Source organism: Falco biarmicus, chromosome 18 (assembly GCF_023638135.1).
Source record: "Falco biarmicus isolate bFalBia1 chromosome 18, bFalBia1.pri, whole genome shotgun sequence".
Classification (NCBI taxonomy): domain Eukaryota; kingdom Metazoa; phylum Chordata; class Aves; order Falconiformes; family Falconidae; genus Falco; species Falco biarmicus.
Genome location: NC_079305.1, coordinates 5,469,107 through 5,700,461, shown reverse-complemented (window position 1 = coordinate 5,700,461; position 231,355 = coordinate 5,469,107). Strand labels below are relative to the sequence as shown.

At 53.5% G+C, this 231,355-nt stretch overlaps 12 protein-coding genes and 2 long non-coding RNA genes across 29 annotated transcripts; 8 read left to right on the top strand and 6 right to left on the bottom strand.

Annotated features, from left to right (window-relative positions):
* Positions 1–14,787: 14,787 nt before the first annotated feature.
* LOC130160524 (uncharacterized) lies at positions 14,788–19,583 on the bottom strand. Its single transcript, XR_008826015.1, has 3 exons — positions 19,381–19,583; positions 16,892–16,949; positions 14,788–16,377 (listed from the first exon to the last, which is right to left on the bottom strand). It is a non-coding gene; the product is annotated as an uncharacterized LOC130160524 (long non-coding RNA).
* A 33,326-nt stretch (positions 19,584–52,909) lies between these two features.
* On the top strand, positions 52,910–82,772 carry FGFR1 (fibroblast growth factor receptor 1). Of its 3 annotated transcripts, none has more exons than XM_056363027.1 (18): positions 52,910–53,154; positions 60,013–60,221; positions 69,605–69,868; positions 70,619–70,702; positions 71,046–71,221; positions 73,042–73,165; positions 73,934–74,124; positions 75,618–75,762; positions 77,253–77,449; positions 77,996–78,141; positions 78,306–78,427; positions 78,557–78,667; positions 78,812–79,002; positions 79,149–79,271; positions 79,423–79,493; positions 80,011–80,148; positions 80,693–80,798; positions 80,914–82,772. In XM_056363027.1, exons 2-18 carry the CDS (start codon positions 60,131–60,133, stop codon positions 81,088–81,090), a joined length of 2,457 nt encoding a protein of 818 aa, XP_056219002.1. In that variant the 5' UTR covers positions 52,910–53,154; positions 60,013–60,130; the 3' UTR covers positions 81,091–82,772. The 3 variants fall into 3 exon arrangements, with proteins under 3 accessions (XP_056219002.1, XP_056219001.1, XP_056219003.1); XM_056363026.1 differs by lacking the exon at positions 75,618–75,762 and adding an exon at positions 74,774–74,924; XM_056363028.1 differs by lacking the exon at positions 69,605–69,868 and having other exon boundaries at positions 52,911–53,154.
* A 10,491-nt stretch (positions 82,773–93,263) lies between these two features.
* Positions 93,264–101,642, bottom strand: LETM2 (leucine zipper and EF-hand containing transmembrane protein 2). Of its 5 annotated transcripts, none has more exons than XM_056363126.1 (10): positions 101,260–101,642; positions 100,058–100,514; positions 99,756–99,899; positions 99,272–99,406; positions 98,615–98,818; positions 97,099–97,218; positions 96,372–96,482; positions 96,141–96,227; positions 95,275–95,349; positions 93,264–94,887 (listed from the first exon to the last, which is right to left on the bottom strand). In XM_056363126.1, the coding sequence occupies exons 1-10, from the start codon at positions 101,304–101,306 to the stop codon at positions 94,855–94,857; spliced, it is 1,413 nt and encodes a 470-aa protein (XP_056219101.1). In that variant the 5' UTR covers positions 101,307–101,642; the 3' UTR covers positions 93,264–94,854. The 5 variants fall into 5 exon arrangements, with proteins under 5 accessions (XP_056219101.1, XP_056219100.1, XP_056219098.1 ...); XM_056363125.1 differs by having other exon boundaries at positions 93,264–94,650; positions 101,260–101,640; XM_056363123.1 differs by having other exon boundaries at positions 93,264–95,349.
* A 584-nt stretch (positions 101,643–102,226) lies between these two features.
* On the top strand, positions 102,227–154,348 carry NSD3 (nuclear receptor binding SET domain protein 3). 7 transcript variants are annotated; one of them, XM_056362794.1, is made up of 24 exons: positions 102,227–102,366; positions 114,869–115,596; positions 119,212–119,280; positions 119,709–119,868; positions 120,299–120,453; positions 121,269–121,772; positions 122,612–122,738; positions 126,714–126,814; positions 129,244–129,289; positions 129,871–130,001; positions 130,567–130,695; positions 131,377–131,503; positions 131,913–132,110; positions 132,702–132,872; positions 137,112–137,261; positions 139,640–139,796; positions 140,380–140,582; positions 141,033–141,145; positions 141,926–142,195; positions 145,541–145,657; positions 146,107–146,248; positions 146,820–146,926; positions 147,287–147,491; positions 148,699–154,348. In XM_056362794.1, the coding sequence occupies exons 2-24, from the start codon at positions 114,913–114,915 to the stop codon at positions 148,938–148,940; spliced, it is 4,308 nt and encodes a 1,435-aa protein (XP_056218769.1). In that variant the 5' UTR covers positions 102,227–102,366; positions 114,869–114,912; the 3' UTR covers positions 148,941–154,348. The 7 variants fall into 7 exon arrangements, 6 of the variants coding, with proteins under 6 accessions (XP_056218769.1, XP_056218766.1, XP_056218771.1 ...); XM_056362791.1 differs by lacking the exon at positions 102,227–102,366 and adding an exon at positions 106,001–106,333; XM_056362795.1 differs by lacking the exon at positions 102,227–102,366 and adding an exon at positions 108,244–108,476.
* Positions 154,349–154,508: 160 nt separating this feature from the next.
* Positions 154,509–159,087, top strand: PLPP5 (phospholipid phosphatase 5). The gene is made up of 7 exons (XM_056362900.1): positions 154,509–154,665; positions 154,877–154,985; positions 156,112–156,202; positions 156,441–156,504; positions 157,257–157,381; positions 157,777–157,947; positions 158,283–159,087. Exons 1-7 carry the CDS (start codon positions 154,592–154,594, stop codon positions 158,450–158,452), a joined length of 804 nt encoding a protein of 267 aa, XP_056218875.1. The 5' UTR covers positions 154,509–154,591; the 3' UTR covers positions 158,453–159,087.
* Positions 159,088–159,659: 572 nt separating this feature from the next.
* Positions 159,660–171,629, bottom strand: DDHD2 (DDHD domain containing 2). Its single transcript, XM_056362896.1, has 17 exons — positions 171,210–171,629; positions 169,709–169,899; positions 168,758–168,847; positions 168,291–168,411; positions 167,148–167,237; positions 165,807–165,942; positions 164,955–165,163; positions 164,741–164,811; positions 164,530–164,649; positions 164,242–164,337; positions 163,609–163,740; positions 163,350–163,505; positions 163,168–163,270; positions 162,921–163,085; positions 162,267–162,429; positions 161,874–161,991; positions 159,660–161,327 (listed from the first exon to the last, which is right to left on the bottom strand). Exons 1-16 carry the CDS (start codon positions 171,400–171,402, stop codon positions 161,901–161,903), a joined length of 2,127 nt encoding a protein of 708 aa, XP_056218871.1. The 5' UTR covers positions 171,403–171,629; the 3' UTR covers positions 159,660–161,327; positions 161,874–161,900.
* LOC130160448 (uncharacterized) lies at positions 159,811–178,519 on the top strand. The gene is made up of 9 exons (XR_008825994.1): positions 159,811–159,873; positions 161,221–161,304; positions 165,703–165,849; positions 167,453–167,691; positions 168,336–168,491; positions 169,779–170,139; positions 172,764–172,874; positions 176,891–177,016; positions 178,161–178,519. It is a non-coding gene; the product is annotated as an uncharacterized LOC130160448 (long non-coding RNA).
* BAG4 (BAG cochaperone 4) lies at positions 175,853–181,332 on the bottom strand. 2 transcript variants are annotated; one of them, XM_056362897.1, is made up of 4 exons: positions 181,189–181,332; positions 179,118–179,378; positions 178,514–178,756; positions 175,853–177,373 (listed from the first exon to the last, which is right to left on the bottom strand). In XM_056362897.1, exons 1-4 carry the CDS (start codon positions 181,261–181,263, stop codon positions 176,870–176,872), a joined length of 1,083 nt encoding a protein of 360 aa, XP_056218872.1. In that variant the 5' UTR covers positions 181,264–181,332; the 3' UTR covers positions 175,853–176,869. The 2 variants fall into 2 exon arrangements, with proteins under 2 accessions (XP_056218872.1, XP_056218874.1); XM_056362899.1 differs by lacking the exon at positions 181,189–181,332 and adding an exon at positions 180,668–181,163.
* A 50-nt stretch (positions 181,333–181,382) lies between these two features.
* Positions 181,383–184,555, top strand: LSM1 (LSM1 homolog, mRNA degradation associated). The gene is made up of 4 exons (XM_056362901.1): positions 181,383–181,537; positions 181,858–181,926; positions 182,766–182,881; positions 184,035–184,555. The coding sequence occupies exons 1-4, from the start codon at positions 181,492–181,494 to the stop codon at positions 184,203–184,205; spliced, it is 402 nt and encodes a 133-aa protein (XP_056218876.1). The 5' UTR covers positions 181,383–181,491; the 3' UTR covers positions 184,206–184,555.
* Positions 184,556–185,527: 972 nt separating this feature from the next.
* Positions 185,528–194,931, top strand: LOC130160474 (G protein-coupled receptor kinase 5-like). 2 transcript variants are annotated; one of them, XM_056362983.1, is made up of 16 exons: positions 185,528–185,702; positions 190,049–190,144; positions 190,284–190,396; positions 191,224–191,301; positions 191,508–191,608; positions 191,681–191,773; positions 191,857–191,920; positions 192,001–192,141; positions 192,218–192,408; positions 192,481–192,518; positions 192,701–192,790; positions 192,884–193,092; positions 193,183–193,320; positions 193,400–193,537; positions 193,632–193,763; positions 193,859–194,931. In XM_056362983.1, the coding sequence occupies exons 1-16, from the start codon at positions 185,651–185,653 to the stop codon at positions 193,964–193,966; spliced, it is 1,782 nt and encodes a 593-aa protein (XP_056218958.1). In that variant the 5' UTR covers positions 185,528–185,650; the 3' UTR covers positions 193,967–194,931. The 2 variants fall into 2 exon arrangements, with proteins under 2 accessions (XP_056218958.1, XP_056218959.1); XM_056362984.1 differs by lacking the exons at positions 185,528–185,702; positions 190,049–190,144; positions 190,284–190,396; ... (1 more) ...; positions 191,508–191,608; positions 191,857–191,920 and having other exon boundaries at positions 191,675–191,773.
* A 141-nt stretch (positions 194,932–195,072) lies between these two features.
* STAR (steroidogenic acute regulatory protein) lies at positions 195,073–201,022 on the top strand. The gene is made up of 9 exons (XM_056362985.1): positions 195,073–195,562; positions 196,153–196,441; positions 197,247–197,763; positions 198,323–198,436; positions 198,719–198,846; positions 198,928–199,086; positions 199,686–199,870; positions 200,041–200,134; positions 200,226–201,022. The coding sequence occupies exons 3-9, from the start codon at positions 197,700–197,702 to the stop codon at positions 200,331–200,333; spliced, it is 852 nt and encodes a 283-aa protein (XP_056218960.1). The 5' UTR covers positions 195,073–195,562; positions 196,153–196,441; positions 197,247–197,699; the 3' UTR covers positions 200,334–201,022.
* On the bottom strand, positions 201,021–210,472 carry ASH2L (ASH2 like, histone lysine methyltransferase complex subunit). 2 transcript variants are annotated; one of them, XM_056362980.1, is made up of 17 exons: positions 210,310–210,472; positions 210,052–210,121; positions 209,245–209,390; positions 208,407–208,495; positions 207,961–208,055; positions 207,725–207,820; positions 207,404–207,499; positions 207,064–207,139; positions 206,355–206,372; positions 204,908–205,001; positions 204,317–204,534; positions 203,927–204,094; positions 203,379–203,572; positions 202,862–202,954; positions 202,535–202,633; positions 202,143–202,202; positions 201,021–201,695 (listed from the first exon to the last, which is right to left on the bottom strand). In XM_056362980.1, exons 1-17 carry the CDS (start codon positions 210,441–210,443, stop codon positions 201,588–201,590), a joined length of 1,854 nt encoding a protein of 617 aa, XP_056218955.1. In that variant the 5' UTR covers positions 210,444–210,472; the 3' UTR covers positions 201,021–201,587. The 2 variants fall into 2 exon arrangements, with proteins under 2 accessions (XP_056218955.1, XP_056218956.1); XM_056362981.1 differs by lacking the exon at positions 206,355–206,372 and having other exon boundaries at positions 210,310–210,471.
* A 1,260-nt stretch (positions 210,473–211,732) lies between these two features.
* On the top strand, positions 211,733–213,373 carry NODAL (nodal growth differentiation factor). The gene is made up of 3 exons (XM_056321706.1): positions 211,733–211,937; positions 212,333–213,123; positions 213,221–213,373. Exons 1-3 carry the CDS (start codon positions 211,733–211,735, stop codon positions 213,371–213,373), a joined length of 1,149 nt encoding a protein of 382 aa, XP_056177681.1.
* Positions 213,374–220,133: 6,760 nt separating this feature from the next.
* Positions 220,134–227,680, bottom strand: EIF4EBP1 (eukaryotic translation initiation factor 4E binding protein 1). The gene is made up of 3 exons (XM_056363133.1): positions 227,468–227,680; positions 221,934–222,104; positions 220,134–220,545 (listed from the first exon to the last, which is right to left on the bottom strand). The coding sequence occupies exons 1-3, from the start codon at positions 227,613–227,615 to the stop codon at positions 220,514–220,516; spliced, it is 351 nt and encodes a 116-aa protein (XP_056219108.1). The 5' UTR covers positions 227,616–227,680; the 3' UTR covers positions 220,134–220,513.
* Between the last annotated feature and the right edge of the window lie 3,675 nt (positions 227,681–231,355).

Genomic DNA, 231,355 nt, shown 5'->3' with positions numbered 1-231,355 from the left:
GTGTGGGGGCGGCATACCCAAGGACCGGACTTCAGCATGGCAGCCTTCCCGAGGGCTTGGTCCTTTCCTTTCTGTGCTTTTGGTTTCAAAATAATTTCCTGCAGCCATTTTCAAGTAGTGCATTTAGAAATGCTGCCCTTCCTAGCCTTGGCAAAAATCCCAGCGTGCCTGCAGATGCTGAAACGCTGCGGTTTATAGACACATTTCAACTCAGGCCTCCCAAAACAGATGAGGGGCCTGCCTGGCACCTGCACATACGGCAAAGCTGGGATGCTGTACCCAGGCTTCAGCAGTTTAATCTCAGAAACAGGCTTTTGTGAGGCCTCGCTGAGCTGATGACCTCTGCCAAGCGGCAGGAATTTGGTATTTCCTAAGAAGTCCAGCCTATCGGATCCTCACCAGGCTGCCCCAGCACAAGGCAAGGGAGCCATGGCTCCAGCAACATACACACATGTTGGTAGACAAGTGCTAAAAACACCAGGCAGGGCTGATGGATGCTGCATTGGATGCTGAGCAAGCTGGGGGACGCGCAGCAGGTAACATGCCAGCGCTGCTGCTGCTCCATGCTCAGCTCTCACTGCAGCTCGGCTATTTCAGCTGCATTTGCAGCCCCAGCACTCCTTGGCAAGGGGCCCCCTCCCTGCAAGCAATAAATACATGTAGACCTCTGGGAAACTGCAGGCTTTCTGGTCAGAGGCGGCAAGAGAAAATCAGGAGGGGGAAGGCTCCGAAATTAAACGACAATTACGTAGCGCCCTAGGAGAGAGAAAACTGGTTTCCAAACACCAAGAATCTCAGGGACACAGAGTGCCATCCCACACCTAGAGCTCCCTCAGCCTGACAGACTCTGGCAAAACGCTAATTAAGCTTTCACAACTGCTCAGGACAACTTCGAGGGTCAGTGTCACCATCTGCAAGCCACAACCTCAGCCCCAGAGTAGTGACAGGGCTTATTCGAGACCCCCAGGAGCCCCAGTCCTGCCCCCAGCCACAGCACACCCCACTCTGAGGGTCTGGAGGTGAGCAGTGCACACGAGGCAGCTTTGCTTCCCAGCTGTGCAAAGTGTCACAAGATTTTAAATAGTCACACACAGCAATGCCACGGAACTCTGCCGGGAAAGCCATTCCCCTGAGGGCAGGGACTGGCAGTGCCCAGGGAGGCTGTGGGACAGAGGCACAGCAGGCACACTGCAGAGAGAGGCAGGCAGGCATCAGGCAGGGCTGCAGAACAGCCAGATGTGCCCCAGATGTGGGTTCCTACTCCAAGGGCAGCAGCCAGGACTCCAAGGTTGTCCTGCTGCTTCTCTGGCAGAGCTCGGCTCAGGTGGGGCTCCCACACCCCCTGCCCATACGGCACCCCGAGGAGCACTGGAGCTGACTGGCGGGGTGACTGCTGTCTGCAAGGAGGCAGATGGTAATAATTACCCTTACGCTAATTCCATGGAAATTTCCATGTGTCTGGGAAAGAGGCACGCCAAGCTCTTGCTGCTGCCCGGGGCAGAGGTTCACTGTTGTTTCCGGGGACTGTGACTAAGAGCTGGGTCTGTCACATGGATGGTGTTTAAATGCCTCCTTGGAGCCTCCCATCTAAATTCCACCAGCTCCAAACCTGCCCGGAGCCAGCACCGCTGGGCTGCAAGGTGGCTGGAGGGGAGTGCCCAGAGCACCTTGCCTCTGTGGTGGGCTCCCCAGCACCCCAACCCGCACCCACCCACACCGGCAGAACGGCAGCAAACCACCTTGGATGGAGGATGCTGTGCTTGAGCCCTTCGCCACCTGTGGCTTGCTCAGAGCACCGATGGCATCTCCCCTTCCAGCTTCCCAAGAGGGTCCTGAAGGAGGGCAGCCCCTGGCCCAGCTGGGCAGGCAGAGCGGAGCTGCATGCCAGCACACAGCATCACATCACGCCCTGGCAGCTCCTCCTTGGCAACACAAACAGAGCCACGACATGGACCTGGGTGGCAGATAGCATCGCAGCCCGGCGTGAAGGCTCTGGCAGGGAGCCCAGTGTGCCCACGCAGCCCTGGCCGGCTGGCAGGTGCCGGTGCCCTGCTCTGCCTTGGGAAAGCACCGCTAGACTGAGCTCTCTGACAGGGCAAAGTGGGGAGAAGGTTGTGCTATTCAAAGGTGTCTTCCAAGGTCTGCCGTCGCAGGAGGGCTGATGGGAGCTGGATGCCAGCTCCGCACCCCAGGGTGGCTGAGGAGCTCTCAATCCCTGCTCTCCTCCTCCCTCCAGCCTGATGCATGCAAGTGCCCCAGCCCTCGGCTCCCTTCTCCTTCCTACCTTTGCAGCCGCAGACCTGTTCCGGGCTCAGTCACTCTGCTACCTGTCCCAGGGCTCCTTCAAAAGCTGCCTGCGCGAGCAGCTGCCTGGAAAAGCAGCAGGGAGGAAGGAAGGGGATGGACAGCGTGGGGAGGGCCAGGCAGCAGCGGGGTGTCTCAGAGCACCCTGCAGCCCGGGGGAAAGGAAGGAGGATGTTTTGTAATATTTGGCGAGCGCTTCCACGGGCAGAGAGAGGAAACTGGTGGGGCAGACGGTGCTGGGTGAGCCATCCACGCATGCCACTGCTGCGCCAGTACCAGAGCCTCTCGGGTGAACGCCTGGATCTCGTGCTGTCTCCTGTCGGGGCCCCACTGGTGTCATGCTGTAAAAATGTGCTCTTGGCTGGAATTTGGCAGCCTGGCCTCTGATGGGGAGGGAACATCTCTGCTTACAGAGGGAGCGCGCGGGGAGCTGCGGCCTCGGGGCTGCAGAGAGAGGAGATGGGGAGCTGCTCCTGAGCTCCAGCAAGGCTGGGGAAGGAGGGCTGGGAGTGGTGGACGTGCCTGTGGATTGATACCCAGGGAGGTTGCTTTCCCCTGGCTGCCCCGCGAGGGCAAGACGTGTGGACAGGGACAAATGGAGCCACTGCGCTTCCCAGAGAGGCTGAACAGGAGGCAGCATCGCCCAGCACACAAGGTACGCGTCTGGGGCGGTGCTGGGACAGCCAGGAGCTTTAGCTGGATAGCAAGGGACAAGTTTTGAGCAGAGGAGAACTTTTCCTTTGCAGTTTCAAAAGCTTTGTTTTGGGTTCCGCCCCAGCAATGCGTTTTCACAGCTGAAGGCACAGAGGTCACTGCTCTGGTAAGCATCCCTGCATCCCACGGCCCCTCCTCTCCAGCCAGCTCCTGTTGTCCCCTCTGAAGCAGCCCCCCGCCCCACCCCATTTCCTGGAGCCCTGAGGGCATCACCCCCCTCCCAGTTTGCCCAAACTGCAGTCTGGTCCCCAAACGTCACACCGGACAGGACCAAGCCCACCACAGACACAGAAATTAGCTCAAGCATTTCAACAAAACAAAGCCCTGGCCTCACCCCAAAGGGTTTGTGTGAGAAGTGCCAACCTGGCTTTGCTGTGGACCCATGGGCTGGATGCGGCCCCAGCCCCCGGCCCACGGTCAGTTCCTGCAGAGGGAGCGCAAGGAGCAGGAATGAGCGACGGGCCGTGCCGCAGCCATTTCGTCCTCGGGAAAGCGTCAGGCAGGGGTGTTGCTGCCCAAAGGGAGGAGAAAACTGCTCAGACAGGGAACTTCCCCTTGCAAACAAATTCTGCAGTCTGCATTCCCACCTCCTGCAAAAACCAAAAAGCAACAGGAGGACGGTGACTGGGAAGGATGCTGCTGTGCCTTGCACGGAGGTTCACGCCTGGGCGAGCAGGGTGGGGGGTGATGGCCCAGGAGCCCCCATCACCATCGCCTTCTCTAGGAGCTTCCTGTCTGTGCACCCTCAGACGCCTGAGCACCCTTCCCTGTCACCCATCACTCCCTCCAGCCAGACGAGCAGAGTGCAGATACCTCGGGAAGGACTAGAGGTTCCGCTCCACCTTGCTTGGATGGTCCTATCTGCTCCGGAGCCCATGCTGAGCCAGACTGGGCTCTGTGAGCGGGCAGCCCCCACACACAGCCCCTGCCAGCCCCCAGGCTGTGGCAGCCGCATGGACCCTGCCGTCTGCCCGGGCTTTGGGGCAGGAGGGGGCTCCGAGCTCCCCGGAGCTTGCTTCGGCACAGGCCAGTGGCGCTCGCCCAGTTGTCTCATCGCTGGCCCGAGTCCAGCCTCAAACTCCCATCTCCCAACTTGCTCTTTCTCTTCAGCTGAAACTTCCTGTTAGTTATCATTTCAATTCTTTACCTCTTCAGTAGTGCAGAAAATTGGCACTTAATTTGCCCTCTGAGGCTGCATGGTGGCAGCTTAATTGACCCTCATTGCATCACCCTGGCCACGACTCGGTCAGTGAGCTCAGCCTTGTGCCACGTTAATTTCCCATCCACGCTTTGTTTATCCGCCCTTTTCAAGGACACTGCCCGCATTCAGCTCCAGGCAAAAGTCCTGAAGAAAAACCCGCTGCCATGGGGCAAGGGTGGCCCATGCCGCCCAGCAAGCCGCAGGGATCCCTCCTGGGTCTGCAGTCAGAGAAATCTGGTTCTTTGCACCTCTCCACCTTCCTTCCCGTCCCCAGGCCCACGCCTTCCTCAGCTGTTCAGCTGGTTGCTCCAAACCCAGCACATTTCAGAATCCCACCTTTTATATCGCATGTCGCTGAACGATGTGGCAAATCTGGGAGCTTCCCCAAGCATTGAAAATCAGTCAGAAACCTGAGCCTCCGGTTGCAGCCCTGACTTTGCCAGTTGTTTTCCAAGGGCTGGTCCCAAGCATCTGGCTTTGCATGAGCTGGAAGGATCATAGAGTGCATCAGTCAAAGCCAGAGCAGCGAGGACTGAGTGGCACACTGACCAGAAAGCTTATAATAAAAAGAGATTTATAGCCATCACCCAAACATAGTCTCAGCTTAGCTCCAGTTCCCTTATTGCATCATTTAGGGCAGAGATTGCTGCATGAGTACCTGAAATAATTGGTATTCAGAGCATAATAAAACTCCACGTGTGGTTCGCAATCCAGGCAGGACTGCATTATGGCAGATGTCTAGCAGGGGAATAAAATTTTCCAGGTGAATGAAGGAAGTGCACATAACTCTTGTTTCGGGGTATTTCTGAGCACTGCTGAAGAGGAGTGGGCTGCTCATCCACTCCTCCGTGGTGCAGCAGCAGCGAGAGCAGGAGACCGCTGCTGCCAAGGCTGCGCCCAGCTGTCTGCTCTGGCGTGGAGCCAGCCGAGCGCCCACGGGGCTCAGCAGGATCCTACTCACCCCACCACCGGGCTCATCAGGATCACACCAGCAGGTCCCAGTGGATCTCCCTGGTGTGCAGAGGAATGCGTTTGGATGTGGGTTCCCAGGGCAGGGCTAGAAGCAGCACCTTCAGCACTGTGCATCCTGGATGCTCTATCAAGGAGGAGGGCTTTCTTCCTATTTAATATATTACCACTCAATTTGTGTTGGACCATGGAGTCCTTCCAACACTCAGAATACAATGAGTTAGTATCTGCTGTGCTGGAGTTTGTATCCAGGCTGAAAACCCAGCCAGCTGGGAGCACCTTGGGACCAGGCTCAAGTACAAAGAACAATGGGAAGGCATGGTGAGGAGCGGGTGGAAAGGGAGCATCCAGCCCTCGGTGGCAGTGCTGCATCTGGGGCTGCTCAAAGCTCTCTGATTCTCCACCTAGAGAGGATCACAGCTTCCAGACCCTCCTTTTAACTCTGCATCTTGTCCCCTCACGCCCCTTCATTGCGTTTTCAGGCAGTGGGTTCTGCGTGCCAAATGGGATGCTGGAGAAGGCGCTGCTGCCTGGATGGGCTCCAGATGCAATGCAGCTAATCCATTTTTATAGCCGGGAGCAGGTGCCTCATGCATCACAAGCAGCTAGTCTAAAGGCCGCTCTTCATTTGGCCACAAACGCTGGAGAAGTCCAAGGGCACTGGCCATGACTCGATGTCCACCAGCTCCAGAAACACCCTTCAGGTTCCCTGTGGGGCCATGGTCCAACACGTGCCCCTGCACAGCTGCATCGCCCGATTCTCACCCATGCAGCAGGGAGCAGAGCAGGGGGGGCTCTGGGTGCCACTGCAGCATCAGCCATCGCACCCCGGCCGGGGACACAGGGCTGTAGGTGTGCTTGCACCTTGCTTGTGTCCTTCCAAGCTGCTACCTTTGGTACTGCAGCAACCGATCCTGGGGTGTGCAGCCTCCCACAGGCTTTAAAGCCTGACCTGCACGTGCATAAAACAAAGCATATAGGCATGGGGCTGCGCAGAAGCCCCTTTGTGCCCATACTTTCCCCCAAGTCCCATTCCCATGCTCACCTTCACAGCACAAACAGGGATGTGCAGGAGCAGAGAGCACCCATGTGTCCAGGGGCCACGAGCTCTGCAACATGCTGTGGAGAGTTGGCACCTGTGGGGAGGAAAAGACAAATATCTGCTGTTGGAGCCGGAGATAGGAAAGGCCAAAGGGTTTGTTTTCCATCCCCAGACTGCAGCAATGCGGTGAGTGGAACCCAGTCAGGAAACCCTGTCCAAACCCACAGCTCCTGAGGCTGCTCTGGGCAAACAACAAATGCCTCAGAAGGGACCTCTGTCCCTGCCTGCCTCATTTCCCACTCTGGGAGGGAGAAGGGACCCATTGCCAGGGCTTCAGCACTGCCTCCCCCTGCCCAGGGAGCTGTGGCTGTGCCAGGACTGACATGCAGCCCCAGCACTTGCCACGTTGACAACCCCATCCCCAAAGTGGCAAGAAGCGCCTGGCTCCCCGAAGAAGCTGCAGCTACAAGTCCTCTATTCTCTGCTGAAGGCAGCAGGTCCACGGGGGCTTGGGGAGACCCCAGGAAAGGGGTGTGTAGGGCCCTGGCAGCAGGGAGCTTCACCACAGCCAGCTACCGGCACGCCTGGATGCGATAGCCCTGCTGAGACAAAGAGCCATTGCTGGATTCAGCTGCCCTGGGTATTTTTTTCCCTCTTCGATGAATCACCTGCTAAAAATATTATAAATTGAGTCGCTGGCCAGACCTTTCACTTCTCTGGAAGCAAAAATATTTATTTTACTCAAGCAGTGCCTGTGTTTTAACAGAACTTTATGATCAATTTCTGAGGAATGTGCCATGCTGTATATTCAAATTACAACTTTTTTTGGCTCGCAGTGTAAATTTAAAATGTCTTGTTTAAGATGTAACTGTTGTGCTGCCAGAAAAATGCGGTTTCAGCTGTTTTCTGTGGGTTTTTTTTTCCCAAAGCACCAGTTTTGCCTGGCTGATGGTTATTGTCACTCCAGGTGTGTGCCTGTACCAGGGGTTGGTGGCACCAGCAGCTATCAAGGGGTGCAGGCTTGGCTTGCTTAGACTAGGAACTTTCACTTCCATGGGAAAAGCACCACTTAATTAACAGTGTTGCCACAAAGATGGGGTGCGGGGAGCTCCAGAGCTGCCAGCTGGTGGGGACAACTGCTATCCCCATCGCACAGGGCTGTATTTTTGGAAGCTGGAGCAGGACATCTCCCTGCCCAGGCTCCAGGCTGGTGCAAGCATCATGCAAGTTGTTAGACAGGTGCCAGTGTAACAAGATCCTCGAGCTGTCTGCACAGGTAGGGTATAATCACAGAAATGCCTGGGGCCAAAGGAGCCTCAGGAGGAGGTTGCAGACAAGTCACACCGCGGTGTTGGGGCGCTGGAGCCAGTGTCCGTGCTGCCAGCCCACCCCCGGCAAGCTCCTGCATCACTGGCTCCCATGCTGGCTGCTGTTGCCCTTGCTCCTGTGCCAGGTGCACCTTCCCTATAAATCTCTCCCTCTCTCATTTGAATTTAGGAAGGAAACAAGAAATTTCTTTTTCTTGCTTCAGGGCAGAGAGAATAATGGGATCTTTATTCCCCAATAATTAAATTCATTTTTGCATAGGCCTAATTTACGCTCCCTTCCAGCCCGCCCTGCAAAGCGACGCCTCTTGCAGGAGTGTGGCTTTTGGACGTGTGGGCAGGGAAGCAGAGCACAGCTGGGCACCGGGCACCTGCCAGGGGGATGCAGGACCCTGGCAGGGCTGTCCCACACGCATCAGCTGTGATGCTGTGCAAGGGCTGTGCACCAGCTTCAGCAGGCAAAGCCCAGCCACTGCTTCTGCAGCGGCAGAAAGGAATGTCAGGTTCACTGCAATTGGGAAAATAAAAGGCAGGAGCTCACAGCCGGCCCTAGCAAGCACCAGGGCTGCAAGGCAAGGTCAGTCCCAGCTGCAGCTTCTCCGTGCCAGCCCGGAGCAGCTCTCCTGGCAGGTCGCAGGTTGCAGGGCTGGCATCTGCCCAGTGCCGAATGCACTGCCTGGCCTTGCTCCATCCTTCCCGAGAGGCGCCAGGGAGACAAACATGCTGCTGCAGTTGCACATGTTATTGGTGGTTTCTGCAGGGAGGCCAGATATTTCCCTAAAGCCTGTGTTTAGGAAGGGGCAAAGACATGGTGCAGCTGCAGGACCGTAGTTACCCACAGGAGCCCTCTGCGGAGGGCTGGACATGAAGCTGGAGATTGCCTTGGCCTGCACCAATCCTCTTCCCAAGGGAAAGGCGGCGGGCATGCATGGGGGAAGCTCCAAGGAGCCGCCTGGTGAGGAAGGTGGGTTTGGCCCTGGGGGTCAGGACAGCATTGTCACGATGGCAGAGCCAGGCTGTTGTTTTTCCCATCACAGCCAAACAACTGGAGATGCTTCACTACAGAGTAAACTATGGGGACCACATACCGGGGAAGAGGGGCTGCCGAGCTCGCTGTCCTCTCTACCCGGGAGCCAGGCTGGGGGCCCTTCGTCAGCAGCTGGGATCCTCCTCATGCCAGTATCCCGATCCTGCAGATGGGAGCTCTCCTCATGGCTGCTCCAAGGTCTGCCACCCCGTGCCAGGCACCTGCCCCATGCTGCTGCCTTCAGTGCTGCTGCTGTGGTCTCAGCCCTGCCGCCAGGGCTGGGGAACACATCCCAGCTCTTCCCGACAACCGGCTGGGTGCTTTCCCTGGCAGAAGGTCTTCCAAAGCCACACAGCCCCCAGCACAAGAGCTCTGGGATGAGATTCGGCTCGTCCCCTTGGCTGCCACGTGAAGAGCAGCCCACAGCCAGCTCCCCCAGGAGCAGGACAGGGAGATGAAGTGAAGCCCCAGGAAGAGCATCTGGCCTCGTGGTCCTTTTGCCTGCTCTGGACATCACAGCCACGTTGCAGAGCAAACACGGCACATGTGGGATGGGGCTCCAGCCTACCTGGCAAGTCCTCACTGAGTTACCTGGGCTGAATTGAAGCGGCACCGGTGACACCAGGGCTCAAGGGATCGGCCACGCATGCAACATGGCAACTCCTACCTCCAAGGCAGGGAAGAGGATGGGGGTACAGGAGCATCCCACAGCCCTGACACCAGCAGAGCCAGGACATCCGCGCTGTCAGCCTGCCTGCCAAAGCAAAGAGCACGTACAGATCTACACACCCACACAAAATTCCCAGCAAGCAGGGAAAGAGGGAAAACAGTGTTTTGCTCATAGATTTTAACAACAGAAATACATGCAGCTAGAAGCTGACGCTGCTGGGAAGGATGGCCCTTAGCTCATATGGGAGACCGAGGGGTCCCGTTGCTGAGAGCACAATCTCCCCAGCCCCTCTCTCGCTGCAGGGCAGATGGCAGAGGAAAGCGATGCACACACAAATGAGAAACTGCTGTGTTTGCACAGCACTCTGGTGGGCCACAGAGGGGGAGCGACACCCGCTGCACCCAGAAACACAGCCCTGTCATCAGGGATGCAAAACCCGCGACAGCAGCCACTGAGTTCCCCAGGCAGGGCCGCTCCACGTCCCTGCACTCAAGTGTTCATCGGATGCGGCATGAAGAGCCCTGTCCCTGCAGAACAGGCTCAGGAAGTTTCTGTCCTCGGCTGAAACCTCTTTGGTGTGGGAGAGCCTGGAACTTATTACAAATCGCTTAAGTAACTTTGGCTCACTTGAGCTAATTAAATTGGTTACCCTGGCTATTCTGGAGGCTTGAAACCACCAGCCAGCTCCCAGGCTCGCTGTGCGAAATTAATTAGAGCAAATGATAACTTGGCAAGGACAAAAAAAGAAAGTCTCCATAGTAGGGAACAAACCCAGCGTGAGGGGTGTCTGCTGAAGCACGTGTCTGTGTGCGCTGTAAGGTGTTTCAGATACACCATCGCACCGGGATGGACTTCAGCTCATGTGTAACACTATGTTCAGGCTTAAATGCTTTGCCAAATCTGGGCATAAAAATAAACTTGGAAGTTCAGTACAGAAAGACAGAGTAAAGGCAGGGACCTCTCATTTCCATAGGAAGCAGAATTAATAGCTTGGCAGAAGGGGCGCGTTTCCATTTTTATACAAGAATTTCCTCCTTCTCCTGCAGAAAAAAGGGCTTTTAAGAAATACGAATTGGGACAGTTCTCCAGAACCTGGCAGCAGACTCCGAAGCATCCCACGAGGCGTGCACAGGCCAGCGGGACTTCCAGGTTTCCGACAAAAAAATAAAATATTAATTAAAAAAAAAGTTGAGTGGACCGGCACACTGCACCTCCGTTCCTCGAAAGCACTGGTGAGGGAAGCCGGCAACAGCCCTTCCGTACCGCATCCCGGGCGGATGCGCAGGCTCTTTCCTCCTGGACCAGAGCTGCGAGCTGCAGAAGGGGAGGCTGACTTCAGGACGCCTTCACCCCCGCCAGGCCCTGCTCCGCAGGGCTGTGTGGCCGGGGGAGCTCCCCTAAGCCCCCCTGCAAGGGGGCAGGAGGGCTCAGTGGTGCATGTGCCTCGCGTTAAGCAGCGGCCCCGGCAGCGGAGTGGTGCCCATAGGACAGAGACCGAGGCCGGCCTTCTCCCCCCGCTTCCCCGGCGCGATCCAAAACCATAACCTTGACTGGCTGCAGTTTTCATCCATCTGCAAAAGCACATTAAGGAGGGAGAGAAACGTTGGCAGCTGACCACAAACTTACTCCCCGGAGAGGTCCTTACCTGACTCTAACCAGATGCTGTTTATCAGCCTGAGCACATACTACATGCCCGATGTGACGGAGACAGAAAAAATACAAGAAATGCTTGTTATGCTCGGGGCTTCGGGGGGTTTTCATCCTCAGGCCGGATATACAAGTTCCAGGAGAGGAATATGCGTCCCTGGAGTCCCAGGCTGAATCTGGAATTCATATACCCTGTAAATGTACTTTATTTAATACAGGAATCAAGAAAGGTTTTGGAATTATTGCACTGGAGAGTTTGATCGCATAGTTACAGCTTGGAATTAAGGAATAACTGCAGATCTGTAACACAATGCGTCAGCCCCACTGAAAGGGCAGGACGTTGCATTTTGGCTGCACAGTTTTGTCTTTGCTCTCCAATCGCTGCCCTGAAGTGCACTGAAGCCTGAGGGTAGGTTCCAGCAGACCCTGACCCAGCCCTGCCTGCATCCCACAGCAGATATCCCTTCGGATGAAGCCAACAAAACCCAGCAAACTGGGAAATAGGCAGCACAGGGGCCCAGAGCTCAGGCCCAGCCATTGATGTGGCAGAACCAAGGAGATGCCGCCTGCAACCCAAGGTGGCACAGCCAACACAGTGGGGAGGAGGAGGAACCCCTGATGCCCCCATTAAGCTCGCCGCTGGAGCCACGAATTTAGGAGCCAAGTTTTGGCCCATGACACTATGTGAAGATGGAGGAGGAGCTGCCTGGGCAGGGATGCAGCGTGCCCCCAGCACGTCGTGGCACTTGGAAGCCATGCTCGGGGCGCAGAGGTGGATTGCCAGGTCCGAGTGCTCACAGAGCCCAAGGAAGCTGCTCAGAGCAGCACGAGAGCCAGGGCCAGGCTGGGAGGTGGGAGAGGACGTGCTGCAAAAATCAGAGCAGGAGTAATGTGGAACATGGTAGTGATCCAGCACAAGCAAAGACAGATGTCTTTGCTGCAAAAAACGACGATAGGACTCCGTAACAGATACATATATATATACATGCAAGCACATATCTGTATGTTTATATAGATGTACATGTATCTTATGTATTCTTACTTGTTTTTTAAAGATCTAGCCAACATGTTTTTGCTATGCCAACATGCTTTAGTCAAAACCTGCAAGGTCTTGGAGAAGCATCTTTCCCCCACGTAGCCCAGGTCTCCCCTGAAAGTGGCCTCGTCCCCTTCTGTGTTGCATCGCTGGTTCCGTAGAGAGCAGTGCTGGCAGCTGCCTGTCGGTGGGCAGCCATGGCTGCAACACCTCCGCCGAAGCTGCCAGCTCGGGAAGAGCTGCAGCACCAGACCCGGGGTGCCAGGCACCTTTTGGCTTTCCAAGCCAATGTTCCCTGCTGTTGCACTGTGCAACCCAGGCTTGCTCTTCACCTGGTGGCTGGCCCCTGACCACCCCGCCAGGGCCCGGGCATGCCCAAGCAGAGGGTCACCCTGCAGCAGTCCCCACTCCCAGGAACCTGCCCACTCCAGGGACAAAAGCACAGCCTGTGTGGAGTGGTGCCCTGCCCTGGGAAAGGCTTTTCCACCCCAGCTCCCCCAGCTCTTTCTGGGCTCATTGTCCACTCCCACTTGCTCCCTCTGTCACCCACATCTGGCCAGAGACACCACAGCAAGGAAAGCAAAGGCAATACCAAAGGGAGCAGCTGGACCACACTGCTGGTAGCCACAGGGGCTCACTGGTGCTCTCAAGATGCCCCACAGCTCATGTCTGCTCCTCTTACCTGGGCAGAGCCAACGTCAGAGGCAGCACGTAGGATACTCAGGGCTGCTCCTTTTGGGGTACATTTGGGGCTGTGAGGTATTTCATTCATGTCTCCTCCAGCCACATCCTCAGGCTGGTCCTGCTGCACTCCCCTGGAACTGGGCAGGGCTGGAGAGCATGCAACAGGCATCACAGGGCCTCTGGGCATGGTGTGGTGCTCCGCCTGCAGAAAGCTTGGCTGCTTTGGAAAGCATCCCAGTTCCTTTGGCTGAAAGTATTTAGGCAGAGGCCACTGGAAAAAGTGATGAGCTCTCCATGCATACGTGCCACCAGCAGTCGTGGTCCAGCAGTGTTAATCACCACATCAGGGCACCAACAATTACACAAAACCAAGGCAACATCTTGCTGTAGCTCCCCAACTTGTAAGGGGAGTGCCCTGCCCTGTCAGCCCAGCTCCCAGGGGTTCCTGATATCCAGCACCACATACAGCATGAGCACATTCACTTTTCTTTGCTGCTTACTAGGAGATCATCTTAAACAACCTGCAGATTGTCCTTTGCCGGCACAAGACACAGAGAAAGCCACGTGCTGCTGCTGTCAGTACCTGGGAAGGTACACATGCATACACACAGGTTTGCATGTAAGAAATGGCCATACATAACACACTTCCACAGGCACATGTGCCTCAGAAGCAGGCATTTCAGAGCACCAGCAGCACTAACTCACAGCCCCCCAGTTCCCCCATTTCACTGCAGTCACATCTCACTCCAGGACATGCAGCTTCTGCTCCTGAGCATCTTACGTGAAAGGCTGAGCTGGGAGCCGACAACCTTTCCTCCACAGCTACTAGAGCCATCACAGATCACTCATATCTCTGTTTCTCCTCCTGGGGCTGCTTCCTTCTAACTCCACCACTGGGAGCTGGCTGTGCTCTCCAGGAAACAATATTCTATCTTGCCTGTAGCCAGCATCCCTAAATACACTATAGCAACATTTCTCTCTGCCACTCACTTGTCTGATTGCAGCTGGGATCACATTAAGTCCTTGTAGTCCCTCCACACCTTCCCACTTCCCAACTGAGCAGAGAAAAAGACAAAAAGGAGGAGAAGAAGAAAGAAAAAATGCACAGAGCACCACTCTCAAAGCCTTCTAGCTGGGTTTCTATGTTCACTGAGGGCTTTTATAGCCTAGAGGTAACTGATTGCTAGTTAACTCTGAGTAATTAGCACCACTGCAAAAGGTAATCTGGTCACTCCCTAAACATGTGTTCCTAACTGTGAGGTTGATTTTTTTCCTGTGCTGAGGTCTAGAGAAGAACTGCCCATGTTTGCGTGCTTGGACTGACATCTGGAGCACCTCTGGAGCAGCCCCAGCCACCCAGAGCCAGGACATTTGTCCGGGGCACTCTTCTCCCCATCTTGCCTCACAAAACCTGGGTTAGAATTCTGCTGGGTGCTTGTGCAGAGCTGTAGTACTGAGGGAAGGGAGGGCATCCTGGGTGCCCCTTGTCCTGCCACCTCTGCTCCCCCCTCCATCACTTCTTCCAGCAGATCCACAGGGAAGGACCACCTGCCCACTCAGCTTCAGACCCTGCTAAAGGCGCTTGAGCATCTTGGGGATGATGAATAAAAGGCATTTCTTGGAAGGGCTGTGAAATCACCTGTGCCATGGAATTTGGTACGTGGATAGTGTCATGTTCCAGAAAATGCCCTGGCCAGCTGATCCCAGTCGACAGGCAGGGCTAACTCATGGGGAAGGTGCTGAGGAAGTGGGTGCAAAATGCTTCGCTGCATGTCGGTGCATCCCCGCTCTGCCAGCCGCTGGGTAAATTACATCGGCTTTAGAGCCTGCTGGCAAAACGTAAAGCAGTCTCCATGCTCCAGCCACTACAAGGGTATTAATCAGGATGAAAATATAAAAACAACATGAAAACCACCATCTATGGGGTGCGCAGCATCGGACACTTGGTCTGGGAGCTGGGCCAAGTGCTCGTATCTTGACTCTCTTATAAATACACTGCTAGGAAAATGCATTATCTCTGGAGTGCTGTAAGACCATTTAGATTTCAGAGCAAAACAGTCCAAGACACCTGCTGCATTTTAATGATTTTTCTCCATCACCTACACAGAACTGAGACTGAAATAACTGCCCTGCAACCACCCTGACCCTCCCACCACAGCTCTGGGAAAGCCGGTATCAGCAGTGCCAGCACCATACGGGCGCACCTGGTGTGTTTGCACAAATCCTTCTGTTTTGGAGCATCAGAAGATGAGCAGGGTGGCAAGGGGTCATGTACCTCGCTCTGCATGGTGTCCTGCATCCCTGCATTCAGGAAAACACTGCCTCCCCCGGCACAGCCACAGCTGCCCAGGCAGGAGCTGTCGGATGTGGCAGCCGTGTCCCCCAAGTATTTCCCCTTCTGTGGGCTGGGCTGTTTGCACAGAGCTTCCCAAGCACCTGGGGACAGCAGGTCTTTTAATTGGGGACCATCATTACTGAGAAAGCACCCGGGGTTGTGCGGAGGGTGAATTCCCTGCTGCCCAGGCACTTCTGCTCCATCCTGCCCAAGCAGCACCAGTCACTGGGCCCCTGCCGAGGAGGACAGGGGAGCATGGGCTGACCCGGGGTGAACGGATGCACCCTGGTAAAAGGTACAAAGACTTAGTCATGCTGGAGCCCGAAGAGCAGACTTGATGAAGAAAACATGCCCTTCGCTTTGCTATTCCCTCCCCATAAAGCTATAAACTCCTTTCAAATACTTCATCTCCCTAACTTTTGGATGTCATTAAACTCTTTATTAATTTACTCCAAATGTCTTCGCTCGTATTCCAACACAGCTAACCCCATCAAAAGGATAAAAGCACAGTGCTTAGACAGCACTTCTTCTCTTCAAAGCCTGTTACTGAGATTAATTGTTTCTCTCAAGTCCTCTGTGAAGGAGGTACATGGGGATAATTGTTATTAGTGCTGGGTGCGAGGTAAGCATTAGGGTCCAAGGTAAAAGCTGGGACCCAAGCTGTCACAGCACCGGCAGGAGTGGGTGGGCTTGTGGGGGCTGCAGGCACAGGAAGGCGAGGGAGCTGCAAGGGAATTCCTGGGACCACGTCTGGGTTCATCGCTGATGGATACTCCCGCAGCTCCTCAGGCAGTATGGTGCCAGGGCAGAGCCGCAGCCCCGGGGTGCCTGGCACCCCCCACCTCTGAGCATCTTCTCTCAGACGAGCGCTGAGCGTGTCCTCGGGCTCCCCGCTGCTCTTCCCTAACCGCTGCTGCCTGCCAAGAGCCTTGTGTGCAGGCAGAGTCCCTCCTCCTTCCCGATTTATCCCATGATGTCAGCAATCCCAGTCCTTCCTGACATCAGCGGTGATGTCAAGAGTTCTTCCCCACATCCCTGATGCGGCAGCGGGGCTGGGCAGGGGAGGACACGGCGGTACTGGCCAGCCATGCTCTGCCCCACCAAGCAGCTCCAGGTCCTGCTGGGAGGGCATTAAGGAGTGGTCAGCAGAGCCAGGGTGCTGGCCCGCAGGCTGCACAGCCCCCTGAAATGCTGCCCATCAGCCCTGCCGGTACCCACGGGATGGAGGGTCCCGCGGGAAGAGCCGCGATGCCGGCTGTGCTGTGCTGCAGGAATACCAGCCGCTAGCTCCGGCGGTGCCCGCGCGTTGGGGCCAGATGTGTGCGTTGCTGAGGCTGACACGGTACATCTGGTCCGGGTTTTGGTTTCCATCGCAGGGTTTACCACATCCCCCCCAGCCGGCTGGAGGCGAGGAGGCGCACATCTGGAAGCAATTGCAGCTGTCACGCTTCAAGGAGATACTGCACCGCAGAGAGGAGAACCCGATACCTCGCCCCAGCAGCCTCCTCCCGCCCTCCAGCTCCAGCAGATGAGAGCAGCACAAGCATCCCCCGCCGCGAGCCGGATCCTGCCAGGTGCTGAGCCCTTCCCAGCAAGGGCAGCGTGCAGTGCCGGCACCTCATCGGGAAGAGGGATGGGGCTGAGCCCTGCAGTGGGGAGTTAGCTCAGGCCAGAGGCACCCCCGGCTCTGTGCCTGAGCAGGAGGGATGCTGGAAGGGGCAGCCCTGCGGGGACCTGGCCCTCTCCCCACTGTGGCTGGGCACCTCCGGGAGCCCGGCACAGCCACACACCCTCACGGTGTTTGTTTTTAAACACTCTGGCAACCCAGCAAAGCCCTGAGCTGTGCTGTGGTAGGCTTGTCTACACCATTCCCCCCAATGCCCGGGAACGGGATTCCTTTCCATTTAATTAACTGTCCCACGCTTTCTATAGCTCACCAGGTCTCGGGAGCACAGTCACCATGGAGCGTTTCTGGCAGGGAAGGAGCACTTGTTTCTATACGATACAGAATAGTTTCAGCATTAGTTACTTCTAAATCATTCTGGTTTATGAGCAACCTGACAATTTGGCAAAGGCAGCAGGCCTGGGTCTGTACCAGGCACTAATAAAATCTTGAGAAGAGCTGTAAACCCGTGCTGGCAGCAGGGTGCTGGGGGAAGGGGGATTACTAGTGGGTACCTCTGCTCCTGCCTCCTCCGGAGCAGCGGGCAGCATCAGCAGGCACCATCAGTGGGCAGCCACGTGCCTCTGCGGGAGGGGATAAGCATCCCAGCCCATGCTCTTGGCAGCAGCGAGCTCCTTCTCATCCATCTCCCAAAGCATCTCTGGGTACCACCCTGGTCAGCCCCAGGTCAGGGGGAGGCTGGCTTATCACCTGAGCCAGCTTGGAGACTGCAGAGAAGGTGAGACAAGAGCTGCTTGTTCTCTGCCCAGCATTTTCAGCTATTAAAGGTTATTGGGGGGGGGGAGGTGGGGGGGGGCGGGGAATACAATACTGAAATGGGGAAGAAAACCCCACCAGATCTGATCGGAAATAAAAACTGCCATTGCTGGGTAGCTGGCAAGGTGGTCTCAGCAGCAGGGCAAGCCAGCCACCATGGTCCCAGGCTGTGCCAGTTTGTGCTTGAGGGCAGAGGGGCTTTGTGCATCTCTGCACGTGCATGTGCTTGCACGCACCTTTGCTTTAAGGGATGGGGACCAGTATTTGGGGAAGGTGGCCTGACATCAGGCTGTGTTTGTCCAGGAGTCAGCTGCTCTTCACCAGATGATTTGTCTTGCACCATTACTTTGACCTGAGAGCTGCAACCCCCCTGCTCAGCCAAGAGAACGTGCACTCTGGAGCCTACAGATGATGCTCCAGACTCAGCTGCTTGTGTAGGAGGAGGAAAAGGAGGCAGGAGCCTCCCCAAATGCAGCACAGTAGCCTCTAAAGAGCACCCAGCCATGCTGCATGGGCAGGCTCTGGGCTGCTGTGGGTCCAGTCTGTAGTCCCAGCCCAGCCCTCAGGAGCTCTTGCAGCAGCATCAGACCTTCCTGCCACTGCGGGCTGTTCGTTCAGCAGTGGGAGGGTTTGGAAGGGGAAGATAAATGGACCTGGTACCATAGAAATAACAAGTGCTTTGTGGAAACCATGAAGAAATAATGAACAGAGGATTTATTTTAGGAACGCCTGGCACAGGATCTGACCCAGAAAGCCACCTGTAAACCTGGCCAGTGCCGCTCTTCCCTGTGCTTAGACGCGGCCAGCTCTGCTCCAAGGATTGAGGGATCCCTGCCCCACTGCAAGCAAGGTGCTTGGCGGGGCTGGGAAACACCACTCAGCACTGCCCCTGTCCCAGGCAGCAGCCATGGGGGCTTCCTTGCTGCAAGCCCCCCCCCAGGGGGCTCCTGGGGAGAGTGGGGGCAGCTTGGAAAGCCTTGAGGGATATGAGGGCTGCAGGAACAGACCCTCCACTATTTGCATGCTGCATCCAGTTACAGGCCAGGTCAATAAAAGAACTGATTTAAAACTGTTATGGCTGAAATAATTGCCACTTGCACGCCAAGGGCTTGTTAGCAGGGGGCAGCAGGTGATGCCGCAGGTTGCACAGCCCCCCTCAGGCTGGGCATCACTTACTGCTGGTTCACTCCTCCCAGTATTCCTGCTGCCACAGAGAGAGGGTGACCGGGAGTCAATGGCACAAGCACCCGGTGACCCGTGATCACCAGTCCCTTGCCTGTGCACCAACCAGCCTTCCTCCTGCTTCTTCTCCCAGCTTTGCTCCTGAAACCTCTTCTTTGTCATGGAAAGTTCTGCAGCTGGAAGACTCCAGGGCTGGGGCCAGGCACAGGGGCAGCTGGGTCCCCTTGGCATGGGCCCTTTGTGCCACGTTCGCTTTGTTCCGCGGTGCTGGCAGCTCAGTGTGGCAGGGAGCAGAGCGTGCCCTGCTCTTGCAGGCAGCTGCCTGCTTTTGCTTAGCAGTTAGCAATACCATGGCTGCCTGTGCCAGACCCACCTCCTACCCCAGTCACTGTGCATGTTTTCAGCCAGTCACATATGGAACGGGTTATGTTTTTATAATCATCTTTATACAGTCTTTTTTTGTTCAGTCCCAATATCATTCCATATAATTCCTCCCCTCTCCCCTGCAAAGGTCTTTCAAGCCTGTGTCTACAGGAGTTTGGGCAAAACCTTTCAAATGCTGCTCTTCCCCATCCCTTTCTAGGGGAGAGGCCCCTATCAGATCCTTCCACCTCTTGCAAGGTCCCTCCTTTCTTTTGCTGACTGCTGCAAATCGCTTCCACAAAGTCTATTTCCAGCAGGAAATCAGAAGCAGAAGGAAGGGGCAGGCGGGTGGGAGCAGCCCTGCTTCTCCTACAGACAGCTCCCCAATTCCTGGCGCTCCTCCTCCTCCTCTCTGCTGTGCCTCCTGGCACAGGGACTCACCCTGAGGTCTTCTGACAGGGACCTGGAGCATGTCCAAAGCCTCCTGCTCCTTGCCATCAACCCAGACATGCTATACTTGTGCTGGGCATCACTGTTTCCCTTCCCACGCTCGCTCTTCACCTCCTTACGCAGGGATTCCTTGGGCAGGGAGAGCCGCCCTTAGCACCTCGTGCATAGGCAGCATGGCTGCAGGGAGCTGCAACTCGACTGCCGCAAATACAGCAGTGAACGAGGAGGAGTGGTTCTGGGCTCAGCCAGCTGGACTTGTGTTCCTCTTTCCTAAGGAGAAAGGGGGGGGGGAAGACAAACCCTTTCCCATGCAATCTCTGCTCTGATATCTGAACATCTGAACCCACTCATGGCCCCACTATTAAATTTGTGATGAAAGAACAACTTACTACAGGATTTTACTATTTTTTTATTCTACAGAGAAACTACCTACAGAGCCAGCTGTGGGTCCTGGACCTTTTTGGATGTGTCTTCAGGATGTTTTGCTGGCAAATGCAGCCCTCTGCCTCCTTCCCTGTGAGGGTCCAGCTCAGTGCTACACTACTTTTTGCCCGGCAGAGCAAGCATGTACCTGCCCTCAACACCACATTGATATCTGCAGCAGCAGGGACACGCACAGGACCCCAGGCTGGTGGGAGCTGCATCAGCATGTACGGCTCTCCAGGCAGGCATCAGTGGGGTCCAGGGAGCGTGCTGATCCTGGAGATGAGAAGGGCAGGGGCAAGCAAACTTTATTAGGCTCTGGGCAAATATTTCCTTCTTCAGAGAGTGCCTAATGCTTGGAAGTGAGCTAGGAAGGGGTCACGGAGACATCTGTCCTTGCAAAGGGTGGTAAGAGAGCAGTCCATGTACCAGCAGCCTTTAATCCTGCCTGTGGCTTCTCTAGCTACGACAACCCAGCCTTTTGCTGCCCAGGGCAGTGAACTCATGGAAAGAAAGGGGAGCCCCAAGCTGCTGCCCCTATACAACAAACTGGGTAGGAGAGCAACTGGTTGCAGCAACGCCTGGGTCAAGCTGAAGCACCAGCCACCCCACCCCCCCCAAGCCGTGGCAGCCCCACATCTCCCCTCCTACCGGGAGCTGGAGCCGTGCCGGGCACTCACATCGCACTGGCCATAAAAGCAGACGGGGCTTGTGATGCAGGCAGGGCAAAGGCAGAGTGCGTGTTCTCACTGTAAATAAAGTGAGATGATTAATTAAACTGCAAGCCTGCTGCCAAGAGGAAGAATGGGGCTCAGGTGGCTAATTAAACTCAGGCTGCAAACCCAGCCAGAGAGTTTCTGCCTTATGGTCTTGCACAGAACATCTGCTTCTTTAAGATTTCAAGAGATAAAGGCAGAAGAGGTACAAGAATGTAGGAATTCCACGAAAGCCCACAGCAGACCCTCTGCCACCCAGCACCTGTCAGCCAGAGGGTGTAGAAGGCACAGCCTGAACTCCACAGGGACATGGACATCCCTGGAAACCCCTCCTCAAACCCGGCGACGCACCCTGCTAACTGCCACCTCGCCCAGAAGCGCCTGCAGTGCTTCTGGGGGAGGGGGGGCTCTGCTTTAATATGGTTTAATATCATATCATAGTAAGCCAAGTGCTGGGCTGATGGGACAGTGCATGTGGCCAGCAGCACACCTGCACCTCTCCTGCCTGGGTCTCGGTGGGGCCGGTGCTGGCCCGCAGCCCTTGGCGAAGCCAACACTGCTGGGACTGCGAGCGGCAGAGTGGCACCAGCAAGGTCACCTCAGGGCTGGATCCCCCCTTCTCCTCTCCCTCCCCAAACATCTGTGCAGATGTTAACAGGCATGGCAGGGCTCGGTTTTCGATACGAAAGGCAAAGGGTTAGAGTTGAGCTTTTGGGTAAGCGACACCAAGAAATTCAAAGTTTAATGGGCATTCCTGCCCGGGATGAAAGCCCGTGGCTGCCAGTGCCGGCAAAGGCTAAGAGGGGCCATTGGTCACGGGCCATAAAGGCCACACACAGGCGGTACTGGGGCAGGTCTGTGCTGGAGGGGGCTTCATCATCGGGGCTTGGCTGCAGTGCTCCCTCCTCACATCCCTCGTGTGGAGGCAGCGGTGCCAGGAGCATCCCTGCCTGTGCGTGTCCCCCGGCAGCCTTTGGTCCCCACCTGCCAAAGGGTTTGGAGGAGGTTGTTGTCCAAAAGCCTCTTTGAGCAGCGCAGGACTCATCACACCTGTCTCGCCTCAGGGGCTTTCTGATATAAATCTTCCCCACCAAACAGCATTCAAAACCTGTCAAGTTTGCAATAAAGACCCCTCGCAAGACAGGTCAGCTAAGGACCTAGCAGCAAACACTGCGCAGGACAGGAAACCCGGTGCTGCCAAAGCCCAGGAGACAGCAATGGAGTGGCTCAGACCCCTGGGCAGCACTGCCCCGATCCCCGTCCTCGCCTCCCCTGTGGGGCTGGATCCTGTGTCTGCTGGACACCCTGCAGCCCCTTGCTGGGGCTCTCCCAGGTTGCAGAGAAGCCGGGGGCTGCATCGCCTCTGAATGTCCATGAGCAAAACAAACAGCCGCAGGCACCTGCGCTGCCGGAGGGCTCTGCCATGCGGAGGAGGTCATGCACGTGAATTACAGCGAGGGGCATATTTACAGACTTCCCAAACTGCCTGAAAACAGTTATTACATTAAATGCAAAGTCTGGCAGATGCAAGTCAGTAATTTCACTTCTGATGTAACTTGTTCACAGTACCGATGTCACGGGGAGGGAACTCAGTTGATGTTTCCCATTAGCATGGGAGCCCCTGGCTTCGCTGTAAGCCCTTCCCACTTTAAATGCTTCACTGGGAAAATGGAGCCACTAAATTCAGCTACGGCCTCAATCCCTTTTAACTCCTGCATTGTAGGGGAGCTTCAGGCCCCAGGGGAACTGCTGTGACTTGTTTTGGGCTCCCCAGAGAAATCAAAGCAAACAGCAAAGCATCTTATTAAATCAATAGAGACTTGCAGCCTGCTAGGGGGGAAGCACAGGGATCAGACCCAGCACAGCTTTTCCTGGCTTGCCCCACTGATCCAAGGCTGCTGCAGGAACAGCAGGTCATGGCATGGCTTTGCCTCACTGGGGGACCTGCAGCAAAGGCGAGAGGAGCTGGGCTGGGGCTGCTCCCCTGGACAGGGGAGGAGACAGGGCATCACAGGGGTACAGCTGATCATCCCACAGCAAGACTGGCCAGTGGGAACTCACCCACCCTGCTGCGGGGCTGTATCCATACCAAAATAAAACTGGGCAGAAGGATGCACAGCCCCAACTCACTGCCACCCCCAAACCCCTTCAGAGTCAGCAACAGCGTGCAAATCCCTACACAGCACCCACCTGCACTGTGCACCGTGCTCAAGCACTGCCAGGCACCAGGGCTGGGGAAGCAGCCTCCTCCCACCAGGCCCACACTGTTTTCAGTTTGTTAAGAAACAGCAGAGCATTTAGTCCTCGTTACAGAGCCCTCAACTGCCAAATTCTTTCATTCAACTATAAATCTGTTTCAGAGCTGCAAGAGACACAAATACCTACAGGCTGCTACTTTCCCCCTCACAGCCCACCACAGCAGGCAGGGAAGGAGCAGAGAGCAAGTCCAGCAGGGATGGAGGTGGCCAGGCAGAGCCAGCCAAGGGGAGTAAACCCAGCCCTGCCCTAGGGTGGCTTTGCACTGGTGTACACAAGCCAGGGAGGGCTGGTGGCCAGGGACTGCGGGTCCTCTGTCCCACCTCGGTGACAACCAGAGCACACAGAGACAAACCAGCTACACACAGCCAAGCTTGAAGGGCTGAGCCCTGCTGCAGGCAAGCACAGCCCTGCAGCACGCTCACCCCAGCAATGCAAGCACAGCCTTGAAACCAAGATGACCCCCTCCACGCTTGCCAGAGGTCCCTAAGAAAGCCCAGTGACTGGAGTCAATTGTGGTCAGGTGGTTGTTATTATCAGTAGTTTTCATCGTAATTCAGAACGGCTGCCACTTGCCAAGCGCTTTCTGCAGCAGCCCGTTATTAATGGCACATTGAAACACAGCTGAGCTTTGCTTTTGCTGTCAGACATGTACGTTTGCTGTCAGCTGCTCCTCACAGCCTGACAAAACTTTGGGGTTCTCCTGTAGATGGTCAGTGCTCCCAGAGCCCCCAGGGCCGAGCTGCTGTCATGTGCGGGACCAGCTGGGGTGGTTGCCCCATGTCCAGCAGTGCAAAACCCCCCGGGGCCGCCCCACCAGCAGCCCCCAGCACTGAGGCTGGTGATGGCCTCTTGGAGTGGCCATAAGGAGCAAGATGGGGCTCATCTGAGCCCACATCCCACCTGCCCCTACGACCAGGCCAGATGCCTTGGGGAAAAGTCAAGTGATCCTGGAATTACAGAATAATCTGCCATAATAATTCATCCTGATCCCCGTTAGCCACGGTGTACACCATGCAGTGGGATGCTCCTCCCTAGCTACTTTCCACAGTTCGTCATGCAGCCCCTTGAGAATCCTGTTGGGAAGGGGATGCTGGATGGTTAAGGATGGGCTGTCCAGGGGGATGGGTTCTGGTCCCACAGGCAGCCCATGATGCCCTGCAAGGAGGAGATGTGGTCCACACCAGTGGATGCATTACACAGTGTGAGGACACTGGCTTTATCTCTGGCATGATTATGTTAAAAACCAATAAAATCTCCTATAAAATACAAGCTTTTGGTGCAAATATAGTGGATCCCCCTGTTCTCTCTCTTTCCCACCTGCTCTGCCTCACGTGTTCCCACAGGATCACTAAAATCTCCGCTGTGGTTACAGCTCCATCGCTGGCATTGCCGGGATGCAGCACCCTGCCCACTCCGTCTCCCTTCCTGCCCCTCTCCTTCCCAGCCTCCATCCCTGCCTGGGACCATGGCAACAGCCATGATGTCTCCTGCACCTCAAGGGTGATTTGATTATGTGGGCTGCGCATGAGAAAGTTCCAGTTGAAGCAGAAATGGATCTAATTATTGACGCTAACGGCGGCACAGGCTCAGCAGAGGAGTGAGGTGCTGGGGAGGTGCAGGTGTGCTGGGCAGGACTGTGCTCAGCAGCACCCAACAGCTCTGCTCTGAGCACAAGGTCAAGGACAGAGCTGAGGCTGCTTGACCTGTGTGAGAGAGAGGACCAGACACCAAATCTCCTCTCCTCCCTGCCCCCTGCCTGGCAGCTGATGCTCTCTGGGAGGATCCAGAGCAGTGGTCCAGAGCTCCTGGTCCTCCCTTGCCCCGTCCTGTGCCTGGGCAGCATTGTGCATTGCAAGGGAGGACAGAGCTGCCGGGATGAAAATCCAAATAGGTCCCAGCTTTCAAGCAAGCAGCTGACATCCATGCTCTGCAATCATTTTCACAGGAGGCAGATCACATTAGGAAGTGTTCCCCGAAGTTCCTGGCACTGGCTCATGGCAGCGGCACAGTGGGGCTGAGCTGCACTGGGGCACAAGGCTGGGCACCAAGCTTCCATGCTGCACTGAATGTGCCACGGCCGGTGAGAAGGACCCTGCTGGCCCTTCCTAGCTCTCTACTAAGTGTTCATTTCAGTACTCGCAGTTGGACAGGAATGCACCCCAGCAGCGCTCTCCCTCCTCCAGCTCAGCTTTTCCATGGCTGGGCTGACCCGGAGATGCTGGAGCAGCACAAGTGCTCATCCTGCAAGAGCCCCGGTGCTGCCTCACTCCCCCCTGGGGAGACAAGCTTGCATGGGTGCTGGGGGTGCACAGACCCAAACCCTTCTGCTGCGACCCTGCCGGGGCAGGAGTATGTTTGGAGATGAAGGGAAGCACTGAAGCTCTGCCTCCCTGGCTGTGATCCAGGAGCAGGCATGAAAGGGAAAAAATCAGCGTGCTCAGGGCCTGGGCTGCATCTCCTCATTCCCATGCTCCGCGGTAAGGTGAGGGCACCCGTGCCCTCGCTCCGGAGTGGCGCGTTGGAGCCGGTGCAGGGGGTGGGCATCCGCTGGGGAGGATGAGCTACCCATGCTGCAGCTCCTCTTTCAAAGAGCCTTGGATGAGGATTTTCAGTCCCTTCTTCCTTCAATTTCAATGAAACTGCAATTTTTATGCAGAAAAAAAAGCCTTGAAAAAACAATCTTTTGGCATGTTTTTGAAGCAAAAATCCCCTTTTTCTTGGAAAACAGGCCAAAACCTAGCCCATATTCACTTGGAAATGGGCCTTGTTCTATTTGAAAAACAGCCCAATTTTTCGATGGAAAATTGGAAAATAGACCCAAGTTGGCTCTGGGAGAACATGTACGTTGCAGCAAAACTTTCCATGAAAACGTCCTGGAGACTGCAATAGAGCAAAAACCCTCGAAAGTGGAATTTCATCCGCTCAGCCCAGTGCCAGTGGGACCATGCCGGCAGGGATGCTGTGCCACCAGCAGCTGGAGAGGCTTCTCCATCCTGCCCCAAGCTCATCGAGGTTCCCACCGCCGCGGACTGGAGGAAAGGCAGGTCCTCTCCACCCCCAGCAGGCTTTTTTCCAGCCTCGTATGAGAAATGAACTGCCCCACCAAATCTGCCCCGCTAATGTGATTCTGGCATGGCATGTTGTCCAATAGGACTTCTATTAAAATGTGATTTCCTCCTGCTTATAATTTCATTATCTGAGGCATTTGTGTAGAACATCGACCACACAGGTAATATATGGGTAGGGGAGCTAGATTAGAGAGCATGTGCATTTTTTAATGGAGGGTTGCAAGCAGGCGTGAAATAATCAAGGCTGGATACAACTGCCATCATTTACTGGTGCCTGACATGGTGAAATACTTTATCGAGGGGTTATTGCCATTTAACACATCTTTCACTTCTTCCATCTTTCCTGAGTAAAGTGCCCAGACATCCCATCCGTCTTCAGGCGGGATCTGTCAGCGCTGCTCCCTGCTCTCCTGCCAGCAGCAGCGTGATGCTGATGTATGCCGCAATCACCCGCACCCAGCAGGAAGCCTATTTCTCTTCTATTTATCAGCGCTCGAGGTGTTCCATGTAAATTCAAAGACAGGAATGTACTGGCGAGGAGAAAATGGGCTTGTTCATCTCGTGCCCCATCCATCTCCCCCCAGACCTCTCCAGACTGTAAATTCATTTTACCTCCCACCTCCCTGTCTGCAGACACCTTGCGTGGGACTGCAGCGAGGGATGGCTTTGCTGTAACTCAACCCCTGCCCAGCCGCCTTCAACTAATCTGAGACATGCTACCAAACTCAAAGGGTACGCTGCATCGCCACTTTCCTGGGCAAAGCAGCTGCAAGTAAGGAAAAAGGCATTTTTGCCCCCTTTCCAGCAGCCCGCAGGCTCCGTGGGGCTGGGGGTGCCGGGGGGCAGTGGGAGGCAGCTCCTGGCTCTGGTGGTGGGTAGACGATGCTCAGCCTGGCGCTGCCACTTAGCATTCCCCCTGCGTCTGAGGAATAAACACCGCTTTGTTTTAAGCCCCTTTGCTGCACAGGCAAGAAGCACTTAGGGGCTTTCATAAGCTCATCTGCATAGTAATGCTGAAGAATTCTTATCTGGAGTGATCGCAGTGTCAAAACCCACAATCCAGCCATAAATTATGGGGTGGAAGTGCCGCAGAGAAAATGACACTGGTGCAGTGCAGGGAGCAGGGCTACTCTAGAGCTGCTCTCGTGCCACCCGTTTTTAAGCAAATGGCTGAGCAAGAGGAGGGCAAGGAGGGGAGCAAGGAGGAAAAATTGGGTGCCCTGGGTGGTGGGAGAGACCGGGCTGTGCTGCCGGGTGGGATGCCTGCGGCTGGCAGTGCCTCGTCCCCCAGATCATGAGCAAATTTTGGCTGCGGGGGGACTCACAGGGTGCCCACGGGGGACTCACAGGGTGCCCACGGCTGCCTCGGTGGGAAGCACCGGTGGCACCAGAGAGCCCCAAAGCCCCACACTGAGAAGGGGCTGTGGTGCTGCTCAGGCACCAACAGTCACTGTGGCCGGGGAGCTCAGGACCTCCCCACCCTGCTGCTGGCCTGGGGGAATCGGGGCCACATACCAGATGGGCGATTGCTAGGGAAATTCTGATTTATGAGCAGCAAAACCTGCTAACACCGGCACTCTCCAGTTAGGGAGACGTGTTTTCTCTGGCGTGCCTTAGGAACGGGGGCTGCTTTGAGCTGGAAGCCTTCCTGAGCTCCCAGCCCTCTGGGTGTGAGTCTGGGAGGTGATAACTTATGCAAACACACATGCTATTACCCAGCCAGCTGAATTCAGCATAAATCAAGAACTCTGCAAGAAAAACAAAGATGGTGAAATGAGGCAGGGCAAACGGAACAAAAGCCCTTTCCTAACTTAGATGATAACACAGATAGGGAGCCAGGCGGCGTTACACAGGCTGCAGCAAGTGCAGAAACCCTCTGGGAGATGGGGCTTGCCAGGAGCAGAGGCACCCAGCAGCACTCTCCCTGCAGCTCCTGCAGCCCTTCCCCGCAGCCCTTCTGCCCTGCAGACTCATGGCAGGCGGCTGGGAGGAAGAAGATGGCTTTGCTCAGCTTCCTCCTCCACCTCCTGCAACACTGGGCAGCCTCTCGTGAGGAGTTTAGGAAGAAGTGTGCTGCCAGCGCCCATGGGGTGCCTTGGTGGATGCTTCCTGAGCCTGGGGAGGGGACGTGCAGGCCAGACACCTGTAAAACTCTCCCCAGAGCCACAGGGGACTGAAAGGGAGCTGATGTAAAAGAGAAATTAATCTCAGCACAATGCATAATTCATTTGTGAGCTCAGCAGGTACTGAGAGCAGTGCCTGCGGCGTGGGGTGTGATGGATGCAGATGGTGACGAGGCAGCTGCCACGAGCACCGAGCTCTTTTCAGCCTCAGCACATTGCTTTGCAGGGGAGACACGGACCAGGGAGAGTGATGGTTTCACGGTGGAGAGCAGGGGGGAAAGAACTGCTGCCGGAGCCTGGAAAGAGGAGGAAATCACACCTGGCTTCTGCTGCTAACCTGCTCCTTGGAGTCAAGGCAGGAACAAACCCAGAGCTCACCCCCAGCCAGACCTCGCGGTAGTCTGCTGTAAAACCGGGGTGCCCTGGCCCAGGCTGGTCACCTGCTTTTTCCTGACTCTGGCCACAAATGCAGCCAGCATCGATGTCAACCGTTCACATCTCCCCCTCGGGCTGGGGACCTCGGGGGGCTTGGCTATGCACACGGGCTGTTGCTGTGCTGGCGAGCTGCCGTGAGCCCAGAGCTGGATGGCAAACAGCAGCAGCAGGTCTCAGGGGAGCGATGCTGGGGGCAGTGATGCCAGGCTGCGGGCAGCATCCGGATGGGACCGCTGGCAGGGGAGGTGCATCCTCCAGCACAGCTCCTGACGGGCATCACACCCTGGCATGGGGGAAGCCAGAGTCTGAGATCATTCATCAGTCGAAGAGCCACCGAGAGGAGCTGGGGGTTCAGCTGGCACATCTTTAAATCATCACTCATCCCATCTAAAAGGAGTTAAAAAAGCACTGCCTGCAAGGTCCTGCTGGAGCTCTTGGAGCATGCCGGGGTACTCCAGCCCAGGATATCCAGTACCACAGGACTGGGAAGTTGTTCGCTGCTCAGAGCTCAAAACAAAACCACGTGTGTCCCAATCCTGGCTCCTAGAAACTTCCCATTCCTCCCATAATGCAAGAAAAACATGATTGGGCATGAAAGAAAAGGGACTGCTGACACCAGCAGATTTGTGACTGCCGTCATGAGCTAAGCAGACGCTCTGGCCATCCTAAATTGTCCCGTTCCCAGGAAGATGCTTGGGGTGTAGCACAATAAAACATGAGCTTTTTTCTGCCAAGTTACGTCAGTATTTACAAGGCATTTCCAAGATGGAAAAAATCAGGAATTATTGTGGATGTGCATTAATTTCAGCTCCATGCATGAAAAACATACAGTGGGAGCAGAGCCGGTCCCCTGCACCGGCTGTGCCGCAGAGCTGAGCCCTGGAGGCAGCAGTCCGGGGGGATGCCTTTCCTGGGGGGCAAAAGGGAAGGTGGGAATTAGGGCACTTGGGTCTCCCTCCTGACTCAGGGCTAATTTGCTGACCTACCCCAGGCTGGCAGCTTGCTTTGCTTTCCATACTCACTGGAGGCTGCCCCTGCCACCACCTCCTGAGAGCCTTTTTTTCTTATTTTTGGCAAAGAGCCTTATGAGTAAAGGAAGCAGCTCACATGGAAAAGGACGGGTTTGGCCAAGGTGGTGCTGAGCCCTTTGCCGTGTGCTCCAGCCGACACCGAGCAGGCAGGAGCACGGCAGCAGCTGCCACTGGTGCCCGGGCAGCACGGTGCCCACCGAGCCGTCCCTCGGCCACCTGGGCTGCAGGAGCCTCTTCAGGGAGCGAAGCAGGAGGGGGAGACCAAGCATGCAGCTATTGATTTATTCCAGCTATTTTAACAGATTACTGGAAAGAATAAAGGAGGAAAGCCGGCACTGCTCGGCTCAGCCAGCAGCGCATTTCCTCCTAACAGTGCTGTCGCTGCCTGCACGATTGCTCCCCGCGGACCTGTTAAGTGAAGAAGTCCCTCGCTGATGGCAGCAGTTGGCCTCTCCACGCGCGTAGTCCGGGCTGGCGGCCGGGGAGGCATTTCTATTCTTAGCCGGCTTCTGCATCCTCTCACAGCATCCAGCTGGTGTTTGCCTGGCTTTTTCCTCCACCGCCGGCTGTGGTTTTTTACAGACGTTTTGTTGTGCAGGAGAAGCTTCAGGTCGGGTTTCTAGGCAGGGCAATTGTCCTGCAGCAAAATCCAAGATGTTCTGGCAGCGGGGTCATTCGCAGAGCAAGGGATGCCACGAGGAGGGGCGCCTGAGCCTGGACCAGCAGGTGCTCGTGTCCCTTCCCAGTGCCCCGGGGATGTGAAAGATGCTCCTTCCCCCTGGGGAGCAGAGCAGCTCCCGCAGAGCAGGGGCTGCCTGTCGGGGGCTGCGGATGCCAGGACCGAGCCCCCACCGGGACAGGCCATATGCTGCTGCCGCATTTGCAGCCCTCCCAGCAGAGCACAGACACCTTTTGTCGCCTATCCATCCTCCTACATATTTATCAGCCTGATTTGCATGGTCCATGCATAAGCCGCTGGGCGGGTCACTGCAAAGTGTCTCTCTCGAAGACAATTTGAAGTATTCATCTAAACAATTCTGCCGGCATTTTGACTTCCCAGGACAGAGCCTTTGTTTTATGCTATTGCCAGCAAATTCCTGGTCAGATGGGCTCAGGTTTCCAGCGCGCCATTAGTACACAGCCGTTCCCATTGAGAGCTGTGGAGAATTTCCCCATTTCCTTCCAACTCTGAACAGCAGCAGCCCAGATCCTGTTGGGAAACGTGCTCCTTATTTAGGTGTCCAAACCCAGCTGAGACAAAAACCTTGTTTAAAAACGCAGTGGTGGGATGAGCCTCCGAAGGCTCTGCCACCGCAGGCTGTGCAGCAGCACTTCTGTTGACATTACTCACCCAAGCAGTTTAACCAGAAAGCTCCTTTCCTACTTCTTACAGCTCCACTGAGCGAGAGGAAATAGGGTCGTTATGCTTTTGATTTCAGACCCTAATTAGGCCTCAGGAAAGGAAATAGTGCTACTGAGGTAATGCACTCAGCACTCACCAAAGAGTCCCGGCATCCCTGACGAGCTGACAGGGGTGCATGGGGTCCCTGCTTGGCAGTCCCGACAGTGCTGGGAGGGAGGGAGGGAGGGAGGGAGGGAGGAGGCGCTGCTCCCGACCCACAATAGCTCCATTGATGGCTTCCCACGGGGATGCAGGAAAAGAACCACGTCATTTCAACCTGGCACATGGGTAGAATAGACATCAGGGTGATGGCTTGTACATGAAAAACACCCAGACAGTGTGCTCTGGCTCTACGGCCAGCCCGAGGTGACCAGGCATCACCTGGCATGAAGGAAGCTGAGGGATCCAGGCATCACAAACATGCTGCATCCCTACCTGGGATGTGTCAAATGGGCTGGACACTTCACTCAGAAAATACCACGTTTCACCACTGCGTAGTTTCCTCCAAAAGAGCCATCTGTCCTCTCATTCTGTCTTTAAAAATTGCCCTGTCATCGTGGACAAAGCCCTTTAGGACGCTACAGAAAAGAGGTCTGACTTCATACCAGTATAACCCAAACCTCACAGAGGAGGCAATACCCAGTCTGCTGCTACCGCCTGTTCCAGTGCTGCAGCTCACAGTCAGCAGCTTATTTAATGTTCAGGTAAAGACTTGGGTTTTTAAAATAAAAAGAACATTTAAAGATGTGTGCATTGAAATGTATATGAGAATGTGCACACGCAAATATGCACGTCTGGGTAGCTGTGTCCTGCAGGGGCACGAAGGGACCTTAGGCTTTCTCCAGCAGAAAAAGGGAAATACAAAGTCCTAGATTCCTCATTTCTTGTTGAGAAGCAGCCATTTCTGTGTTCTATTCCCAAAAGCAGCTGCCACCGCACCGGCTGGGAGAGCCCTGGGGCCAGGAGCAGGCAGCATGGCACCCCAGGTTGGGGACACCAGGCCAGGGAGATTGATTTAACGATTCTGGAGATGCAAAAAAACCCAAAAAACACAACAATCTAATAAACCTGTTTCTGCAAATACGTCAGTGTCCATTAGGCCAGCACGTGGCTCCTCACCTGCTCAATGGGTCGGGTCGGCTGCCCAGCACGATGGCTGAGCGCTCCAGCCTGGATCGATGCTTCCCAGCTTTATAAACCCACTAATCACCCTGATTTATAGGCAACATGTCTCGGCGGCACCCGGAGGCCTCCTGCATTTGTTCCAAGAGGAAGGTTTAAACCTTTCCTGCTTTTTAGTACTTCTGGTTTGGAGAAACCCATGGCTGCCAGGTGCCCCCAGCCCTTTCCCTGCTGCTCCCAAGGTTTGCTGGGATGGATTCCCCACTGGCAGGGCTGGGGGAGGTGGAGGGCTGTTGGTGCCCAGAGAGTGGGTTCTGGGAGCCCCCAGGTTTCTGGGATCAGAGCTATCTCCAGCCCCACGGCTGAGACAGCAGCTCTACAGTATAAGCAATATTTGTGCTGTAATTGCACCCTTAATGAGCCCATCCTCTGCTTAGCAACTGCTCCGTTACCTGCAGAGTACTTGATCAGAGAGGCAGCCCTGGCTGCTCTGCCACCTCCTGGGGCTCAGGGCAGGCGTAGAGCTGCCTCTCAGCCCAGCCATGAGCCTGGGAATCCCTCCCTGCCTGGCCCAGGAGCTGCCTGTGCAGCGCAGGCAGGGCCCCCCAGCACCCAACTAACAGCCCCACGCCGGGCAGAGGGAACGGGAGCAGCAGCAGCAGCACCAGCACCGGGGCATCTCCACAGAGTGCTGCAAAGCATCTCCATGGGGTGCTGCATCTCTGCAGGGTGCTGTGCGCAGCCTGGATTAGCCCAGGCATTGCCCTACTCCACAGACTTGCAGGGCGCAGTCCGTTCAGCTAATCAAATGGAGGTGAAGAGCCGGCTTGATTGCAGTGACTAAGTACCTTTGTGGGCAGCGAATGCCAGGCGCTGGAGAGCTCTTCAATCAAAGTGCACAGAAGATGGCACAGCGAGAGCGAGCAGCCGGGAGCACTCAGGGTTCTCCTGGGGACCAATACGTGCTCGTGAGAGCAAGGATGATGAGGGGAGGAGGGATGGGGAGAGTCCTGTCTCCATCCCTGTGCATTGAGGTGCATGAGGGGCTGCAGGAGACCCATCGGCCAGGCTCAGGCACACCAACCTCATGGCTGCTTCTGGTCTTCAAATCTGTGAATCCACAGACTAAGTATTTTCAAGGAATTTCCTGTATTTAAAGAGACAGAGATGCTCTTAAGTGCTTCCCTGGACAAGGGCCAGAGCACTGAGCACCTGCAGGATGGACCCAGGCTGGGGACTGCACAGCCACACGCCTGCTCCTGGGAGGGGAATATGCTCACGGATGCATCTTCTCCTGAGGACCAGTTCCTGGCTCCTGCCTGCGAGGCTCTCGGAACTGGTGCATGAGATTCCTGACACAGAGGAGAGTTTTTGCATCTACTGCATCTCCTGGATGGCTTCCCGGGCTGGTGCCTGGGTGCTGAGTGGCACCAGAGGGGCTGCAGGGATGCACCCAGCCTCACACCCAGTGCCAGGGAGGAGCACTCCTGGGGCTGATGGCATCCATCGGGCAGCATAAAAAAGCCTGCGCAAAACTACGAGTTTAATAGTTCACATTAACCTTTGCACCATTAGCACCCGTTAAAAGGAAGCAATTAAACACCATCAGGCTGGTTTATAGGCAGGCATTGTCGACACAGAGGCTTGCACGCCCAGCGCAGCGCACCACAACACGCAGCTGCCCAGCCAGCGCCCTGGGCGCTGCAGAGCGGAGCTGCAGGACCCTCACCCATGTGCTGCTGTGGGGGGACAGACACCGTGCATGAGCCGGAGCACTCAGCCACTGGAACTGCTGACCCACGTGTGCCAGTGCAGCCAAGCACCCTCAGAGGGGAGGGAGGCAATGTCAGCAGGGACCTGCGAGCATGTCCCTGCAGAGAAAGGCCAGGGTGGGATGTGCTGTGCCCACTTTTAGCAGAACTTGGCAAAGACCCTTTTCCCATCACTCCCACTTTGCTGTGAAGGTCTTTGTGCTCTGCAGGCCATGGTGGCCCCATGGTGGCCCCCAGTGGCACCATCCTGGGTGGTGCTGGCTGCTCTACAGCTTTCTGGGTGTACTAGGCTGGGTTTTTTCCTCAGTTTCCTATGCTATTTCCCTTGAGCTTTCCAAGAAATAGGCTTTTGCCACCCCAGAGCTGCCTTTTCCAGCCCAGTGCTGCAGCCTGCCCCCATCCCACAGCCTGAAACACTGCATCACCCCCCAGAACAGCAGTGGGAAGGGAGGTGCGAGAGGCCACTTTAGCTGCGTTTTGTAAATAATGCATTAGTTTGCATTTACAAGGGTCTGAAAACACAGCACACTGTTTTGTGTGGGGCTGCTGAATCAGCTGCTGCTCCCTCTGCGGCAGTTCCCGCAGCGAAGTGCAGCATGTCCCCCCTCCCTTGGGCTCCTTCCTCCCCACAGGCTGTGCTTTTCACTCTTAATTTCCTCTTGCCTATTTAATGAGTTGGTAAGTATCAGGGATGATGCCTGTCTTGGAGTGCCCTGTGCGTTAGCGAGAGATGATCCCATTAGGAGCAGTCCATCTCCATCGACCCTGACTCAATGCATCGCATCCTACCCAGGGCTGTCACCCCAGAACAGCGCTGCCACCAGTGCCACAGAGCTGAGGGGTCACACGGGACCCCCTACCCCAGGCAGCCCTGCCTTCTCCCCAGGGGATGAAAGCTCTCCAGGGGCAATGTGCGCAGCCCCATGCCAGCGGAGTGCTGGGTCCCGGTGTCAGCCCTGCGCCAGGGTGGGTGCGCACATCCCTGGCTCTGCAAAGCACCCGAGCAACTCGGCCTGCGGGTGCAAACTGCTGTGCAAAACAAGGAAACTTCACCTGGGAAATGCAGAAGTTCCCAGAACAGTGGGTCATGCTCCAGGGAAAACTGAGTGTTTTCAGCTGTCTGCTGGTAAGAGAGAAAGCAGAGAAGGGAAAACAGGTTCTGCTTTTGGAAACTGCGACCTTCTAGCCCAGAGATCAGGACATGGCAGCTCATCAGCACCCAACTGCCAGAGACTCTGCGTGTTCCGGAGATGTCAGAGCGACAGATAGCGTAATTGCTAAATAATTCATCAGAAAAGACCAAACAAAAGCCAGCAGTAAGAGCAGCCCAACAGAGTAAATATGCAAGCAGATCCCAGAGAGCCGGGGCTGCAGTGTGGTATCCACTTTTCAGCAAACTCTGTTGGCAAGGGCTGCTTGGAAAACTCTGGGTGGCTTCGCTTCCAATAACATGCCTGTTGATTTTCCCTCAATCCCTCCAGCAACTTTTGTGACAGCATTTTCCCCTTATACCCCTCTTTCACATTTCTGTTTCCAGAACAGGACCAGGGTGAAGGAGAGCAGCAGGACCTGCCCTGGCACAGCTCACACTTGCGTTGCTTCCCCATGACCCCAGAACACCCTGGGGAGAAGCTAAACCAGTGCTGCCCGCAGCCCAGCTGCCATGGGGCCCTGGCAGAGCCAGCTGGGTCATCCCTCAGTATCTGTCTTGATCGGCATCTGGGGGAGACAGACACCCCCAGAGCAGCAGCTGCACCCTGGGGTGCCAGTCCCCTGCCTGCTTGTGCCAGCACCGCGCGCCGGGCAGTGGCTCCTCTCCGCAGCCAAGTGAAGCTGTGTCCAGAAATTGCAGAGGGGCAGGGCTGGCAGGTTCCTGGCACCCATCCTGCAGGTTAAATCTGTCCCTGGCCACAAATTAGACATGTCTGTTGAGTTCATCTTAAATTACAGTGCAGAGCAGCCCTTATAATTAGGAGCTTTGCTCTGAAAGCACATCCTCGCAATGAACGGCCTGCGCATGCTTCTTCCTCCCAGGCATAAATCAAGGCAGAGGGGCCCCATCCTGCCCACGAAACCACACAGAGGAGGGCTCCAGCCTTAGGCACCTGTGGGAGCTCACCCCGAGGTGGAGGTGGCAGTCACCCGGAGTGGGGTGGTCGTGCCAGGGCAGGTGACGCTGCCCTGCACCTTGTACCAGGTTTCTGCCCAGTGCAGCCCTGTTTCCAGCTCTACAAGACTGGGACGCAGGAGCAGCCAAACTGGGTTTTATCCCAAGCTCCAGCCCTAAACCCTCAGCTCCTCACAGTGGGTCTGGCTGTGCCAGGACTCCCTGGCAGAGGCACTGTGGTGTGCCAAGCGAAGGCTGGCAGAGCAGGGGTTGCTCTCCTCTGTGCCATGTGGCATATCCAGCCCCACATCCCCCCGGCTGCAGTGCCACTGCCCAGGCAGCCGTGCCAGCAATGCTTTGGCTGGCTGCTTCCCACCCTGGAACTGTTGGGATGCGGAGCCAAGCGGCTGCTTCCCAGGTGCCCAGGCAGTAACAGCAGCATCTGCAGTGGCAGGCTTGGCACCGCTGGGGCCTTCATCCTAAAAAGGGAAAAGGCAAAGCATCCAGATTTAAAAAAAACCCTACTCTAGAGGAGACCAGGGGCTGTTATCTGGGCCCAAGTTGGCTGGGACATGGCTGAAGGGTGGCAGGTTGTTCCTGCAGAGAAACACCTGGGAAAGTGAGGCTGAGCATCTGCTACCCCAGTGAAATGAAATGTAAGATGCTGAAAAATTATCCTGCCCATCAATCAGCTCTTCCTCAGCCTGCAGCCTCCACATGGGGCCTCACCCCGTGACTGCAGGCAGCAGCCTCCACCCCGTGCCCTGCTCCGCCGAGACCCTCCCAGCAGCGGCAGCCGTGTGTGCGCGGCCTTTGATAAATCTTGCCAACGGATGGGCTGCGAAAGCCATTTCCAGGCTGCAGCACATGAGGAGCAGCAGCGAAATGCCCTCCCAGACGGCCCCAAGACCCCATGCCACTTGCTTTGGGGGGCTGCAGACACCCCTGGGGCACCACACGAAGCTGGGGGCTGCATGAGCCACCAAAACCATTGGTGGCCACTTCAGAGCCGCTGTGTGTCCCTGTGCAGGTGTTTGTGCAAAGCCACAATAGCCAAAAGGTAATTGCTGTGCCGTGCCGGTCAAAGTGGCAACGTGGGCGCAGGGGCTCAGCCCAGCCGGGCCAGGGGGAGACGGCGGTTGTGGGGAACACGAGCCGAGCCAGGGGCCTGGGGCAGCAGGGTCCGGGGCCGATCCAGTCGGTCAGCCACACATGGGTGGCTCGGCAGAGCAGGGTGAGGAGCCTGCTGCAGGTACGGCAGCAGCGAGAGGGCACCGAGATGGTTTCACACAGAGCTGGCTTTTTTGTCAAAACAAAGCAGAACAGAAAATCTGCAGAGTTTTTTACTGAAACCTCGCATTCTCTCTTGCAGGTAAAATTTCACTTTCTGGTTTGTTGTTTTTTAACCAGAATAATCTAAAATGTTTCAGAAATGCACTCCGTAGGCCAGCCCCAGATGTCTACCAGCATCTTCACCCCAGCAGCCCCAGTGCGCTCCTCCCCACCGCTTCCCGCCATGCCGGTGCGAGGGTGCAGCGGCACACCGCAGTGCCGGGGCTCACCCTGCGCTCCAGATGCAACCACAGTCTGCTCGGCCACAGAGAGCAGGACACATCCCCGGGCAGTCCCCTCCTGCCCACCTAATACTTCTGTGGTCTTGCAATTGAGAGCAAAACCGCTCCCCGCTTCCTGCTTCCTTCTGCTGCTGGTTTTGGCATTGCTGCCAGAGTCACCACCAGCTTCGGCGCAGGGCATGCAGCAGCCGGGCTGGGAGGAGCCGGGTGCCTGCACCAGGCAGGACATCACTGTGGGGTCTGAGCCCACTCCATCGCCTGCACAGCGCTGGGCGCCACCCTGCCTGCAGCACAGGGTGGGTGTTCGGGGTCCTTGCCACCCCTTCGGTGGCAGTGCTACTCCTGGTCTAATTCCTAGTTCCCAGCCAGCAAAGCATGGATGCAGCAGCTCGATAATCACGTTACTTCCCCTGAACACCCCCAGTAATGCATTGCAGCAGGAGCCTTTACCAAGCCCTGGAAGCTGGGACGGCTGCATGGTGCCTGCCTGGCCTGGCAGGAGGCCGAGGGGCTGTCCCACGCTGGGCACGCTGATGGTCCCTCCAGCCACCAGCATTGCTGGTCTCCAGTCTCCCCAGGCCTGGGAGCACCCCCCTATCCTCTGCTTCTTTGAATCCCACCGGACAGCAGCCAGGTGCTTCCCAGCTTGTCATACCAGATGTAAACTTGGGCCATTGTCCCTTTAGGACATTTGTCACCTAAAAATACCACCTGTGTTTTCCTGCACACTGTTGTAGTTCATAATTGGTGCATATAAATATATACGTAGATATAGATATATCCACAGAAACACAGCTGAGCAGGGCTGCTATTTAAAGCCTGGACAAGGAGGAGGACCCGCGCCAAGCCTGGTTTTTAGGAACAGGGCATAGGTGCAAGCCGAGGACACAGACCTAGCCCGGTGACTGCACTCCAGGGTCACGGACACATTGTCTGGCAAAAATAGTAGCGCACCCAGGGGCTGGAAGAGGTTTAAATGAACACTGGAGGCGACACGAAGCAGAGCAGCCGAGCCCAGCCGTGCAGCCGAGCCCAGCCGTGCAGCCGAGGGGCAGAGCTAGGGATGACCCCCTACCCCAACTCCCCTCCCCACTGCATCCCATGGGGTCTTCCCTGAGGGGCACGGCCGCCCTGGTGCTGCAGCACCCTGAAGCCACGGGCAAACGGGGCTTGCACAGCACCGGCCCTGGGAACGTTTAGTGTTAGCAAATGCTGAATGCCAGGATGGGGGGTGCCCCGGCAGCACCTGCTCTGCCCTTACACCTGGGCACAAAGGCAGCCACTGTGCCGGGAACGCGACACCCCCGCCAGCTGAGCCCAGTTCTCCCCGGGGATTTGCGCAACAGAAACCCCAGCCCTGCCAAAGCCAACACAGGCTGCTGCCTCTGTGGGAAGAGGCAAAGCGGAGTTCAGAGCCTCTGCTCAAGCACAAGCACAAACCACCTCCTGCCAGCTCGGATGCGTAGCTTTGGGGCTTTTTGCTTCCTCACCACCATCGTTTGAGTCAGCCCTTTCTGCAGCGCACTGGGAGCAAAAGTCTCCGCAAGTGCCTCCGTGCAAAGCCACCCCGTTTCCCTTCGGTCCCACCCTGGACCCCATGACAGCCTGAGTGACCCTCAAAGCTGCATCAGCTATCCCTGCTCCAGGGACCGTCAGCGGGATCCCATCCCAAATGGGCTCCCCTGGCTGATGGAGGCAGTGATGGGGGCTGGGGGACCGCTGGCCCCCGGCCAGCAGAGAATCTGGGCAAGTGAGGAGTGATGCTAACGAGTGCCGCAGCCTGGGTCCTGCACGTCAGGGCTGTAGGAGAAGGCAGGGTGGGAGGAGGGCTGCGCTTTAGCTGTGGTGCATCACGTGCTGCACAGCGCCAGGCTGCTGGGGCCGGACTCCTTGGGGCTGCAAAGTGAGGAGCATCCTGTTCACCGCCTGCTCTGAACTCCACGCTACCGCTGAGCTGCATGGGTGGGGGGATAGGTGGCCTCACCTTTGCAGCCAAGGAATCAAACCCACTAAGCCACCCCCAGAGCCCCAGCTGGGAAGCCCACTGCCAGCACCATGTGGGATGCAACTGCAATGTCACAGCGCAGGCGGACAAGACTTTGGGCTGTCCGTGTGGCAGCACCTCTGGACACCCTCTTTTCCTCGAACTTGCTGGGCTGCAGTGGAAAATCCCCAACCAGTGCTCCCAGTGCCTGGCCGCAGCAGCATGGATGTACCTGCCGTGGACTCAGCCCCTCTCCATCCCCAAACAGCCACCACCCCCTGCTCAGGGCCAGCTGGCAGGTGACGATGCTGGGGCTTTGTCTCTGGCCTATGATGTTGCTCGTGATTTATAGGTCATTTTACAGCAGCTGTAAAGAGGCTGTAAATTATAGGAGGGGCATAAATTAGCCATGGACCCCTTTACTGGCCATAAAGATCTAAGGCCCACCACAGCTGCCTTTGGAGCTGGCACCCCGGGAGCATTCCCGAGGACAGCCAGGGGTGTCTTCAGCCAGGCCAGTGGGGCCACACCAAGTTATTTAGCACGCCTCAAATAAATGGGCCCTTTTATTCCAGCGGGGCCATGGAGTTGGCGGGTGACAGGTGGGGAGGGGCCGGTGCAATGGGGGCAGCCAGGGGGGCAGGGGGCTCCCTGACAAGTCTGGACCTTTCCCCCTTGTTTTGTAGAGGTGGGAAGAGAGCACTCTGTCCCCCCTCAAGGGGACTTCAGTGCCGGGACCCCCAGCCCAGCCCCAGGAGGGTTTGGTTGTCCAGCCCAGCAGCCGTCTGCCAAGATGCAGCAGTGAAATGGTGTGCCAGGGGCTCGGGGGGCAATGCCTTTGGTGGGTCTTGCTCCCAGGCAGCAGCACCAGGGTCCCTCTACCCAGGGTGGGGGGAGCAACCTCTGTGCCACAGGATGCCAGGGACCCTCCGGTCCCCAGCTATCCATACCTACCAGGGGACCCAGGCCTGGGCACACGCTGATGTACCCAGCGCCGCCGCAGCCCTGGTCTCCCAGAGAGCACAGGAGCGTGGCAGGATGGGTGCAGGCAGGGATGCACGTGGCTCCTGCAGCCGCCCCAGCTGCCTGCCCCGGCTGACAGCACACAGGGGTTCTGTGGGGCAGCCCCACATCCTCCTCTTAATGAGCATGGGGTCGGCTCCCGCAGCCCTGGGCAGGCGCTGCCGTGGCCACTGCCCCCTGTGCCATATGCCCCATGCGTGGCGGCCCCATGTGCGCCAAGCCCCCCAAATTGCTCTGCTGGCCCCAGCGGCAGTTGGTGCCCTGTTGTTCTCTGACATGACCCTGGAGCACAAACAGCTTTGCAGCTCCTCACCGTCCCGTTAATTACATTATGTCTAACGAGAAGGATCAGGCGGAAGGGATTAAACTTTGAATCTGCTTCTGTGGTCCCGGTCCTGGTGCACAGGAGAGAAAAGCAGCTTTATCTATTCAAAATGGGAGTAATTTTTCACACCAGCTCCAATCCCGGCGCTAATCTCCTTAGTTTACCCAGCCCACTGTCGGCTCCACACACAGGCAGGGCAGGCAGGATGCTCCCAGCCTTGGAGTCTTTCCTTCCTTGCCCAGCTTTGTAGCCTGCAGACAGTGATGGAGGTGATGGAGTTATGGCGGGGCAGCAGGGGACTTTGCAAGCCCTGCCCCAGTGCTCAGCATGCTCAAGGGACCCTTTCAGTGGCTTCTCCCCCACCTCTGCCTGCTCTGCGCTGCACCAGTCACCACAGGACAAACCAGCACATCTGGGGAATTTCTGAGAGTTGCCAGCAGCTCCGCATTTCCTCCTGCCAGGGGCTGCAGCTGCTTGCCGCATGGCCGGAGCATGGGAAGTACCGGTTTGGGATGAAGCCTGTTCCCAGGCACTTCAGGGAAGAGTTTGCAAGCATTGGGGTCCACGCACACACAGTGCCAGCAGAGCTCCCAGTCCCCAGGGCCACCTGGAGCCTCGCAGCCGAGAAGGGATGGAGCCAGGCAGGGAGGGCTGCAGAGCTCGCACTGGTCCAGCAGGACCCAGCACACCGTGGGCGATGCTGCGGCCCTGGGCGGTTGCACCTCCAGCTGCCAGGGAACACAGGGGGGCACAGGGAAGGGTTCAGTTGTCACCACCACTCCCAGCAGCTGCTCCACATTTTGGCCCCTCTGTAGCTGCGCCAGCGCAGGTCAGGGCACTGGCAGCTGGGTGGGCAAGTGGTGCAATGGGTGATGCTGGAGAAGCAAAGCCCCTGGGCAGGACAGGCAGCCATGGGAACCGGGCTTCCAGCAGCTGCCCCGGTGTGCCCTGTCACCCAAGGTTGCCCGGTGTCTTGCAGAGCTGTGGCCAGGCAGCCCAGGGCTGCATCCACAGGAAGGTTTGTACCACTTGGCATCAGCAGGTTGTTATAACACAAATAGGGAGATGGTTGTCTGGGCTGGGAATTGCCCAGCTAGAGGGTAGGGATTGTTTTGCCCAGTGACACTGTCAACCAGCGTGAGCCCCTCACGTGGGCACCCCTCCAGGCTTCTGGGCTAGTGATTTGCATGATTATTCAGCATGAATTTGCCTTTGTTACTGAACAGGGCATAGCCAGGGGTCACTGTTTCTGAAGAGCCGCAGTGCCGCAGCCCATCACACAGAGCTGCCAGAGAGAGACAAGGGCACAGCAGGTCAGCAGCTGGGCTGACACCCCGCAGCAACAGGGTCACCCCTCACGTCACTCAGGCTGCCATGACGAGGGCAGTTTGCATTTTGAGATGCTGGAGCATCACCTGCCTCCCCCACGTGCAGCCCAGCACAGAGCCTGTGGTTTGTCCTCTGCCCAAACTACTCAGGAAAGCACTGGCTGGCCAGGTAGGATGGTGCAGGGCTCCCTCCCCGGCCGGACTTGCCCCGCTCTTGCCTCCACCGCTTGGTGCATGCTGCTACATAAGGCGATGGCTTGGCCACGGGCTCCCAGAGCCACCGAGCTCCCCGGGTAATTCGGGCAGGTGTTTCCCTACCACGGCTGCTCGGCCATCGCAGCCCTGCAGCACGCTAGGGATGGGGAACCAGTGCTCCAGGCTGGGCAGAGCCATGGATGGAGGGAGGGTTTGCTGGGGTAAGGGCTGCTCAGGGTCTTGCAAGTCTCAGTGTAATGCTCCAGCTGAGATTTCCAGTGCCGTGCTAGGCGCGGAGCCCTGCGGTAAGTCCCTGGTGAATAAGGCAAAGCACAGCCCGAGGACTCGGTGACATTTGCAGTCTGTCTGGCAGACCCAGGTCCTCTGGCAGAAGCAGACAGACACCCCCACCCCCGGGCGAAGGGCTCCCCTCAACATGCCGAATGTGACCCTGCAGCGGCCGGGCACGCTCTCCCTGCCTGACCTTGAGGTGTCTCAGGAACAGCAGGGAAAACCTCTGCCCCCCCAGCACAGGCGGGGGGCTCGGCTCCGCACAGAGCGACCTTTGTGCTCCATGGCAGCGCTTGCACCCGGCGGCTGCAGTGGTCACACTCCCAGCATGGGGACACGGCTGCTGAAGGGGTCGGCATGGGGGGGCTGCCCCGGCAGTGCAATCAGCTGGAGCTTGGCTCTGCAAAGCCACCCCCAGTAGCTGCAGCACTAGGAGCGGTGGGCGCAGGCACCGACCCCCTGGCCTGGAGCACAGCTGCCGTCCAGTGCTCGCTGTGAGACGGCAGCAGTAAATCTGGGCTCGTTGCTGGAGACCCCAAGGAGAGCATCTGCAGCTTGTTTTCAACATGAACTATTGTAAAAAAAGGGCACTGTGCCTATAAATCCATCACAGGGAAGCTTCCTGGAAACCCGGTTCGGCTTCTGTTCCTCTAACTCCTCATGCACAGAGCCCCGGCTGCTGCCAGTGCGGAGGCAGGGCAAACCTGAGGGGCTTTACACATCACATCTCTGCAAGCCCACCTGGCCAGGTCCCCCCAGTGTCACCTTCTCAGTGCCCAGCAGCAGGGATGGGAGCTCCCACCCTTTGGGCACCAAACCCCGCTGCAACAAGCTCCCTCAGCCATCTGGAAACCTCTGCCAGGGCCATCTTCTGAGCCAGGCTGTGCCCTGCCTCCTTTAGCATCAAACAGTTAAAACAGGCTTTAAAGCCTTCTTGAAAATCACAGTCCATCAGCAAAGAGACTGGTAACTATTTTAAAGTCAAATATTGGCTGCTGAGCATACCAGAGGATGCTTCCTACCCCTGCAGATTAAACCCAAAGGAATTAATCAATAAGAGCCTAATTTAAGAAGCTTTTATGCAACTGTGCAGCTCTTGCTTGTTCTCTGTACCACTCACCTGCTCCAGCACCGCAGGAGCTCTTGTAAGCTTCTGATCAGGATACGGCCCTGGGGAGAGCTGGAGACCACTTCATCTCTAGCTGGAGGTACCACGCCAAGCCAGTCCCCTCCCTGCAGTGAGTCCCTTCCCCTGCCCGCCCAGGCACTGCCAGGGATGCTGCGGGGAGGGCAGGGACTGCGGGGCTGGAGCTGTGTTTCGGGGATGTGGGAGCAGGTGAGCACCTTCTGCTGCTGCCCCTCCCAGGGGGTTAACCCTCCTCTCCAGTTTACATTCCTGTGTGATGGGAAATGTGATCCAGCTGTCCCAGCTCATGGGGACCCAAGGAGAGCCATGGCTGCAGCCACCACTGGAGCTGTGGGATCCAGGGGCAGCCAGGGCTCAGCCCTTGTGGGCTGGGAGACACCAGGTCCCTGCTGCAGGAAAGGCGGTGGGGCCAGAGGTGTTGCTGAAACTCCCTGGTTACCAAACTCTGATGTAATTAAACAAGAACATGCGTGGGGTTTGGGTCTGGCTGGCCCACCATCTCAAGTCATCAAAACTGGTGGCTGAAAGGACTTCTAACCAAGGGAGTCAATCTCAGGAAATAACAGGTAATGATAAGAACACCGTTACTTAAATTATGCAGAAAGAAGTCTCTAAGTGAAAAAGTTCTGGCTGTGAGAGGAGACAAGCTGGTAGGGACTTGCAATCACTAATTTGCAGTAGAAGCGAGAAACCTGTAACCAATCCTGTGTGTGAATGAAATGTCATGTACGATGCAAGTACTCTATGTAATGTGTACCCGCGAGTACGTCGGTGTGCGTGTGAGGAGGAAAGATCCCCCGTGTACCCAGCACTGCAATAAACCCATGTCGGCTTTCTAAACTATCATTTGGTTTGGAGGGGTTTCCTGGTTATGATTTTCAGTAGCAGAGGGACCCCTCTCCTGGGGATCTCCCCTCCCCTCGGCTGCAGACAAGCGCCGCAGCCCTGCCCGGTGGCTCTTGGGCTGCTAGGTCTGAGCAGGTGTCCAAGGGCATGAAGAAGGTGATGGGGAAGATGGGCAGTTGGAGAGGATGGGGTTGCTCAGGGCAGGTGAGCAAGACAGGAGGGGTTTTGAAAGCAGGTGGTGAAAGAAATAGGCTGGGAAAGAACTGACACAATCACGAGGGGCTCCTTTAGCTTAGCGCTCTTCAGTGAGCAGAGGCAGGGTGGAGAGACCCCTGGAAGAGTGCCTTTGGCCCCATCCATGACCCTCAGGTGTCTGTGGATATTTCCAGCACCTGGGACCCCAAAGGGGTGTTTCCACCCCGCAGGGTCCTGCACGGGGCTAGGCTGCAGCTGAGGAAACCACAGAGCTGCTGCAGGAACAGTGGGAGCGTGTGACCCCGGAGGTGTGTGGTGCAGGGGGCTTGGGCTCGGCTCAGGGTGGCCATGCTGGGGCAGGACAGGAGTGCTCTGACCGCGACTGGGGAAGGTGCTCAGGGCGGAACGTGCGTTAGTCCAGTGAGAACCCTGGCTCCACTTTGGGAGCGATGCTCCTCCAGGGAGGGATGAAGAAATTTGGCTGTCTGAGAAGCAGAGAAAGGGCAAGAGGTGCCCAGTGGTTCCGGACGGGAAGGCAAGAGGAGCCATTTGCAATCTGGAGGGGGTTAGAGAGTTTAGGGTCTGTTTGTGGTTTGCTTTGCCTTCCTCCTCCTCCTGTTTCCAGCGTGTGGGAGGCATCTTCGTCCGGCCTCACCAGCAGCATCAGGCTCATGTGGGTTTGGCAAAGCGAGCGGGCACAGCTCTCTGCCCTGGTCTATAAATACAGCGGCTTCTCTGGGGCTGTCTAGACAGGAAGCAGACTGCAAACTGGGAGAAAACTCCCCGTGTTAAAGGGGACCGGCAGCCTGTGCTGGGAGCCCAGGGAAAATTGACTACTGAAATGCTCAGATGTGCCTAGGAAGCTGCTCTGAAAGGGGCTGCTGCCAGGCTGGGTGCCAGGCTGCCTGGATGTGGCAAGGTCCTGGCCCTAGATCAGCCAGGCAGGAGCTGCTGCCTGCATCCCATGCCCTGCTGCCGCTGCAGGCAGTGCAGAGCTCCTCCTGCCCTCTGTGTCCGTGTCTCGTCCCTCAGGGTGCAAAGACTCCCCAAAAAACTTTCCTATTCCTGTGTCTGGCAATGGGGAGTGCCCTGCACCAAGCACCTTGCTTCCAGATCCAGGGGATCCAGGGTCCTGGATGAGGTGGAGGAGGATGAGGAGGCAGCCATGGAGCACATTCACTGGTGTAGCTGCAACCAGCCCCTCATCCTGCTCTGGCCTTCCTCCCTCCCAGCCCAGCTGGCTCCTCTGCCTCCTGTCCCGTACGCTATGCTTTGCAAAACAGCACTCATGAGGACAGCTCAAGGGAGTGGATCCACTGGATCCCTCACTCCTCAGAGCCTGGGAAACAACTCGAGGACCCAACTACTTGGTCCTTCCTTCCTTCCAGGCTCTGAACCTGTTAGAGTTTACTTTGCATTGCTTTCATTTTATAACCTCGCAGGGGAAAGTCCTCATCCTGGTTGTTTTGTTCCTGGATGTGGCTTTTTTCACTATAAATATCCAAGCATTGCTTGAAAGAAAAAAAACAGCTCTAGGTAGTGGGGGAAAAATCATAGCCCATGGGTAATGACACATAATTACAGCCTTTCTCCTGATGAAAGGAGCTGCCATTGGGCTCCTAAATGACAGTGTGCAGAAAACACTATTATCAGATTATTCAAGTGGCAAAATCTTTGCAGCAACAAGAAGGCAAAATGCATTGGGCCCTGGGGAGGAAGAGCAGCCAGCACCATCGTCAGCCCTAGCCCGCATGGGGGTGCAGGAGCTGGGGAGGCAAATCCCGCAGCCAAATGGATCTCTGTGGCTGTCCCTGAAAGTTTGCACTGATCCTGCCAGCTCAAGGGACCTGTCCCCGTGTCCCCAGTTCCCAGCAAGGAGAGGGGCTGCAGCAGCGCCCGTGGGCCAGCACCTGGGCTGGGCTCTGCGGGTGCCACGGGAGGGGCACGATAAGGGAGCATGTCCTCGAGGGCCGGAGGAAGATCTGCCCAAGTGACTTGTCTTTTGCTCTTTACCTCTATCACTACAGATGCTGTAAATTACAGGCATTTGTTATCTGGAGCTTCTTCCTCCTGCTAAGGCAAGATAACAGCCAGAGGAGGTTGCTGTTATTGCTCTGATCAACTTCAGCACCTCCATCTACCCCTGGAGATCTTTTGGGCCTGATCCAAAGATAGCAGGAGACTTTCTCAGGGTGGAGAGCCAAGGGGACAGGCAGTGCCCTGTCCCTGCCCCGGCTCTTGAGAGAGTGGCTGTCCTGGGCAGCCCTCAGGATACCAGGATCTCACGTCACCAGGACAGCTTAGCAGCCCGTTCCCTTTTCCCCCTCACAGGGAGAGAACCCGGGGTTGAGCCACCCCGTCTCCAAGCCTCAGAGCGTGCCTGGGTGTGTGAGTGTTTCCCTGGAGCCTGAGCAGCCTCGGGACCAGTGCAGATAATGGGAAGTGGTGGATGTCCCCTGGGGCAGCTTATTAAACATCAGAGCCCTGCAAGAGAGCCTGGCTGGAACAGTGTGACATTCATACAGCAGCTCAGCTTCAGTGCAAGAAGGGCAATGTCAAGCAAACATAATTAATTTCCCTCTGCAAATCAATTGGGGGCCAGAAGTCAAGCCCGCCTGGTACAGGAGATACACTGCAGTGAATAATCGTCCTCGCAGATGGGTGATCCATGTCGTGCTTACGAAGGCATGGTGCTCACCTCCGAGCAAACTGAATAGCCTCCCCCTTGGGCTGAAGGCAGACAAGGCTGCAGGTCCCCTGTGATGGACTGTGCCGCAGTGAGTTACTGCCGGAGCTGCCCAGGGCGCTTCCCCGGTGATGAGACCAGGCTGCACGCACCGAACCCAGCAGGTTTCTCTCGGGCAATGGGCTCCTCAGATGGATGGTTTGGTCTTTCATCTGGTGGCTCTGGCAGAAGAACAGCATGGGGAAGGCTGCAGCTTTGTGCCAGGAGCGCCCAAGGGGATACAGGACCCTGAGCATCCCTCATCCACACCTCCCCTCTCCCCCTGCTCCAGGCAGCCCTGGGGGAGCCCTGAGTGGCAGTGGGACCCTGTCCTGAAGGGCCACCAGACTGGGGATGTGCCTAACTGCTTGCCTGGCTGCAAACACTGCTGTTCAACTGTCTGCCCCAATTGTTGTCTGCAGACAATAAAATATCATGTGATGTCTTAATGAGCTTCTTGGTATTTGACAATTGCAGGGTAGCAGAGCTTGCTGCCCTGGCCGGAGGGGCTGGACCCTTCCCAGCTCCCAGCACCGGTTTCTGGGTGCGCAGTGGCTCTGGAGCAGCTCGATGCGGGGGACAGGAGGAGCTGCCCTGCCCCGAGTGGAGGGGAGGCTCTGTGGTGGACCCGGCTGGCCAGGACTCTCAGCCCTGTCTGTCCTGGCTCTTCCCTGTGAGGGCATGTGGTGGGCAGGGGCAGAAAGCTCTTATCAGCTGTCCTTTAAAATGAGATACCGCACCAACGTCAGGGAAGTGGCAAAAAAATCCTGGGCCTGTGCCCTTTGAAGGCAAGGCAGGATGGCTTTGGTGTTTTGCTCTCCCTGGCTAAGCTTGTGAGATCTCCTACATGCCACGTCAGTTGGCAGAGCCCAGTGTGACTGTGGGTGCTCTAAGCACCTCTGGTGCTGGAGCTGGTCACCTCCTCCCCGAGGGAGATGGTGCTTGGGCAGGTCAGCAGGCAGGGGCTTCTGAAGGATGAGTTTCCCTTCACCGCCATTGGAAGGGCAGCCAAGTAGCAGAGGACAAGGGGATATTAGTGCTGTTGAGATCCAACCAAGGAAGGAAAAAGCCGGTTTGGGTCAATGCTGATAGCCCAGGTACCACTGAGCAAGGAGGGTGCTGGGGAGCCAGCCTGCAGAAGGCTTTACCCTGGCACAGCGGCATCGCAGAGCTGCGGCTCCGGGGCACGTGTGGTGTGGGCTGGCTGGGGATGCGTGCGGCTGAGTGATGCTGCCAGGGGCGCCGACCGAGCCTCACTGGGCAGCTGAAGTCCAGCTGAGTGCCAGCAGCACCCATAGCTGCAGCCAGAGCCACTAATGATGTTTTATGGAGTTGGGGCAGAGAGGTGGGAGTGGGGGCTTCCTGTAAAAGGCAGCACTGCTTCCAAATCATGCCTGGGAGCTGATGCTTGATCCCTGGTGTTGCTCATTTTCATGTGTCACGTTTCCCTGGGAAAGATAGTGTTTTGAGAGCTCCCTGCAGGGTCCCGCTGGCCAGTGGCAGGGTGGCCTGGCTGGCCACTGGCTCTTGAGAGGGGCTCGACTTCTCTCTGAGGTGGCATGGGCAAACCACATCCATGCATCCCAGCTGGTGAGCTGCTGGCCTTGTGGCAGCGTGCTGAGTCGCTCTCCGTGACTCAGATGTTCCAGCTGATGGGAAGCAGTTTGCCAAGGTCAGACAACGCACCTGGAAGTCTCTGCAGATCTCTGAGCAAAACCTGCTGCCCAGCTGGGAGGGGAGAGCAGGGCAAAGGCAGTGGCTGTGCCTTGGGGATGAGGAAGGAGCGCGGCACAGGCACAGCCTGCCCTCGGTGCTGGGGGGACAGACATGGGTGTCCTACCTGAGCCCCAGGGCCAGGCTGCATCCCATGGCACAGCCGTGAACGTGCGCACACACTTGTGCACACCCGGCACTCACCACGGCGGGGCTGGTGTGCGTCCCGCGGGGAGCAGCGCCCGCGCACATGTGTGCTCTGCCTTTCTCACACAGGCTCGAAGCCACAAGCCAGCCAGCTGCCTGCAAGGAGCCCCGCACCCTGATGTGCTCCGGCCTTTTCAGGGAGAGATGGAGCTGACAAAGTCTTTGTCAGTCAGATCTGTCAGGGAAAGCTCTTTGTTCTTCAGCATTTGCTCTTGCCTCCCCCTCTCCAAACCTAAACTAGATGCATCTGCTTTTGTTTTCTAAATGCAGAATTAGGGACTGAAAAGAGCCCCTTTGTAGTGGGGAGGAGGGGAGAGCTGCAGACCTTTAACTGGGAATGCAAGGTCAGGGGGGAGCTGCTCTATTGTGCTGGGACTCTCCTCCTCCAGCTCAGCCCTTTCTGTGCCCCCTCTTCACACTCTGGTTCCCACTAGAACCACTCTGGATGCAGGGAAACCTGCCTGGGCAGGCGGGGGAGGACAGGCTGCTCCCCCAGCCCCGCTCCAGTGGCTGTGCCAGTGCCCATCTGCATCACCGCCGCGGCTCCCGTGCCCAGCTGCAAGGATGGTGTGGATTTGCCCTGTGGTGGGTTTTGCCACTTCTCAGTGTGGCAGCCAGGAGCTGGTGTGCAAAGGGGGGTGGCAGAGACAAGGCTGGTGAGCGGAGGTGGGCAGCCTGGCAGTGCTGAGCCTGTAGGGTCTATACGTGTGCACGTGTAGGGGATGTACCTGCTTCTCTTTCTCTGGCTTTTTTCTGCATCAGGGCAGCTCTGCAGTATGCCCCCCTCTTCCCAGCCACCTCCCCAGCGCTCTCCCAAGGAGGTGGATGACCCAATGCAGATGCCAGCCCGGGGCATGACCACACATGGAGGCATGGTCTGGACCACGGCTGCACACCAGGGAACATCTCCCCATGGTGCCTGTGCCAGCCTGCCATCAGCCTTACTGCCTCCTCTCTTTCAGCAGCAGCTGGTTCACTCTTCCAGGCAGAAAGGATTACGTTTTAATTAAGAACCTGCAGCTCCCACAACAGGAGCAATACCCATCAGCAGTGCTGGAAGGGAGCTCAGCCCGGGGAACTGCAGGGCTCTTTGGAGGAGGCAGTGGTGTGACCAGAGAGCAGCGGTGGGACAGCCCTGTCAGGCTTGGGCAGGCACCCAGGTACCTTTTCCTTGCCAGCCTGATGGCATGGCCTCCTCCGGCTTCCTCGCCCTGGCCCAGACACAGCATTCCCATGGGAGCGAGCTGCCCCAGCCCTGCTGCCCACAGGGTTTGAGGTGGGATTTACCAAGCCAGCACAAAGCTCAGAGTGCTCCAGTTTCCATGGTGGTACCCAGCAGCACGGAAGCTGAACCTGAGCGGTTGATGCTGCTCCCCACCGGCTGGTGCTCACGGGCTGTGGCAGGGATTTGCCTGACACACCGTATGTTCTTCAGCTGTTGTGGTAACTGAGACCTACTTTAAGTTTATCTTAATCCTGTTCTTGATTAACTGCAGTTAAACTGAAACAAGCCCAGGTTAATGTGAAATTAGCATCTGCGTTACCTCAACATTGCATCACCGATGAAAACGTGTGTGCATAAGAACCCAGCACATCACCCCCCCAGGTCCAGGAGAAAGGCCACAGGCTGGCCGGGGCTGGTGCTGTCTGACGCTGCCGCGGCACAGTCCCCCAGCCCCCTGCCCATCCCTGCAAGTACAACCAGGCAGTGAGCTCCAGCTCAGTCTGTGGGGCCCTGTTGCTCCTCAGTCTCAGCCACGGCCCTTGGCAGTAACCCCACCGGCTCTGGGGGAGCGTTTGTCCCCCCGTCCGTCCTGGGGAACCTGCCCATGCTCTGCTTATGTTACCAGATGGTGACAGCTCATGGTCACTCCTGCACTGAGCCCTGATGTGATGCTGAGGTCAGGGATGCAGCCAAATTCTCAAATGTCCCAGGAGCAGGGGATGGTTCCCCCCATTTTCAGACAACACCTTTACTTATAAAGGCCCAAGGACTTGTGTCCTGTTGATGCAGCCAAGCAGAAAACTGTCCCCAAGGAACAGCAGCTGCAGAGGTGCAAGCCCGTCCCCTTTCCATCGCGAGGTGCTATGCTGCAATCCCATAGGGTCCATTTTGGGGCCAACATTACCAAGCCTGGGACAGAAACCCAGGGGAGGCACAGCCGCTCTGGAGGAGAGCAGGGCCAGGAGCTGCTGTGCAGGGCAGCTCCCCCCAGCTTGTGTGGGTGCCCAGCAGCCTTGCCAGCCCACAGCGGCCTGGCTCTCGGCTGCTGGGTGAGGAGGGGAGAGGAAAGCAGGCCTGGGGACGAGCGGCTGCCTAGGATGCCCTAAAGGTGCATGGGGTGAGGCGTGCTTGCAGGGGGCTGGGGTCAGCTCTGCTGCCCTGCTGTCATCGAAACATTCCCCATGTTTGGCTTGCTGGGAGAACGGCATCCCAGCAGGTGTGTTACCTTCCCCCCTTCTCCCTGTCCACACATCTGTTGTCCTGGAAAGAAAATATCCATTGGGTCTTGGCATGGCAAGCTGAACAGTTGCCTGAACCAGCAAGAGGCTGCTCCTGGAGACGGATGCCCAGCATTTGGTTCAAATATAGCTCTGGTGATTGACAGGGCTAATTCAGCCTGTCCTCTTCCCTGTTATAACTTAATCACTTGCACATTGCCTCGCGCAGGTCTTTCACTGCCAGCCGGAGATGTCTTCATCCTGGGATGCCCTGACTTAGAGTCTGACTTGGGGCTGCTCCCGTACTTGTGCTTCCTGACGGAGGCTGAACCGCCCTCTACCATCCCTGTTACCCTGCGCCAGCCCAGTTTTGGGGGAGCTCGTCTGAGCTGCATGAACTGGGGCTCCGTGGGGTGGGCTGCCATGCTGGAGGGTGTGGAACGCAGGCTGGGTTCACTGGTGTGGCAATATCCCACCTTGCCCTCCAGCCTGGCACCCCAGCATGGTCCCAGCTGAGACTGAGCAGAGGGTGCCCGTGCTGCCCATGCACGTAGAGAGTTTTTGGGGTGCCCCATGTTAGAGCTGCCATGCTCCTGCTCCAAACCTCGGTGGAAGGTTGCCCGATGTGCACAGCTGAGCAGGGCAGGGACCGCAGCGGCAGTGGGTCCTGGACGGCTCCTGGGAAGGATTTGGGTCTGGCAGTCCTCTCGAAACCTGCGCACAGCGAGCGGGTGCCCCGGAGCCTCGCTCTGCAGGTGGGCCGGGCGAGGGGCTGCCCGCAGAGGGCAAACGGTGGGGTGCAGGAGAGCCCCTCGCCCCCGACTGCCCGCCGGGCCCGGGGCTCCGCCGGTGCGACCGAGAGCGCGGAGGCGAGCGGCACAGCCGGACAGACCCCCGCAAAACCTGGCGGGGACCCCCGGGACCCTGCTGCCGGGAGCCCAGAGCGGGGGCTCCGGGGGGCGGCCCGGCCCGGCGGCGACTACAAGCCCCATCAGGCCGCTGAGGAGGAGGAGGGTGGGAGGAAGGCGGGGGCGGAGCCGGGGGCAGGCGGCGGGGCGGTGCGGGAGCGGCTCAGTCCGGCGGCGGCGGGCGCACGGAGGGGACGCGGCGGCGCGGGCAGCGGCAGCGGCGGCCGTCGGGGCGGCCGCGCCTCCGGGAGCGCCTCCCGCCGCCACCTCGGGGCCGGCCCCGCCATGGGGCGGCCGCTGTGAGCGCGGCGGCGGCCGGGCTGCGCTCCCGCCCCGGCCGGGGCTCCCTCCATTGTTCCCGGGAGCGGCGGGCACCGTGCCGCGCCGCCGTCCGCGGGGCTCCGGTGAGTACCGCCGCCGGGGCTGCCCGGCACCGCGGCGTATCGCTTTGTGCTCCGGGGGCGCGACCCGGGGCCGCCCCTGGCCCGCGAGGGTCCGCCGCGGGCGGACACCCCTGCCCCCCCCCCCGCCCCGGGCGCGCCGGTGGCCCGTGGCGGGGCGGCTGGCAAGCACCGGGGCGGGGGAGTCCGGTTTGCGGGAGCTGGGGGGAGGGGGTCGCGGACACCGGGGAGGTCCGGCTTGCGTGTGTCGGGGGCCCCGGTTTGCAGCCCCCGCGACTGGAGGGGCTCGGTTTGCAGCCCCCGCGGAGGGGTCCGGGCGGCAGTTTTGAAACGCGGCGGGTCCGAGCCCCTCGCTGGGGCCGAGCCGGGGCTGGGAGGCTCCCGGGGCGGGCGGGGGCCCCAGAGCCCTCCTGGCGGCGGGGGTCCCCGGCCCGGGGCTGGCGGCTCTTTGCCGAGTTGCTGCCCGGTCCCTTATTCCCGAAAAGTTCCGAAGAGGAGCCTCGCGCCTTCCAGAACAAGATGGAAGGGGAGCTGGGTTTGGTTTTGTTTGAGGTCGGGGGTCCCGGGGCGGTGCGGCGGTCCCCAGCACGTAACGCGGTCCTCGGGTTTCTGTTTCCCTTTGTGTTTGCCAGCCGCAGCGGGGAGGAGGGGGCTCCCCGGGCTGCCTTTGCCCAAACTCTTCGGGGGTCTCTGGGAATCGCCCTCGCCTGTGCGTGGCGAGCGCGCGGGGAGTGCGGCGGCGCAGCGATGCTCGGGGACCTGCCGGGGCGTACGGCCCTGGGCACCGGCTGGCTTTCGGCTGGTGCTGCTGGTTGCCCGGTTTGTGTTTTTTTGGTTGGGCTGTTGAGGCCGTGAGCCGCCCTCGCAGCCAGCTGGCCTTGCGTGAGGCGCGTTCGGGCTACACCGTGGAGCAACGAAGCCGCCTGGCGATTCCCTTCTCGACCCGGGTTGTGGAGTTACTGCCCCGTGCCGCGGGTGTCACGGCTGGCCGGGGCAGCTTCCTCCCCGTCAATGTTTAAACCTCAGCGGTGCAGTTCGCCCAACTGCTTGCGTTAATAAAACAGATGGGCTTGGAGGCAGCTGCTCTGCCAGGGTCCCAGCCAGAGCGAAACGGGGATTTGTGTTCAGGCGGAGGCGGTGATGTGCTCTGGCTGGACATCTCCGGGTGCTGACCAGCTGGGTGCCGGTGGGGGTGCGGGGGGGCAGCTGCCCTGCCCAGCCCCGGGGATGCTGTGGGAGCGTGGAGCCCGCGGACCCCTGCTCTGGCTAGCAGCCATTTTCCCCACACAGGAGCACTTCCTCCCTTAATCTCTGTGGTGGCTGGCATGCACTGTTGCCTTTTCGTTGTGTTGCTCGGAGAGGATTAAAATAAATAGTCCCAGCCCTGGTGGGGTGAAGGCAGGAGCGACGCCGTTGCAAAAGCAGCCTGCGTGCACATCCATCGGCTCAGGGCTTGGCTGTGCGCGAGGTGCCTGCCCCGGCTGTGCTGGGAAGGGGCCCACATTGCTTTCGAGTGTGAACTGGAGCTCCCCGCTTACTGATCTGCCTAAAACCGTGAACTGAACTAGGAGCTGTATTGCTCCCAGCCCCAGATGGTTTCCCCCTGATGCCCTGGCCCCCCAAGGCTGCTAGGAGGGGCTGCTTGACTGGCCCACATCCCAGTATGAACTGGATCTCCTGGTCTCTTCCCACTACAGACTGGATCCCCTTGGCCCCCTGCCAGTACAAACTGGCAGCTGTAGCCCAGAGCCCCCGAGTCTGAGGTCAGCAGGGAGTGGGCTGGTGTTTGATTAGTGCTAGGCAGTTCTTGGTGTTCCTTATGGGTCCCTTCCAACTCGAGATCTGTGATGCTGGGGCTGGGTCGCAGATGCTTGTCCCATCCCGGTAATTCAGCTTTCTCCCTGGTTTGGGAGCTTCTGCTTATGGGCACAAAGGCAAATGCAAGCAAATCTGTGCCAGAATGTTTGCTGGGGAAGTGTGTGTCCTTCCCCTCCCAGCAGCTTCCCTTGGAGGAGCTGAACATAGTGAAAACCCCATCCAGCATCCTCCCAGGCTGGATAACAGGTCTCTGCCTCTTCCAAGGCATGGTAGACTGGTTGTATCCCAGTCTCCCTGTCCTCCACCAGTCCCGTCCTAGAGCAGGCAGTGGTACCAGCCTAGTGGAGACTTTTGGGTACCAACAGATGCTCTGTAGATCTGAAAATCAAGCCCTTTGGTAGGGATCCCTGAATTTGAGGACGCTTCTGAAATGGAACTGGTTTTACAGAGCTCTGTGGGTGAGGGTGGTCCTTTCCCCATCCTTCCTGCCCCATGTGCCAGGCTCCCCTGCTGCTAGATGCCCGCAGCATGCAGCGAGCTCAGTGCTGGAGATACCCTTGGTAGCTGTAAGGCCTTAGGGCAGGCTGCAGCGCACATAGCCGGGAAGGGTTAATGCAGTATGTATGCTGCACAGTTGGATATTTATTTTTCCAAGCATGCATCTGCTTTAAGCATTATAGTTTTGCCCTATAGTTACATTTGCAGTTGTGTTTGCTTTTTATTTCGGCAAATACTCTGTTCCTGACCTGAGCTGCAGGCTGGGGCAAGGAGCTGGGCAAGGGAAAGGCTTTTCTCCCTGCCGCCCAAAGTTTTTGCCTTTGGCGTGCCCTTCTTTCCCAAGGGCATCTGGAAGGCTGCTTGTGTTGAGCCTCAAAGAAAAATTGAGTCTCCTTTTTTTTTATTTTGGAGGGCATCTGTGCCAGGCAAGGTCTCTCTCTGGCAGTCACCACCTCTCCACCCTGAGGGATGTGTGGCCCTGGGCTGGGTACAGCCCCCCACTGCTGGCTCCTGAAGCCTTCCCGACCTGGCAGCCGAGCTCAGACTCTTCTCCCTGTTGAATTTGGCCTTGCCCCATTGTTTTTCTGCCTGCTGCATTAACAGGCTGGTCGCTGGCGCCGAGGCACCCTGGCGCTCGCCTGCCTCTGGGTTGCTCTGATGTGGTGGATGCCACAGGGGCCAGCTCTGCTCCAGCGGGGAGGCAGAGGCCAAGCTGCCCCGGTCCAGAGCCTCCCAGACCCCTGAGCCAGCCGGCGGCAGCTACCTTCTATCACCGCCGGCAGCCCCGGCACACGGACCCCGGATCGGAGCAGGGGCTCTCCACACGGGAAGCCACAGGCTGTGTGCCTGGGCTCTGACCCTTGCTGCCTCAGCTGGGCAGCCTGCTCCGGCACTGGTTCCTGCTTTTGGCACCTTGGATGCATTCCTGGGGATGAGCCACGGGACGGGAAGGGGCTTCCCCACTACACTCAGCCCAGAAACGCTCTGCCTGAGTGTGGAAGGTCTTGTGCTGAGTCCCTGGGACAGCTCAGCTGGGTGACTCACTGGTGCAGGAGCAGCGAAAATGCAGCCCTCGGGGTCCCCGAGCAAAATGGGGGAGACAGGTTGCACAAGGCTGTTTCGGCATGCAAAGGTCGTGTGGGAGCATCATCCCCGATGTAAGGGCTTGCAGGGAGCCTGTGCCCCTGCGAGGGTGCACAGGTGGGTGCAGGGGTGTCCGTCACCACTCCAAAATAGCTGCGTGGGTGTAATGGCCAGTTGTAATTGCAGTCTCAGAGACAGGTCTCTGAGGGGCAGTTAGCCCTGGCTCCTCTCTTGCTGCTTCCATTTTTAGTTGTTTGAATCCACCCCAGAGCAGTAAATTGCAGTGTGCTGGGGAGCGGGGACCGTGCCCAGCAGCAGCCAGAGACCCACCCTGCTCAGACTGCTGTCCTCCCCAGCAAACGGTTTCCTGTTGGGATTTATATAAAAGCTGTATAAACACAGAGAAGAGCCATGCTGTTGTTTGCACAGGTAGGAGCGCTCTCCCCACTTCCTCACCTCTTTGCAGAGCAGGTACAGAGGAGCCCTGGGGGGGGCAGGGGCCGTGGGGATCCCCGTTCCCCTGCAAAGGAGGGAAGGGTCTGTGCTGCCCCTTCCCTTCAGCATCCTCTCCTCTCTGAATACCGGGATTTCCTCCGGTGCTGCTGGGACTGGCTGGGGGAGCAGGCAGGATGCTGGGTTTGACCCCCGTGTGCAGGATGCGTCCCCGTCCTGCACCTGTCTGCCTTCTACAAAGCCATGGCTGCTGCTGCCTCCCTTTCTGCCCTGGGAAGCCGAGCACTGGTCATGCACTCTCTCTGGATCTTGGCAGCCATCCCTCCCTCTCCCTCCCAGGGACTCTCCCAGACTTGGGACAGCTCTTTGCTGCCGAGTGATCCATACGCCATGGAAATATGCTGCTGTCAAGCCCCTGAATCAGCTGGAAGGCGCCTGCTCAGAGGTGTATCTGGAGAAGGGCTTTGCTGTGTGCCGAGCCAGCACTGACTCATTTTTCAGGAACTGCTGCTTCTGGAGGCGCTGTGCTCCCCTCCCTCCATCCCTCCATCCCTCCCTCCCCTCGGCGGGCTGGCTCGGAGGCCCACGCAGACGCTCCGCATTAGGGCATGTTCCGGGGAGCATGTGCTGTCGATAAACAAAACCACTTAGAGACAGAAAATAATTTCCAGAAATACCAAAGACTTTTTTTTTTTTTCTCTCTCCCCCCCCCCCCCCCCCCCGAAGAATTCCACCTCCCCCTTCCAAACCCTGATAAATTGTTAACATTCAATAACTATTTAAAAGCGTGCTGCCTGGCGCCTGGGAGCGCTGGCGCTTGGAGATAACACCGGTGTTTGCTGGGTGCCGCCTTTCCCGGCCCAACTGCTTGTGTCAATATTTTGGATCCCAAATGCTCCAGCACCGACCAGAGCCACAGCAGTCGGGGCAGGGAGGAGGCAGCCGGAGCCCCCAGACCTGCGCCCCGGCTGGGTTTCCTTGGGCTGCGGAGGCTGTTCAGGGGGTCTGAGCTCCCCTGGCAGTGCCCGCTGTTACACGGGGACCCTTTGGGGCTGGCACTGGTGGCTGCTCAGCCCACCCCCGGGGCAAAACCAGCGCTTTGGGCAAGGGGAGCGAAGGGGCTTGCTGGAACGGGAGAGGCGGTGGCCAGAGCTCCGGTGGACCGAGTGCGTGGGGAGGATGAGTAGCAGCTTATTACTCACTACAATTATTACTCACTGTTTTTAAGAACACATACTTTAGGCAGATGCCTTATGGCAAAAGGAAGCTCTTGTTCACACAGCAGGTTGGGAATGGCTTAGCGTGCAGCTTTGGGGAGCACTAGTTGGGTGGGAGAGGGACCCGGTGAGCTCAAGGTGCTCGGCAAGGGCTACAGGGCACAGGGGTCCAGCTGCAGTCTGGGGAGGTGCTCCGGCCTCTGGCTCCCGGAGCCTGGAGGAGGGTTTTGGAGATGGTATCATCCTGCCCACACCCTGGTCCTTGCAATTCTTCCAGAGCATCCACTGCCAGCAGCACCCTGGCTGGACCAGCATGGCCGTGCTTATGTTGTGCAATTAACTGGGCAGGGATCTTGCCGGCGAGCTCTTCGGCAAAGCCCAGTGGGACAATTAACGATGGCCAGTGTCAGGACCTGCATCCCAGGCTTCTGCGGAGCCGCAGATGTGCCGCGGGGGTGGAGCGCAGGGGTTTGCTCGCATCCACGCTGCTGGGAGCAGTTGGCCAGGGGTGTCTGGGCTTGGGCTTTGGCTCCAGTGTCCCCCTTGAAACGTGTTTTGGCAGAGCTCCATGCTCCTAGTGTGGCGGGAAGGAGGGATGAGGGCACATCCCTGGGGCACCCTGAGCTGGAACCAGGCTCCGCTGGGTTTCCCTGTACCAGGACCCGGCTCTGATGCCTCCCCACACAGAACGGTGTCCCTGGCAGGGGAAGGGGCTGGGGACCCGAGGGGGTGGGCGGGCTAGAGAGCCCAGCGTGAGAGCTGGCAGGAACAGAGCGAATTGCAGTATTGGCCGTGGAAGCTGGGGGATTTCTCCCCAAACAGCCACACTGAAACCAGCTGTCAGTGGAAAGAGATCTGCTGCTCCGGAGCGAGGCGCTGGCTAACCCCTTCAGCTCCGGGAAGGCGTTTCCATAAGGGGTGGCTGTGTGCATGCCCTATAGATTCTGTAGGGAGAGGAGGGGAAGGGGGTTTTGCAGCAGGATCTGCTCTGCTTAGGGGTGCACAGTGGCATGGACATCAAGTTTTGGTCTGGATACGTGGGATTTGCCACCGTGAAGCCATGGGTCAGCCACAGTGGAGCAAGGTGCTGGTGGTCCTGGAGCACCTGGGGGTCCTGGGCCAGGTCCTGCACTGCCTGGGGCATTTGGGGCAGAAGATCTGGAAACAAGGGAGAGAGGCAGGAGGGCGTTTGGTGGCAGGTATGCTTGCACAGGGGAGAGGCAGCCTTTCGGAGCCCAACAGAAACATTTCTCCTGTCCCACAGAACTTGTCAAGATTTGGAGATTGTTTATCATCTGAGCAAAGATAAAGAAAGCTAAGAAACTTCTGGGAGTTGCCGCACCATGATGACCTGGCTTGGGCCAAGGGGGAGTTTGTTTCAGAAATTTTGCAGCATTTTGGTCAGTGTGGGAGTTCCTATTTTCAGCACAAACTAGGTGCAGGAAGGGGAGAGCAGAAATCTCCCTTTCTTCAACTGGTGATTGAAAATTTCTCTGACCGTTCTGGGAAATTTTGCTGCATTTGATTCTGCTTCGCCAGCAGTTTTTCTCTCGACACATCAGCGCTTTTATGCAGGAAAACATAACCCTGCCAATCAGAGCTGGGTCGCTTCAGGCTGCGGAGGGGTCCATGGGGACCTGCCACCGTGGGTCCAGGGACATCTCGCCGCCCAGGCTGGATGCTCGAGGAGCATCGCCTGCCATGGCGAGCACATCCAACGCACGGAGCTGGAGGGGGCTGGATGGCGGGGGTGCCTCTTGCCCTGCTCTGACTCTTCTTTCCTCCTTGGCAGCTCGGAGGGGCTGACGGCCCGGCGGAGACCCCCCCCGCGCCCGCCCGGGGCCAGCCCGGGGTCCCCATGGAGTGGGAGTTGCGGAGCCCAGTTGCCAAGCAGTAGCCGCAGCAGTGGGATGTTTACCTGGCGGTGCCTCATCCTTTGGGCTGTGCTGGTCACAGCCACGCTCTCAGCTGCCAGGCCGGCCCCCACCCTGCCCGACCAAGGTAAGACACAAACCACCACACCGGGGAGCGCCCGGCTCCCTTGTCCCCTCACGTTATCTAATGGCGATACAAGACAGCTGGCCTCTCTTGTGGCAGGGGCTGCGGCGGGGGCACGGGCACGTCCCCCAGCAGCAGCACGGGGCTCAGGTCAGCTGCCTGGGAGCTGGCGGTGGGGACGTGGCGCGTGTTGTCTGCTGAGAGCAGTTCGTGTGGGCACAGAAAGTGTGTGCGTGGCTCCGGTGTTGCCTGTGCAAGTTTTAAACTCGAGGGAAATTGCGGCAAACTGTTGGTGTGGAGAAGCCTGGGGGTTGTGTCCCGGGCGGGGGGGTCGTTGTGTGTTGTGGCGCTTGCTTCCATCTGCAGCCTGAGATGGGTGTGAAGCCTTCTCCCACCCCTGCTTGACACTGGGGTGATCCTGGGCTCAGCAGGTGGGGATGGGGATTTGGGTGCAGGGTACCAGTGCAGGTTTTGCCAGCTGGCAGTGCATGGGATGAGTATGCCCCACAGAGACCCCAGGGAAAACCATGGGGCATATGGAAAACCAAACCGGGGAATGCCCATGGTGCTGGGTTTGAAGCCAGGGCTGGCTCAGGTGGTTCCTGCAGCCCTGATCGCTGCACCACTGGGGCTGGAGAGCACGGACCAGGGCATCCCCCTTGCTTTTCATCCCTGCTTTTCCCAAAAAACCTTGCAAGGGCTTGTGGCCTGCAACGGGCAGGCGGGGGGTGTGCTGCTGCAGCCCTGCACAGCTCTGGAGCATGGTGGCACCCTGAGATGCAGTGGATGTTCTGAGTGGGTCACCTGGCCCTGGGGACAGCTGGCCCCGACAGAAAGCACCGCTCTAGCATTTCAAAGCCTTGGCCTTCCCCTCGGTGAGGCAGAGAATAAACAGACCAGGCAGCGCCGCACAGGACTCCTGACTTACTGCCTTTTGGTTTTAATTACCCAAGAATGTCTGGTCTGTGGGGTACTGCTTTTCTTTTTAAGGCTCACTGCTCCCCCTTCTCTCGTGCTCCCACCAAAACTCTGAGAGGCCGATTGCTGGTGCTGCCAGCGTGGGCACGGCACGGTGCCCCGGTGACCAGCCGCACTCCCCATGCTGCGGTCCCGTCACGGCTCAGGATCTGGGGGGCAGCTGGCACCAGCGAGCAAACCATGCTGCAGCTGGGGTCCCCACGCCGACCTCGGTGGGTGACGACAGGGTGATCCGGGCTGGAAGCGTGCCGGGGGGCCGGGGTCGCTGCTTCTGGTCTGAGCCACGAGTGCCCTGGTCACAGGGAGATCCCATGAGATAGCTGGAGCTGCGTGTGGTCCCTGGGGAGCGCAGGCTCCAGAGAGGAGCCTGGGCAGAGCATCGCTCACGGGGACCATCTCCGAGATTTTTCCGTTGGCGTGCTTACTCCCCACTTCTGTAAATAACGCAGTTGGCAGCGGTAAACATGTTTTTCTCAGGAGATTGCTCTTCCTGGAAGAGCTTTCCTGGCAGCGTTTGGGGTACGGAAGGCTCTCATGCTGCCGGGAGAGCGGCGCTGGCAGCCATGGCGTTGGGAAAGCTGTTGGGGTGTTCAGGCTGAGGGCTGGTCAGGGAAGAGGTGGGTTTTGGGGTGCTTAAGGAGCCCTGCAGCCCCCGGAGGGTTTGGGGAGCAGTGCCAGGCGGCGGGGGTGGAGGAGGAGAGGGTGGAGAGGAGGGAGCTGGTTCCTCGCCAGCCTCATGCCAGGGCTAACAATAACCTCTGGAAGCGTTTCCCGACATGGTTCTCACCAGGGCGGCCCAATTAGTGCCACAGCAGGAGCCTGGCTGGGGCAGAGTCGTCCCTTGGCTCCGGAGCTGGCTGGTGGGAACAAAATGTTCGCAGCAGGACGTGCGGGATGGGAAGAGCCGGTCCTCGACCAGCACCCGCAGCCATCCGCCAGCACCTTGTAGGTCACCTGCCAGGGTGGACTCCGGATCCACCCCGGGGGAGTTTGGGGTCCGGCAAGGTGCTCATGGGGGCTCAGCTGTGGGGCATCATCCCCCGGGGCCAGGCTCGCTGTCGTTCCCCCTCATCAGGGCCAGCATCACCGTGCCGGCTGGGGCTGCTGTGGCCGCTCTCGGGTCCCCTCCGTGGCGGAGGCAGCAGCTTTCCCGGACTTTGTTCTGGATGTTTATGGGGTTTCAGTTTACTCCCGGTTCTGAGGCAGCTAAGCTCCCTTCTCAGGGAGCGAGTAATCCCCCGCGCCCGGCCAGCGGCCCCTGCCTCACTGCGAAGGGGGATTTTCAGCCGCTGGCCCGCCTCTCCTCGTGGCATGGGGAGGGGGCTTGGGAACTCTGCCTTTGTCAGGGGATCGCTCCTGTTACCAAAAAATCTGCAGCAAATAAAATATTAACGGGCACTTACTGCATTTTATAGTTACCTAAATTTGGAGGTGGTAAAAAAGCCCCTAGTTAAGGGGAAAAGCCAAGAAATTTCCATGAGCAACCTCCATCTCCCTCCCTCACAAAGCCGGTCTTTGTCTTCAGGTTAAATAGAAACCTGCAGAAAATTGCCGAGGGGATTTTTTTCCTCCCTCCTTGTCTGCTATTGTCCTCGCCACTGTTCAGGCATTTCCACCACTCAGGGTCTGCCTCATCCCGGCTGAGCAGGTTTTCCTGGGGAGCTGGGTGCTGCCGTCTCCTGGGGAGGGGGGTCCTGCCTTGGGCAGCTCGTTTTGGGGTGCACTGAGCCCCCAACAGCTGCCCCAGTGCAGCAGATACTTTCCCAGCAGATGCATCTGCCCTCTGGAGCAGGGGGCTTTGGCAGAGGAGCCCAGGGCTGCAGACCCCTCCCCGTGTGGCCCATTGGGGCGGGGGGCTGCCCCATTTCCCAGTGCCGCCGGCCGCCCAGCTGGCCACAGGCTTAACCCCCCCCCCGGCCCATCTGCAGGGCCAGCGGGGGCCCTGGCTCCCAGGGCTTTGTCGTGCCTGGCTCAGCCAGGGGGTCTCGCTCCGGACCCTACAGGAGCCAGAACTCCAGGGCTGGGAGCATGCTGAGCCTGGGCAGCTCCGGGGATCTCTGTGAGTATGAGGCTGTGCTCCACCACCGCTGCTCCCCAAAACCCACTCGGGGCTGGCAGGAACGTTGCATGTGATCCGGGGGCTGTAATGTGCACCCCCCACCCCCAGCAGCAAGGATGTTTTCTGGGGCTGTTTGGCACAGCTGTAGCCTGGGACGCACTGTGAGCAGCCGCAGCATCCCCAGAGGTGGCACAGCAAGGCTCCTTGGCTTGTCCCCGCTGCTGACCGGGTGGGCTGCTGGCCCTCGGCTTTGTAACCCCCTCCCCATTTCCCTGCTGTCCAACTCCCCCCCACCTCGTTTTTGCAGCTCTTGGTGTCTCCCCACCCCTTGCACAGGGAGCCCCAGGGTATCAGTTTTGGAGTAGCCCACTCCTTGCTGAATCCGTGCAAGCAGCTTGGAGATCTCTGCCAAGCCGTGAAGCCTCCTGCACTTTTGCTGTTGATGGCAGCAGCCCAGGATCGTTACTGGCCCTTGGGGGAGGGGGGGGGGGGGAAGCAGCCCCCCCACACACCTCCGAGCCCTCCTCTTCCCCAGACACTAGTTGCCGCAGACACTTGTTCCCCAGGGCATCGTCGTGTCTTCTGGGGCATCACGCTGCTGCCTTCCCCTCCCAGGCTGTCGAGCAGGCATTGTTCCCTGTCTCCCGCCTTTCCACTCGGATGCTGTCACTCCAGCCCTTAATTGAGGAGGAAAAAGAGAAATATGAGTCTTAGGGAAAAGCAGGAGTGCTCTGTTGGAGCCTGGGCTGCAGAGCTGCCCCACGGTGAGCAGAGCCACACCAGGTGGGTGCAGGGGTCCCCCCACGTGTCTGGGGGCTGGCTGGCTGGCTCCCCCCTCCATGTGCAATAGCCTCAGGCTGTCCGGGAGAGATGTGGGGAGAGGAACGCAAACTCTGCCTGCATCGGCAGTGAGGCCGGGCCCAGGCAAAGCCAGCGGTTATTGCAAAAAGCCATAGGCACGTGTGCAGGTTGGGGTGCTCACTTGTGCCCGCCGAGGTGGGCAGGACCCCCCCTGGCTGTCCCACGCCTATGGAGAGCTGATGGGCCAGTGTCTGTGCCCCAGGCTGCTGCCCCCAAGGGCTCCTCTCTGCTGCAGAGCTCTGAGCGTGGCCGGGGGTGTCTGGGGGGGAAGGGGTGGATTTATTCTGACAGCTTTGCAAACTACCAACGCGCCTGTTAATTAAGTGCTGCTTCATTCAACGTGCAGGCTAGGAAGAGCAGGAGCACCTGGAGCAGTGCATAAATCCCTCTCTCCCTGCCGGAGGAAGCATCCAGGGACCCAGAGAGTGGCAAGAAGTCCACTGCCTCCCAGGCTGGCTTGGTCAGGAAGAGCCATGGGTGCCCCGAGCCCCCCCGGAAGAGCCATGGGTGCCCTGAGCCCCTGGTGCTTGCCTGCTGTCATCTCCCTCTGCAGCCTGTCCCCGGGAAGGGGAGCTGGGGATGTGCAGCGCCCTGTGAGCAGCAGGGATGCAAGGGTGTCCCCCCCCCGAGCTGGGGGGGGCAGCAGGGCGAGGAGCTTTTTAAATAAGAAAGAAGCCAATCCCACATCCCGGTAAGCGCTTCCTGTTGGGATTAGCGGGGCTGCCGGGCATGTGTGTGCTTTTTCTTCAGGAAATACCTTCGGAAAGCCCCGCTGGGGTCTCCAGGGCAACCGGCGGCCCCGGCCCCGCGCCCCCCGCCCGCATTGTCCCCGCGCCGCTTTGTTGGCCGCTTTATTGCCGTCGCCATCGCCAGCACGGCCCATGGCTGCACCGCTCTGGGGGGCTGTGCCGCTGTGTGCGGGCACGGCTGGGGGCACACGGGCAGAACTGGGGGGTGAAGGTTAATCTGTGCCGCTCCCCTCCCCAGGGCTGCTGCCCCGTGTCCCTGTGCCCTGCTGTCCCCATAGGGGGCCAGCCCCAGGGGAGCCGGTGACAGTTAAATGCACTTGGTGACACTCTCCATCTGGCCAGCGCTCGCTAGGCTCAGCTCTGCTTTCAGTTCCATTTCAAAGCTGGAATAAAGTAATAAACCCATGGCGGGCTGCTCGGGCATTGCAGCGTGCGTCTACTTTTTGGGCTCATTTGAAGGCAGAAGCGTGATCTGGCTGGGCTGGAGCTGCCCTCGCCTTGCCCATCCTCAAGAGTTTAAGTTAAAAAGGGAACAGCAGATAGTTTAGATGTGCCAGACCTAATCTGTGTTTTGCTGCTTTCTCCGGGCGGGCGAGCAGCAGGTGCTGCTGGTATTTTGTTGGCTCTCCTCACTCTTGCCCTGTTTTGCTCCAAGGGGGCTGTGAGCACCCCTGCAGCCTGCCTGGGGTGGGGAATCCCACCCATGCCAGGGATTGCCCAGCGCCCACCAAGCGCTGTGCGATGCTGGGAGCATCCAGAGCCTTGCTGTGTGGTGCAGGGGCAGGCAAGGGCCCGGGGAGGAGAGCCAAGCGTTTGTCTGGCTGATTAAGCTTTTGCTCAGGTGGCCTGCTCGGGGCTTGCTCGCGCCCCGATGGAGCAGCCGGCCGGGCTGGCAGCTCTGCGGAGGGGCTGCACCTGGTGCCTTGGTTTAGGTTACAGAAGAGCAGAACATGAGAAAGAGACATTTCAGGCTGATGGAGTGCAGCAATCAAATGGGCTCACCCTAACTGACATATGTGGAGGGCTCGCCGGTAACACGGCGGTGGCTCACTGCCGGCTGCTGCCAGGCAAGGGGCAGCCCAGGACCATGGCGCTCCCAGTGCCCCCCCGCCGCCCTCCCTGGGTGTGCAGAGAGGCTGCATTTCCAATGGGACGTCTGTGCATCAGCTGCCGCGTGAGCCGGGCTGCCCCGGTGCCAGCAGGGCTGCCCCGGCAGCCACCGTACTGTCTGCGTGCCAGGGCCGCCCCGCCGCAGCATCGTCCAAGCGGGCCGGCCCCGCTCCCGCCCGCAGGGTGAGCTAACCTGGATATGCTCATTAGCCTGTGAATTCGTTTTCAGGCCGTTCCCACCATGCTGTGTTTTCCGCCTTATCCCTGAGTGCCAGAGATGTGCTTTGGGTTACCAAAGGGCAGGATCCTGCCTTGGCCTCTGCCTTCCCTCTCCCGTCCATCACACTCGACGCCTCAGTGCCTCCCTGGTCATGCTGTTAATGCAAAACAGCCTCTGACTCGGAGGGGCTGGCAGAGGGGGCTGCTGCCTTTGAAAGGCGATCTGGCCACACGCCGGTGGACCCCTGGGGCGCCCGCCTGGCCAGGCTCCTTGGCACGGCAGAGCCTGAGGCTCGATGGCATGAAGGAGCGGTGGCACTTACTCAGGGTGCCCGAGGACCCACGCGATGCTGTGCCCATGGGACACCGGGACGCTGCCTCCCTGGTGCCAGACTGGGGTGGCTCGAAGTTTTCCTTCCCTCCAAAGACCTTTTTTACCCCCAGGCCACCTTTTCCCCAGCCTGCAGATCCAGTTGAGAGGGGCAGGCAGGATCTTCGCTCCCCACACCAATGCAGGCAGGTTTTCCTGCAGACCCTCCTGGGCGAGCCGATGGGCAGGAGCCCGTGGCAGTCCCTGCGGCAGGCTCAGGGAGGAGGTGACCAGTACGAGCTCCTGGACCCAGTGGTGTTGCGCTGGCCAAAACTGATCCTGGCCCAGCATCAGTTCCGTTGGGGTGTGGTGGGATCCCGTAGGTCCAGCAGCACCCACTGTGCTCTGTAGGACCCCAGACCTGCACAGGGCTCCTCGTGTGGCAGCATGCGGGCAGCTGGGGACAGGCGGCAGGGACATCAGGGGACATTTGCAGTGGGAGGACGACCTTGGCAGCTCTGGTCACCTTCTGCAGGTTAATCTATTCAATAAGGAATAAGTTTGTCAGTGTGTGTGTGGAAGGGCAGAGCCGAGCACAGCGAGGTAGAGGGACCAAGATAAGGGCAGATACTGCTGTGGCTGCAGCTCCGTGTTTCTGCCGGTTTATGTTCTCATGGCTGTTATATCGCTCGCTGACCTTGCTGTTTGAGAAGGGGGTCGGGGTGCACAGGAGGGCCTTGTGTTACTGAGTCCCACGGTGTTCAGACAGACGGTGACGGGACATCACTGCTGCATTGTGTGCATTGGAAGATGCCTGTGACTAATCACTTGAAAAACAAATCAGAGCTACTCGAAGTGCCCGTCCTGCAAGGCTATGAGAGAAAGCCAGGGAGAAAATGGGATTGCAAAAGCAAGACCCTTCCCCCACCACCTAAGGGAGTCCCACCAGGCTTCACCTTCCACATTAAAACGCTTGGTAGCCCTGTACTGGTGGAACTGGAGCCCTGGCCTTTGGTCTTCTAGCAGCTGAAGAAAGTGAATTTGACCCCAGCATGCTGTTTTCCTTCAAGTGCTAAGCAAAAGAAAAAGCAGAAACTCTGGAGCTGCTCAAAGACATTTTTCCCATGAAGATTCTCATAGTACGAGGATAAGAAAAGTGGCTGGAAAGTGAAGTGCAGATCATGATGCGGTAAATGAGAGTGTCTGGAGAGCGGAGCTTTCATTTTTGGCAGCAGGGAGCCAGCGGTGGGTCCTGGGAGGAGCGGAGCCTTGCTGATGGCCCCAGCCCTGCACGGCTCGCTGCCAGCCTGCCTTGGCTCAGCTTAGGACAAGGGTTGACCAGAAGGGTCTAGTGCAGGCAGAGACCCTCTGCCAGCTTTTGGCAGCTGATGGGCCCAGGACGAGCTGCTCCATGGCTGTTCAGGGGAGAGGAGGGGAGAAGAGGGTGTACTTGTCCAGCTCAGTGGGCACCAAGAGTGGGCACATGAGTGGTGCTGTGAGGCTGCCCCTCCAACGCACCTCGGATGCTGTGGGCGTTTGTGATTAGCTGCTGTCCTGCAAATTGCCGCACTCGCTGGGGGCCACCTGAGTCCCAAGTGAGACCTGTGGCTTTGCTGTTGCCCCCGTGACTGGAGTACAGCACCTGTGGGCTCTGTGCCTGCTGTGCACCTCAGTCCTTGGCAGGGAACAGCTCTTGAGCCACAGACCAGCTGAAGTTTCGACATTTCCAGATTGTTTCTGCTGGGCTGCCTGCACAGGGTTTGTGAGGATTTTCCAGCCCCTGCTGTGGACCCCTCTGATACAGAGCAGTTGCACTGTGGAGAGCCTTGGCTGTGCCACCATGGCACCATCGGCTCTTGCCCTCAGCCTGCCTGAGGCTGGCCTGCCACCAGCCCGGAGGTGCAGTGGGAATGCGGTGCTTCCTTCCAGGATGCTGCCAAGCGGCTCTAGCCCCCGAGAGAGATGCTTGCAGTGGTGCCACGTGCTCCTCCATGCAGGCTCAGGACCTACAGCCGCACACACCAGCCCATGGGCCTTGTTCCTAGGATGATGCTCACGCTGCATCCACCCTGCACCATCGCAGGGAGCCTCAGCACCTTGTGGAGCTGCAACAGCCTGAACCCTTCCTCGGGCCACGAAACTGGAAGAGATGGTTTGAAACCCAGTTGTCTGCACCAAGCCCAGGACCAGGAGAGCCACTTGCACACCACCACGGAGGGTGGAGAGCAGCACTAGAGGACAGAGCTGTATCTGCATGACCAGGGCCAGGAGAGACAAGATCACATAGCAGCGGGATGGAGAGAAAGGATCTTTGTGCTGCTCTCACAAATGTCGCATCGGGGAGCAGCTGCAGTCCTCCCTGCCCGGGGTTGCTGCGAACGGCAGCGCTGCAGCCGGCACCTGTTTCACCAGAGCTCCCCTGGGCTGACCTTTCCCAGCGATGCTGCTCTCGCAGACCCTCGCTCCCCTGCCTGCTGTCCTGCCGCAGCCCCCTCGTCCTCCTGCCCTTCCTGTCCCTGCCCCGAAACGCTCTAACCAGGGTGAGGGTCCTGGTGGCATGGGGACCCTGGCCTGCTTTGCTGGCTGCCTGCTCATGGTGTTGGGGATCCTGAGACCCCTGTGCAGTGTCAGAGCCGAGCAGGGCTTTGGGATGCTCCTGGGAGAGGCTGGGTCCTGCCCAAGCAGTCGCTGCTGGCTCAGGTTGCCCCCTTTCTCCTCTGTTTCAAAGCCCCTGCCATGGCTTGCTCCCTCTGGGCCGAGCAGTGCTTCCTAAGAGACCGAGGGGGGTGAGAATGCGTTTGAACAGCCCTGCCACTGAGCAGGTCCTGCTGTGGCAATGAAGCACTTGGCGCTGCTTGGGGTGCTCTGCCTCTGCCTCCCCTGCGCTCTGCAGCCGCTGGCTCCCCTGCCCTGGGCTCACTGGGGCAGCCGGTCCTCGCTGCCGCAGCAGGAGCATCCCAGCACGCATGTTGCCTCATTAACACAGAGCCGTGGCAGCAGCAGCATGGTCTCCTTTGGTTTCTATTTCTTTTCTTTCTCTTTTTTTTTTCTTTTTTTTTTTTTTTTTTCCCCTTCTTCTTCTCTCTCCTAACTCCTCCAGTTCTGCCCAAAGCAAAAATCGAAGTGGAGTCCTACTCGGCCCACCCCGGTGACCTCCTCCAGCTGCGCTGCCGGCTGAGGGATGACGTCCAGAGCATCAACTGGGTGCGCGACGGCGTCCAGCTGGCCGAGAACAACCGAACGCGCATTACCGGGGAGGAGGTAGAGGTCAGGGACGCGGTGCCTGAGGACTCAGGGCTCTATGCCTGCATGACCAACAGCCCCTCGGGAAGTGAGACCACCTACTTCTCCGTGAACGTCTCAGGTTCGTAGCGGCCCCGGGCGTGCAGGGAAGGGGCAGCCCCGGGGCCAGGCTGTGGAGCGAGGAGCAGGCTGCCTCTGCACACCTTTGCATGCTTGCCGGCACGTGCACCGGCTACGTGTGGATCTGCCCGGCTGTGCAGTGAGTTCGGGTGGACCTGGGATCTGGGGGTGCCTGGAGGGGTTACCGGCACGGTGCAGTGACCTCCCACCTGCCCGCGGTGCAGGAAGAAGCAGCCAGAGGTTGTCACCCGTTTGCATGGGGCTGGGGGGGGCTGCCTGCAGGAGTGGGCACACGCTGGGCTGAGCTGAGGTCCATGTTGGCATTGATGGAGTGTGAGGCTGGAGAAGAGCAAACGCTCGAGATCGGGAGGTGTTCACTGAGGGTTGGGGCGTTTCTGTGCCCGCAGTGTCTTGGCTGCTGCCCCAGAGGGGTTGGTGGCACCAGGCACTGGGCGAGAGTCATGCTTGGACACACGACATGGAGCTCTGAAATCACCTCTGTGGGCAGAATGGTCCACAACGTCTACAGGCTGTGAGCACCGGGACAGCAGCACTGTCAGCCCTGGCTGTGCTTGCGGGCATGCACAGCATTCACCCGGAATCCCCATGCCTCCCCACCGTGCATCAGCGCTGCGCTGCCCTGCGGGGCACGGACCCGTGCCACCGACCCACGGTGTTCCAGTTGCTGACTGGCCCCGCTTGGGAAGGGTCTGCGCACGGATGTTCAGCCGGCCCGTCTCTTCTCTTGCAGACGCGCTCCCCTCTGCGGAGGATGATGATGATGAAGATGATTCCTCTTCGGAGGAGAAGGAGGCGGATAACACCAAGCCAAACCGTACGTGCAAGACGGGTTTGCCCCTGGTGCTGCCCTGGCCTTTGGCAGGGGTGAGGGGAGGCTGGGCACACTTGCAAGCCTTGCCCAGGGATGGAGAAGGGCAGACGAGGGCGGGCAGGGGCTCCTGCTGCAGCCCGGGGCACCTCGCAAAGAAAGGGCCCCGCAGGGTGGCTGCGAGTCGCCTCCCCTCCCTGCCAGAGCCAGGCTCAGCTGCTGGCACCTCTCCAGCTTAGCCCTGCTCTGGGCATCCTCGGGGTTAAACCAGGAGCAAAACACTGGAGCTCCCTGTGGCTGAAGCCCTGGTGGGTTTCGGCAGTGCTGAGCCCCCGGCTCTGCTCCCCAGAGGCTATCGCTCCCTACTGGACCTATCCCGAGAAGATGGAGAAGAAGCTCCACGCTGTTCCTGCCGCCAAAACGGTGAAATTCAAGTGTCCGTCGAGTGGGACGCCCAACCCCACGCTGCGCTGGCTGAAGAATGGCAAGGAGTTCAAACCTGACCACCGCATCGGGGGGTACAAGGTACAGGAGCCAGGGGGGGCAGGGCGGCACGGGGCTGCACACTGCGGGGGGCTCAGGCTGGCGGGTGCAGCCTCTGTCACCTCAAGGGGCTGGGGCTGGGGGACTCTGGGGGCGGCGCAGGAAGGGGGAGGACTGGGAAGGGGCTCTGCAGCTTAAGAGGCACCAAGCCCCCTGTCCGCACAGCCCCCAGCAAGGGCAGATGGGCCTCTCTGACATTCCTGTTGCAAAATAGCCCTACGGCAGTGACCTGCTTCTGGGTCATGTTTGCACCAGCAAAACCTCTGGGGGAGGGGGCGGCGGACAGAGCCAGCCTGCCCTTGCCGGCTTCCCCTAATCCCCCCTCTGAGGGGAGTGGGTCTTGGCGTCCCTGGCAGGCGCGGGGGCTCTCGGGGGTGCCTGGCAGCCCCGGGGTGGAAGAGCCCCTCCACTGCCCATCAGTGGTCAGCAGGAGCTGTGCCAGCAGCCTGGGGACGCGGGCTGGGTCTGGGGGTGCCCTGGCCCCTGTATGGGGCCACGTTGGCTCCCTGAGCTGGCAGGTGGCTGCAGCGCTGCGGGGGGCTCAGCTTTCCCCTTCCCACCACTCCGATCCTGCAGTGGGGTTGCTGCTGCTGCTGCTGCAGAAGAGCCCCAGCGGTGGGACCAGCGTGCCAGGACCCCCCGAGTTATCCCTTCCCCAAAGCAGAGGGTGAACCACACTGCTCCAGCACCCTGGGCTGCTGTCCCCAGCCCTGGGACCCCCCAGGTGACCCTACAAGGGAGCACCGTCCCCTTTTTTCATCTCTCAGTTTTCTGGAGTGGGGCTGCAGCCTGCTCGGGGCTTGCACCCCTCGGTGGGTGTCTCCCTGGGCAGGACCCCTGAGCTTTGGGTGCTCACTCGTCGCTGAGTCAGGCGCCACGCTGTGCAAATGGGACTGGCCATGGCCCTGCGTGCCGCAGGCTCCAGCCAGGTGCCACGAGCAGCAGGAATGTGGCCACGTCACGGCTCTTGGCTCCATGTAGCACGTCCCAGGGAGGGATGCGGGCTCGCGGGTAGTGGGGAGAAGGGCTGCTGGCAGCACTGTGGCCTCCTGGACGGTAACAGCAGGGTGCCCTGGATAGCTACTGGGGCTGAAATGCAGGACTGTGGAAATAACCAGTTTCCAGCTGGGAGGGAGGAATGCAGCCGCCCTCCCTCTTAGGGAGGTCTTGCCAGGAGGAGCTACAGCCAGATCCAGCAGGGGCAGGGGCTGGGGGTAGGGGAGCCGTCCCCATGGCTGGGAGGGAGCTGGGGAGCTCTCACAGCCCAGCTGAGCCACTGAGACCCATCCCAGAGGAGACGTGCCCGGTCAGCAGCACCCATGGAGGTGTCCTGGGTGGACAGCGTGAAACACCCAGGCTGCACCCTGACCAGCATGGTGCCCTCACCGAGGGGCTGGCCGTGGGGAGCAGCACGGATCCGAGCCCCGGAGCTGGCCGGGGGAAGCGACTCTTCCTGGGCTGTCACGGCGGGGGAACAATGCCGGTCTGTTCCCTCCGCACGCTGGGGCCGCTGGAGAGGGGTGTCCCTGTGCGCTGGGCAAGGCCATCGCGCTCGGCTCACAACATCTGCTTCTCAGTGCAGTTGGCTCCGTGGTGAGGCTGTCCTGGGACAGCTGGGAGCAATTACGGTCCCTCTGTAGGAAAGGGGAAAGGTGACCTCAAAGGGAGATTTATGTCCTGTCTGTACGGCGGGGGCCGGGGGGCTGAGCCAGCACTGATGTGAACGGGAACGGGGGCTCCTGTGCTCCAGCCTGCCAGCACTCTGCACGTAACCGGCTCTGTCGTCATCCCTGTTCCCTCAGGTCCGCTACGCGACCTGGAGCATCATCATGGACTCGGTGGTGCCATCCGATAAAGGCAACTACACGTGCATCGTGGAGAACAAGTACGGGAGCATCAACCACACCTACCAGCTGGATGTCGTGGGTGAGGAGCGCAGGGCTGGGGGGGGCTTGCCCTGGGTCCCCATCCACCCCAACCTTCCCGAGCAGAAATGGGTGCTGCACCCCGCAAGGCTGGGAGTGGGGAGCCGCCTGCCCCGTGCGCATCCCCGTGGCACAGCGTGCCCTCGACCAGGCCAGGCGGAAGGTTCACCTCGGCCCGTTCTGAGGATTTTTTAATTGTGGTGGAAATAATTTCATAGACCAGACAGAAACTTTTTCTAATCGCCTTATTAGCCATAATTCCCAGCTGGGAAGGCTGGTCTGAGCAGTTCCACATGTGGAGCTGCTCTAAATGCCAGTAAATGAACCATTAAAAATGTGATTTAATTTGATTACACTGAGCAAACTGAAGGGAACAGTCAGCGAGGTGAACAAAGGGGTTTGTTAATGCTGACTCACCACAGTGGCAGCCGCTTTGTTAATGGCCGGGGCCCTCGTTAGGTTTGTTTGACCTCTGACCCCCCCCAAATAGGTACTGAAGTCCCTGTCCCCACACTGGGATGTCACCTGTCCCCATCTGCAGCCCCTCCTGGCTGCTCTCACCCTGCTGGGGGGGGACGACCCTGGGGAAGGGGACGCCACAGCTCTGCAAGGTGCATCAGTGCCGCCCCCCCAAGCCGGGGTTCCTCATGCGTAGGGGTGGGGGGGTGCAGGGTGCACCCCCTGCATAAGGCAGGTGCTTCCCTGTGGGTGGGTGGCTGAGCCCCTTGAGCCCCATCGTAAGGTGCCCTGTGGTCCCCACGTCCTGCAGAGCGGTCCCCACACCGGCCCATCCTGCAGGCAGGGCTGCCTGCCAACAAGACGGTGGCCCTGGGCAGCAACGTGGAGTTTGTCTGCAAGGTCTACAGTGACCCCCAGCCCCACATCCAGTGGCTGAAGCACATTGAGGTGAACGGCAGCAAGATCGGCCCCGACAACCTGCCCTACGTGCAGATCCTGAAGGTAAAGCCGCACGCCGGGCTGCCCCAGCCCGCATCCCTGTGGAACCGTGGGGCAGGAGCGGGGCAGTGGCAGCCGTGTGGGATGGTGGCCGTGCTCCTTGGTGGGCTAGAGGAGCTACCTAGGGCTGGGGGCCACTGGCTGGTGGCCGTGAGGCAGCTGGACTGCCACAGCTATCACCAGCCTGCCCAGCTCCACACCGGGGAGCTCCACAAGAGCACGGGGTGGCTGCCTGGCTCCTCGGCCGCACGCAGGCAGCGCAGACCCTTTTGAGCCCAAAAGGCACATGCGGTGGGGCAGGGTGGGCTAGCCCAGGGAGCAAGCATGGAGCTGGGCGCGGGGGGCTGAGCCCCTGGTCTGTCCCAGCATGCCAGCGGTCCTGCTCACGGCAAGCAAACCAGTTGCTGTGCAAAACCCCAGGCGTGCAGCCATCCCCAGCCGTGCCCCTGGCTGGGTTGCAGCGGGGAGCAGGATCACAGCCCCGTGATGGTCTGTCCCTGCCTCCTGCAACCCCCGGGCGCAGCCCCTTCCCTCCTGCCCAGCAGCGGGTACCGGGGGGAGCAGCCCTTGGGCTAGCAGAGCTGGTGCTGGTGCTCCGGGCGCTGCCGTTGCTGACCCATCAATGTGACTCCATGTTGTTGGTCTGTTCCAGCACTCGGGGATTAATAGCTCTGATGCGGAGGTGCTGACCCTGTATAATGTGACAGAGGCGGAGAGCGGGGAGTATGTTTGTAAGGTTTCCAATTATATTGGCGAGGCCAACCAGTCTGCGTGGCTCACTGTCACCAGACCTCTGGCGAAAGGTAATCGGAAGAACACCCGGCGGGGTGTTTCCTTGGACCGTCAGTCCCCGACGGTGGAAAACAAAACTCTGGGCTCTCTTGTTTCTGCTGTGTTTCTGGTGCGACAAGCCATGGAAAAATACTCAGTGGGGCCGGCTAGGTTCTGTGCTGTGTGTGTGTGTGTGTGTGTCTCTGTGTTCCTCCTGTGTGCCTCTCACCCCATCACGCAGGCGCCGGGACTGCCCCGGTGCCTGCGGGGTCCGGCACCACCAAACCCAGGTCCCGGCGGGTGCTGCCGTGGGCCAGCCCACACCTTCGCACCCAGCCCGGGCACCCCTCCTGCATGTGGCTGGGGATGACACAGTGCTGCACCCCCCGGCTGTGCTGCCCTCCTGTCTCCATCCTCGTGCTTCCCCGTGTCGTACAAGTCAGCCGGCCGGCTCTGCCTGAGGTTCATTTCTCCATGTAGCCCATTGCCAGCATGTTCAGATGGGCAGGACACTCAGTCTGGTGAAGGGTTTTTAACCAGCATCTCTTTAGGTCCACCTGGATGAGTGGTCATCCTGAGGGTCTCTCTAGCAGGTCTGCAGTGGTCTCTGTCTGCTCCCTGGGGGTCTGGCAAATGAGACTGGGCTCTCCCTCCTCTCTGGCCTCCTTCCCAGAAGATCTCATGTCGTTTGCTTCTCCGTTTTTTGCTTCCATTTTTCCTTCTAGACGGCTGGCGTTAACACAACAGACAAAGAAATGGAAGTCCTTCACTTAAGGAATGTCTCATTTGAGGATGCTGGGGAGTATACATGTTTGGCGGGTAATTCTATTGGGATCTCCCATCACTCTGCATGGTTGACAGTTCTCGAAGGTATATACTCCTCTTCCTTTCCCTTTCCTCCCTCCTTTCCAATGTATGCATTGCAGTCCGGGAGAGAGCGCTCCCCGGCCCCTGCCCACCCAGTGCCAGTTGGCGTGCAGCGGGATTGCTGCGGGGCTGCTCCCCGCAGCCGGAGCGGGACGGGGCATGTGTCCCCCCGCTGTGTGCCCCCCTCCACCCCCCGACTGGGGTCTGCTGCCCGCTCTCTCCCTGGCCCAGGCAATGCATACGCGGGGGAACTTAACCAGGGGCTGCCCCGCTAGTCCTGCGCCCCAGGGCAAGGCCAGCGCCCGGTGCAGCGTGGCACGGGGGTGCCCAGGCAGCAGCAGGGTTTGGGGTGCTGCCTGCTGCCGGGCAGCTGGCTTTGCCCTGCGGCACGGGACCGTGCCAGGGCTGTGTGTCGCTTCTGCTGTGCTGCTGGGGACGGCTGCCCCTGTCCCCATTGATGCTGCTCCTCAGGCATCAATGCTGCACGGACCAAAGCCTGATAACAGCAACCGGGAAAGTTTTTGGGGTGCTGCATGGTTGTTGTTTTCCAGCCAAAAACTTTCCCTGTTATCAGCCACTGCTTTGTCAGCCGGGTGTGCTCGGAGGTGGGACAGAAATCTTCAACTCTTACACCTCTCTCTGAGGCTCTGCTCTTGGGAGGGGGTCAGGCTGGGGGTGCTGCTGGGGGGTGCAACAGCAGCTCCCACCCTGCCAGATTCACTGCGGTTTGCAGCTGCCCTGGACCATGCCATGTGGCTGCAGCTGCTCCGAGCTTTTCACGGCGCTGACACCTCCTCTGCCGCCAGCAGCCACTTAAGCGGGGTCTGCCCCATGGCACAGGACCCTCCTCCCTGCCAGCCTGGGGGTCCCGCGGCAGATCACTGCCACCAGAGATGCTTCTGGCTGCTCTGCCCCGAGCTCTGCCCGGTCCTTATCAGTAATTCCTGGACTGCCACATCCCCAGGCACTGCTGGATGCCCCCTTCATCCCACCATGCTCAGGGTAACCCCCAGACCCCAAAAGACTTGCCGCTCCAAGTGTGGGCAGGGCATGGCAGCTGGGAAGGGCTCCCATCCCCGGGGGTGCCCGCGGTGCCTTGTCCCTGCAGGGCGATGCAGGAGAGCAGCCCCGACAGGAGAGCCCTGCTGCCTTGGCCAAGGGACGCAGGTGCTGTCGTCACACACACACACAGCCCGACCCCATCACACCTTTCTCAGTTGGCCCCTTCCCAGCCCAGGGCCCCATCCTGCCCAGGCACCTGCCTGTGCATGCTGCAAGGGCATTGCACGGCCGTGGGGGTGAGGAGCCTGGGGGTGCACAAACGCCTTCCCCGCCAGGGTGGGTGGGCAGTCCCCCGATCCCCACCACACACTGCTCTGAAGCCTCAGCAACGCAGAGCGTGTCCCCACCGGGCATGGGGAGGAGCCGAGGGGGCTCCCCTCAGCACCGCTCCGCTCCTGGTGGGTACTGACACCCTATTCACACCAACCCAGCCATTGAAGACACCCCAGCCATGATGACATCCCCCCTCTACCTGGAAATCATCATTTACTGCATTGGAGCCTTCCTCATCTCCTGCATGGTGGTGATCATCATCGTCTACAAGATGAAGAACACCACCAAGAAGACAGACTTCAACAGCCAGCTGGCCGTGCACAAGCTGGCCAAGAGCATCCCCCTGCGCAGACAGGTAACAGAAAGTAGAGAGGGGGTTTGTTTGCACCTACTGCCCCTCCTGCCCTTCCCGGGGGGGAAGGTTTTAGGTGAGGATGGGTGGGGGGAGGCCCGGGACCACCTTGCCCTGCTGCACGTGCCACCCTCTCCAGCCTTGTCCCCATCCATGGACTGCACTACACACCAGCAGCACAGTGAGCTGGGGGGGCTGCACAGCCCCTCGTCGTCCCCTGCTCGGCAGGGGTGATGAGGAAGACCAGAAGGATTTACAGCAATTTAATACTTGAGCAGAAGCGTGTTTTACACACTGAGGCGACAGGAGGACTCCCAGGCTGTATATTTTGTGGTATCAGCATGCCAGAAACTAATTACAGATTACTTAGCCCAGGTCTGACGTGGAAGCAGCGCTGACGGAGCCCTGTGTGCAGGCAGAGGGGGCTGCGGGCAGGGGGCTGCGGGCAGGGTCGAGGTGTGATGGCTCCCGGTCAGCATGTCCCTCCTGGTGGGGCAGCCAGCTGCAGCCTGGGCGCTGCATGAAGGTAACCCACGGTCCCCGCTGCAGGTGTCGGCCGACTCCAGCTCCTCCATGAACTCGGGCGTGATGCTGGTCCGGCCCTCGCGGCTCTCCTCCAGCGGCACCCCCATGCTGGCCGGCGTCTCCGAATACGAGCTCCCTGAGGACCCGCGCTGGGAGCTGCCCCGGGACAGGTGAGGTCCTGTCCCCACGGCGTGCGCCCTGCCCCAGGGACAAGCTGCCAGAGCATCCCTGGTGGGAGTTGGGTGGGGATGGTGGCACCGCCGATGCTGTTTGCTAATGGTGCTGAGCAACCTGCGGCTACCGACCCCCACCTCAGGGTCTCTCCTCCCGCCAGGCTGATCCTGGGCAAGCCCCTGGGAGAAGGGTGCTTTGGGCAGGTGGTGCTGGCAGAAGCCATTGGCCTCGACAAGGACAAGCCAAACCGCGTGACCAAGGTGGCAGTGAAGATGCTCAAATGTAAGCGGTGACGAGAACAGGGGGTCCTGGCACGATGCCGCAGCCCTGTCTGGGGCTGGGTGTGTGTGATGCCAGGGGGTGGGGGTCCAGCCTGGCCCCCCCTGACCGCTGCTTTCTCTGCTGGTTTAGCCGACGCCACGGAGAAGGACTTGTCCGACCTCATCTCTGAGATGGAGATGATGAAGATGATCGGCAAGCACAAGAACATCATCAACCTGCTGGGAGCCTGCACGCAGGACGGTGAGGGCGTGCGCACAGGGAGGGGGCATCCCCTCTGCCACCCCTCCAGCTGCCACCCCTGTGCCGGGAGGGGGCTGACCCTGCACCTGTGGGGTTGGGAGCCCCCGCTCCAGGGTCCGGCTGCTCATCCCGCCGTCCCTGCAGGACCCCTCTATGTGATCGTGGAATACGCAAGCAAGGGCAACTTGCGAGAATACCTGCAAGCCCGGCGGCCCCCCGGCATGGAGTACTGCTACAACCCCACCCGTGTCCCCGAGGAGCAGCTCTCCTTCAAGGACCTGGTCTCCTGCGCCTACCAGGTGGCCCGGGGCATGGAGTACCTGGCCTCCAAGAAGGTGAGGAGCTCCCGGAGAGCCATGGTGGGATGGGGAGCCCAGCAGCTGGGCTCGGGGGGGGGTGCACCCTTCCTTCCCAGCCTGTTTCATCGTGAGGAGCCATCCAGGGGCTTTGGGGACCGCCTGACGGCCCCGTGCTCCGTCAGTGCATCCACAGGGACCTGGCGGCCAGGAATGTCCTGGTGACTGAGGATAATGTGATGAAGATCGCTGACTTCGGTCTGGCCCGCGACATCCACCACATAGATTACTACAAGAAGACAACGAATGTGAGTGATGGGCGAGGGCAGCGGCGCTCTCAGTGCCGGAGGATGCCCCAGTCCATGTTGGCAATGCCATGGACATGCAGGGCTGCCCACCCCTGGAATCCTCCTTGCTCCTGGCGGCACAGAGCTGATGTGGGGCTTTCTTGTGTCGCAGGGTCGCTTGCCAGTGAAGTGGATGGCCCCAGAGGCTCTGTTCGACCGAATATACACCCATCAGAGCGACGTGTGAGTAGCAGCCGTGGGATGCGTGATCCCTGCCAGGCTTCGCCAGCGGTGGCCTGGGTCAGGGGGAGATGGGGAGCCAGAACTGCTGGTGCAGGAGGAAACCCTCACTTTCTGCTGGGTGCTCCGCTGTGAGCCCTTCTTGGCCACCCCACCCAGCACCACTGTTGCTGCCGGCGTCACTGCCTGCATCTCACAGCATCTCGCCAAGGTCATGTCCGCCCTGCCGCAGCTCGCGCAGCACTGCCCACCGCTGAGCACGATGCGCACTGTGGCAAAGTGCACCAGATGTGATCCATCTTAATTTAATGAAGATATAATTAGTGTCAGCAGACAAAATATTTTGAATCCAAATTACATTTGGTGCTGGGACTCATTTGTCTTGCAGAGTGAATCAAAGTTGTTAGTGCTTGCCCCTCCCAGCAAACAAACTTCTAACTGTCCCCAGAGCTTTGAAGTGGGGGTGTCAGCTCCACCGAGCTGGGCTCCCCAGCGTCTGCCATGTGTTTGCCCCGGGCAGGTGGTCCTTCGGCGTGCTGCTGTGGGAGATCTTCACACTGGGCGGCTCACCCTACCCCGGCGTGCCGGTCGAGGAGCTCTTCAAGCTGCTGAAGGAAGGGCACAGGATGGACAAACCCAGCAACTGCACCAACGAGCTGTGAGTGTGGGGCTGGGCAGGGGAAGGGGGGGATGCTGGCACCCTAGTGCACCCCGCCTGGCTGGGGACTGGTCCCGCTTCCCCTCCCTGCACCCTCCCGGAGCCAGGGCTGCAGCAGCAGCGCAGGTCAGGGGGCTCTGGGTGCGAGCACCCAGCCCAGGGCACAGGCAGGAATGCGGCAGGGGGACGGGCAGATGGCCAGAGTTACATCCCTGGCAGTTCCCAGCCCGCAAAACCAACAGCTGAACCTGTTTGCAATAATCAGCATCTCCCTTGGTTACTTTTCAGCAGGAGTGAAGCCCAGGGTGACCCCAGCGCAGGGGCTAGCTCAGCTCCCCAGGCAGCCCCGCACCTTTCCCAGCACCCACGGGTGGGGGGTTTCCTTCCTTCCACACGGGATTAGCCCTAAATCCCTGGAATAGCGTCTTTGCTGGCCGTGGGTCCCAGGCCGAGTGCCGGTGGCTGTTCCTGGGTGCTGCTCCGCTCCTGTGGGTGGGGGGTCCCCAGCCGCTCCCTCGGGGCTCAGCCCTCACCTTCGTCCCAGGTACATGATGATGCGGGACTGCTGGCACGCCGTTCCCTCCCAGAGACCCACCTTCAAGCAGCTGGTGGAAGACCTGGATAGGATCGTGGCCATGACCTCCAACCAGGTAGGAGAGCCAACACCCACAAGCCCCTACCTGCACCCACCCTTCCTGGGATGGGTGCTCCCTGGGGGATGCCCAGTTCCCTCCTGAGCCCATCCTTGGGGTTCATCCCTCCCAGGAGTACCTGGACCTCTCGATGCCGCTGGATCAGTATTCTCCCGGCTTCCCAGACACCCGCAGCTCCACCTGCTCCTCGGGGGAGGACTCTGTGTTTTCTCACGACCCTCTTCCAGACGAGCCGTGCCTTCCCAAGTTCCCCCCTCAGCACACCAACGGCGGACTGAAGCGACACTGAGGGTGGCACTGCCAGCAGGGACTGCCATGCCATGCCACGCCATGGCCATGCCCGCGGGCTGCCGGCGGATGCTGCCTGTGCAGCCCAGTGGTGCTGAGCTATTGCAGAAAGGGTTCAGAGACACAGCCGTAGCATCTCACGTAACCAAAACCTCCCAACTCTCATGCCAGCTTCTCCTGCCACCTTAGTTGTGAGCTCTCTGCAGCCCGAAGGTTTTGTTCTGGTGGTTGGTTTTTTCTGGTGTTTCCTTTTCGTTTTAAAACCTCTTTTCCGTGAAGTCTGCTTGAATATTCCCGCCTGGTTAAGCCGAAATTCTCTCCTGTGGGCAGCGCCTGGCCAGGGAGCCAGCCACCCATCCTGGGACGGCACACCCTGGCAGGGCACGGAGAGCCGGGCTTGTCTGCGACTTGGAGAACTCACTAAGCCGAGAGCAGCACCGGGTTTCTGCGGCCGCATGAGCTGGGGAGTGTCAGTGTCTGGAAGCCTCGTCGGCGCGGGGGTCCTGCCAATGTGGGGGTCCTGCCGGTGCGGGGGTCCTGCCAATGTGGGGGTCCTGCCGGTGCGAGGGTCCTGCCAGCGTGGGGGTCCTGCCACTGTGGGGGTCCTGCCGCCGCCGTGCTTGCTGCCCACCATGCTCTGGGGCTGGTACCCCAGCTCCAGTGCCAGCACCAACGGGCTTTGCTGACCAAACCCACGGTACCTTGGAAGAGGGAGACACAGCGTATACATTGCTCAGCACTGATAACAGAGGCAGCCAAATACAACAGTGCTAAAAACAAAAGTCCTGTGTACATAACTAAAAATATGTATAAATATGAATATATATTTACATGTCTTTTTAAAAGGGTTGTTACCAGAGATATACCAGTTTGGTAGTAAGGTACTAGTGGCTGGTAGATATCAGTTGCTATAAAAAAAAAAAAAGTTCATATATTTTGCTACTTTTGCTGTTTTTATTTTTTTAAATTATGTTCTAAACCTATTTCAGTTTAGGTCCCTCAATAAGAATTGCTGCTGCTGCTTCAGTTTTATATGGGGTTGTATTAAACAATAATAATATTGTGTCGATGCCTTTTGGGAATACGTTGTCATTACGTGCCTGGCCTTTCCCTGGCCCCTGCGCCCCCGCGCCCCCTCCCAGGGCTCTGGCAGGGCTGGGGCTGGCCCGTGCCTGCCAGGCACCTGCGGCACCATATTGGTGCGTGGGGTGCCAGGGTGCCCTGTGTTTCAGGCAGTGCCAGAGAGGGGTCGGGATGGTGGCTGGGGAGGGGGCTGCAGCCCCTGCCCCTGCAGTTGGCTCCCCTCTGGAGGGAGGGGGGGGGGGGGGGGCTGGGGCCCCAGCTGGGGGATGCGCTCCCTGCGCAGTCCCCATTGCCTGGGCGATGCCTGCCAGTGCCTTACCGGCACCCGGAGCATCCTGAGCCGGGGCACCGTGTCACCAGGCTCTGCCCGCCCGTGCCCGCTGGGCTCTGTCCCAGAGGCGGTCACAGTGCCGGGGCAGCCCCTCGCCAGGGAAGGGGCCTCGTGCCCCCTCCCTCCCCATCACTGGCGTTGAGACTCCAGAGCCAGGATGCTATTACTTGAAAAGTTTATTTTGCCTTTGTATGGAGAAATATTATTTGTTGTAAACTCTTCTGTAATGAATCTGGAATTCTTGTAATTATTAAAGACTTTAACCGAGACTTTGCCAACCATGGCCCCATCCCTGGGCGGGGGTGGGTGGGGTGGTGGGAGATGCTCTGGGCTGGCAGGTGGTGGGGAAGGGGCTGCAAGGGGTCTGTGAGCTAAAGCTCATCCAAGCAACCAGGTTGGGAGAGTGGAGTTCAGAGGGCAGCGAGGAACAGTGGTTGGGTTTGTGGCACCTTTTTCATGGCTCCAACGTTCTCCGTAAAAATGTTCTCCCATTCAAGTACTAAACACCATTCGCCTCCTTTTTGCTACTGAAGCGACTCGTGTGTGGCTGTGACAATGCCAGAAAGTGTCATCTGGCAGGTCCCTTCCTGGGGACAACCCACCTGCTTGCCGAGGGACAGGGTCCTGCAGCCCAGGGCCCTGCAGAAGGTGCCACTGTCCCTGCAGGCTCGGAGTGACACAGCCCCACAGGGCTGGGGTGATGGGGGTCCGGCCGGGCAGCCCTGCCCCCCTGGTGTAACTGCTGCGGCTCTGGTTCAACCTCTCCACTTTTCCTGTATTTTTTCCTGCTCCCAGGGTCCTGGAGCCAGTGCCAGTGCCAGCCCCAGCCTGTTTGCATTTGAACTTCACCAGCTGCCTCCAGAAAACGCTGGCCCTGGGAAAGGTGTTTCATCACCTGAGAAGCCTGGAGTGGTTAAAGATGCTGCTGAGGACCCTCAATCGGGGCATCGTGGGGGCATCATGCACTCCACAGCCCCTCAAGCTGCTCAGGCATGCGGGTTCTGGGCAGGGGGGCAGGTGGTGGCTCACCCCGCGGGGGGGACAAGCTGCCACCCCTTTACTGAGCACTTAAATGGTTAAGGTGAAACGGCTGCGGCATCCTCACTGGCCCTTTTAAAAGCATCTGCTTGTTGCTATTTCCCTGTGTAAATTAAATCGATCAGCTGTGCTCTGCCTCCCTTCCCCCCCCCCCCCCCATCTAAATTAAGTAAAGCTTTTAATCAAGTGATTTATGTTGAATTCACAGTCCTAGATTAAACTCGCAGTCCAGGCAGCCAGGAGTGGGGCCGGGGTCTCCATAAATCACCGCTCTCCCTGGGACCGACTTGGCAAGGCAGCGGGGAAAGATGGAGCTCGTGTTTACATCATCCGAAACTGCTGCTATCACAATCTTCTGCTCATTTCCTGGGGTTACCAGGAGGGCAATTAAATATGATAATAAGCAGAGCGACTCCAGCAGCACTGCTAATGCATGCTGCGAGGCTGGGGAAGGGATGGGCACGCACAGCTGGGTGCTCTTCTCGCATCCCTCGGGGACCCAGTGCCCTGGGCATGGACGGTCCCTCCTGCAGAGCCACGGGCAACTCCAGGAGGCTGAGGTACCCCAAAACTCCAGGAGGCTGAGGCACCCCAAAGCTGGTTCCAGGACCCCACAGGGAGCAGGACCCTGAGCCACCAGCCCCAAGGGTGGCAGCAAGCCTGGGACGAGGCTGCAGGAGATCATCCTGCAACCCTTGTGCAGGACACACTGAGAAGCCCCACTCAGGGCTGCATGGGGACCCGTGGGAGCAGCGCCACCCCCATCGCCCAGCGCGCTGGGTCTCTGCCTGGGGGGTGCCTGCAGCTTCTCCAGCCCTGCCTGATGCTGGACCCTCCTCACTGCGATTGAACTTAGGGTGTGGGTGGGACGGGGTCCCCCGGGAAATGACCCCAAAACAACGGGGGATCTGGAGTTGCTGCCTGCGGGAGCCCCCTGAGTGGGTGGCAGGGGGCATTGGGCACTGGCGGCCACCGAGCACTCAGCCGACAACGGCGTGTTTGGCTCTCACAGCATCCTTTGTCTCTTCCACTCCTCGCCTTCCTCTTTCTCTCCTTTTAAAGCCCTCCGGTTGTGCAGGACCGAGACAATCTCTTGGCCCCAGCCCAGGACCTGGCTGCTCTGCTCGGCGCTGAGCTGGGCTTTGTCCCGCTGCCAGCCATGGCAGGAAACCTTTGCAATTCCACCTTGATGCGGGATCCCGTGGCCCGGCTCCCAGAGCACAGCTCAGCGGCTGCATGGGGAGCGACCCCCCCATCCCAGCCGCCCCTCCGCCCCGTGCGTCCCACCCAGCTGCAGGGTCAGTGGGACCCGGGGTCCGGCTCCAGCTCGCCCCGGCCACCCACAGCTGAGCTAAGACAGAACCAGATGTGCACAGCTGTGGTGGAGGCAACCTGCAAGGGGGGCACGTGGCTCCCCCCTGGACCCCGCTGCCTCGGAGCTGCAGCAGCCCTGTGGCACCCTGCCCCGTGCGGGGTGGGCAATGGACTGGCCAGGCGAGCGCGGTGCAGAAGAGTGCCAGCAGCCCCAGCCCCCCACACTCCCATGCAGACCCCCACGGTCCCACGCAGCCCCCCTTGCGGTGCAGCCTGTGCCGAGCAGAGTGGGAGGGAGGTTCCAGCTGTAAATTGCTTTCTTGCAAGGAAATATCCCTGTCCCCGCCGAGAGGTGGGGGACTGCCGAGCGGAGACCGCAGGAAGCTCAGCAGGAGTGGGGCCACGGCTGCAGCCCCCAGCATCCATCATCTGCCCCGAGCTGGGGGCCACGCTTCCCAAAACCCGGGGGATGCCCAGGAGCGCCGCCCCTTCAACCCCCTCTCGCAGCCCCATCCGTGGGGTGGATGCTGGGCATGGGGGGTGTCTCTGGGGGGGGCCGCTCGCATAGGGGTCTGTGCCCCTGCCCAGGCACGGCCGCCCAGCCTGCAGAGGATGTCGGTGTCCTGGCACGCATCCCGGCCCCGGTCACACCGTCCGCTCCAGCTCTCCCGAGGAGGGAACTTGGCACGGCTGTTGGCGAGGCTCCCCCGCTGCACATCACCGCCCTGACAGCTCGCGCACCAGACCCTGTCAAACACCACGGATCGGCTTCATTTCATCCAAACAAAACATCGGCTATGAACCGGGGCAGCTGTGGATGATTCCTGCTCCCATCTGAGCCCCACCACTGTGCAGCGGGCTCGGAAGGGACCCTGCACCCTTCGCACCCCTGCGTGCTGCCTGGCTGTGCAGCTGGCCTCCCAGCACAGCTCCGGGACGGGATGCTCCCAAATCCTGAAGGCAGCCTGTGCTGGGCCAGGGGCAGCACCGCGGCTCAGCTCCAGCCACGCGGGGAAGGCCCCCCAGCATCCCTGTGCCACGGCCTCGTGTCCAGCCAGGGCGTGGGAGCGTGCAAGGATGGGCAGAGGTGAGACGGGAGCATCCCTGTGGACAACCCAGGGATGTTGTTGCCTGCGCCCCATAACACTCCGCGCAAGGTTTGGCTCTCGAGCCCTTGTTCTACATTACTTTAAGCTGGTGTAAGCCTCCGTCTCCTTTGTTACAAATTTATAACAGAGACAGAAAGCCTGCTCGGAATGCAACGCTCGAATACAGGAGGCTATAAATCTCAGCCTTTGTTGTGCTTGGGCCTCACTACATCAGTGCTTTTCCCTCTGAATATTAATCTACTATAAAAGTGCTGACCAGTGCATCTTTCCCCAACAGCTTGCTGGGGACGAGGCTGACGCAAGGACCAGCGCTGGCTGTGGCACAGGAGACGTTTCCAACCAGCATCCAGCAGAAATCCCCCGTCCCCTGGGCAAGCCGCTGCCCCTGCACCGGCACAGCCGTCCGCTGGTGGGATGGCGGCAGACACGGGTGCCATAAATCCTGGCTCCAAGCTGGGAGCAGCGATAGTGCAGGGATGCCCGGGGGAAGGATAAACTGGTGGAGGAGCTGGCTCTCCGAGCAGAGGGGAGGGCTGAAAGGTGTTTGGCACCGGCATGGCTGGAAAAGCTCTCCCCACGCCAAAGCACACACGGCCTTGGATCTCCTCAACACTTAATTTGCCCGATGTTGCAGAACAGAATCCAGTAATTTATGGGGCTCTTCTGGGTTCGCTTCCTCCGCTTGTTCGGGGGTCATGTAGCAAAACCGCTGACTCCCCCCTTTCTGCACCTGTGGGGGTCCCAGGAAGGCACTGGGGTCCTGGCACCCTGGGCAGAGCTGAGACTCAGGCACGTGCTGTGGCCCCACAGCACCCACAGGTGCCTGCTGAGGGGCACGGGGGACCAGAGCCCCTCTCTGCAGCTTTGCAGCACAAATCCACTCGGGAAGGACTTGCTTCTCCCAGGCCAGAGGCCAGCTGCCTGCCGGGGGGGCAGGGGGTTGAGCCTCGTCCCCAAAGCCCTGCAGCAGCCACCAGCCTGCGAGGGTGCGGGGATTCTGGGTCTGCAAACAGGTTTGTTCAGAGATGCGTAAGTGTCCCAGGGCTGCTCTGGGCTCATCCCCACCACCTGGCCCCAGCACCCTACTCCCCCCAGCAGAAGGGTGGCTTCATCCATGATTTGTGCTCACTTCCAGGTGGAACACCAAAGCTGGCAGCCCTGCCGCACGGCTGGGGGTCACCACAGAAAAACTGGGGAAGAGCAAGCCCTAGCTTCCAGATCTTTCTAAATTAAAAGCACAGGAGGAAAACAGACATGAAGCAAGCTCTTGCACAGGCGCCAGCATGGCACGGCCACAGCGGAGCACAGCCAGGAGGATGGGGCTGTGGGAGCACCTTAGCTCGCCCGCAGCCGTGCAGTGCCCAGGTGGTGCCACAGGCTCCCTGCCAGTCCCTCGTCGCTCTCCATCTGCAAAACCTCTCAGCAGAAGAATGTGCTGCTCCCTCAGCAGCAGGCACAGGCTGGCTCTGCCTTCATCCTGCCCAGGACACCCCGCCAGCCCCCTCCTCTCCTGCCGCCTCAAGCAGGGGCTGCCAGGCAGGAGCATCCCGAGGGAGCTGCTGGAGCTGGCGCAGGGTCGGCGCTCGGAGAGAGCAGGTAGGCAATGAGGACAGCTCACTGCGAGCTAATGGGGGCTAAGCCAAGCCCCAGGGCTGGGTGCCCATCACCGCCCTGGGTGCCAACCACTGCTTCCCATGCTAATTATTGTTAATGACCATAAAACAAGCAGACAACAGGCCACCTCATGCTTCCACACCTCGGCTGGGTAACTTGCAGCTCTTGACACCCCAGTGAAGCTGCCAAGGCTGCAGAGCTGAGCAGCTCGCTTGGATCTTGGGTTACCTGGAGGAAACACGCCGTGTTTAAGGACAGCAGCGGTGGGTGAGTTTCAGACAGCTGCAGGGCTGGGGGGCCACCTGACCCCAGCAGATGGACCCGTCCCTGTCCCCATCCCCATCCCTGTCCCTATCTCTGGCAGAAGGCATCTCTCAGGCAGTGCAGGATGCTTGAGGGCTGCCAGACCTTTTGGACAAAGCTGCTGCTCCTCTGGGGGCTGGTTGAGCCCAGCTGGCAAAGCAGCACTCAAAGGAGCTAGTACCTGATCATTCCAACTCAACCTTCCCCAGGCAGTTGCTAAACGCTGCCAGGAGGAGTTCAGTCAGGTTCAGAAGTCAGAGCAGTCGCAGGTCTGGAACACTGGGCGGGAGAAGATGACTTCCCTCATTATCCTGTATTATGTGGTATAAGATGTTCTCCTAAGATGTATTTAAGGACTGTCGGAGTGGCCATCTTTCAAGGGAACATTACCCATTTGCAGGAAATTTAAGGGTATTATCTCCTATTTTCTGCCTACCTCTTGCACCAAGACCGGAAAAGCCTCTGACAATTTGAAATTCAACTCCAAATTCTCCAAACACCCTGAAAACTTTCCAGGCTGCCAGAATAATGTGGCGCTTGTCCCCCGGCAAGGCCTGCCATTGCACCGTGCAGCCCAGAGCCTGGCAGTGGGAGGGATCCCACCGAGATGGGGATGCAGAGTGGCTCAGGGGGTGATGTGGGCTCCCCAGGTGCCGCTGGGCTCTGTGTGGGGCTGGCATCCCCTTCCCGGGAGCCTGGCAGAGCCAAAGCAGCCCTGGGAGGGGGGCACGTGTCTTTGCCCCGCCGCAGCCAAAGCGCTGGCTGGCAGAGCTGGTTCCTCCCCGGCTGAGTCCCGACTCCTTTCTGTATCAGGGGAGCAAACGGCCCCCCTGGGCGCCAGGAGCTGGGGCAGGGGGTCTGCAGCGCTCAGGAGCATGGAGAAAAGCTTTTGGGTGGCCATGGGTAGATCTCCCGGTGTGCCGGTCCACCGGCTGCATGGGGCAGCCCACGGCAGAGCCGGCTGAGGGCTGGTGCTGGAGCCGTGCAGCACGCCCAACACGGAGCATCCCCGAGGGACAAGGCCTGTGGAGCACTGCTGAGACGTGCAAGGGGCAGCCCCAGCAAGACCCCCCATGCTCCAAGTGTGCATGGGCATGACAGAGCCATTTCCCCCTCTCCTCTGGGGCAGGAACACCAGGGCACAGCCTCCCCTTTGCTGGGTGGCCTGAGCAATCAGCTGTGGGTGATTTGCACTTTGGCACAGCCCTGTGCTGTCCCCCGGGACCACCATGCTCTGAGCAGGACCCCTGGCAGGGGAGTATCTCCTCCAGCTCCTGGGCTGGGTGCACCCCAGGGCGCTGTGCCCCCCTGCACTGCTCACTTGTCATCTGCAAAGTGGGAACAGTTCCAAAAGCACAGCCCTGCTCCCTTGCTCACCCCTGGGACCCCTTAGGCTCTGCCAGAAGCCCCCGGGGAGGTAGAGCCACTCCTGAGAGCCCTGGTTGGGCGGGGGGAGCAGGTGGATCCCTTTAAAACCAGAGCAGGAAAAGAGCTCCTGCCCTGTAGCTGCCCTACAGTCCCCAGAGCATTCCAGGTACAACTGGTAAGTGCTCCCCAGCTCCACCACAGCCCCCAGAGTGTCCCAGGCATCACTGGAAAGTGCTCCACAGCTCCAGGGCTGGGTGCTTTTGCTGCTGTTATTATTATTCTCTAGGGGATAGCTTGGGCTTTGCATAACAGGCTGTGAAATGGGCTGAGAGGGGTCTTCTCCCCACAGCTGCTCTCTCCTGCCTCTGCCCAAGCAGTTCAGCTGCTGGTGGCTGGGGTTTCTCTGGAAATGTTGCTGGTGAGCTGCTGCTGACTCCCATTCCCAGCTGTGGAGAAACTTGTGCGTGGCCTTTGCCTCTCCAGAGGGCTGCAGGCATGTGCCATCACCCGAAACCCTCATTTACAGAGTCAGGTGCTCAGACACCCCAGATAATGCTGCTTTAGTGCAGGCAGGTTGGAAAACGGGACAGTGTTGATTTTACAGCTCCAGAAGCAAAGACAGAAAAAGCCTTCCTCCTCCCTGCTCATCCCCCCAACAGCCCTTATCAGGGGCTGACGCTGCCAGGCACAGCCTTGGCGCTGCTGCAGCAAGGCAGTGACTATCCTGCCCTGTACCTGTGACCAGGTGGGCTCAGACCCCCTCAGGTCTGCAACAGAGTGTTCGTACTGGTTCAAAAATCAGCCTTCCTGAGCCTGTCTCTGCTGTTTACCCTGGGAAGCCGACAGCATAATCCTGCTCAGCTGTCAGTGCTGCCGGCACACTGGTCTGTGTCGGATGCAGCCTTAAGGAAGGGGGAAGGTGAGCCTGTTGCCGCTGTGCGGAAGGTACCTACCTACCGGGCTCGCTCGCTGCACCGGGGACCTTGCTTCCACGGGCTGCAAGCGCAGCGGTGACAGGCTTGGCAAGCTGGTAGGAGCGCAGGAAGCACGTCTGTGTGCTGGTGACGCTGGCACAGGGAGTCTCCTGGGGGGCATGGGGCAGGACGTGGCTCCGGCGCTGGCTCCCAGGCAGTCCGCAGGAGCGGTGCCCAGGCAGCGATGCCCATGGGTGCGCGGGAGCCTTGGGACCCCATCTCCGCTGTGCCTGTGCCCCACTGATGGGCTGCCCATGGGGGTGTGCAAGGGGCAGGAGGGGTGTCTGGGGGGCAGGCAGCCGGGGCGGCACTGCAGAGCGTGGGGCCAGCTCTTCGGTGTGCATCCAAGCGGGATTGTGTTGCCTGTGCTGGCCGGAGCGGGCCTGGGCGCGATGCCGGGGTCTGAGCTTTGAAGCTCAGCTGCTGCTGCAGGCACAGCGAGAACAGAGACCTTTGAAGTCTGGTTGGTGCTGAAAACACTTCATTACGCTGCGCTAATGAATGGCTGATTCTGGGAATTGGAAATTCCTCAGCCATGATGGGTGCCTTCAGATGGGCTCTGCTGGGAGGGCATTTCTGGGTAACGCTCCCTCCTGTGGCTCTTAATTGCCCCTGGAAATAAAAACATTTTCTCAACCCAACTTTGCCTTCCCTGACACAGGCATTGGCTTGTTAGGGGAGGGTTGCGTGCAAGGACCAGGCTCTCCATGTGCTGCTCTGTTGTTACAGGGCTGCAGCCAGCTCTTTAAAATGAGAAAGGGCTCACAACGCTCCTTCTACATGTGGCTTTTATGTGCTGCTTGGGGAGCTGGAGCTTGAGCCCAGCATGGCTGTTGGCTGGGCGCAAGCTGGAGCAGAGCCCTGCAGGCGGCTGTCCCCCCCAGGCTGGCTCAGGTAGCCCCAGAAAGCGGGGAGCAGCAAGCGAGCCCTCGGTGTGGCAAGGAGCACGGCTTGTCTTTGATGGGATCTGAGCGGTTTGAGCACTGGATGCTGAATGTCGCTTCTCTTGGGAGGCAGGATCCTGGCTTAAATCCACCGGGCTTCACAGGCAGCTGTAGGAGCACCCGGGACGTGCGATGTTTTGCATCCCTTTGTAAGGTGTGTGTTCAGCACACGCTGCCGGTGCCTGGCCCGGCGGTGGCCCGACCCGGGCAGGGTGGCTGCGTGGGCACAGACGGAGCTGGGCACACGCAGAGCTTGGCAGCAGCTTGGGGTGCTCCCAAAGGCGGCAGTTGAGCTCCATGCAGCCCATTTTGGGGCGTTTCGGGACAAGAATTGGATGCTGCTGCTATCTGCCGGTGGGTAGTGGCACTGGCCACGCGTGGCCGTGTGCCGGCGCAGGACCAGCCCCCCCACTCCTGCTGGGACACGGGTGGAGGTGGATGTGCAGCTCCGCACCGGTGCTCGGGCACCCTGGTGAGAGTTATTTCTCTCCTTGTAGCTGGTGCGGTGCTGCGCTTTGGGTTTGGTGTGAGCGCAACGCTGAGAGCACACTGATGGGTTTGGTCCTTGCTGGGCGATGTCAATACTAAGTCAAGGGCTTTCTAGTTTCTTGGACCCCGTCAGTGAGAGGGCTGGAGGGACATGGGGAATCGGGAGGGGACACGGCTGGGACAGCTGACCTGAACTAGCCAAAGGGATATTCCATACCACAGACCCTCACGCTCAGCGTATGAACCAGGGGGAGTTGGCTGGGGCCGGCCAGTCACTGCTGGGGGCCAGGCTAGGCCAGGGGTGAGCAGATATCATTTGGGGCTTTTTTGTTCCTTTTTGAATTTTGTTCCCTTTGGGATTCTCTCTCCTCATTACAATTAGTATATTTTAATTATTAAATTGTTCTTAACCCATGAGTTTTACCTTTTTCCTGAACCTCCTCCCCATCCCTTGGCACAGGAAAGCGAGTGAGCAGCTGTGCAGTGCTTAGCTGCTGGCTGGGGTTAAACCATGACAGGTACCAGCGATGGCTTCCAGCTTAGGGGAAGCCCTGGCTGAGGTTTATTTGTGAGCTTCCTGCGTAGACTAATTACTTCACATCATACTGAAAAACATGTCCCTTGGTAATAGTAATGTGAACTACTGACTGCTGGCAACAAACGGGGGTTTGGGGCAGTGTGGCAGAGCTAGAAAAATCATTGATAGTAATGGAATTGTTGTACCTATCCACTGGTGTGGAACAGGGATTGATTCCCGCAGATTGCATTAATGTTAGCGACACTGCCTGTCCTACAGCGGCAGCTCGAGAGCTGCCGGTCTCAAATGCCAATTGCAGACACCTGGAGGAGGCCTCCCACTGTGGCCCCATGGCAGTGGCCCTTTGGTTAGCAGTACCGGCTTCTCTACTCGTCTTGAAGCTGCATGTGTAGCCCCATGAGAGCACACACAACTTTGGCTTCTGAATCGATGCAGCAGATTGGTGACTCGAAGATAACACAGATCCTGAACACGTGGCTTGGCTGCAGCTGCCTCAATCCCTGCAGCAACACTTACTCAAGCTTATTTCACTGCTGCTTCTTTTCTTTTGCACTTCAAGAAATCTTACCCAGTTACATGGAGCTTGTTTACTTTATCAAAAGGTAACAACTTCCCTCCTGTCTGTGACATCTTGCTTTGATAAGGTTTAGTGAACTAGGCTGGCTCTGCAAACCCTATTTGTGTGCTTCACAACAGGGGAACCTTTCCCTTGCGTAGCTCTTCCCACTCACCCTGAAATCAGGAATTTACGCTATTTACTTGCTTTAGCCATACTACAGAAACTACTTGCATTCTTTTACTTCTTCACTCTAGTCTTGGTGCTCAACACCAGTGAAACCTCGCACTGAACAACATTCGTACTCAGCTCTTCAGGGGACAAACTGCTTTTCTAGATGAAGCAGGCTCGGCCGATGTTAGGTCACAGTTCTGTTCAAGTAACAGCAACAATCAGCGTTGGAGACGAGGCTTCTGTTAAACAGACAAGCAGCCAAAGGCTATTCTGTCTCAGCCAGCGAAGTAACAGCACCAGCGACATCTCAGCTGTGCTACACAGAGGCAGGAGTAACACTTGAGCAATGGGGTTATTTTATTGAAGCATTTGTTCTCGTTTACTAGCCACCAGTTAAACACAAATATTCAGCATGGGATACTGCCTGTACTAACAAGGCAGGGGTGCAGGTACAGAGCTAAGAACACAGTACAACAGCAGCTGTCTTCTGCAAGCTCTTTCTACATTGCTAGTAAGAGCCTGAAGTCACATGTTTAAAGTGCTCAAACACCTGACCTTGAGATGACTGGCTTTTTTTGAGTCTGATTGTTCTAAAGGCTGTCTGACCTCTAGAAAAGACATTTCATTCTACTTAGCACCAAGTCTAACTTTAATTTTACAGTGAGTATAAATATACATATTTAAAATCCATGATGTGAGTAATTTTTGAACATTTACGTAGGACGAAGTAAGAAAATTACAAATGCTAAAAACAGCTTTTCAGTATCCTCCTCTGGATACCAAAAAAACCCAGTCAACACTGGAGTGTTGTAAAGAATTATTTTGTAAAGTATAGTAAGTCTGAGAGCACTTGCTGATGTGAAGTTCTGAGCCTGATAAAATTTCAACCAAGTCTTACACCAGACTTGGGAAATGTGTGTGGGTCCCCAGGTTGCTAACTCACACAACCCAGTGGGACCCTAAAAATGCAAGTCTCTGCCTTCTGCAACAGTGTCTGGCACCTGTTGCAGCTCTTATTGATGAATGCAAATGCTCACACAGTGGAAGTTGTCCCCTTCACCGCTCTGCAAGTCCAGCAAGCTGTTAAGTCTTTCTGAACAGTAAAGTTCAGCCACACCCCTGAGGAGAGTGCTGGTCCTCCGTTTATAAGTGTGACTGAAATACGATGGCTACATGGGTCACTCTGTGCACTAGTTATTGGTTAAATCACACTAACTCGGATCAAGAGCCTGAGCTTGTAAAGCTGCAGCAGCAAGACAACCTGCGAGCCCTGGATATGTGGGTATGTTCCTGCACAGGATTTCAAAATGTGGAACAGGCTTTACTGGACTTCCAGCCTAGCTCATTCTGTGCCCAGGTCTTTATGACAATGAAAAAGCTGCCTTTCCTAAGGTTTAAGAGCACAAACACCTGTTCAGTAACAGCACAGACAGTAGCATCGTTATTAAAATATTTACAACATAAGTTAAAATGGCTGGGGTAGGGGATGAGTACAGAAGATATCCAGGTAGCCTCAGCACGGCCTAGTTGCTAATAAGCTTGGAATAGGGAGAGGCCCCTGAGGGCTGCTGACACCTGCTCGTGGCCTCCTGGAAAATCACTCTTCTCTTTTAAGGAGGTGCAGAGACGAAAGCTCTTCCCTCCCAGCGTTAAAACAGTCCTCGCTGGTTTCAGGCTAGACTCCATTGGCACCGGCCTTGCTGCTCTGAGATGCTTCCATTTTGGTCTAGGTGTAAGAGAAAGTGGCAGCTTTTAGGCAGCACCAATACAAACGCTTCCTGAAATTCAACACCTTTTTTGAAGAAGGCTATCTTCCCATTTACTACGGGAAGCTGCCCTGGAGAGTAACAGCTGACTAAGAACACAGTTCTTCAGGGTAAAGGAACATTCTCCTGTTGGTAAAATGTCAGTCTGGACTCCCAAACTTGCCTTAAGTGGGCATCCTAGATGTAGACATAAGCAGCTAAACCAAAATCAAGTATTCACAGAAAGAAAAGAGCAAAAAAACATTTCTACAGTGACTTGTCTTTACAGATACAAAATGGCACTTAACACTTCTGACAGAAGACTGGTCTAACCTAGTGGTCCAAAGCAAGATTATTACGAAGACCACAAGGAATGGACACACATTTCCCACAAAGCTCCGCTACCTTCCCCAGTTTGACTGCAGCCTCTCAGTCACATGTTGTATTTCTGCATTTAACAGCCCCCCATGCAGTTCTCATCCACAATTTCTTCAGTCACTCCTTGAACTCAATATTCACATCTTGTAGCATAAATTTCCAGTTTGTCTGTAAGTTCTGTAAAGAACAATCTCCTTTGGAAGGTCTAAGAATTTTGACAAGCTTACCTCTCGTGAGGGAGGCTTAACTAACACTTCCGAGACTGGCAATTTCTCTGTTGGCTGAGACACAAGTTCTTCATTCTTTAAGGAAAAAGCAGCTTTAAGTTACAGAACCCTTTCAGAAAACAAAGCTCTAGCTAGACTCTGTACAGTCCCTTCTCCTTTCTAGGTAAGGCTGTTCCCTGCAATGCACGTTTGCAAAAGCTGTATGTCAGCATTTCTGTCATTTCCCCTACGCAAATTTAACAGAGCCATTTGGAAATACTTCTAGTAGTTGACACAGTATTCTCCTTCATTTTCTGTTGCTGCTTTTAGCAGCTTGGACTAATCTAAGGAAATAGCTTCAGCCTTATGCTGAGAACCATATGCTCTGGCTTTCTTACTCTAGCGATCTTGACTCTTTTTGTCCCAGACAACTCAGCCCAAGTCCACTAGGAGAGCTGAAAACAAGTCAACTTTAACTGGCTTCTCTGAGCTAAACATCCCTGCATTGAAGTCTCTGTATTTACGTGGCTAAAGCAGCTTAGAAGCTTGTGAGTGCTCTTCTAGCTGAAAGCTAGGAACATGGTATTGAATAACCAGCTGTTACTACCCAACAACAGGACAAGGTGTGCCACAGCAGATCTCAGCACCCTTCCATTGTCTCTTAAGTCAGAGTATGCAGCTGTGAGGCCATCAGGCAAAAACATGTACATCATGAAAAATATACAGTGCTTATGTGCTCTGTGCACATAACATCAACGTGCACATTGTATCATAATGTGTCAAATGCTGGGTTTTGTCCAGCTGTGGAAAGGTTTGTTCAGACGCTCCTCCCAAAGATTACAGCACTACAGACTCATTTTCCTACTTGTAGACCACTATTTCCTAACCTTTCTTCCCTGTACAATGGGAGCAGGATCCATTAGGGTCTCTTGACCTTCAAGGACGGATGTCACAATTTCAGCGGTTTCACCTATCTACGGAAGAACACACAGTTCAGCACAGTTACAACATCAGTCCACTTCGAGAACCAAAGAACAAGATTCAACGTCACAATGCTTCACCTTTATAATGCATAATGGTTAAACTATTAACCCAAAAGTTCTATTCAAACAACTCACCTTACTTTGTGGAACTGGAACAGATTGTGGCTTTATATCTATTAAGTACAAGGCACGGGAAAGCAGGAGCAGAGAAGGTGGAACATTCTCTTTCAAATGCAGATCCAGCCACTGTTAGAAGAAAACAGAAGGAAAAGTTATTTCATATCAGCTCTATGTCAGTACTTATTTATATAGCACTCTTTGTCCTTAAAGATCTTAAAGCTGCCTTGAGTTTGCCTAACACAGCTTTAAGTTACCATAATGAGAAGAAAGAGTTTTGAAGAGGTAAGAATACCTGATGGAACACACACTAGAGGAAGTTTCCAGCTACTAGTGAGTTATCACCACCACTACTGACAAACAGCCAGCAGTGAAAGCCAAATGCTTTGAATTACCTACAGCTTATCTGAAATACAGCATCTACAGCAGTGTCTGTAATCTCTCTGAATGCTTGTAAGACTAGTGTTAGCTCTGCTGCAAGTCTTGGCTACTTCAGAAGCTTAAAACATATTCTGCTCCCCTCCCAACTTCGTCTTGCTCCTACTGATCCTGATGCTACTTGGTTTTCTCTTTAGTCTAAGACATAATCTGGATACTACATGCCTTAATGCTCAGCTATGCAGGTGAGAATCCACCTGCATGAATTCTTAGCAAAACTATGCCTGCTCAATCTGAACCGAACAGTGCATGCCACTCTGTCCTAGGAGAAATCTTGTCAAACAAGAGCAGACCAGAGCATACTCGCCTGTGTGAGCTGTTCCTTTAGCTGCTCCTCTGAGAGACCCAACGATCGCATTCCTCTGGCTCTGCATGCACTCTGCAGTTCAGACACACTTAGGCCATTGACTCCTTCCTTGGCAATCATCTGAAACAAAAAGGAATGTTCCTACCTAGGCACAGAGTAAACCAAAACCCTGATGTAACTGATGAGCTTCAGACCAAAGAAATATCTCTAGGTAAGCATGCATAAAGTCATACCAATACAAAGGTGAGATGGAAATGATGCTGTAGATCAGGGGTCCTCAAACTTCTTGAACAGGGGGCTGGCGCACAGATGAAGTAGCAGACAGTCATCTGCGGCTGCTTGGTTTCCCCCCCAACCCCCGGGGGGGGGGCAGGGGGCGGGGGCTGGATTGAGGACCCTGGGGGGACGTATCCAGCCCGTGGGCTGTAGTTTGAGGACCCCTGCTGTAGATAATTCATTCTGTCCTTGAAAGATGACAGTCTTCAGCTACAGAGGATGAAAAACTTTGGTCCTGATCATTTTGTTCTGTGTCCAACCCCTGCCTCAATTACTGACAATTTCTCTTTTACATGTGATGCTACAGATTTGAAGAATTCACTCAAAGGCAGACAACCCTGAGAATTGTCAAGATAGCAAGCTTTAAAGCTGAGGCTGTGGTTAGTTGCACATGCCTTTCAGAACTAGTTACCTCTTACTAGCAAGAACTTTTCCAGTCTTTCCTCTGTGTCATAATAGATTCTTAACACCATTTCAAGTTGCAGTTCCTACACAAACATAAAATGTAGGCTGGAAGGGACTTCTCGAGGTCCCCAGTCCAACCTGCTGTTCAAAAGAGGGTTAACTTAGAAGTTTCTCTATATTGCTCAGTCTTTTCCATTTATGCTTTGCGCCTCTCTAGGGATGGGATTTCACAACCTCTAGACAACATGTTCCACTGTTTACCCCTCATTGATTTTAATTTTCTTACCAGGTTGGAATTTCCCTTGCTGCAACTTAAGACCACTACCTGTTGTCCTTTCACTATGCATCTGTAAGGCTGGTTTTGTTTTCTAAGTAACCCCATTAGGCAGTTGAAAACAGCAAGCAGATTCTCCCTCTGCCTTCTCCAGGCTAGATAAATCCAGTCACATTATATACTCATACTGAATTCAGTTGGTTAAAGTCTGGCATTTCCATATGCCATTTATTCCAGAATTGGAACTTCTCTTTTTTTTACAAGTTAGTATGACTCCAGAGTAAAAATACGAGGGTGTTCTAAAGAGTGACAATCTCTGCAGTGCCACACTCATTTGGGCTCACCAAACGCAGCAAGGGTGCAGGTAGAATCTCATTCTGCTTTTTCCTGGAATCTCTCATGTGGAGAATCTGACTGCCATCAGTATTAAACTTCACATCTAAGGACTGAGTGTGGGCAGTGCCTTGCATAAAGCAGGCAGTGATTCAGAGGGCAGAACCTGAGATTGCAAAAAGCATGCATTCCACCAAAGCAGTGTCATCTGTGCTATTTTAAACTTACTTCATCATCTGCCTTGATAGTTCTGAGTCTCAGCAGAAGTTGAAAGCGGAGCAGGTTGTTGGTGCCAATGGGCTGCAGCTCAAGCAATTTGCAAAGAGCCACTAACTGCGGTCGTTCCAAGTGCTCCAGGGTCAGCTCATCCTCAAAGAGCTTGGAGAAGCGTACGATCTCCTGGGTACTGGGCTGATGGCCGGTGTGACGAATCTAAACAAAGCAGAGGCATCAAGGCCAAAAGCCAAACCTGAACAGCACAATAGTTTCTGAATCCTCTTCCCCCTCTAAAAAGAAGAAGCCCTCCCTGTTTCTCACACCGGTATTCCCATCTCTTGCTGGAAACAGAATGATGTAGTTAAAAAGCCGAAGCAAAGCAGTGCTCTTGAGTGGCCACTTGAAGGATTTCACAGTGTAAAACTTTCACTGTTGTTCCAGGCTGGAAATGCTCGTCTGTATAAACAGCTCTGACAGATGGGGTCAAAAGCCAGTGTCAGCAGCCTATTAGCTGCAAGAGGGTATCCAGTTAACAGTAACACCTGACAGGACAGCTCTGCGCTGGCAGATACTCTGCAATCGTACAAATCCCATATTATCTGCTCAAAATAACAGCACTAAGGCTGGTGTAAGTCCTATTGCTGTCATCCCCAGCACAGCCCATTTTACCTGGTGCACGTAAGTGGAGAATTGTTTTCCTTGTCCTGTGTCTGCTTTGTTCCTTTTGGCCATCTCTGCAATGGTCTCCTGCAGGAACTTTGCTAACTCCAGCTTTGCATTTAATTTCTTTTTCTGCTTTTCTTCCTTCATTTAGGAAATAAAACATAATTAGAAATTCCACTTGAAAACCAGAAGGGAGGGGATTCTCAGAAAGTGAAGAAATAAGATGTCAGCACTGAAAGCGCGCAATGAAAGTTTGGTTACTGTAGAAAATGAAATTGCTGTGCACTTTCCTACTGATCACTCTTTACAGTACAATCTTCAAATTCTGCTGTACTGTATAGGAATAAGCTAGGATTGCCTGACCTAGACATGCATATGAGGCTGGCACTCATTTACAGCAGCAGGCAGGAAACGACAGCTCTTTATGCAGATGTACAGATGTGCTAGCGAGCTGGAATATACAGTCTACATCTTCAGGAAGGGCACAAACCTTTTTTGACTCTGTCTCAAAGGTCGACGGCAGCATTTCAGGAAAGAGCTTCAAGAATACAGGTAACAGAAACTCCATGAAGGGGACAACAACAAACACCAGGAAGGGAACTAGGCGGAAGAGGTCTGCGCAGGTTCTCATCAACTGTACAGAAAAGAGCACAGCAGAAATTATTATTTAACCAGACAGACAAAAAAAAAGTATTCCAAAGAAGTGTGGAAACTGGGTGGCTAAGCTTCTTTCATTACAGTAAGCCTTTTAATATATTGTTTTAGCAAGGTGTTTGTATGTCTGGCACTTACCCTTCGTCTCTCCCTCCTAGTGAGGACCTGACCATGTAACAGCCTCCACACCATCCTGGCAGCCACTTTAGTGTCAATCCAGAGCAAGTGGAATCCATTGTAATAATGTTTCAGTTCATCCACAACTTTTTGGCGTAAAGACTTTTTCCCCCCGGCAGCCTCTACGACTTGTTTTGCTGGAGTTTTAGCAGGCTTAGTGCCCTGCTTTACAGTGCTTCGGTGGGGCGGAGGTTCGTCTTGGAGCTCCTGATGCAAGCAGGTGGACATGTGAAACGTTCGCACAATGTTAGCCGGTGAGGGAGGCAGGCCAAAGCCCAACCGCGCACAGTGCGGTGATGGCAGGTTTTCAGAGGCTCTTATGCAAGTCTGGTTTAAATGAGAATCCACTAATTGGACAAAAGCAACAGCTGGAGTGTATGGAGAATTGGAGAACGCAAGAAGATGGGAGCCTCTGAAACTGGAGAGGTATTTAAGCAAGTAATAGTACACTGTGGCTTAGGTACCTCGGCATTCCACACAAACTAATATTCTTAGTGCCAAATGAATCTCGTTAAATCAATCTTGTAGATGCTTCAGAATCTGAGATTCTGATCCTTCAGTAGTGGATAAAATACCAAGCATTTGTCCCCCACTAACAACTTTTCTCTTGAGGGAGAATAACTCAAGACTTCAGACTGTCTCTGGGAAGCCCTTCAACCCGATTGCACTAGCTAAAATTTCCCAGTTGCAAACAGAGAAAAACCAAAGCCCCTTCCCCTCTCTAGAACGGAGTTCTCTGTTTTCCTGCCCCCTCCCTCCCCCAGCAGCCTCAGCTGGAAAAGGCAGGCTGTGCACCGGGGAGAGACAAGGGGTCAGAGAGCCCGATCTCTTTTCCTAGAAGAGCCAAGACCTCGCGGGCTGCTGTGTGTTATGACAGCTGTTGAAATCCTTTAGTTTTAGATAAATCAAACTTTGTACTTCTCACGTTTAGCCCGGTAATCTTTTGTAGAAGCACTCTGGTTTGATAAGGCTTTTTTTTTTTTTGTTTGATAAGGCTGATAATGCACTGAGCGTGTACGCCAGGACACGGCGGAACAGACCAGCCGCCATAAATAAATCGCTCCAGACAAGCGTTACGGCGCCAGGGAGCCCCCCGCTGCCTTCGGGGCGGTCTCCCCCAGGCTGCTGCGCCTTCGCCCCGCCGCGCCCGCCCCGCGCCTTACCTGGGCCTGGCGGCAGCGAGGAGTGCGCTGCAGCTGCAGGCCGCCATGGCGCCCAACGGCGGGGCGCTCAGCGCCAGCAGCACGGCGCGGCGGCCGGGGAGCCTGGGGGAGCGGGCGGGGAGCGCTGCGGCCCGCGCAGCGGGCACATCCCCGGTGTGCCCGTGCAGCGGCTGCTAGCGGGACCTGCGGGCTGCCGAGCGGGCCACGCCGGGGCTAGCACCGCGGGGCTCCCCGCAGCTCCCCCGGCGCCGCGGTCCCTCCCCGGCCGTCGGCTGCGCCACCCCAGGGCCGGTGCCCACCGCCCTGCCCCGCCCCGCTCCCCGCCAGGGGCCCGGCCGCAGCCCCAGTCCTCCCGGGCCGTCCCATCGCGCCCTGCCCGCGGCGCTCTAGCCCGGCGAGCGGCGCTCTATGGTCCCCTCTCCATCACGCCATCGCGTTGCGTCACGGCCCCTTCGGCGGGAGCCAATCAGAAGACAGGACTGCGGCCGTGCCGGAGGTCACCCAATGGGAGCGGGGAGGGGCGGGGCTTGACCCGAGGTGCCCTCCGGAAGAGCCGCTCATTGGGTGCGAGAGCCGAGGCGCCGACGTGATAGAGGGCGGGCCTTGAAGGGTGATGTCATGGGCCGGTGCGTGACGCCATCGCGAGGCACTGGGGTGGTGCGTGACGTAGGGAAGGGTGGCAAGAGGGCGCGCTCGGCTCCGGTCTGGGGAGACGGGAGCCCCTGACAGGGACTAGGCCGGCCTCTGGGCCTGATGCCTCTAGTGGGGCCCGCAGTGAGGCCTACAGTAGGGCCTGGGGGTTGCAGGGGCCTGGGGTCTCATCCTTTCTGCCGCTCATTACATTGGTTTTCGTTAGTTCTGCCGCAGGCAGCCACAGCGCACTCCCAGGGGTGGCTGCTCTCCTGCCCGATCAGTGAGGCTGGAGGAGCTCGGCTGGTGGTGGATCCTCACCTGTGCCTTTTCATTGTTATTTATGTAGCACCTGGAGAGCAGGAGAGAAACCGGGAGCCATGCACGGAGGCGGGCTCATGGCTGGAAGGGACTCTCTGGTTCTGCTCTGCGTGCCTGCTGCATTCCTCGAAGCCTTGGCTGGAGTCCTGGCGAAAGGTAAGAGAGCTTGTTAAGCAGTTCACTCGCACAGTGAAGTGTTGCTTCATTGGTGGCCGTGTCAGGTGTTTCCTGGTGCATTTATAGGGTTTTCAAAAGGGGAAAACGCCATCCGTAGCTTGGCAGTCTGCAACAGGCAGCCCACACTATCCAGCAAAACGCTGATAGTATTCCTTAATTTTTTTGTATGGAACAAGCCCTTGTATTTATGTGAAAGGTTCCTGTTTAAGTGATTACAATTTTTATCTATATATAGAGTAGAACATATTCTGAGCAGCTGTGTGTATGACAGGGCACGTAAGAGTAGAGTCTCCTTTTGTGTGTTATCGCCTGAGAACAGCTTTGCATGGAATTGGGTGTCAGACTTTCAAGCCCTGACGTGTTTGAGACAAATACTTTGGGTCTGTGGATCTGATGAAACATGTAGGCAGCTGGGGAAACATTCTCAGTAGGTAACAGGAGACTTGGCCTCTTGAAATGTTTTCTGTGTTTGAGGAACAAGTGGGGAAAAAACATTTTATTGCCCACAATGGAAAACATTTGTAGCCCTTTGGCAACTTCACTAATGGGTGCCAAAACAAATGAACAATATTTTAAAAAGTAGGAAATAAAATTGGGAAAGATGGGTAAGAAAGGGGGACAGAAAGATCCCGAGGTCTGCCACCAGAGCTGTCAGTGTGTTGCTGTGTTTTTGTTCGGTTGGAAAACATGTTTCCCATAAAGGACTGGTCTCCAGTTTCTTTAAATCATGAAAAAAAACCCCAAACTCCACCATTAATCCAAACACTTTTTTACTGTCAGAGCCATTTCTGCATTGTTAATGCAGTCCATGTAATGGTACAATTTAATTCCTGTGTGCTTTGTTATGCCGGAGTTGGTTGTGGTAAACCACGTTCCTTAGGATCGCAGAGGAGAGTTTTCGTTTGTTTGTTTCTTTTCTCCCCTTGGGAGAGGCTCTTGCTTGAGGAAGTGACAGAATAGGAAAGGAAATTAAAACTAGATGAGCAGGCAAGCACAAGCTCCTGGGCTCTGAACCCAGCTCAGGAAGGTGTCCTTTGTTCCTCATGCTGAAGTGGGAGATCTGTGTTACTGTGGTAGGACTCCAGCTTTCAAGATCTTGGAAATGCTGATTTCATCTCCTCAGAGGTGTATTTCAATGTGAATTCATGAGGTGGCTTCTAAGACAATGCAGACCAGGGTGTGCTGGATGTGCTTATTTACCTTCTGGTTTTCATGGTGTTCAAAACTGTGATTAAAACACATTTAGATCATGTCTTCAGGAGTTTTTCCTGCTTGAGCGAGGGCTAGACACTTGTGTTTCAAAGGAGACTGATACATGGATGCTCTATTGCTGTGTTAAGCTGGGGGGAGAGTCTTTAGGAAAGTCATTTAAGTGGTGAGGGCAGTCAGAGCCCCTCCTTGATGCTGCTGTGTTAGAGAGCTGCAGCTTCTGCGCTGCTGTTCAGAGCCCCCTTAGCAACACCACCCCTTCTTTTTGGGAATGGCACCAGGCACAGATCATTTGTCCAGGAACAGGTGTTGGTTCTGAACTGTTCTGAAGCATACAGGCAGAACGATTTGGGGCACAGCTTCTGGAAGTGATTAGCATGCTGTGTTTTAAGGGGAACATTCTTCAGGGAGAATTCACCATCTCTTTGATTGTTCGAGAATATTGTTTTCTCTTGCATACGTCGTTGGGGTTATTGTAAAGCACTCAATTGTGTGGCGTATAAGGAATGCTGGGGTCTGTTACAGATAGAGCTGTGGTTGCTCGTTGGCTTGAACCATGTGGGATGATCTCCTGGAGCTGGAAATGTGGAGCCTGGCAGTGAGGTCCCAAGTGCCTGCGGAGCAACCGAAGGGCTTTTCCCGAGGGCTGGGGTCAAGCACCCACAGGTTCCCCAGTGCAGGCTGAGTGGCGATCCTGGCAAGGATCACACATTACCACGATTGTACATAGCTGGTTATGTGTTGTAGTCCTTGCACAGAGTAAGCAAAGCGGTGCGTTATGTTTCCCTTATTTTGTGTTCTGTGCTGGACACTGCACAAATCATCCAGCCTTCCTCAGGGACTAAGAACGGTGAAGTTGCTGTCGCGGCGCTTCCTTCATCCTGCTCATAGCTTTAGCGCAGTGTGCCATTTTCCAGCCAGCAGATCATTTCCAGTAACAAATACCAGGAGCAGGAAAAGGTAATGTGAAAGAAAATTGAACAAGAGAAAAAAGGGGGAAAACTGTAATTCCTGTCAAAATGTTTGTTAGTTGTCAGAAGGAATCGGAAAAAAAATATATTGTCATCCCTTGACTACTTCAGCTGCAGGAGCATCAGGACCTCCCATATATTAATATTGACCTTAATATTAATGCATAATATTAGGCTTTTAGAATTTACAGAAGGGAGAAGAGAGAGAGAAAGCCTTTTCTAGGTCACCTCCATTTTTTCTGCCATATTGTATTTAAGGAGGACGATTAAGATTGCTTCTTAAATTCACTTTATTATAGCAATTCCTGCCCCCCCCCCCCCCCCCCCAAGACACACACTGCCTCGCTGTGGGCTCTGAGCCCCTGCTTTCTGGGCAATGGGAAAAGCTGTGAATTTAGAAATCATTGCTCAGTGACTCAGAAGGCTCGTATCTCTTAAGCTTCCTCTTTCGTGTTGTGTCATGTCTCTCTACCTAAATCTTCTTGGTTTATCTGACTTCTTTTTTCCTTTCCTAATAATAGATGTCATCTTATCTTCCCATCTTATTTACTTTCCATTCCCTTGTGCTTTTCTTGCTTTCCATTTCCATTTTCCTCTTTTTTTTTTCCTTGCGTGTTAATGTTTTTGCTGCAGAAAAGATTTACTGTGCGCACTTCAGTTGTGTTTTCTGCAAAAGAAAGACTTGAGGGTTGTGGAGGAGGGGAATTAATTGCAAACATCACAATGCATAATTTTCCAGCCAAAATAGGATTAGAAACTACTGAGGATGACAGCATTTTCTTTCTCAATCCAACCCAGATGCCAAACCTCAGGAGCTAGACCTAGACCCTGCAAGACAGATTGCAGAATGTTTTTTGTTCCCAGGCCTCATGCTGCCTGGGCCTAATTAAACGCATGGTACGCCTCGCCTGGGCTGTGCCCGTTTCCTAACGGTGGTGCAAACGCACGGCCCGGTTTGGCAGCTTGGTGGGGTCAGTAATGCCTCGGCATGCGCTGGCCTTTGCAGGACCGCGTGCCTGTACCCAACATTCGGTGCCCGCAGCCGTCATTGCACTCGCAGCGGGGCCAGCCGGGGCACCGACGTCCCCCCACCACGCTGGCCCATGCGGGCCCACGCGCTGGGTGTTTGGCTAGCGGGCCACACGCTTTGCCGCTGTCGGGAACGCGGCGAGGAGCCCGTCCCAGCGGCCCGGTGCCTCGGCGACACCCGCCAGGGGTTCTCTTGCACCCGGGGCAGGCCGTGCGCTTCGGGGGACTGTGGCTGTAGAGGCCTGGCTGCTGGGAACGGGCCGGCCCGCGGGACTACAGCTCCCGTCGTGCCTTGCGGCGGGCGCCGTCCGGGCGGCCAATGGGGGTGCGGGGGGCGGTGGCGGCGCCTGCGCGTGCGCCTGCGCAGTGCGCGGCGGCGGGCGGGGGGGGGGGGGGGGCGGAGGCGGAGGGCGCGCAAGCGGGGCCGGGATCCGGGCAGAGCGGCACGGAGCGCCGCCTTCCCCCGCCGCCAGCGGTCGCCCGCGCCCGCCCGCGCCCCGCCGAGCGCCTCCCCTTGGCCGCACCGGCCGGGAGCGGGCGGTGGGGGGGCGGGCGGCCTCCCGGGGCGGAGCCCGGCGCCAGCGGCGGGGGCGCGGAAATCGAGGCCGGGGCTCCGTCGCGGCCTGCTGCTGCGGAAGGAGGCGGGGAAGCCCGCCGCCGCCGCCCCCGCCGCCGGCCTTTGTCTCCGCTGGGCTGGGTGGACGCGGCGGGGGCAGTTAGAATGGAACAGACTGAAGGTGAGGGCAGCGGGCGGCCGCGCTGGCGGGGGCGGCGGCGGCGCCGGCCCGCCCGGGCTTAAAGGGGCCGCGGCCGCCATGTTTGCTGCCGGCGCTGCGGCGGCGGCGCGGTCCCCGGGGCCGCCCCCGCGGAGGGAGGGAGGGGGCGGGGGGCCCCGGGCCGTCCCGAGTCGACCCCACCCGCGGGCAGAGCCGGGCCGGGCACAGGGCGGCGCGGCGGTGGCCGCCGTCCCCGTGAGGCGCGGGGCCGGGCCGCAGCGGGCCGGGCCGGGCCCGCTCCGTGAGGCGCGGCGGGACCCGCTCGCTTGTCGCACCCGACTGGGTTTCGGGCCCCGCCGGTCTGCGGCAGGGAACCGGGGCCAGCGCCCGGGGTCGCTCTGGGCGAGCCCAGGACCTGGCGGGGAGAAACTTGGGGTTGGAGCCCGCAGGGCGCTCCTGCGAAGGCATGCACAGCCGCCTTTGTGCCCGAGCCTCGCACTTGTCAACTTCAGATACGAGCACGAATGAAAACCTTTTTAGGAGCTGCATGCAAGTGTAGGGTTGTCGTTTCTTGGAGTATTGTTTTTTCCGGTGCCATTGCATTGCACTTTACTTTGTTGTGTGTCTCACTCTTCTTTGACTGTCAATACGCTCGGCAGTTTTGATACGGGTTTAAGATTTTCAATTTGTTTGTTTTTTTTAAATTACCTTAGTGATAACATAGTCTAGATAGACCAACCAACTCAAAAGACAATGTAAAGTAGCCTGTAATTGTAGCTGAAGAAAAAGTGAAGCCTGTTTTGATGCCTGGTTAGATCTTCTAGTACTGTATCGTAGATATGCACAGGTAATGTTTTGGCAGCTAGATTTTATTTTTTTTTTTAAATGAACTGCTTGAAAAGATTTGCTCCAAAAAGTGTGTGCTGTATGAAGTTACAGAGTAAGAGTAGAGAATGATGATCACAGACTGTATGTTTTGTTCTAATACAACTGTGGTTTGTATTTTTCAGTTTGGCAAATTTGCCTGAGTTTGAAGTGATTCACATGAGATATGTTGCAGCTGTCACACTAGTTTTGATATGTGAAGGCATGTTGTGACTCGGACAATATTAGGTATCGCCAAAGGTCTGACTGCTGGTTTTACGTGAATATCAGTCTGTGACTTTCACTGAAGACCAAAAGATTTTCCTCCATGTTTCCTATTTGAATCCCAAGGCTCTAAAAACAAACAAGTGCACTAAGCTCATTTTCAAGACTAATTCCTTTTTTTTTTTTTTTTTTTCTTTTCAATGCATAGCATTTCCCTTGCTGTTCAGTTGTTTCTTTCCACGTCACTATGGGAAACTTGTTAAAAGCAGCCTTATCAAAACCATATTACAGATGTGACTATTTCTTATGGCATTAAAAAACCAAACAAACCACCTTTAGAAAGATATACAGGGAAGTAGTCAGCCTTACTAGATGTTTTAATGTTTGTCAAGAGGCCTCTTACTCACCATCAGTGTCTGTCAGAAGAGGCGACTCAGTCCAGCTGAAGTCACTGGAAATCCACAGGCTACAGTGTTTCTGCTAGTGAATCTGTGTGCTGTTGTAAAACTTGGTATTGTCACAATGTGTGTAAATAAAACTTGCCATGCATGACTTCTTAAGGACATCCAGAGCATGTCCTACATCCTACAAAGCAGACTACAAATACTGAATGCAGGGATCAGTAAGAATAACTTTTTTATTTCTGCCTACAGTTCATGTAAGTTGAACACTGCAGGATACTGTTACAGTTGATAAAGTTGGTCCTCCAGGTGACTTGAGGTGACTGTTCAGCTCTAGCAAGGAGTTGGGTGGCAGGTGTGTACAAGTTTCACTGAACTTCAGCAAAAGCAAGTTGTACATTTCACATGATTCCAGCTGGGCAGTCTTAAAGTTTTGAGAGAGGTGGAGACATGACAGAAGTCGATTGCATCACTTAAAAAACCTGACCAACCTAGCCTGTTCAGCCAAACAGCTGTCTGTCTGTCAAACACTTATAGCAGTGAACATCAATTGAAAATAGCTGCTGTGTGGATTAGACATTTGAGATGACCCATACCAGCCCAGGTTAGACACAGGCATACACTGGAATGAAACAGCACAGAAAATGACAGCAAGCATATGTGTGGTGACTCAGGTAATGAAGGCGTGGTACGACGTGAATGGATCTTTGGATCTCTGATTTAGGTCTGTGTGGACAGGACCCGAGTTTTTGTTCATGCATGAAGATGGCCTAGAACTTCTGCTTTCAAGACAGTTGACAGAAAGTCCAGCTCAGGGTGACAAGGCAGTGACACCATTCACTGAACACATCAGACTGACTCAAATTGCTGCTTTTTCGACTCAGTCAGTGAGCCAGTAGGACTGTTTCTGTTCTCGCTGCAATGCTTACCATCTATGTAAAATGCCTTACCCCTAACAAGTGCTAACCTACCTGCTTCAGTGGGGCTACCCACGTGGTAGTTACAGAAAAGGGTAAAATTAATTCCAAAAGGTTTTGTGGAAACTCAATTTAAAATATGCATGCACTACATTTTATTTATTTTTTTTTATAGTAGGTGTTGTGTCAGCTCACTGCTGTGGTGATTGCCAGGCTTAGATTAACAGGTGTCTGTGCTGGTCCGAGCAGGGTTCGTCAGCTGGTAGCAGTGGGCAGAAGGTGCACAGGACCCTGTGGGTCTCGGTTATGCAGGGAAAGTGCTGTTGTTTTGCACTGGCTTCTGGCTGCCATGGACTAGGTATGGCCAGCTCCTCTGAGTTCTGCCTCCAGCAGGCTTTGGAGACGGTCCTTCCGCCTCATGCTTGGGAGTTTTTACCTTTAGTCCTGTTCGGTGATAAACAATGGTGTGTGCTTCTGACATTTAGGAAGTGGTTCTTACACATTGCATAGTTACTGCATCTTTTCTCGCTTTCTTGATCTCTTCCTGATTGAGCAATAACACAGTGGATAGATTCGTGTTTGTGTATTTCAGTAGGGAAGTCCTACTGTGTTGCTGTATTTTGCACAAACCTACAAAACTCCCTCTTTGGGAGGAAGAAAAACTTTTCATCAAATGGGATCGGCATTGTTCAGAATATTTTGATAATCTGAGAGGTCAGTTGTTATTTAGCCTACTGTAGTATGAAAGCAGTATTTGAGAACTTTGTAAATGTCTTGTTTTCTGAGAGTAAAGTTGCAAAATACTCATGCTAAAAATTACTTCAGTTTAAGTGCAGTTGTTGGTGGAAAATGTGAACCCAGGGGATTCTTAACCTCTTTGAAACTGTCCCATGACTGGACGCTCGCTGTTGAAGGTGTAACAGACTATTTTTTTATTATTTTTGAGTCAAGCTGAGAGGCTCAGGATGGGAAGTGAAACAAATAGTGTTAATTTAAGAAAGAACACTGTAAGACTTCTACTGCGTTAACCTGCCTTATCTTTTACTGCTTATACTTTTTTTTTCATTTATGTTTTCCTCTGGTACTTTGAATTGTGACTCTCCCATGGACAACATGAAAATATTTGCTCAAACATTGTCTGTGTGTAGAGTGTCTGTAAACAGTCCTTTTTCTCTGCTCTGTCAGAAGATCCTACAGCCGTGGGAAAGGACAAGTACAGAGTGCCAGCTACCCAGTTTTACAGAACAAATGCTCTTTCTCTCTTTAAGAAACTCGGTTGCAGTTTTGAAGTTATTGTTGGTTTCACTTTGTTTCCCAGCTGCTATAAAGTATTTCCTATAAACCTTGAAATAATTAGTTTCTTTATCTGCTGGTTGAGTTCCAATGTTGTATCAGTGCAGTATCTGTTATGGGTCATATTTGGAAGTGAAATTCTGCAGCTTGCAAGAAGCCTATGCTGTAATTTAATAGAGTAATTGCTGTTGCAGTGAATTTATTCTGAAATACTTTTCTGCAAGATCGACATGTATCACTGAAAATCACATTCACGTGATTTTAGGTAGTGTTCCTCTGCTGAGGAAGGGTAAGTATGACTCTTGAGCCTCTTGTTGATGTTTAACAATGATGGGGTATTTTTGTATTGGAGCTTGGGAGTGACTTCTATGAAGTAATCCTTCCTTAGGTTTAAATGTTGAGATTCCTGTATGTTCAGGATTCATTGTTTTGTTCTGTTGTTTTGGTAGCTCCAGGGGCTGTCCTTTTGCTGTTAACGCAGCCCAGATGCTGCTTTGCTGGGTAGTAACTGAGAAATTAACAAACTAATGCGGAATTTTGGAAAGGAAGAGGGGTGGGAAAATCTGGGTGTGTTAACTGTGATGACAGCAAAAGGCTCGGAAGGAAGAAGCTCGCGATGATGTAAGGTCTGTGGGAGGAGAACAACCTCTTGTGTTTTAAGACTGTTGAGAGTGACAATTCAGTGAGGAAATCATCTTTGCTTCTGCAGCCTGTATAGGAAAATAATGAGGTGGGTGTACAAATTGTCCCAGCTGTGAAGCATAGGCTATCATCAAGGACTACTTTACACAGGTGAGCTCCAGAAAGGAGTTAATTAAAAAAAATAAAAATCAAAACCTCTTTCATTGGTAACTCCTAAATCAAATATGAGTATTTTGAAGTTCATTAACCCGCAGCTTTTGTCACGTACCAAAATGAAGCGCACCAATGACCCACCCTCTTCAATTAGTATCTGTGGAAGTGAGTGCACTGACAGCCTTATGAGCTGTTGCAGCTGGGGACTGGGTGCTGTGAAGAGTGATACAGCGTGGGCAGACTTTGACCTGGAGGGCTGTATGTGGAGGAGATAAGAGGGACCACACACTGTCATGCAGCTTTTGATTTCTGTTAATACTGTGGCTGGATCTCATTAATACTGCTTTGGTGGGATAGTTGTACCAAGGTATCAGCATAGAACTTCTCATCACTAGCAGAATGGCATTTTTGCTAGTCTACCTTATTTCAGCCTTCCTGAGTAACATAAGCTCTCCTGGCAAGATCATTCTTTTTGTACAGGTAAGGACTTTTGCTGGATACATTGATCAAGTGTTGCATCTTACTGCAGACCCAGATGGACATGACTGTGACAAGAAGCCTGTAGTGTTGTCATGGCTTAGTGCTCTAGCCTTGTGACAGGGAGTTCTTGCTATTAGGAGCATGGCAGAGGCTCATAAACAGGCTTTGTTAAATTACTTAGCAGTCTGTAGATCATCAACTTCTGAATGATGTTTGTAGATGGAATTAAAATGGGTGAATACGACTAGCATAGCACAGTACGTTGTAATCTGCTAGATACATGCTTGTAACATCCCAGAGAATAAATAAAACTTGGTGTCCCAGTGAAACACTGCGCAAAATAGTTTGGTTTATATCCCAGCTTTTTAAAGTGGAAAAGGAAGCTCTCTTAAGGAAAGACTGGAAGTTGTCAGTGTAATTGAAAAAGGGCTGCTCTTATTTCAAAGAGATGAGGTAGGGTAATGCTTTTTGGGGCAAAAAAACCTTTTGCTAAGGCTGTTATACAATTTCAGTGCTGCTCAAACTGAAATGTTTGCCTGCGGATCGTGTGAACAGCTTTCTGGTGTTTTGTATGCAGCCTCACCTGATGATGTGGCTCAGTTTTAGAGAAGTCTTTAAGAAAGATGTGAATTCAACACACCAGCGCGTGACAACAGATCAGAATTCCACTAACGTTGTCCACGGCAACATGTCTTTAAGCTGCTGCCAGACAATGAACTGGATGACCAAATCCGTAACCCACAGGTCACGGTAGTAGGAGAGAGGGTGGGGATTTTTTCTCGCTGATGTGACAGTTAAGGCACAAGTTCTCAGCCTATACTTGGTGAGTTGTATGATGAGAAGATGGTTAAACAGATGTACAGTTTCAAGACAGCCTTCTGAATGCAAATACCCATTGCTGATTTGAAAATGAGGGTTTGTGGAGGCTTGAAATTGGATGGTGTTGGCTGGATGAGAATTAGTTGTTGTGGTAGCAGCAGCAAGGGTTTTTTCCTCTTGCACCGTGAGATACTTGCTTGTTAGAGGAGCTGTACTATCTAGTGAAATGAGTAGTCTGCCTTGATATTTGATATTGCTAGTGAGGCCAAAGAACCTGCACCTGGGTGAAAAATGTCTTTTAAATGAATTCTCATACTTTTTTTCCTCTTGAGAGAAATGAAAAGCATTGAAATTAATTTACCATATCAGATTAGCATCCTACAGCAGCACTCAAAACTTAGGTTTCTGCTCTTAGTCAGAGTTGTAAGCAGGAAAACATAAAGCATAATTATTCAAATACCCTGAGACATAAGCAGAGTTATTCTTAACAAAGCATAGAAAGCTGTGTAGTTATTTGTTTTATAGAGTTTTGCTTTCTGCATGTTAATTTTTCCTTTTTTGTAGTTCTGGTGTGGCCACACCAAAGTTTGGGTCTTGGCATGCAATTTTTAACAGATCCTGTATTTAACATTCTGGTGCTTAGTTCTGCTAAACTAAATGGATGGTCTTGCTGTTGGAGTATTTGTGTAAAAGAAAGATTTAATTACTATTAAAAGAAAATGGCAGAAATAAAAAACTGGGAATTCAAGAGTAATTATAAAATTTCTTAAACTATTTCTGCTTTGACTTTGTCCATCCAGCAATGGATATGCCAGGGTAACTGAAATGCTGTTGCAGCTTCTCAAGATAAGGTTGGGGTTTTTTTAAGTATTCAGAAGAAAAAAAAAAAAAAAAGATTGAACCTCATTTTAATAACAAATAAAAGCAGCCTAGCAGCCTAGGGTGCAGTTTCTTATTAGTGTGAGAAATCTATTGTTTGCTCTTCAGTTTGGCCAATGTAAAGTAACAATTAATTGGTAAATAGTACAAGCAGTCCCACTTCCTCTTCCTAGAATGGGTGGTGGTGCTGTGTTTTTGACCTTGATACGCAATCCTGCTTGCTCTATGTACTGTCCCTCAGATACGCTGTCCCCTCCGCAGTAACATGTTTGTGTTGGTTTTGTGGCTGATGTGCAGAGAGCTGCTGGATGGAAGGGGTGGTTTTACAGCCACAAGATTTAAAAGTTACTGCAATTAGTGAATTCTGCTGCATAGCATTGTGCTATTGTTTCCCTAAGTCGTTTAATTACAGTGATAAATATGCCCCTAGTTGATTGCACAGGGCTTTAAAGATGAATGCAAACATCAATATAACCTGAATATGAAGTCCACAATACATACAGCAAAATTCTGGTCAAGTTCTTACTTGTTACTGTTATAACTTCAGTTTCTTTTTGCAGTCACAGAGGAAGTGTTCTTAATGTTTTGAAAACTATTAGATAAGGTATTGAGGTGCATTGCATTGGGAGGGTGAGAATTTAATGTGGGCAGGGTTATATGTAGATTCTTATTATGAGAAGTATCTGTGGGATGTGTTAATGTCATTTCAAACCCTGACCAAAAGGGCACAGTAACCCTCCTTCATGCCTACACAGAGACAGAATAAATAATACAGAGCTGTGTTTACTTTGGAAGGGCTGAATTGACCTTGCTTGGAAGCAAAGCTTGTATTTCTTACCTGAAGTTTAGGTCACTGTGTATTTCTTTTTGTTGAACATTGAGATTATTTAGCTGAATGCAAAAGCCTTCTCTGAGCCAGTAGTTGAATTTTGGAAATCTGATTTAGTCTGATTTCGGTGTTTTTAGCATGCAGTGAAAAATTGAAAGTGTGTATGACAGCCTTCTCAGCTGTAATCTAATTCTGTGAATAACCTTAGGGTTTGGGGATCTTTTGATACTGAAACTGTTTTTCTCTCCCTCAGAACCATGTAGTATTTAAGCCCTAAGTGTTTAATCTTAAAATGAGGTGGGAGGTTGGGGAGTGAGGAGGATAACCCTCCTCACCTAGCTGCCGAGAGCTGATGGGTGCAAACTCTACTCTGCTTTTCTGGTGAGGGAGGAGGTTGGGAAACCCCATCTGAGGCTGTCATACAGAATAAACTGGTTTTCCCAGCAGCTGAGGTGGAATGACCTATTCGCTGTAATTGTGCCATTGTTCAGAAAAGCCTGTGGCTTAGGTCTGCTGCTGGCCTAAGGGCTGCTCATCTGTCTCGAATTTTGGCAAGGAGGTGGGGAGGAAGAGGTTTCTCTCTTGTTTTCACTGGTCTCTCTGTGGATTTTGTGTTTTGTTCAGTTTGCAGTGGCTATGGTGTCAAGAGAACTTGGTATCTTCAGTACGCTTCAGGGTTGAAGTCTGCTGTCTTACTGCTTTATGTCAGAATAATGCTTTCTAGCACCAAACTAGGAGGGCTGCAGCGAGTGGTTGGAGTTTTAGCACCATTATTCTGACTTCATAATGCTTGGACTCATCATTTTAAGCACTTGTAGGTGCTTGTAACATTTCTTTAAATGTCTTGGAAAAGAAAAAAGCAGTCATAAAAAAGCTGTTCCGCAGAAATGTGTAAATTGCCCTTCTTAAATATTAAGTAATACCAAATCCATGGGAGGGTGGCTACAGAATGGAGAGGGGGAGACTGGTTTTCAGATCTCTTTTCTCAACAAATGTGCTTAATTATTCTCTTTTGACTTACACTGACTTCTTATTTCCCTTCCCTCGCCTTTAGGCCCTATGAGAAAAAGGGAAAGCTAAGGATGCTGGAGCAGAACAATGGATTTCTCTTTCTCTTTCATGCAAGGGATCATGGGAAACACAATTCAGCAACCACCTCAACTCATTGACTCAGCCAACATCCGCCAAGAGGATGCCTTTGATGCCAGCAGTGACATTGCTGAAGATGGTGGACAAACGCCATATGAAACTGCTCTGCAGCAAGGCTTTCAGTACCCTACGCCCACGACGGAGGAGCTTCCACCCATCACTAATGGCTACCCACCAACAATCAATATGTACGAACCTCAAGCCAAATACCAGACGTACAGTCAATATCCCAATGGTTCAGCCAATGGTTTTGGAACAGTCAGAAACTTTAGTCCCCCAGAGTATTACCAAATGGAAAACTCTAACGCAAGGCCACACGATGTTCTGGAAAAACCTTCCCCTCCACAGCTGCCACCTCCACCACCACCTTCAGTTTCACAAACGGTGATTCCAAAGAAGACTGGCTCACCAGAGATCAAATTAAAAATAACCAAAACTATCCAGAACGGCAGGGAATTGTTTGAGTCCTCTCTGTGTGGGGACCTTTTAAATGAAGTACAAGCGAGTGAGTATGCTAAGGCGAAACATGAAGGGAGAAAAGAGAAAAGGAAAAAAAGTAGCAAGCATGACTCTTCCCGATCGGAAGAGCGCAAGTCGCACAAAATTCCAAAATTAGAACCAGAGGAGCAAAATGTAAGTGAAATAATAGTTTCAGCCATCTGTATACCTGATACTGTTGGAGTATGCGTCTTCGGCAGTGTTTTTCCTTACTTTTAGTTGTATGCATATTTAAGAGGCTTTTTATTGACTTGTCAGATACTCGATATTAGGTTGCTAGGAATTGAATTTCTAGTTCAAAACAGTTTTGGTTAAAAGGCTGCATATGAAAAAGAAATGTTAGAAAAGGATATATAATGTTTTCTAAATACTGTTTAGTGTTTTGGCATGTTCAGAGTTTGGTGCGCTTTGGACTGTGTTGGAAGATGGAGCTTTTGGCCAAAAGCATACAAGCATGCACATTGCTAAAATTGCCTCTCAAAATAATGCTGGGTTACTCAGTGGAAAGTCGGGTTACCCAGAATATTCGGCATTGCAGCTTTTAATTAATTTTTGAAAGATATTATTAATGTCATGATGATGTACAAAACCCAAGAGCTACATAGCATATGTAGAAACTAGTAGAAATGAGTATTCTAAAACATCAGGCAAATTAAAAGTACCAGTTGACTTGGCAAACTTTGGGAAAATTCAATATTGATGTCTATTACTGTTTCTGTCCAAATTTTGTAACACGGTTGTACATACACAGGGTGTGTAAATGTAAGTGGTGTTTTAACTGAGATTCTGGGAAGTAGAGACACAAATTACTGGTCTTTGGTACTCTCAGCTGGTTGGTTTTTTTCTTCAGTTTATTAAGCCACTTCATTACTAGTGTTTCCTTTTCTCTTGCTTATTCCTGCCAACTCTGTGATACTGGTTTCTGTATTTCCCAGTTTGAGGGGAATGGGTAGCAGATCAGCATGGTTAGTGTCGGGGATGGGGAAGGTGCTGTGTCAGGCCAGGTCAGAAATTGTCCAGCTCAGGCTGGGCTGTTACACTGTATAGCTGAGTTTTTTGCAGGTTCCTGTGAAACCCCGTGATACTTGCTGCTCTTGGTAGGTATGGGAGAAGATCCTGTCCTGTAGGGATCGGGACTCTGATCAAAGTTCATACGTTTGATGTAGTAGTGATGTTGTTATTTTTGGTGGAAGACATGCTAACTTCATGTATGCACCCCTCATCATGAATATCCACAAGTTTTAGAACTGTGCTATCTCCCTCCTGGTAAGTGGACCTCTTCCAGAGATCAGGTTGGTGATGTATCAAGATTTTGGGCTTCTGTAATATTTGATTACCATAGTTGATTCTATTGAAGCTCAGTAAGATCTTAATAAACATGGTAATCCAAACTTGAAATGGACTATCCAATTAAAATACGAGCCATTCATGACTGCATTTGTACGTAATTTTCTTGATCTCAGAAATGCTGTTTGAAGCTGATTTCAAGTGGCTGTAGCAGCCGGCGTGTCTGCCTGGCAGCCTGCTACCAGGAGGCAGTTACAATGGGAAGGCAGTTCCCCCAGTGGCATCTGCCTCAGACTCACACCTGCATGGAGAGGTGGAAAAGAGGGGTCAGTTCTCACTGTCACCTCTCTGCTGAATGCCTCTGCTGCTCGGTTGTTGTTCATCCACCGGTCCTTTGCTCGCTGCTGTAATTATTTATCCCCCAAGTTTCACGTAAAACAAACCTCAGTGAATTTGGCTCTTTCAGAGTTCACCTAAAGACATGGTCTTTTATCCGGGCTTTCTGGCCTCTTCTCCAGACATCTGTCACGCCCGCACCAGGCTGTCAGTTTTGCCATACCATTTTGTCCTCCCTCTTAGCAGGGGCTCCGATTCTACTCTTGAAGCTTCAGCTGTGCCTGTCGCTCTGTTTGATTGGTGTTACCTGGTTATCATGAGAACATAACCTTCCGTCTTCTCCCATGTGCTGCCTTTCCCAGATTGAACTAAAACCTTTCCTCTGAAATTCCAGGTTCCTAGTTGTAAGCGTCATCCAGAATTCACCAGAAATCTTGTTCTTGCTTTTGTCTTCCTTGTAGCTTCCATTTCCCTTTCAAAAGGTGTTGTTGCAATAAAATCTTTCATGTTATTCACCCGTGTTTCAGACAGCAGATCACTATGACATGAACAGGATTTTGTGCTAGTGGTTTTTGTTACAAGTTACACAGTGTAGTCTGTTTCATTCTCCCGCCATTTGGCTTTCCGCTGCATGATTTCATCTTCATGTGCGTTCATCATGTACACTTTTGTCATCTTTAGCATTAATGGTATGAGGCTTGTAGCTTAGGATCATCTTAGTAGGAGCAAACAAAACTTCTGATACGACTGTAATTGTTTACACTTTTATGCTCAGCATGGAAATTTGAAAGTAAGGTGATCTGCAGTTGTTTCTTCATTCTGATGCTGTAATCTCTGTGGAAACTCACAGACTGGGGGGGGATGTTCATACTTACTTGAAAGGCTGGTTTGAAATGAAAATGTTCTGAAAACATTGTTTAACTCTAAGCCCTCGATACTTGTTTTCAGAAAAAGCTACTCTGCTTCTTAGTTGTATTCTGCGAGGAGCTGGAAGTTTGCAATCAGCTTGGCTCTCCTGGCAGAGGTGAAGTTTCCACTAACTCACTGTAGCAAAAGCAAGGCAGGAGTCATTGCTGCGCTTTCTGATGTACCAGGGAGGGATAACTTCTGCCCAGCAAGTATCAATGTGATTGGTCTTCAATGATTATTTTCTACAGACAACTCTAAATGAGACACTGACCTGAATTGTTCTGGGTGATGTTTACATGTGGGTTTCTTAGTTTCTCTGAGCTGAAGCATGCAGTATTGGCTAACATGGGGTCTTTGTTTTAAAGGGACTAGGTATAATTTGGATTAACATCATTATTATTTTCTCACTGCATGTGTCATGATTCCTCTTTTTGCTGCTGTTTGAGTCCTTTGACTACTGACTTCTCCTCTGTTACAGTAAAAGCAAATGTCTGGTCTCTGCCTCATTAGATAGATCAGGGCCCAGCGCTTATCTTCTTGGGTGCTGTCATCACATTCCCTATCATGGCCACTCCACAAGTGGTGTTAGCTTCTGTTCCGCGGTGTTCCCTCTTCTGTCAAAACCTTTTCCTGTCCTACTCTGCCAGAGCAGGCTGTGTGCATGCCTCAGCCTGGTTTATAAATGCACTATAGGCTTTATGTTGTTGGCTTCTGATCCTTTAAATATATTTGTCAACTGTATGCAATTTAACATCGAATTTACAATTTTCATACCATATATTTAATATGATTCTTGTAATGTCGTTTTTGCAAATAACTGGTATACAGTGAGACTTATCATGTCACTATGGATATCCTTCATATGTTCTTCTCTGTTTCTTTGAAGTAGTATATTAGTTTAGGTGGAAAATTATTTGGGTTTACTGTCCCTGAGTGTATGTTCTCCTATCATCTGTTACAGGAAAACATTGTTGTGTGTAGGTGTGATGGTAATGTAAATAGTGCAGGGAAAAAAGGTATTTTCTGATTGTGATGCTACTATGTTTTCAGTTGGGCATAAGGAGTCACCCTAGCTGTGTTTTCTGGGTTCATGGTTGCCTTTCTCAGAATTAGTTTTTTTCTGCCTGGTTTCATTATAAGCTTTTTTTGGTTTACTGTCCCCTTACCTTGTTTGTGTTTGTTTTCCTTTTTTTCTCTTCATTGTTACCCATTTCCTAGAGACCAAATGAGAGGCTTAGCATGCTATCGGAAAGACCAAGAGAAGATACAGTGTTGGAGGAAACCCCGGTTAGTACATATATTAACTAAGACTTTTTAAACTTCTAACGTGTTAACTAATTTATTAGATGAATCAGTTACCATTTCTTTGAAAATCTTGTTAATCCTTACTGTGTCAAAACATCTTTTGTTGTACTGTCTGTATTGCTTTGTTTTATCCCAAAAGCAACATTCTTCATCAACTTATGAAGCAGAAACTTTTTTGGGGTGGGGGTTGCTGTTGTGCGTCTTGGTTTGTCGGTAACTATCTTGTGTAAATCCTAGCTGTGTGTAACTCCTTTTTGTCATGTTTCTGAGAAATGTTTCCCTTGTGTTAGATTATCAAACCTCAGGGATACCTGAGAGAAAAATATCATGTCCTTGTGGATAGTGTGTGCATCTCTAAGTGTGCTAAATTGTCTTCTGTGGCTTGAAGCTCCCATTTGTTTTCTTTGTAGGTCCAGCAGTTCTTGCCTTCTCTTCCAACACAAGTCACCCATGACATCAAGTTTCAGGTTGGCGATCTGGTTTGGTCCAAGGTGGGAACATACCCGTGGTGGCCTTGCATGGTTTCATGTGATCCACAGCTTGATGTTCATACCAAAATTAATACAAGAGGTAAGGGAGGAAGATCTTTGCCAGAGTGTATCAGGTCTCTGTAGTTCCTTTATTAAAAATATCTTACCTTTGAATTCCCTTTGTGGGATGAGTTCTGCTTGTGTGTATGCTAAGCAGGACTATTACTGAAATGTGTAAAACTAGTACCTATTAAATTACCTCTACAGATGAGCCTGTGTGAACTAGGCTTGTGCACAGATACTCCCACTTCTCTTAGATCAATGTATTTACAAGAAGACACTGATAAGCATGAGAGTGTTCGGTGTGGGCAAAGTATACTTATCTTCCCATTTTAAACTGTTCTAAATCTAGGCCTGTCTTGTTTCTAAAATTCCACTTGCAGGAACTGAATGATTTGGAGGAGGAAAGCATAAGCTCAACAAGAAAAGCGATGTTGATAAAAATGCTGACTAGAATTTTTCATTTTCAGGTGCCCGTGAATACCATGTTCAGTTTTTCAGCAACCAGCCAGAGAGGGCGTGGGTGCATGAGAAGCGGGTTCGAGAGTACAAAGGACACAAACAGTATGAACAGTTATTGGCTGAGGCTGCCAAGCAAGCCAGCAACCACTCTGAGAAACAGAAGGTATGATGGATCACTAATTGTGTAGAGGGTTATCAGCAGTGCCTGTGTAAGTAGAACTTTCACAGGGCATTTCTGAAACTCTGTAGTACTTTACCCTGTAAAAGGTTGTCTGCATTTCACTGGCAGAAGTGTTTTCACAGAGGTAACGAAAATGTTTCCATACTCTTAGGACTTTTATGGGAAAAGGCTAATAGCTGAACCTACTTTGTTGGCTGCTCGTGCCAGTATTCATCCTGGGCATTGGAAATAATTTCACATCTGTATAGAATATTAAAATGAAAACAGTGCCTATGTGTTCACTATTAACCTGTTCTTTGGAAAAATACAGTTTGTAAAGGATGTTCTTCCAGCTCCTGATACTAGTGGATATTTTCCTTTCCATTGTGTTGGAAAGGAAGTAGTAGCTACAGGAATTACTTACTGTGTAGATGGACTACTTCAGTCAATATTTTTGCTAATCAAACTATTGATGTAGAAGGAAAAGAGTGTTTGTAGAAAAATAAGGAGATTTGAAAAAGGATGAATTATGTGTCCAGTAACAAATTACAGGCTTGAATGCTGCCTGTTACTGTCTTTAGCGAAGTCTTAACTTAGGGCAGACACTTTTAATTGTGGTGGTCATAAGGTCCAGCTTGAGTGCCTGCTTGTACTCTGAGCAGGGGATTCACTGTCCATCTTCCAAAAAATACCCCGTAAATGGAGAGCAAACTTAAATCTGCTGCTTGAGAGATTTAAAGAACCCTCGGGATTGCATTTGAAGTGCTGTATGTGGCAAAATCTTCACTGTAATTAGCTGCTTGTCTTTGTTCCTTAAGATTCGCAAACCAAGGCCACAAAGGGAGCGTGCTCAGTGGGATATTGGCATTGCCCATGCTGAGAAAGCATTGAAAATGACTCGGGAAGAAAGGATAGAACAATACACCTTCATTTATATAGACAAAGAGCCAGAGGAGGTTTTGTCAAAAGCCAAAAAGACTGCTGCTTCTAAATCGGAGACCAAGAAGAACCGACGACCGAAGCCAGCGTTGAATACCCAGCCAGAACATGCCAACGTGGTAGCAGCATCACCCTCAAATGCTGAGGTGCGAAGACAAAGCCAACGGCGGCTGTCAAGTGTGGAAGAAGAGGAGCCACCTCCTGTGAAAATTGCATGGAAAACAGCTGCAGCTAGAAAATCCTTACCAGCTTCAATAACCATGCATAACTTGGATCTTCAAAAATGTAACATGTCTCCAGTTGTTAAAATTGAACAGGTTTTTGCCCTTCAGAATGCTGCTGGGGATGGAAAACTCATCGATCAGTTTGTTTATTCCACTAAGGTATGTACTTTCTGTAGCAACTCGATTTTGTTCATAAATTATCTCAAGTCTGTCTTACTGTGGAACTTAAAGTTGTATCCACCAAGCTTTCACAGTACATGTTCCTTTCATTGACAAGGTTAAATCGTAACAAAAGACTGATGTGACAACAGAGTCTTTCAGTGCACTGAACTCTTAATTTCAGCGCATCCAAAAGTCTCTGGCAGTAGCTGTTTTTACTGGTGGCAGAGGATCTCCATACAGATGGTCACATTTTTGCTCATAATGCATTCAAAATAGTAAAGCTGCTGAATTCCAGCTTCTTAGTTTAAATAATCCAGAAGTTCTCTGTAAATCTTAAAACCAGTGGATTTGTGGGAAACTCGAGATGACAAAGCTATTAATAGTGCACTAAAAAGTAACAACTACATTTTGTGTAACAGACTTTTAAAATGAGTTCTGCCTCCTAGCTTCCTTCAGGTGCACAGCAGCCTCTCACAGTCAGTGTAAGGAAAAGGTTTAGGACTATTTCTCTGCCTCCTCCTTCTGCCTCTCTGCCTGGAGGGTACTTATTTCATCCTAAGCATTGTAGCAAAGGTAATGTTTAGTAAAGTCACTGGAATTTCTTTTTTTTTTTTTTTTTTTTTTCCCTTGTGTGTAAGGGGAGATTGAGAGGGGTGGGAGGTTCTGCAGAGAAGCAGGTCAGTAGTAGGTATCATTATGTGTATGTGTTGCACTGAAGAGCGTTGAATGTTTCTTTTCTGAGATTTAGGGGTAGATCAATATGCCCATTAAGAACAACATGCATATAAATAGGTTAAGACCATCTTATCTTTTTTTTTTTTTTTTTTCTTTTTAAGGGAGTTGGTAACAAAACAGAAATAAGCGTCAAAGGACAAGAGAAACTTAATTCTTCATCAAATCAGAGAAATGAAAAAGCAGTGGTGCAAAATACATCCTCTCCTGAAACAACTTCTGGGTCAACAGGTAGGCAAAATTGCAGAATCCTTGTCTGAACTTCAGCAAGCTAGCATTTAAATTCAAGTACCAAAACAGACATTTTCTCATTAGTTAAAAATGATTGTTTACATCTTCTGTTTACATAATAGTTGTAACTAGCATGGCTAATAGAACACATGATGAGCCCAGATGCTTGAGAGGCACAGGATGTCTTTGGGATTAGCTGGTTTGGCCTCTGAACTTTTAGCGTCTGCAACTTACAGTGTCTAAGTCAACAGATTAGAAGGATGGATGCCTTGTGGAGAGCAGATGGCAAGTTGGTTTAGAAGGCAACATAGTGGATGTGTGTTAGCAGAGTATTGTAATGGCTTTTGGCACCGAATGTAAAATACAACAGCTGGGATCAAAGGAAGAGAATCTGGATGTGGCATAGTTCCGTAAGGAATGGCTCTGGATCAGGATGGGTGCTTTCCTAGACTTTGTTGTTGAGTTCCTGCATGACCTTTGTAAAGGTTAGTGATTTTTATTTTTTTTTTAAAGAAAACTGCTTCAACAAACTCCGTCAGCAAAATGAGATCATGTTTGCCTTCTGAAGGCATTTTAGGGGCCTCATCATAAAGCACTAAGTTTTGAAGTATCATGTCTGAGGGAGAAGAGCCACTGAAGCAAATAACGGAGCTTGAGACTGAAAAAAGAAAGCCTGGAACAAGCTATTTGAAGTTGAATTTGTAGTACAGTAGTAAAGAAGAATGCAGCAGATAAATGGGATGAGTGCTTTCTAGACTTGGCACAGAAAAACAAGGTTTTTTTTCATCTTGATTTTTGAGAAATAGCTAAAGGGAATCCTTCGAAAGGGATTGAGCTTTTTTCCCACCAGCAGAAATTTGTCTGCAGTGTGTCCCCTCATTATCCTCAAGAGGAGGCAGATACCCTTTGAAAGGATAGAGGTTCCTGAAGACAGTTTTCAGTCATTCTAAACCAAGAGCTTTTCAAGTTCCTCCAGTCCTTACAGTGACTTTTGGTTTTCAGCCACAGATTTTGTACAGGCCATTAGCTATTGCGTGTTTGTTACTCTGCTTGTAATCATATCCTTGGTATAGTCTCAAACATACTTAACTTTGCATTGGGTATGTAAAAGTAAATTTTAGGTTGCAGCAGAACACCTTGATTTTCTCTTGCAGTAGCATGTACAAATAAATGCTCATGGTATGGAAGCAAAAAAAGATGGAAGGCTTATTACAGTACACGTGCTAAAAAAAACCTCTTTTCTTCTCGAGGGGGAAAAAAAGTCTCTTAATGTTGCCAAGTGTCACTTCTGCTTTAACTAACAGTCTGGTTGGTTGTTTCTCCCTTTCCAAACATAAAATAAATGAGACTCCAAGTCAGAAACCTCAGTGCCCAATATGTGTGAGGTCACTGTCCTCTGCAAACACACTTGAGTTTCTGTACATGTATAGTTTTTAGGTGGGCTGTTTTATATGCACTATTTTATGGACTGTATTTGGGGACTTTACAACACAGGCTGAGTGCTCTGGATATTCTGGTGCAAGTGGGGTTTCCTCTGCTGCTGTTGACAGTGGTTTTGCTTTCCAGTTTTAGTTGCTGTAGCTACTTCAGTTTTTTCGAGCGGTTGCTACTTGAATTGCCTTGCAGCAGGAGCGGTGATCGTTGTTTTGTTTCTCTCACCTGGGAACTAAAGGCTTCACCTTCACAATGGCTCTTCAGCTGTAGGGGGGGTGAGAATTCTGAGCCTCTCTTTTTTCATTTTCTTAGGTTTTTTGGATACGTAAAACTCCACCTGATAACACCCTATAGAGTGCATGAGCTTTACTACAGTATACACTCCAAACAGTCACTTTCAAAGCCATTTCCAAAGTCCAGACAGTTATTGGTCCCCTCTCATGGAACATAACTGCGAAGTGCTTTTTTCAAATTTAAGGTCACCGGAACTTCAGAATACCTTTACGGTAAAGTATTTTACAGAATGACTCTGGGAGTCCTTATTAATAACCTGCAGTTAGATATACAGAATTCCATAATGCTGGGAAAATAATTCTGTAACTTGAAATCTGATAATAAGAGAACAACTATGAGAATTCATAGTGCCTCTGGTCTCCACATACAGCTGAAAACAGGGTTAACCTGACCTGACCGGGCCAGTAGAGAGGTAGATTGCTGGTCCGAAATCTGTCCTGAAGCTGTGGATCAAAATATGCATGAAGACGGGATAGGAGCATTGTGGAGGTGATGCACTGGATCCTTGGAGAGCGGGAAGAGGAAAAAGTGCCTGTTGCATTGGATCACTATTGCTTTCAGCCAATATTAGATGCGCTGATTCTGGAGGTTTCTCCCCGATACAGGGTCTGCATCTTATTTCCTTTACTACAGTGGGGCAGCACAGGGAGAAAATACATTATTGTTCAAATTAACTGTTTGGTCACACTTGCTCAAATTTACTTTAAGCTGCTTCAGAGTATTTTGGCCGAACACAAAGGTGACAAAAGATGGCCCCTGGTGTGTGTGTGTCTCAAAGGGTGTAGCTTATTGGAACCGAAAGTTACACGTGTGCTAACATGAAGGATGTTGCGCTGAGTTATTAATGTCTGACTTAATAATAACTCATTGCTATTATTAATTAGTTATTATGCTGTAAACCCTTTTTCCTCCTTGAAGAAAAACAGTTAACTTTTGTCCCCTCAAGAATGCAGCTATTATAAAACGACAACTTTTTCAACTGGGAAGTTTAGTTACTGAGATATTCCTGAGCCATGCAACCTTGATAGAAGTGCTTATCTGATTAATCAAGATTAATTTTTTTTTTTCTACTCCCCACCCCCCGGAGTCCTTTTGAAAGGCTTTCTTTCAGTATCTGATTACAGCCTGCCTGTCTTTTTAGATACTTTACCTCCTAACAAGAAGATGCAGCTTTACAACTTCTAACAGCATATCTGTCTGGCACAGTAAGCTAATTCCCAGTCCCAAGAATTTGCATTTTGCTTGGAAGAACACAAACTATTTTATATTCATGTCATCTTTACTTGAAACACCCAAAACCAAAAAACAAGAATAGTGCTTCACAACAGATAGTTGTAAATCTTCAAATTCCAGTTTTCCGTCAGCACAGCTGTAGGTGTGTACTTCGTTTCAAAAGTTGCACATGGTGTTAAGTGTTGTGTACATGTTTCTCAATATGCTCTTTTTGGAGATACTATAGCATAGAAAGGTCTTCTGATTTTGCCAGCTTCAGTTGTCAAAAACCCAGTAGCTCCTACTTCGTCTCTTGAAATGTCATAATAACCTTCGTTAATCTGAGTTTGTTCTCCATGGTAATATTTTCAAACACTTGTTTTTCACTTTCATTAATTATAATAACACGTCACGATCACTGCTTCTGTTGTGCTGAGTTTTTCTTCACCTCTCAATCTTTACTTGAGCATTCACATTTTGTATTGGTGGCCTGTGTTATAGCATGGATTTTGCTTTTAAGATTTTTGTGCTAGCCAGTTCTGATAGAAGGCCATATCCCCTGCAGAGCAGGGGCACAGAACCGGTGTGTGGAGTGAAAACTTGGAAGCTGTGTTTTGCATCTTAAATTTCTAGCTTGTTTTAGTTCAAGAAGTTGATTGTGGATACGTTCCCATAAACACCAAAGATGGACTGTTTGGTTAAAAATTAACCAAAGTGAAGACTGTGCCCTAGAGGTGTGTTACGAAAATCTGTTTGTCCTAAACTGGATTCCAGCTCTTTGTTTCGCTCTGTTACTGGTGTCTTTTTTTTCTTTTTTTTTTCTGAAGCTGATCTCTTTGTCAATGGAATCAGAACATGTTGTCTGCAACCACAGCACCAGTTGGCAAATAGCTTGGAACTGAACTTAAAAATAAAACATTCAAAAGAGGAAAAAGTCTTGGTTTCGTTACTTTATCTGTTAATTTGGTGGTGAACATCTTGCTGTACCTCAGAAATACAAGGAATTGTATAATGGAAACCTTTTTCCTTCTTCAGGTTCTGTAGAAAAGAAGCAACAGAGAAGATCGATTCGAACCCGCTCAGAGTCTGAGAAATCCACTGAAGTTGTGCCAAAGAAGAAGATCAAAAAGGAGCAGGTTGGCTTCCTCCATGTAGAGAGTTAAAATATATTGTATTCATAAATGTTGTGGCTTATATTGGTGCCTTTTTATTTTTCTCCATTTTTTCCCCATCGGGTTTCGTTTTGGACTATCCTTCATGAAATCCCCTTGTCAATACCATTGCTGTGACTCTGCTACTGGCATCTTCACAGTATCAGTCAGGCTATGGAAAATGGGAACTCAATGATGCAAGACTCCTAATGAACCTGCCATGTTTACTTTGAGATTTCTGTTATGAGCAAAATGATTTTGTTTCAGTAATTTCTATTTGATGGAATTGCCACCAGGTTCCTTCCTTTTGCTCTTGATTTAGCTGCTGGTTTGTGTTGAGGTTTTGTTTTTCAAATGAAGTTAGACTGATTAATCTGACCACTTTTGAAAATGGACTTTAAGAATGATTTAATTTAAAGATGAATAGTCAGACTCATGTTGGCAGACATCAGCAAAACAGATCTTCTGGGCTATACTTTTTTTTTCCTTAAGTAGATCTAACATGTACAGGGCATTCCTTTAATCTGGATGTCAGACAGACAAATGTTGTTGCTTTAAAAAAAGTTATAAAAATTCTACATGGAAATGAGTAGGAAAGTTCAGTGGATGGACATTAATATTAAAAACTGAATACACGTCTTTTAACAAGTTTGTCAAAGTTGTTGGTTCTTTTCCTTACATGGTTGATTCTCTCTCTTCAAGGGCCTCTCCACTTGAAATTTTTGTATAAAATGTTTCATAGCATAGCTTTTACCAGTGAGAGTTTTTTAAAAGGGACAGTCAGGCTAATGATTTATATGGGAAGGGGGAAAATTGTTTTTATCTCTTCTACTTTAATTTATTCTTTGCCCTTTATGCTTTGTTTTGCACTTCATTCACTTCAGAGATTGAAAGTGGACCCAGTTGCGCGCTTTTTTTTTTCATATTTTTCTTTTGATGCCATAGTATTTACATGTGTGTTCAGCAGAAAAATGCTCTAGATCTAGAAAGTTTCTTGCTGAAGCTTTAAAGCAACTTGTTGGACACAAGATCTCTGACATAGTCTCTTAAGCCTCTTGTCATGAGGTGTTGCAGCCTCCCTATTTTCAAATGAGTTATTTTATGTTTGTAAATGTTTCCTAATTTAACAAAGGTATAAGAACCAACAATATGAACTTCATGGATCCCAGTTAGCTTTGCTTGCTTATATTATCTAGCTAACTAAGACTATGAACATTAAAGTGCTTTTCTCAGGAAAAGTATATGACTAAAATTTAAACACAGATGCACTGTAATGCGCATAACCTTGAATGTATTAAGTTATATTAAAAAAAAAAAAAATCTTACTAACTTCTTACAATTATGCAACAATATTTGTTACCCAAAGTCAAGTTTTCTTGCAACTGATTCCCAAATTAGTCTGCAACAACTTGGTATAAAATTATAACTGGAACAAGTACAGTTAATGGGAAAAACAAAATGTTAATGCTACTGTTACAGTGACTAGTGGAGAAATAAAAGTGATTGTTTAGATTTTATATTTGTATTACGAAATGTATCCTATACAAATCCTTCTATTGTATGTTTTTACCTATTGTACAACAAAATAAAATATTTTTTAAAAAAATTATAGAATAATCCTTAAATATTTACTAAATGTGTTTCTACATGCATATGTAACCACATTGTAAAGCAATAACTTGTAATTCTTAACCTTAAAAACAGGATATTAGGCAACAGCATTCTTCTAGAATTATTATACAGTCGCCAAATTCTCTCGTGTTACATGCACATTGGCAGAACAGTTTCTAAACTTACCCTTCTGATACACGATCGAGAACTTGGAAGCGCTTTTGCAAGATTGTAAACTTGTCTGCTTAAGTGTGTACTGACATTGAGTTTCCAGCTGTATAGAGCTCTGCAATGCTGTGTGCCAAGTCCGGCTCGCCGTCGCTGGGTGCCTTGCAGCACTCTATACAGAGAGAAAGTCCGTTCCCAGGAGCTCGAGAGTGCATGCTTGGTGGAAGTGCCTTAAGTGGCAATGCATTCAGTGTCTCACTAACCTGAGTGTCATACTGTTAAGGGGAACTTGTGCTTACACAGGTGTGGGGTTTTACAAAAGCATCAGGGTTGGCTGTCAAAACAAACCCCGCTCCTGCCTGCTGGACACGGATAAAGCTTTGCTGTCATCTTCATGCCCAAAGGGAGTGATTGGAAAGGACCTTGCTAGTGAACGTATGGCTGCCTTGTCTCCTGGCATTCAGCGTAGGCAGCTAGGATTAAATCCAACAGGACACGAAGGCTGACACTAAGAAGGGGATGACAGACTACATCTGAGTTCAGAGATGCTAACCGCTTAAACTTAAATGTTTTCTTTTTAATACTAGGGAGAAAAATTCCTCTGGTTTTAATTATGGATTTTCCTATTCAAACAGGTTGAAATGGTTCCACTGACAGCAGTGAAGACAGGATTGCAGAAAGGTGAGTTACATACGAAAATAAACTATTAAAACTGCCTGGCTCATCACACTTCGGCAATGGTTTTCATTCTATGTAAACTGCAGAGGTCTTAATGCTTTCTGGTGGTGATCGTGATAGATGCTGATTTTAATTTATCATGTGAGGGTTTTTGGGGTGTGGGGTGGTGGCGTTTGTACGTTGCTAGTTGGAAAGATAGTGTTTGTTAATGTGCTGTAAGCACACAATAGAAGTCCTTCTGGATGTTTCTTAGAAGAAAAAAAAAGTATTTGCTTAGCCATATATTAAAGATCAATGATGAAGAGGTAATCTCCTAAGGGTTTATCTTCTGATACAGACAATTTAGTAGCTTCCTCCACTATGTCAGCATGTTCCGAAACTTGGCAGAAGGTCTTCCTGAGGTGGTTTTCGGTTAATTAGCTTTTCAGGGAGAGTTAAACTAGTATCAAACTTGCAAACTGAAAATTAAGTCTAGCAGCTAAAGTACAGTTTCAGGCTCTCTCTCATCTTTCTTTTTTGTTTGTTAGTTTTAAGCAAAAAGTTGAGAACATACATTAAAACTAATTTTAGTATGTTGTGTTAAGGTGCCAGCGAGATTTCAGATTCTTGTAAGCCTTTAAAGAAAAGGAGTCGTGCCTCAACTGATGTAGAACTGACTAGCTCAGCTTACAGAGATACATCTGACTCTGATTCAAGAGGACTTAATGATTTACAGGTAAAGGCACATTGTTTCTCACAGGGACTTGTTTGTTTATCTGCCAGTATAATAATAAGCTTTTCAGTTGCCTACGTCTAAATACATGCACCCTGTATTTTCGACAAATTTCATGTCTTCTATTGTCTAAAAAATAAAGCCTCATCTTTTTCTTTCTAATCTCCTCCATTGTATTGATATAAAAAAAGACGCAGCCTTTCTTTATGAATTTTTCCTGCTTCGTTGTCTGGCAAAACATTAGTTTAGGTCACTGACTCTGCTCTTTGGTAGGTTGTTAGGTTCTGAGGTTTTGTGGGAATTGTGGGGTGCTGCTGTGTGGTGGTGTCAAACTGAGAGGTGTCTGGAAAAAATAAGCTATCTTTATGGGTTTTTGCTTGCACAGGTAAAAAGAGATGTCAAGAAGGCAGCACTTCTGGTACCATTCTAATGAAATTCAGCAACTTTCAGGGACTCCTGTATCTCTTGACATAATGATCTTTAATCAGTGGTGACAAATATTTTTTCACAATGTGGTTGTCCTTTGGAAGTGTCTTGTTTGAGTGCCTTGGATTTTTCCTCTTTGTAGGGTAGTTTTGGAAAACGTTCAGACAGCCCATCAGCTACCGCCGATGCTGATGCTTCTGATGTGCAGTCGGTAGACTCTAGCTTATCCAGGAGAGGAACTGGAACAAATAAAAAAGACACTGTTTGTCAGGTAAATGATGGTAATGACAAGAAACAAATGCTAAAGATGTATCATCCATTTCTATTAGTTTGAGCTGACAAAACTTTTCAAATTGCACTACTTTGTTTTAACCATGTCTCATAATTTGACATCTCCAGAGAAAATATCAAAGCTCTTAAGAGTTTTTGCCCCAGAAATGATTCATAAGCTGTCCTGCATGCTAGAAAGCTCAAAAGCTAGAAAGTAGTAATTAATCCATACTTGCTAGCATAAGTAGAAGATGTAGATGTCATTTTCTGCCCCATTTGAAGATTCCAGATGGTCTTTCAGGATAGGGCAGAGTGAGAATTTTCCAGTATTTTGGAGGAAAAATCCTGGAATCTTCTGGCCAGTTCCCTGATCAATAGTAAGGGAACAAGCTGCTCTTGTCTTCGGGTGCATGAGAAAGAGGAGTTCAGATGGATCATGTAGTGCCTCTCCTATCTCTGTCCAGGCTCACGCTGTTGTGAGAGCAAGGTGTTGAAAGTGCTTGGGTTGTCTTCAGCCCAGAGACTTACCAGGTCTGCTGTGGGACGTAGGCCAGTTCTCCTGCCTATCCCAGCTCTGAGAAGATTTCAGCCAGTTTCTATTCTTCGTTAACACCCGGTAGTCATTTGCATTGAAGTATGTCAGATACCCTTTGTTCTCTGATTAGCTGTCTGCTTGTTTAAGATCTGCGAGACCTCTGGCGAGTCTCTGGTGTCCTGCGAGGGCGAGTGTTGCAGCGTCTTTCATATGGAGTGTCTTGGCCTGAAGTCCATGCCTGACGAGAAGTTCATCTGCACTGAGTGTAAAAACGGTGAGTGCCTTCCTGTGTCTGAAAAACTGGGCGGGATTGCCTACCCTGCTGGGGAGCCATATTCTGGTCAGAGCAAACTGTGATGGTAAGTGTCTGTGTTCTAACTGTGGGTTTGGGTTATTCTGTTACTTTTTTTAACCCCTGAGGCCAGATTCTCATTTTCCAAGTACCTTGTAAGAAAAAAATATAAATAATAAACTGCTTAGAGTTTTACTCAGAATAAGGGACTTTTATCTAAACGGGAATTGCATAGTTATTGTGGATTATAGTAACCAACTTACCCGTGTGAAGGGAAGGAGCCTGTGTTGCTCAAACCAGTGTAACTTTGCTTCAGAATGCTTTTTAACAACATCTGTATCTCGAAGAACTGGCTGTTACAGTTGGGCTTCCTTATTCCTTCTTTTACAAGGAGAACATACGTGCTTTTCGTGCAAACTTCCTGGCAAAGATGTGAAGCGCTGTTCTGTCAACACGTGCGGTAAATTTTATCATGAGGCCTGTGTTCGCAAGTTTGCCACTGCTCTGTTTGAGTCGCGAGGGTTTCGTTGCCCACAGCATTGCTGTACTGCCTGCTCAATGGATAAGGATATTCACAAAGCAAGCAAAGGTGAGAACAGAGCTGGCTTTGCACAGCATGAGGAAACCCAAATGCATCATCACAATAACCATGACTATAACTCTACTGTCTGTGATGCGGTGTGCGGCAAGGAACAAGGGTTTCCTTCTTAATGAGGTCATTATCTTCAGTCTGTCATGGGTAGGAAGACAGCTGGCAGCCTGAGACCACTGTTGAAGTATAGCTGGATCCGCAACACTTAAAGTCATCTTTTGTTGCTGGGTTTGGAAGCCTAGGGTTAGTAGTGCAAGGCCAAGGAATGGGGTTTTTTAGAAGGTAGTTGATAGTGGCCTGTGGAACAATTTTTTTTCAAGAAAAAATCCTTTTAGAAATTAACCAAAATATTTAAACAAAACAAGTAGACTCTAGAATAATTAAAACCATGTATTTTTTCTCAACGGAGTTTTAAAGTGAAAGTTAAGAGTTAACTTTTCTGAAACTTTTTTTTAAAATGTGAATGTTTGTTTTTAATCTAGTACTCTGATTGGAATAAAAAACAGCCTTGCATCTGTCTGTGGTGTCTTCTGCCATATCCTGACTCCAGGGTGACATGGTGCATTTTTCTGCATTTGTATTAAACAGGTCGCATGGTGAGATGTTTCAGATGTCCCATTGCCTATCACTCAGGAGATGGCTGTATTGCTGCAGGAAGCTTGTTTGTGTCATCCCACATTCTCATCTGTAGTAACCATTCCAAAAGGAATCACTCCTCATCAGCTGTAAATGTAGGCTTTTGTTTCGTTTGTGCAAGAGGTGAGCACGCTTGTTTTTTCCCCTGTTCTATAGTTCTGTGGTCACTTGTGCAGTTTAGTGATTAAAAATAATGTATTGCATAAAGAACCCCTCCCTTAGGGCTCTCTGGGATTTAAATGCTGCCTGTGATGATTTTTTTTTTTTTTTTTTTTTTTTTTTTGTCGAGAGTTCTCATGAGACTTCCACTTGCTATTTTGGTCCATAATATTCGATATTCAGAAACAGCGATAGGTGCTCAGAAGGCCTACTTGTTTTGCCAGTAGGAAAAAGTGGATGCCAAGCCCCCAGTTTCAGCCATTGCAAGCTGAGAAGGGATGCTTGTGTTACTAATCACTGTCAGTTAAGCAGAAGGGGATTCTTTCACCACTCACAAACTTAAAACTGTTTAAATTTGTAAGGCTGAAAGGATTTACTCATGAACTAGCAAAGTTAATTTTGATTTAGAACTACCATCACATTTGAGAACTTTGAAACAAAACCATTCGCAATACTGTATAAACAGGTTTCATGCTGGGATTTTCCATATGCCAAAGTTCTCTTTTCTTTTTCCTTCCCCCTCAGTGTCGCCCCCGCCCCCCCCCCCGACTTGTTGCTTTTATGGCTCTTAAGTCACTAGTCTTCTGTCAAATAGCAGGTTGAAAAGTTTCAGTGCATCAGTTGCTTTAGTCTCACAATGCAAAAATACCTTTGTTCTCTCAGATTAATCCAAGTGACATGGTTAGGTGTTTTAATAATAATATGTGTCTTATACAGCATTTTGGAAGTTTATGTTGGATGTATTCTTCTTAGCAGCTTTGAAAGCCACTAATAAGGAAGTGAAAGTGTTTGAAGTTACTTGTTTGCACCTGTGTTCATTCAGTTGGAGGTTTAGTATGGGAAGATTGCCTTGAATTTGCAAGAGCAGAGTAGTAAAGATGTCTGAATAGGAAGAAAAAGTTGGTGCCAGAACTACTTCCTTTCTACCTCTGTCTTTTCTTCCACTTTCCTCTTTCCCAAGTAATTTAGGAGCCATCACAAAGGATTGAGTTTAAATAAAATTAAAAAAAAAAAACCAACACTTCAGAAGCTCAGAGAGAAACAGTAAGTTTTAGACTGAGCTTTAAAAAAGGTCCTCTGAACATATAAAAAGATGTTTACAACATAGTTCAGTGTTTCTCCTTTTGTGGGCTTATTTAAACATTTTGGGGCCACCCCAACATGTGACATCAGCATTGCACAGATGTACACATGCAAATCTGACATAGTAAGTGTCTTTATGGTCTCTTATTTTAGGTTCTTAGGTAGCCCTATATATGTTTGGTGTTTAATTTTGGTTGATAAGTAGTATTGCATGTACAAATGCAGGGTCTGAACAACAAAACCAAGCCAGTTGCTGTCTCTTTGAAATAGAGCTAGCTGAAAATGCGTGATGTAGCATTCTGTTAGCAGACAGGTGTGTTGGGGCATTCTGCGTCAGACGTGAACTCTGAGAACAATGAATACCTATCCTTCAATATTATTAATTTAACCAATTCTTACACCCAAAAGTCCAACATAAATAAGTGGAAAGAAGTTGTTTGTTTTCTAGAGCTAGAGTAGGGTCATTAAAAACAATTTCTCTGGTGGGTGGAGCAGTTCCATAATATTTTCAGCACTTTGGGTTTATGTTTTCTATCTCAGTTGTCCGGAGTCAGTCTGGTACCAGGATCAGATAGAGGTTTATGACAGAAGAGTTTCTGTGGATCTTCCCTGGTTTGAATGTCAGATTAGAAATGTCTCTTAGCAAGGTCCAATGGTGGCTTTAGTCTGCCCCTGTAAGTATTTACGTGAAGAATTCTGTACAGTAGGATGATGTCTTGTCCTGCTCCTACATGAGGTAGGTCATGGGATCTTAGTTGTTAGAGCACCGTGCTGATGCGAGTGTTGCTGATCTTGGTTATCAAAGCTGTGTTTATACTGAGATGTGAATGGAAGGCAACGGCAGGCTTCTGCCGTTGAGCTTATCCTAAATATTTTGTTTTCTACCAATTTCAAAACACTGTTAAGCTGTAGTATCAAAATTCATGGCATTATACAAACCAGCTAAATAAATTTCTTTGAAGTTGTACTTTATTAAACCTGTGGCCAGCTACTACCGATGCCTGAAGCTGAGTTAAGATCTAAATATCATAGAATGTACTTGTATAATCTATGTACTACATAGATTATAAATCTGTAGTAGTTTGTTACAGATACGTATGAAGGTGAATCTCCTTGAGAATTCTGTGACACAAAGGTGTAAAATAGAGGCCTCCTACTTGTCCTGGGTAAAACCTATTTAAAAGCTTTGTGAAAAGGAGTACCTGCTATTTGGTATCCATCTTGTATATACATCACAGGAATGAAAATTTAGGAGTAGAGTTCCAAAACTGAATTACAGTAAAGGAGTTTTATGCTTGCTGAAGATGCAGACATGCATTTATCTCTAAAAAATAAATGAAGTGCAGAAGAAAACTTTCATGCTTTTTTGTTTTTTAATTGATTTGACATTGTTTTAGTAATTCTGTTTATACCTGAATCTGGCTTCATCAGAGATGAAACTACAGAAGTCTGTATTTTCTCCTGGCAATATAAGTAACCACTGAACCCCAGCAGATGGGATTTCCTGTCCTTTATAGTCTCTGAATTTTAGTTCTGAGAACTTGAAAAGTTATAAACTGCTACCACTGACTGAATCCTCTGTATTTTACAGCAGCTATGTACTTGTTCTACTAGAAAATTTTTGTGGGGTTTGTTTCTACTAGGCATAGCTGGAATCAGGAGCCAGTGTGCTTCACCGACGAAAGATTGTGCAAGGTTTACATTTAGCAAACTCCCCTGGATGGGTTGATTTGAGTCCTGTCTAGTCATATGTGGTCAGCATGAGGGACATAAGGTGAGGACAGCATCTGTGGCAGGAGCACTGACAGTACCTGCTCAGAAAGAAATGGGGAACTGAATGCTTTAGAAATACTTGGGCATCTCTGTGTGAGAATGGTTATTTAATTAGCTGTAGCTGATACCAGAAGGAGAGACTTTGTGCTTAGATGCAAAGCATTACTGAAGTGACAAAATGTAGATATGAGACAATTATAAAATATACAAACTTGCATATCATGAGGTACTTGAAGTACGGTATATTTTAAGACTTCTTATTCACCTTCCTGGAATATCTGGCATTAAGCACGTTATAGTTCACCTAATTGCATGTGTAGGTCATACTTGTTTTATGAATCCTCCCAAGGACATGTTTTCCAGGTAGGCTGATGCCATTCTCCTTACAGCAGTTTTTTAGGCACCCCATTTCAAAAGCTTCTCTACAGCACTCAGCTCTGCGTGTGTCCCACAAGGGAAAGAATTGGTGGCTGTCTTGGTAGCTCATCTTCTCTGTTTCTTTGGGTCCCACTTGCTCTGCTCTTCCCATGAATCTCTGGCCAAATGCTTCTGATCTGTAGCTATGGGGCTCCCACTGGGGCTGCCTGGCTCTTTGGAGCAATGAGGGAAAACTCTTCTTGGTGGAGAAAGACAGAGAAATCCAGACACATCGTTTGGAGAAAAGGCATGTAGGAGAATAGAGTGCTTGACTGCTCCAAAGCAGCAGTGGGAGGGCAGGGTTGGTGGAGCTTTACTTAAAATCAAACAGCATAGGGCAGAACTTTCATCTGTTCTTTCCCCTCTGGTGCCTTGCAGAATCACTGACCCCTCTTGTTATTTTTTTCCAATGCAACTATAAAGGCAAAACACTTTCATAGATAGTATCTGGGAGATAGGTTTGTAGTAAATGGGGTGGTGAGTTCTTGTATACTACGTCTGCTTTTTCAGCTTGTAGCCCCAGCTATCAGCATGACCTTTGATGCAGTGACCATCATCCCCCAGCTCTTCACATTAGCTTGCTTTTTTCATTTGGGAGGGAGGGTGGATCACACAGCTTTAAAATTCTTTGCTTTTCTTGTGCTTTTCTGTAAATGCACAAATTAAGAGTAAAAGCACAACTAAAATTCCACTTAGTAGCAGTTTATTCATCCTAAGTTTTTCCAGTTAAGTTTAATTCAGTCTCTCCAATACATAACCTCTTTCTTAGTGAAGAAACTTTCTGTCAGACTTTTCTTTTTCTTCGTTTTATCTTTTTTCCATTCACACACATATGCATTAGAGGTGTTCATTTGATTTATTTTATTTTCTCCTTTATGGAATCATGGGTAGTTTCATTGCAACTCATCTCTTTCTGTTTGTTTCGTATAGGGTTGGTAGTGCAGGATCATTCAGACCCCCTGTTCAGTTCATATGCCTATAAGTCCCACTACCTACTGAATGAATCAAATCGTGCTGAGTTGATGAAATTACCTATGATTCCTCCTCCTTCGTCAGCTTCCAAAAAGAAATGTGAGAAAGGTAACCAAAATAGTTTCTTTCTCTTTAATTTACTTTCGCTTTTTCTATTATTTCTCTCTCTTTAAATCAAATGAGAAATGTCTGCTTGTCAAGCACCACTTATTGCTTTTCAGTAAACTTCACTCATTGATTATTGTGAGCGTGTGTTCATGTTGTTGGCAACTTTTTTTTATTACAAAAGGGCTTAAAATAATTGCTGTCACTAAATTCTCCTTGAAAGAGGTTAAATCATTTTGTATCTGGCCTAGGCTATTCCAGCTTCAGAGAAGCTATTTACACAGTAATGTGAAGAGGAGGCAAATAGAGCTTGATACTGTTGCAGTTCAGTACTTACCAGGGTGATGTAAAACAGCTTCTTAAATTGATTTTATGTATGGAAGTATAGGGGGGATGTTCTGTTTCAGACCTTCTAGGTAGCTTATGCAGAGCCTGAGAGAAGAAAGGATTTTTCAGGTTGAATGAGGGTGGGTACTGTGTCCATCCAGAGGGCGGCCGAAGGGGGAAGGCAGTGAGATTTTGCTTGCGTATGTGTCCATTAGCCCTTGGGCCTCATGTTCCACCTCTGCTAGCATGGGACAGCCAGTGCTCCTTCCCTTCCTCGCAGGACAGGTACTTGCTTTCTGAAGCAGCGCCGCACGTAGGAATGGCAGGAGATGCTGGATCACGGGTGGACGGGCTTTCTGTCCTGTGCAGAAACCCCTCAGCTCCAGAGGAGAGAGGTCACTTCATTCTGGTGTGGGTGGTGCTGTAGCATCTCAGAATACCTCATGGGGAGATAACTGTTGTCTGTATAAAATACTCAGATGTAATATTTTATTCCCCACAGAAATTTGATTTCCCAGGAGTGTTCAGAAATGGTGCCTAATTAGCCATTCTAAAGTTAGGTTATTTTGAACGTTGCTAGGTTGATGGCTTTCAGTAGTTCCTGTAATTCCTGAAAACAAAAATTATTTTGAGCCCTCTGCTTAGCTTGAGCAATATTTTACTAATGCATCCTGAGAGCAAAGTGTTGGGTTTTTTTCTTGCTTAGCACTGAAAGTTTTGTTTGATTTTGTTTGACTTTTTTTTTTTTTTTTTTTTTTGCATCTCTCAGCATTTTACCATGTTGGATAGTGTTTCAGTAATTTACACTGGGTCTGTATTTCCTCTGAAATAACATTTGCAAAAAAATATTTTAACTTTTAAAATTTTATTATGGGTTTGGGGGGTTCTGGAAAATCCATATGGATGGATTTTACTGGTTTTTAGCAGAGGAAATACAGTATTGGTCATGCAACAGATTTGTTTAAGGAATGCTTATTGTGACATGCAACAAACAGTTAATGCAATGATCTTTTTGAAAGTCTATAGGTGGACAAGATTTTCTGATAAATGTTTGAAAGTTACCATTCACACTTTTGATACTGTAATTGAAAATTGCTTTAAATACTCTCAAGTCTCTCCCAGAATTTGAGACACACAAACTTGTTAATTTTTCAAAAATTTATATAGCTATAAAAGTGTGTGTATATATATAATTTTTTATACTTATATAAAATACTACAATATGTGTAATGTTTCCAGTCTTATTGTATGAGCTGCCTTGTTTGCTGAGGGTGGCTTAAAGATGTGCTGTGGCTCTCCACGTTTAATACATCTGCCAAAATACAAGCCAGCCAAAACAACTTTTGTCCAAATAAGTGTGAACTTCAGAAATTAATGTGAACCACTGCGCTAAGATTTCCTTTGTGCGCAAAAGCAGCTTTTGGGATGGGGACAACTTGGGTGATGTCTCATTCTGCATTATTTACTGTGCTCATACTGGCAAACTTTTCTTTTTGTGGAATAAACACACTTATTACAATTCCTTTATAATGTCCTTGGTACAGAAAAGCATTGATCAACCTATAGGCTCCGGGGGTTTCCATGCACACTAACGGATTGCTGGGGGATTCAGTCATAGCAATGTTGATTGAAAAAGTCTTTCTTAAAAATTTGGGGTTTTGTCATTGTTTTGGCTGTCACCAAAGAAATAAACCAGTTTTGGTCATCACCAAAGAAACAAAACCTAGTGGCACTACTTTCAGATGAAGGCTTCCTTTGGGAATGTTGCTGCTTCTGCCAACTTGCTTCATGTTTAAAAAATACTCAGCTGCTTTTTTGTGTATCTTTGATGCTGTTAAGAGCCACAGCTGGCACATTAGAGGATTGTGCTGCACAGTTGTTTTTTTTTTTTAACCAACATTGTTTACTTTGACTTGATCCCTTTCTTCTGCCATTTTTTTCTGTGGGGCAAATGAGAATGTAGAACAGACGATTTAAAATGAATGTCAATTGCTGTGCACAGGGAGAAGCAAATCCTTACTTCTATAAACAAAGCAGGGTTTCTTTGTTTAAAGGTGGAAAACTGTTGTGCTGTGAATCCTGCCCAGCTTCCTTTCACCCTGAGTGTCTCAACATAGAAATGCCTGAAGGATGCTGGAATTGCAATGACTGTAAAGCTGGCAAGAAGCTACGTTACAAGCAGATCGTTTGGGTCAAGCTTGGAAATTACAGGCAAGTCTGCAATTTTTGGTTTTTAATGCTTTGGATGTTTTTAATGTACTGTAGAATTACAGGAAGATAACTCAGAGCAGCTCAGTCTTCATAAACAAGAACTAGAAATACAGTAATTAATCTGCTTTGTGTCAGACATCAATGTTACATTTGAAATTAAATTCTCCTGCTTTTTCCAAGCAATGATGTATACTTGATTGTGCTTACATTTGCTTTATACAGCATAATAACGATATGGAAAACCAGAGGCTGTCTTAAAGAACCAAGATGTCCTAGCTTCTGTTTGCTGTTAGTCACTTGCAGGAATACAAGCATTTATAGGTGATCTTAGAAACTGGCTCTCATGCCACATATGTTCTTAAAAGGCTTTTCCAAAACTTTGAGTAAGAACTTCTCTTGTGTTTTGCACAGTGCTTCCCAAGTATTGCCAGCGGGAGCCTTGATTGCATAAGGAAGGAGTTCATTTCTTTAAGAAAGGAAAACTGGCTTTTATTTCTCAATCCAGTTAGGCAAACTCGGAAGCTAAGGCTGTGGTTCAGGGAACTTATATTTTCCTTTTCCCCCCCCCCCCCCTACTTTTCAGGTGGTGGCCAGCAGAGATCTGCAATCCCAGGTCTGTGCCTCTCAACATACAGGGCCTCAAACATGATATCGGGGACTTCCCAGTATTTTTCTTTGGTTCACATGACTACTATTGGGTACACCAGGGCAGAGTTTTCCCTTATGTTGAAGGAGATAAAAGCTTTGCTGAGGGGCAAACTAGTATTAACAAGACCTTCAAGAAAGGTAAAATCAAACAAAGTTTATAGTGGTTTATGACAAAAATTCCACGTGTTTGTGTCTCCATCACCACTTAACCTGCATGGGAATATTATGTGACTAGTGTTCTGTGTTCACGTAAAATTGCAAACATTATGCAGATCCCTTGACTGCAGATAAAAATGTTTCTTTAAGTGCCTACTCATTGTGTACTGTTGTGGGCAAGTTCATTTCTTCCACAAACTGGGAAATGTTAAGATGGAGCTTAGGCTCTGCTGCATGGGATCATTGTTCAGTACCTACTGAAAGGTACCTGATGATAGATTCATTATATACTGCAATAACTCATTTTTACCTTGTGTTTTTGCTTATAGAGCTCTATTCCTAGCTTTTTTTAAAAAATAAATACTTATGTGTATATATTTGATTAACAGCAGCTGGTGCTAATTTCTTTCTATTTTGAACTCCCTTACACAGCACTTGAAGAAGCAGCAAGGCGCTTCCAGGAGCTGAAAGCACAAAGAGAAAGCAAAGAAGCGTTAGAAATTGAAAGGAATTCAAGGAAGCCTCCACCTTATAAACACATTAAAGTGAGTTGGCTTCTTTCCTATTTTTATTCTATGCATGAATAAGCTATGCATTTAAACCGGTATTTGCAACAATTTGAGCTTAAGGAAGTTCAAATAAGTCATTTTGCTGTGCTTTGCAAGAATATTTTGTCTGTCTTACTGTGCTAAAATGTTTTATGGTACTGTATTCATGAGAGAGTTAGCAGCTGAAGAACACTTTTACCTAGGGTAGAATTTTGCTGGTTTGCAAGCTCATCTTAAGTGTCTTAGATACATGCTGGCTATTGCAATTCACTGAACTTTAACACTGACCTCAGCAGTAGTAAGAATATACTGACTGCTCATCCTACAGCAGACTGCAGCAGTTTTGGACACACAGGACTTGGTGGTGTCCCTTTTTAATTTTTTTTATTTTAGTTGGAAGAAATCCCAGTGATGTACTTGATCAAGGTTTGTGTGCTTTGAGTTCCTGAACCAGTAATTTTACTGGGGAGAGAGTCATGAGTTTTAATGTTCTTCAATTGTTTACTGTTGGCTTCTCTGAACAGTGTATGTCCCCAGGTAAGTTAGCAGTAGAGTGGCAACTACAGGCTGTAAAAGCCCATGCTTCTGCTGCAGAACTGCAGAAAGTATACTTGTTGTGACACACTGTCCTTCAGAAGGGTCTAGAGGAAAAACAACAGTGTAGTCAGTGTTCTGCCGCCTTGTGTCAGTTGATGATTGCCCTCCAATAAAGCTGTTAGGTCTGTGTCCTTTGTGCATCGTCTTCACAATTTATTCTTTTTTTGCTTCGTTCCACAGTCCAACAAGGTAATAGGGAAGGTTCAGATTCAGGTAGCTGATCTGTCAGAAATCCCTCGCTGTAACTGCAAGCCATCGGATGAGAATCCCTGTGGCCTGGAGTCAGAGTGTCTGAACAGGATGCTGCAGTATGAGTGCCATCCCCAGGTGTGCCCAGCGGGAGAGCGATGTCAGAACCAGTGTTTCACTAAAAGACTCTACCCTGATGCTGAAATCATAAAAACTGATCGACGTGGATGGGGTCTCAGGACGAAAAGGAGCATTAAAAAGGTAGAATTACAAAGGACATAGGTTGTGATAGCCATCAGCATGGTTTTATGTGAAAACACTGCAACTCTGTACCTCTAAGCAAATGAATACAAAAATGTCAGCCCTTGCAAGTAAATGCTTTGTGTTGAAAAGACATGAAACTTCTGTAGCTGAAGCAGTAATGGCAAAATCCACTTTGCTGTTTTGACATCAGTGTCTTAACCTTGATGCTTAGAGAAGAAAAGCAAGTTCCAGGTGACCGGGAATTCTGCTGGTGGAGGGAAGTGTGTTTTCTCACTGCCTGCAGGGCAAAAAGGTGGAAAAAAGTAGTCTGAATAATGTTCCCTAAATAAGGCCATTAAAGATGATGAAATCTTAAAGCTGGTGAATTATTTTGCCAGCCCTTTTATTTTTTTTTTTTTTTTTTTTTTCCTTTTCTTCCTCTTGTTTTTATCATACGGTCAGAATATGAGAGAAGCTCAAAGGTTGGATGGAGTTGGCTTGAATTGTGAGCCCCTTTTCAGGGGGCTATTAAGTCTTTCCATTTGCCTTTTCTTTTTACGCTGTTAACACAGCAACATGCTGATGGCATTTTCCTGTTAGCTGAATACTTGGAGTGGGGGAGTTTGCGGTATTCCTCATAGAGACATCTGGTACAAGTCAGCTTTCTCACCTGCTTGGCATTCAACTCTTCAGCCTGGATTTGTTTCAGAAGAACTCGCAGGACATTATTAATGAAATGAGGTGATCAGGCTGCATTGGATGACAAACTTCAAAGATTCTTAGAAGTTCAAGAAGGCAGAGAAGAATAATGAAGATGCAGAGATTTCTGTTGATGGAAATGATGCTGCTGTTGTAACAAAAAGCAGCGGGGACTGATGAGCCTCAGGAATTGTTACAGACTTTGGCTGAAATACTAGAATGGCTGGTGTCTTTAGGAGGATCAGTGGGGTGCGGTCAGTGAGGAGTGGAATGGGAATATTCTTCCCTGACTGTCAGAAAGCCATTGGATGTGGATCACTTTGGTTTTCCTTTACACTGTATTGCTGGCAATACCAGTCTGGGTTTCAGGTAATATATGCAACAGTTGATACAGAAAAACAAAATCTTACACTTGCATCTCTTAAGTATGGGAATCCTCGTCTAGCTGGACTGCAGTCTTGCTGTACTTCGAGGCAAGCGTGAGGATGGTTGGCCTGGATTTCACCTCTGCTTTAACTTGCCAGGCAGAGGAATGGATCTGGTGGACGGATGTGTGTTTTGCTCTTACTCACGCAGGCTTCATTGTTTCTGAACAACGAGATGGCTAAGTGTACCTGAAGAGTAGAAGATGCATTGGGCACTTTAAGGCTTCAGAACAAAATTGTGTTTGCAGGGTAGCCCACATCCTCAAGACTCTGCTCTAGAGAACTCTTTTGCTCTTGGTTGCCTTCATTTTTCTTCAGTTCGAATTTGCACTCAACAGCAACAGTATCCTGGAGCTTCTCATTATGAGGAAACAGGCCATAGTTTTGGTGGACTGGAACTTGATGTGAGGATGCTGCTGCTCTGCTCTGTAGAGGGAAGGTGGCTGCCCTCCAGACTGCGCATTCTGCTGTGATGTTTTGGATTGCCTGATCACTGTGGGATGACATGTTTAGCTTCCAGTGTAATCAGAAAGTATAGAAAAAGCAAAGAGACCCTGAATTGATTCTTTCATTATTAAGGAATGTGGTATTTAACTGTGCACAGGTAGTGCATAGGATAATCTACTGAAGAGGTCTTGCAATGTCAAGATGAAGCTTCAGGCTTACGTATGGCAATTTCAACTGTGTCTTTGCTTTCGTCCATTTTTACTAGACACCTACCTCCCTGGCTTTTTAAAACATAGTTTACAGTCTCTAGAAATCTGAGCTAGAGAAACACTATGTAGCAGTTTGTGACAAGCGTGCATGTAAGTAGGGTGGTACTGGAGGTGTTCTAACAGACCAGTTTTGGTGAGGATGCTGTTAACCACTCCATTGGTTATAGGCAGAAACTTCTTTCAGCCTATGCACACCTGACTGATTTGACAAGTAGCCAGAGGAGCAGTGGGGAGGAAAGCTGTATTTAAAAACCTTTCAGTACGCTATAATTATTCCTGTCCCAAGTACCTGGTGAATTTTTATAGCAGGTTTTGGGTGTTTTTTTTAGTGGAGTTCCTGTGAATTTAGTGTGCAAACTTTATAAATGCATTTGTCTCTTGTAAGAGCTTTGCTGAAAACTGGTGGGGGTTCTGTTGACCTGTGCAGGTGTTCCCAAAACTGCCAGGCTGAACTGAAAGCAACTTGGCAATGAAGGGACTTGGATGCTTCTGAAAATTTTAGCCTAAATCAAAGGGAAAAAAACCTAAGTGACTTTTATCTTGTTAATGTGTGTTAGATAACTGAGACTTCCAAACTGTAAATCAGGCTTAAGGAGTGCCAGGCTTCTCAGTCATTTAGGTGAATTAGGTCTCAGAAACATGACCCAAATTGCCTGATTTCTACCCTTATTCCTTTCACTTACCGCTTTCTTCACTCTTGTTTGGGTTGTGACAGCCGTGAGGCAAGGGAGCCCTGTCACTAAGAAGTCAGTTGCTCAGGCATCTGCCCCGAGCACAGCTAACAGGGTAGTGCTTGTTAACATGTTGGCATACTGTATGTTATAAGAGTTTTTCTTTAAATACCAGGTGCTTGTTGGACACTTGAATTTGAGCATTTCAAATAGCTATTTTTAACAGTGTTTTAAACCATCAGTAAATGGCTGTCTTGATAAAGTTGTGCTCAGTGCTGAGTATTGACTCCCTTGTATCAAGGTACCAATCATATCCCAGCTCTTCTGAAATCCCTTAGGTAAAAGTTGAGAACAACCTGTTGGCCTGGAGGGCTACTTTTAAACATGTTTGATTTATTTTTTTATTATTATTTACAATTTTTGTACAGTCTCTGCCTCATTAAAACTTTGTTACTGCAAATCTGAGTTTATTGACTATTAAAGTCCTAATAAAAGTGAAGCATGTAGTGAAAATACATGCCATTGTAATAGTTCACATTTCCTTAGGATTCTATGAATATTGTCTCATTGTCCATTTAAAAGAAAGCATGAAGTTTCAAAGGATTCTAGAGAACTGACAAGTAACGTTTTTTTATAGTGAATATAGAAACAGTGCTTGGTTCTGCTTTTTGGGTGGTTCTCATTTTGGGTGGACTTACTGCTTAGACAACAAACACCTGGTGCGTGTGTTCACATTTTGCCTACTAGATGGTTAAAGTATATTTTTATAGGAAATGCTTTTTTATGTGCTGCTTTACTACTTCTTATGATGTTAAAGCAAATACAGATTTCTTATTTTTTCATCGTTTTCAGGGTGAATTTGTGAATGAATATGTTGGCGAACTAATTGACGAAGAAGAGTGCAGATTGCGAATAAAACGTGCACATGAAAACAGTGTAACCAATTTTTATATGTTAACTGTAACAAAGGTAAATATTATGTCTTGTTTAATATAAACTGTATAGTTAAAACTAGGGGCAAAATACTGATGGAAGCGTTATTCCGTGTTTGATATGACCCTCCTACCTGAGTGGCAGTAGGAGGATAATATTCATGTTTCTCTTTAATGGCATGGGTGAAAAGCTAAAACAGCCTCTTATCTTACGTTGTGCTCTGTGCTTCTTTTGCTCCTGTAAGCACAAATATGTGGACACTTTTTCATAAAACCAACTCTGCAGGGAAGACAAAATGTTAACTATTTTAACTAATTTAAATTTTAATATTGGATATAAATATAATATTAAAACTTAAAAATTTTAACTTTTAACTAATTTAAAATAAGCATATTTTTTGCTGCCTTGGTCATTAGTAATCACTTGTCAGCAGGAAACCTTTTTGTTTGTAAGTACTAAATGTGTCCTTCTCTTTTTATTTGAAGGACCGGATAATAGATGCTGGCCCAAAGGGGAATTATTCTCGTTTTATGAACCATAGTTGTAATCCAAACTGTGAAACACAGAAATGGACAGTGAATGGTGACATTAGAGTTGGACTCTTTGCTCTTTGTGATATTCCTGCAGGTAAAAAGATGGTACTGTTTTGCATGTATACTTTGTCTTGACATGGCTAAGTTCCTAACCTGGCTGTGGTTTTTTTTCTCTGAATTTCCTTAATACCAGTGGAACTGGTCATTCATTGGAGTGGAGACAAATATTCAAGTTCCAGTTTTAGCAGGGATTTTATAGTTAAAAATAGTCTGAAGCTGAAAGCTACTGTTAAAGCTAACTACAGGGTTTGCTGTTAAGTGCAGTGTTAACTCTGCATCATGTAAGTGCTCGCCACAGTGTTGATTCTTACACCTATATATTTGGTGTGGTATTATCTTTCTGTGTTCAGTGTTTTATCTGATCTGTCATTCTAACTTACGTTAAGTTACAACTTATGTTAAACTGATACTCGTATCTGATCTAAACAGAATTTGCTACTTTCAAGGTGAACGAAATCAATGCACTGTTTCAAGCTTGCTGTTTTAAAACTTATTGCTGCTAAATCTTACAGACTATGAAAAGATAAATGCTAATGAAATGTCATGTCATGAGCCTGTCTTTCGTCAGTGTCTGTGTAGGTGAATTGCTTTTCTTTGCATTTTAGGAATGGAGTTAACATTTAATTATAATTTGGATTGCCTGGGCAATGGCAGGACTGAATGTCATTGTGGAGCAGAAAACTGCAGTGGTTTCCTAGGAGTGCGTCCAAAGGTACATGGATGAAAGTTGAAGCTTCTCTCCTCAAATCCAGAGATCTCATGAGAGCAGGGCAAAGAGGGTTCTGTTTTATTGAACTTTTTATTTCAGTCTGTGTAATACTTTCTACCCTTGAAAGTGACTAAAGGTTTTAGTTGTGCATGGTAGTGCTAGTGTATCTAAGGTGAAGTTAATTTACCAGGTTGTGTTAATTCAGGTACATGTGGATAGCATTTCTGGCTTTCATAGCTTAAAAACTTCTTTGAGTAGATTTAATTTAAGCATAGTTCATGCAAATGATAACCCAGAGTTGATTTAACTTTAATGCAGGGGTTTTATAAAGTGACTGTATGCTGTGATCTTTGTAATTGCTAGACAGCATTTGCAACAGCAAATGAAGAGAAGGTGAAGAATGCAAAATTAAAGCAGAAGAAACGGAAAATAAAAACAGAACAGAAGCAGATGCACGAAGACAACTGTTTCCAGTGTGGAGATGGGGGAGAACTAGTCATGTGTGATAAAAAGGACTGTCCCAAAGCATACCACCTCCTCTGCCTTAACCTGACTCAACCACCTTTTGGTAAGAGCAGTTGTGTGGCTTCCTCCTACTCTTTTCCTTCCTGCAGCAAGACAATATTTGAGCTGAAATGCAGTATTCATCTACATCAAATGCAACGTATTTGCTTTTGCAATACCACTCATTTTTAGAAATACATCAGGTGACAAGTGTTCCTAAATGAGAACCAGTGGACAGAGAGGCACTGTAATAATTTTAAATGTTGTTCTTGTTGCATTTCTTTCCTGGATCAGATTTCTTCCTCTAATTTTAATTGAAATATAAGCATTATCTTGGTGTCCCAAGGTCACCAAGTGCAAATTAAATGACAGTCCAAACCTGACATAGCAAGTATGGTGTGTAGGGCTTGATTAATCAGTAAATGTGTTTAAATTATCTACTGTATGCTGATGGCATGTTGCCTTCCATTTAACTTTTTCCATGTTAAGGCCTAGCTTTTTGTAGTTAGGGCTCAAATTATACAGCAACCCATCACCTTAACACCATTGCAGGATTTTGTAAAAGTCCTTAGCTCTTTAATCTTCCCTGTGAAGGGGAATGCTTTTTCTTTCTCAACAGTAACCCAGCCAAAAGGGACTTCAGCAAGTCTTGGACACAGCAGCAAGAAGTTTTTGATTTTTCCCTTGTTGCTGTGTTCAGTATACCTTTGCAGTCAGAGAGTCCAGCACATGGGCATACAAATACATGTCTGAATGGTTTGGGGGATCTGGGGTTTTCTATTCTCAAACATATTTTTACACAACTTGTTCTTCTCTGAGCCATTTCTTGCTTATTTTTCAAAACGCATTCGGCCATCTGCATTAAAGTATGCTGCAGCTGAACTAAAACTTAATTTGGAGATACCCATCTGAGCAAATGCTGTGTCCAGATCAATAAGAGGTGTTCACAAATCAGAAAAATGTACAAAACTCTCCAACTTGCAAGGGCTTTTGGCATCTTGATGCCAGAGGAGGTTGGTCTAACTATTTTAAGCTCTGGTTATGCATGCAGCAATGCTTTGAGCCAAGTGAGGCCTAAAGTATGCAAAATGACTAAGACCTGTTTCCAGTCAGATTCATGTAAATGAGAAGCAGAAGTAGCATCTACAGTAAGAGTCAATTTTCCTGAACTTTCTTTGCATTCATCTAAGGGCTAAATGCCAGTGCTGGCCCCAAAATGCACTAATTGCAGTTTCCTGTCTCTCTCCCCTCCCTTCCCCTCCAATCCTCAGGAAAGTGGGAATGTCCGTGGCATCAGTGCGACATCTGTAGCAATCCTGCGGTTTCGTTCTGTGAGTTTTGCCCTCATTCGTTCTGTAAAGATCACGAGAAGGGAGCCCTGGTGGCATCAGCACTGGATGGCCATCTCTGCTGCTCCGCACATGACCCCAAATCTCCTGTGGCACCTGAGTACTGGAGCAAGATAACGTGCAAATTGGAACAACAGAATCCTGTAGAAGAAGCAAAGGAGTGAATTTGGTTAAAAACAAACAAGGGAGGAGAGAAGAGGGGAAACAGGCGATGAACTTGAAGAGACTGCTATGACACATTCAGTCTTTGTCATCAAAGCCGTCTTGTGTGAACTGGGAATGGGACCATTTAATCCTAGCAAGCAGAAGCAGGCGGTGGTGTTTGGGTTTTATTGTTTGGTCTTTCTTTTACCCTTGAATGTGCTACAGCAGCTCTTACTGTTGGAAACCAGAAACGTCTTGGCCTTCAAAGAAAAATGTAGACCTTTTGACAGTGAAAAGAATATTCTGTTTAAAATATGTTCTTTGAGACTAGAAAGCAAAGCATAGCAACATATTTATTTATTTAATTTTTAAAGGGTGTTTTTAAGATCTGGTTTTGATCAGTCAACGTGTCTTCGGGGAAAAAAAAAATAGCAAAGCCAACGTAACTTTTATGTCTAGTTCATGAAAAGAATAAAGCCTCCCCACTCTGTGTAACATTGAGATGCCATACAGACAGATGTGGGTTTCAGACCAGGTGACCCTGCAATGCCTCTGTTTCAGTACTTATTTTTAAAGGCATTTTGAGAAGGTAGGTTATGTATCATGTTAACTTATGAATATTACTGTAAAGCTTTTCCTATGAGAAATCAGGTGTATGACTTCTTGGAAGTGCTTGTAACGTGAGATCTGGCATTGTTTAAGGAGCAAAGAAATCATGGTTCCTTGCTCAAGAGCTATAATTGGTGTTCACAGACAGATGGAAATTCAGAAGGAGCTTAATTGCACAATGGTCATTTCTTTATGCAGCCTAACTTTGAAAACCTTCCCAGTTAGGAGAGCCTCCCAGCCTCAGTCATATACTGCCGCACGCTCAGAACTGAAGTCTTAATCCTGCCAGTGGGAGCTCTGCTGTTGACTTCTTTAGGTGGGGGATTGTTCTGCGCGTGTGTATTTGTCATCTGCCAACTCTGCACTTGTTTTATGGCATTTATACTAGCGTGATTCTTCACTGCTGCCTTCTCAGACTCCCTTTAGCTTCAAAGAAGATTTGAACACTTACGGAATCAGACCCATGTGCATGTTTTGTTTTGGTCGAATGATTAGATTGCTTTTTGCTGAGAGGGATCTAACTTTAATCTTCATTGTTAATGGAGCTAAGAAAAATCTCAGCACTTCTTCAATGAACAGGGTATTTTCTGTCTGGGTAACGGGCCATATTCACAGCAGCTGACTTTAGCCTCATGAGATGGTTTTCTCTTAGATTTCCTCTGGTAATGAGAAGAGAGACAGGCTCCTTCAGTGAGGCTTTTGAGGTGGCTTAGGTAGGCTCCTGCTCCAGATTTTCTTTTGAGAACTTATCCTCCTCCATTTCTTGTCCAAGGAGCCTAGAGGGACTAGTTTCCCCAAGCTGAAGTTAGTCTTTGGTGAACCTCCTCCCCTGGCCCACAATCTTACAAAGCACTGTGCATCTCCCTGTGCACTGGTAGCATTAGAGTGTACTTTTGACTTGTGTACTGATATTGGCTAACTTCATGCTAGCTTTTTGCTAATGGGTATTGAAAATAATCCTGAATGAAAAGAATTAATATCAAGTGTTGCTGGCATCTGGCTAAATTAAGCCTTTGAATTAAGAATTAAGAACCTTGTCTCTGGAAAATTGCTTACGTAAACCTACAGGAACATGGTGAATTCTCAGTTCAAGAAAGTTAGTAGGCTGAAAAAGTACACATGGGATTTTAGAACACGTCTTGCCTCTAGCTGGTGTCCTTCTCGTCCTCAAATTTATGTATAGGGGGAAACTTTTTTGTGTGCAATTGTAAAATTACAAAATACACTACAGTCTTTTTAAGCAGCTACCATGCCATTTAACTGATCCGGCAGTTCATCTTCTGAACGTCTGCAGATGCCTCTTCTACAAACTTGGGGCTGTCTTGGGTGGCACAACAGTGCAGGTCTGTCATGGGTCAGTTTATGGTACAGAGGGCTGTTGGGATCTATAAAGCACTTCATCTTGTGGTCCGTACTACAGTGAATGTCTGAAACACTAATCTTGCTTGAAAGCAGTGCTATATTTTGGTATTTTTTACAAAAAAAAAATTTACAAAAAGGATTTTATTTTTCTTAACATTTTGTGTGATAAATGTCTCTTTTTAAGCTCTTACTGGGGGTGTTATTAACCTTTTCAGAAATTCCAAACATAACTCTTGCTACAGTGTCTATAAGGCCCGATGTGTTTACTTTATATTATTTATTAGGCTTGGTAATGTTAAGATGATTTTCTCTTGGGAAGTCGGAGCATTCTGGATATTGCAGATACGCTATAGTGTGAGTGCGCCTCCATATTTTTGTCATTCTATGTCCACGGTGACTTAGTGACCAGAGGGAGATGGTGTGGTAGCACCAAAACACCCTCCTGAGCGTTTGACGTGGCAGGGAGCAGACAAGAGCCGCGGACTGTCAGTCGCCTCGTGAGACATACTGCTGAGATGTGCCAGTACACCACGTATCGCAGAACATGTGAGATTCACAGAAGGCTTAAAAACGTGTAAACTGCTGTGAATTGAGGCCTGCTGCTACTCCTATGCCATGCCACTCTATGTCTTGGTTAATTTTGTTTTCAAACTTCTTACAGGTGCTCTTTTTTTTCCTGTTTTGCCAAGAAAAGATTAATAATAGCCAACAGCTGGGCTTGGACTTAAAAGGGAAAATAGGAGATTGGTTTGTAAGCTTGTGAAACTTACAAACAAAAAGTCTTAAAACTGGATTTCATGCTGTTGGAGAGAAGGTGAATCTTAAAAAAAAAACTTCTAACATTCTGAGATAAGAAAATGCCTAATTCAAAGTATCATGTTAACTGTAGGAGGTTTGTTCTATATGCCAAACACAAAACGTTAAAATACATGTGTTAACCACATCTTTGCAAACTGCATAACAATAATGCAGTTCCTTTGTAAGAAAAAGTTCTAACAGCTGTTTTAACTGGCATCAGCAGAGGAGGAGTCGGCTGCTGAATTAATTTGTGTGATCTCTAAAATGAGATAAGTAATCTTGGATAGTTTAGTTGTTTCATGCTGGGGCCTGGAGAAGTCCACAGTACTGCTGGTGATTTCGATTGAGAACTTAGATCTGCTGTTTCAGCCTGTCAGTTGTTCCTTGGCTGGAACGACAAGCGCCATCGCCCTTTTTTCCCTTAGTTTTGCTTTAAATTTTTGAGACAGCACCCAACTTCAGCTTGGCCGCCTGCGTGTTGTCAGAGTGCAGTGTCTAAGCTGCTCTGCAAAGTTAACAGGATTTTGTTGTTTACTGGAGCTTTTACTCTACAGTTGGCACCTTAGCACAGTGCAGACGTCCTGCAGACCATGGCTAAATGGTGCAGTGGCTGGTTACTACCGTTTTCTAAACACACGGTGCAAGCATTAGTTATTGTAGCTTTCAGATTAGTATAGACTTGTCCTATCAATAGACTGTTGAAGGCATTTGCAGCTCAGGAAAGGTAGCATTAAAGGCAATTTTGTGGGCAAATTACCTTCTCTGGTCACCACCATGGTCTTCGAGAATCTGTTAAAATCGAGTAAATAGGGCTGGAATGTTTGATTTTGGCCTTTAAAAAAACCTTCTTGTATCTTAATTTCAGGATAGAATGGGAAAGACACAATTACTAGACGTAATTAACAATGAGCATAAAAATCTGTATATATTGAAACTTTACAGAAATATGTGGGTGGGGTGGGGGGGAGGAGGGTGGGAGAGGGGATGTCCAACGCTGGTACGAAGTAGTCACTTTAACATTGAAACCTCTGCCTCATTGAATTCAGGGTTTAATGTACTTGAAGCTCTGCGGTTCCTTATACAGCTTTTTTTTTTATTATTTATACATAAGTTTTTTTTGTCTACTACATTGAAGATGTCTTTGACTTCCCCGAAGTTACTTTCTGCTCCCGCTGTACAGTGAATCTATGGCAAATGGGAGAGTTTTTCAAAGCGGCTGTCTCAACTTGTGTGTGTTCCAAGGAGTGTGTTGCATGAGAGATGGCAACCTTGGAGCAATGCTGTCCCTTTGCTTTCCGTTCTCCATCAGCTTTCCCCACCATTTATCTTTGTGTAGCAAAAACATTTGCACTTATGATACACTCCTACACTTTGGATGTATTCACAATGTTGTTCTGAGGAATAAGGGGGGGGGGGGGGGGGGGGAGAAAAAAGGAGAGAGAAAAAAAAAAAAGCTGTTTCCTATTATATTCTATTCCTGAGTGATGAGCTCAGGTCCTTATTACCCCTGAGAGGGGCTGTCTCACTGCTCTGGAGAGAGGGGAGGCATTCGGCTGAAACTCTTATCTGTGCTTTGCATAGACTTCTGTAATTAATGTGAAATCAAAAAGGGAAAAATGCATATGAATTTGCCAAAGCCATTCACTCATTCACTGTTCCTCCCGTGGTACTGCCTGCCTGGGGGGTCGCGCAGGAGGGTGAAGCCCCCTGTCCGGCACGCTCCCTCCAGCTCCAGGGGCTGCGGTGGGCCCCCAGCCCCCCGCCACCCCTCTCCCTCACCAGGCCAGGTGGGAAACAGCTGTTTCCTAGTCACCGGTCGAGCTATATCTCATTTTTGGTGTTGCTTTTTCCTTTTCCAAACAACCTGGTGGCGTTGCCGCAGAAAGTACGGTGACGGCACGGGGTCCAGGGGGGCACGGGGGTCCCGCCAGCCCCAGGGTGGCCACGGGGAGCCCATCCCGGCGGCTCCTGCGCCAGTGGTGTTGCACAACAGGGATACCTGCAGATTCCGTCTCCATTCCCATGTGCTCTATCTGTAAGGATGACCTTTGTAGAGTCGTTATTTCTGTAGACTTTGTTTATCTGTAACAAACTTTGTAGATTCTGTGAAATGTTATTTTAATGAAATCACTCGAGTCTTTAATAGCAAAGCATCAATATTCACTGAAGTCGGTATCTTAAAGAGTTTTTGGGAGTTGACTAGAAGCTCTTGACACTAACGAAGTAGTGTTAACTTTCCCTGGCGATGTTCCACTGGGGCATTACTGTATTATGACTTGATGTTGCCGCATAGACTTTGAGATATACAATATTTTGGGGGTTTTGTTGTTCGGCCTATGTTCTCTTGCATAGTGTGAAACCTGTAAAGCTTGGTTACCCTGTATATAGCTAGCTGACTGTCAACTAGTTATAGTGTATCTAGAATTGCCTGTAATATTTTAGCTTCTTACTGAATGTGTGTGATGGTAGGAACATATAATTTTTGTACATTATATTTACGGAGATGTTGCCTTTTTTATTTTACAAATACTTTGGAATTCAGATGTGTTTTTGCTTCCGTGAGGATTAATTTGGAAAGGTTTTTAATGACATTCCACTGATCTGAACTTTTGCTTGAGGTTGACTTCAATAAATCGTTCTGAATGTTCCAACGACGAAAGGCTTTTAAGTCTGTGAGGGGGAGCCCGGGCCTGTGTGAGGGGGGGCTGCGGCCCCTGGCGGGTACGAGGCCGCGGGCTCCGGGCAAGGCCGCCCGCGCTGCGCCGCGCCCCGGTGCTGCGCTCCGCCCCGGTGCTGCGCTCCGCCGGCCCCGCTCCCCCGGGCGTCTCTGGCGGGGCCGGGCCGGGCCCGCTCCGCCCCGGGGAGGGCGGGCGGCGGCGCCACGTCGGCTCGGCAGGCGGCCATGCGGCGGGCGGGCGGCGCGGCCGAGCTGGTGGCGGAGGCGGCGGTGCGGGCCTTGCTGCTGGCCGCCTTCGCGTGAGTGCGGGCGGCGGGGTGGCAGGCCCGGCCCCCCCAGCCCCCCGCAGCCCCCGGTGCCCCGCGGCCCCGCCGGGCCCGCTTCCCCGCCCCAGCCCCCGGGCCCGCCCCGCCGCTCCTGTTCGTCCGAGCCGCCAGCCCGGAATCCGCTTTATTTATTTTTTGTTCCCCCCTTATTTATTATTATTTATTTTTCCTCTTTCCTCGCCAGGATCATGGAGTTCCTGCCACCGTTCCAGCGCGTGGTACAGCCTGAGGAGATGTGGCTGTATAAAAACCCTTATGTAGAGGTGGACCACGTACCCACAGTACCTATGTTCGTAAGTTCAGCCCTTTTCTGCATTTACTTAGGTTTTTATTTAATTTAATTTAATTATCAGCTGTCCTTTATACAGCAGCGCTCCTAGACAAGCAACTTGCACGATGAACACCTGTAGCGCAATGCCTTTTACTGGAAGTGCAGTATATGGCCGAAAACTAGACAACATTTACAAACATTTTTGTCTTCCTTTTAGGCTTTACTATCCAGGGTCATCTCTGGGATTTTAACTATGTTTGTAAAGCCTGGTGGGGGCCTTTCACTGCTATTTATAATCAACTTCACATCAAGATTACTGGGACCACCTCTTGCTACCAGGGAACATTTTGCTTGAAAGTAGCTGTTCTCAGCAAAGTTTTATTATTAATTGTGTTGTGAAAATGTTTTCCTCAGGTCTCAAGGCTCTGTTGAAAGGGTTTAACGTAAAACTGTAAGTCTTGGATTTCAAGCAGACAGTAGTATGTTACAGGGGTTGTCTCTTTCTTGGAAGCACAGGTGTTTCAATGAGACACTTGGGCTCCTGGGATGGGCAGGCATCCCCTCAGCAAATGACATGATTTTCCGCAAGAGGTGAGCGCTAAACGTTAAAAGGACAAAACCTCGGTGCAGTGTTTGGATTTGGCGGTGTAAAGCATGACGTGTGGTGGTAGCAGATCCTTGGGAGCCTGTCAGACATGCTGTGGACATCCCCCAGTGGCAGTTGCTGCTGCGGTGCTGTAAATGATAACTGGTTTTCTCTGAATCAGCTGCTCCTGTGTTTTTTGCTGACTAGCAGCATGGGTGCTGCTGACAAAGAACTAATCCTTGTGCTTGCAGGGATGGGGAGAGTTGAGGTGCTGTGGTCGATACGGCAAAGGGATATCCGTATGTGAGGCGCTGCTGTTGAATGACAGACGGGAGGAATAGCTGTGCTCTGGGGAGCACAGGGTTAGCCAGGGTTTGCTGCAGATACAGCTGGGGTTGGGTTTGCTTTCTGATAGAAGCATAGTGTTGGAGAGGACAGGTTGCTGCTTGCCTTTGGGGAAGGAAAGCGTGTTAGTCTCCTTGAGCAGCTGCTGTTGTGTTCTGGTGAGAGTACTTAAACCTGCTTCGCTGTTGACTCCTAACAATCTTCTCATTTTGTGCAGTTCATCGCATTTCTGTCTCCCTTATTGCTCATTGTCCTGGCAAGGGTGTTCATGAATGCTGACCAAGACGACACACGGGAAGCCTGCCTTGGTGAGCTCCTTCTTATTCCAGAGAGCTGCAGCCCCCCAAGGAGTCTGCTCTGATGCTGTGGCTGCGAGCCAGGCATCTCACAGATGAGTCCTTTGCTTTTACTGGGGCACGAGATGTGTGCCAGGGGTATTGAAGCCGGGCTGTGTGGCTCCACCTGAAGTTTTGAGGGCTGAATGTGCCTCAAAGCTGTATGTTCAGATGGGGATGATGCTGACTGACTTCTCTGGCTCTCTCCTAGCTGCCAGCCTTGCTCTTGCCCTCAACGGGGTTTTTACAAATGCCCTGAAGCTCATTGTGGGGAGGTGAGAAACTGGCTTGCTCCTAGCTGTGCTGTGCGGGGAGGGGAGGCACGTCTGCACAGTGGTGGAGCTACAGTAGCAGGAATAAGGCCCAGGAGCTGAAGCTGGACATGCTCAGCCTGGAAAGAATGTGTTTATTCTAGCTGTAAAGACAATTAAGTATTAGAACAAACACTGGCAGGGACCTGCTGTCTCCAGGCATCATTTCAGATGGGCTTGTTCAGGCCGGTGCCAGGGTGGAACGCTTTGGCAGCGTAAGGGAGGGGATGGGGTGGTTTTATCTCTGTGGGCCACATCGTCAGGGTGGCAAAAAGTTACCTGTACCGAGCTGCAGCCTGAGAGGTTGCTCCAGTGTACCTGCAGGCCGTGCGGCTGGGGTGCGTTGAGGCTGTGCAGGAATTTGGTTCTTGTAAGAGGTTTGCTCTGCTGGGCTGGACAGGGAGGATCAGCACAGTGCTAATCCTCAGAGTCTAAACTGGGTGCTGCTCGAGCAGCAGTGAGCCAGTGCGGGTATGCTGCTTCAGCCTGACTCTTGTCAGCCGAGCCCTGCCTGTCCAGGCAGGAGCGGAGCTGGGTGTGATGCTCAGTTTTACATTTCCCACAGCCTGGGTCGCTCCACCTTCCCTTTGCACAACAGATGGGGCTGTGGGAGGGGGCTGGTGACTGCATTTGGGTGTGGGTGCTCCGTGAGAGGGCTGGGTCATGCTGGGAGTGCTGCACACCAGAGGGCTATGTACTTTGCTTCTCTGCCCTAGGCCACGGCCAGACTTCTTCTATCGATGCTTCCCGGACGGACGAGCGAATACAGAGCTTGTGTGCACAGGCGACTCTGGCATAGTGACTGAGGGACGCAAAAGCTTTCCCAGTGGACATGCTTCATGTAAGTTTTCCGTGTCCTCTACCTGCTGCAGCCCCAGACAGTGAACCATGGTGAGCAGAAGCCCGTGGGGAGGGCAGCTTGGGCTTGCTTTCATGCATCCCACAGCTCGGGCTACGTTCATTGGCCTGTTTGGGGGCTTCACCTTTCCCTCTGCAAGATAGTGGGGTGAAAAATGTAATCTCAAGCTGTTTGTAACTCCTCGGAGGAGGGCTGCTTGCCAAGTACTAGCTTCTGCGGCTTCATCACTCATGAGCCACTGCCTCCCTTGCCTTGCATGAGCAGGACAGACATCCTCTTGCAGCCCTTCCACCGCAGCAGTGGAGAGGGTGGAGGTCTGGCTGAGGGCCCACAGCAGAGCCCAGGGCAGTTTCTGAAGTGACATACTTCTCTTTCAGTTGCCTTCGCTGGTCTAGCCTTCTCTGCCTTCTACGTAGCTGGGAAGCTGCGCTGCTTTGCTCCCGGCCGGGGAGCCAGGGCTCTGCGGCTCTGTGCCTTCCTCCTCCCACTGTTCCTTGCCACCCTCATCGCCGTGTCCCGCACCTGCGACTACAAGCACCACTGGCAAGGTGGGTCTGTGGACCTGGACGGGTGTGCCTTGAGCAGGGGCACTCTGGCTGCGGGGAGGGGGCAGTCTGTGTTGCCACAGAGGTGTTCAGAGCCCACAATGGTAGTTTAGGTTTTTTTGATTGCTCTCACAGTGGTAATTTTTTTTGCTGCCTGCAAGGTGATAATGCCTTTCTCTTTGTTTTTGAAATATATGCCAAGCTTAGTTTTATAGCCAAGGGTCAAGTCACCAATCCAGCTCATCTCTCAGCAGTCTGAAAAGCTGCCTGCTGGAGAATTCAGTCATGAAGCTTGGTAGGGTAAAGGAAAGTTAACTCTTCTCTGGTCTTGCCCACAGATGTGTTGGTTGGCTCAGTGATCGGCTTCGTGCTTGCTTACCTCTGCTACAGGCAGTATTACCCTCCTCTGATGGACTCCATGTGCCACAAACCATTTCTGTACAAACCCAAACAACTGCCAGCACACCAAGAAAAGCCTGCAGCTTCCAGCTTTCCCCTAGATATATAGCAATGGGCTCTGTCCTGTCTGCACCTTTCCTGCTGGACCTTGAATGCTAGGGCAGAGGAAAGCTTTGGGGAGGTTGGTCATGAGGAGTGGCTCAAATGAGGATGAACCTGGAACCCAAGCAGGCATTCTCTGCAGTGCTGGTAAGTTGTCCTACTCAGGGGCCTGTGTTGCTTTGTTTAACCAAATTTTTTAGGCATCCCTCCCTTTGGGCCTGCTATGAAGCAAGGCAGGCACTCAGCATGCAAGCCTGCAGGAGGACAGCCCAGGTTCGAAAGGTCCTGAAGCAAGAACTGGAAAAAAGTGACAATCTGGTGTGCCCCATCTGGTTCTTGTGTCTGGTCCAGAAAGCACCATCATCAGTCATCTCCCTTCAATCCAGCTGAGCTGTCCCGCCCCTTCTCATGGGTAGCTTATGTTGAAACGAAGTGCAGGACCTGCTCCTGGTGCCGGGTTTAAGTCCGTCTTTTCAATCGCAGCTGAGCTAATTTGGAGTAATGAGCGCAAGGTTGCAGTCTCTAACCATGGATTAAGTGGGGGAGAGGGAATGATCATTAGCATGATCATTATTTGTATTACTGTGCTAGCTCTGATTTTTTTCTAGTTTGTCAAATAAAGGAGTTTAATTTTTTAAATGAGCTGTGGTACCAAAAACTTTACTTCAAGGACTGGGTTGATTGCTGTATAAGCCATTTCCTTTGGGGTGTCTGCAGAGGTTTTGAGGTGGGTGTTTATTTTGTATCTCTTTCCTTGCAGCTTTAAAATGGTTATAAAGCGATGACAATCAGCAGAAAATGAAATGGTGTCTGAAAGCATCCCTTCAGAGGTGCTTGTTTCCCTACACCACGGTTTGTTTTCTCAGACAATGGAAAGGTAGAGTGCTGCTGAGAAATCCAAGGCACAGCTGTATGGCAGGACTGTTGTAAGTAGTTATTTGTCACTAGTCTCCTCCATAGATAAGTGTGGTTTTGATCAAGCGTATGTACATGCTAACAGCAAAAGTGAGGCTGTAGCAGAGCGAGGCACTTGTGCCTCTGCCGAGCTCAGGACATGACAGTAATGAAACCACCCCTCACCCTCAATTTGGCCCACGTAAGCCCTCTGTGACCCTGCAGCTTCAATAGAAGTTAGAGAAACAGTTTTGCTTTCTCCTAAAATTGTGCACGTGATTTCTTCAACGCCCTCTCCCCCCAGACATGCACACACCACAGTCATCTACTTATTTATTTTGGCTTTTACTGGAAAAGACATTAAATAACATTTAAAATGTATTTAACTTTTTTTTTAACAAAGTGCATAACTTAAAAAGCTGATCATTAGAGTGTCCCGTGTTAAGACTGTTCCTTTTCCTACTCTTGTAGGAGATGCTTTAGCAATCAGTAGTTCAGGCGCCGACTGAGCAGCATGTCTGTTTCTGCAGTCAGGTAAAAGAACAGCTTCTGTCCCTGTGGGATGGGAGGAGGGATGTAGGCTGCAAACGAAACTTTCCAAGTAGTGCAAATAATGTAGTACAACAGAGGACAAACAAACAGGCTGTGGAAAAAAGGCTTCTTACCCCATGCAGGGCAAAAGTCAGCGGGAGGGAAAGTGGTTTGGCTCTTCCAAAGGCTGTCACAGCAATGACCTTACACATCACTGAAGCGTCTGCCTCTGCCTTTCCCCAGGGCCCCAGCCTCAGCCCAGCCAGTGAGTCAGCCTGGGTGGTTTTGGTCGCAAAGGGAGGGATCACCAGGGGCTCTCTGGCCCCGTCCCCCTTGGAGCAGAGCTAGCATGCCACAGGTAGCTGCAGAGCTGGTGTAATTTCTTCAGCGGGGTCACTGGGACACTGTCCAGACCTTATGTATCTGGGCTCCAGCTTCGCTGGCTGCATTTTGTGTGTTTAAAACCAAAAACAATGACTGGAGCCTGGCTGGTGCGAGATCCCTGCAGCCACCCTGAAAGCCACACTGCAGCAGGATGGTAGCGTTGCTCCGTGCCCCCCTGCAAAGTGCAGGAGGGCCTCCAAATTGCCTGGGTGCTGCTGAGCAGCAGCTGCTTTCCCCCGGTCTGGCTGGAGTTTGATCTGGAGCTGAAGCTTTCCTCCCGTACAGTTACAGCTGGCCACTAGCTTGGTCCTACACAAGACGCAGGCAGTGCCTCAGGGAGGCCCTTGGTTTGCTGGCTGCCATGGGCTGGGTGAGGGTGCTGAGGAGTCAATGCCAACATATTACAGCAGGCAGGAGCGCCTGGGTCAAGTGTGCATAAACATGCCACTCTCACGAGCTGTTTTACAGGGCAGTCCTGCCTGGCACAGCCCATGAGTGCACGAACCGCACAGCAGCGATTCAAGGAGATGAGAACAGCTGGCAGACACATTCCTGCTCGTCTTGTGCCCTGGGCTTCACCTCCCACAGACCGCAGTCCTCGCGCCTGGTGCTCCGCGTTCTGGCAGGCAGAAGTCGGCAATCTCCTTTGCTCGACAAGGCTGCTATAGCTCTCTCCACGCTGCGTGTTTTAAGGCTTTTATTCCTCAAGGTCACAAGCTGCGAGTTTCCTCACTAAGCCAGGAGCAAGAGTCAGGCCCTCAATGTCAGTTCCTAGCCCGGACAGCTAGTCTGTTTCGGTGCTAGAGGAGCTAGTGCGATAACTTGCAAGGTGGAGGGTTAAAAATATGTGTTGCCACAGGGAGTCACAGTGCAAGTGCTGTGTGTGTTTGAGCAGAAGTGTTTTCCCTCAGTACTTTATCCCCCCCACCCCTACCCAAAATGGAGGAAAATCATCCTTATCTCCAGGTAGCAGCAAGTACTTGGGAAGCAGCATGCGGGACACAGCAGCAGAGGAGAGAGGAAGGCAGAGAGGAAATCTGGACTTTCCTGGTGAGTACTCGGTTGAATTGGATCTAAGAAAGCAAAAGGAGAACATAGGAATAGCTGCAGGAGGGCAGACCAAAATCCACCCAGCCCAGCCTCCTGTACCCAGCGACTACCAGCGTTCAGCTTCGACGGCAGGAAAACAGAAGGATGCACCTCACCCCTAGTCTACCCTCGGCCAGCAATTGGAGCAGAGGGTGAAAGCATCCCTGTAAGAACCACAGGGTCCACGCTCTGGTTCACTGCCTGTCTATAAAAAACGTTCAGCCTCGGCAGCCGGGAGTAGGGCCACATCTCTGGTTGTTCCTGTGTGGACTGAACTGATGGTGACCATACACAGTTGCTGCTGCCCTTAACTTCAGCAGCAGCAGTTAATTAGCTCTGTTCCTGCCTGGTAGCGCTTGTGTGCGGGACAGGAGGAAAGCAGCCAAACGTGCTGACAGGCCAAAGGAAACGCCTGAGACCGCCTCCTGCCTTAGATACAGCACTGTAAATAATGATATTCCTTCAAATGAACCAGATGTCCTCCGAGGTGTCCTAGGAAATTTGGAAGGGGTGTAGGCAAGGTGACTTACATCAAGTGGCAGAACAGCACAGGTTGGTCACTGGCTTCCTGGCAAAGGCTGATCCAGCGTAATGCCTTGTGTCTGGTAGATCTCCTTCAGAACCAGCAGAACAGTGTCTTCTGACTCCCTGGAGGAGGAGGACATGGGAATTAGAGGAGGACACTTCCATCCGTTATGTCAGGACATCTGTGATGGCTGTGGGGTAGCTGCAGCATTCAACAAATGCAGGCAGTACTAGGCAAGGAGACCAGCACCAGTCTCCTTCCTCTGTCTGCGTTCTAGGCAGGAGCCTATCTTGTTTACTCAGTTCAGGCTTTTCTTATTATGTTGGCTTTAAAAATGATAGCATTCTGCTTACATCAGACATGAATTTGAAGCTTTGATGGTTATGCAGAATCTTACCAATAGCAGAGGTGCCCTTGTAGTGCAAATAAGTACTCGTTAAAGCTCTCTATTGGCTTCTCCTGCAGCACATAGTCAATGCGATTCCCTCCATTCAGCCTCCCTACGTTGATGTGGGAGGCCTCTTCCTTCACTGCTGTGGGGGTCTCATCTGGCTTTGTATCTGAAGGAGTCGAGAGCAATGCAGTTCAGCCACGGGGCACCAGCACCCGTGAAAACACATCATTGTCACCATGCCCTCCCTTTGCCCTACTGTGGGCTCTTGCAGAGGAGAGGCAGCTTAAGTGCTTGGTCCTTCCCCCCAGGGCTCGCTCTTGGAAAACAGGATTGCAAGAGACTGCTAGAGAAGGGTGGCAGGCTTGGCGATCTTACAGACTAGCACGGTGTGCTGAGACCCCAAGGAGGCTGTTACTGGCCAGGCAGATTGCCTCTTCTCCCCTTTCATCAGGCAGTGACAGGGGAAGGCCACAACATTTGGAGAGCCCAGCACATTCGCAGCTCAAAGGCAATCCCTTTGCTGAGCGCAGAAGAGAGCAGCAGTGCCTGGGTTTGATGCCAGGATGGGCACCTCGCCGGCATGGCCACGGGGAGCCCAAGCACTCAGGTTGCAATGCTGCATCCCCAGCTCCCCACCACCCCGCGCGTACCACCCACCTGGCTGCTTCTCCACACCAGTTTCTGCCTCTGCTTCGGCATCGGTACTCGCTGCCTCCACGGCCGGCAGCGGGGCTCGAGTGAAGGACTGCCAGGCTACCCGCAGGGACCCCAGCAAGTTGTTCTTCAGGTCCACGCTCATGCGAGTCAGCCCTTCCTTCAGCTCTGAAAGGCAGGGAGGGGTCAGTGTCGGGCTGGGGGCTGCAGCAGCTGCCCAGAGCAGGGGGAGAGGGGCTGCCCTTCATACCTAGGTGCATTCTCTTCCTGCCTTTGTGGTGAGGCAGCAGCATGGGCTCAAACTCCAGATCTGGAACAATCATGGGCTCAATCCTGTACGCCACCGGGTCAAACTGTACGAGGAGGGGGACAGTGAGCCAGGGCTCGTGCTCCATGCGTCTCACGCAGGAAGGCTCTGGTTCTTATACCTACAGGGTGGAAGATGTTGAAGAAGCCTTTGCAGGTGGGCAGGCTGTAGTTGGGGTCTATCCGCTTTACCCCTCGCACCGTGAGAAACATCCCAATGGGAGACCCAAAAGCAAAGAAGATGGTGGGCTTGTAGTTTAGCTGAGGATAGTTTGCTGAGACCTAGGAGAGACAGAGATTCAGTTTTGTTTTATGAGACAAACTCCATGCTGGTGTTACGAGCACCTTGTCGCAGTTAGAGCACGGCACCAAGCTCGGTAGTTACCTGTCCCAAGCCAACGTCCCGGTACTGGCAGTTTCTGCCATCGTCTGTGCTGTCCGGGTTGTGCTGCGACAGGGACTGAGACGCAGCTTCGCGCTCCCTGCTGTGCCCAGCAGCTGCTGCTGTGCTCTGGTCCTGCAGCAACACAAACAGGAAACCCTGCTGGCAGGGCTCTTCCAGTGAGCCCGCACCACAGCCCATCCTACCCACCCGTGAGCAAGTACATGAGGCAGCGAGCTGCCGAGTGCCCCGTATCTTCCAGAACCACGGCGGTCTTGGCAGTGCTGTCCTACTCCAGCCAACCACCTCTCTAGCTGGCATGAACTTCAGTCTCTACTACCGTTAACAAGTCCTCCTGCTCAGGGATTGCCCTCGCAGGCCATAAGGGTAAAGTGATCCTGCAGGAGAGCAACACCCACGTCACGTGCAGGAGCAGCGAGCAGCTCTGTTGCCACAGCCAGCACGAGCCCGCAAGAGCCACCTGAGCGAGGATGGCCGAGAACGAGGAGGTTGGGGTGCTCGGCCATCGGGCTGGTGGCCCGGGTACCAGTCTGATCGTTAAGTGGGGAAGGCTGCTCCTTGTCAGAAAGCAACGGGATGTGACCTGGATGAACACAAGCCACGCAGAAGACAAACCTGCATCTCTGTCTTGGAGCTGATGTAATGAAGTATCTTCATTCTTGGTCCTAAGGGAATTCCCATTTCTTTAAGGTTTTCCTCTGTGCACAAGAACTGGAAGATAAGCAAGGCAGGTATTAGAGAGGTGTGTGCAGCGAGGGATTTCTGTTCTCTGTAGTTCTGCTCCTGCTGCACTCCTCAGAGACATCTCATGTGCAAATGACTCAGTACCAGGGAGATGTGCAGTGGGTGGGAAGAAAAGCAAAGAAGAAATACAAGAGGTGGCAGAACAGGAGAGCTCCTTACCAGTGCTTGCCTGTCCATTTTCTCCTTCTCAAACACATCACAATATTCAGACAGCTCCAGTTTCTTCAGGATTTCTTTTACTTCCTCGATACCCCTGTTGCTTGAGGTTGTCCTGGACCCCTGTGAACAGAGCCATCAGGGATCATGCTTTTTGCTCACTGATTTTCTCCTGGAGGCTCCCCCCTTCCCCAGGCAGCCGGAGAGCACGTACCTCTCTGCTGTGCTCATCCTCCTCGGGAGCGGCTTTCTGGTTCGTCAGGAGATCAAACAAAATGAGGGACCCTAGAAAGCAGGCGCAGGCAGACACATCAGCATCTCATCTGGGAAGAGCCCGGAGCCGTCGCCTTGCTGGGATGGAAGCCCAGAACCCTCCCTGCTCCCACGGTACGGTGATGCTCACGGGACCCGCGGGTGAAACCCCTTACCGAGGCTGTGCCCCGCAATGGAGACCCCCCCTTTGAAGAGTGGGTTTCTCTGCAAAAAGAGCTGGTACAGGCGGTTCATTTCAGACGCCACCGTGTCCACGATGGTCTGGCAATAGGTGGAGCTGTTGTAGAAGAAAACGTCCAGGATGGTGTCGTTGATGAAGTGACGCAGGCGATTGATGCTCGGCAAAGTGATTCGCTCCAGGTCACTATGGGGGAATGGAGGAGAGAGGGCACTGCAGTTAGGGGTGCCAGTGAACCCCACCATGTTTCTGAAGCAAAACGTAAGTTCAGAGAGGGACTGCCACCATCTTAAAGGACGTGTTGTAACTCAGACCCTTGGCTCATGCAGAGATTCAAGGCAGAGCCCAACCTGTGCTCTTACGCTCCGGGCAGGAGTAAGGAGCCTGGCCTTTCTTTTCCTCTGGAGCCTAACCGGCTCTCTCCCCTTCCTAGGGCACTGCACAGCACTGCCTGAGTGCAGAAACAGGGTGCTCTGTTTCCAGAATCCTTTAACAAGGTGTGGATATCCACGATCCCTCCTGATATTAGCCAGGAAAAGGCAGAAACCTCTCCTCTCTGGCTGGATGCTGATCAGAGCAGGCACTGCTGTGCTCTGGAAAACAGAGCTGCAAAAGAGTGGTGGGGAGGGGGTCTGGCATGGAGGTGCCCTATGGGACCCTGTCTGTCCTGCTTACCCCTGCATGCTCACGGCCCTAAACACTCACAGCTTTCCCTTTGCTTGCAGTGGCCACCAGAAAAAGCAGCGTTTGTACAGGTGGCGGCTGTCTGTGTGCTCTGCCGTTCCCATGGACACTGGCACGGGAGGAGATGGCTGTCTGGGACACTTACACATCCACCCCGGTGGAGTGGAGGGAGCTGTGCCAGTTCACAGGTAGGAACTCCACCCGGCCGATCTGTTGTTGCTCCTGGGCCCTCTTGAAGTGCGCTTGCAGCATGCTCAGGGAAACATTCCTGAAGTCATTCACTGGAAAAAAGCATGAACTCATACTGAGATCCACCAGGCTACAGGGCAAGCATGCTGCATCAACAACACTTAATAAGATAAAAGAAAAGATCATTACCAGGGGAAATCCCACCAGGGTCTTTAATCTGCTGCGGCTACCCTAAGACCTTGAATCTTTAACTACAAGATCAGGGGAAGGCTCCATGTCCTTACATGTGTGTTTACTGGATTTCACCGTCCCATCTGTAACAAGCCTCCTTTCCATATGCAGAGGGCTTTAACGCAGCAGTCAGGATAAGAAAGGTACTTTCAGGAATTTTTTAAAAAAATTAATCTGTTGTGAAGATGCATGTGTTAGAAAGGGAATCGAGGAGGTGAACTTGAAATTACTCAGTTCTGAGGGAGAAAGGCTGATTTTCATTTCACATGGTCAGCAGCCATGAAAATAGTTTCATCAGATGAACATATAGAAGAATGGACTGCATTAAAGCACACATACATCTTAAAGGAACTAAAGATAGTCTGCTGTGAAAAATCTCAGCTCCCTTGATTTTTACAGGTTAAATCATGTCAGGCTTCCAGGCAGTTTCAGTGATAACCTATCCTACAGAACTGAAGCACTCTGACCAAATAATAATGAACAGGTCAGACCAGAGTTACTTGGGTTAGTACCCTGTCTCCAGTATTGATCAACGGTGGATGATTAGAGGAGTGTCTAAGACCAGCAATACTTCTCGCACAGTCTCCTAACCTCCAGGCATTTGCAGCTTGGGGGTTTCCTGAGCCAGAGGCAGCATCCCTGATTTTGATCCAAAATCACTCCACAGGCTGCTGGATGGGGTATCGTCTGTTAGACTTCACCCCGTGAGATTAACCCGTAGCAATAGACTGAGCAGGTTACTAATTAGTTTAGCAGGTTTAGACAGTTACTTGGAAAATCTGTATCCAATTTGGGAAACTCTCTATTTTGAGCAGCAGCAGAACACAGTGATGAAAAGTGGTTACCCAAACCTTTCCAGATGGAAGGATTTAATGGGTTAGTGAGCACTGCATTCATGCTCCCCACTGCAGTCAGCAAATTTGTCTGTGCAGCTTGCCAACGTGAGCATCGGGATGGTTTGAATGCACTCTTGACAGCATTTCACATTGTCCAGGCAGATGAGGGTTTACTGGCTCTGCTAAAAGCAGCGTATGGGAAGAGCACCCCAGCCAGGCTCCACACCTACCACACTGGACGATGCTCCTGAACCGAATGTCGCATGCTGGGCCGATACCGTGCACCACGAAAACCAAGTGGTCAATTTGCAGCGGCTCTCCTAAGGAGGAAAGAAGAGTTCAGAGCACATGCCCTGCGGGAGACATTGCTTAATAGGGAACTGACCCACTGAAACCACATGCTCTGCAGGAGAGTGGAGCTTCCCATCCTTGCCTCAGCCCACGTAAAAAAACCCTGGAGTTAGTGCCTGAATTGTATGCCTAAAGGGTAGTGGGATTTCTCACGTTTCTGAAGGGTTTGTCCTACTAAATTCAGCTGCCCACCCTGGAATGGATTCGGATCAACAGGACAGTAGAGGAAGATGAGGTGGCTTGTCCCTGCTCCTGTCACCATCCTCACTTCAGCAGGAGTGGATGCTCCTCACAGTTCACTCCCACCCGCCCATGGGACACGTAAGAACAGAAGCAGGCAGGACCAGGAGGACTCAGTGCAGCTGCCCTGTGCTCAGCCCGCTCTGCTGAGCTGCCTGGCCCCCACGTCGCTGCATCCCTCAGGTAGGCACCAGGTGGAGTTATGTCTTGTTCTCTGCTTCCCACACACCTGAGTTTGCATGCCTGCTTTCCTCACGGCATGCACGCTGCATGGGAAATGAAGGGGTTAGATGGGAGTAAACTGCCTGTCCTCACCGCAGGGACAAGTCCTGAGAGCTCAGGGACAGCTGGGAGGGGGCAGAGCTGACACACAACTTCAGAGATGGGAAGAGCACGTGCCCCAGAAAGTCACCAGCATGTAGATAAGTGACAAACCCCTGTGTCCCTACCATGGAAAGAAACTCTCCTCCTTTACAAACATACACACCAAGACCTCAGGGGTAATTTTAGGCACAGCAGTGCTTTCAGCAGCTCTCGGTGCAGGAGCTGGAAACGCACCGCCTTCTCCCCATGTGTCTGCTGCCTCTGCACGTTCATTTACACTGCGGGCTCTCTGGTGCTAGGGAGGTTTCTGAAAACCATTCAGTTCCTTTCAGCACAAAATTTTTAGATGTGCGCTTCATTTAAAGGATCATGGAAGTTTCTGTCAGTCTTTTTGAGTAACAGGTTGGAAAACAGACCATAGCTTTGGATTGGTGGAGGCGGGGGAGAAGCGAGCTCACCGTTGGGGATTTCGGCAGCAATGTTTTCCACTCCTCTCTTCACAGTCCGAGGTCGACCTTGTTCTGTAGGAGTTGAGCCCCAGTCATCAGAAGTGGCAACTGGATGGTAGTGCACCATCAGCTTGTAAACAAGAAGAGCCTGTCATTAAGCTGCATTGCATACTGTGGTTAAGCAGAGGAGAAATTTTGCTACAACAGCTGGTAGGTGATAAGGGGTGGTACCAGACCGTGCTGTCTGATAGGAGCCATTTGCACAGAGAGAGGGAAAGGCGCATTGAAAAGAAACAATGTGTGAAGCAGACTGCTGGCATTGCCCTCTCCCCTGGTGCCGGTAGGCGGGGGGAATGCTGTTTGGAAAAAATAGATTGCTCAGCAGACATGGTTAAAAGAAACAGCATAAAGACAGGCCCTCAAGAACTGAAGGGATGTCCTTGTTGGTCAACACAAAGATCACAGGCTCTCCTCACCTTTGGGTTGTGCAAGATAATGATTTCTCTGCTAGGAGATTCCAGTTTCTTCTTCCACTCATCCAGGGTCACAGCAATCATGTAAGCTTCCTAGGGAAAAGAACACCCTCTGTGAGTCAGCAGAAGGTATTCCATGAATATTCAACCACTTGGGATGTTCCCACCCATTTTATGGTACCTCTTATCAAAACACTTCGAAAAAGAGGCAGAGAAATCAGGCAGGTCAAGCTGGAGGAGCAGGGTCACCTGAGTATCACCTGCTAGAGAGTTTCCAAGAAGGCCTCGCTTTAACAGCAGACTTCCCCATCAATTTAGAATTGTAGTTGTTGGTACATCAGAAAACAGATTATTTTAAAAAATATATTTTCTTATACATATATCTATATAAATCTACAAATGCATCTTTCCAAAGAAAAGTCTCCATCTTAACAGCGCAGACCACTGAAGTCTCTAACACTACACATTGTTCAGTGGGTCCCCGTAACGATGATTTCTCTTTCTTGCATTCACCCCTCCCTTGACTCTGGTGAAACTATGAGCGTAGTAAGGATGATCCTCACAAGGAGAGTCAAACTGAAGTTAGAGCAGATAGGGTCAACACAACAGAGCAGAGCTGCTAAAAGCGAGGCTGCAAGCGAGACCAGAGCCGCACAGCATGCCAAGAGCACCTGGGCACTTAAACAGGTAGCAGAAGGATGCTGATGCAGCTGGACGAGGGCAGGAGGAAGGAGAGGCTGCCCAGCCACAGCCATCAGGGAGGGAGACAGTGGCAGTGTTTACAGTTATGTTAATCAGCTGTGAAAACACCATGCCAAAGCCTCTTTTGAGTTCATGTCCTCAGGCGGCACCAGCTGCCCCATATGGAGTTTGGGACAAAAGGGCCAGTATTTGACAATGAGAAGCCAAGATGCTTCTCAGGAAGACTGATGCTACCCGGAAAGGCATGTTTACCTCCAGTTCTTCACTGAAGGTCTCCGAGTAGGGAATATACTTATTGTCCTTGTCTCCCTTGTAAAACCAGGTGCAGCGGCGCACTTCAGATACCTCCTCCTCCCAGTATACTGCAACGCGCTGCCTCTTCTTCAGATGCACGTCGTACCTGCCTCCTGACGTTGGGACAACCAGATCTTCTTTGCCTCTCCCTGTGGGAACCAAGGCCTGAAATTAATTGTGAGAGGACCAGAAAACTATGCTACTGGAAAGCTATGTACCACGCCAGAGCAGAGGGATGAGACTTGGAGCACCTTCTGCAGGCAGCACACACAAGCATGTATGAGCAATGGCAGTAGACACCAATGTTGTCCATACCCGAGCACGGAGAACCACGTCAATGGGCATCCTAGGAGAGATGCCCCAAGTCAGACTTCCCCCAGAGGCAGAAGGTAAGATGAAGGCATTAAGCTACAGCTGTCTTTCTCTCTAGTTCAGGCACAGGCTCATGTGGACTCTTCCTGCCTCATATAGATGGTAAAACATGAATTTGTGGCCCTGGGAAGCACATTGTGTAACGCTGGAGGTGCAGGTCTCCAGGTCTCTAAGCCATTCCCCTCTAAAATGCAGAACTCTGCGCAGATCCCAGTATGGACTTCAAATCCTGTTAATTCTGCTGCCTTTTGGGTCTGCCCGCTGGCCAGGCTGCCGGCAGAGCACCCTCCGCCAGGCCATGCTCGGCTCTGCTGTGGCACAGAGGACGGTGGCACAGCCTCTAATCCAAAGGTTCCTTGGAGATGGAGGACAGGAGCAACCCTTGGGCAGTCAGTGCTCTGCCCGCAGCCGTCAGCAGGAGCGGTGCTTTAAGCACAGTCCTGGCAGTGGGTCGCACAGACAGGGGCCCTTTGGCAGCACGAGGGGCTCACTGCAAGCAGTGCCACTCAGCAGACCCCGCTGGCGGGGCAGCACCCCCAGGAGCAGGCAGGCAGGCCACCATGTATCTACGAGGGACATCTCCCCAGTGGAATTCTCCATCGTGCTAGCACCCTCCCATCCACACCGGGAGGGTGCCTGGCACGATGATTATCTATAATTTAGAGCATATATCAAATGAATGAGGCCAGACCATCTGATGCATCCAAACAGCTTAGTTATTCACACGTTTACAGCTGTAGGAGTAGGCACACTGCCAAAAAAGTCCCGGTTTAAGATTCCCGAGGGAAAATTTTGCATCCCAGGTGGAAGCCATGGATGTGTCCTGGGAATTTCCCTCTGATACCCGGACGGCGCTTCCCCTGAGCACACACCTGAGGCTCTCCCACTGACCTTACCAGGCCAGGTCCTTACAGTGATTTTAAGAGCAGGGACTAGGTATTTATAATCAAAGGGCAATTTAAAAATAGAAGTGATGGACGCTGAAGGCAAGCAGTGCTGCGCACCCCCCCCAGCCCGTGGCGGTGGATGGAGCTTTACCTGCCGTTCCTGACGGGGCAGCCCCTACCCACGGGTGGTCTCACCCTACCTGAGCCGTGAGCCGCCTCCAGCCTCTCCGAGTCCTGCATGCTGAAGGGGATCCATCGCTCCCTGGAATCCATGACCTTGCAGTAAAACCAGTGGGGAACAACCGCCTCGTATCTGCTGGCGGCGTCCGGCTCCGCAGCCTCGGCGGCGGCGGGCGGGGGGGGCTGCGCCTGTTGCTGCTGCGGGGCCGACATGATGCTCCTGCCGGGAGACGGGCGCCGGTGGGTGAATCCCCGGCGCTTCAGCAACGCTTATCCCGAGGACACCCCCCACCCCCGCCCAATCCCGCCCGCCGCGGCGGGGGCGCCCGGCCGGGTGGCTGCAGCCGCACACACGCGTGTCCGGGGGAGCGCCCCCGCCCCGAGCGCCGCCGCGGCCCCGCTCCGCAGGCGGATGCTCCGGCGGCGCAGGCCCGGCTCCCGGCCCGGCCCCGGCGCCCGCCCAGCCCGGGGCGGCGCAACCCGGCCCGCCCCGCCGCGGCTGCCGTCACCGTGGGGGCGGGCGGGGAGAGCGGGGCCTGCCGGCCGCGGCGGCCTGGGCCCCTGCCTGCGGCCTGGCCCGCGGCCCTGCCTGCGGCTGCTGCCCCTGCCTGTGGGCTCTGCCCCCTGCCCACAGCCCTGTCTGCAGCCCTGCCCACAGACCCTGCCTGCAACTGCTGCCCCTGCCTTGCAGCTCTGCTTGTAACCCTTGCCTGCAACCCCTGCTTGCAGCTGCGGCCCCTGCCCGCTGCCCCTACCTGCAGCTCTGCCTGCAACCGCTGCCCGCAAGCCCTGCCTGCAGCCCTGCCCACAGCTGCAACCCCTGCCAGCAGCCCCTGCCTGCAAGCCCTGCCCGCAGCCACAGCTCTCGGGAGGGTTGCGCAGCCCTTGCAGCTGGCAGCGGCCCGAGTGGATCCATGCCCAAATGCCATCGCAGGCACACGATGCACAGCGTTAATTAGGACTCTGTGGCCTAGGTCTTGATTTCAGGCTGATCATTATGCCCCTAAGCCGGATGCGGGTGGGCAGGGGTGCGCAGTGTCGGCACAGCATCACTCGGAAGCATGTACCTTCATGCCAGTTGCCTCCCACACGCAGCATGGACAAGCACTTGAACATAGGGCGCTCTGGAGCAGAAACCATGGGACGCTGGTTTAGCGTTTGTTTTTCAGTCCTTCTGTGCCTCTTCTGCCTTACTGGAGATTGAGAAACCCTCTTCTGGTGGCAGGTGCTGCCCGTAGAAGCAACAGGCAATCCCAGAATACGGGTTTGGTTTCTGTAAAGATGAGCCTTATGATAAATACAGACACAGTTTCTAATTTGGGGTTTTGCGGTGTGGGTGGATGCTCTAAGATAAACCGGTTGCCAGGAATTGTCGTCCCAGTGCTCATCTCCACCATGGCAGTTACTGGCTAGGGAGACTAATGGCTAGAAGTGCTAAAATCCTCGGGTTTGCATCTGTAGAGCAAATGGCCACAAACCTTGTCCATCCAGCCTTCCCTGCGTGGGGCCCACGCCAGCTCGGCACTGACACAGCTCCTGCCTGTGCCTCTGCTGCAGCGTCTTTCTCCTTTCAGATCGCCATCCGAGCCGTGACCCACTTTGGTTCTGCGTTGAAGGAGACAAAAAGCGGCGGGGACAGATGCAGTTATGTCAGTGGGAGTTTTCTGCAGGCTGCAGTGTGGAAGGTATGCCCTGATCCCTGCTCTCAGTTTGGCTTAGCCTGGGGGGAAACGCATAAAACCCTCCATCTGCCCGAGGGATGCAGAAAACGTTGTATGCAGCCATGTCTTCTCACAGAACAGTTTAAATAACCAGCCCTGCTGGAATGAGAGTCTGCCATTTCAGCCCATTTTTTGATGTTCTTTCATGTGCTTTTAGCTAGAGGTTTATATAACCCTCTGCCAAGTCCTTCCTACATGTAGGGGCTTAAGTTCCAGAAAAGGAAATATTGTAGAGGAGTAGGTTACTTTGATAGGTTCAGCACCAAAACACCAGAGGAGAAACCCACCTCCTTCCTTCTTCCCAGATTTTGTCTGGCTTGTATGCCAGACACATACTTTCAGTTTTTTCTCAGGAACAGATAAAGGTATCATTCTTACCACGTCTCCACAAGCAGGAAACCTTTGTCCCAGTCCACAGAGCACTGGTGATACAGCAGCTGAGTGCACAGTTTTTTTCTTCTCTCCTAGCTGACTGCATTGCAGTGCTACTGAGTTTGCAAGGTATCAGGATTGCCTCCACACTCCTCCTTGCACAGCTAGAACCTACTTACCTCTTTTCCCTGGCGACAGACAGGGGAGGGAAATGAGTATCAGAGCAAACAGGATGCAACAAACAATGCAGTTTTGTTCCTGATGCAATTCTGCTACTGAAACAAATACAGAAGGTTTCAGCCAGGCCCATGGATTCCGGACTAACTTAGGGTGGCTGCTGGCTTCTTCTTTTCATGTACCTGTAAGCAGTGACTTACTGCAGCCTTCTGATAACACCATGTCCTCAAAAAAGCAGCAGGGCTGACACAACGGCGCCCTGTTTGTCTGTGGCCACCTTCCTCAAGCGACAGTAGCAGCAAGGGCTGTGAAAGCCCATGGGTGGCGGCGAGGGAGACCTGCCCTGGGGCTGGTGGCTGTGGTGTTTGTGTAGCAGCTCTGGGGGCTGCATGCAGGGTCAAAGCCAGGCTGCAGTTCTGTCCATTCTTGGTGTGGTTGTATAAAGGGGTTGATTTGGCAAAGTGGGGGGAGACTTTATTGCCAGGAGGGGTGTGAAGAAGGACAGCCTCCGCAGCTCTCTGGTGTAGCAGTCCGTGTGCACTGACTGACGAGCTGAATGCTTTCACATTCTCTGCTGAAGCATGACTTACACCATCTCTTGCAACAGCAAATTGCAGACTTCGGCTAGATCCTGCACAAAGGGTATCCAGACCTTCATTTCAACAGCTGTGCCAACCAAATAAGAAAACAAATGTGGTAACAGAGGAAGGAGTGAGCTCTCTGGTAATTCTCTAAAGAGCACAAACGTGGTGAGACTGTGGCCTGGGCTTGGTGCTGAACCTGAAACGGCAGAAGGGCAAAGCGGCAGGGTAGCGTGGTCACACTTTTCCCCAGGGCTGGCTCCGCTCCCAAATACGAGTTACAGGAATCAAACATGCATCCACCTCCAGCAGAAAGGAGTGCCTTCAAGGCAGGTACAGGTGGCTTCAGAGCTCAGTCATGCCCCGAGCACCAAAGAGAAGTCTAGCAGAGGCTTTTCTCCCTTCCTGCATCACCAGTACTCCCCTTCCAGCCTTCTCTTCACCTCCTGAGAACACAGGCTCCGCTGCAGCCTTTGCCTCTTGCAAAGCATGGTTCAGGCTCCCATCCGCATATTGCGAGCTCAGTGGCTCATCCCACTCTGCCAGCTGGATTTTTCAGTTCTTGACTTTTCTAGAAAGTGAAAAGTTAGGTCTCTTTGGGTACTTACATTCTTTCTTTACCTTTTCGTCTCCTTCATAGCCTTCTATAGGCAAACTTGTGGGGAATGCTAAAGGATCAGAATAGGACTTAGTAAATCTGAAAGTGAATCTGCTAGAATCCTGTAGCACAAGGACTTGGCTTTCTGCCCCCACACCGAGTGTTTCTTCAGAGCAGTTGATGGGTTTTGTTGCCTGTATTACCTTTCCAAAAAAAAACTAAAGAAAGTTATTACTGTATCAAGCTAATTCAATGAACCTGCAGCAGTCTCTTGGGAAAGATTTCAGAACACTTACATGCAGCACTTAAGAAGCCTTTCAACCATAAGATAAAACAAAAGAGATAGAGACACCATAGCGCTTCTCTTCATTCCTCTGGGTTTAAAGAGCCACTGGTAGCAAGGCTGGCTGTGTGGAAACCATCCCTGCCACGAGTATTTTCACAAGAAGAAACAAAACCAAAGCACAGATTAATTCCTGGAGATGCTGCTGACACTGCTGCCTTTCTCAGAGAAAGAAAGGTGGCATTCACTGGAGCCAGGCCATTGCTTTCTGTACGCACCGCGAACCGGGATAGTGACAGGGCATCAGTATGTTTATTGTGATCTGCTTTATCTCCCAGTATAGCCACTGATCATCAGAAGTCAGATTTCATACTGCAGCCGAAGCACAGATAGCTTGGTCTGCCTGCTCTCTGCCTGACAAGAGGACAAAATAAAACAGCAGCCAAGCGTTTACCCATCCCAAGACATTCAGCTCTTTCCTGGCTCACCTTGGACATGGTTGGTTGTGCACGATCTTGCCACATGAGATCATGAACACATCCGAGCTGCAAAGGTCAGTCCCGTGCACACAGCCCCATCTGGGAATGATGTGGGATCTGCTAGGTGCCTTCAGGACGTCAGCTGGCTGTCAGCCTGCAGAGGGTATGGTCAGAGCCCTCCCAGCCTTGGCCGCACCAAGACCCCTTCCAAAACACAGCCACAGGCCCTAGAGCCACGGCTGAAGGCTCCTGGAGCATCTGCACTGCTTGGGAGGTGATGGGGGCCGCTGTACCCCGGCATCCCCCGACAAGCATTCTTAGAAGTGACTCGCAGCACCCACCCCTAACCTCGGCCAGTGAGACAGCCTGGCTGTCGTTTTGGTTACAGGCAGGTCTAAATTACACAGCCTTGCCTACAGCCTCTCTTGAAAGAAATGAGACTTTGAGACATCTTAATTACAAAATAACATTTAGAAGTTCTCAGGGTTTATTATCTCGGCACACACAGTAATGATTCACTTGACATGTTGTAACCAGAAGGTTAACAGTAGGCTGAGCCGTTCCCTTCCCCTCTGTACTTACAAGTGCCACAAGTACAGCCCTTGCAGTGGAATACAAAACTTGTAGTATGTGGAAGGACATTACAATTATTTTGACCCAAGTGACCTGGAAAGCATTTCCAGGCATCCTGCCATTGGGGTTGCTCTGCTGTGATGTCGTTCTTCTGCTTGTACCTCTCCATTTCAGCGGCAGAACTGAGATTTCCAGGCTGTTCCCGTGTCCACAGGGGACACCACGGCCTAGCTCTTCACGACAAAGGAAGAACAGCACAACATGACATCTGCTTCCATTGACGGGCTGCCAGCATGGTCCCTTTCTGCAGCACTTCAGTGTCGCTATGTGACTGCACTAAACCAAAACAAAACCCCACAACGACACACAAGTTTTTAGGGCGAGGAAGCTGAAGCTGAAAATAACACGCCGTGACTGACAAGCCCAGAGCCTTGGGTTGTGGCTGCACGTTGCAGTGCTGTTGTGACGACATCTGACAAGTGTTCCAGCTGTCTAAAGAACTGCTGTGGTTGCAGGAGGCACCTAGAGATTAGGCTTGATCTGGGGAACTTTGTACAGTGATTTCCTTCCTGCTGATGAAGAGGATGCAGACCCCCACGGAGACCTCTCTACAGCATAACTACCTCAGGTGTTTCTGCTTTTCCAAAGCCTGAAACAAACAAACAATTGAGTTTGCTGCTTCAAACCTCTCTTAATTTGTCCATTGCCAATTTATTTGTTGGGGCTGGGCTTCTGGGGTTGGTTCTTTTTGGTAGTGGGTTTTGTTGTTTTTTTTTTAACTCGGGGCTTATTGCTATTCCATTGTCAATAGTGCGTAGCAGAAAGAGCTGAGATTTAACAGAACTAAAACTCTTTGGAACCTCAACAACAGGCTGTGTGTTGTGGCTGATGTGCTTTCACAATCCCTTTCTTTCCAGTTTTTCCAGTATGGCCTGAATTCTGTGGACAGACTCTTTCCTGGCCTGCCGAACACCGTCCTGGCCACCAGTCTCGATGGAATCCAGTTCCAACAGCAGCTTGGTCAACATCTCCTCCAGAAGCCGGTAGGATTTATCTGTCTTTTTTCCTACAAATTCATCCACCTCTTGCTCCAGCTGTTCAGCCTCCCCCATAACATGGAGGATTCTCTGAATCTCTGGCTGGACGGCTGCAGAATTTGTTGAAGGCTGGTCACCGGGTTTTAAGCCAGCCTCCCGGTTCCCAGCCACAAGCTTCCGAGATGCACTGTCATACATTTGGGGCTGTGCGCTGTACTGCACCTTGGGGTTTGAGGGGGATGGCTTGGCGTTGAGCGGCGTGGCTGACTTGTGGTCATTCATTGTCCCACAGTGCTGGTGATTGACATCGGAATAGTAGTTGTGTTGGTTTGCACTTTGCTCAGGTTTGTCGTAAGCAATATCCTAAAGTCAGGAGGAGAAAAAATAATAAAGTATGTCTTTAAGTGCATTTCCCTTAAAGCCAGGAACTAAATCTCTCATCTTGCACTCAAAAGGCGGGCAGGACTGAGGGAACTGGGTGACAGGTGACACCATGATTGCTTTGAAGCGTCCATGCCTGGGAGGACATGGCAGACCAGGTTAGGCATGACATTACCAGGGATCTGGGCAGCATTTTCTACACTGTCACACACCGTGACATCATAGCACATCACGTCCCCGTGGGCTGGCACCCTGTGTCCTGCCAGGTGGGCTGGTTTCTGCAAGAAGCCCCAAAGAGGGACATGGGACCCATGCTCCAGTCCCTGGCCGTTAAAGAGCAGATCCCCAGCAAGGGGCATGTGTTTAGAAGAAACAGCGTGAGCCACTGAACGGTCATTACCCGTGAATAGGGGAGATGCTAAATAAGATTTCAGGATGGTCCCTTTTGAATATACTAGAGAAGATATTTCTCTGCAGGTAGCATGCTCTTGAGCTGCTCCCAAGGAACAGCAGCCCCCATCCCCAAATCCCCCCATCAGGGCTGCTGCTGCACATGCCAGCGCTGCTGCCTGGCAGCCAAACCTCTGGAGAGTCGTTTGACTCCTGATCAAACCCAGAGAAAGCAGAGTTGAACAGACCCCACCAAACACATAATTTCCTTCTATTTTTTGCTTAAAAAATTCCTCAGCAGAGGATGACACTGCCCAAAACAAGCATTGTAGAGGAATACTACAGTCTGCTATACCAGAGTCTGCAAACTGACCCACAGGTTAGTCCCACACTGTGCTGAAGGATTCCTGACCACGTTCGCTGTGTGAGAGAGAAGAGTTGGACAAGCGAGACGAGGTCTGACCCGTTTCAAGACCTGTCCTGGGACGTCTACTATCTCCAGTACCTTTCTGGAATTACAGCTGTGGATTTTGGTCTTCTGTATGCAAACAGGTATTTTTGCTGGCAGTATTCTGGATACTTGCTGCTTTATTTCTACCTAAACTAACTGTGCTCGGAGAAAGGGGCATTCCTAGGAGACAGAGGCAAGTTTTGAGGAAAGCTGTGTCATCTAGGTGGTCTGACACAGACAGGACCCAGTGTGGGCATGCGCTGCAGAAGCATCAACTGTACCTTTGACTCCCACCCAGGAGAGTGGGAAGGAGCTCCACTGCCAGTCCAGGACGGGTGTGAATCCGAGAGGAAGAGGTTCCCGTGCATCGAAGCAGCAGGCCATGTATAACGTGGCTGCACCCCATAGAGAGTGGGGGGAGCCCATGTGTCCTCTGGGGGTCTGGGCTGTGGCGGAGGCCCCTGTGCCGTGACCCCTGGATTGCTGTCTCCATACGGATACTGCGGGATGGGCATTCCTGGGGTCTGCGAGCAGAGGGGGAGAACAAGCATTACCCCTGGAGCCACTCTGAGCACTGCTCCCTCCAGAGAGCCCTGGAAACAGCTGCGGCACCAGACGTGCCACCCGATTCCAGCTTTCCTCGCCCAGGAGCTTAGAGTCTCTGAAGAGCAGGTGACCAGCAGTTCTTGTAAGAATAAAACCAGGCAGGGCAAGCTGCTCAAGGCACAAGAGCCATTAGGGCCCATGGCTCCATCGGAGGGGGCACTGCAGTCTTTCCCTCTGCTGTGGCCCCATAGAACAACTCCTTGTTCCCCAGGAAATGCAAGCCCAGCAGCTGCATCGACACGGGCTGGAAAGCACTCCAGCCGCTGCCCGGCCTCTTACCTGTGGTGGGGAGTAGCCATGAACCTGCTGCCTCCTGAGAGAGGACCCCTCAGCAGGGCAGTCCGGCGGGGCGTAGCTCCAGGGGGGAGCGGGTGACGTGGACCCATACATGCCCGTGGACTCTGCAGGGTAGGAGGTCCGCGGGGGCCCGGAGCAGTAGTACCCCCGTGTCTGCGGCAGGCCGGCATAGTGCGGGGCAGCGCCGGGAGCTGGAGGGTACGGGGGGCTGTAGGCCCCGTTTGCGTAGGGAGGATCCATTGCCTGGGAAAGAAGGAAGAGCAGAGGAAAGGTGATGGGCCACGGACACGGGACAGAGGGGCTGCGGGCCAGCCCAGCAGCAGCCCAGAGAAAGAGGACCGGCCCTTCCTGCGGTATTTAACTAGGGAGTGCCTTTGTCCCCAGGCTGATTTGCCCCCGTGTTAGCTCTTCCTGCTCCAGTGTGGCTTTCTGTTGGCCTGTCTGCCTCACGTATTGGTCCCCTGGCCCTTGCAGCATGCTCAGGGAGGCATGGCAGGGAGACGGATTTGTCTGGACGGTGGGAAGAGAGGGGATACACTAAGCTTAACCATGCTTCGCTCAGAAACGCGCGTACAGTCCCTCACAGCAAGCAGCTCTTAGGAGCTTCAGCCACGCCAACGTAATCACCAACTAGGGGGTGAAAAACACTTCAGGAAAGTTCATTTCCGCTTTGTCTGCAAACAGAAATGATGCAAGCGGACGAGATGGACCAGTTCTGAGGCCCAAGAGCAGGGTGCTCAGATCGCTGTGCCACAGGTCACGCTGGGGCCACAGGAGCAGTCGGGTCTGAGGACTCACTGTATGAAAGGTCTGTACATCCAGATTGTTTCTGACAATTTACCTGAATACATTTAAGTAATCAATGTCTATGGAATGGGAGTTTCCACCTAACGAGAGACAACGAAGCATCAGGATTTCAGGAGCTCACAGATGACTCCCTGTAGCTTTGAGCAAAGCAGTTTTTTGCCTGCAAGCTGTTTCATGGAGGAGAAATTGTATCACCTGCGTGCCAGGATTTAGGAAAGAGCCAGATCAAACCTACATGTCCCGTAGGATTAAAACAATCCGCAGTTATGTCTGAACAGCAGACGACCTCTTTGGAAAGACTAAAGCCTTTCCCTTCATACAGTATTTGTGCAACGGCCCCTATTGCTGCAATAAAACCAACAACAGATCTGGAAAGAGCAAGCCACGGGGCTGGGGCACAGCGGGACCAGCAAGGCTCTTCTCCCCGAGCTGCCACCCCAGCACCACCGGCTCCTTTCCACTGGCGGGGTCTGTTGTACCAACACCCCCAGTCGTGCGGCCAGTGCCTCTGCTCTGCCGTGCCCGGGGAGAGGGGATGTGGCAGGGGTGGGCTGCCCAAGCCCCGTGCTGGCGTGGGGGACCAGGTGCTTCCGTCTGACCGGCACCGGGATGCATCCTGGCCGGCGATGCCAGGTGCTCACTCGTCCTCTCGGCAGCACACCGCAGAGGACGGCGGCATTTCCCCAGCGATCTCTTCATTGCAATACGCGCCCCAGAAGTGTCACCTTGGACTAGATACGAAGGTAATGCTTCACGCTCGCCATGTTCCTCCAGCAAACACCTGCCCAAGCCCCGCGGGGCGGGACAGCGGGATTTAATGCCAACGGGATCCAATGCGGGATCCTTTTGGAACCGAGCTACAAGGCCTGGGAACATAAAGACGTCGGTGACGGGCGGAGGTGAGGGGGGCTCGGCGGGGCGCCCTCCCCCACGGGGCTCGGTGCTTTCGGGGCGGTCGCGCCCTCGGCGCTCCCCGCGGGTCGGGGCCGCGCAGCGCCCACCCCCGCGGCCCGGCCGAGCCCCCGCCGCAGCCCGGCACGGCTGAGAGCAGGGGGTCCGCGCCCGTTAGCGCTGCAGAGGCGCTGCCCGCCCCCGCGGGGCTCCGCCCGGGCCCCGCCGAGGGCGCGGAGGCCGCGGCCGCCCCCAGGCCGGGCAGTGGGCGGGCTCCACCCCGGTGGGCTCGGCTCAGCGGCCGGGACCGGGCCGGCCGCCTTCCCCCCGCCGGCCCCACCGCCCCCGCCGTTACCTGCGCCGCCGGCGGGCGGGGGGACCCGGGGGGCCACGGCGGGCCCGGCTCGGCGGCGCGGTCGCGGGGCTCCATGGCCGCCGCCCCGCCCCGTCCCGCCGCCAATGGCCGCCGCCCGCCTCGCCGCCAATGGGCGGCAGGGCTCCGCCAGCGCCAGCCAATGGGCGGCCGCCCCGCGCGCACGGCCGGCTTGGCTTAAAAGGGCAGCGGCGCGGTGGGCCCCGCCCGGCGGCGGGGAGGTTCCGGGGCGGTGGCGGCACCGGCGCATGGCGGCGCTTCCGCTGGGGGCGGCGCGGCGGCACCATGAACTACATGCCCGGCACGGCCAGCCTCATCCAGGACATCGACAGTGAGTGCGCCGCCGGGCCGGGCCCTCCGCGCCACCGAGGCCCCCTTCCCCCGGGGCAGCGGCCCCCCGGGGCGGCTGGTCCCCCGTGGGGAGGGAGCTACCTGCTTCCCCCCGTGGGGTGGCGGGACCTCCTCGTTTCCCGGGGGCGCCGCTCCGTGGGGGGCGGTGGCGCCCCCGCTTCCCGCAGGGGGGCTGCCCCCCGCGTGGCGCTGCCGTGGCGGGCCGGTCACCGCCCGCCGCTGTCCCCGCGCCGTGCCGGGGGGCGCGAGGGGCGTTGGTGCCCGCGCGTGGCTGTGGCTGACCCCCCTCCTCTCCCGCAGAGAAGCACCTGGTCCTGCTGCGGGACGGCCGCACGCTCATCGGGTACCTGCGCAGCATCGACCAGTTCGGTACGTCCGCACAGGGGGGGCTGCGGGGGGTCCGGGTGGGCTGGGACAGGCTCCGGAGCCGTGTCCAGGAGCTGGCGAGGAGGAGGAGGGCCCCACGGTGCCCGTTCCCGTGAGCTGGCTGGTGCTCTCGTGCCCCTCGGTCCACACTTACTGGAGCAGCTCCATTCCCAAACGGTGGCCTAATGGGAGAGAAGAGTTTGGATTTGGGGGGAGATCACCGCTTAGTGCAGCGCTGCCCCGCCTGCAGCAGCGACCCCGCGGGTCCTGAGCAGGGGTGTTAAAAGGGATCAGCGTGGTGGTTCACGGAGTGACGTGGCTGCAGGCTGTGTTTTTAAAGCGTTTGTGTTGTGCATTAACACCCACCTGCATGTCCCCCCGGACTTGCTGCTTTACGGAGACTTTGCCCAGCACTGGGTGCTGCCCACGCTCCCAGCTGCATCCAGCACTGGTGCTGTGGCATCCCTTTTTGGGCAGAAATAGCCCAAGGCACATGTTAGGTGATGTTTGCACTCAGAACCAGGTGCCTTGGTCCTTGCCTGGAGCCTAAAGCACCAACAGTGCCGTTGTCTTTTCCGCTGTTGTCAGCGTGTGCTGCTTGGGTCGGCTCAGCCCTGGCGCTCTGAGCTCGCTGCTGTGCCTGCACAGGCTGCAGGAGCTGCTGCGTTTCAGCCGGGGAGATGGTCGGTGCCTTCGGTGATCCAGCTCAGAGGACCTGCCGAGAGGCATGAAAGTGCCGGTGCCATCGCCCCTCTGGGTTTTCTGCCTTGCTGGGATGAGACACTTTATGTCTGGAAAACAGTGAAACATGGGTTATTTTCTTTGTCTCTTGATTGCTGCAGCAAACTTGGTGTTGCACCAGACTGTGGAGCGCATCCATGTGGGCAAGAAGTATGGGGACATCCCTCGAGGCATCTTTGTTGTGAGAGGCGAGAATGTTGTTCTGCTGGGGGAAATAGTAAGTAAGCAGCTCCTGCTGCCAACTGGGACCGCGCTGGTGGCATTTGTGGTGCTGTGGCAGACACCAGAGCTGGGCATCCATCTGTCTGGTGTGAAATACGGTCACTGTCTCATTGCAGGGGCTGAAATTTGCAGCCCCTCCCAGGGCCGGTTCTGGCTGAACCATCAGGAAGATGCCCCTGTGAGTCTGAGGGCAGGGGGCAGAGGTGCTGTCCCCCAGCTGCTCTGGGACGGCGCGAGGGGTAAAGAGCAACATGTGGCCTGGCGAGTGGAGGGAGATGTGAGGAAGCCTTGGCCTGTGTGTGGCATTGCTGGAGGGTGTCACTAGTGGCTGTCTGCGGGGCCGTCGCCTCGCTGCTGGCTCATCACCCAGGGACACTGGGATGGGCTTGCGAAGAGTCAAGCGCTGTCTCGCTTGCTGTTTGCTTCAGCGCTTTGGGCTGAGCTCAGCCCAGATGCTCCGTGGGAGCCCCATCCCATGGACAACTGTCCTGGGCGTCCCTGCCCATCAGGGTGCTGCCTCCAGCACCTCTGTTCTGCATCACCTCCACCTTTTGATGGGACTCATGGAAGACGCATGGGCACAGGCTCATCACGGTCCAGTGGTTGCTGGGGCTTGCCTGGAGGAGACCGTCCTGCACGAGCAAACCTGTGACCATGACCCAGGGGGAACCTGAGCATTTACAGGACCAAATCCCCTGGCTGCCTTCGAGCTAGTAAGCCCAGAGCTTGGGAGGCAGACCCCGCCGCTGCTCAGCTGCTCACCTCGGGAACAACTTTGGCAAGAACGATGGAGCATGTCGTCCATGGCGCAGCGAAGCCCACTCTCCCCGGGAGCACGGAGCCTGGCCAGGCGCTTATAGGAAGTGCTCGGACATCACCGAAGGCCAAGCACGTGAGAGGGGTGTGTGTCGGTGTCCCAGCAGAGGTGCAAGTGCAGACCCGCCCCAGACTGTTGCCATCCCAGATGGCTTTTGGCCCCCCCAGCCTGGTGCTGTCCTGGCTGGTGCGATGTGCTCGCAGAGACGACGTCGGCCCAGCCCTGAGCTGCCGTGCGGGCAGAGCGGTGCCCGCAGCATCCCACCAGCTGAGCTGCATGTTTCAGCCGCGGCAGCTGCCTTGCAGTGCTAAACAGGCTGTTTCTGTTGCAGGACCTGGAGAAGGAGAGCGACACGCCTCTGCAGCAGGTCTCCATTGAGGAGATCCTGGAGGAGCAGCGGGTGGAGCAGCAGGCCAAGCAGGAGTCAGAGAAGCTGAAAGTGCAGGCGCTGAAGGAGCGGGGCCTCTCTGTCCCACGGGCAGACACCCTGGACGAGTACTAGATGTGCTGCCCTTCGGACCTTCCTTCCATGGCAGAGCGAGGGGTGCTCCGTGATCCTCCCGCACATGGGCAGATCTCTTTGGAAAGGTGGATTTTATTTTCAGATTGTTTTCTGTGGTGCAGATAACTAAAAAAAAAAACAAACCAATGCCTTTAGTTTCTCCTTGCGGAGAAGGAGAGAAGGCATTTGGCTGACCTAGGTGGCCAGGTGCGCTGGGGAGCTGGGGTGCGTGAGCATTTGTGTTTGGGAGGCAAATCACTTGGTCCTTCAGGTTTGTTTGCTTTTTCCTTCTCACGTGGCCCTGGGTGAGAGTTTTCCTTGATGTGTAAATAAATCTTTGATTTCAACAACGACAGTTTCACCTCTGTTCTGTGACAGCGTGGGGCTGGAGCTTTCCAGCGCAGCGGTGGAGGCAGCAGCCAGGCCTGGGTTGGCTTTGGGCAGCTGCCAGGCGGTGTGAGCCTCCGGCACGCAAGCAGGAAAGAGAAAACGGCGGCGAGCGGAGCGGGCTGTGCTGCAGAACCTCTCGCTTCATTTCCCTGCGAAGCAAAAGACTGGGGGAAGTGCGTGTGCAGGGGGGTGGGTGGCAGAGGGGGTCCCCCCGAGTAGCTTTTCTCTTCCGAAGCGGCCCGTTGCTTTGCAGGACGAGCCATGCTCCACCCGCCCAGCAGCCCCCTGGAAGGCAAAGGTGGCGCGGAGGGGCTGGGACAGAGCCCCCCGCCGGCGGGGCAGCCTGGGGAAACATTTCCCCGTGAGCTTCTGGCTTCTGGGGAGAAAAGGTGTTTTCCCCATCATGTTTCCTCGTGGAGACTCGAGTGGGGGGTCCTGCGAGCTTGGCGGTGGAAGTGGCGTAAACAAGGAAATGCCATTTCTTGCTTTAACCAGAAGCCAAAGCTCCACGGGCCAGTGGCTCCTGCAGCTGGAAAATCCCCGGGAGGAAACGGCTTGTTCGGTTTCGCTGCTCTGCCGCCCCTCTTGTTGGGGGGGGCGGCGCACACGGGACAGTGGGGTGTTTTGGGGAGCAAGGGTTGCCCCAGCCCCTCTGCCTGCCCAGGGGTCCTGTGCGCCAGGGCTCCCGCGCTGTGGGTTGGGGTCTCGGTGCTGGGGGGGAAGGCTGCTGTGCTACAGGCGGCTGCCGGGGGCGCAGGGCTGACCCCCCAAGGGGGGCGTGTGCCAGGTGCTGCTCTCGCCCGACCCCCAAGCCGGGGGGGGGGGGAGACACCCCAACGTGGGGGGGGCGCCCCCGTGCGGGGGGGCGCGGCGCTGCCCCTTACATAAGCCCGTGACGCCAGGGGGCGGCCCGTGACGTCATGGGGGTGACGCGCCCCCGGAGGCGGCCGGTAGCGGCGGGAGGTGCCGGCCCGCCCCGCGCCGCCGGGCCGGGGCAGCGCCGCGCCGGGCATGGTGTGCGGGCGGCGGGGCTGCGCCGCCGGCCCCCCCGCGCCATGGAGCTGGAGAACATCGTGGCCAACACCGTCCTGCTGAAGGCCCGCGAAGGTACCGCGTCCCGCCGGCCCGGGCGGCATCCCGCTCCCCTCCCGGTCCCGCGCTGCATCCCGGCCCCCCGCCCCGCGCCCCCTCCCAGCGGGCACCCTCGGCTCGGGGCCCCCCCGCGGGCACCCCGGGCCCCTTCCATCCGGGCCGGGTGGGCTCATCGCGGTTGGCATCGCCGAGCCCCCGGGAGGGACCGGCTGCCCCGGGGCCGTGGGACGCGTCCGTCGGTCGGTGCCCCCGGGGCGCGGGGCAGAGAGGGCACCGAGCCGTGCCGGAGCCGTTCCCCAGGCGCGGCCGTACTGGGACACCCGGGACACGGGACACCCGGGACACGGGACACCCGTCCGCCCGTGCCAGCAGGACGTGCCTGGCATGACGGGGCTCACACGAGCAAAACTTCGCCGGTGCCAGGACAGCTCGGCGCAGGCCTGGGCAAAACGGGCGCTGCCAGGAAAACCACGGCCTCACCGGTGCCGGAGCTGCCACCCCGGTGTGAGCCCTGCGGGAGCTGGGACGAGGCCTGGGGGGCAAAAGGCTGCGAGCCCCCGCGCCCCGCCAGAGCAGGGCTTGGCATGGGTCCTGGGCCAGCACAGGCGCCTTTGTTTGCTTTGGGTTTCCTTTGGGAAGCCGGCGCCCTCGTCGCAAAACCATTGTGACCAAAAAGCCACCAGCCCCAAAAGCCACCGGCCACCGGCGCTGGCCCAGCCCTGCAGGGGACGGGGCCACTCGGAGGGGATCCCATTTTTTTTTTTTTTAAATCCCCGTTTTCTAAAGGTTTCTTACCCCCATCACGGTTGCTTCCAGCAGCGTTGGAGATGCCGCGGGGATGACCCGTGTGCAGGGGCCGGAGAGGTCTGGCGTTGGGAGGCTGGAGCAGCCGGCCAGGCGTTCGCACGATGCTCCCTGCTCAGGGCTGGACCCTGCTCCTGTCCCGTGGGATGCACGACGGCTGCCGCATGCTGCACCGGAGCCTTGCCAGAGCCAGAAGGGGGTCTTGGCCTCGAGGGTACCAGGGGCTCTGCCACCACGGGTGCCAAATGGGTTAATGTCAGCGTGCGCCGGCTGCAAGAGGTGCCGGAAGCCGGGAAGCAGAGCAGGATGGAGGGCTGGGTCCTGGCTGGGCAGCTGCTTCCCTCCCTGGCGGCATGGACAGGACAGGAGCCGCCTCAGCAGAAGGCTGAGACCCTGCCGGCCATGGCCAGGGGACCCACACGTGTGGGTGTCACGGGCCAGCCTCGTGTGAAAGGCGCAAGGGGTTCGGCAAGGTCCAGCCCTGGCACCCTGGAGCAGCCACTGCCACCTGTTAATTGCATTTGGCCAAATTCTGCCATCCTCAGGGTGTGCTGGGGGGGCTTGGCTGGGGCAGCAGTCCCACACCCCTGGTGCTTTTGGGGGTGCTGGCAGCATCAGTCCCGTACCACGTGCAGCATCAGACCCTGAACGTGGCGTGGGTAGATGCCAGCACTGGGCTAGGCTGCGTGTTGGGGGTCTCTGTGGTTTGAGGGGCTCCTTGAGCTGCTGCCACCCGCTGTTGCCCTCAAAAGGGCCTTGCTCTGCTGCAGGGCCCCTCATGGCCCTTCCTGCTGCGCACCTGGGGGCTTTGCCCCCTGAAAGGTGGTCGGGGGGGCTGTTCCCTCTACCCAGCCCCACGAGGGCTGAAGGGGTCTGTGGCCGGCCACCCTGGGCTCTGTGCCCAGCTCAGCTGGGGCCGCTGGAGCCTTCGAGGGAGCGCTGATGTCCCGGAGGGCTGGGGGAGCCAGCAGGGCTTGGCCGCCTGCGGAAGTGCCTGGGGTAAAAACCCAGGAGCGTGTGGGCACGGAAGAGATAAGGGGCGGTGAGTAAGGCTTTATGGCCTGTCGGGGTGGAGGCAGGTGGCTCTGCACCTCACTGGGCATCAGCACCGTCTCGCCGCATGCTACCCGCTGCGGGGGACACGCTCCTGCCCGCTGCGGGGCTTTTGCTGCCAGGAGCTGCGTTGGTGTAACGCACCTCCCTGTTTGGTATGTGGGCTCCTTTCTGCTGAGAAACGGCTTTATTTGGCTTTCTGCAGCTTTTCTGGTTGCCGTGGTCGGCTTGGCAGCATCCTCGTGGGGTTTTCCCGGCACGGTTCACTTGGGGGGAGCAGGGCTGAGGCGAGTGCCCTCTTCTCGTGTTATCTTCCCTTGGGCATCCCGCTGCCTGGCCTCGTCTGCGCAGGCAGGGAGCAGGCAGCAGCGGGATGCCCAGCACGGCTGCTCCCCACGTGTCCTCTTTCTTGGCTGCCCTGACCCGGCAGAGGATGCTGTGGGAGAGGGGCTGGCCACTTCTGGGATGTCCCCATTGGTGCTCTGCTGCCCAGCACCAAGGGGTCCGTGCTGGCGGTGGGTGGCTGTGCCCGGGCCCCCTGCCCTGCCCACAGCCCTGTGCCGGGCCAGGAAGGGCTGCCAGCCCTTTGTGCAGTGCTGCTGGGATGCGGCTGCACCCTGGGGAGCAGAGGCGAGGGCAGGGTCACTTCCACGGGGTCTGCAGGTGGGGGTGGTCCTGCCCCACAGTGGGCTGGGACCCCCCCCGGAGCAGCCGTGGGTGGCAGGAGCAGTCTGAGCGCTTGCTGAGGCTCCTGACTGCCCTGCGCCTTGCGCCAGCTTGGCACAAGCATTGTGTATTTTTTTTTTCCTCCTTTACTTTGAGGTCTTTGGGTCTCATGCAGGCTCTAGCTCGGTGTCCTGGTGGGACCCATGTCTCTGCTTCCCCCGCTGCAGTGACAGGCTGGGGTGGGAGAGGTAGTGGCGGCTGGGGGCACTGGGGAGGGAGCGGGATGGGTTTTGCTTTGCTGGAACACACTCCGGGCAGAGGAGCGGGTCCCACTCCGAGCCCTGAGGCCTCGGTGGTCTGGGGCAGCTCTGCCGCAGGTGGGGTTTGGTGCAGTCTCACCCAGAAATGCTCTGGGGATGGGCTGTGCGCTGGGGACACAGAGCTCGTCCCGGCTCACCCCAGCTGTGCCGTGCCTGGCACGCTGCAGGCGAGACCAGAGCGGGGAAGGAGGATGCTGCGGCAGGAGCCTGTGTGGAAGCAAAACGCTTCTGACTCAGCCAGGGGAGAAGTGTTGGGGTGCAGGTGACAAGCGTTGATTTATTTTTATTGTTGCAGCAGGCAAGTTGAAATTTGGAAGGAGCACCAGGCGGAGCAGGGTGCTGGGGGTGATACCTGCAGAGTCTGTGGAACAGGCAGGGAGGGAACTGTGTGGGCAGCGTGTCCCTGAGCCCGGCCACGAAGCCACAGCCTCGGAGCATCCCTGCGAGGTCGGGGCTGCCGGGGCCCTCTGTCCCTCCCGTGTCTGTCCCGTGTCGGATGGCTCCTGGGGCAGGTGCAGGGTCCTTGCCAGGGCATCACCCCTTTGCTCACCAACCGGGGGGCTCCAGCCTGGGCACCGTGGGGCGAGGGGAGCGGCTGCTCCTCTTCCTGGGGCAGCGAGCGCTCCAGACCCCGTGCCACCGGTGCCAGGGTGAGCGGGGTGCCCAGGGACCCGTGCCCGCTCGCCGCCGAGGCTGCCCCGCCGGCTGGCGTGGGGCTGTTCCTGCCGGAGGAAGCGAGCCGATGAGGGCAGGAAGCTCTGCCCGGCCGAAACGCCAGCGCCGCCGGAGCCCAGCACCGGGGCGTCCCACGGGCTCGGCTCGGCGTCACCGGGGCCGGCAGCGGGTGGTGCTGGCCGGCCACCAGCTCAGACCCGCGCTGATGTCGGGTCCCTGCAGGGATGACTTCACGCACCAAGCATCCGCCTGCAAGCCCGGGAGGAGCGGCTGCTGCGGTGGGGCCATCCCCCTGCCCCCTCCTCACCCCCAGCGGGTCCCCGTCCTGCAAAGGCAGAGGCCGGGCTGCTGCGGCCCCACGGGCAGGATGAGCAGCTCTGGGGGGGATAAGGAAGCCAGATGTTTACTGGAGGGGGAGATGCGGGACCATGGCATTGTTTGGGGAGGAAGCATGCACGTTCTGGGTCCAGCCCTCTCTGGCACCTGGTGATGCTGAAGGGGATCCCGTTGCTGCCCTGGCATGAGGCTGGGAGCCACGAGCACGTGCAGATCCCCTCAACTCCTCGGGATGAGGGTCCCCTTGGGGGTCAGAGCCCTCTCCAGGGCTGAGGATGTGTTTTCCCGTGTTGCTTTAAAGCTGGCTAAAGCCCCAGTGCTGGCGGCATGCGGGTATGTCTGTGAGTGATGGGTTTTGGGGACCAGCAGTGGTGAGATGCAGGAGACCCCAAACTGAGTGGCTCTGCAGTGCTGGGCAGGGGCTCTGCTCCCTGTTGCCAGCTGGGCCGGGGCAGCGATGCCCACCCTGGCAGTACGACCATCTCTCCCTCTCCCCCCCGGCTGCAGGAGGTGGTGGCAAGCGGAAAGGCAGGAGCAAGAAGTGGAGGGAGATCCTCCGGTTCCCGCATGTCAGCCAGTGTGATGAGCTGCGGAAGGGCCTGGGTGAGCCGGGGAAGGTGCCGGGAGCTGGCGCAGGGGGCCCGACATGGCACCGGGTAGTGGCTGCGTGGGGGACATGGCAGGCGCAGGGCTGTGGCACGTGCTCGGTGCAGTGCGTGGCACATCCCACCTTCCCTTGCAGAGCGGGACTACAGCAGCCTGTGCCAGAAGCAGCCCATCGGCCGGCTGCTCTTCCGGCAGTTCTGCGAGACGCGGCCGGAGCTCCTGCGCTGCATCCGCTTCCTGGACGCTGTGGTGAGGGTCCCCGCGGGATGCCACCGCGCCGGCTCTGCTGGGGGACGGTGACTTATGGAGGCATTTTCCCAGGATGGGGCTAGTTGGGGTTTTGGCCACTGCCACGGCCGGTTCACAGTGTGGGCCCCAGGGTGGTGGCTGTGGAGTGGCACCCGGGGGGCTGCAGGGGAGGCAGAGACCCCCCATCCTGCCGTGCTGCGGGTTGCACTGGGGGAGGGGGACTCTCCATCCCAGCAAGCTCAGAATCCAGCGGCGCCTGCTGCGAGGTTCACCCTGGTGCCAGGTCTCAGATGTTGGCGAATGGGAAAAACAAACCTCATAAAATGATCCATGTTTCCCATTACCGCACGGTTTGTGTCAGCAGTGTGTGAGCGCCCTGCGCAGCAGGGTCAGCTTTCCAGGGGCTGGGGGCTTCGTGGGGAGCAGCCGGGGCCTCTGGGGTGCACAAAGACCTGGCAGCCACGGGGGCTGCTGATGGGGAGCATGTGCCTACGAAGCGGCCCCTGCTTGTGCTGGCTGCCAGAGCTCTTGCGGGACATTTTTCCTCTCTTTGAATAACAAGAGCTGCTGGGGCTGTGGTGGGCCTGAGGGTGGCAGCCCACTCCCCTGTTGCGGGGAGCAGGGTGGGACCCCCGCGGGGCTGCCTGCACCACCACAAGCCCCGCAGCAGGCAGCTGCCCATGGCACGGGGGTGCATGCAGCTCCCTGGCCCCACAGCCAGGCAGACGTGCCTCGTCCGGGGGAGCAGGGGGCTTGGCGGGGGGCACAGGGCAGAGCCATGCCCTGTGCCACTGGCTGCAGCACCCTCCTCTCCCCGGGCATCCCAGGCGGACTACGAGCTCTCCCCGGATGAGAAGCGGAAGGAGATGGGGGAGGAGATCATCTGCCAGTTCCTCAAGCAGGAGGTGAGTCTGGGGGGCTTTCCTCCCCCAGGGCAGGATGGGGTGAGGGTGGGATGGGAGCAGCAGGAGGGGTCCCTTGCTGGCCACAAAGCCATGTCCCTGCTCTCCGGGCATCCCAGAAGGTCCCATTGCCCAACTGGGATGATGGGTGGGATGCGGGAGCGATGCACCCAGGGGGTGAGTGTGCAGCCGTCTGCTCCCCCCGGCAGTCCCCAGATTTCCTGCCCGAGGTCGGCCAGCCCCACGCCAGCCAGTGCCTGCAGGACCTGCAGAAGAGCCCCTACAAGGACCTCTTCAGCAGCTGCCTGCGGTGAGTGCCTGCCCGGGGACGGGCGTGCGGGGGGGCTGCAGGTGACACCAGCCGCCCCCTCTGCCCCTGCAGCACCCTGCACGAGCACCTGAGCGGGGACCCCTTCACCGACTACTGTGACAGCATGTATTTTGACCGGTTCCTGCAGTGGAAGTACCTGGAGAGGTGAGTGAGGAGTCTGGGGGGTCTTAGGGTGGGGGGGGTCTGGGGGGCGGCGGGGCTGATGTGCCTAGGGCTGTGCGTTTCAGGCAGTCGGTCACCAAGGACACGTTTCGGCAGTACCGGATCCTGGGCAAGGGCGGTTTTGGAGAGGTGCGGCCACAAAGGGAGGGGGGATGGGGTGGGCTGGTGGGGGCTCACCCCGCCGCTGTCCATGTGTGCCCCCCCCCCAGGTGTGTGCCTGCCAGGTGCGGGCCACGGGGAAGATGTACGCCTGCAAAAAGTTGGAGAAGAAGCGGATCAAGAAGCGGAAAGGGGAGGCGATGGCCCTGAACGAGAAGCAGATCCTGGAGAAGGTCAACAGCCGGTTCGTGGTGCGTTGTGCTCTCTGGAGGGGCCGGGGAGCCGGGGGGGCCAGTGCCGATGCTGATGGCCGGGGTGGGCGCACAGGTGAGCCTGGCCTATGCCTACGAGACGAAGGACGCTCTCTGCCTGGTGCTGACCATCATGAATGGCGGCGACCTCAAGTTCCACATCTACAACATGGGCAACCCTGGCTTCGAGGACGGGCGCGTGGTCTTCTACGCAGCGGAGATCTGCTGTGGGCTCCAGCACCTGCACCAGGAGGGCATCGTGTATCGGTGAGCATGGTGCGGGCACAGGGCCGGCGGGGTGGGACTGCTCTGTGCTGAGCCATCCCTCTGTCCCTGCAGGGACCTGAAGCCGGAGAACATCCTGCTGGATGATGATGGTGAGGAGGGAGGTGCTGGGCTGGGCTCTGCCCATGCTCTTGGCTCTGGGGTTGGGTGTCTGTGTGCCTCCTGGGGGTTCTCTGGCTGTGTTTTGGGGAGGATGTGCAGGGATGTGGGGTGGCTGTTCCCTGGGATGCTGGGCGAGGGCACCATCCTTGGGATGAACCCCTTCCCTGCCCAGGCCACATCCGGATCTCCGACCTGGGGCTGGCCATCAAGATCCCTGAGGGCGAGACCATCCGCGGCCGCGTGGGCACTGTCGGCTACATGGGTGAGCATGGGGGCTGCGCCGGCCGGGCTGGCCTGGGGGTCCCTGTGCCACGGTGTGCCCAGCCGCTGATGGCTCTGGGGCTGTGCCTCGCAGCCCCGGAGGTGATCAACAACGAGCGCTACACCTTCAGCCCCGACTGGTGGGGCCTGGGCTGCCTGGTGTACGAGATGATTGAGGGGCAGTCACCCTTCCGCGCCCGCAAGGAGCGGGTGAAGCGTGAGGAGGTGGAGAAGCGGGTGCAGGAGGAGCAGGAGCTGTACTCGGACAAGTTCAGTGAGGATGCCCGAGCCATCTGCAAGATGGTGAGCTGGAGACCCTGGGACCTGCCGGTACCCTCGGGGGGTGGGGCTGGCTCCATGGCCCCCACCGTGACCACCCGTCCCCCTCCCCAGCTCCTGGCCAAGGACCCCAAGCAGCGGCTGGGCTGCGGAGCTGACGGGGCGGCCGAGGTGAAGCGGCATCCCTTCTTCAGGACCATCAACTTCAAGCGCCTGGAGGCCGGCATCATGACACCCCCCTTTGTGCCAGACGTAAGGGGCTGGGCCGGGGGGGACCCCAGGGGGGGGGTGAGCCCCGCTCCCCCCACTGACAGCTCCGTGGTCCCCACAGCCCCGGGCGGTTTATTGCAAGGACGTGCTGGACATCGAGCAGTTCTCAACGGTGAAAGGCGTCAACTTGGACCAAACCGACAACGATTTCTACACCAAGTTCGCCACCGGCAGCGTCTCCATCCCCTGGCAGAACGAGGTACCAGGGCTGTGGGGCACTGGGGGGTCCTGCCATGCTGTGGTGCTGCTGGGGCGGCCTGTGCCTGCCCTCCGAGTGACCTGTCCCCCCCCAGATGATTGAGACTGAGTGCTTCAAGGACCTCAATGTGTTTGGACCCAGCGGGACCCGCTCCCCTGACCTGGACTGGACGCAGCTGCCCGAGCCCCCCAAGCGCAGCCTTCTGCAGCGGCTCTTCCGACGCCACGTAAGAGATGGGGTAATTGGGGGAGGGGGGGACGGTTTGCCCTGGGGTCTCCTTGAGACCCCCCTGGCTCACTGCCCACTGTCTGTCCCTCACAGCCAGCTGACTACACCATCGGCACCACCATCCAACCCCCCCACCCAGCCGCTGTGAACTCGCACACTCCTGCGGCCAACTCTGCCTGCCGAGCCCCGGCACTGTCCTGACCCCTCTCGCCATCCCGGGGGAGCCGCTGGGGCCGGGAAGCCCCCAGCCCGCCCCCCCCCCCCCCCCCCCCGGGTTATCTCGGACCAGCGCTGGGGCCAGGGTCTCCAGGGATGCTCGTGGAGGCGAGGCAGGATGCTGGCACAGGCTGGTGAGGGTGGGCAGGGGGTGATGGAGAGGCAATGGGGCAGAGTCTGCTTGACCCCGGCCCCCGGCCCCTTTCCCCCAGCCCCACTGCGCATCCAGCCTCTTCCTGGGGGGTGCCATGCCCAGCTGCCCCCCTGCCGCTGCCAGGGGAAGGGGCTCGGGCAGGGACCATTTGAGCCTGTTACCTTACTGCCAGCTCGATGCACAACCCTTGCGGGCACTGAGGGGCTGCGGGGCTGCCTGCGCTGTCCAGATAGAAACAAAGGCAGCCTTGGAGGGGGGTGTCACCCCCAGCTCCCCCTGGCTGTGCTGCAGCAGGAGGGACAGGGTCAGCCTGACAGACCCCCCGCCTCGGGGGAAGCACAGCCTGCCCCTCCTGCTCCATCCTCCACGGTGTGAAATGGACTCAGAGAAGGGGATTTTCTTGAGTGTGGCTGGGCTGGGGGGGGGCGTGGGGGGGGGCTCCCTCTGTCCACGGGACAGCTCAGGGCAGCCTCGGGGTGCCCAAGCCTTGCCTGTGGGGTTGGGTGAGCAGGGGGCAGTCAGCACGCATGGGTGCACGAGGGGCAGGCAGCGGGTGTGCAAGGGACAGTGCACGTGGGCGTGCAATGTGCAGGCACCGTGCATGGCTGTGCAAGGGACAGCATACGTGGGCTGGGGGGTCCCAGGGGTCCCGGTGAATCCCGGCCTCTGACACCTTTGGTTTACATTCAATCGGGTTTTGTACATTTGTAAACAATTGTAAATATTTGTACGTGGAGCGCCTGGATGTACATTTTTAAGCTAAAAGCTGCAAATACAGCCATGTGATTACTTTCCACGGGTGCGTGGGGGGCATGTTGAGGGGGTTGGGGACCCAGCGGGGGCTGCAGGGGCTTTCTCAGCCGTTTTACCTCCCCCAGCGTTTTCTCTCTCCTCTGGCCCCCACAGATGTGGGTGGGAGGGTGCTGGGTGCCTGTCCTGGAGCGGGGCCATGCCATCTTCCCCAGGCATCTCCTTGCTGGCATGCAGGATGCGGCCACGTGCTCCCCGCACCCCCAGCACCACCAGCTTGGCAGGACCTGGCTTGGCATGCCCAGACGAGGATCTGGGTAGGCCCAGGTGGGTCTGAGCTGTGGCTGGGGCCTCATCCTGCCGCAGGCAGGTGAGCGGTGCTAGAGCACACGTGGGCTCAGCCAGGCAGCCCCGGCTGCCTGATCTCATGATCTCATCACATCTCCCTGATGGAGAGGTGCCTTCCCAGGGCCCGAGGTAGGTGCTGGGACCCCCGTCCCACCCCTGACACCCGCGGCACCACGCTGCTCCCCAGCACCGGTGCCACCCCTGGTGCCACTCCCGGTGCTGCGGGAGGGCTGCCGTCCCTTCCCCCTTGCAGGCTCGGACGCCGCAGGCAGCTCGGTGGCACGGTGACAGCGTGGGACCCCTGAGAGATGACTGGAGGAGATGCCAAGGTCACATCAGGAGCTGTTGAGGGTCCTCGGGGTGTCCCAATTAACCAGACCCTCTTGAGGGTCCTGGGGGCCCTTTCGGCACAGCTTCCCGACAGGCTGGGGGGCTCAGTGTGCCGCTCCGGGGACTGGCTGCCTGGAGCACCTGCCTTGTGCACCATGGGGCAGCATCACTGTCCCCATGTCCCCAGCTGCGAGGCACAGAGGGGCTTGTGCCCCTCCAGCCCCCGCAGCCCCCAGCCGGAGGGGTGACTCTGCCTGGGCTGTTTTGGTTCTTCTCACAAACAACAGCGTGTCCTTGTGCCGAGGCCTTGTGCCCGGGAGCAGCTGCTCCCTCTGGGATAACAGCGGTCCCGGCTGGTCCACAGCCGAGGGGTCTCCCTGCTGCCCCGGTGCCGCGTACCCCGGACAGGGGGGCTGTGGGTGCTGGGGGGGGATGCACCGTGCCAGAGGGTCTCACCGCTCTCCCCAGGCACTGCAGACCCGTCGGTGCACGGTGTGTGTTCGGCACGAGCTCCACTGCGGGGTCAGGAGCTCCCGGCAGCGGCTCAGGGATTTCAAACCCTCCTGATTTTTCCTCCCGCTGTCCGCAGGCATGTGGGGACCAGGAGGATGAAGCCCAGCCCCCGCGGGGGAGAGCTGCAGCAGGGACCTGGGAATCACGCCTGTGTGGGGACTTTCCCAGGAACCATTCGGGAAAGGGATGGTGCAGCTTCTGGCTTCCTCCTGGTCCTACCAGCGCCTTCACCCAAGTGCGCATCGCCAACACGAGTGCAAGGTGTCTTGTCTCGCACGTGATGGAGAGCAGCAGCCCCAGAGATGGAGAGGAGCTGTCCTGGGGAGCAGCAGGGCCGGAGCAGCGGGACCATTCCCAGGCGGCAGGTAGGACCCAAACCGTCTCTCGGGGGCTCAGTGAGGGGCTCCTCGGGGGCCGGGGCGCTGGTGCAGGAGTGGCTGACCTCCCCCCTTGGCCAAGTTGTTGCAACAGCGGGGAGGAAGGTCAGGTTCCCTGCAGGAGGGTGCAGGGGCTGACGTCAAAGGAAGCAGCTGGTGATTCATGGGTTCTTGGGAGCGCTGGTCTCTGGAGCTGTAACTCATCCCAGAAATGTCATTTCATCCTTGAGTGTTATCGCTGCTCTGCCATTGCCCACCGCTCCCAGCTCCACAGCAGATAAACCAGCCTCTGGGGGAGGTACGGGGCTGCCCCTCGCTCCCAGCCCCGAGCTTAGTGGCTTAACACATTTAATATTCAGCTTTGTGTAGGCTGAAAGAGCGGCTGCATCAGCATGGTGCTGGTGGGGTGAGGGAGGGCTCCAAGATGCTCTTGTCCATGCAGTGTGCACGAAGCATCCCCAGTGTTCCCGCTGCGCGCAGCCATCCCGGGGGTGCCCACCCACCCTGCACACGGTCACGGGTGCCAGTGGTGCTGGGAGGTCCCAGTCTGCAGGGTTTGGTTTGTGCACGGGGGCTCTAATGCAGCGAGGGCTCTGTGGTGGGTCTGGCCCCCAGGGCAAGGACAAGTGGCCCCATTCTTGTGTCCGGCTCGGCAGAGCCTTGCTGCAGTTATTCTGGGATGGTTGTGCTGTGAGATGGTGTTGTGCATCGTTATCCGTTATTATCTGTTGTTTTCTGCCGTATCAGTTGTTACACGTTGGAATTAATCGTTATCTGTTGTTCTCCACGCCAGCTGATCCATGCAGGGGCAGCCGTGCTGTGGACCCCAGGTCCACATGCAGTGGGGTTTATCCCCAGCACAGGGGTCACCTGCAAAGCCCCATACGAGCTCAGGAGGCTGTGCCTCCGTCTCCTGCCCTCGCCTTGCTGCAGGAGCTCACTGTGGACCGCGGATGGGGGCTGGCCAGGCTCCATCGTGCCAGCACCGCATACGAGCACACGTCTGCCCACGTGCGTGCATCTGCTCGCCGGATGCGACCCGCGGCCCCCGGCAGATGCACAAGGAGCCAGGTCTGGCCTTGGCCCCTGTGGCCCTGCCATAAGTGATGGCTCTTATCTCCCTGCTGACAAGCCAGCATCCTTCAGCTGGCGTACTTAAGGCTGAGCGCCCCGCGGGCCGGCCAGAGGAGTGCTCACCACAGAGACGCCCGCCCGCAGCACCCACAGCTCCATCCAGACCAGGGAGATGCTGCCCGCAACGTTCAAGCTCTGCGCCGCCATCTCCTACCGGCACCTGCGCAACATGACTGGTGAGGGGCTGGGGGCCAGGACGCGGGGCTGGGGGAAGCCCCTCTCCATGGGCTGCCTGCCCTGGGCAGTGCCGGCAGGGCGGGAGGAGGCTGGGGGCTCCGGGGGGCTCTCCCCACCCCATGCCATGTTGCTTTCTGGGTTTCGTGTTTTACTGTCTCCACGACCCTTTTTGTCACAAACCTATTGCTGGGGTCCGACAGGGATGGCTGCACGTGGAGGGTAGCAATAGGTGATGCCCCCACCGGCTGCGAGGGTGTTTATTGTACTCCGTTTATACGGCCCGCCTGGGCACCTCACGATTGCTCCTGGGTATTTTTACAACTGTCGCTGGCTCCCCACACGCAGCGCAAAGCCTGGGTTTGTTTAGGACAGCTTGTGACCCCGAGCAGTGCAATGCCAGTCAGCTGCTCTCGGTGCCTGTGGGGACTTCAGCGAAGGGGGGAAGCAGAGACTTTTCCGATGTTGTATTGTTTAAATCCGGAAGGGGGGGGAATAAGATAGCAAGCCCTCTGCAGTGCGGTGCTTGGTGCTGGCGAGTAACGCGCTTTCTGCTCTCAGGTCTGAGAAGACAAGCCACTGTTGCCATCAGCCAGGAGCTGAGCAAGCTGGCCTGCCGCAGCGCAGGACCCGGCCTGTGGATCAACCAGGTTCGCAGAAGCAGCACCTTGCTCAGTAAGTGCCCAGCAGGCGGGGGTCTGCCCCTTTCTGCCGGGTGGTGACCGGCGCAGGTCAGGGCTGGAGGGTGGCCGGAGGGAAACCTGCTTGTGGGCAGCCCGTGCTTTTGCTTTTGCTAAACAAACGGCAAAGGCAGGCAAGCAGCCCAGAATGTTTACTTCCCTGGCCCCTAGGCGCAGACAAGTGTATTTGATGTAGATAAAGCTTATCTGGCATTTGGATGTGTTAGCTGTGCAGTGTTCTTCCGCTCACTCCCGATTTTGTCTGATCCCGCGGCAGGCTCAAGGCTAGAGGAGAAGCCCTTCAGTGAGATGGAAATGTCTTACATCAAGCAAGGAGAGGAAGCCCTCCAGAAATCACTCAGCATCCTCGAGGACCAGGACGGCTGGAAGACTGAGACGGTGGTGGTAGGCGCTCTGCTTTGCAGCAGACTCCATGTGGTCCTCCTGTAAATATCTGCAATATTAATTCTGCCTTCCCCTCCCCAGGGTAACGGAGACAAAGTGCTGAGCAAGGTGCTCCCAGATGTGGGCAAGGTGTTCCGACTCGAGGTGGTGGTGGACCAGCCCCTGGACACGGTGTACAGTGAGCTGGTGGACAACATGGAGCAGATGGGGGACTGGAACCCCAGCGTCAAAGAAGTCAAGGTAGGGAGCGCGCGTCAGACGCGGCTCAGCCAGGGGCTCACGCACACGGGCTGCTCCGAGCGGCACTGCAAGGGCCAGAGAATCGCTCTGCCCAAAACGGCAGGAGCACAGGGCTTTCTCCACCCGTTCTTTGGGAACGGAGAAGCCAGGCTTTATCTTGTCTGCATCCTGCTGCAGACGTAGGGCTTGTTCCACAGTAATCGCGTTGCTGCTGCAGCAGAAGCGAGCCTGTAGCAGCTTGTCTGCTATTTACCCTGTAGGAATCGCTCTTTACTGCCAGGGAGTGGGCCAGTTCTGATGCTCATTTGTACTGCACCTAGAGGAGAAACAGCACAGCACCCCACCACACAGGGAAGAGCGTCTGGCTGTTCCACAGCTTGTCCAGACTAAAAGAAGCATTAAGAGAACTACCTTCTCTTTTCAGATACTGAAAACTAACATTCTGCATTCTGGAATTAAGCAGATATTTGCAGGTTTTCTCCTTGTAAACACCGAGTTTTTGTAAGAGCGTGTATTTGAACACATGGTAATCAAAGCTAGCTTTGAGCTGTGTTTACAGTGAATACTTGAAATTAATGTTTTAATTCTAAACTCTGCAGATTCTCCAGAAGATTGGAAAGGACACAGTGATCACCCATGAGAAGGCGGCTGCTACCCCCGGCAACATTGTCGGACCACGGGACTTTGTGAGCGTCCGGTGCTCTAAGAGACGTGGCTCTACCTGTGTCCTGGCTGGCATGGCCACCAAGTACGGAGCTATGCCAGAGCAGGAAGGATTTGTAAGGTAACCGCCTTTTGCATTCACTTACAGGGTGTGCAATGGGAGCCAGGTTCACACTCCAGCTTCTAGCGCTGGCTCTGGGTAATAAGCTTGGTCTCAGCAGGAAGAACTGCTGAGGAAACCCTGAAAGTCAGACACTGCTGTCTTAACTGTGCACTCCCGTCCTCTTACAGAGCTGAGAACGGCCCCACGTGTATGATCCTCCGCCCGCTGCCCGGCCATCCTTCCCAAACCAAGCTAACGTGGCTGCTCAGCCTCGACCTGAAGGTGAGTTTTGCGGCGAGCATTTCAAAGCAGCAGCCGGCGCTGCTGCACGCGAGGCAAGTCGCACTGACGGGCTGTCCCTGCTCCTCCCCAGGGCTGGCTGCCAAAGACCATCATCAACCAGGTCCTGTCCCAGACGCAGGTCGACTTTGCCAACCACCTTCGGGAGCGCCTAGCCCAGACAGCGGCCGTGAGCTGCTGACCGCACCGGCTCGTGGTGCAGTGCTTGCTTCAGGGGCGAAGGAGTGACTCCGGTAATTACTAGAGGGTAATTACAGCCTGTGCTAATTAATCCAGGCCTTTAACAGTAGACACCACTAATTTAATACATAGTTTCAATAGATAAATAAAGCTTTGTTTATTGAAACTACTTGGACTTCAAATTTCTGGTCCAGCATTTGCTCCATTGAGCACATGCTGGTCCAGTCAGGCCCCTGCGACCTCCCTAACTAATTAGTTTCAATGAATAAACAAAGCTTTAATTAGCTGTGTCCACTATGATAGGCCTTGGCCAATTAGCGAATAGAGAGGTCCCAGACCACTGCCTGGGAAGGCAGGAAGACCAGCACAGGACTGACTTCACCCCAGATTTTACCGTCCTCCTTCACCCAGAACACAAACAGCACTTACCTAAAACTTTTATTCCCTTCTCCTCCCCATGCAGCAAGTCTAATTTATTTTTCCTGTACAGACACATAAAATGTCAAATTATTTATTCATTCAAAGCTCTGTATTGATGATTATTGGCAGGAGGCCCTGTCTAACTTGTCAGTGCAGCAAGCTGAAGGAGATCTTCAGCTCAAGAGCTCTCTAAAGTGTAGCTACTTTGGGTTTGTCTCACTCATAACAAGTTGCAAGACAAAAAAAAAAAAAAAAAAAAAAAAAGAAAAAGAGTTAAAGCTTTTATTTTTAAACTGGTTTCCAGTTTGTGGGGGGAAAAAAAAATACAGTTTGGACAAAAGCCCAAATTTCAGTCTTACATGCAGTAGTCTTGTTACAACACAATCCTTCTGGCTGGAAGCTGTTGTTTACAATTCACCGAACACAGCTTGGCAGAAGCGTCAGTGTTCCTTCTGCAAGTGTACACACAGCGGGTAGGGCCAGCTACAGCCTGCTCTCACTGAACAAGTGACTGTTACAACCCAGGTACAGCACATGAGCAGTTACCTCAACACAATGCTTGCTGCTTCAGCTAGCTACACTGGAAAAGTTACTGAAGACTCCAAGAAATGCCCACAAATTGCACAATACATACTAGAACTGCATTCACTTAGACTCCAGCGTAGTGGTAGAGCGTGAGTCTTGAGCAGGTAACAAATATACACAGTGCCTGCTGTCCAGAGCTGCGTTGGCTTCAGCTTGTTTGCTCTGAGTGATGCATGTTCCTCTATAATAAAAACCATTTGACTGGATACCCACTGTGTTGCTTTTGTTAACGCTACACCGCCTGCTTCCTTTATGGCTCCCAGGGTGGGCTTCGCCTCCCATCAACTTCTGTCTCTACGTGATACAGAACGTCTGCCAGCGTGTGTTCTACAACAGCACCCCAGCCCATGTCACTCATCTGCAAAGGGAATGAAAGACAGCTCCAGTCACGGAGTCCAGGCCCAGGACAGAGTGACTAGCCGTGTTGCACAGTAGCTTTCCAGTTCTGTTTCCCTCCTGAAAACATCGGGCGGGAGTGGTGGTGGAATTCCAAATGTGTCCTTAAACAAGAATTGAGGCCTCTTGTTGATAGAAGAGGCTAACACAGGCAAACCCAAAATAATCTGTCAAGAACAAGGCAGCATCTACTATTCAGTTAAAATTTAGCCAAATTGTCAGGCTATCTGTCCTCAAATATTTTTAAATACAATCCTTTTGGCTACACCAAGTACAAAGATTGAAGAGGACAGACACAGGCTTGGTATAAATTGACTCCCACCACCACAACAGAATCGCAGCTGCCTGCTGTTGAAACACTGTGAGCCTACCACAAAGCAGGGGGTAAAAAGCTTCAGTTATTACTTACCGGACGGTAAGTGATATCTCTGGGTGGATACTTGAAATATGGCCCAAAGTTTATAGAAACCTGTGGAAGACAAGTCTGGTATTAGATTAAAAAACCCCACACAACAGGAATGTTTTTTTTAGTCTTTAGTTCGCATCCCCTCTGACTGCTGAGCCTGCCTGCGCCCCCTGCAAGACCACAGGAACAAACATCCTTGGCACGGAAGGAGAGTGTTCATTCAGGAGTTTGATCAAGTTACGTCATACAAATGAACAGCATTGTTCCATACTCCCTTCACTAAAGTAATTCCCATCTCTCCTCTTCACTTGCTCGACACGTTCCCAGAGTGCTCACACAGCATTGCTACAACTATGATGGACTTAGGAATTATCATTCAAAGATACATCACTTACCGTGCAGCCTTTGTACAAAGAAATAGCAGGAAAATAAACTCCTTCAAAGATGTCTTTAAAGGCAATTCCTTGGCTGGCACCATTCTTGAAGAATATTATCTGAAAAGAAAAATGAAGAGGTTTGTTCCCATTGATGCTAACTTTCATGACCTTACTTGTGAACTACAAACCAATCCTCAAGATGCAGTTTAACTTACAGTTAACTAATGACCAGCCTCCCTTTGTGCTCATTAAATGCAAGCAATTAATACATGCAATACACCAGTCTCAGCAGCTCTCTGCTCTTCCTAAAGTTCTTCATCCTCCACCTACCAAAGCTTTACCTACCTGGCTTCCAGGTGCTTGCTTTAGGCTCTTCTCTGCTTTGTCCACAAAGTCCTTCTCTTCAAAGTACAAGTAGCTTTTGAATTTGATCAGAGCCTGAAATATTAGAAAGCAACCACTTCAGAAGTGAGCCAGAAAACCCCTTACCTCTAGTGACGTAGTAAAGAAGGGCAGACGTACAGGAGCGTGCTCTGGGATACGCATGACTGTTGGATCAGAGTACCCGTGAAGAGCAAAGTCACACATCTCAAATGTTTGAGAGAACCAGGAGGGGAAGAGAAGAGGGAAGGAGACGCAGGCACTCTCATTCAGCAGTCTTCCCCTGCAGAACTTCTGGGTGGGTCTGGGTATTTTGTTTTCCTGAGATCAGTGCTTTGGAGCTCTCCTCTACGAGCCAGTGGCACCCCGAGGCAGGAGGGAAAGGATGCACTCAAAGGGAGCAAGGGTGAGGCCAGAGCAACCCGTTTGCCACTTGTCCCCCTAGCCAACACTTAATCCGACAGCGAACTCCACACCTCACCTTATCCTTGTACGTATCGGGCAGTGATTTGGCAGTCTCAGTATCTTCTGGAAGACTGATGTAAAAGCCCAGTACATCACCCTGCCCATAGCCAGATGAATAGTGTTTCCCTATCGACTGGTGAAACTTTGTTCCCTTCTTGCTGCGCCAGGAGTAACTGAACTTGTCATATCCCAGAGGTGCCTGGAGGTTCCCTGCAGAAACCAACATTTCTTCATGAACACACAAGAGTGTAGCAGGAGCACGGCTGCATGTCCCGCTTCAAGTGTCAGAACACTAATTACATTCAGTTAACAAATACAACTGCCATTCGTACAAATGCATCGACTCCAGTGTTAAGCGAGGCCAAGCACGCAAAGCATACAGGCTCCACCCGTACTGCAGTTCTGCACGGGTTAAACCGCCTGCAGCGCTTCCCCTTACGAAAAGCAGCGTTGAAGCGGGCAAGCTCAACATTACTTACCCTCTGTAGGTCTGCATTACTGGGGAAAGAAACACAGGACCCGGCTGGAATCCCCTGCTAAGAAATACCCGGTAAAGCTATTTACCTAATGGCTGTGACCAGCCTAATCTGGCAGCTGTATCTGGAGGCATCTCATCCATGGATATTTCAAAGTACCAGGCTCCTTTCCGCACTCCATGCGAGGCTCGCACCATCGAGTAGCCCTTCTCACCGATGACAGTCAGTCTGTCATCGGAAATCTTTAACTGAGGAGCTGCCGGAGATGAAAGAAGGTGGTATGAGCAGTTCATTTGCAATTTCTAACGTGCACCGATGTCAGAAGGCAAGTGAACACACAGAAGCGGATTTAACGCTTGCACCTCTTAAAGCAATTACGTCTGAAGTGTCAGTAACCAGTAACATGAGGTTAGAGAAGATGGCCCCTCGTAAGAAGAGCCGGCTAATACAACTCGCATACGATTAGCAAGCTTTGTACCTCGGTCGTGCAGTGCTAGGAGGACTCGTTCATACAGGCAGGCTCTGTAGAGGTCCCCAGGAATAGGCTTTCCTGCCCAACAGTCTAACTCCAATTTTTCCGGGTCAGGTGCGTGGGGGTCAGGCTCAGCCAAGATGTAACGATATCCATCTTTGTTAAAGGGGTGTTCCAAAGGATAACCGTGGGGTGGTAAGCGCTGAGCGGAAAACAACGGGTCACTGCAAAACACAAAAACTACAGGCTGGCATCTCACGGTGGCTACTGCTCAGTCACAAGTCAACCCAGGGCAGCCTCTTGCAGAGCGGTACCTGCGGCGCCCGTGGCCCGCACGCCACTTTGCTTCCAAGCGTACGCTCATTTCATAGACGAAGTTTCAAGCTTCAGTTTTAAAATCTCCGTTTCAAATAATTTCTAGCATGTGACCTATCCATAACATCACAGGGTTATGTCATGATTCCCCTCAAATCTACCAAGGTCAGAGACAGGCAGAAGTCAGCTTAAAGGCATCAAAACTAGAGCTGTCCCTCTGACCAGCGTACACCGCCTCGCTGCAGGTGCTCACCACCGCCACTGAATCATCTTTCCTCTCACCTTCTGGTTTTCTTGGCCGTTCCCGTGGTCCCTCCGTCCTGCTGCTTGCGCTTCGCTCCCCGTCCCTTCCCACTGCCTCCTGCAGCCATTCCCCCTTAACACAGAGACCACGACATATTAAGCGGCTGATGATCAGAGAGAGCCCGTGTGCATGGAATCTCCACAAACAGAAAGGGGCAGAAGCAGCCGAATTAAAAACAGTTCACGAGCTCAAGTACCTTCTCCCACAGTTGTATGTGAAACAGACTCTATTGAAAATGAGCACAGCAAAATCTAGAACTTGTAGACATTGCAGAAGTTGACTACAAGGTACATAAGTTTCGAGTGGAAGCTAAGTGAGATTTATCCACCAAATGAGCTCAACTCAAGCTTTTTAAGGTGAGGGCTAAGAATCCTTGCTGTTTGTAGATCTTTTGATCCACTTCAAAACCATTACTATTTGCTTTCATGGAGATTCCAGTCACAGTTCAAATTTATTTCTGCAAAAGTAGCAGAAAACCCAACCTACAGCACACACTATCTGATTTTAAGCAAAGTCATCACATCCCAGTGACACTATGCTGAAGAAACACGCTGACGCCCATAAGCAATAGCACTTAACGTTAAATTTCCATCTATAAAATAAAATATACCCAAGTTGAGTCAAAATGTAAAGCAATAGAGGTGTTTCTCTTCAGTATTACCAAAATCAGTACTATGATTGAACAGCGCATCATTTTAAATTACAGCAGCCAATTTTTGCTCACAAATAAAAGTGCGGTACAGAAAAGCTACATATCAAATTTAATCGAACTAATATCAGTGTAACATTTTAATACGTTAAATTGTATATGCGTTTTATCATTAGTCTAGTTCAGAATAGATCACTCTTGATTTACAAGGAAAACTATAGAACTTTTTACGTACTGTAGATAAACACCTTTATGGACTGCATACTGTGTTGTAATTAAAAATACAGTCAGCTTGTAAGTTATCAGCATTCCCCTTATGGTGTAAGGGATTCAAACCACTGAAGGAATACCATATTCTGCACAAACGTGACATGATCTCAGCTGCACTCGCTAGTTTTAGAGCGGATAAAACCTTGAGGCTTTCCAGTTTGTCATCACCTGAACAATCAGAATTTCCTATCAGCTCACAGACTCAGACCACCTCTTCAGGCATTAATATTTAACACGTAGTATCAGGTCAAATCATACAAAGTTAAAACAAACGTAAGTGGAAAATAAAACTTTAAACCAGTCAAGTGGGGCAGAATATGATAATGAAAAGCTTCTAACTGCTACAGATTAAAAAGTGAAATTGTTGTTTTCTATCAAAGTATTATTGCAATCACATCAGGGCACGCTTTTGATTTTTAATTGACTTTAGCTTCTAAGGTAATTGAGCAAAAAAGCTTTGCAAACAATAATACTTAAGTTTTAGAAGCTGAAAGGTAAATATTCACCTCCCAAAGAGGCTCCACCTGTAAGGACAGAAGTCGCACCACATATTTGTCAGATCTTCCAGAAATTAAATAAAAAAAAAAACCCAGTGCATGAAATGGAGACAACACAGCCTTAGCCATCTATAACCCTGCTTCAAAAAGCCCAAGATACCGCCTGCTAGGTTCTATCTAGGGTGTTTAATATCGAATGCTGTAGCCTTGCGCACAAAGAAATCTCATCAACGGCTAACATTACTGCAGTAGGATTACTCTAGGTAATCTGAGCAAGCTAGCCAAAGTTGTTAGCACAGCTATCATTCCGCAAAAAGGAACAGCAAAATGCAAGCAGTGATTATAAGGAATATATACTTTCCACAACTACTTGCGTATCTCAAGAGTGAGGGAAATGGGAAATCTGAATAATACAAGTAGGCAAATTAAAACCATCATGAAACAAAACAGACAGCTCAGCTTTCCTGCAAGCATCTTTACTGAGCTGGCTGCCATAAAGAAAAGTTGAACCTTCACAAGAATGTAAAATTAATCTATCCCTATAGAAAGGCACAGGGAGGCTGGCTGAACATGTTTGAACATAACCATAACCTCAGTTCACACAACAGGTTTAACTGCGGCACGTCAACTAACATAACTGCACAGACATCCAGCAACAGGACTGGGAAAACACAGCTTAGTCCCAGATATCCAAAGGCCACCTGAATAAAGAACTTGCCATTTAAGCTTCCGCTTGTGGATACAGCATTGTTCTGTTTCTGGTTATCATATGCAGGACCAATATTGGCAAGATCCTGAAAGACATTTAAAGCAAAACAACAACAACAAAAAGCGTGATGTATAGACTCAGTCAAGCTTACCACGCAAAGCCTGAACACAACAATTCCAGGTGCTGGAGTACTCCAACACATCGCCTGGCACAACACAGGCTCACAGCATGGCTTGGCTGAGTTTTGCCTGCTTGACTGAGGATAAGCGACCAGCAAAGAGAAAGAGAACTCCCACACCTCCCTCCCAACTCCCCAGAGCACAGTCTCCTTCCAGCTCTAGTTACGTACCTGGTCTAGAAGCCCGAACTTGGGGTAATCTTCTTCTGGGTCTTTACTCCCCGGGTCCGGATGCTCTTTCACCAAGAACACATCTCTTTCTTTACACTAAGACAGAGGAGTTTAAGTTACACAGGGTAAGATCCTATCACGATCACGAACAAGTGTTTAAATCACAGTATTTACTGTTAACACATAGCATGTGTATCAACCACATTAGCAGCATGAGAATCTTCACCATTTAGCTCCAAGTCCAGACCTCGGCAAACACAAACATCAGATGACTACATCATCCACTGAAAACCCTCCAAGAATTTAACTCAAAATACCTACCATAGTTTTGACAATATTATTAGGCCAAGTCATTTTCCCAGGTCTCTGTCGTGTTGTCATACACTCCCAGTACTTATCAATAAATGGGATAATATCCTGTAAAAAAAAATAAAATAAAACTGAGTCTTAACAGTCTGGGTCTGAAAGCCTCACTAATAGTATTTATTTGTTTGAACTTGCTCTTCACTGAAATCATAGCTTACATAAATCTGTGATGATTTTTATACCAGCCATACCTTATCTTTTGAGAACATAGTTTTCGGGTGCTCATCTTGTGTCCTCGACTGCCACGTTAAGTTGGCCAGAGCACTAAGGCACATTTCCTTGAGATCTCAAAAATAAAAATACACCAGAACTAGAATTATGCTTCAGGGGGAAGATCGAACATACACCGTGTACAGCAATTGCTAACCACACAGCATCCGCGCTACCTTGAATAAAAGCAAAACCCTCACAAGTTCTGCCCTAACTCAGCAGCCCTCACAAAACAAGAGGATTTTCACCATAACAGTTAGCAGCAAAACATTTTTAGAAAAAGCCACACACGCTTGTGGCCAATAAGGGATTTTCTGGTCTTTTTTGAAAAATGAAAAGCAGAACTCTTCCACCGCCTTTAGATAAAACGAAACCTCTAGGATTATCCTGCATAAATTTCCAGTAAATGTGCTTTTTTTACACTTACTTGCTTGTTTTCTTAAGAAATATGTGTTCCCACTGTGATGGCAAACGTTACAATGGAAACTGTAGTTGGTCATGAAAGGCAGGCATGATCTGGAAAAGAGCACGCCGATTTGTAAGTTCTGGTGTACACTTTGCTTACCACATCAGATTAACAAATTAATGATTCCAGGTTAACAAATGAATTATTCTCTCCCCCTCCCCAGAAACATATTACAGGTTCAATGACATTTTCATCAAATTATGTTTGTCATGGGCATCAAGAAAAGACACAAAGCTCTTGAGAAAACCTAAGCAAGCCAAGCCTAGTGTCATCTTCTTGTTTTAGAGAAGTCCTGAAATTCATTCAGCAACACAAGAGACAACATCCAGAAGCTCTGGACAAGGGGCTCCACCCGAGTCAGTTAATTTTCCTCAGAAGTCTAGAGTACTTTAGGAACAAAATCCAACAACAAAAAGCATCTGGTTCCAGAAAGCAAGCTGAATTTACTTCTCACTTACAGAAACATTTTATTTTTTGTTCACGCCAATGGAAAATGCATGCTGAAGCCCCCTCTGCTTTTCAAGTAACATTTACAGGCCTCTAAGGCACCAGGTGGCTTAGTCCAAGGGTGGCTCTGACAGCCCTGAGGTCTGCACAAAGATTTTTTTTTTAAAAGCTGAAATGTACAAACATAAACACTTCCTGCTGTGGGGTAAAGCTTTTGTTATTCGCATAACAAGCTGCTCTCCAAGCATCCAAGGACCCAGACGGGCTCCTGGTCCCTGGGAATTTACACTCGATATACTTCCACTGCTACTGACCGAAGTTTTGTGCCCAGCGTTAAGCAGAGCTTACGTACGTGGTATCAATGCCAAACGTGTCCGCTGTGAACCATTTGGTACAAATTCCACACTGCAGCTCTATCTCGCCAAGCTGCCGCCCGTTCTCTTCGTCCACCGAGCCCGCCTGCGTGTCCAAGGCTTCCGCGGTGTCCCCAGCAGCTTCCTACAACCAGAGCAGATCAGCACACTTGGGCTGGCTTAAAGACTGACTGAATCAGACAGGGAAGAGGTTTTATGCAGTAACCTGTCAAGACAGGAGAATTCAGAGAGGGCAACTTTTTTCTTCCCTTAACACACAGCCATGCTGTGAGCGAGCTAGGACTATTCCGTGGTTTCAGTTAGAACTAGTCGGATGAGGGAGGATTTAACTTCCAAAATCATCCTTTAAAGGGCTGGGCAGAAAGTCCTTCTCGTCTGAACCGCGGGAACACGCTCAGACTTTGGTTTTTCGGGTAGCCTCGCCTTCTGCGTCTTCGCCTTAGCCCTGGCTTTGTATCCTCGGAAAGCTGAGGGCGCTTGTTGATGCCAACGCGTCGGGTGTCACCAGACATGGATTCGTTAAACACAAACGCTCCGTTTTCTGGCGAAGAGCGGCACGCCCGCCCGCTCTGCACCGCGCGCCCCGGGCCTTCGCCTCCCCCCGCGCCGCCCGGGTGGGCGCCGGACCCGGACCCCGACCCGGACCCGACCCGTCCGGGACACGCGCTGGCGGGCCGGGAGGGGGCGAGCAGCCCCCGGGGCAGGTGGCCCAGGGCCACCTCAGCCCCCGGCCCGCGCCGCGGGGACAGCCGGCGCCCGCGCCCCCCCCGCACCTACCAACCTACCAGGGGGTCCTTGCCGTTGGCGGACTCCGTCTCCAGCGCGGCGGCGGCATCCCCCAGGCCGGCATCCCCCCTGCGGGAGCAGAAGCGGGTTCCCCAGGGCCCCGGCGCGGCCCAGGCCCGGGTCCTGACGGGGGGCGCGGCCCGGGCCCCCCCGGGGCACAGGGACCGCCCAGCCCCCCTCCCCCCCGGCGGGGCGCCCCAGGCCTCCCCGAGGGGCGCCCCGAAACCCTCCCCGGCCGCGGGGCGGGCCGCGCATACCCCGGCTCGGCGTCGGTCGCGCCCGGCTCGGGCGGGGCCGGGGGCTCGGCGGCGGGGGCCTCCGGCGGGGGCTCGGCACCCTCGGCCGCGGGAGCAGCGATTCCCGCCCCGGCGGCCGCCGGCGCTGCCGCCATTTCCACCCGCCGCCGCGCTCTCGCGCGCGGCCGCAGCTCTCGCGAGACTCCGCGCCTTAAAGGGGCGATGCCGCTGCGGGGTGGACCGCAGCGCGCGGCCGAGCGGCGCCACCTGCCGGCGGGCGCCGGGAAGGACGCGGCGGTGGCCCGGGACAGCCGTAGCGTCGCGCTGCCTGGACGTGACGTCACCCTGTTCGGCCGTGACGTCACCGAGACCGGGAGCTAGGCGCGGAGCGGACCTGGGGATAAGCAGCCCCACGTCAGCGCATGTCCCCGCCGGTGCCCGGCAGGGCGGGGCGGGGAGTGCCACCCGCGGCACCCGTGGGTTCCCCCCTGACACCGGCCCCACGCTGGGGGTCCCGCCTGAGGACTGAGCACGTCTCCCCCCAGAAAGGAGCGGCGCAGCCTCGCCAGCCACTGCTCTGCAAGAGCCCCTCGCTGGGAGGGCCGGCGGAGCGGGTGTCCCCCCTGCTCGGCTGCTCACACCTCCGGGCTGGGGGTGACGTGCAGCCACGTGCCCCCATGGCTGCTCTTGCTGCTCGGTGGTGTTAAAGGCCCACGGTGGAAGGTTCCCCCATCGCATCCCCCCACCCAGCCCAGCCACACCGACCTCCCCAGGCTGGTCCCTGGGCCCACCCAAGGACGGTGCTGGCCACCATCCCCTCACACCCAGCTGTACCAGCCTCATTCTGTCCTGCACCCTATGCCCCAGCAGCGAGGTGCAGTGGGTGCTCAGCATCCTCTCCCCTGGTCCTGCTCTGGACAGCACTGGGAAAAGGGGAAGCCAAGGGGGAGCAGAGCCCCTGCCCAGGCGGGGTGGGATTGACAGGGGCAATGGCCACGGGTGCCCATGGTCCTGGTCCCTTCTGCAAGGAGCAGGACAGGATTGGGAGGGGGGCAGGCAGTGCTGGGGTGTCCCAGGTGCCAGGCAACGCAGGGTGCTAGGGACCCCCACCCCGACAGAGAGGAGCTGGAGAGAGCTGGGGAGAGGGACGAGCGCAGGAGGGAGGGATGGAGAGAGGGACGGGGAAGAGGAGAAATGATGGGGGGAGATGGAGAGCGGGATGGAGGGACGAGGCAGGGAGGGATGGGCGGGAGGGACAGCGGGTGCACATGCGGGTGGAGGGGCGGGAGGCTGGAGATAGGGACGGAGGGACGGGAAGAGGGACGGGGTGAAGATGGGAGGGCGGGAGGGGGCCGGGGCCGCGGGGAGGGGGCTGCCGGGGCCGCCCGGGGCGGCGCTCGGGGCCGCGGTACAAATAGGGCGGCTGCGGGAGGCCCCGGCAGCCATGCGGGACCCGCTGCGCTCCGCGCCCGCGCTGGCGCTCTGCGCCCTCGCCCTGCTCCGCCTGGGCTGCGCACCGACCCGCGCACCGACCCGCGCACCGACCCGCGCACCGCCGCGCTGCCCCCCGGTGATGCTGCAGCTGCTCCGCGCCCCTCCCGCCCCGCTCCGCGCCGCCGCCGCCGCTGCCCTCAGCCTCTCCCCGCACGGTGAGTGGGGCCGCGGCCCCGAGCATCCCTGTCCGGGACTCCCACAGTCCCCGAGCATCCCTGTCCTGGGACCCACACCGACCCCAAGCATCCCTGTCTGGGGACTCTCACGGTCCCCGAGCACCCCTGTCCTGGGATCTGCACCGACCCCGGGACCCGCACAGTCCCCGAGCATCCCTGTCTGGGGACTCCCACGGTCCCCAAGCATCCCTGTCCCCAGGACTGGCACTGTCCAGTGCTCTCGCTGGCTCTGGGTGGATCGGACTGCTTTCCCCTGACTCTCTGGCTCCTGTGGCAGACACCGTGCCCCAGCAGCAGGCGAGGTCACTGTCCCCCCAGCACTGGCACTCCCTGGCAAAGCCAGCAGTCCACTCACCATGCCCCTTGGGTTTCAGGCTCCCTGCAGAACGGCTCCCGCTGGGCACTCTCCTTCGACATGTCCTCCCTCTCCAGCAGCCAGGAGGTGAGTCTGGCCCAGCTCCGCATCCACCTGCCCGGCCTCTTCCCAGCCCACAACGTCTCCCTGGACATCTATCACAGCCGGCGGCAGAGGTGCTGGGGCGGCGGGACCTGTGCCCACCAGCTCTTCCTGGGCACTGTGGCTGGCAGCCCCTCTTCCACCCAGGCCTCCTGGAAAGTCTTTGAGGTCACCAGCTTGCTCCGATCCTGGCTCCACCAAGCTGTGGCTGCTGGCCACCACGGTCCCACAGGAAGGGAGCAGTGGGAGGTGAGGGGGTCAGCCACCCCGGCCACTACTGTGATGCACTTGCCCACCTCCAGTGACACTGGCCACGGGGAGCCAGCCCTGCCCCAGGACATGGCGGACAGAGTCCTGCTGCTCGTCTTCTCCAAGGACAAGTCTCCAGGAGACCACAGCCTCATCAGGACAGTGGAGACCTCCAAGCATGTCATGCGTGACAGCGGCACCCAGGATGTGGGGACCCGCCGGCACCGCAGGAACAGGAAGGAGAAGCAAAGGATCAAAGTGAGCGATGCTGCCGCTGCCGTCCCAGAGGAGGAAGGGAGGTCCTTGTGCAGGAGGGTGGACATGATGGTGGATTTCGAGCAGACTGGCTGGGGCAGCTGGATTGTCTATCCCAAAAGGTACAACGCCTACCGGTGCGAAGGGCAGTGCCCATCGCCCGTGGACGAGACCTTCAAGCCCACCAACCATGCTTACATACAGGTAAGAGGGGTGTGCTGCCTCTGCTCCCCCCGCACAGCCCAACCCTGCCGGCCCATGGCAGAGGGTGATGCTTTGCCCTTCCCATGTCTTCCCACAGAGTCTGCTGCAGCTCTACAAACCCAACCAGGTGCCCTGCCCTGCCTGCTCCCCAGTCAGGATGAGTCCCCTCTCCATGCTCTACTACGAGAAGGGTGAAATCGTCATCCGTCACCATGAGGACATGATCATCGAGGAGTGTGGATGCAACTGAGGTCAGCTTGTTGCCTACTGGGAAGGGGCACATCTCTGCCCCAAGGACTGGCCACCCAACCCATGACCAATGCACAGACTGGGGTGTCCCTGAAGCCCACATGCCCGTGGGCTGGCGAAGCTCTGGCTGGGCCAGAGGAGGAGTGGGGTGCCCGGGTGTTGGCAGTTCTGCAGCACTGCATGGCCACAGTGCACGGACGGATCTAGGCTCGGTGTGGGAAAGGCCACCAGGCACAGGCACCTCTCTGCAGTGCCGGTGGTAGCACCGTGGTGGCGGGTGCCCAACGGCTGCGTTTATCCAGGAGCTGTGGCACTGGCGGCCGGTGTGTGCTGGGGCAGCCAAGGGCTGGTGCTGCTCTGTAGAAGCAGGAGCCGGGGCGCAGGGCTGGAGCCAAGGCAGCATTGCTCCCTGCCGCGACACTGCCCGCAGTGACGCTCCTTTTGCTCACAACAGCAATTGCTGGCAGCTGCAGGCTCCCGGCAGGACACTGCAGCTCCAGTGTCCAGCCATGCTGAGTATCTGTTGGGATTTTCAATCTCACCTGGGGTTCAGGCATTTCTTTTAAGACTCCTATTATATTTCTATTAAAACTCTATCAGATTTCTATTACAACCAAGCCAAGTTAATGTGTTAGCCCAATGTCCAGAGCTGCCAGCTGGCAGCACCACGTGGGCAGCAGCAGGCAGGGGTTCCTCACAGCCCACTCCCACCCAGAGCTGTGGGACTGAGCACAGGCGTGGGAGGGCTGGACCCAGGAGGAAGGGGCTGGCAGCAGGCAGGGAGGCAGCAACCCTCATCACGTATGTGCCAGTAGGACCACACAAGGAGCAATGCGAAAGGTGGACCTGGGGTTCCTGCATCCCCCTCCAAAGCATCATCCATTCAGCAGGAGCCAGAGAGGGTTTGCACAGGTAAACCAGGTGCTCCTGGCAATAAGGCAGCCCCACGGCTGGTCTCAGTGGGCTTAAGCCCCCCCCAGCCCTCCCATGTGCCCTGAACATCTCAGCTCATGCACTGCTTTCCTCTGTAAAACCATGGTTTTGCCCAAACCCTTCCTACCACTCACTGGATGGGGCAGTAGCGAAAGGGTCATGGTTGCATAATTCATCAATAAATTATATATATTAAAAATGACTGGTAGATTCTGCCGATTTCCACAGCCCATTTTTGCTGCTGAATGGTCTGTCAAGGCACGAAACCCCTGTCTCCCTGTGCACCTGCTGCACCCACAGGTTCTCCCTGCTCCGGGATCGCCCCTGGCTGCAGCCTGCTCTGTTACCACACCTCGTGGCTGGTTTTGCAGGAAAATAAAAAAAAAAAAAAAAAAAAAAGCCATATGGCTTGCTGGCAAAAGCGACAACGCTGGGTGTTAAGTGGGTGGGCTGCCACTGTAACTCGCTAAAGCAAGGGGGTCCCCTCGGGTGGTGTGAAAGATGCTCAACAGCTCCACGAACGGGGAAGCTGACATGAGATCAAGAAGCTGTTCCCACGCGATGGTGGGTGGCTCGAGGGCAGGCGGGGAAACACTTGCAGGCGTGGAAGCGGTGGGCTGAGGGGATTTTCCTTATTTACCCGTCGGAGACAAGGGGAAGGGCTGTGTTCTCTAACAGCAATGAATTCTAAGCCATGGGCAGCAGCCAGTGTAGGCGGCTCTCCTTTGGGTCCCCCACTCAAAGGGGTGAGGGGGCTGGGAGCCGCAGCAGGCGAGCTCCAGCCACAGGTGATGCCCGGGGTCTCGGGTGCCCCCAGGGATGACCATGCCCCGCCGCCTGCCAGCCCTGGGGGAGATGCTCCCCGTGGGGCAGCTGGTGTCAGTCCCTGCGCTTGGCCGAGCTCACCCCATTGCAGCCCTGGCCGTGGGTCTGGGCTCCCCCAGGCCCACCGCTGCCCCCTCCCACGGCCGTGGATGGGGACACGCGTGGGGACCCGCTGCTGGCCCCCGCTACAGCCAGAGGGGACAGCGGGACCACAGGCACTGGGGCTGGCGGCGGGTGGCCCGGGCGGGACGGGGGCTGTCCTCAGCCCTCCCCTCCTGGGACCAGCAGCCCCGACTCCACATCCCAGCCCAGCCTGATTATCCCCAATCCACATCCCAGCCGGCGGATAAACAAAGCGTGTCTGGCCCCGTCCTGCCCCAGCAGACCCTCCCCTGGGCCGCTTACATATTCCGACAGCGTTTCACACTGGGACCATCCCGTCATTAGAGGGTCATTTGCAGGAGCTGTCAAGGGTGGGCAGGGAGGCGCGGGGCTAACCCCCGGCAGGAGGGAGCGCGCCCAGAAACCCAGAGCTGGGCTCTTGATGAAATAAAAATCAGTTTTGTTGCCTTTTCCTCCCCAGGTTTGCTACTCCCTCCCAAAAACTGTTGTCACACCCGCAGCGAAACAAGGCGGTTTCACTCTCCCACCCCAGGACCCCCCCCCCGCGCGCCCCAGCCCCCCCGCCTCCATCAGCCTCGCTGGAAGCTGTATCTTTGCGATCTCTGCCCCTCCATCACCCCTGTTTGAAATCCAGCAACGGGTTGAAAAGTTGTGGTGGGGAAGGGGCAGGCAGGCAGCCGTTCCCTGGGAAGAACAGGGTGGAAAAATAAAAGCTGAGATTCCAGGGCTGCAAGGAAAACATCAAAGTGTGGATGGTGACAATAAAGCTGCACCACCGCTCTTCGGTGAGGCATCTGCTCACAACCTGGCTTTGCCAGGCTGGGGCTGGGACGGGGAGCTAACCTCTGGGCAGGGCGAGCTGGCCCTTCTCCTGCCCCAATACACATCAGCTGTGTGATGGAGGGAGCCCCAGACACGCAGGACAATAAAGCGGGGGAACACGGGGGTCCTGCCTGGCACGGCATCACCAGTCCAGCAATCCTTTGGCAAGCCAGGGCCTGAAGATGCTGCGGCAGGGGCATGGCACGGGCAGTGGGAACGGGGCATGGGGGCTTTCACCCTGGTCCCACTGCACAGGCAGGGCAAGGTTCTGCTGGCACGGTGGCCAGACCCTGCTCTCACACTCGGGGATGCTCCTGTGAGCCTGGCCCAGGCAGCAGGCGCCAGGTTTGGCACCAGCTTTCCAGCGGGAGCTTTGCTGCAGAGCTGAAACCGCTTGCTGCCCTCCCAGCCGTGCCAGGGAGCTGGCAGGGTCTCTGCCTTTGGAAGGGCTGGCTTGGCTTTAGCATCCTTACACACTGGCATAGGAAGGACCGGAGCCTTCCCAATGCAGGGAAGGTTTTCCAGCAGGGCAAGTGCCCAGGGTTTTACAGGAGTGCTGCCCACTGATGCTGCGAGACTGGGATGCAAGCAGCGACCGCTCGGGGACCACTGGAGTACAGAGCAGCTGCAGCCTGGCTGGGATCGGGACCTGCGACCCCATCTGCCTCCCGGCATCCCTCACCCTGCACAGGGCCAGACCCTCATGATCCACAAACTCCCTCTGAACCAAAGAGCAGCATCTGCTGCTGGTGACAGCAGCAAGTTGCAGCCACCACTGCCTGTGTGCAAGCCGCTGCCCGTGCCTCCGGAGGAAGGGCGCACGGTCAGGGAGGGAACACAGGTATGGCCCGTTTACTTTGGACCCATGAGGAAAGAGTGAGAACAAACAGACCGAAGGGCTTATCAAAGGTGCAGGGTAATATTTGCACAAATGGTGGATTAAGGCACTAGCTGGGTCAAGCAAGTATTTTCTGTCCCATGACCAGGACGCTGAGCAGGACACAGGCATGCTGCGCTGCTCTGCTTGAGACAAAAAGGGGCAGGGACGGAAAATGCAATGACAAAGCCAACACTTGTCCCTTGGACCTCCCCGGAGCATCCCAGCTGTGTGGGGCAGCCACCCACAGCTGCCTCCCCTCCTGCTGTGTGTGCAAGGGCAGCTGTGCAGCAGCCTGAGCTTGCCCGGGGCTCGGCCCGTGACAGAAACTGCTCCTCAGCCTGTTTGTGAAGTGCTGGGTGAGGAACAAACCCCAGTCAAGCAGGGAGCGGCCCTGGAAACGCTAAGCTGCTCCTTACATGGCTTAGGCAAGCCTGGAGCGCTAGAAACACGAATGCGTGCAAGAGGCAGATCCCAAAATGCCCAGCTGAAGGATGCAGCAGTGGCTGGGGGTGTAAGGAGGGACACGAACTGCAAAGGACTGGAGCAGGGGATGCTCCGGCCACGCAGTCCCACGCCATGGGTGGAGAAGTTTAAGGCACAGGCTTGGGACGAGTTACACCACAGCAGATGCACACAAGTGCCACATTGCTGCATCACATTCACAGCTTTGGTAGTGACTTGCTCTGCCCCCAGCAAATGCACTCATGTGCCCTGGGGCCCTTCCTGGACCCCCTCTTGCACCTGGCTGGGTGCTTTGCAGGGTGCTCTCCCTCTCCGAATTATCAGCTAGGAATTGCTTTCGGAGGCACCTGGTGCTTTGATGCTCCCCCGAGATCTACATAAGCATGCAGATACCAATGCAAAGCTGTCATGGGCATGGATGAAATACTTCACACTTACAGCACTTGTTACCCTCTAGTACTGGGGTGGAAGAGGATTTAAAAGCATTACTTGCAATAGCCGACACTCCAAAAAACCCAGCCAGCTGCCTTTGTACCGACATGATTACAACTCTACAATTCTAGGACATAAAACCCCATCATGTAGCTCCCATTCACATCTGGGCCACTGTGTGTCAGAAACACAGCAAAAAAAGCACCAAGGCTGAAAATCAGCTTGTTTCTCCCCAAAAAGCTCCCTGGCTGTGCAGCCCTTAGCTGGGGATGGCACCACGGTGGGGGCACCGGGACGGCTCTGCCACCCTGGTCAGCTGGGGTCACCGGCACCATGTCCCCCATCGAATCCTCACCCCGGGCAGTGCAGCAGGACGCTGACTGGTGAAGGGAGCAGGCGCAGGGCGAGTGCCAGGTCTCACAGCTGCTTTGCCAACGGCAGCCTTGGCCCTGCGCGCCGCCCTGTGTTAGTGCCACGGCTGGGTACGTCCGAGTCACGCAGGTAGCAGGCCAGGACGAGCACACGGCAGGGACCAGGAGGCTGCACAGATTCCTCTACCACTGCCAATACTTTAAAGCTACATAAAGTGGGTGTTACGAGTTGTGGAAGAGTGTTGCAGGAGAGTAAGAGGGGTAAAACCCCATCCTGCTTATAAAAATCCTTTTCCCGTGAAACCTATTTGCCAAGGGTTACATCAATACGACTCTTGGTTGTAAAGCCACGCTCCAGCAATAATTACAAACATTCCGGTTAAGACAGAGCACGAAAACAAGCCTCAGCACTGAGTGCATAGACCGAATTATCGCAAACACGCCGCAAGTTTGCCACAGCTTTTTCAGCCTTCCCTAAAGTAATGGCTTTGGACAAATTAACATCAACACGGGAAATTTCCTTAAAACTAGATTTACTGCCTCCCCCAGAAATGGAAGCTGAGGTTGCTGTGACACACGGTGACCAGAGCAGGAGGGCTCCGAGGGTACATGAAGCTGAACCCCAGCATGATGCTGCCAGCAACGCAACAACCTAGTAGTGCCATTTCTATCTGAAAATACTAATTTAGCGAGGAGGACAAGTCAGTCTCTGGCTGCAGGTCACAGCGCATATTCCAGCAGCGACAGCAGCTCCTCTCTAAAGTCACATTATAACAAAACCCAGCAGCTGGTATGGAGCTACAAGACTGATAAGTGACACCTGAGGGCAATACATTTGAATCTGTTCCCATTAAGGTTTCAGAGAAACACTTAATCTTATCTTAAAGAAATGCAAATTTATCTGCAGCAATTGCTTTGTCTCCGTTTCTTCTGTTACTCATTATTAAAGGCTTGCATATCATAATGTCACAATTGAGCTTAATTAGCAGATATTTAAATGCTATCTGCCAAGACCGATTTGAACAGACACTTGCCTTTTAGGAAGTCTGTATTATTATGCACTCTGCTTCTCTGAGATGCCTCAGCCACCAGCACCACAAGATGCCACCATCAGCACCATCCCTAAAGCAGTAACGTTACAGACTGCTCCCTAACACGCTTATTAAACTGCACCGAGTCTAGAAACTCAGACACGTGCGCTGGGGGCCCAAGCTGATCACTCCCACGCTAAAATTACTTTCTCAGATGAAAATTCCTCTCAAACCCAACAGGCTTATTATTTCTAACCTCACAGTTAAACCCTCTCTTTTCCAAAGGTCTTAATCCCTACCCACCAAGTTCTAAAAAAAAGGAGAAAAGTGTAAAACAGCATGAAAGTTTCAGCACAGACCAAAAACCCAGCAGAAAATGTAGTTAAGCACTCACTTGCATGCTGGAAGAGCTCCACTGTTCTGGGAAGCGGGAACTGCAGCACAGAAGCCAGAAGCTGTTTTTTTCCCTGGCAGGGCAGAAGGCAGCTTGGGAGTCAGGGCCACCCCACAGTGCTCAGCTGCAGGTGACTCCCATAGAACTAATTTCAGTTGCTTCCACCTGTAGCCTGACTGAGTCCTGCCCCTCATCAGGGATGGTAAAAAAATGGGTCCAAACACCTGCACCATGACCCCATGACCTCGCGAAAGAACCATCTGGAAAACCACGAATGACAGTCTTCACTAACTTATTTCTGGAAGCAGGCTCAGAGCACACTGAAGCTTCCTGTGGTGACCATATGCTGCACTCAAGACACACACAGACGTTTGGCCAGGAGGGCTTATGGCACGTCAGCCTCTGCCTTTCAGGGGAACTCGCCCGATCGGGTTTTCTGCAACAGGCTTGCAGTTTCTCACTGGAATGAATAAAGGACAGAAGCTGTATTTATTGCGTTAATCTCCATACCAGGAGACTCAAAATGATTTTTATTTCTCCCTTATATTGCATTTCTGTAACTTTTACAGTATTAAAATGATTAACAAAAGCATAAAACTGGAAACAAAAACAATCATTGAGAGTGTCTCCTCCGGCACTCCAAGGCCCATCATCAGCAGGGGCTGCACTTGTGTATTCGCACCCGCACAGAGAGGCTGAGACTCAGTCCTTGTAACAGGACGCACTCTGTTCTCGGAAGGGAATAAACTGCCTTTCCCAGGAAGCAGGAAGGCACTCAAGGCATGGGCTATTTTTAAGCCTGGCTGGTGGGAATCCTCAAGACAAGGTCCTGGTGCTTCACTGGATAAGCACTCTCAGGGCACGTGCTTTATATGTCCATGTCAAACTGTTCTTCTTCACCTGTTGAGAGGGACAAAACCCACAAATGAGTCCTCAAAGCTTCACATTATATACCAAATATTTTACTGAAGAAACAACTGTCAGATGTACTTTAGAAATATGGCAGTTTGGACTTAAAATCTGGATTGAGGCATCGAGCTTGATATGAAAACCATCTTGTACAAGCAAAACATAAGCTCTGTGTGTAGAGGGGATCCTACAGACAGGCAAACAAGAGCGGGGCAGAGCATGCCCTTTATTTATTTCTACCCCTGGATTTCCTTGTAAAAAGCAACATAAAGAATAATGTTTATGACATCAGTGGTACAAACTTCTGTTACCAAAAACACAAAAGCACATTTCACAACTTATTATCTCTACAGCTGTTACCACAGCTCACGCAATTTGACAGGATGCCAGCGTGAGCAGCGATGATCTATTCCTGAGGGCAGACCTTCCTTGGAAGAGTCACAGCCAAGCTGGCATCCAGCATGCAGCCTGCATTTCAGTTTGCCAGAGAATCCAGTGAGCCACTGAAGGTCACAACAGTGTTTAAAAAAACACATTAAGCAATACTGACTCCGGAAAGATTTTGCTTAGAGTGAGCACGGACACCAGCTAATGAGCATTCAGACCTTTATTTTTAGAGAGAACATAAGTAACTTGAAGCGACCTGAAACTACCAAGTAATCTCACGTAATTAAAAAACCCCGCTGTTCAAGAGCAATACTTGCTCGTGTTGCTACAACTGTGCCAATGCCCTGCTCTCCTGTGGACTAACCTCTACCTGGCTATCACACACACCTACAGGCTTCTGCTGAACCCACTACAGACAGCAACGGATACTGGATATTTGATATATACAAAGCAGGTATTATTATACCCTAGCTACGGAAGTTGAGCTTACTTGTACACCAGAATCTGCCTTGCTGTCAAAAAAACAACAACAAACCAAACCAAAACAAAAAAGGCAAAAGGAAGTTACAACTCAGGCTGATACTAAAATCCCCAAACTCACTCTACTCTGAGTTGTAATCTGATCTTTTTAAAAAATGCAAAGCAGCTACAAAATGGTCCAGGACAGAGAGGCAGCAACAGCTGCACCCGTTCTCTCACTACCAGACTATTAATCCAGTAGCAGCTCCCCATATGCTAAATTAATGAGAATTAAGTGATCTAACTAAGATTTAACTAATTGAAAAAAGTCTCACATTACTGGGGACCACAGCAGGACCAAATAGCATGAGAACCTCATGACCAAGTAACATCAAGCACATGTTGATTTTACAAGAAGTTATTAGAGTATTAACCAAAGATTATAGGGATCTCCCAGCTCCATTCCATGTGTAAACGTTGGTATTTCTAGGAAAAAGCAGTGTACTTCACTAGGTTTTTTTGCCTACACTCACCTGCGCTTACTTTCTCATCACAGTTTTGGACATGGTTGTTCTCAATCTTCAACTCCTCCACATTTGGGCTTGTAACACCTGGAATGTCCGGAAGGTCAGAAGGTGGTGTTTTGGCAACCGGAGAATTACGGCACTCCATCAAAAACTTACGATCATAAATAATCCTGGTACCTGTGGGGAGACAAGAGCACTGTCAGTTTTTAGCATTTTGATGCATGAGTACAGCTGGGCCATCTTCACAGCCAGATGTGTAAAGCAACAGCAGGAGTTGTATGTGCACTGATACCTATTACATAGCACTTACTCTGTCATTTCATGCTACCTTGCAGGAAAGGCAGATACCATTAACACTAGATTTGCCAAAAAAAAAAAAAAAAAAAAGCAGCAAGCACGAAGCACCAGCAGCAGGTACCCAAGTAACAGGTAATGCTAGCAGCCTGTTACAGAGAGAACTAAAGACTCCAACACCCAGCCTGATGCCGCGTGCAATAGATCCAGCCCCTTCCACCTAATTCAACAGCACAACACCCCCCAAAGGAAACAGAGTACATTGAATTTAATTTCTGATCGTAAACAAGCTATTCTAATTGTCAGGGGCTAAGGACTGTAGGTAGACACAAGTGTACACCACACCAGGCAGTAGGATGTGGCAGAGCCCAGCAGAAATTCCAGCACAGGCATTTGCTTTCGCGTACAGGGTGCTGACTGTCCAGCACAGTTACATACCCCTTCCAAAAGGCTTGAATACAAGAACCGTTAATGCCCGCCTGTTTTAATGGTTAACCAGACCTGCTCTCCCTGCCCTACGTGCAACAAACCAGCTCCAGCGCATTACAGCAAACCTCAGTGACAGCAGAGCTCTGCTCTGGGCATGGATTTCTAGGAATACCACTGGACTGAACAGCCTGTTCCTTATAAAGGAATTGCGCTGGAAAAAGCTCAAAAACCACACACAGAAGAGGGATCCCTCCAAACAGACCCCAGCCTTAACCCATAAAGTACTGGAAAACAATGTTTTCTTTCCTCAAAAGGAGGCGTGCCCTTACTGCTCTGCTCCTGGTTCCAGCAAGAGGGAAAGGCAACTCCCCTTGTGCGCTCCCTGAAAAGCATTAACTGAAAGTACACAGGTGTAGGCAAACAAGCTCCCATTAACATCTGTCCTGGAACATTAAGCTCACTTTATTTTGAAGCATGGCTATAAAATAATGTAACCAGGTATCGTGTTTCAAGAAACTTCTCCTACCGAGTTCCCAAAACACTGAAAACCTTTTCCTTAAAAGATGTTAAATTTGAGTTGCTTCAGTGGATCCAAGAGTAGATCTAACTGACACAGAACGGTGCTCTAGCAGTTGGCTGGATTTGAGAAGGCGGGTGGCTAGTCCATGAGTTAAGCGTTAAATTCCTGGGAGGTTCACAGAGGAGGACAGAGCTTCCAAGAACTGCAGCTTGTGTACCAAGTATCAGGAGCACAGTTCAGACAGACAAGAGCTTCCATGCCTGGTTCACGTTCCTCTGACAGTCACATGCCCAGAATTTACGAAAGCAAACACCCTGCAACCAGCCGGACCAGGACACCCAGCCTCAGCTGTCAACAGGCACGGCCGGAGGCCATAAATGGGCTCCTTGAGCACCCAAAGCCGAGTTAACAGCAGCTCTGCTCCTGCTGCAAGGGAGGTTAGTATGTATTTAGTAGGAAAGACTACACCTGATGGGGACCACTCTGCCCCCTGAAAGCCCTTGTTACACTGTGGCTTCAACAGCCGAATGCCTCACTGCACAGCTTGGAAAGTCTGGATGAGAATGTGGTTCCCTTCGAGTATTTTCATCAGGATGAAACACCAGATTTGAAGCAGTGGCTAGTACATCATCTCACTCCCTTTCTGCCAAATACACACATTTTGCTCTGGTCCTGATGGAACACAGGTGCTGTGAACTGTGCTGCTCCACAGGCCATCCCATGTCCCCACTGAAAGGGCCAACACCTCTGTGGCTGAGCCCGCAGCACTGGAGGCAGCTCTGTCTGCAACGGGCACTGCGAGCACCAGCAGCTCAGCACCCACTCTGCACTGCTCACAGCAAGCACCACAAGCACTGCGGCTTGCTGTGCATCTTGGCTCGTGATGGACCGAGCTGGCAGGACTCCCCAGATACTACTGCACATGGGCTTTACTTGAAGACAATGTCTGCACGTGCCCTTGGCAATCAGACAAGGAGCCAGGACAGGCATAGCGGGAATCCTGAGAACCGACTACACTTAAAGGTCATATATCATCTCTTACATGCTCCTCCATGATCCTTCATACTGTTGTTTTTTACCTCTGCTGACTGCTGTAAGAAAACCAGCTGCTGCCCGTGATGGCAGAGGACAGGATCATAGAGACCTGGGAAGGTAGCTGAAAAAGGAAAAATCAAATCCTTTCCCCTAACTGCTGGCACCAAACCAAGGCCCAGAAACCACAGCAAAATGCTGCTCGCTCACATCTGTCCCACAGTGGGCTGTAGCTGCTCCCTGGGTACTGGGAGAAGAGGGAGGATGCTTCAGAGCATCACAGCACATGACTGCCTGCCCTCTTCAGAACAGCCCCTTTTATCCAAACTGCAGTTTAGGCTGTTACTTCAACATCTCTGGAGACTCAAAAGCAACCTGCAGAGGAAGAAAAGTTTGTGTTTTTGACCACAAGCAGCAAAGTCAGATCAGAGTAAAGGTGGTAATGAAAAAACTGGTCTAAAAAATGCCTGACAACTGGAAAAGCAAGCGTTCCCCTAATCTTTCCAGGTCAATAAACTTGGCTGTTAGATGCACACAAGTCAGCACACTGTAGCTGTGGAGTACGGCCTTTTCAAAAGCCTTCAGTCACCCCACACTGCTGCTGTGGGTTTCTCACTCTGACATCAAGACCTTTTTCCACCACTCGTATCCCCAGCGCTGCCTACAGCCGAAGGGGGATGACTTCAGAGATTACAATCCTCAATTCTTCTCCAAAATTAGTCAGAGGTTTTGCACAAGAAAACCAATTTGCTTTTTTTCTTCCAATTCTTCAGATTTAACCTACTGCTTTGCAGGAAATCTCAGACTTTTTCCAGTGAGCTACACATGTTGAGCATTTTCAACAAAAGGACCTAAAACAAGCGGTTCTGAAACCCAAGATTATTTTTACAGCAGTCAGGGCTTATATGCAAAGGAGCAATGCAAAGTATTCTGCCTGAATCAGTGGATACACGGGTCAGCAGAAAACAGATGAAGAGAGCACAGTGAGGAAGCAGAAGGGCTCCAAGTCCAAGTTGGCCTGGCCCCAGCGCTCTTTAAAGTGCACTTCTGTACATCAATCTGGAGAGTTTGGTGTGAAACGTATTAACAATGTTTTCATGACACCTCTTCCTGACTGTACAGGCCAAGGAATTCTTTGCAACAGTGACCATCAATGCAAACCAACAACCCAAAGCTAACATCCCCCCACCAAGTCCTTCAGAAGTTTTAAATCATTCTTCCTTTTAGCACCCAAAATCGACACTGGAAGGCGAACAGGCAGCACAACCTGTCCTCAAACAGGCTGGAGACAAACTAAAGTATCACGAAGTCATAAGAGCACTGTGGATTTTGCCAGGTGCGCACACCCTAACAATAAACATGATTTGTGTTTCTCCTCCACACTGTAGACATTCATTAACTCCCCGGAGACAGAGATGATAATCCTGGAAGGCTCATTATGCTGCACAGCACTGTTAATTGTTCCTCTCTACTCTGTTACTCAGAGCACATGAATATAGCTGAGAAAGTCATTCTCCTATTTTCCATGGCATAATTACTGCAAGTGCTATTTAAGTACTTCAGTTATTTGCTGCTTTCAGAGAAGAGAGAACATATGGCAAAAACAACACAAGAACTTCAGATGCCCAACCAAGCTTTTCTGCACAGACACAAAAAAATCAAGCGAGTCAGCAAAGCTGACTTCCCCCTTCTCTCTGAATTTTAACTCCTGAAATACTGTGTTGTAGAGATTGTAGGCCTGAGGGACAAACAAAACATTATCCTCTGCCTCCCATCTAGTTCATTCTTTTGGCTGAAATTCAAGCATGGTTTCATCATTCCTGCTGCTCACATTTATCTCTTATGTAGCAGCATGGGGGGGAGGAAATTCTTAAAGGTATGGAAAAAATTATCTCAGACCACTGATCAGCAGGAGCCCAGGCAGCTGCCATAGCTGGAAATACACACAACTGATTTGGTCCCCAGTGTCATCATCTGGAACAGCAGTCACTTGTCTCGAAAGCCAAACTACTCAAAACGAACAGACACTCAAGCAAGAGATGTGGACCTTTCAGAGGGACAAGCCCTTTTAGGATCTTTGCACATTTATGTCCCTGCTGCTGTATGTGGGGACAGAAGGCACAGGCATGGCTAAGACGGATGCTAAGCCTACAGGTTTTGTAATTGCAACCCCCCTTAGTTGCCTCAGCTCAGAGCAAGCAGTGAGCACAGCCAACTCCCACAATCCCACTATCCTTATTTGAAGACCCAGTCCCTAAGAGATATTGTTCCTGGCAGCCGCACAGGCGCAGCTACGAGGGCTGCACAACGGGACTCGCAGCAAAGAGAGAGGGAACCAGCCCACTGCCCACTGCCTTTGTGCGGTAGCAAAGCACTGCACTTTCAGAAGTTAGAGCACCCTGGGACAAGAAAAAAAAAAAGAGGTCCCAGGGTTTACATACTGCCAGATGAAACAACAAATATTAGAGATTAGAATTAATAAGTAACCCAAATCAGGAGATGGATTTCCTCCCTGTGAGGCTACCCAGAAGCACAAACAGCAGCCTTGCTTTCAGCATAGGCAGCCAGGCAGATGCTGTTGCGCTGCCCCAGCTCCAGCACACTCTGGGGAAGGTGGAAGCCCCCCCAGGATCCCTCATTTTCCCTTGTAGCACAGCAATGGCCAAGCTCCCAGGGAAAAGCCTGGCCTTGCTACACCAGACCACGGCCCAGCGAGGGGGGACCCCCCACTGCCAACACACGGGGCTCCCCTGCAAGACAAGAGCCCAGGCGCCAAGTCACCCCTGAAGCGAGAACCCCCATGCTGCTGCTGCCCAAACGGGGCCCCTCCCCACACACCACCCGCAGAACAGCAACCCCCCCTGCTACCCGTACACCCCCCAGCCAAAGCAAGGCCTCCCAGACAAACCCTAAGAAAAGTGAGAGCCCACCCAAACCCTCATACAGCCCCTGGACAAAGAAAGGGTTCCCCGCTACCGATCCCCAGACAAAAGGGATAGGCCCCCCACCGCCTTCCCTGGACGTTCCTCTGGTCAAAGCGAGAGCCCTCCCCCCCAGAACAGGTGCCCCCCAGCTCCCCACACGCCGCCCGCCGACACATGGGCCTCCTTGTAACCCCGCGCTGGGGTAAGAGCCCCCCCCCAGGGGGTCACCCCATTCCCACCGCAAAACCGGGGCCACTACCCGCACCCGGAGGGGGGGGGGGGCTCCCCCTCGAGCAACCCCCGCCCCGCAGGGAGAGGCCTGGTACCGGCCCGCCGCTCACCGCCCGGCGTGGTCCCGAAGACGGTGCCCCCCGGCGTGGTGCTGTAGTCGCCAGGCGGCAGCGGGGCACCGTCAGGCAGGGCGAGGCATTTGCCAGGGCCCGGGATGTCGCGACTTGGCGTCTGCCCCTGGCAGCAGCGGCCCGACATGGCGCCGGGACCGGGGCGCTGCTGCTGCCGCCCTGCCCGCCCTGCCCGCCGCTTCCGCCTGCGGCCACGCCCCTTCCGCCGCGGGGTGCGACGGGAGACGCGGGGGGCGGGGCCTGGTCGGGGGCGGGGCCTGGTCGGGGGCGGGGCGCGCTCAGGCGCACGATGGGTCCCTGTGCCCGCCGGCCCCCCCACCCGCGGGGTGCTCCCCCCTATTTAGTGACCCCCGCCTGCCCCACACGGGGCTTCCCGCTGTGGGAGGTCTCGGGTGGTCTCCGTGCGAACCCTGCGGGGACAGATGTCTGCCTGCCTGGGTGGCTGACCCCCATCCCAAATGGCTCTGCCACCTCCGGCGTGGCTGGCAGCAAACGCCGGGGGAGGAGGGGGGGCACGCAGCGCGTGTCGGCCCGCCCACACGCCGTGCCCCCGGGGATGCGGGAGACCACCGGGCAGGGCTGCTCCGCTTGGGCTTTTTCCTTAAAATTGGTGTTTTTCTTAAATTTTGATGAAATAAAGATTTAAAGAGCAGCTGAGGTGCGGGGAGGGGGGGGGGCAGCGGGGGGCGGCGCTGGCTGCGCGGGACCCCCAGGCTGGGCAGAGCTGGGGTGCCCCGGGGGGAGGCCGGCACGAAGCCCCCTGGGATGGGCAGACCCCGCACCCCGCAGCGGGACCACCCTCCACACCTGCTGCTCAGCCCTGCCTGCCAGGCGGGAGGCAGAGGGGTCCCTGAGCCTGGCCGAGGGGTGGCATGGCCATGAAGGGGGCGACCCCCAGCAGTGCCCCCGCCACCCTGCCTGGTGCTCAGCACACCGGCCGCCGCCGCCACCCCCACGCCGGTGTGAGCCATGGGTGCCTCTGCCACTTGTGCTCCCAGATTCCAGGCGGCGGAACCTGCTGGAAAAAGCCCCTCGGCTCTTCCTCGCCCCCTAGCAGTGCCCGCAGGACCCCTGGTCCGCAGGACCCCTGCTCCGGTGCTGACGCGCCAACAGCAGGGATGCGGGGAGCCAGCGTGGGTGCCGGTGGCAACGGGGGAACCATGGCGGTGGCTGAGCAATGGCCATCCTGGGAAAGGGCCTTGGGGCTGCTGCCCCGGTGCAGGCGGTGGTGGGACACAGCCAGCCCCCCCTGCCCACAGCTGCCATCGCCCTGGCCCCAGCACGCAGAGCTGGGTGGCACGCTGTGCTGGGTCCTGCCGCCGCCACCGTCGTCCTCCCCTGGCCCGCTTCCACCACGCTTGGCTCCGGCACCCCTGGCTCCTGCAGCTACCCAGCCACTGCCCGCATCCTGCCCAGCCCCAGGGTGCTGGGGGTCCCCAGGGGGCTCTGAGCCCTTTCCCCAGGGCAGCGTTTGTGTGGCCAGGGCAGTGGTCTCCTGCCAGGCTTGGCTATGGAGAGGGGTGCTTCAAGGGCTCTGTGCCCCGAGGACCCCCAGGACCCTGGGCAGGCTGCTGTGCCCCCCGGGACCCCCGAGACCCCGAGCAGGCTGCGGTGCCCCCTCAAAGACCCCTGGGACCTCAGGCAGGCTGCGGTGCCCCCCAGGGACCCCTGAGACCCCGAGCAGGCTGCAGTGCCCCCCAAGGACCCTGGGCAGGTGGCGGTGCCCCCCAGGGACCCTGGGCAGGCTGTGGTGCCAGGCAGGCAGCCCTCGCCCCGTGTCAGCTGCTGAATCGATTACGGGGCGGTGGGGCAGGAAGATAACATATCCGGCTGTGCCGAATGACATCAGCGCTGACCCCCAACCCAGCGAGGCGTCCCGCCGCCGAATAACAAGGTCCACCGCCGTTTCCTCCTCCTCCTCCCAGAGAATGGACCATTACGGGGTCAAGGAGCCGGGGGGGTCAGGGTTTAAGGGCACATCCTGGCTGGGGTGGAGCAGGGGGCCATGAGCCCCCACTGCATTGGGGCATCTGCCCTTGGCACCTGAGGGACCCCTGGGTCAGGGTATGGGCGAGGACTGGCTGCAGCACTCGGTGCTGGGGAGGAACGCTTCAGTGTTCAAAATGCCATGAAATGCCCTTTCTGGAGATGTCCCTTCAGGGCATGGGACTCTTTCTGTCCATGGCTTCTCTGTGCCATGAGACCTGCAGGTGCATCCCCATCAGGGGGGCTCCCGGGAAGCACTTGGGGTGCCCGGGAGACCCCGAAAGGCTCCAGCAGAGCTGGTCAGTGCGAGGCAGCCAGTCCCCGTCCCGGATCGAGGATATGGATGCTCAGCTCTCGCTGCCTTTGCTTGGCTCTGCAGAGCTCCAGCCCATCGTGGGGAACACGCTGCTCTCCCGGGCTGGCAGCGACATCCTTCCTGGACTCTGCTGATACAATCTCTCCCGCTGGAGAGGCCTCCCCAGAACCCAGCTGGCACCGAGTGAGTTGGTCCGGGATGCACAGCCCAGAGCCCTAACAATAGCCTTTCCTCCTCGTCTGTCGCTGTCTCCCATTTCCCACACAGGCTGGAGATTAAAAAATAGCAAGAAGAAAGGGGAAACCACCTGGACCCCTGGCCAGGGAACAACCAGCCCTGGGCAATAAATCTGGTGCCTCGGGTAGGGCAGGACCCCTGTGCCCCCTGTCGCTGGGATGTCTGGCATTTCTCTGCAATTCTGTGCATGGGGACGGCACCGACAATCACCAAGAAAAGAGGCCAAGGGGGACACAGTGACCCCAGCCCTGCCACAGTGCCACCGCCCCAGCACCTGCCAGAGCTCAGCGCTCCTGGCAGCAGGCAGGGGACCAGGGATGCTTCTGGCCAGGGGGCTGTGAGATGCCCCTGGACACCAGCTCCTGCTGCTGTGGCACTGCCTGCTCTGTGCCAGCGGGCAGGGAAGACGCATCATGCCCTGGTGTCTGCATGCCCACGCCACCAGCACCCATGGGTTTGTTACAGCATCTCTAGGGCATTTCATCTGCAATTTCCCTGGGCAGCTGATAGGGCTGAAACCCCTTCATCATCCTCGTGTGATACAAGGTTATTGCCTTCTACATCGGGAGCAGAATTGCTTCACATAAGTGTCCAACTCCTCGCCCGCTCACCAGCAATTGCACTCTCTTTGCTACTGACCTGGTTTAAATCCCTTTTAGTTGCGCAGGGGTGGCTCTTTGTAAAACACTTGCCACTCTAGCAGGCTCCCAAGGAGGGAAATCTGTCCTATAAGTCGTGAAATACTGAAGTTTGCATTGCACACATGTTGGCTGGGGGCTGTGGCAGCCCATTCCCCGCTGCCCTGCAGCCACTGGCATGAGAGCAGCGAGGGGCAGCCCCTGCCCGTCCCCGGGCTATCGCCAGTGGCACTTCCAGCAATACTAACCGGGCTGCTGATTACAGGAGGGTTTGCTGCAGACAGGAAGAAAATAAACCAAGAGGAGGATAAACTTCTGCATGGTGAGCAGCAGGGACTGATGACTTTCATCTCGCCCCATCCGTCATCTCCCCATCTGCGTGGCTCCCATGTGGGAAGGCTCACCTCCAGCCCAATGCCTCACCGCATCGATCCATGGGTGGAAAATGCAGCTCAAGCCCCACGCAGGACAGGGTGATGGTGGGTCCACCAAAGTGACCCCCCGGTGAGGATGTCCCTGTGCCGCAACATTTCCACACCATCTGTGTTTACATTCCCCTCCGATTGCCTGTGGAGATAATGACAAACCCACATCCACTTTGCCCGCCCAAAGGCTGTTTGTGCAGATAAAATTTGCCCCCGTAAACAAGCCCATCCTGCCTGTGGGAAGTGCACCCCCGCCCTGCCCGCA

Bases quoted from the DNA above. Each gene is read 5' to 3' on its own strand.
- FGFR1 (XM_056363026.1), top strand. From the start codon at position 60,131: ATGTTTACCTGGCGGTGCCTCATCCTTTGGGCTGTGCTGGTCACAGCC. The intron at 73,166-73,933 runs GTGAGGAGCGCA...CACGTCCTGCAG, and splicing joins CTACCAGCTGGATGTCGTGG to AGCGGTCCCCACACCGGCCC. The intron at 80,149-80,692 runs GTGAGTGTGGGG...CCTTCGTCCCAG, and splicing joins AGCAACTGCACCAACGAGCT to GTACATGATGATGCGGGACT.
- LETM2 (XM_056363123.1), bottom strand. From the start codon at position 101,306: ATGGCGGCCTGCAGCTGCAGCGCACTCCTCGCTGCCGCCAGGCCCAG. The intron at 99,407-99,755 runs GTTTGTGCCCTT...TCCTAAATGAAG, and splicing joins TTGAGACAGAGTCAAAAAAG to GAAGAAAAGCAGAAAAAGAA. The intron at 97,219-98,614 runs GTAAGTTTAAAA...TTTTTGTTTCAG, and splicing joins CTATCAAGGCAGATGATGAA to ATGATTGCCAAGGAAGGAGT.
- NSD3 (XM_056362794.1), top strand. From the start codon at position 114,913: ATGGATTTCTCTTTCTCTTTCATGCAAGGGATCATGGGAAACACAATT. The intron at 141,146-141,925 runs GTGAGTTGGCTT...TTCGTTCCACAG, and splicing joins CACCTTATAAACACATTAAA to TCCAACAAGGTAATAGGGAA. The intron at 146,927-147,286 runs GTACATGGATGA...TGTAATTGCTAG, and splicing joins TCCTAGGAGTGCGTCCAAAG to ACAGCATTTGCAACAGCAAA.
- PLPP5 (XM_056362900.1), top strand. From the start codon at position 154,592: ATGCGGCGGGCGGGCGGCGCGGCCGAGCTGGTGGCGGAGGCGGCGGTG. The intron at 154,666-154,876 runs GTGAGTGCGGGC...TTTCCTCGCCAG, and splicing joins TTGCTGCTGGCCGCCTTCGC to GATCATGGAGTTCCTGCCAC. The intron at 154,986-156,111 runs GTAAGTTCAGCC...CATTTTGTGCAG, and splicing joins TACCCACAGTACCTATGTTC to TTCATCGCATTTCTGTCTCC.
- DDHD2 (XM_056362896.1), bottom strand. From the start codon at position 171,402: ATGTCGGCCCCGCAGCAGCAACAGGCGCAGCCCCCCCCGCCCGCCGCC. The intron at 165,943-167,147 runs GTAGGTGTGGAG...GCTTTTTTCCAG, and splicing joins CAGGAGCATCGTCCAGTGTG to TGAATGACTTCAGGAATGTT. The intron at 164,650-164,740 runs GTACGTGCTCTC...CTCTGTTCACAG, and splicing joins AGGATGAGCACAGCAGAGAG to GGGTCCAGGACAACCTCAAG.
- BAG4 (XM_056362897.1), bottom strand. From the start codon at position 181,263: ATGGAGCCCCGCGACCGCGCCGCCGAGCCGGGCCCGCCGTGGCCCCCC. The intron at 179,379-181,188 runs GTAACGGCGGGG...CTTCTTTCCCAG, and splicing joins CCCGCCCGCCGGCGGCGCAG to GCAATGGATCCTCCCTACGC. The intron at 178,757-179,117 runs GTAAGAGGCCGG...CTCTGCTCGCAG, and splicing joins ATGGCTACTCCCCACCACAG to ACCCCAGGAATGCCCATCCC.
- LSM1 (XM_056362901.1), top strand. From the start codon at position 181,492: ATGAACTACATGCCCGGCACGGCCAGCCTCATCCAGGACATCGACA. The intron at 181,538-181,857 runs GTGAGTGCGCCG...CCTCTCCCGCAG, and splicing joins CCTCATCCAGGACATCGACA to AGAAGCACCTGGTCCTGCTG. The intron at 182,882-184,034 runs GTAAGTAAGCAG...TTTCTGTTGCAG, and splicing joins TTGTTCTGCTGGGGGAAATA to GACCTGGAGAAGGAGAGCGA.
- LOC130160474 (XM_056362983.1), top strand. From the start codon at position 185,651: ATGGAGCTGGAGAACATCGTGGCCAACACCGTCCTGCTGAAGGCCCGC. The intron at 185,703-190,048 runs GTACCGCGTCCC...CCCCGGCTGCAG, and splicing joins CCTGCTGAAGGCCCGCGAAG to GAGGTGGTGGCAAGCGGAAA. The intron at 192,142-192,217 runs GTGCGTTGTGCT...GTGGGCGCACAG, and splicing joins AGGTCAACAGCCGGTTCGTG to GTGAGCCTGGCCTATGCCTA.
- STAR (XM_056362985.1), top strand. From the start codon at position 197,700: ATGCTGCCCGCAACGTTCAAGCTCTGCGCCGCCATCTCCTACCGGCAC. The intron at 198,437-198,718 runs GTAAGTGCCCAG...ATCCCGCGGCAG, and splicing joins CAGAAGCAGCACCTTGCTCA to GCTCAAGGCTAGAGGAGAAG. The intron at 198,847-198,927 runs GTAGGCGCTCTG...TCCCCTCCCCAG, and splicing joins GGAAGACTGAGACGGTGGTG to GGTAACGGAGACAAAGTGCT.
- ASH2L (XM_056362980.1), bottom strand. From the start codon at position 210,443: ATGGCGGCAGCGCCGGCGGCCGCCGGGGCGGGAATCGCTGCTCCCGCG. The intron at 210,122-210,309 runs GTATGCGCGGCC...CTGCTCCCGCAG, and splicing joins GCGACCGACGCCGAGCCGGG to GGGGGATGCCGGCCTGGGGG. The intron at 207,821-207,960 runs GTATGGCTGGTA...TTTTTTTTACAG, and splicing joins CTATGTTCTCAAAAGATAAG to GATATTATCCCATTTATTGA.
- NODAL (XM_056321706.1), top strand. From the start codon at position 211,733: ATGCGGGACCCGCTGCGCTCCGCGCCCGCGCTGGCGCTCTGCGCCCTC. The intron at 211,938-212,332 runs GTGAGTGGGGCC...CTTGGGTTTCAG, and splicing joins CCTCAGCCTCTCCCCGCACG to GCTCCCTGCAGAACGGCTCC. The intron at 213,124-213,220 runs GTAAGAGGGGTG...GTCTTCCCACAG, and splicing joins CCAACCATGCTTACATACAG to AGTCTGCTGCAGCTCTACAA.
- EIF4EBP1 (XM_056363133.1), bottom strand. From the start codon at position 227,615: ATGTCGGGCCGCTGCTGCCAGGGGCAGACGCCAAGTCGCGACATCCCG. The intron at 222,105-227,467 runs GTGAGCGGCGGG...GTCTCCCCACAG, and splicing joins CTTCGGGACCACGCCGGGCG to GTACCAGGATTATTTATGAT. The intron at 220,546-221,933 runs GTGAGTGTAGGC...CCCTCTCAACAG, and splicing joins TGATGAGAAAGTAAGCGCAG to GTGAAGAAGAACAGTTTGAC.